At 40.3% G+C, this 239,185-nt stretch overlaps 2 protein-coding genes, 2 long non-coding RNA genes and 1 other non-coding gene across 7 annotated transcripts; 2 read left to right on the plus strand and 3 right to left on the minus strand.

Moving 5' to 3' along the window:
• The first annotated feature begins 99,128 nt into the window (after positions 1-99,128).
• On the plus strand, positions 99,129-129,076 carry PAPOLG (poly(A) polymerase gamma). Of its 2 annotated transcripts, XM_044264017.1 has the most exons (23): positions 99,129-99,364; positions 102,199-102,360; positions 104,279-104,345; positions 107,979-108,060; positions 108,293-108,402; positions 109,466-109,519; positions 111,288-111,399; positions 113,551-113,640; positions 116,132-116,270; positions 117,102-117,174; positions 117,933-118,053; positions 118,369-118,453; positions 118,839-118,892; positions 121,030-121,149; positions 121,575-121,684; positions 123,624-123,745; positions 123,992-124,167; positions 124,540-124,628; positions 124,709-124,923; positions 125,456-125,521; positions 125,699-125,755; positions 127,633-127,727; positions 127,896-129,076. In XM_044264017.1, the coding sequence occupies exons 1-23, from the start codon at positions 99,348-99,350 to the stop codon at positions 128,137-128,139; spliced, it is 2,460 nt and encodes an 819-aa protein (XP_044119952.1). In that variant the 5' UTR covers positions 99,129-99,347; the 3' UTR covers positions 128,140-129,076. The 2 variants fall into 2 exon arrangements, with proteins under 2 accessions (XP_044119952.1, XP_044119953.1); XM_044264018.1 differs by having other exon boundaries at positions 127,633-127,985.
• LOC122916503 lies at positions 123,752-173,317 on the minus strand. The gene is made up of 4 exons (XR_006386206.1): positions 173,169-173,317; positions 173,004-173,079; positions 159,539-159,764; positions 123,752-123,833 (listed from the first exon to the last, which is right to left on the minus strand). It is a non-coding gene; the product is annotated as an uncharacterized LOC122916503 (long non-coding RNA).
• Positions 135,594-135,728, minus strand: LOC122916576. Its single transcript, XR_006386231.1, has one exon. It is a non-coding gene; the product is annotated as a U4 spliceosomal RNA (small nuclear RNA).
• Positions 173,318-188,864: 15,547 nt separating the features above from the next.
• On the minus strand, positions 188,865-209,380 carry LOC122915708. Its single transcript, XR_006386081.1, has 3 exons — positions 209,291-209,380; positions 189,343-189,421; positions 188,865-188,900 (listed from the first exon to the last, which is right to left on the minus strand). It is a non-coding gene; the product is annotated as an uncharacterized LOC122915708 (long non-coding RNA).
• Positions 209,381-209,697: 317 nt separating this feature from the next.
• Positions 209,698-236,935, plus strand: REL (REL proto-oncogene, NF-kB subunit). Of its 2 annotated transcripts, none has more exons than XM_044264019.1 (10): positions 209,698-209,835; positions 219,444-219,586; positions 220,096-220,244; positions 224,756-224,847; positions 231,277-231,417; positions 232,524-232,628; positions 233,186-233,398; positions 234,048-234,116; positions 234,230-234,301; positions 235,707-236,935. In XM_044264019.1, the coding sequence occupies exons 1-10, from the start codon at positions 209,826-209,828 to the stop codon at positions 236,495-236,497; spliced, it is 1,785 nt and encodes a 594-aa protein (XP_044119954.1). In that variant the 5' UTR covers positions 209,698-209,825; the 3' UTR covers positions 236,498-236,935. The 2 variants fall into 2 exon arrangements, with proteins under 2 accessions (XP_044119954.1, XP_044119955.1); XM_044264020.1 differs by having other exon boundaries at positions 234,233-234,301.
• The last annotated feature ends 2,250 nt before the right edge of the window (positions 236,936-239,185 follow it).

The raw sequence follows: 239,185 nt of genomic DNA on the forward strand, positions 1-239,185 counted from the left end.
TAGACACAGGATCCATTCCAGGCCTAGGTGAATCATACATTGGGACATCTAAGCCAGACCAGGTAGAATTACAGAAAATTTCTCAAAAGAAAATGATATCTGAGTTGAGGTATGAAGGTTAGTGAGGGTTATCTAGGTAGAAAAGGGTGAAGGAGAAACACGCAGCATGCACAAGGGCCAAGAGGCTTGGGAAAGATTGGTGTAGTCAGACAGCTGCAAGTCATTTGTTTTTTTTGGTGAAGAAGATGTAGGAAGAATTCAGAGAAAAGCAAAGATCATTTAAGCTCGGGATCTGGGGAGGCTTCATGGAGGAAGTGAGGTTTGGAGCTGAGCCTTGGAAAAGGAAAGAATTTCAGTTAGATGAAGTGGGAAGTGTGGTGGTGTTCCAGTATTTCTGTTTCCTGCACTCTGCCTGGCATGAACAGGTACTCAAAAAACATTCAATGTTGAAAAGGTAAACCAAGTTTTCGAGGCAGAAGAGTTAGCTCAAGGTGTGTTTAGAATAGTCTGGTTTGTTGGAAGCCTAAAAAGACAGAGAAAGTATAAAAGATAAGGCAGCAAAGGTAAATTGAGACCAGATTAATGAAGTCTTATCACTCAGGTAAGGAACTTAGGGAAAGCCTCCAAGCAATGGAGAGGCATCACTGAATTTTGAGTAGGATAGTGGCAAGGCCAAAAGGTGCGACTGACATCTCTTAGTAGGATGGAGAAAGTGGGGACCAAAGTCCAGAGACCAGTTAAGACACTAAGGATTAATCCAGAGTGAAAAAATTCAGTGCCCAGCTAGGTGAGAGCAGAAGGGAGGAAGAAACGTGCAGGTTAACAGGTTAGAGGTAGAAAGGAAGACTCAGAGGAGAGGAGTGACAAGGCTCCGTATTCCAGATGTGTAATGCTGCACACAAAACCACCCCAAACTTCGTGTTTTAAAACAACAATCTTTATTCTACTTACAAATATACGATTTGGGCAAGGTTTGGTAGGAAAGGTTTGTCTGTGCTCCATGAAGGGTCAGCAGGGGCGGCTGCCTGAAGACTGGAGGACCCTCTTCCCAGATGGCTCACTCACATCCCTGGACCGTCAGTGCTGGCAGTCACTGGGAGCTCAGCTGAGGCGGAGGGGTGGTCTCCTCTGTGTGCCTGGGCTTCCTCACAGCGTGGCAGTTCATTCTGAGACAGAGGTAGGGGGGGCCGAATATCTCTCGTGACCCGGCCTCAAAAGCCATACCACCTCACTTCTGCCATTCCGTTAGTTGTAGCTGTCAAAAAGGCCCACCCATGTCAAAGGGAGGGAGCCTAGACTTCACCTCATAATGGGAGAGTGACAAGGTTTTGGAAGCAAAAATGGAAGAGGAAAGTTTGTTGCAGCCTGAATCGGGTTGAATGGTGTCACCCCACAATTCGTATCCACCCCGGACCTCAGAATATGACCTTACTTAGTAATCAGGTCTTTGCAAAGGTAAGTAAGTTGAGGTCCAAGTGAATTAGGTTAGGCCCTCAATCCAGTGATGGCTGTCCTTAAAAAGAGGAGATGATCTGCAGACACAGAAGAGACAGGACAGGGAAGAATGCCGTGTGAAGACAGATGCAGACACCAGGGTTATGCTGGCTCAAGCCAAGGAATTTCAGGAGCCCCCCAGAAGCTGGAAGAGGTAAAGAAAGATCATGCTTTAGAGGGAACACGGGCCTGCCAACACCTTGTTTTTGGACTTCTGGTCTCCTGAACAGTGAGAAACTGCATTTCTGCAATAGGTGGTAATGTGTTAGGGCAACGATAGGAAACTAATACCGGGCCCTTTTTAGAGAATACCGTCGGCCATACTCAGTGGCTTGAAGGTTGGACATCTGGTCCTGCAATGTCACATCAGAAGGACAAGTCGACCTCGAGGAGTAGGTTGCGATTTCAAGCTTCACTCGACAGAGTTTGTCAGGTGCAGCAAATGCCAGGATGGCGCTTGTGTGAGGTAGGGCTGTTGCTCGCAGGACTGGGCTAGGACGGGAGACAGTTTTTAAATCCTAGCCATCAGCAGGAAGCTCGGCACAAAGTCAAACGTCCTCTGCATTACCACTTCCTCTTGGGACTGAATCAGGTGACCGTACATGTTTGTACGCTTTAATTATTTATAGTGCACAGTCTAAAGCGGTGTTCAACCAGCCTAATGAGTCAGGGTGATTGAATCAAAGGGAAAGGGGATTTGAGCCCCACATGGAGAGTTTCTAATAGACTTCTCTCGAGTTTACAGCTGAAGGGAAGAACGGTTCCCTCTGCCTTCTAATAGACTAACAAACCTCTCTAAATCTTCTTCCAAGACCCCAGAGGTACCCGCCAGTTGCTCTTTCATTCGAGAGCCAAAATGAGCACAATAAGTTTTGTGGCTGGCACAGATGAAATTAGGAATTTGTTAGTGAAATGTTCTATACTCTGATTTTCCTGACAACCCTCTCATGGTCGTAGATAGCAGTCCCTGATCAACCAGATGCCAATTAAAAGAGAGCAGCCGTTTCCCTCATCCAAATATTTCCACTTTACTCAAAATGGATTCCAAACAGTCCTGGAGTTCTCGGGGATGCTTTAAATTCTTTTTCCTAGCTAGATAGCACTTTAGGTTTTCTGTTTAAGACTCTCACCATGACAAAGCTCAAAAAGAAATCATATCTTGGTTTGGTTGGCCTCCCTGCTCACCCACCTCTACACCTCTTGGTAGGGCATTTATTAGTTTAGATTTCCTGGGAACTTGGGTCTCTCCTGGCCAGGGCTGGTAACAAAATCTATTAAAGATAATGATTTTTTTTTTCCCTAAACTTTTTGGGCTGATCATTTTCCTGAAAGGTGCAGAAAGACAGAATTTTCTTTGCAAGGCACTAAGCTGAGACCATTGCAGATGAGTCCTTGGAGGACTCTTTGGGGATGAGGAGAAGATGGAGAGAGGAACCAGAAGGCACTCCCTGGGGAGGAAAATGGTAGGGGGTGGGGAGAGCCAAGAAGGAGGGAGAGGAAATGGTGAAGGGGAAAAGAAAAACACAAAGATCCCTTATGGCCTCAAGACCATTGAAGATGCTATAAGTGCTCCATAGGTTTTGAGAGTAGGTAAGCCAAAAAACTACACGTAGTTGGGGCACCTGTGGAACATGGATGGGCATCTGTGAACTCAAAAAGGCAGGGCTGGAGCAGATCACTGGCCAGACTCAGAAAGGCTTGCTTGCAGAACTCAAAAAAGTTCCTGTTCTCACCTTCATCCTCCCAAGTGAGGGCAACACTCTTTTAAGAACTTGGGGAATGAGGGAGGAGAAAAGGGAGTTCAACAATTTCCTATACCGATCTCTAAAGAAAGACTTTTTTTTTTTTTTTTTTTTTTTTGGATAGGGCGAGTGGTTTGCTGGTTATACTTATAATAGAAAGTTAAGTCCATAGTTTTTCCAAACTCTAGAGAATAGTGAAATTAACAATTCAGCTAACATGTAGTATTTACCAAGAATTCTGTCAAGTTGTCTATGCTCATTTGTTTATTTAAACCTCACAAGTTCTCTGTGAGGTCAGTACTATTATTAAATGAAAGAACTAAGACATAGACAGGTCACAAAATTTGCCCAGGGTTACTTAGAGCAAGGCTGTCCAACACCAGAGCCCACCCTTTTAACACTGACTTTCCACCACCCCATTGTCTGGGCAGTTGTCACACACATTAGAAGGCTTACCATACTGTGAATAGGAGAACTAGGAGATTCTTCACTGAAGACCTCTGCATGTTGTGGAGTCAAGGTTGCAGAATCACATTTAAAGCTGCAAGGGCTTCAGCAAGCATCAGTCCCATCGGGGGAAACTGAGGCAATAGGGATGACTTGCTCAAGGTCACACAACCATAGTTGTGGCAGAGCTGGGTTAGAATCAGGGCCTCCTAACTTCTGGCCTGAAGCAAGGATGACTCACGTGTCAACACTGCTCAATTCTCAGAATTGACCAGTGGTGCCATCAACCCAGAAGTATGTAGAAGGATCCAGGTGTGCTCCCCCAGAGGGAGGAGAAGCCCAAGAGAAAGAGCTGGTCACAGCAGCCCACAGAAGAGATACTGGGGATGGGGGTGGGGAGGGGAAAGAGAGCGAGAGGGCACATCTTTGCTTTACCCTCACCTTCTGGGAATGTAGACCCTGGATCCCAGGTCTGCTGTTGGGAACACAGAGGGAAAGAAGGTGTTGATGAGCCAGCCCTCCAAGGGCTGGAAAGTTTATCTGAACAAATGGTAAAGGAATTCGAGCCACAAAGAGAGCTGAGCTGCAGAAGGGCTTCTTATTTGTGTTAACAAAACAATCAAACCTTTCCTTAGATCCCTTTATGGCGGAATAAGAAGGCTTTGGGGGATCCCAGCATACCTGTCACTGAGCATTTGCATTTCACACTGCAAAAACCCTTTAGATTAATGACCTCCCTATCTGCAAGATTTTCTTGTCTTAATAGTCGAGTTATGTGTAATACCAATCCCGCCAAGATTAAAGAGGAAAGAATTTCTGGTACGAAATTTTGCTAATGACCGACTAAGACATAAAATCTTGCTGTAATAAATTAACACGTGTCTCCTAATATGGACCTACTGATTTACTTGAGGCAAAATTGCTCCGGAACCACACACCTGGGCATCGTCGGGGCCTCCCTTAGAAATGGCGGGCTTTGTATTTATGCTCAGCTGCAGTGAACCCTGAGGACAGCCATCTGGCGCTGCGAGTACCAACGGCCCTGAAGGGGAGAGTGGCATTTCTGGAATGCCGCAGTCATCCTGCAGGTAGTGTGCATGGAAGAGAAAGATGGACACCTCCTTCAGCTCATCATCGCCACCCAGGCACCCCACGTGCCCCTTTCCAGTCTTCTGTCCACTAGATGTTTCTTACCTTGTTTGGGTGTGAGTATTACCTGCCTTGGAAACAGGTTCAAGTTCTGCGAAGGCTCTGTTCTTCGAAGAAGGCAGCACAGCATGGCTAGAGGTCAGAAGAGCCTGGCCCCTGAGCACAAGGACTCTGACCCCACACTGACCTGGTGCAAATCTCAGCTCTGCCACATATTATTCATAATGACCTCAAATGGTTGTCTTGTGTATGCCTTAACCTTCCCCATCTGTCACATAGGGATAAGCATACCTACAGACATCACTTACAATAGCCCTCAGCAGACAGCAAGACATTCGAGGACAGGCATGGAGCTGGGCCCCTTCTCCCTTCTGATTCTTAGCACAGGCCCAGGCAGAGAAAGGAATTGACCTTCACTGTTCACTGGAGCAGGGAGGGTGCTAATATCTCCAATGAGTGAGGCCCACCAATTGCCCAGCATTAGATTACGCCCTCCCACCCCCCCGCAGGCATCTCCCCTGCTTCACCGTTCACTAAGTCCCCAGCTGTGTGGGTGCTTCCGTTTCTTCAGACCTGGTGTTGCAGAATTTTGCTGCTTTTTGTTTCCACCAAGATCTTTTTGTGATGCTGACAGCACCCAGGAGTTGTAAATGGAAGTCTGTCCATTGGCTTTGCGAACCTGAGTTGAATCAGTTCAATCCACAGCACGGGATAGCGGCTACCAGGGAGAGGAGTTTCAGAGGCTGTTAACTCCAGTGTGGTTAACTCAAAGCCCGAGTCTTTACACTCGGATTTATCGAAGTGGTTCCCATGATGACCAGGATTTCTGCTCCCCTCCCTGCCCCTCTTCCGTGCTCGAGTCTGGCTAAGCAGGGCATCTCTTCAGAATCAAAACAGCCTGACACCCCCTTACTTCCCCTCTCCTTCAGCTTTGGCCACGGAAGGAATGTTGAAGTTTGAGAGAAAACATAGTCTTGTGTACAATGGTGACCAGTACTCCTAAAGCTTCCACAATGGTACCTCACTGGTCCATCCACAAGAACCTCTGGCAGATAAGAGGGAACAACAGCTCAGTGATAGAGCTAGGTCCCCTGTCAGTGGCCTTTTCATATGCAAAATCTCCGATGTCTGCCCATCAAGAGTGAGTGTGGAGGTCCCCTGTCTTGGCTATTGAAGGTTAAATTGAACATTTTCCACATCTCCCCATCACCCCCCGCTCCCATACACACCTGCCTAGCCCCAGAAACCACACACCATCCTGACCACCCTCTGCTAGGAGCTCATTTCCTGAAGACCCTCTCTTAGGGGCCCTGGGCATTCCCAGTGGTCTTTCACCTGAATGGTCCCTCAGGACTAAACCAGTACACTTAGGTAAGGAGCTCACTGGGCCCGAGCGGAAAGAACTGGAACTGTGTCTCCACTCAAACTCTGTCACATTCCCCATCCTTGACTGCCCCTCCAACCTGGCACTTTAACCAAAAGGATGGCCCGGTGACATGGCTCCTAGAGATTTTTATTATGCTGTTCAAAGATTTATAATTGCTATCACCAAAACATCCATATCAGCATGTATTGTGTTTACCACATTCCTGTTTAAGAACCCAAGTGACCTTAAGGCCCACAATAAAAATGCTTTTTCTAGTTGTTTTGGTTCATCTCATGGTGGTGGGTAGAACTCAAAGGTACCTCCTGAGATTTCTGCCCCCTGGTGTACATATCCTATAACACCCTTCTGTCGATCCCCATGAATAGGGTGGTATCTCATATAACACAAGGGATTTTGCGGGTGTAATTAAGGTCCTTAATCAGTTGACTGGCTTCAAGTTAATCAAAAGAGGGGTTATCTTGTATGCATCTGATCTGATTAGCTGGGTCCTAAAAAGAGACAGGAAGCAGCAAGAGGCACTCCCTTTGGGCCCGGCAAAAAAGCAACCAAAGCAAATGGCCATGTTATGAGCTGCTGGTGGAGTGAATCATGTAGCTCAGAATTGAGAGCAGCCCTAGGAACTGACAGCAACCCCTGCCAACATCCAGCAAGAAAATGGGTTTAGTCCTACAGCTGTGAGCTCACGCTGGGGCTTCTTCCTATCACATCAATTTTAAGATAGGGCTTAATATAGACCCGTTCCTGTTTAGCTTGTTCATCTCTAGTCTTTCTCCCCCAATACTTCCCACACATCTGTCCATTTTTGGTTTGGAGCTCTCTGTCTTTTATGGTCCCAAGTCTTGGCTCCCTATCCTGCTTTGAAACAATTGCTCAATCCTCAGTCCACGGAAATCCTCAGTATCCCACGTCACTGGGACCTGCTAGGTTGGGTTTGATAGCCTAGCATCCGCATCTCAGCACAGCTTTTTTTCCACTCCTGTCTGCATCCCCTAGAAGCACTATTGCAGACTTTCTGGATTTGGAGATTGTAAAGTTCACCTGGCTATGTCCAGAGGCTATTGTACCTCGGAGTTCCACACAGGATGCAATTGGCAGGACCGGTAACCAATATTCTCAATTAAAGTGAAGTCTTTGAATGAATGACACCAAACATAATTACAGTAAAAGTTCTCTGATGAACCAGCGGAAACCACACAAATGAGGTTTTGCTGTATTTGGTTTATATTGCAGAAGACTTCTCTATGACCGGCATGAGAATATGGTTAGCAGTTTTTAAATGAATGAATGTATGAATGAATGAACAAAACATAGTATTGCAGCAGCAATAGAATGAAGAGCATGTAAGAATGGTACCTAATTAAACATCAGCATTTACAGTTTCTTGAATGAATGGTGTGTCAGCCGTTTAAATACAAAGGTCAATAATATTAGCTACTGTCTGTACTTAGTTCCTTTAATAAAAAGGTTACATTTAAAAATCCCATTTAATTGAGGGAGAGGATTCACTAACTTCCGTTTGCATATGCCAGTCCAAAGATTGTAACTGAGCCTCTGGAGGTAATAGACATAGCCACCATGGAGGGCCAAGCAGCTTAGGGAAAATAATTGGCCTCCTGGATATTATCCCTCAAAAATTCCAATTCACAGAGTGATAATAAGAAACTGTGAATTTGGGCGCCTGGGTGGCTCAGTGCGTTAAGCCACTGCCTTCGGCTCAGGTCATGATCTCAGGGTCCTGGGATCGAGTCCTGCATTGGGCTCTCTGCTCAGCAGGGGGCCTGCTTCCCTTCCTCTCTATCTGCCTGCTTCTCTGCCTACTTGTGATCTCTGTCTGTCAAATAAATAAATAAAATCTTTTTTAAAAAAAAGAAACTGAATTTCTTTTTGAATATTTTATAATTTTCAAAAATCAGAAGCAATCAATCCATCACTGCAGGATGAATTAAATAAATAAATTATGGTACTTCCAGATGGAATAGTATGCAGCCATTAGAAATATGGTAAGGACCGATATACATCAACATGAAAGGATTTCATGACATAATGTTAAATAAAAGAAAAGCAGGCTGGAAGATAGTATTTACAGCATAAGTATATATGAGGGAAAAAAAACCTAGAAGGCAATGTAACAAATATGCTACCCATGGCCATTTTGGGGGGCTGGAGCTTATAGGTAGGTGTCCCTATTCCCCGGTGTACCTGGAACAGTCTAATTAAAAGAATACGCCTGTTTACTCCCATTCAATTACCATATAAACAGTGTTCTTGTTTATATGATAAATTATATGGCCACCCTATGGTCACCTATATGGTAGTTTTACTTTACTCTTGTATTTTTTGCATCTTGGCCTGTTCTTACCATCAAGAAAACAGCTATTTTTATTGGGGGGGGGAGGGGAAAGCATTTTGTAGTGTTCGTGTCTCCGTTATTTAAATTGGTCATCTGGAGGTTAATGCAAAGTATACATTTTGGCTAATTCAGTGATGCATCCTAAACCAGGCAATACGCTAGGCACAGGGAATCCAAGAATGACTCACTGCAGAGCCCAGGGCCACTCCCCAAGTACCAGATAAGCACTTTATATGTATTATCTCCTTAGGGTTGATAGCACAACCCTAAGCACAATCTTTATTCCCCTTTTATAAGTGAGGAAGTTATCAGGGAGGTTAAGCTACTTGCTCGAAGTTGCACAACCAGAGTTTTAAGCAGAGCCGTCCATTCCAGTGCCCATGTCCCTAAGTACCATCTGGAGTGTATGGCCTGGGCAGGCAGCAGACAATAATAGGTAAATAAGATGCCACGTAGAAAGTCCTATAATAAAAGCTATGCCCAATTCTAAGAAAGCATGAGGCTAGGTAACCCAGCCCGGGATGGGAGACTGGGGTTTTTTCAAGGTGGAGAGTGGGAATGGAGGAACATTCTAGGCAGAGGCAATAGAATGAGTGCTTGTTATTGGTAGACTCTTGGGGGAGTGGCAAGTGATGTGAGGTTGGTGAACTATAATGGGCAATGGGGAAGGGGAGGGACCAGACCGGCCCTGAGGGGGATTGGCGTGCCCACTGAGGAGCTTCACCTGTGCCCAGGAGACAATGGCTGGGTGTAAAAGAAGGGGGTGGGACCTTTTGCTGATGGCGCTGGAGGTCCTGTGGAATGGGAGTTTGGGGATAAGGTGGTTGGCACTGGGGAGATCAGCAAGCCCCAAGCACATCAGGGGAGGATTCCTTCCAAAGCTACTGCAGTTTTAGCTCAGGGCCCACTCCCAGTACAAGCCCCCTCCAAGGCCTCTTTCAAATTCTGTATTCATAATTTTTCCATCTTTCTCTTATAAAGCCCCCTCTCAAAACTGCTAAAGCTTTTGGCCCCCCAAACCAAGTCTGTCCCCCAATGAGTAGTAATTATTGTCTTGTGCCAGCTTCTGATTCCCAGTGCTTGAATAAAATTCATCTTCTTTAAATTCCTCTTTTGAGTTTAGTTTCCCTTCCTCTTTTTTAAAAAAGAAATACCTTGTTTTTCTTAATATCCTAATCTATTCTTATCTTCTTGTTTTCATTTTGCCACCTAGTTATATTTGTTACTGTCAAACTGCTGCTGTATTTCATAGCATTCCTCTCTCTCTGCTGCACCTCATAATATTTTAAAGTGTAAACAACAACAGAGTCTGGTGAACAGCAAATAGAAGAAGGCTGTGCATACCCCTTCCATTGCATAGCAGGGCCTTCTGCTGGTGAAGAGCCCTCACAGGGCCCCTTCTCTCCCTGTCGCCCAGCCTCTGACCAGCTTCTCCCCTCCCTTTGACCTCTGTCTCCAATTCTCCGCTAATTTACATTCTCTCTAGTTCTTTTCTCTTAGCCTCTGACAGGCCCAGAGTCACTGCCCCAGGTCCTGTCCTTCCTCGAAAATCAAGCTTTGTGTTCTTGCCCATGATGCACATTACGCAAATCGGGTGATTATTACAGGGTTCCTCAAATATGGCACTCTTTGGGGGTGTTCTAGAAGGGAGCAGAAAACTGTAGTCTGTATGCGATATGTATATGCATTCAACGGAGTATGCGAGTCGAATGCATGTCAATCTCACGCCCGGATTCTGCTGCTCAAGCCCACTCTGGATTCTCAGCCTCGGTCGTGAAGCATACAAATTCTATCATCATCTGTGTCCTTCCCACCCTCCCCAGACTCATATCTTCTGAACCTTCTGGTAGCACCCTGACTTCAGTATTTAGCACCAATGTGTCCTACAAAGCTACCAAATAGGTGTCTCCACTAGCAGTTTAGTTACTATGGTCACCTAACACACATTTCAGAACACAAACTCCTTGATAGAAGTGGCTGGTCTTCTTTGCTGTCTAGGGTTGAAACTGTGTTAGTATTTGTTGTATAAATGAAAATCCCCAAAGTGATAATACAACTCAAAATGGGCTTTCCATCATCCCCACTCAGGCAAGTCTGCCCACGTCCTGAATTGTCCACTCATCTCCTTCTTCATCGCTGGTTTGGGATTGTTTCTCCCTGTGCCTACTGCTGCCCACTCTCACCAGCCAAGAAGGCAGGGCGGAGAGAAGAGACATGCACAAAATTGCCTCAGTAACAAGTTCTAGGCCATTGAGCCTACCAACAGGGTCAAACCCTATTCCATTTCTGAGTGCATTTTTCACTCGTTCAAGTCAAAGCAGCCAAACAAATGACCACAGGTCCATTCTCACAGTGTCAGGTCAGGCAACAGCAAGTAAGAGTCCTGCTTAAAAACTGGCTGGTTGGTCCACAGCATTGGCAGAATTTTTGCTTGAGCTACTGATGACCAATGTCAACACATGTAACATGAGGCCACATTGGTTATAGTTAGAAAGATGTGTGAGCAGAAAGGTCATAATGTTGTACAGGGAAATTTGGCTGCTGGGCCTTCAGGGGACCTCACTGCTTGGATGGTTTTCATGAATAAATAACTGCCCAGCTCCAGACTCTCAGCTGTGTGGTATTTGAAAATGGACTTGATCAACAAACCCCAAGATGATCAGACTTTCTATGGCAAACTCCAGCTAACTAAACTCACAGGAGACTGAAATGTAAGTCAGAATACCAGCTGATTCTTTTTATATGGATTATCTCTTTCCAAAAGCCAGAAAATTCCAGTCCCCCAACCCAAGTGCTACCCTTCCCCTATGTCATGCTGAATTAATAATGTGAAGTTTGTCTGATGGGACAGAAGTAGAGCTGGGTCAAATAGTAACTTTATGTTTAATTTCTTGAGGAACTACCAGTCTGTTTTCCGAAGTAGCTGTACCATTTTGCATTCCTACCAGCTGAGGGGGAGAATGCTGATTTCCCCACATCTTCACCAGCATTTGTTATTATCTGACTTTCTGATTATAGCTATCCTGCTGAGTATGAAGTAATATCTCACAGCTTTGTTTTGCATTTCTCTGATGTTGAGTGCCTTTTCAGGTGCTTATGGGCCATCTGTATATCTTCTTTGGGGAAATATCTATTTAGATCACTTTTTAAGTGGGCTATTTGTCCTTTTACTATTGAGTTGTAGGAGTCCTTTATGTGTTCTGGGTACAATCCATTTATCAGATATACATTCTTTTTTATAGGTGTTAATAGCACTGTCTAAAATATTAAGGCATTCAGTCTCCTTCCCCTTGTATTATATATCCTTGGTTCTAGAACTCCAGATTTTTTCTACCTTAACATTCTGACATTGAAATAATTTTGTGCAAAAAAATATATGTCTATGTACGTCTTTCCCCCTCATTCCTAAAAGCTAGAATTAAATCAATGGTGTATCTTACAATCACCAATGACTTGTTAGAGGGTGTCTTAAGGTCACCCAAGGTTACCCATAGGTAGTTAAAGTTTTGTGGGCAGAAGGGGGAAGAACAGATGGGAAGAATAAAAAACGAGAGGAGGTAATCACTATCTTCAGCAGACTTGGGACCATTAGAAGTGGAGTGTGGGAAATACTTTTTTCTTTCTTTCCTCTTCTTTCCTTTCTTTGTGCTCGCTTCGGCAGCACATATACTCTTCTTTCCTTTCTTTCTTTCTTTCTTTTTTTTTTTTTTTTGAGAGAGAGATTGAGAATGAGCATGAGTGGGAGAGGGGTAGAAGGAGAGAGAGAATCTTAAGCAGGCTCCATGCCCCTCCAGCAGGGGGCTTGATCAACATGATCCTGAGATCATGACCAGAGCTGGAAGGAGGAGTCAGATGCTTAACCGACTGAGCCACCCAAGTGCTTAACTGTCATTGCATTCTTCATTGCTACACAGCACAAGTCAAAAAGAAAAGAGGCAGAGTTGCTTAAGAATGTCCTTGGTGAAGCAGTAAAACTTATTAATCTTATTAAATCCTGACACTTGAGTTAAGAGGCTATGGGATGAAAGGGAAATACATCAAGGAATCAGCGGCATTCCCAACACAGTGACCCTTAGCGACACATTTCTGTGATTGTTGAGTGGTAAGTGGAACCAACGGATTTTACCATGCAACATCATTTTTATTTGAAAGAATAACTAACAAATCATGATTCCTCAGATTTGGATAGGAGGCAGACATCTCAAAAATAACTAAATGAGCCTGCTAAGTCGCAGGAAACAACTGACAGCATTTGTTACCAATGATAAAATTCAAGCTTTCAAATAAAAGTTTGAAATTTGGAAAACTTGGACCCACCACAGTGTGCTTGACGGCTTCCCAATCTTTAAAGGTTCTTCTGGGGATGCCTGGGTGGCTCAGTCAGTTAAGTGCCTGACTCTTGGTTTCGGCTCAGGTGAGGCTCTCAGGGTTGCAAGATGGAGCCCTACACGCGAACCTGCTTAAGATTCTCTGCCTGCCTCTCCCTCTGTCCCTCCACTCTCCTCTTAAAAAAATTAACAATTTTTTAACAATAAAGGCTTTCCTGATAGATTGGCGATGTTATTAACAAATGTGATTTTTAAATATTCTATATTTTGTATCATATATTTGGTATTGTGTAATGGATGTGTAAACAATCAGATGATCTGCCTAACTCTATAATATTTTCCAAATGACAAACCATGATATTATAAAATCCTGCCTGAATAAACCATCCATTCAAAGTATAAGATAGACCGATGGGTTTTAATGGGATAGAGCCTGGAAAGTTCATTGATATTGCTTTATATTCCACATTTATTAGCATTCTCCTCACTTTTCCAGTTATACATCTCTTTTAAGCTGGATTTTCTTTATATACGTCAGCAAAACAATATATCCCAACAGACTGAATGCAGAAGCAGATATAAGAATCCGGATATCTCTGAGGGTTGCTGGGTGATGGGGGAGGGGAGGGATAGGGTGGTTGGGTTATGGACATTAGGGAGGGTATGTGCTACGGTGAGTGCTGTGAAATGTGTAAGCCTGACGATTCACAAGCCTGTATCCCTGGGGCAAATAACACATTATATGTTAATAAAAATAATTTAAAAAAAAAAAAAGAATCCAGATATCTTTTACCAACCCAGACAGTGAAACAATACCACTCTTTCAATATTTTTGGGTTCTGAAAATACAGTCACTTTTTTAAAAAAGTTATTTATATTAACATGCAATGTTTTATTGTTGTATTTTTACTAAACTAATATGTAAATATTTAAAACATATCCTTTTTAATGTCTAATATGATATATAACTATGAAATAACTGATGGAGCCTGAAGGCTCCATCCTTGGAGCTTCCAACAATTTTTAAAAGTCTTGAGAAAAAAGTTTTTGAAACTCTCATCTAGTCCAACATTTGCCAACCGTATTTCTGAAGTTAATAAGACTTCTTTAGAAAAGATGACTATGGCCAAAAAAAGTTGAAAACTCCTGCATTTAAAAATATATGTATGGGGTGCCTGGGTGGCTCAGTTGGTTAAGCATCTGCCTTCAGCTCGGGTCATGATCTTAGAGTCATGGGATCAAGTCCCACATCAGGCTCTCTGCTCAGAGGGAAGCCTGCTTCTCCCTCTTCCTCTGCCTGTCACTCCCACTGATTGTGCTCTCTCTTAAATAAATAAATAAATAAAATCTTTAAAAATATAGGTATGTATGTATGTATGTATGTAAAGGGCACCCAGGTAACTCAGTTGGTTGAGCATCCGACTCTTGATTTCAGCTCAGGTCAGGTCATGATTTCAGGGCTTGTGAGATCAAGTCCTGCTTAGGGTTCCATACTCAGTGAGGTGTCTGCTAGAGATTTTCTCTCTCTCCCTCTGCCCCTCCAATGCCCTCACGCTTATATATATATATATGCTTATCTGGATGAGCACTGAGTGATGAGTGAAATTGCTGAATCACTATATCGTACACCTGAAACAAATATAACACTGTACATTACCTACACTGAAATTAAAATTTTTAAAAAAAGAAAAAAAGAAATAGCACTTTATTAGAAAAAATACATATCTATATAATATATGTAAAATATACGATACACACACATAAAAGCATTTCTTTATTGCAGGACTCTCAAGAACCATGTTTTATTCTAATAGATATGGTGATGCTCTCGAGGGAGAGCATGGTATGCAGAGTTCCCCCCACGTACTTGTTCTCCAATTCTTCGTTCATGGACTATCTATTAACATTTTGAAGCACCAGTGTGTTTTGAGGAATGTTGATCTAGTAGTGTCTTCTCATTTTCAGATTTCAAAGAAGAAAAGTGACTTGCCACACATTACACTACTAATAGATGACACTGAGATTAGGACTCAGGTGTTCAGACTGCTAATCCAGCATTCTTTCAGACGGTAACCCAGAAGCCTCCCCAGGGCCTCATCTTCCCTGGAAGGGATTATAGCCCCAACTTCAGTTTATTTGCACCAACCAGTGCTTCTAATCTGTTGCCTTGGAGAGATAATCCTACAAAATGTAGCAGAATGTAGATTCCAAAACCTGCCGAGGTTACTTTTTAGGGAAGGGGGATTATCTCTGTAATCCAATTAACTCAGCAAGCCAAGGAAAAACACAGAGGCTTTAGATTAGCATTGTGGGAGGAGGAATTGAGCAAGAAGTTAATTCATATGAACAGGTTCACAAATCTTTAAAGTGCTTTCCTAAATCCTAATCATGAATCTGTAAGGTGAATCTGTACCTTTTGGAAAAACATATTTCAGCCATGAATCAAACAGTATTCGTATTTAGAACGCATCCTTATGAACATCCCAGTTTCCTTTGAGAGCTGAGTACATTTCTCCTGACCCAAATGACAGGCTTGTAACTCACTACATTTCCCTCTTCGTGTTGGCTGCCAGGAAGCTTGGAGTCAGGTGACATACACATCCAGATACCAAATCAACATTATGATCTCACAGATAGTTCCCAAATTCCTGGAGATGGGAGATTTGTTCTGTCATGTGGGATCAGCTAACTAATCTTTCACTCTCAGGGGGTCGTTTTTGCCATCTGTTGAGCCAAAAAGAAATTGCTGGCCACTACCAAACTCCCTAAGCAATCCTCCCAGGCCCCCAGGCAACTTCCTGTCGAACCTTACCGTGGCCGCTGCTGAGAATCAAAGTGGTCATCAGATTGTTATTCTGCCTTCCGTTTCAGTATCTGCTATGCTAATACGATCAATAATTATGCAGAGGGCAGTCATATTAAACTGCTTTTATCCCCTGAAGGAAATGCTTATGTGCTCAGGATAGCCTGCATTTTCTGAGTATATTCCAAAATCTCTGAAGATTTTATTCATGCAAGGTAAGTTTGACCTTCAACTAAACTCAAATCTATAATTTAAAGTGGCCTCTTTGACTCGAAATCCTCTCCATTTCAATGCCAAATGGATCATCAGCTACTCTCCAAGTAATATTCGCTCCAAAGGAAGGTTCCTGCTACTGATCAACGCACATTTTTGCATTTCTACTCACAGACTTAAGTTCTGCTCTCCAATATGTGACTGTAGCTTAATTGACGGAGGAATGCAAAAAGAGATTCGCAGGCGTCTGACTACTGTCGACTCATTGACTTCCCTCAGAGAATTCTTTCACTTGTCTTTTAAATTTTCCTTTCTTGTCAAAATTGCAGGTGCAGATAAATGCTGGAATCTTATTTCAATCAGAAAGTGCCAAGAACAAGAAAAGATGGAGAATTTTGATTGTCGTTGAGGACAGAGCCTCAAACAGCTGGAGGCCTTCCATTCTCTTTTAGCTTCCATCCATCTAAGAAAAAAATGCACTAAGGATTTCACTCAATTTGTGTGGAAAGATGAGGAAATTCACGCTGAAATGAAGAACCGCACTCCCAAAATAGCATTAACCTAGAACAGCACTGCTGGGGGAACAAGAGACCTTGAATGTGGTGGGTCCAACCTTGGGTAAAAGGTTAAAGGGATGCCCCCGATGGCTTCTGTGTAGCAGTTAACCAAGGATGCCCTTGCCTTCCTTTCAGGGAGCCTTAAAGCAGCTCAGGGATTTTCACCTCAGCCAGATTTTCTTCCGCAAGAAGAAACAAATGTGTATTTCAAACAATTTCTGAGCAAACCTGAAAATGATTATGAGAAGGGAAAAAAAAAAACCCAAAAAACAAAAAACCAACCCAGCTCTGACTTTGTTGTCGTTCAGAGCCTCTCCTCTAGGGCAGGTCAAAATGATTTGTCTCGGGATCCATCTAGCACTGGCTCAGACAGCTGCGGCAGCCAAGCCACAGGGCTGAGAGAGATTCTAATGGGCTGTCTCCCCACGAGTCTGCTCCGGGTCCTCAGTGTCGGGGGCTGTGTTTGTGTCTTCATCCTCCAGCCTAGCTGGCATAGAGTAAGTGCTCAGGAACCAGCTGAAATGTAAACCCTCAGTGAATAGTTGTTTATGTCTGACCCTGGGCCTGATTTTAATTCTTCTCTGGTTTTGGTTCTAATTGCCCCCTCACTCTGAGCCCTGTCATTTTCCCCTCAGCTCTTCCACTACTCAGACCTGCACTGCCCAGTATGGTAGGCATGGCCACACTTGGCCGCTGAGCGCTTGAAATGTGGCTGATTCAAACCAAAATGGGCTCTGTGTGTAAAAGGCACGCTCGATTTCAAAAGAGTCAATACGGGGAAAAGAATGTAAACTACCTCAGTAATTTTTATATTGATTAAATGTGGAAATGATCCTACCTGGGTATGTTGGGTTAAATAAAATGAATTATTAAAGTTAATGTCACCTGTCCCTTTAAAAAAAAAAATGTAGTTTCTAGAAAGTTAAAATAATCTGTGTGACTCACATGCTATTTCTATTTGGCAACACTGACTCAGACCTTAGCGGCTCCCATTCAGACCCAGCTAGAGTCTACTACGACCCCTCTGACTTGATCAACGTGGCGTCGGTCCAGCCAGACCCGCGTGCCCTCCAACAGTTCCAAAAAGTCCCAGAAGCAAGCAGCATAAGGTCAGTTCCACTTCTCCATCTGGTGGGCGGCACCGCTCGAGCAGCAGGGTCCTACAACAGGCGTGCTTTGCTGCCCCCTGCTGACAAATTCTGTTCCTGCAGCCTCACGGGGCACCCGGAGCCCCTCCCCTCTGGCCTCTCCTGCTGCCAGGAGCCTGCAGCCAGTCTGGCCCTTCTGCGCTTCCCACTTCCCCAGGATTAGGCTTCTGTTTTCAAGAGCAGGAATAAGAAGGAAAAAGGAGACTGCATCTTTCAAAAGTGTCCTGGAGGAAGCAGTTTCTTTTTAAGATCACTATGTATTCCTTTCAAAAATATAGAAGTATCTTGTGGCGGCCTTCACACTTCACTCATGACCAAGGTCACCTGCAACATTTTCAAGTGTACAGATTACCAGGCTTCTCTGCTGGAAATCCTGGGTCAGGAGGTTAGAGTTGGAAGCCCAGGAATCTGTTTCTAACAAGCACCCCAGGTAGTTCTTGTTCCCCTAGAAGTTTAAGAAATGGGGCTATTGAGCCGAGCTTCTCAAACTTGAAGGTGCTCACTGACCATCTGGGACCTTATTAAATACAAATTCTGACGCAGTGAGTCTGGGCCCAGCCGGAGAATCCGCACTTGTAACAGGATCCCCCGTGATGCCGATGCTGTTGGCCCGTGGCCATGCTTTGGGGAGGGAGTTTGTAGATACCAGGCGCCATGCCCCCAGGTGTATCCTTAATAGCACACCTGTTCTATTTAGAAACCACTACAAGCCCTGCTACAGACTACCACTCCCACCGAGGCTTCTCTGAAAAACAAACTCAAATTGTTCTTTCTCTTGTCTGGAAAAGCAAGGATGCCCCCTTTTGACGGCTCAAAATATTTCCTGTAAAATGCCCGAAGAGGAACAGTAAGTAATATATTTTCTTCCAAAACGTTTTTAAAATTACTATTAGTTAGAAAGAATTCCTTTCCCTAATAGACTAACTATTAAGCACCATATACTGAAGCCACGTAGGGATCCTGGCCCTATGGCCATATGCTGGGGGTGACTCGGTGCTGTTGTCCCCTCTGGATGGTTGCCCCCCCCATGGGGGGGCATCTGGGGTTGTGGAAATGAGCGGTTGCCTTTGAGGACTATCCACAGCCTACAGCCTTTAATTCAGTTTCTGTCTTTCTTAACCCTCTCCTCCTTGGAACCTGGCACACTTGCCGAGTGCTCTTAGATCTGGCTCTCCTCCTGGTCTGGCTGTTACTGCTCCCAGCTGTTCCCAGTGATTCTCTGAAAGTTTGCAGGGGTGGGGGTGGGCAGTGGATGGGGAGTGCCTTTATTGTATCAGCTTTGGTTAAACTGTGTTTTAGAAACTGATTCTTCCTGATGGTGAACTGTGGATTTACCCAATGTCATGCCTTTATTTCTCAAGACAACATGACACTGCATCTTAAACTGTGCAATTTCCAGACGTGCATGAAATTGCATTTATTTAAGGCAGAAGCCCTTATTGGAGGGGGACCTTATATGATCAAAACAGGACACACCCATTTGGAGATGGAAATTATCTGACCATTCTGTTCCTGGCTTAACTTTCAAGGTTTGGAATATGAGCCTAGCATCTATCTGCACAGTTTTGCAGACTGGTGGTGGTGGAGGAGGGGGTTTGTTTGTTTTGTTTTGTTTGTTTCAAGGCCAAGAAAATAATCTATCTTACCGCTTAATGCCTTCCCATCCCCACTCCCACATTTTGAAAAGACTCCTTCCATAGTTACCAACACAGCTCCCATTAAAGTCAAATTTCCTTAGATGAGGAAGTCACTGAATGCCTAATTACACATGCAATGCTGGAAAAAAAAAATTAAGACTGCATTTCCATTGCCAGCTTTCTTTTCCCATTACACAACAGAAGATTTATCCTTTCATCTAGTGCACGAGCATTGCCCTTGCAAGCTTGTGGTTCCATATAACATATATTAGCGTATCATTCACTATTAGCGCCAACCTTGACAATCCAGAAGTTATGCCTCTCTCAATGTTATATATAGTCTTTCTTCTGAGCTAGAAACAAACCAAACCAAAAATAATCACCAAATCCCACATCCTGGCTGTCACTTACCCAGACAGAATGACATTGCAACACCCCAGGGCCCCACAGATCTCCTGTGAGCTGTGTGGATTCCTGCCATGGGCTGCACCCACACAACTATCAAATGCCGTGCATTGGCAGAAAGCCCATTTAAACCTTTATCCAGCGGCTTGTTCAGGGCTTCTTTCTGGACAGGTTGCTTCCGCCTATGGAAAGAAGTGAGTGCTCAGCCATCAGTCATTGTCCAGGAGTCAGTCTTAGGTCGTACTGAAAGTGACCCTGTGGAATGGGTACCACACACATGTGCACATTCGCCTACATTCATTTCCAAGGGCTTAGACCTCGGAACATTCACGTGGTCTGATGAGAAGCAAAGCCCCGTACCCACCCTTTCAAACTCCAGGGTTGAAAGTAACGAAAGAAAAACTGCAACCTTTAATTGGGCCGCTGCAATGGAGCCTCAGGGGTGTGGTGTCTCTTAGGTTTTCTAGGTGTCAGCGGAGACAGGATTTGACAGATAGCTAACTTGGCCCTCAACTCTCGGGGAGGACTGCTTCAGTGCCTGGATCTCTTACCATTTCACATTGCTAGCAGGTTCCCCAGAAATGTGGCGGACAGACTGGTGAGTGGACGGAGGCAGCTGGTGGGGGCGGGGGACAATTTGCTGAGTGGCATGGCAGACGTCACTGTGTCACACAGAGCCTCAGCAGCTTACCTAGGGAGCCATCCACTTCCCCCGGCTCCTTGCCCTGTGCCTCTGGAGATTCTGCCAGGATAAACCAAGTCATAAAAATTCAGAGCCCTAGACACTGGCGTGTGGGGACCGGAGCTGGACGCTGAGGCCTTGGGACTTTCTGCTTCTAGTGGCTGCTCTCAAGAATGGTCCCAGCTGTAACTTCCCAGGCTCCTGATGCAAATCTTTTGTTTGTGAGAATGGGAGTAAGAGGAGTCTTCCTGGGGCCCAAAGAATAGGAAGAAACCTTTTTTGATTGGTGGCACTGACCAACAATGCCCCCTTAGAACCTTGGGCAAGGTCCCAGGGCTGAATTCCTTAAGTCTCTGGGTTATTGTCAAGTTCAGGCCTTGTGCCTCCCTGGAGTGAAGGTCATGACCACTGAGCAGAAGACCAGCTCCTACCTTGGTGCTCACAACCACACCCAATCGATAGCACTAATTTTTTTTTCTTGCATAGATCCCCTAATATATAAATTCTTCCACCACCCAGTCTCAATCACAGTAGTTCCCAAACTATTTGGTCTCGGGACGCCTTTACGCTCTTAAAAACTATTGAGGGCCCCAAAGAGCCTTTGTTTATATGGGCTATATTTATGTGGGCTATCGATATTTACCATATTACACACACTCCAGTACATACCAGAAGGACATTATCACATGTCATGTGGCCTCTGGAAAACGTCACTGTGCATTCATAAGAGACTGAGAGTGACCATGGCAATAAGATCTTAATATTTTTGTGAAAATAGTTTTGACCTCCCAGACCTCCCATGTCTCAGAAACCCTCACATGTCTGCAGTTCGCACTTAGACAATCACTGACCTATCAAGTGACTCTATGTATTATCTTGTCTGATATCAGATTTACTCATCTATTCATTCATTTCCTTGGTCTCCTCCAGCTGAACGTAAGTTCCACGAGCGTGACAACTTGGTCTTCTTCACTTCTGTAACCACAGTTTCTGTAACAATGCCTGGAATATAATGTGTGCACAAAAAGTCCTGGCTATTCCTCAGGCACGGATAATGATCTCAAAACCAGAGTGTGGCAGAAATTTCTCCTTCCCTCCGCTGGTCTCCCTGATTGAACTCAACCAGGGTCCAAGTCATTCAGTGCTGACGAGGATTGACTAGAATCAATCACTACTTAATCTCAACCCCAGGGTGGAACAAGAAGAGAATTACTAGAGCCAGAAGATGAAGTCACTACGATCTGTTTTTTTTCCAAACTTTTTAAAAAGCCAGTTTTATGGGATATTTCCTGACTGCCACATCCTTCCCACCCTACACACATTCCTCCCTCCAGAATGTCCCTCTGGCTTCCCTCGGTCTACAATACAGGCAGGTCACCCTGCCTCTGTCTTGTCTCCTTGTCAATCAACACTGAAGAATGTTGATTTTTTTAAAAAAAATTTCAGGAAAGACCTGTACTCTTGTCACTGTGTTCCACAAATCAGCACATGTGAGTTTGGCTCCATTCATTCAAGATGCATGAAATGCCACATTGGTTTTCTAGCCACTCTCCCTCCTGTCGGTGGGATGTTCTGCACCAGGGTTTCAGCCACTTGCTCCTGCTGGCAAGCCCACCAGTGGTTATCACTGAGAAGAGCTGTCTCCAGGAGCACAAAGACCCTAGGAAGCGGGTGGTTTTCTGATGAGCTGGAGCTCACAGAGGATGGAACTGCTAGAGAAAGCCAGTGTGTACAGCAGAGTGAGAATGAGGTCAAGAGGGAGGTAGAAACAAGTTCATGTCGGCCCCCTGGGCACTGGTAAAGAGAGGTCTTCATACTCAAGGTGTTATAGACACCACTGGATGGTTGTGAGCAGGGAGGGGCATCTCTGACTTGCTGTTTATAGAGAGCATTCTCACTGCTATGCAGAAAATAGACTGTAGGTGTTGGAGGAAAGCCAGAATGATGACAGATCAGGAAGATAGATGGCTATTGTAAGGGTCTAAATGAGAAATGGGGGTGACTTGGACCAGCAAGTGGAAGTGATGAGAGATTGTCTGACCAAGATATATATTTTGAAGATGGAATTGCTATAACTTGCAGTTAGACTGATATGGGTATAAGGAAAATGGAATAATCAGTGGTTATTCCTAGATGTTCAACCTGAGAAAAATCTAGGCAAATACGTTGAGATGGAGAAGATGAAGTTAGGAGCAGGTTTGAAGGATAAAATCAAGTTCTATGTTGAAGTCCAATTTGAGTTGTCTATTGGACTTCCAATTGGAAATGTCATATAGACGGACTTACGCAAGTATGGAGCTCCAGGGTGTTGCAGAGATTGGAGCTGAGGATATATATTTGGAAGATGTTGGCACATAGATGGTATTTAAACTCACAGGACTGCATGTCACCCAAGGGAATATAAATAGACAAGAGGAGAGAAGGGGTAGAGGACTGAGCCCTAGGACACTGCAACATTTTGAGGTGAGAAAGAGAAGCCAGAAAAGGAGACTGAAAGGTAGCAGGAAAAACAGGAGGGTATGCAGCAAAAAGAAGCAATTAATAGCATAAAATCCTATTAAGAATTCAATTAAGATAAAGATTGAGAATTGACCACTGGATTGGGCAAGATTTTGACCTAGATAAGTACAGTTTCAGCAACATGATGGGGATAAAAGTCTGATTGCACTGGGTTGAGAGTATGGAGATTTCTAGGCTGAATGGAGGACTGAACAGCTGCATTTACTTTTGTTCCCTTTTGGATTCCCACTAAAATGACAATAAAGGGTTTAAATGCATAAACCTATGTAACAGAGAACAAGAGAGGTGATAAGAGCATATGAGAGATGTTAATAACGCTTTGAAATCTAGAGGGCAGAAGGATGAGTAGTAACTGACCAGGGGCCTGAAAAAAATTGAAAGCTAGGTACTTATAGTCTGGAAGTACAAGAAATGGTCTAATTCTCAGACACACACACACACACACACACACACACACACACACACGTCAGGAAGGCTCAGGAAGTGAAGGTTTCAGGTACTCATAATGGTGGGGGTACTAGAGGGGACTGCAGGAAGGAATGAGTGAAAACCTTCATGAGAAGAAAAATTGTCCTACACCCTCTCTCCACCCCACACAGCAAATGGCTGCTCCTCCACCACCCAATCACAAGACTAGAAGCCCAGAGAGAATGAAATATAGGGACACAGGACTGGGAGAAACAAAGCAAACATGAGAGTGAAATAAAGGTTATTTCCAAAGTGCAAAGTCTTAATTTCATTCTCTCTTAGAGAAAACTGGAGGATGTAGGACATCAAAACAAGAGGACAAACCAAGAAAGAGGGACCCGAGAGTCAGGGGACTCAACATAGGAAGTGATGAAAGGGAATGCCCAGGAGAACAGCAAAGAGACATCCAAGATGATGTTCATACAGCAGGTCTAGAGAGCAAGAAGTTCAGACGGAAGAATGAGGATGGAGGACTCCAAGAAGAATGCCTCCAAGAAAAGAAATGAAAAGAAACATATGTTAGCTGCTTTATACTTCTATAAGAGAGTTCAGGAATAAATTGTAATAAGTATAGAGGAAACTGAGCAAAGGAAAAAATGAGGAAGTAACTCCAAAGAAATTGTACAAGAAATTATAGTATATTAAATGGCTCAGTTAAGACTATGTATTAGTCATAATAACAATGCATGCTGATTTAACCAAAATTGTCATATCTGGAAAGGATGGTAGGAAGAAAGTAAAACGACTTCGTCTCCCACAAAAGGAAGTCAATAGATTACACATAAAACTGAAAACTCAGGAAGCATATCTATATATGTATGATATACAATATATGATATATGATATATATATATTGTTCCTGCTGTTCTTGCTGTAATTCCACAGCATCAATCCACTGCCTGCCTTCCTATTAGGTCACCTTGAAGTTAGGCTGTTAGTCTCTCTCAGCTCAGAGGTATGCCTGCCTCAGTTCCTCTGGTATGTGAGATTCGTAGGAATCCAGACCAAGCTCACTTTCACTAGGTGTAGGAAAACATAGTTCCTTTTGCTCATGATTGTTTTTCTTCCCCTCTCTTAGTTCCCTTCCTGCCTTACATCCACCTCTCTCTCCATGGGCCAACCGAAGGCCCAGTAAAAACTTTTTCTCTCCGACTCTTTTCACTATGGTGCGTCCTATACCACAGTTATATCCTAGTTATATTGTTATATATATATATATATATATACACACACACTATATATATATAGTTACATAGTTATATGCTACTTTTCTGTGGATCAGATTCAAATGATGGGTAGTACATAAAGTTTACAGGGGGAGGATATGGCGCCATCCTCTTCCTAGGAAGTAATTGGCAGTGGTGTAGAACTAATCCAGTCTGCAATAGTATACAATCAGATGGAGAGCCTTGTTCTGTGTGTATCTCTTGCGATAGCATAATCACTTGGGATGAGTAGTAACTGACTTGCTTAGGAGGATGGAAAATGAAGGGCAAAAGCTGGCTCTGGTTATGTACTGAACAGCCTCAAATTCATAGGGAGGAATGAATTACTAATCTGTCTAGAGAATGGGAGGGATTCTAGATCCTATTCCCAAACCCAAGATCTCTGGCTCCAAATTTTTCCAATTTGCTTAAAAATAATTGTTCTGTTTTCTGTGAGTACAATTTATTGTAGGAAAGGTTGTTCATTGTATCTCAAAATTGACTCTTTCCTTTTAAAGTAATAGTACTGTTAATTTCTACCTGGACACATGGCCATCAGAACAAAAACTATATCTCCAGACTCCCCTCCAGGGAGGTGTAGCTATATGTCTAATTCCTAAGCACAACGGGGTGTGATTTCTGGTCACATTCATAAAGGTAAGGGATATACCATCCCTTCCTGCTCCCATCCTGATGTTCGAAGGACAAAGAAACAAGAGAAAAGGAGCCAAGGTCCCTGGATAATCCTATGGAGTAGGGACGCTAAAGCTACCCTGGACCACCTTCACAAGACAGAAATATACTATCTTGTTCAACCCACTGTGATGTTGGAATTCTGTTACATGCACCTGAAATTGCATCCTAACAGCCTCATCATTTTCTTTCTTTAGCTATGTATGTGTCAGACATTTACAAAATACCTAATTAACACTTTGATCTTCCCATCCTTCTTTCCATTCTTGAATCCACCATTGGTAAGATTGTCACTAGAGTGATTTCCCCCTAAATTTTGGAAATTTTTAAATTATATCTAAGATAAAGAGGAGTCTTCTTTCTGAATGTCTAGTGTCTACAAATGCTTTGGCTAGATCCTATTCCCAAACTTCAGGTGATAAATGACTATCTTTAGGTGAGTTAAATAGCAAGTGTAAGAGTAATTGAATAATAATCTTTGAATAGTGATCTTTAAACAGAACTAGTTGTGTTTAGTTCTGAGCATTCTAATAGAAATGATTTCTTTTTCAAGATGCCATCTTGCTCCTTCCCCATTTATATTGTTATTGCTAAACCACCCAATTTTAATTATCATTTAATTATCTTTATCTACAGTTGAGTGCCCCCCTTCTGTTGGAAAGCCTATTTTATATAAACCAAACCATGGGTAATTACCTATCAAAAGCAGATTTATCTAAATTCCCACTGAAACTAGACGAGACAGTTCCTTTAAGTCAGAAAATCATTCAAAAGTAGATCCAGGAAAGGAGAGCATTAAATTTGAATTTATAGAATACCAGTAACATTATAGTCACCATAGGGAGTCAATTCTTATATATATTGCCTGCTGTGGAAGTATGGAATCTCAGTTCTAGATTCATCTTCTGGATGTACATTATGACAGATACTATAAGTGGATTCACTCACCATTTTTTTCTGACCCACATTCTCTTGCCCTCTTCTACAGAGGTTGGGGACAAAAAACATTAAAACTCATATTCTAGTCCCATATCATACCTTGCAGTAAGGAAACACCATGTGACACAGTTCGGTCAATGAGATATATGTAGAAATCTATTTAAAAACACAAACGACCAGTTTTTCCACTCTTGGGTATGTACCCAAGAGAATCGAAAGCAGGGACTCAAATAGATACTTCCACATCCATATTCATACCAGTGTTATTCACAATAGCCAAGAGGTGGAAACAATCCAAGTATTCATCAACAGACGATCAGACCAACAAAATGGGACATATATACACAATGGAATATTATTCAAACATAAAGAGAAATAACACTCTAATACACGTTAACACAGAGATGAATCTTGGAAATGTTATACTAAGTAAAATAAGCCAGACACAAAAGGACAAATATTGTCTGATTTCACTTATATGGCATACCCAGAATAGGAAAATGCATAAGGACAAAAGTGAAATAGAGATTACCAAGGACTGAGGGCAAGGGGGGGATGGAGGTTGTTGTTCAATGGGTACAGAATTTACATTGGGAATGATTAATGGATGGATAGTGGTGGTGGTTACACAACACTGTGAATGTACTTAATGCCACTGAACTATACACTTTAAAAATGGTCAAAGTGTTGAATTTAATTTTCATATATTTTATCACAATAAAAATATGAACTAAAAATCTTTTTACCTATTTTTAACTAAAAAATTATGGGTCTGCTTTCTCAATTCTATATTTTGTTTAAAGATTCAATATACTAAAAAAATTCAATACACTACAGATTAATGAAATTATGAAATTTTAAGTCTTACTCAAGGTATCTATAAGACATCTCACTGTTACCCAAGTCCAACAAGAGATAAAACCAACAATAAACAAAGACAGAAGAGTGAGGCTCCCTAATATTCTGTTTTGTTTCTCCACCATGAAGATTTGGAAGACAGATGGGGCTTGAGAAGAAAAAGGAAGAAAGATGTGCAACCCGCCACTTGGTAATGAAGAGAAAAGGAGTGTCTTCATGAGGCAGGATATGCCCCCAGCAGATGGGCAGGAAGGAGAGATATTCTTCACAGAAGTTTAAGGTAATCCTCCATTTTGGTGTATCTTGCCACAAGATTTTATCTGCCTAGTTGGGAAGATTGTCAGTGAGGAGGGGTGTTAGTCACAAGACCAGGCAGCTTCATGGCCTGAGTCTATACACAAAGAGGCCTCTCCCCTCATCTCCTCTGGATTCTGAGCCCAAGTTCAACACATGGTTCATACTTGGTAATTATAATAAGGTAACATTTGCTGAGTGCTTATTTTACCAGGTGCCGCTGGAAGCATTGTGTGTGTATTACCTCATTTAAATCTCACAGAGTCCCTATACATGTTACTAATTCCATTTCACAGATGAGGAAATTAGAGCAAAAAATTATTTGGATGATCTGTCTAAGGTCAGACAGATGACAAATGGCAGAGCCAGGATCAGAACCCAGACAGTCTGCCCCAGATCCCTCCCACTTAACCACTATTTTGTGCTGCTTCTTAAATCCTATAGATCATTGTTTTCTGGGTAGTATCTCAGTCTCCAACTGCGATTTAACTTCAAAATATTTTTAGCTAGTACTGTCTCTAACATCATCATGGTTTGTTTACAGAGGAACAAAAATAATGTATGTCTGTTTATGTGATTATACAAGCCAAATAACTTCCTATTTCATAATTATATTAATTAGGGTAACATCAGCAGCTGTTCTGGATACAACCCCAATGTCTCATTTGTCTAATACAATGGCAGTCTAATTCTTACAAAAGTAAAGTACAAAATAGCTGTTCTACTCAGATGATGCCTTTCACAAACAGGTTTCCAGTATTATTGGTTCCACCATCTTGGAAACTTGTGGCATCTAAGATCATCATGCTCTTCTGCATCAAGCAGGAAAGAAAAAGAGCATGGAAGCCTATCTGTTACAGAGTATTATTTGCCAGGCCTGGAAATGGCCCCTGTTACATGGGCTTACAGGCCATTGGCCCAAGCTCAGTCACATGGCCACATCTCACCCCAAAGGAAACTGGGAAATATCAACAAGTTGTGTGCCTGGGAAAACGTGAAAATGAGTTTTGGGTGAACACATGGAAGTCTCAGCCATAACAGCTTTCCCGTCTATTAATGCATTTGCATAGTCAATGTTTTCATAGTCCTTCTGAGCCACAGATTTGAGTCTTGGCAAAGTATCCTGAACAGAGAGGATGGACGACCAATAAATTTTCCCGTCTTCTTCTCAACCACACCAATACCACTACCTTTATTCTTCTTTTAACCTTACAGATTAAAAACCCATAAACAATGTAGGACAGTTTGAAGCTTTCACTGATCGCTCCCTTAGAGAATTATCAGCTAAGGTCTGACAATATGACCAAAAAAGTTTCCCCAGCTATTAAATTTTAACATCGTTATGGCAAACATTGGGTTCCAACAGATCCAACAATCTCAAGCAGCAGAAAATGGGGCTATGATTTTAGCCCCTTTTCTGTTTAATTTATACTTTAATAGTCTGATACTACTTCTAGGTTGACCGAATGCATGCTTATGTGTCATACTTGATAAAAAGGGAACAGTAACAGGGTCTTTCTATCAAAACTAGGAATGACCCAAAATGCAATTGGTCTGAGTATGTATTGTCGGATGAATGTATTTATTCCCTCCAGTGAAATAAGATAATAGTTAAGCTGTAAAATAAATTAAGGCATGGCCTTTTAAAAATTATTTATTTATTTATTTGAGAGAGAGCCTGCACACAAGTGGGAGGAGGGGCAGAGGGAGAGAACCCCCAAGCAGATTCTCTGCTGAGCATAGAGCCCAAGGTGGGCCTTGATCTCATGATTCATGAGACCATGACCTGAGCTGAAACCAGGAATTGGACCCTTACCCAACCGAGCCACCCAGGTACCCAAGGCAAGGTTTTTAAAACACATTAGTAGCATTCGATGATTTTTAAAGAGAAATCCTGTTCCTTAAAAATTTCACATGATATATTCATAAATTAAGTAGGCCGTTGCCATAAACACCTCTTGCAACTATACCAAAAATATGTATGTATTTAAATAAGGACAAACAGGCAATGTTCAAAAATGAAAAGAGTAAAAGCTATATTCAGACAACATGGTTATGAGTGATTTTTTTCTTCTCTCAAAATTTTCTTAAATATTTTTATAACATATCAATGATTTTCTCATAATGTATTGCAAAAAATGAAGAAAAAGAAGATTCCTTTCCTATTTTTAATACACCCTGTAACAAGCTTTCCATTCTTTGGTGAGGAAGAGTTATCATTGTCTATCTTGTTTGGCAGAGTAAGTAGTTCTCAAGTGAAGTGTAGGTTTTAGAAAATTACAGTTCCCTGATAAGGACTGAGGGAAATTAATTTTTTAAAGAGAAAAGAACACTTTCCTAAAGGATATACACGCACTGGTCAGTCTTTTCCGAACACTGAGAATGCCTGAAGCTTGCTACCCTGACCAGCATGTTCATTATTAAGAAGCAGGGAGGTGAAAAAGTAGGTACTCTTTGACTTAGAGAATATTTTATTGGCAGAAGCTCCAAAGAGATCCTTTCTTTAAATATTCACTGTGATCAGTGTTCCCTATCACCTCAGGGATTTACTGAGAACTCCAAGAAAGTCTGTTTTGCATCCTTAGGCAAAGGTAGCCATTTCAGGGGGTTGGTGTATGTGATTTGTTTTCTTATGGACAACATAATTCTGTCCCTGAAAAAAATCCCTTTTTTCTTCAAGGTCTTTCAAACTGTCTGAATGTCTTTGAGATTCTTAAGCTTATCACTGAGTATCAAAAAGTGCCACCATAGCTAAGCTCACAATTTCCCAAGTTCATTAAAACTCCTATCCTCCTGGCCCTATTGGATGCTGGGACTTCCTTGCCTCACCTTCTTATTATCCAAGAAGACTCTGGTATTTGAAGCTTCCCCTTGAGGCAAAGTTAGACATTCAAGGATCTATCCCTCATTTTATTCTGATAATTTGGCCGGAGACATTCTCACAGAATCATTATAGCTCTCCATATCTTGTGCTCATCATCTAGTATCTATTTCCAATCAGTTCTTCACATCTGTGAAAGTTACCCATTGGCAGAAGATGCTACCTGGGATGGAGAACAATGTCTTGGCTATAGAAAACATAATGCAAAAGGAAATAGGAATCTGGATCTGATAATAGGTCAGGAAAATATTCTTCCTTCTTGTTTTCAGACTGTTTTCTGTGGGTCCCTTGTGTTTCTGCTCGAACTGTGGCAGTTTTTATTCCAAATTCCCTGCTCTAGTAGACAGTATTAGTAGACAGAGGTAGTGCCTGCCTCCAGGACCGATGGCAGATTTGTTTGCTGTCCGGGATAATAAAGAATGTTTCTCTCCAGGGCAAAGTCTTGGCAGGTTTGAAGGAACCCCCTTGTAAGATTGGTGGGTCCCTCAGCCATGGTACAAACCCAATACATGTGTGGCACTCCCTTGGGCCGCCTTTGTATCATCCCTGTGCAGCCTGAAGAGGTGAAGAGGGATGGGTAAGAATGTGAAGATCATACTGCCTACTGTACCATGAGGAAAGCAGTCCTTTCTTTTGATCCAGGAAGTTCATGCCTTCCTTACAACATGCAGAAAATTGGCAGACTAACTTGTTAGCTTGAAAGTAGGGTAAAATCTCCAACTCTTCACAATACTTGACTTTTCTAATGAGAGGTAGTCCACCATCAGGATGAGGACTCTCCTTAACCATAGTAGAAGGGAATTTTGAAATCACAGGCAAAACGAATAGGTGTATATGGTGGCTAAATATTAATGTGTAGCTTTCACTCCTATGTACTTATCATAGATAACTCGCTATAGTAAAATATCTTCTGCACTTACCAGAGGACATAACTGATACAAACTTCACACAGACTCATCAGCTGTGTTCCCAGAATGTCTTTAATAACTGTAATGTCTCTAGACACGCCAGCAATGTGGACTGGCTACCACCCAGTTTTGAAGGGAGCTTTCCCTGGAGGAAGCTGCTCTTGTTTTCATCAAGTAGATCAGAGTTCCTCTAGGAAAAGACAACACTTCAGGGAATGAAAACCTGAGATTCTGGTAAATCCTGGAAAATAAAATAATCTTCAACTAGGAAACAGTGAAATAGCTAAATGCTATATGCAGATATCTGAGTTATAAAGTGAACATTAAGGCCATTTGCCAGCCATACCTAAGAATATCCTGTAACTTTTATTTTTTTTTACAAAAAAATTATTTTCCATTTAAAGTGTTTAATCTTCTTCTACCAATGAAAGAACTCAGAAAAAAAAGGTAGAATCCAGCCATCTCCAAAAGTCACAGCTTTATAACACTGACTCACAAACTTGTGCCAGAAATTTGATCTACACAGAGCACCTAAGATGTAGATTTAGTTAATGTTTTGCTATTAATGACCATCCAGGGATGGTTTAAGAGAGAATTTTTTTTCCAGTATCTATGCCTTGTATCTCAGACTAATGCAAGCCTAGAGATGTAGATTACATTAAGTCAGATATTTATAAGACATTGTTTTCCTTTAATCTATGTATATTATGTTTCTAATGTAAGCTAAGCAAAAAGCAGGTTTGGCAACTTACTAGTTTGGACTTTACCCTTGCTTTCTGCTAGAAGGATGGAGTTTTACAGTACCGTGGTACACTATTTCTCATCATTAATATCATTTACTGCTAGTGAGAGGATATTTAACATCCAATTTGTTTTGGAAGAGGAGGGGCCAACATTTTAAAGATAACTTTTTAAATGGACATTGAATCCAACACAAATTTCTAAAACTTGTCTAAACATCATAAACTTTTTCTTTCCTTTCCCTTTCCAGAAATAGCCCGTAAGAGATCAAAACCAATCATAATAATAATAGTGTAAATTACAATCGCACTACCATGCTGAAATACATTTTTACCTATAATATTTGTAAAGATAAACAGATGTGAAAAGACATTGTTACAAGAATATGGGAAAAACAGGCGCTGTCATATTATTGCATAATAGGAGAGTAAATGGACACAACATCTCTACAGAGCAATTAGGCAATGTATCAGAATTTTAAACAGAGAGACCTATCAGCCCAGATTTGAACTTCTTCTAAGAACTTAGCATACAGGCACACTTGCACACAGACAAAATAACATCAATTCAAGGTTTTGTATTGCAGCATTGTTTGAAGTAGTAAAAAAAATAAAACAACCCAAACAAAATGCAATACTGCATCACCACTAAAAAGAATGGCATAAATCTGTATCTAATGAGATGATGGGGCCTCTAAGACAGGTGGAAAGGAGTAGACATTGCATTTGTGTAAAAATTTTTTAAATGGTACCTGTAAATAGTATAGGTAACTTTGTGATACGTTGACTTGACTAGCCAGGACTCCATCTCCCCACATTCCTTTCTCTGTATGTTTCCATGTAGGGTGGGCCTCAAGAGACATTTTTGCAGGAGATTTGGAAAGCAGAAGTCAAGCAGCAGCATTTTGATTTTTATGCTTACAAGGTGGAAGCAGGCGTGTTTGAAGTTCACACATAGTGTTGTTTATCTCTTGGCACCTCTCTTTAGCCCAGCCTGCAACTGCTTCACTTTCCCTGGTGTTCTCCTTCAGTTTCCCCAGCTCTGGGCCATGTGTATACTTGGTTAGCTATGTGACGGGTACTGGCTTCTCCAGGAGGACACCCCCACCAAGTCAGGGGCAGAGAGAAGAGAAAGAGGTTCTAATCCATCCTGGTGGATTCCAGCCTAAGCTCCTGGGTTCCAGCTTATTCTCCTCCTGTTTTTTCTCGTCTTGCCTCTCCACCTGCCTGTCCAGTGACTTCAAGGTCTAGCATCACAGCCTTACATGGACTGTTTAGCTGACTTCTACAAGTGCATCAGATAAAATCCCTATGACAAACTTGTATGTAACATCTGGAACAAATAAAAAATGGGGGATAATAGTTGAGTCCAGAGAAGGATAGAAGTAGGGTAACTCAGAAGGGGAAAGGAAGGAAGACCACTTGTGCTTCTAAGTGTTGCACTGTGTGAATCTAGTACTTATTTAAAAAAATTTTTTGAAATGTTTGAAAATTCCTTAAATTAGCTTTCTCATATTTGCATGTGGAGATACAGAAATATTTACCCTTTGTTTCTATTCCTTTAAATAGAGTCAGAGTTGCTTTCTATATTTATAAAAGGTTTTGCATGTCACAGAGGACTGAAAAGGGAAAAGGGAACTTACATGGTTTCTCTTTCTAGAATCAGCCCTAAGTGGAAGAAAACAAAGCTAGGATATTGGGCCTCATGTGCCCTTTGCCTCTTGCTCTTTCTAACATTCTCCATCGAAGGATCCTATTTGTGGGGACACCTAAGACTTAGAGTACTGTAAAACGCTTAAAATGCCCTGAGATAACTCAACCCTCTTAAGATCTATCTGTAATCAGCTTAGATAATCCACCAGTTAAGTAACCAGCATCAATTAGACTCTATGAGACACAGACCACATGCAGGTGGTTTGTTCAGTATATGTGAGACCAACCGTACTGCATCGGTCACAGTTCCCGGAGGGGTTCTTTGACTCAGGTCTTTGGAAATGGTACAGCCTGTCTACAAAAATCAATATAATACATGATAAAGACAATAATCATAACAACTATATAATTTTATAATCTTAGTGTTTCTGCACACATTGACTCACTTCTCAATTTTACAGGAATAGCAAATATTAACTATCATATATCAGGCATTGTGCAAAAACCTCTGCATGCTCTGGGTGAATCCTGAGAAGACCACCATTAACTTCATTTTATAGATGAATACATCAAAGCTTAAAGACGTTGAGACTTACCCAATTTATTATACCCAGGTAAGTCTCGTAATTAACATTTGAACCCAGACCCACTTGTCTCCAGAGCCCCTGCTCTTCACTAGTATTTCTCACTGTAGCCCGGGGACAGGGGTAGATTGAGTTATTAGCATCTCTATTTCATGAAAAACAACAACAACAACAAAACACCCTAAGGGCCCAGGGGGTATGTGATTTGTCAAGGCCACATAGATAAGGCAAAGTGGAAATCAAAATAAGAATGCCTGACTCCATATATTACACTCTGGTGTACTTAATCCCAGCTGATTAGGAGTGTCTCCTTGAATGCAGTCTTGCTTGACCATGTAGTCCTTACAGAAGATTAGCAAAGTCTTCTAATTGTGGACAACTGAAAGAATGGTCTGTCAGCTATAATAGTCCTGAGTAATGTTTTTTTGTTTGCTTTTGTTATGTTCTGTTTTGTTTTTTTGTCCTGGACATGTGTTGTCTATTTCTTGGGCATTTCAGTGGGCCTCTCAGATGGCAACAAAGTTCTCAGACTTCGGCAGTTTCCCCCAATCTAATTATTGTAACCTTTCTTTGCTCCTACAGCAGCTACTGCTGCTGCTTCTTTTTTTTTTTTTTTAATTTTTAAAAATCAATTCAGTTAGCATATAGTGTATTATTAGTTTCAGTGGTATAGTTTAGTAATTCATCAGTTGCACATAACACCCAGTGCTAATTACACCAAGTGCCCTCCTTAATGCTCATCACCCAGTTACCCCATCTCCAATAGCCACCTCCCCTCCAGCAGCAACCCTCAGTCTGTTTCCTAGAGTTGAGTCTTTCTTACAGCTGCTTCTTCAGACAAATATCCTCTCCCCTTTTCTGTACCTGTAGGCCTTATCATCTTTGGCAAGCCTTGCTTTCTTTCACGTGTCCCTTCTTTGTCCTACTTCCACGGTCCTGTTAGTCTTTAAGATCTGTTTCGAGCTTGGGAATTTTAGGCAGTAATTCCCAGATTTTTTCATGAGCAGAACTCTTGAAAATCTTGTTGTTTAAGAAGTAAGCTAGGAAATCAAAAGGGCAAGCCAGGAATTCAAAAGTAAGGAGCAAGCTCTAAGCAGATAAGCAGGAGTAGGGTTGTAGGCAAATACCTCAGGCAGGACCTGTCACTTTGTTTTTAAAACATTTTTTCAAATATTTGAAACTAATAATAAAACACACAGAATAACATACTAAACACTGAGTTCCCCTCTCCAAGAATTTTCCAAAACAAATGAAAGCATCAATTAATAGATTCAAGAACTATTATAAAATCCAAATAGAATAAATATAAATTTCAGGACCACCTGGGTGGCTCAGTCAGTTAAGCGTCTGCCATCAGCTCAGGTCATGATCTCAGGGTCCTGGGATTGAGCTCTACATCGGGCTCCCTGCTTGGCAGGGAGTCTGCTTCTCCCTCTCCTTCCCACTCCTGCTCTCTCTCGCTAGCTCTGTCGCCATCTCTGTCTCTCTCTTTCAAATAAATAAATGAAATCTTTAATATACATATGTATATATAAATTTTTAAAAAACAAATTTTAAAGCACACACATAAACACATCAGAGCAATATTGCTAAAGCCTAAGGAAAAGGAGAGACTCATTCTTAGCTCAAAGCAATCAGGAAGAAAAGAAAGGTTACCTTCAAAGTTGCAATAATAAAAAAAAAATTAAAAATAAAAAAGTATTCTAAAAAAAATACAATACAATACAATAAATAAAAACAAAGTTGCAATAATGATACCGATGAGTGACCTCTCAACAGAAACAGTGGAAACCAGAGGGCAATAGGAAGATACCATCATGAGTGCTGAGACAAAATATCTGCCACCCCTGACGTCCTCATGTAAGAAAAATATTCTCCAGAAATGAAAGCCAAAGAAAGACTTTTCCAGAAAAACAGGAATGGAGAAATTAGTCACCAGCATATATGCACTTGAAAAAGGAAAACAAGCCCTGAAGGCTGCCCAGGCATGCAGGAAGGAATGTCCTGCACTGGAAAGGGTCAGTATATGGGTAAATATGTAGGAAAATTACCTGTATCAAACAACACTGCATGGGGTTTAAAATAGAGAATTCAGATGCATGACAACAACAGCACAAGAGGCAGGGGGCAGTTAAAAGGAATTTAAGTAGGGGTTTTTTTTGTTAATTTTTTAAAAAAGGTTTTATTTATTTATTTGAGAGAGAGACGAGAACGAGAGTGAGTGGGGAAGAGGCAGAGGGAGAAGCAGACTCCCTGCTGAGCAGGGAGCCCCACTGGGCTCCATCCCAGGCCCCCTGAGATCATGACCCCAGCTGGAGGCAGATGCTGAGCCAATTGAGCTACCCAGGCATCCTGAATTTCAGTGTTTTAATCAATGTAAGTGTATTAATATGCATTTTAAGGAATATTGGAAAGTAAATTATTAGAAATAAATTATTGAACACCTACTTATGATAAATTAATGAAAGTCATCGAGACAAGATCAAAATGAGGTCGATCTAATATAACCTATTTTATGATAAATCACCTAACACCTAAATAAATATGCTGTTTCTCATGCTTAATAATGCAGTGCAAGATGTAGTTGAAATAAGGGAGTTTTTTAGAGGGAAGAGTGGGACAAAATGCATGATTTTCTTACCGTAAGCAGGTGCTTGTATAGGTACTCTAGTGCCCAGCTTTTGGAAATGTTTTGTAAATTATGGATAAAATTCGGAAATAATTCCATATACAGTATATGGAACTCAGTGTCTTTGGTGGAAAAGGAAAGCACCTTCGAGCAACTGACGTCTGTAGGTTGATGACACTAACCCTGACCATTGCAACGTCAAGAAGAATGCCTTTTATTGTTTCTGAGGAGTGGAGAAAGAGCGGTTAGGAAAGAGGAGGTGTGGAAGAACCACACCGGGGTTCTGGAGTTGCTGGAGGGAGAAGGTACAGGGAAGCTGAAGTTTCTCTGCACTAGCCGCACCCCAGTGTTTGGCAAAAGCTTCATATAAGCACAAGGAAATGTATACCCCAGTATGAAAACCATTAGTCTGGGTCTGAGAGAGGCATTACAGAGTCCAAAGCTGGAGGCATTTTCAAGTTTTACTAGATATTGACAATCGGCTTCCTGAGCGGTTGAATCGGTTTAGACTCCCAGAGCAGGACGATCGATTCAGTACCTCCATGTTATTCTGATTTTTCACTGGCATTTGGGTTTTTGTTTTATCTTTCCCTGATTATTAAAAATGTTGAAGATCTTTTCATATGTTTATTGGCCATTTCAGTTTCTTATGTGAATCTGCTCTTTTTAATGAAATGATCTTTTTTTTTTTTTTTTTTTTAACAAAATTTATCTTGACGTTCTGGAGACTCATACTTTGTTACTTGCGTGCATTGCAGATAGATTCTGCCTGTCCATAGGCAGATTTCTTAAACCTTTGGATGTCTCAGTTTTCTGATACGAAAAAAAAACGAGCATAATAATACCTTCTTCAAAAGGTGTTAGGCCACTTAATCCTCAAAACAACTCTATGAGTCAATCTCATGATCAAGCCCATTTTTCAGATGAGAAAACTTTTCTAGATTACACTGAACTGCTAACCATAGAGGTCGTACCAATTTTTATTCTATATTTAGAATATACATGTCCTTTTGCACCACTTGAAATGATCAGACTTTAAAAGCTTTGCCCATGTAGTATGTGTGACATAGAATCTTTGTTTTTTATTTTGCATTTTCCTAGGAACTAATGAGGTTGAACATCTTTTCATATGTGTATTCTCTGTTCTTGGATCCTGTTCTCTGAAATGCTTTTCCATGTGTTTTGCTCATCTTTATTGGGTTGTTTGTCTCTTTCTGGTTGACTCAGAAGTTTTCTTTATATATTCTGGATACCTGGGGCAAGAAGATTCTCTTAGTTTGTGGCTTCTTTTTTAATTATCTTTATGCTGACACTTGATAAAAACAAGTTCTTAATTTCAATATAATTTACATTGTTTACCTTTTCCTTTTTGGCTATGCTTTTCTTGAGTTTATTACCTTCCTTTCAGTAAACCTTTCTATGTCTTTCTATTGTAGGTGTATCTCTTGCAAGAGTCGTGATTAAATCTGATAGTTTCTCATCTTTCCATATAAGAATTTAATATGTTTACCTTTGTTATCACTGATATATTTAGACCTACTTCTTTTCTATTTTTTTTATTAACATATAATGTATTATTTGCCCCAGGGATACAGGTTTGTGACTCATCAGGCTCACACATTTCACAGCACTCATCATAGCACATACCCTCCCCAATGTCCTTCACCCAGCCACCCTATTCCTCCCCCTGGGCCCCCAGCAACCCTAAGTTGTTTCCTGAGATTAAGAGTCTCTTATGGTCTGTCTCCCTCCTGATCCCATCTTGTTTCTTTTTTTCCCACCCTAACCCCCATGACCCTCCCTACCCTGACTCTCAAATTTCTCATATCAGAGAGATCATATGATAATTGTTTAGACTTATTTCTACATGAATTTAATTTGTTTACTTTTGTTATCAGTGATTTATCTGGACTTATTTCTACAATCTTAAATTTTTTAATTTACTGCTTTCAATCCTTTTCACAAGATTTCCTCCCCTCCTTTCCTGTCTTTTGTTGGGTTAATAAATTTCTATATAATCACTGCAATTTTAGAGTCTACAGATTGCATATATACCTATTGCCTTAGACTGTCTTAAATATTTACCATATTTGTTAAATGCTAACCTTTATTTGGATTAAAGATTTTATTTATTTATTTATTTGGGAGAGACAGAGAGAGAAAGAACAAACTGGGGGTGGGGCACAGAGAAGGAGAGGAAGAGGGAGAAACAGACTTCCTGCTGAGCAGGGAACCTGATGCTGGGCTCAGCTCTAGGACCCTGAGATCATAAACTGAGCCAAAGGTAGACATTTAACTAACTGAGTCACCCAGGTATCCCAGCATATATTCTTTTTTTAAGTAGACTCCCTGCCCAGAATGGAGTCCAAAGAGGGGCTTGAACTCATGACACCAAGATCAAGACTTGAGCTGAGATCAAGAGTTGGTTGCTTAACCAACTGAGCCACCCAAACACTCCCACTCCCAGCATATATTCTTAACCATAAATTTTTAATATACTCTAAAATCATTTCATATTTGTATGATTTTAAGGGCCTTAAGCAGTATATGAAACAAAATTGCCAAAATATTGATTAGTGCTAGAACTGGATGATGGTCTTAAAGGACTTAGTATATTTAACAACCCATTGAATACACACGTACACACACAACACACACAACACACACACACACACAAATAATAGTATTAAGGAAGAATTTTAGTGTGTGTGCTTTTTTTATAAAGATGTGCAAAAATTGTTTTGGGGGGACTTTTTAGTCACATAAATACATTTCCAAAAACATTTGATCTGTTCCTGTGTTCACTGTTTTTTGATTACTTGGTTTTGTATGCCATGCTTTTCCATGGCATACAAAATCAACCAACCAACCAGAACCTGGGTTCAGGTTTCTTCTTGATGGAGAGGAATCTTAGTAGTCTCTTCAGTAAGAGTCTGTGGCAAATTTTACTCTCCCTTTTTTTGAGATATAGTTTAACTGGGTATAAAACTAGCTTGATGGTTATTTTTTCTCAACATAATGTTTGAGAAATATTACTCTTTTGTCTTCATTGTACATGAGAAACCACCTATATATTTAATTTCATTCCTTTGTGGATAATATGTGTTTTTTCCTCGGGCTACTTTCAAGATTTTCTCTTTCCCTTATTTTGCTGTGTTGCCATAATGTGTCTGCTATGTGGATCTATTTCCATCTATACTGTGTTTTTCTTTTTTCTATTTTTTTAAAAGATTTTACTTATTTATTTGAGAGAGAGAGTGTGTGTGTGCACACATGAGAGGGACAGATGGGGGAAGGAGAGGGAGGGAGAGAACCCCAAGCAGACTCCTGGCTGAGCACAGAACCCTATGCAGAGCTTGATCTCACAACCCTGGGATCTTGACCTGAACCAAAACCAAGAGTCAGATGGTCAACTGACTGAGTTACCCAGGTGCCCCAACACTGTGTATTTCATTTTCTTCTGGAAATCCTAATAGAAATGTCTGAAGCCCTCCAGAATGTATCCTTCACATCTTTAGCTAATTGTTTTTGTTTCCTTTGTTTTGATGCCAGGTGAACCTCCTCAGCATTCTGCCAATTTACTAACTCCCCAGTTCTTTCTGAACTATAGTTTGTCTCAGCTATTGACTTCTCTTTCAAGAAGTTTTTATTTCTGCTTATTTTTTCCTTTTATAAATATTATTCCTTAATTATCCTTTTTAAGAGGTGACATTTAAGTTGAGAAAGTCAAAACCATGTGAATTGACAGGTGTAGAGCACTCTAGGCAGGAAGAACAGCTTTGGGAACTGGACATTTACCCCCAGAACTCTCTGTTCCTTGACCAGCATTTATTTTCAATTTGACCTAGCATATAAACATAGCTGATTATAATTCAGCACATTGACTGAATGTAGTGACTTTTGGTGTGAGACTTCTGAGTGACTGATTGGGTTTTGGCCTCATTTGGTACATACCCTGACATGCAGAAGCTTTACCTCTGGTAGGTCAATTCAGCCATTTATATCCAGGGACATATTATATCCATGGCCATGAACCGACTGAGCAACAGAATGCCTGATTTTAGTTGGCAGAAATAACAAAATGCAAGATTTATTTCTATATTAATCATGTGCTTTATGGAAATCATAAAATAATTTTATAAATATAAACAACAACGCAGTTCAGTGTCACCACTTAGCACCATCTTGGTTATATAGAAAAAATGAAAACTTGGACATTAAAATCATGTAGCAATACTCACAAAAGTACCATATAGATGATCCAGGTACCCCAAACTACACTTAGACTAACGTTTTTTTAGAATATGATTTAATTTGCAATACCAAAAAATTTAACCCTGGTTCAAACCTGAATATCCCCAGTTGTAAAACTATTGCTCTCAGTCCTTGTAGATGGGAGAGAAATTTTGAGTGGAGGTGGTGGTAGACAGCCGGAATGTTCTTTTCCCCAACCTTTGATAATACAGTCATATGCCTCTTTTCTTCCTCTCCCCTTCCTCCTTCTAGCCAAGGACCATTCTTACAGCTCCCTGTTTTGAAGCAGAGTCTATTTTTGCATTTTCTGACTAGAAAAAGAACACATTCACATATCTTGCATTATCTAATGCAGTGAGCTTTACTATCATCCTGTTAGGCTGTCATTTCTCTAGGGCACAGGGTCTGATGCACAAGTAGGTAAGGCAAGCTCCTTGGCACAACCACATGCTGTGTCTACACATAGCACAGCACAGTGGTCCCATAGGCTGGATGCATGCCCTCTGCCCACCATGGAATCACACTGAACATTTTCCTGTTATAAGCTTAACAGTGTTGTCTTTGTATTGCATTAATCTTCCTCATTTCTCATGATGTTTCTTCTAAAGTAAAAATATTTTGATCAAAAAAGGCTGACTATTCTACACTGAGCTTTAAATTTTTAACTCTTTTCTGAAATTCGTTGACAAAGTGTAAGTGATGTTATGCTCTTCATATTCTCACACTGCAGAAGAACTATCATACTTTGGGCCTTGGCTGATTTTGGTAAATCTTTTTGAATGAAATAACTCAAATACAGAAGTTGTTTTTGTGAAAAGAGAAATCTTTCTCTAATTTCTCTTCAGGAGGAAGTTAGTGCCTTGAACGTAATGTTCACTTCCTTCAAAAGAACAACATTCTAGGCAAAGAGCCTGTTGTTTCCATCAATATCCTGTTTCAATTCATTACCAAAAGCCATAAAGAAAGAATGTTTAGTGCCAAGGAAATCTATGATCTGATCAACCAACAGATCAAATCAGTTAAGATAAAATCAAATTCACATTTAAAAATATATCTTCTAGAAGTACAGGTATAAATAAGTTCAACAAAATTAACTTTTAAAATAAATACAACCTGTTAAGTTAAGATGACAGATGTCATTAGTGAACTTGCCACGGCTTTTGAGGTTTCTCCATGGCCTAAAGGACTGGCGAGCTGTGGTTCCTGCTATTTCCTCCAAACAAAAACCGTACCTTATGCCATGTGCTAATGTTGTTCTACTTGCGCCAGCCTACTGTTAGCAACTAAATCAGGTCAAGCTCTTTCCTATCACAGAGCCTGCCCAGAGTATCCTTCTGCCTCTTTCATCTTAACTCTCTCCTCAAAGCAGTCTTCCCTGACCATCCTATCCAAAGTGGGTTATCTACCTTAGCCCGGGTTCACAGCTTTCTGCGTAATTCCTGCATAGTAATAATTAGAGGCCTTCTTGGTTTTCCCTACACAAGAATGTAAGCCCTATGAGGGTAGGGATCTAATTTGTCTTATGCTCCATCCCTAAACCTTATGTGCCTGATACAGAAGTCTACTAGCCAATGGCATCTTCATGATACAGCCATCTCAGATTTAGAAAAATAATCAATGTCATTCAAACAATAAATTCACAGATACATATCTGAGTTTCATGTAGAATAACACAGAATTTAGGATACTCTGAAAACCACAAACCCTAGCCTTTTTGGTTTGAAACGATTAATTCATTTTTGTTAATTCTGAATGATGGCCACTAGAGGGAGATATAGCCAAATAATCTACTCAAATTCTAAGATTTTTTTTCTATTAGAATTTTTTAAGTTCTGCAGCCCAACCTTCTTCCTAGCTTCCCTGAAAGATGTCCATCCAACTTCTTTTAAAACAAGCCATAAATAGGGGCATCTGGTTGGCTCAGTCGTAAAGTGGCTGCCTTTGGCTCAGGTCATGCTACCAGGGATGGACTTTCCTTGACAGGAAGCCTGCTTCTCCCTCTCCCACTCCCCTGCTTGTGTTCCCTATCTTGCTGTGTCTCCCTCTATCAAGTAAATAAATAAAATCTTTAAAGTGTGTGTGTGTGTGTGTGTGTGTGTGTGTATTCTCTCTCTCTCTCTCTCTCTCTCTCTATATATATATATATATATACACACACACACATAATGGAGAATTCCCAACCCTGTGGGACAGACTGTTCTACTGCTGGGCACAGCTCATTTAAAAAGTCCTCTTGTCAAAGATGGCCTCATAGTAGGAGGACCCTAGGTCTACCTAGTTCCTCAAACACAGCTAGATAGTTGTCTATTCATTTTGAATACCCAAGATATTCACCTGAGAACTGATAGAACAGACTGCACAACTAGAGGGAGAGAAGAGGCCACACTGAGGAAGTGTGGAGACATGATTTGAGGGAGAAACAAATTGTAGGTTCTGGGGAGGGGAGAGAACCTAGGTCACAGAAAAATGTGAGATAGAGGAAGGCACAGGGATAAGCACAAGAACACTTCCCCAAAGTCATTGGCTGGGAAAATGAGAGGGGATTTTCATGAGTTTTTGAAACTGGTGGGATGCAAAGACTAGAGTGTTGGAGGTCCACACACTTGGCTGGGACAGAGATCTGAGGGTTCTGCTTATACCCAGACAGAAAGCAGGCAAACAACCACAGGGCACACTGTGCAATCTGAGACTCACCTGGGGCACATAGGAGAAACTGTTCATACTTTTGGGAGGCCACCTGTGGCATTGCCTCTCTGGAGACAAAAGAACTGGTGGATGTCATTTCCCACCTCCTCACCCCATCACCATAGGTGCAGAGACATCTGCTGAGGACAGCTAACTGGGACATGGGCTGTTTAGCCTGCTTTGCCCCAAATCTCACACTCTTGTACTCTGGCACAACTGTCCTTCTGGGTCAAACCTGCATCAGTCCCAACTCCAAGAGACACTTTCCCAGAGGACCAGCACAGGTCCCTGTCACACCCATTCTCTGAAGTTTGGAATCCTAAAAGGCAGTAGACCTGGCATGTACACTGTGTTATTACAGGCAAGCAACCAACCCAGAAACAGACAAACACCTGTGACACATGAGACTAAATTATTCAATACTCAGAAAGAGATTGCTGATGAGCAGCAAGCACTAACTCTCCTCTCCAGGAACAAAGGACTTGTCTGGCACCATTTCCCTCCCCTGCCCCTCAGCATAAACCAACTTCATTAAAAATCACAGTACCAGCACTGCCTACCTAACCTGCTTACATAAAGTCCTGCCCCCCCCCTTAGCTCTGCTGGTTCTGTTTTTCTCAAGCAGATGTGTCTAAGGCCAGTGCAACAGTTATCTTCCGCAGCAGACCAGCACAAACCCCTGCACAGACCACATCTACTGACCACAGAGTTCTGCAAAGCTTCAGTTCCAGTGGAAATCCCATCAGGTCTCATCTAACAAGCAGACCAGAGCACACGCAATTAAAACTTGCCACACTCTGGCCAAGGTCCAAACATTCCCCACTCCGCAGGCAAGGAGAGCCTTTGCAAATGATTGGCCTGAGGGATAGAGTGGTCAAAACACAGGAACCTAGAGAACCTAGCACATACCAAAGACACTTCCTGAAGCACCAGGCCCTGGATACTCTATGACCTCTTCTTCAGATACATAGACAAAATGCTAAGATACAGGAATTTCTCTGAAAAGAAATAACAAGAAAATATCACCACCAGGGATCTAGTCAAAGCAGATATAAGTAGTGCCTGATCCAGAATATAAAGGAACAATCATAAGGATACTAGATGGGCTTGAGAAAAGAATGGAAGACTTCAGGGAGACCTTCAGTAAGATATAAAAGAGCTAAAAAAAAAATCAGGCTGAAATGAAAAATGCATTAATATGATTTGAAACTGACTAGATATAATGACCGTAAGGATGAAAGAAACAGGGGAATGAATAAGTGATATAGAAGACAAAATAATGGAAAATAATGAAGCTGAACAAAAGAGAGAAAGAAAAACGTGGGATAACAAAAGTACACCCAAAGAACTCTGTGATTCCATCAGCTAATTATTTTTGTACCATAGGAGTCCCAGAAGAAGAGAGAGAAGGAAAAAAAATAAATTTTAAATTAATATTTAAAATTTTAAAAATGAGGGGGGACAGAGAATTTATTTGAGGAAATTGTAGATGATAAATTCCCTAATCTTGGGAAGGAAACAGACATCCAGAGCCAATAGGCATGACAAACACCATCAAAATCAACAAAAGCCGGCCAACACCAACACCTAGTACAGTAAAATTTGCAAAATAGAGTGATGAAGAAATAATCCTAAAAGCAGCAAGACAGAAGAAGTCACTAACTTACAAGGAAGACCCATAAGGCTAGTTGCAGATTTCTCAACAGAAACTTGACAAGCCAGAAGACAGGGGCAGGATATATTCAACATGCAGAATGGGGAAAATCTGCAGCCAAGAATACTCTATCTAGCAAGGCTATCATTCATAATGGAAGGACAGATGAAGAGTTTCCCCAGGGGCGCCTGGGTGGCTCAGAGGCTGAAGCCTCTGCCTTCAGCTCAGGTCATGATCTCAGGGTCCTGGGATTGAGCCCCACATCGGTCTCTGGCTCGGCAGTGAGCCTGCTTCCTCCTCTCTCTGCCTGCCTCTCTTCCTGCTTGTGATCTCTCTCTCTCTCTGTGTCAAATAAATAAATAAAATCTTTTTAAAAAAAAAGAAAGAAAAAAAAATAGTTTCCCCAGATAAACAAAAACTGAAGGAGCTTGTGACCACTAAACCAGCCCTGGAAGAAACATTAAAGGGGACTCTTTGAGTAGAAAGGAAAGACCAAACGCAAAAAAGACAAGAAAGGAACAGCGAAAATCTCCAGAAATACAACAAAATAAATAATAAAATGGCACCAAATACATATCTACCAATAATTACCCTAAATGCAAATAGACTAACAATATAATCAAGACATGAGGGGTCAGGAGGATTAAAAAAAACCAAGACACATCTATATGCTGCCTACAGGAGACTCATTTAGAACTAAAGACATTTGCAAATTAAAGGGAGAGGGTAGAGAAACATTTATCCTACAAATGAGCATTAAAGGAAAGCCAGAGTAGCAATACTTACATCAGACAAACTAGATTTTAAACCAAGGAAAGTAACAAGAGATGAAGAAGTGCACTCTTTCATGACAGAGGGGACCATCCAACAAGAAGATCTAACAACTGTAAATATTTATGCCCCAAATTGGGAGCACCTAAATATATAAAACAATTAATAACAAACATAAAGGAACTCATTGATGATAATACAATAATAGCAGGAGACTTGAACACCCCACTCATAGCAATGGACATATCATCTAAGCAGAAGATCAATAGGAAACAAGGCCTTTGAATGACACATAGAACCAAATGGACTTAGCAGATATGTTTAGAACATTCCATCCTAAAGCAGCAGAATACACATTCTTCTCAAGGGCACATGGGACATTCTCCAGAATAGATCACATACCAGGTCACAAATCAGGCCTCAACAAGTACAAACAGATTGAGATCATACCACGCATATTTTCTGACCACAAAGCTGTGATAAGTGACGTCAACCACAAGAGAAAAAGAAGTGGAAAGAACACAAATACATGGAGGTTAAACAACATGTTACTAAAGAATGAATGGGTCAACCAGAAAATCAGAAGTGACATGGAAACAATGAAAATGAAAACATGACTGTTCAAAACTTCTGGGATGCAGCAAAAGCAGTCACAAGAGGAAAGTATGTAGCAATACAGGCCTACCTCAAGAAGCGAGAAGAATCTCAAATAAACAACTTAACCTTACACATAAAGGAGCTAGAAAAAGAACAACAAATAAAGCCTAATGCCAGCAGAAGGGAAACAATAAAGATGAGAGCAGAAGTAAATGATATAGAAACAAACAAACAAACAAAAACAGTAGAAGAGATCACTGAAACCAGGATTTAGTTCCTTGACAAAATTAATGAAGTTGAAAGTCCCCTAATCAGACTTATCAAACAGAAAAGAGAAATAAATAATGTCACAAATGGAAGAGGAGACATAACCAACACCACAGAAATACAAACAATTAGAATATTAAAAAAAAAACATATGCCAACAAATTGGACAACCTGGAAGAAATGCATCAGTTCCCGGAAACATATAAACTAACAAAACAGAAACAGGAAGAAATAGAAAGCTTGAACAGACTCATAGCCAGCAACGAAATGGAATCAATAATCAAAAATCTCCCAAGAAACAAATGTCCAGGTCCAGATATCTTCACAGGAGAATTCTACCAAACATTTAAAGAAGAGTTAATACCGATTCTTCTTAAACTATTCCAAAAAATAAAAATGGAAGGAGAACTTCCAAACCCATTCTATGGCCCAGCATTACCCTGATTCTAAAACCACACACAAGTTTCCACTAAAAGAAGAGAACTGCGGGCCAATATCCCTGATGAACACGGATGCAAAATTTTCAAGAAAACACTAGCAGATCGACTCCAGCAGTACATTAAAAGATTCATGCACCACAATTGAGTGGGATTGATTCCTGGGATGCAAGGCTGCTTCAATATTTTCAAATCAACCAACGTGAAATACTATATTGATAAAAGAAAGGGTAAGAGCCATGTGATCCTCTCCATAGATGCGGAAATAACATTTGACAAAGTTTAACATCCATTCTTTCTTTTTAAAAGATTTTATTTATTTATTTGACAGAGAGAGAGCACAAACAGGGGGAGTGGTGGGCAGAGAGAGAAGGAAAAGAAGGCTTCTGACAGATTGGGACCCCAATGCAGGGCTCAGTCCCAGGACCCTGAGATCATGACTGAGCTGAAGGCAGACACTTAACTGACTGAGCCACCCAGGCATCCCTAACATCCATTCTTAATAAAAACCCTCAATGAAATAGAGTTAGAGGGAACATACCTCAACATCAGAAAGGCTGTATACAAAAAAATCATAGCTAATATCATCTTCAATGGGGAAAAACAGAGAGCTTTTCTTCTATAGTAAGGAACAAGACAGGGATATCCATTCTCACTATTACTATGTAACATAGTACCGGAATTTCTAGCCTCAGCAATCAGACAACCAAAAGAAATAAAAGGCATCCAAATCAGCAAGGAGAAGTCAAGCGTTCACTCTTTGCAGATGACATGATACTCTACACAGGAAACCCAAAGACTCCACCAAAAAAATTCTAGAACTGATACATGAGTTCTGTAAAGTCACAGGATACAAAATCAATATACAGAAATCTGTTGCATTTCTATACACCAGTAATGAAGCAGCAGAAAGAGAAATTAAAAAATTGAGCCCATTGACAATTACAACAAAACAATAAGATACCTAGAGATAAACCTAACCAAAGAGGTAAGAGATCTGTGCTCTGAAAACTATAAAGCACTGATGAAAGAAATTGAAGATGACACACATGGAAAAAATCATCTGCTTGTAGATTGAAAGAACAAACACTGCTAAAATGTCTATACTACTGAAAAAAATCTACACATTTAATGCAATCCTTATCCAAATACCACCAAAATTTTTCACAGAGCTAGAATGAGCAGGCCTAAAATTTGTACGGACCCACAAAAGATCCCAAATAGCCAAAACAACCTTCAAAAGGACAAGCAAAGCCAGAGGCATCACAATTCTGGACTGCAAGTTATATTACAAAGCTGTAGTGATCAAGACAGTATGGTAGTGCACAAAAAACAGACAAATCAATGGAACAGAAGAGAAAACCCAAAATGGACCCACAACTCTATGATCAAGTAGTCTTCAACAAAGTGGGAAAGAATATCCAGTGGGAAAAAGACAGTCTCTCCAACAAATGGTGTTGGGGAAACTGGACAGCTCTGTGCAGAAGAATGAAACCGGACCACTTTCTTACACCACACTCAAAAATATGAAAGACCTAAATGTGAGGCAAAAAACAATCAAAATCCTGGAGGAGAACACAGGTAGCAAACTCTTTGTCATCAACCATAGCAACTTCTTACTAGATGTGTCCCCTGTGGCAAAGAAGCAAAAACAAAACTGCACAATTGGAACTTCGTCAAGATAAAAAGCTTCTGCACAGTGAAGGAAACAACAAAATTAAAAGGCAGCCTTCAGAATGGGAGAAGATATTTTCAATTGACATATCTGATAAAGGGCTAGTATCCAAAATCTTTAAAGAACTTACAAAACTCAACACCCCCAAAACAAATAATCCAGTTTAAAAAATGGGCAGAACACATGAATAGACATTTTTCCAAACAAGACATACAGATGGCTAGCAGAGGCATGAAAAGATGCCCAGCATCACTCGTCATCAGGAAAATACAAATCAAAACTACAGTGAGATATTATCTCATGCCTGTCAGAATGGGTAAAATTAACAACACAGGAAACAACAAGTGTTGGTAAGGATGTGGAGAAGGGGGAACCCTCTTACATTATTGGTGGGAATGCAAACTGGTACAGCAACTCTGAAAAACAGTATGGAAGTTCCTCAAAACGTTAAAAATGGAACTACCCTATGACCCAGAAATTGCACTAATAGGTATTTACCCAAAGGATACAAAAATACTGATTTGAAGGGATACATACACTCTGATGTTTACAGCAGTATTAGCTACAATTGTCAAGCTATAGAAAGAGCACAAATGTTCATCTACTGATGAATGGATAAAAAAGATGTGGTATAAATACAACAGAACATTACTCAGCCATAAAAAAGAATGAAATCTTGCCATTTGCAATGATGTGGATGGAGGTAGAGACTATTACTTTAAATGAAATAAGTCAGTCAGAGAAAGACAAATACCATGATTTCACCCATATGTGGAATTTAAGAAAAAAAAAACAGATAAATGTAGGGAGAAGAAAAGAGAGAGGCAAACCAGAAAACAGACCCTTAACTTAGAGAACAAACTGAAGGTTACTGGGGAGGACATGGGCAAGGGGAAGTGTTAAGTGGGTGATGGGTATTAAGGAGGGCACTTATGATGAGCACTAGGTGTCGAATATAAGTAATCACTAAATTCAGTTAAAATTAATATTATACTCCATGTTAACCAATTGAAACTTAAATTAAAAATTTAAAATAGTAAATAAAAAAATTTTTAAATAAAAAGTCCTCTTGTCAATTTATCTGTCACTGTCTCTCCTTGGCCTCCTTCTTTCCTGAATCGTTAAGAAACTGACACTATCTTGGGCCCTGTTCTGGGCCTCATTGTCTAGAATATTATTCAGAACTTTGCAGACGGCCAATCCCAGCATGCCTCACACTTTCTCATCCTTGGTCAAGATGAAAAGTCCCGTGTTTTCTCTCCTTTGACCCACTGGCCCACTCTTCCCTCCCCCAGGCATTACACTTTGCTCTGTTCCACAGTAAATGCGCTACCCACTACCCCCATGAAGCCCCTTCATCCCCTTGCCCTGAAAGCTTGCTCTCCTGAAAGTGTTTACCCTGTATTTGCCTCGAATGCAGGGTCTCATTCTCCAAGTCCCCATACCGCATACAGAACTGGCATTCACTTTGCTGCCAGTACCGCTCTCAAAGCATCACCTACCCTGTTTTCGCAATCTTGCTTCTCCACTGTTACCTATATAGAGACTTTAGGTTCTCATTTCCATCCAGTACCATCCCTGGTACTGCTCTGTGTGGCTTTAGCAGCCATGTAGATGATCAGTCCATTACCCTAACCCCTTCCTTCTGCTCACATCTGGGACATCCCATCAGACCTCAAATTTACCCTAGTAATTGTCTCACTAGCTCACTCAGTATCCCCTCTCACATGTTTGTTCTTCACTCTAATTAAGATGCCCAGGGCACCTTGCCCATATAGCTCAGGCTTGTCACCTCTTTTCTTATCCAGCCTACATGCTCCACTATTACTTTTCCACCTTGCTATCTTTATTCACTTGTGTTTCTTCCCCCCAACATTTTCCCTGGCCAGAAGTCCAATTGAATAAATCCAACTGTTCTTTTCTGCTCCTACACTAATCACTGCTATTGAAGGTATCAACAGCAAATATTTAGTGATAACAACTGTATTAGGTAATACCATTATTATCCACATATTACAAATTGGAAAAATAAAGCCCAGAGGGAATAAGTAAATTATCCTAGATCACATAGCTAGTAAGACAGACAATCTGCTTTAATCAAGTACCTTTGAAATATACAAAGTAAACATTGATAGAACTATAGGGAAAAATTGACAAGTTAATCATCAAAGTGTGAAATTTCAATTCACCTCTCCAGATCATTGGCGGATCAGGCATTCAAAAACCTAGCAAAGAGGGGCCCCTGGCTGGATCAGTCAGTACACCATGCAACTCTTGATCTCAGGGTTATAAGTTCAAGCCTCATGTTGTACCTAGAGCAAAACAAAACAAAACAAAACAACCTTAGTAAAGAAATACATGATGAGAATTAGTAAGTTTGAATTAGTGGACATATACGGAAACCTGTCTCTAAAAATTAGGACACATAGATATTTTCAAAAATTGACAATAAGCTAGACCAGTGATTAACACTTTTTATCTCAGAACCTCTTTATACTCTTTTTTCTTTTTGCATTTGGCAATCTACATTAAAAGACTTAAAAATGGGGAAGGGTTAAGATGGAGGCATAGGAGGAGGACTCTAGGCTCATCTTATCTATCCAGCACAACTAGATAACTATCAAATCATCCTAAATACCCCAGAAATCAACCCTAGGACTAACAAAACAAACTGAGCAACTCACGGAAGAGAAGAGGTCACATTGAGGAAGGCAGGAAATGCATAAATATAGTTTGGGGAAGAAACGGATTACAGGTACTATGGAGTGGAGGAAGCCCAGGTCATAGAGGAAGGCGAGAGAGGAGCACACAGGAATATGTATAAGAAGAACACTTCCCAAAATATTGACTGGGAAAACAAGAGGGGCTGGTTTTCATGAGTTCTTGGAACCACCAGGGCTTACATACAAGTTTTAAAGGTTGGCGGATATCCTTGGCTAGGATAGAGCCCTACTCCTGGAAAGAAGGCAAGTAAACAATCTTGGGGTGGGGGGCAGATGGTGTAGAAACAGCAATCTGAAGAACAGTTGGGGCACATAGAAGGGAGATTACCAGCTCTTCTTGGAGTCCATTCCTGAGAGGCAGAGTACAGGGAAATGCCTATCCAGGGGTGAAGGAGAGGGTGGGTGCCATTTTCCTCTCTCTCCCCTCAACATAAATGCAGAGCCGCCTGTGGGAAGTAGTGCAGCACCAACACTGGTGCCTAACTTGCTTACACCAAGTCCCACACGCCTGGGCTCTGGGGCCACTGCTTGCATCTGTCCCAGCATGGCAGGACCCTACCCCAGAAGACCAGCACAGGTGCCCACCACAGCCTGTCCCTAAAGCCTGGAGTTTTCAAAGCCAGCAGGTTTTGGTGTGATAGAGCCCAGAGGACTACACTGATCCTGAAGAGAATGCAGGCAAACAACCCCGAGGCAAAGAGTGTGGAAACAGCCATCTGAGAAACTCCTGGGATGCACAGGGGGATGATTATTCACTTTTCTTGGAGTTCTTCCCTGAGAGGCAGCAAACACAGAGATGCCTCTCAGGGACAAAACAGCTGGCTGGTGCCATTTCCCTCCCCCACCCCTCTGCAAAGACAGAGAGCCACCTGTAGTAAACAGTAAGGGCTGACACTGGCTGCCAGCCTGCTTACACTGGGTCCCACATCCCTATATTCTGCCGCTACTACCCTTCCCGGTCAAGTTTGCCTCATTCCCAATGGATGGTCCTACCACAAGAAGACCAGCAGAAATTGCTGCCCACACCCTGTCTCACAACCAGAGAGTTCTGCAGGACCTTGGTCTGAGAGAAAGAGTATCAGGTCTTATTTAACAAGCAGACCAGAGCACACAGTAAAAGCTCTCCACATTCTGTCCAAGAATCAAATGCTGTCCACTGGAGGCAAGGGGAGCCTCTGCAGGTGACAGCACTGAGGAATAGAGCAGCCAAAACACAACAGTAGACCACATGCAACATGCACCAGACACACTCCCTGAAGTGCCAGGACTGAACACTATGACCTCTTCTTCATAAAGCCGTTACTCTCAGGAGCAGGAACATAACAGGCTCTTCTAACACACAAAGGAGGATGATATCACAGTGAAAAATTAGATAAATTCATGGCCAGAGATCTAAGTGAAACAAATATAAGTCACATGCCTGATGGAGAATTTAAAGCAACAATCATAAGGATACTAGATGGGCTTAAGAAAAGAATGGAAGATTTCAGGGAAGTCCTTAACACAAACATAAAAGTGTTAAAAATAAATCAGTTGAAAATGAAAAATACAATAACTGAGATTTGAAACCAACTAGATGTAATGACCACAAGGATAAAAGAAGCAGAGGAATGAAAAAGTGGTATAGAAAACAAAATAATGGAAAATAATGACACTGAACAAAAGAGACAATTGTGGAATATGAGAATAGACTTGGACAACTCAGTATCTCCATCAAACTTAATGGCCTTGTATCATAGGAGTCTCAGAAGAAAAGAGATAAAGGGGGGCAGAGGGTTATTTAGGAAATTGTAGATTATATTCCCTAATCTGGGGAAGGAAACAGACATCCAGAGCCAATAGGCATGACAAACACCATCAAAATCAACAAAAGTCGTCCAACACCAACACCTAGTGTAGTAAAATTTGCAAAATAGACTGATAAAGAAATAATTCTAAAAGCAGCAAGACAGAAGAAGTCACTAACTTACAAGGAAGACCCATAGGGCTAGTTGCAGATTTCTCAACAGAAACTTGACAAGCCAGAAGACAGGGGCAGGATATATTCAACATGCAGAATGGGGAAAATCTGCAGCCAAGAATACTCTATCTAGCAAGGCTATCATTCATAATGCAAGGACAGATAAAGAGTTTCCCCAGACAAACAAAAACTGAAGGCACTTGTGACCACTAAACCAGCCCTGGAAGAAACTTAATTAAAGGGAACTCATTGAGTAGAAAGGAAAGACCAAACGCAAAAAAGACAAGAAAGGAACAGCAAAAATCTCCAGAAACAACAACAAAGCAAATAATAAAATGGCACTAAATACATATCTACCAATAATTACCCTAAATGCAAATAGACTAACAATCCAATCAAGACATGAGGGGTCAGGAGGATTAAAAAAAACCAAGACACATCTATATGCTGCCTACAGGAGACTCATTTTAACTAAAAACACTTGCAAATTGAAGGGAGAGGGTGGAAAAACATTTATCCTGCAAATTGAGGCCTGATTTGCAATACTTACAAGGAAAGCCAGAGTAGCAATACTTACATCAGACAAACTAGATTTTAAACCAAGGAAAGTAACAAGAGATGAAGAAGTGCACTCTTTCATAACAGAGGGGACCATCCAACAAGAAGATCTAACAACTGTAAATATTTATGCCCCAAATTGGGAGCACCTAAATATATAAAACAATTAATAACAAACATAAAGGAACTCATTGATGATAATACAATAATAGCAGGAGACTTGAACACCCCACTCATAGCAATGGACATATCATCTAAGCAGAAGATCAATAGGAAACAAGGCCTTTGAATGACACATAGAACCAAATGGACTTAGCAGATATGTTTAGAACATTCCATCCTAAAGCAGCAGAATACACATTCTTCTCAAGGGCACATGGGACATTCTCCAGAATAGATCACATACCAGGTCACAAATCAGGCCTCAACAAGTACAAACAGATTGAGATCATACCACGCATATTTTCTGACCACAAAGCTGTGATAAGTGACGTCAACCACAAGAGAAAAAGAAGTGGAAAGAACACAAATACATGGAGGTTAAACAACATGTTACTAAAGAATGAATGGGTCAACCAGAAAATCAGAAGTGACATGGAAACAATGAAAATGAAAACATGACTGTTCAAAACTTCTGGGATGCAGCAAAAGCAGTCACAAGAGGAAAGTATGTAGCAATACAGGCCTACCTCAAGAAGCAAGAAGAATCTCAAATAAACAACTTAACCTTACACATAAAGGAGCTAGAAAAAGAACAACAAATAAAGCCTAATGCCAGCAGAAGGGAAACAATAAAGATGAGAGCAGAAGTAAATGATATAGAAACAAACAAACAAACAAAAACAGTAGAAGAGATCACTGAAACCAGGATTTAGTTCCTTGACAAAATTAATGAAGTTGAAAGTCCCCTAATCAGACTTATCAAACAGAAAAGAGAAATAAATAATGTCACAAATGGAAGAGGAGACATAACCAACACCACAGAAATACAAACAACTAGAATATTAAAAAAAAAACATATGCCAACAAATTGGACAACCTGGAAGAAATGCATCAGTTCCCGGAAACATATAAACTAACAAAACAGAAACAGGAAGAAATAGAAAGCTTGAACAGACTCATAGCCAGCAACGAAATGGAATCAATAATCAAAAATCTCCCAAGAAACAAATGTCCAGGTCCAGATATCTTCACAGGAGAATTCTACCAAACATTTAAAGAAGAGTTAAGGTAAATCTCAGGAGGGGGGGACAAGATGGCGGGGTACTAGGAAGAGGCGTCTTTTCAGCTGGTACCCCAAAGTGAGCTGATTACCTACCAAAGAACTCTGATCACCCATGAAATCAGCCTGAGATCAGAATTATACACGTCTGGATCTCTACAGGGGCAGAAGACGCCAGTGAGCAGGTAAAGCGGAATGGGAACAGCGGACTGATATCGGAAGATAAACAAAAGGGGGAGGGAGCCACCAGAGGCGACCGGTGCAAAAGTAATACCCCGATACGAGCGAGAGTGCCCTGCGTCTGGGGACCAGCATTAACTCGGAGACTGGTTGAAAGCACTCCAAAAGAGCAAAGGATCGCGGGGGCAAACTGTGGGAATCGGGGCGGCTAGGGACAGGGGCTTGAGTCCCCGGTCCCAGACGGCCTCCCCGGCGCGGAGGCAGAGAGAGTGCAGCGGAGAAACCGGCTCCTGGTCCCTAAGCCGCCAGCGTGCCCCAGAGCGCGGGGTTCCGGCTCCTGTGAGGGGATGGGAGCCGGTCTGCAGAACGCGCGCTAGCCCTACCACAAAGCTTGAGATGCGCGTGCACGTCGCTCCAGCTCTCCTGGGTTTCTAAGGCCCTGGGGCGCTTCTTGACCCGGGCCATTGTTTCAAAGTCTAAGCCTCGCGCCCGCGAAACTCTTCCCCGGACAGAGGCGCGCAAAAGCCCAGCCTGCGGCTTACGGACCAGCGCCCCGTTCTCAGTGCCCCAGACACGCGCCCGACCCACAGCCGCCTCTGAAAAGAGGTGCGCGCAAGCAGGGCACTCCCAGCCCCGGCCAGCGGCAAAATCTCAGTGTGCGATCGCTGCTTGGAACCTCTCTGGCGGTCAGGAGCTCCCAGACAGCCGCCACTGCCTTGGCTTTGGGGACGAGCAAAAGATCCTGCGCCCCCAGGGTCTTTAACTTGGAACCTGCACTGCCAGCATCCAAGGGGGAATTTATTCAGCTTCTGCACCCAGACTGAGGCTTCTGAGACGGAGATCAGGAAGTGTTCCAGGGTGCACCTTGACTGCACCAGAGTTGATACATCCAGCTACATCTGTTCAGTCTTCTCCCACCAAAATGACTAGGAGGAGGAATGCCCAACAGAAGAAAAATACAGAGGATGGACCTTCCGCAACAGAGCTAACGGCTATCAACATAGACAATATGTCGGAAAGAGAATTCAGGCTAACAATTATCCAGGCAATAGCTAGGTTGGAGAAAGCCATGGATGACCAAACAGAGTTGATTAGAGCCGAACTGAAAGCGACCAGACAGGATGTTCACAATGTTAGGGCGGAGCTTAAAGCTACCAGGGAGGAGGTCCACAATGCTCTCAATGAGTTCCAATCCAATCTAAACTCTCTCAAAGCTAGGGTAACTGAGACAGAAGATAGAATTAGTGATCTGGAAGACAAACAGATAGAGAGAAAGGATCAGGAGGAAGCCTGGAACAAACAGCTTAGATCCCACGAAAGCAGAATTAGGGAAATAAGTGATGCCATGAAGCGTTCCAACGTCAGAATTATTGGAATTCCTGAAGGGGAGGAGAAAGAAAGAAGTCTAGAAGATGTCGTGGAACAAGTCCTTCATGAAAACTTTCCGAATCTCGCGAATGAAACCAGCGTTCATGTACTAGAGGCTGAACGGTCTCCACCCAAGATTATACACTCCAAAAAAACATCACGACACCTGATAGTCAAATTGAGAAATTATAATTGTAGGTATAATCTCTTGAAAGCTGCCAGGGCAAAGAGGCTCCTTACTTACAGAGGGAAGCCCATCAGAATAACGTCAGACCTGTCCACAGAGACCTGGCAAGCCAGAAGAGGCTGGCAAGATATATTCAGGGCACTAAATGAGAAGAACATGCAGCCAAGAATACTTTATCCAGCAAGACTGACATTCAAAATGGATGGAGAGATAAAGAGTTTCCAAGACCGGCAAGACTTAAAAGACTATGCAACCACCAAGCCGATACTGCAGGAAATATTAAGGGGGGTTCTATAAAAGAGGAAAAATCCCAAGAATAGCATTGAACAGAAATATAGAGACAGTCTACAGAAAGAAAGACTTCAAAGGTAACTCGATGTCAATAAAAACGTATCTATCAATAATCACTCTCAATGTGAATGGCCTCAATGCACCCATAAAACGGCACAGGGTTGCAGATTGGATAAAACGACAGGACCCATCCATATGCTGTCTACAAGAGACCCATTTTGAACCTAAAGATACACGCAGACTGAAAGTGAAGGGGTGGAGAAGCATCTTTCATGCCAATGGGACTCAAAAGAAGGCTGGGGTAGCGATTCTCATATCAGATAAATTAGACTTCAAACTAAAGACTGTAGTCAGAGATACAGAAGGACACTACATAATCCTTAAAGGGACTATCCACCAAGATGATCTAACAATTGTAAATATCTATGCTCCCAATATGGGAGCAGCCAATTACTTAAGAAAACTGTTAATCAAGATAAAGAGTCATATTGATATGAATACACTAATCGTAGGTGATCTTAACACGCCTCTTTCAGAATTAGACAGATCATCGAAGCAGAAAATCAATAAAGAAACAAGAGCATTGAACGACACATTGGACCAGATGGACCTCATAGATATATACAGAACATTCCACCCTAAAACAGCAGAATACTCATTCTTCTCAAGTGCACACGGAACCTTCTCCAGAATAGACCACATACTGGGTCACAAATCAGGACTCAGCCGATACCAAAAGACTGAGATTATTCCCTGCATATTCTCAGATCACAATGCTTTGAAACTGGAGCTCAATCACAAGGAAAAGTTCCGAAGGAACTCAAACACCTGGAAGCTAAAGACCACCTTGCTTAAGAATGCTTGGATCAACCAGGAGATCAAAGAAGAACTGAAACAATTCATGGAAACCAATGAGAATGAAGACACTTCGGTCCAAAACCTATGGGATACAGCAAAGGCGGTCCTAAGGGGAAAATATATAGCCATCCAAGCCTTGCTCAAAAAAATTGAAAAATCCAGAACACACCAGCTGTCTCTACACCTTAAAGAACTGGAGGATCAACAACAAATCAAACCAACTCCACACATAAGAAGGGAAATCATCAAGATTAGAGCTGAGATCAATGAGGGAGAAACCAGAGATACAGTAGAACGTATCAATGAAACTAGAAGCTGGTTTTTTGAAAGAATCAATAAGATCGATAAGCCACTGGCTACACTAATCCAAAAGAAAAGAGAGAAATCCCAAATTCATAAAATTATGAATGAAAGGGGAGAGATCACAACTAACACCAAGGAAGTAGAAACAATCATCAGAAGTTACTACGAACAGTTATATGCCAATAAGCTTAGCAACCTTGATGAAATGGATGCATTCCTGGAAAAATATAAACTACCAAAATTGAACCAGGAAGAAATCGACAACCTGAATAGACCGATATCTAATAACGAGATTGAAGCAGTGATCAAAAATCTCCCAAAAAACAAGAGCCCAGGACCTGACGGATTCCCTGGGGAATTCTACCAAACCTTCCAAGAAGAAATAACACCTATTCTCCTGAAGCTGTTTCAAAAAATTGAAGCAGAAGGAAAACTTCCAGACTCTTTCTATGAAGCCAGCATTACCCTGATCCCCAAACCAGGCAAGGACCATACCAAAAAGGAGAATTTCAGACCAATATCACTGATGAATATGGATGCTAAGATTCTCAACAAGATCCTAGCCAACAGGATCCAACAACACATTAAAAAGATTATCCACCATGATCAGGTGGGATTCATCCCTGGGCTACAAGGATGGTTCAACATTCGTAAATCAATCAATGTGATACAACAAATTAATAGGAGAAGAGAGAAGAACCACATGGTCCTCTCAATTGATGCAGAAAAAGCATTTGACAAAATCCAACATCCGTTCCTGATTAAAACGCTTCAAAGTATAGGGATAGAGGGAACATTCCTGAACCTCATCAAATCTATCTATGAAAGACCCACAGCAAATATCATCCTCAATGGGAAAAAGCTTGCAGCCTTCCCGTTGAGATCAGGAACAAGACAAGGATGCCCACTTTCACCACTCTTGTTCAACATAGTATTAGAAGTCCTAGCAACAGCAATCAGACAACAGAGAGAAATAAAAGGTATCCAAATTGGTAATGAAGAAGTCAAACTCTCTCTCTTCGCAGATGACATGATTCTTTATATGGAAAACCCAAAAGACTCCACCCCCAAACTACTAGAACTCATACAGCAATTCAGCAGCGTGGCAGGATACAAAGTCAATGTGCAGAAATCAGTGGCTTTCTTATACACTAACAAGGAAAATACAGAAAGGGAAATTAGAGAATCGATTCCATTTACTATAGCACCAAGAACCATAAGATACCTGGGAATAAACCTAACTAAAGAGGTAAAGGATCTATACTTGAGGAACTATAGAACACTCATGAAAGAAATTGAAGAAGACACAAAAAGATGGAAGACCATTCCATGCTCTTGGATCGGAAGAATAAACATCGTTAAAATGTCTATACTGCCTAGAGCAATCTATACTTTTAATGCCATTCCGATCAAAATTCCACCGGCATTCTTCAAAGAGCTGGAGCAAATAATCCTAAAATTTGTATGGAATCAGAAGAGACCCCGAATCGCTAAGGAAACGTTGAAAAACAAAAATAAAGCTGGCGGCATCACCTTACCTGATTTCAAGCTTTATTACAAAGCTGTGATCACCAAGACAGCATGGTACTGGCATAAAAACAGACACATAGACCAGTGGAACAGAGTAGAGAGCCCTGATATGGACCCTCAACTCTATGGTCAATTAATCTTCGACAAAACAGGAAAAAATATACAGTGGAAAAAAGACAGTCTCTTCAATAAATGGTGCTGGGAAAACTGGACAGCTATATGTAGAAGAATGAAACTCGACCATTCTCTTACACCGTACACAAAGATCAACTCAAAATGGATAAAAGACCTCAACGTGAGACAGGAATCTATCAGAATCTTAGAGGAGAATATAGGCAGTAATCTCTTCGATATCAGCCACAGCAACTTCTTTCAAGATACGTCTCCAAAGGCAAAGGAAACAAAAGCGAAAATAAACTTCTGGGACTTCATCAAAATCAAAAGCTTCTGCACAGCAAAGGAAACAGTCAAAAAAACAAAGAGGCAACCCACGGAATGGGAGAAGATATTTGCAAATGACAGTACAGACAAAAGGTTGATATCCAGGATCTATAATGAACTCCTCAAACTCAACCCACACGAAACAGACAAACACATCAAAAAATGGGCAGAAGATATGAACAGACACTTCTCCAATCAAGAAATACAAATGGCTATCAGACACATGAAAAAATGCTCATCATCATTAGCCCTCAGGGAGATTCAAATTAAAACCACATTGAGATATCACCTTACACCAGTTAGAATGGCCAAAATTAACAAAACAGGAAACAACATGTGTTGGAGAGGATGTGGAGAAAGGGGAACCCTCTTACACTGTTGGTGGGAATGCAAGTTGGTGCAGCCTCTTTGGAGAACAGTGTGGAGATTCCTCAAGAAATTAAAAATAGAGCTTCCCTACGACCCTGCAATTGCACTCCTGGGTATTTACCCCAAAGATACAGATGTCGTGAAAAGAAGGGCCATCTGTACCCCAATGTTTATAGCAGCAATGGCCACAGTCGCCAAACTATGGAAAGAACCAAGATGCCCTTCAACGGATGAATGGATAAGGAAGATGTGGTCCATATACACTATGGAGTATTATGCCTCCATCAGAAAGGACGAATATCCAACTTTTGTAGCAACATGGACGGGACTGGAAGAGATTATGCTGAGTGAAATCAGTCAAGCAGAGAGAGTCAATTATCATATGGTTTCACTCATTTGTGGAGCATAACCAATAGCATGGAGGACAAGGGGCGTTAGAGAGTAGTAGGGAATTTGGGTAAATTGGAAGGGGAGGTGAACCATGAGAGACTATGGACTCTGAAAAACAGTCTGAGGGGTTTGAAGTGGCGGGGGGGTGGGAGGTTGGGGTACCAGGTGGTGGGTATTATAGAGGGCACAGCTTGCATGGAGCACTGGGTGTGGTGAAAAAATAATGAATACTGTTTTTCTGAAAATAAATAAATTGGGAAAAAAAAAAAAATAAAGAAGAGTTAATACCGATTCTTCTTAAACTATTCCAAAAAATAAAAATGGAAGGAGAACTTCCAAACCCATTCTATGGCCCAGCATTACCCTGATTCTAAAACCACACACAAGTTTCCACTAAAAGAAGAGAACTGCGGGCCAATATCCCTGATGAACACGGATGCAAAATTTTCAAGAAAACACTAGCAGATCGACTCCAGCAGTACATTAAAAGATTCATGCACCACAATTGAGTGGGATTGATTCCTGGGATGCAAGGCTGCTTCAATATTTTCAAATCAACCAACGTGAAATACTATATTGATAAAAGAAAGGGTAAGAGCCATATGATCTTCTCCATTGATGCAGAAATAACATTTGACAAAGTTTAACATCCATTCTTGATAAAAACTCTCAATGAAGTAGAGTTAGAGGGAACATACCTCAACATCAGAAAGGCTGTATACAAAAAAAAAAAAAAATCATGGCTAATATCATCTTCAATGGGGAGAAACAGAGAGCTTTTCTTCTACAATAAGAAACAAGACAGGGATGTCCATTCTCACCATTACTATCTAACATAGTACTGAAAGTCCTAGCCTCAGCAATCAGACAACCAAAAGAAATAAAAGGCATCCAAACAAGCAAGGAAGAAGTCAAGCTTTCACTCTTTGCAGATGACATGATACTCTACATAGGAAACACAAAGACTCCACCAAAAAGTTCTAGAACTGATATACAAGTTCTGTAAAGTCACAGGATACAAAATCAACATACAGAAATCTGTTGCATTTCTATACACCAGTAATGAAGCAGCAGAAAGAGAAATAAAAAAATTGAGCCCATTGACAATTGCAACAAAACAATAAGATACCTAGTGATAAACCTAAGCAAAGAGGTAAGAGATCTGTGCTCTGAAAACTATAAGGCACTGATGAAAGAAATTAAAGATGACACAAAGACACGGAAAAACAATGCTCATGGACTGGAAGAACAAACATCATTAGAATGTCTCTACTACTCAAAGCAATCTACACATTAAGTGCAACCCCTATCCAAATATCTCCAGCATTTTCACAGAGCTAGAATGAGCAGGCCTACAATTTGTATGGACCCACAAAAGATCCCAAATAGCCAAAGCAACCTTCAAAAGACAAACAAAGCCAGAGGCATCTCAATTCTGGGCTCCAAGTTTTTCTGGTTTTATAAGTTTTATTTATATATTACAAAGCTGTAGTGATCAAGACAGTATGGTAGTGCACAAAAACAGACACATAGATCAGTGTAACTGAACAGAAAACCCAGAAATGGACCCACAACTCTATGGTCAAGTAATCTTCAACAAAGCGGGAAAGAATATCCAGTGGAAAAAAAGACAGTCTCTCCAACAAATGGTGTTGGGAAAATTGGACAGCTCCATGCAGAAGAATGAAACTGGACCACTTTCTTACACCAAACACACACTACAAATTCAAAATGGATGAAAGACCTAAATGTGAGACAGGAGTCCTTCAAAATCCTAGAGAAGAGCACAGGCAACAACCTCTTTGACGTCTGCCGCAGCAGCTTATTACTAGATGTGTCCCCTGAGGCAAGAGAAACAAAAGCAAAACTGAGCAATTGAGACTTCATCAAGACAAAAAGCTTTTGCCCAGTGAAGGAAACAATTAACAAAATTAAAAGGCCACCTTCAGAATGGGAGAAGATATTTGCAAATGACATATCTGATAAAGGGCTAGTATCCAAAAATCTATGAAGAACTTACAAAACTCAACACCCACAAAACAAATAATCCAGTTTCAAAGTGGGCAGAAGACATTTTTCCAAACTAGGCATACAGATGGCTAACAGACACGTAAAAAGATGCTCCACTGGAATTTAAATAAAATTTTTTAAAAATGAAGGTATAAAGACTAAAAATGTCTGTACTCTCAAATTTAATTCAATTTTTTGATAATCTATTTTATATTTTTTAAGTTTTCATTTGACATACAGTTAGTTAACATATAGTGTAACTTGAGTTTCAGGAGAATGATATAGTGATTCACACTTGCCTATGACACCCGGTGCTCATCATGACAAGGGCCCTCCTTAATCCCCACCACCTATTTCACCCATCCCCCCACTCACCTCCCCTCTAGTAACCATTAGTTTGCTCTCTATAGTTAAAGAGTCTGTTTCGTGGTTCTCTCTCTCTTCCCCTTCGTTCATTTGCTTTGTTTCTTAAATTCCACATATGAGTGAAATCATACAACATTTGTCTTTCTCCGACTGACTTATTCCGCTTAGCATTATACTCTCTGGCTCCATCCACATCATTGCAAATGGCAAGATTTCATTCTTTTTATGACCGAATAATAGTCCACTGTGTATGTATGCCACATCTTTATCCATTCATCAGTAGATGGATACTTGGGCTGTTTCTATAATGTGGCTATTGTATATATGACTATATATATTGTGTAGATGACTGTAGATATTAGGGTACAGGAACCCCTTTGAATTAGTATTTTTTTTCTTTGAGGACCCCTTTATACTCTTAAAAATTACTGAGAATTTCAAAGCGCTTTTGTTTAGGGAGGCTTTATTTATTTATTTAAGATAATGGTAATAATCCCATTGTATGTCAACATAAGTCACATTTCTATGAAAAATCATTTTTTGTAATTAGTGAGAATGACACTGTGTTACATTTTGGTAAATCGTTTGAACGTCTGGCTTAATAGAACACAGCTGGATTCTCACAGCAGCTTCGGCATCCTGTCTGTTGTGATAGGTTTTGTCAGCTGGTGCTAAAAGCCACAGTCCATCCTCTCACATGAGAAAGAGAAAAGCAGCCCGTGGAGTCCCGCCAGGCCTCGGCGTTACTGGTGACTGGCCTGGCACTCACAGCTGGCCTCGCCTGGCTCCTCCTGAGCTTAAACAATGTCTCGGGACATCTGCAGCACACAGGACTGCTCTATGACCATCACGAGCCAACACTAAAAAACAACTGTGAACTTGTCCAGGCCCAAGATGTGACCATTCTGGCTCCTTTGCCGATTATAGCCCTAGCGTCACTCTAGCCCATCCTTCCGTGTTGATTTCCTGTGGCTACTGAAACAAAGCACCACAGATGCGGTGGTAGAAGCAACGGAAATTTATTCTCTCACAGTTCTGGAGACAGAAGTGAGAAATCAAGCGATCGATCGGCAGGGCCACACTCCCTCTGAAGGCTCAAGGGGAGAAGTCTTCTTTGTGTCTGCCAGCTCCTGGTGACTCCAAGAGTTTCTTGGCCTGTGGTTATGTCAGCCCAGTGTCTGCCTCTGTCTTTCCATGGCCTTCTCCTCTGTGTCTGTCTCAAATCTCCCTCTGCCTCTCTCTATAAGGATACTTGTTATGGAGTGGGGGCAAGTATCCAGTCTGACCTCATTTGGAGATCTAATTTAATTACATCTGCAAAGACTTTATTTTATTTTATTTTTTTAATAAGCTAATGTTTGCAGGTTCTCAGGTAAGGATGTGGACGTATCTTTTGAGGGGTCACCATTCAACTCCCTATACTGTACCTAAGATTTATTAAAAATTATTCCTACTTCCAGGGGTGCCTTGGTGGCTCAGTCGGTTGAGCATCTGACTTTGATTTCAGCTCAGGTCATGATCTCAGGGTCATGAGATTGAGCCCTGCATGGGGCTCTGTGCTCAGTAGGGATTCTGCCTGAGATTATGCCTCTCCCTCTCCCTCTCCTTTTGACCCTGTGTGCTCCCCCTTGCTTCCCTTGCACTCTGTCTCGCTCTCTCTCTCTCTCCCTCTCTAAAATAAATAAATCTTTTTCTTACCATTTTATTTATTTATTTGACACACAGAGAGAAAGCACAAGCAAGGGGAGTGGCAGAGGGAAAGGGAGAAGCAGACTTTGCTGAGCAGAGAGCCCAATGCGGGGCTTGATAAAAGGACCCTGGGGGCGCCTGGGTGGCTCAGTGGGTTAAGCGGCTGCCTTTGGCTCAGGTCATGATCTCAGGGTCCTGGGATCGAGTCCCGCATCGGGCTCTCTGCTCAGCAGGGAGCCTGCTTCCTCCTCTCTCTCTCTGCCTGCCTCTCTGCCTACTTGTAATCTCTCTCTGTCAAATAAATAAATAAAATCTTTAAAAAAAAAAAAAAAAAAAGGACCCTGGGATCATGACCTGAGCCAAAGGCAGACACTTAACTGACTGAGTATCCCCGCTGCCCTAAAATAAATAAATCTTAAAAAAGGGGAAAAAAAGAATTATTCCCACTTCCTGACAGCATCCCATCTAGAATAAAGCTCTGCTTGTTTACTGGCTTTCTTTCTTTCTTTCTTTCTTAAATTCAATTTAGTTAATATATACTATATTATTAGTTTAGGGGTCGAATTTAGTGATTCATCAGTTGCATACAACACCCAGTGCTCATTATTTCAAGTGCCCTTCTTAACGCCAGTCACCCTGTTACCCCATCTTCCCACCCACCTCCCCGCCAGCAACCCTCAGTTTGTTTCCTAGAGTTAAGAGTCTCTTATGATTTGCCTTCTTCTCTGTTTTCATCTTCTTTTATTTTCCTCTGCTTTCTTAAACCCTCCCCCAGAATCACCCAAGGCAAACCCAAGTCCCATGTCTTTTCTAACACCATCTTATCAAAATGCCAGACAGCTCCGTAGGTTGTATGTTGTTCTTCCCGGCAATGAATAATAAACCCAACCTGTTCAATTACAGCTCTCTTCTTGGTGGTGTTTGGCTGGAAGGCATTGACACACAGATATGCAGTTAGAAAAGGGAAGTGTGTTTTAGTAGCCTTTTCAAATCATGGTGGGTGTTCTTTTCTGATACTATCCCAAAATGCAACAAGTGATAATTTCTTAGAGATTGGTCAAATGTGGAAATCTGAAACCATCTCAGTTAGTTTTGCATACTCCATTACATTAAAATCCATCTGTCTATTTTGTGCTTTGAGTCAGTCTTTGCTCATGCATAATTTGGAACATCATTTATTAATCATTTGGAAAATAATGGTTTACTGAGTTATACAGCTCTTCCAAATGTTAATAGATCTTATTATAAAATATATCTGAGGGTTTTGAAGGGGCAGGGGGTGGGAGGTTGGGGAACCAGGCGGTGGGTATTAGAGAGGGCACGGATTGCATGGAGCACTGGGTGTGGTGCAAAAACAATGAATACTGTTATGCTGAAAAGAAATAAAAAAAATTATTTCAAAAAATATATTTTTAATTTAATTTAATTTAATTTTTTTAAGAGTTTATTCTTCTGAGGGACAGCACCAAAGAAAGCATGAGCAGGGGGAGGGGGAGGGGCAGAGGGAAAAGGAGAAGCAGGCTCCCCGCTGAGCGGGGAGTCCAACATGGGGCTTGATCCCAGGACCCTGAGATCATGACCTGAGTGGAAGGCAGAGGCTGAACAGACTGGGTCACCCAGTCATCCCTATAATATATATATATTTTTTAAATGACACTTAATATCACCACGATCTCATTAGAAAATGTGGGGTTTTTTTGTATCTATGTATTAGGAATCTGTCAAGCTTACAGTAGCAAATACAAGATTTCCTAAATTTTAATTTTCTCTTTAAAGTTCAAATGTTACCACTGACAATTACTATCAGTTGTTTTCCTCAAAAAAGCAGGCTTCCTACAACCATTTTCAAGAAAGCATTTGCCAAATACCCAACGCTGAATAGCCAAGGTTGTTCATCAGTTTTTCTCTGGGGTGGGGGGTTGCCTGAGGGGAAAATATCCCATGGGGGAATAAAAAAGCTGATTCTGCTCTCAACTCAATCACACAAATGCTTTTTTATAGGACAGCTATCACACTTTGGAATGCAGCAAAAATACTCTATGTGTACTTTCCATTTTGTCAAATAGAATAGTAAAAAGAGTAAAATAGTAAAAATAGCCTGGGTGGCTCAGTGGATTAAGCCTCCACCTTTGGCTCAGGTCATGATCTCTTTCTGCTCTTTCTGCTCAGCAGGGAGCCCGCGTCCCCACCCTCTCTCTGCCTGCCTCTCTGCCTACTTGTGATCTCTCTCTGTGTCAAATAAATAAATAAAATCTTTTTAAAAAAAGAATAATAAAAAGATGTGTTCTCAAGTTTCAAGACTTATTAAAACTATAATTTTTTACTGCTTCATCAAGAACACTTTCAAGTACATTTTTTTCCCTGCAAGTTTGTGGTGGTCAAGAATACAATGACTGGTACAGGAATCCACTGCCCGTATTCCTGGGGGGCATCAGCACTTATACCTACCACCAGGGCAAATAGCAACATGAAGAGAAAACAAACATCGCAGTATTGTTATGAAAATAGTTTTGACTTCATAGATTTCCTAAAAGGGTCTTGGGAATCTCCAGGGATCTGCAGACTATACTTTGAGAAATGCTGAACTAGGATATAAAACAAGTCTCAAAAATTGGAAACAATTAAGACCTGGGACAGTCTTACTATGGTGACTCAGTCGGTTAAGCGTCTGCCTTTGGCTCAGGTCATGATCCCAGGGTCCTGGGATAAAGCCCTAGGTTGGGCTCTCTGCCTAGAGGGAGCCCATTTCTCTGTCTCCCTGCCGCTCCCCATGCTTGTACTCCCTCTCTCTCTGTCAAATAAATAAATAAAATCTTAAATAATAATTTTTTAAAGATTTTTATTTATTTATTTGACAGGCAGAGATCACAAATAGGCAGAGAGGCAGGCAGAGAGAGGAGGAAGCAGGCTCCCCACGGAGCAGATCCCAGGACTCTGGGATCATGACCTGAGCCAAAGGCAGAGGCTTTAACCCACTGAGCCACCAGGTGCCCCAATAAATAAAATCTTAAAAAAAAAAGAAAGAAAGAAAGAAATGATTGGAAGGGTCAATAAACCCCAAAGTTGATTGTTTGAAAAGCTAAAAACTTGCAATAAACTACAGAATGGAGGGGCAGAGCAAAGAATCTGTAAACTGACCAAGTATTTCAATTTTTCTTATTTTAATTCTTTTGGACAAATATATTTCTTTTTTTTTAATATTTTATTTATTTATTTGACAGAGAGAGATCACAAGTAGGCAGAGAGGCAGGCAGAGAGAGAGGGGAAAGCAGGCTCCCTGCTGAGCAGAGATCCTGATGCGGGGCTCGATCCCAGGACCCTGGGACCATGACCTGAGGCGAAGGCAGAGACTTTAAACCACTGAGCCACCCAGGTGCCCCGACAAATATATTTCTTGATATCAGGATCTTGAAGAACTCTCTGCACCCCCATGTTCATTGCAGCTTTATTCACAATAGCCAAGATATGGCTACAACCCATATATCCATTTATAGATGAATAGATAAAGAAAATGTGGTGTACATATGGTAGAATATAATCAGTCATAGAAAAGGAAGGAAATCCTGCCATGTGGAACAACATGGATGAACTGCAGAATATTATGTTCAGTGAAATAAGCCCGTCACAGAATGTCTGACACTGAATTATTCTACTTATACAAAGCCTCTAAAATAGTCAAACTTAGGGGTGCCTGGGTGGCTTGTTGATCTCAGGGTCATGAGTTCAAGCTCCACATTGGGCTCCATGCTGGGCATGGAGACTACTTAAAAAATAAAAAATAAATAATAAATAAAATAGTCAAATTTTAAGAAGCAAATAGTCAAAAGGTGATTGCCAAGGGCTGGGAGGAGGGGGAAATGGGGACTTGATGTTCAAGGATATAAACTTTAAGTTATGCAAGATGAGTAAGTTCTACAAACCTGCTGTATAATATAGAGCCTAAACTTAACAATACTATATTGTGTACTTAAAAAACTGTGAAATGGGTAGAAATCATACTGTTCATACCACAAAAGAGGAGAAACATAAAGAAACTTTGGAGGTGATGGATATGTTTATTACCTTGATTATGGTAATGGTTTCATGGGTATATGCATGTGTCCAAACTCATCAAATTGCATATGTTAAATTTGCATGGGTTTTTTGTGTATCAATTATACCTCAGCAAAGTTGTTAATCAAAAGAATAAAAGGAATGAAATGGGCTATCACTACAAACCCTGTAGACATCTAAAGGATTATAAGGGAATACTTTTTAAAAAGAGAAAAAAAAAACACAAAACCTTACACACCTAAACATGACAACTTAGAGGAAATGAACAAATTTCCTGAAATACACAAATTATCACAACTCACCCAATATAAACTAGATTGTTTTAATAACCCTATAACTATTAAGGAAATTGAATTTATAATTTTAAAATTCCCAAAAAAGAAATCTCCAGATCCAGATGGTTTCACTGGAGAATTCTACCAAACAATTAAAGAGTTAATATTGACTCTAGGCAAACTCTTCCAAAAAGTAGAACATTCCTTAATTCATTTTATGGAGTTTGTGTTACCCTGGTACCAGAACCAGATAAAAATAATGCAAAAAAGAAAAGTGGAGGGTGCCTGGGTGGCTCAGTGGGTTAAGCCGCTGCCTTGGGCTCAGGTCATGATCTCAGGGTCCTGGGATCGAGTCCCGCATCGGGCTCTCTGCTCAGCAGGGAGCCTGCTTCCCTCTCTCTCTCTCTACCTGCCTCTCCATCTACTTGTGATTTCTCTCTGTCAAATAAATAAATAAAATCTTAAAAAAAAAAAAAAAGAAAAGTGGAGCCAACATCTTTCATGAATATACATGTAGAAATCCTCAAAAAAATATTAACGAATCCAACCTAGCAATGTATAAAAAAAATTATACACCATAACCAAGTGGTTATTGCAGGTATGCAAAGCTGGTTCAATGGTTTTAAAACAATCAATGTAATCTGCCATATCCATAAGCTAAACAATAAAAATTATGCAATCAGATTGATTGATGTAGAAAAATTCATTTGACAACATTTGATAACCATTTATGCTAAAAATAAGAATAGAGGGAAATTTCCCCAACTTTATATGTGAAGAGCATCTGTTAAAAAATCTATGGGTGGGGCGCCTGGGTGGCTCAGTGGGTTAAAGCCTCTGCCTTCGGCTCAGGTCATGATCCCAAGGTCCTGGGATTGAGCCCCGCATTGGGCTCTCTGCTCAGCAGGGAGCCTGCTTCCTCCTTCTCTCTCTCTGCCTGCCTCTCAGCCTACTTGTAATCTCTGCCTGTCAAATAAATAAAATAAAATAATCTATGGGGAACATTATTCTTTATGGTAAAAGAATGACTGCTTGCCCTCTAAGATCAGGAACAAGGGAAGATGTCCTTTGTCACCACTTTTATTAAGCGTGGTACTACAGGTTTACAAATAATGGTTTGTCTTATGTTGACGTATCTTGGAAGTGATTAAATACTTAGTGTTGATGTCAAACGTTCATACGTTGTCTGATACAGGGGAGCTGCAGGTAGTGGGTTAAGGTAGCCAAGGGTGAAGAACCTCCCACGAAGCCTACCTTCTCCCACAATTCAGCTGTTTCAAAAGAATGTGCCTGAAGTGCAGCCTGCACATGTAGCACTTGAAAACCCACAGGACCCAAGAGGCCCAGGGAAGTGTCCAAACAAGTTAAAAGAGAGGGCAGCTATGACTTCCTGCCCCAGGCTAATGCAGCCATGAATGTTGCCGAATATCCAGTACTTCAAGGCAAATATTATTTTCCAGATTTACTATTTTCTTAATGATGTAATTTATAATATATGTCAAAGTTGAAATATTCTTGATACCTCAAACCATTTTTTAAAAGATTATTTATTTGAGAGAAAGCACACGAGAAAGAGCATGAACAGGAATGGGGGCAGAAAGAGAGGGAGAAGCAGACTCCCCAGGGAGCAGAGAGTTTGATGAGGGACTCAATCCCAGGACTCTCGGATCATAATCTGAATCAAAGGCAGATGCTTAACGACTGTGCCACGCAGGTGCCCCTAGGTACCTCAAATCATTTTTTACACTAAGTTAAATTCAAATCAGATTCAGAAATTAATAAATAAGCCCCTTTGCTCTTTCAAGCTAGATAGTTCTTCCCAGAACATACTGCTGAAGAGATATAGCAGGTCACCTGGTCCCTCCTTAACATCTCTGTGCCTCAGTTTCCCCACCTGTAAAGGAGTGATCATAATGACTCCTATCTTGTAGGGACCTGGAAGGGATGAAAGCAATTCATTCAGGTGAAGCTCTTAGAACACTGTTAGCACATACTAGGCCTCCAAAAGTGCTTCCAGCCTCCTGCCCACACTTATTAGGGGGATTGGTCTTTCTGAAGGGTTTAGGAGAGGCTGCTTTCTACCAATCCCATCCTCCAGCCAGAAATGATGAGCCAACACTGGTTGTTCATCACTGTTAACTAAAGGCTGATGAAAAAAGGGATCATAAGGCAAGGGAACCAGAGATCACCCACTGCCTGCCTGCAGCTGTACCCATCTGTGTTTGATTTGGTCTGATTTCCATCACCTGTCTGGTCTCCTGAAGCACTGGCATTTGTGATGTCTGATGTTTTGCTAATTTTCTACGTTATAGAATTCCCCACCATTTCACCCAAACAGCCACAGTTGAATGGCGGAGGGACAGCAGTCCTCTCAGAGGAAAAGGAATAAAAGAAAAAAGTTAGCATTTGCCATCACTCTATGCCGAGTCACTTCTTTAAAAGTTTCATATGTGAAACCTCAAGACTAAGTGGAGGAGGGGTTGGGGGCAGTTCTCGGGATTTTCAAAGGAGCTTTGGGTTATCTGCTGTGCCAGTTTTTCTTGTTTGCCCTCCTGGTCTGCTCTCCCCCCTCCTCACCATGCTCTGTGCCCAGGACTGCATCACCCTCTGGCTTCCAATTGGGTTCAACTAAACGTGGGAGTTCTGGGGGAGAAGATGGAAGAGCAGGAGAGCAAAGTCAGAGTGTTTATTTCCCAGCATGGTCACTTCAGAGGCCACGGCTCCTGCCAGGTAACCTTGTCCATACAGCTTTTTCTTTCTCTGGGTACCGGTAACTACTCCATCCCAGGGCCTGGGAGTTGAAACAGAACCTGCCGGTACAAGGTCTCGTACTGGACAGTCCCTCGAGGCTTACCTGCACACAGTCAACACCCTGGAAAGTAGTTCCTGTGAAATAGTCAGGAATGTGTATGTTCGTCTCTGTCCCGTGTTCCTGATATATGGCTCCTAAAACCCTTGTAAGTGGGAGTGCTTGGGAAATCTTTTTTTGTAATACTCAGTTTTGGCCTGGGTTCTGGACCCAGAGCTCCTAAGACCTTTGTAATTTCCAGAAGGATAAGAGCATCTAACACAGAGCTCCTATAGCTCCTGGAATTTCGGGGTGGTAGGAATGTCTTTTACTTGAGAGAGGCAACTTTGGATGGGCTTTCTAGATGGGTCTTATCACCAGAAAGACCCAGCCGTGATTAGAAGCTTGGACCTTTCAGACCTTGTCTCCTCCGTTTTCAGGAGAGGGGAGAGGGCCTGAAGGTGGAGTGATGGCTATGTGATGAAGCCTCCATAAAAATCCCCAAAGTGTGGGATTCAGAGAACTTCTAGGTTGGTGAACATATCCATGGCCCAAGAGGGTAGCAAAGGACAACTCCCTGGGAACAGAAGATCCTGCACTCAATTTCTTAATCTGGCTGTTCATTTGCTTCCTTTGAAATAGTCTTCCTGGTTAATCAGCAATAGTAAGTAAACTGTTTTCCTGGGTTCTTTGAGCTGCTCTAGCAAATTATTGAGCCTTAGGAGGGGGTTGTGGGAACCTCTTTTGCAGCCAAGTTGGATAGAAGCTGTGGGTAACCTGGGGACCTATTACTTGTGAATGGCATCTAAAGAGGGGGCATTCTTGGGAAACTGATCCCTTACACTGTGAGGAATGTGTTAATTCTGGTTAATGTCAGACTTAAAGTGAGTTAAGGACACCCAGCTGGTGTCAGAGACTGACCAATGTGGGGAAAATCCACACACCTGGTGTCAAATGTTTGCAAGAGTAAAGAAAATACAGCGAATGAAAGACATTCAAATATCTTCCTTTGACAGTGCCATCTGTTTTTAGGCACTATACCTAGTGATATATGTATATATATATATATCTTCACCTTATTCATCTTTGAACCTCACCCCTGCATAAAGTATGATTCCTTGTGCCAAGGGTCAGGGTCAGTAAGGATGGTAGGTTCAAACGTCAGCCTGGAAACCTCGCAAGTGTACAGAAAATATAACTTTTTCTACTTTTCTGTAACTCAACTTAATTTCTATTTCAGCCCCAATCCTCTAAGGTTGCAAAAAACATATGCTAAATCAGTTCAGGTTTCCCCCAGACAATAAAAGTACAATTAATAAGGGTAAGAATAGAACTACAAGCTAGGAATTTGGGAACCAAGAGGAGGGATGCTTAACACAGCCTCAAAGGAGGAACAAAGGAGTGCCAGGGAACTTTCTTGAGAGTGCAATGTCTGCAATGAGACAAAATGATGGACAGATTTAGCCAGGCAAAGAAAGAAAATGGCATGCTAGGCATAGGGCAAAGGCGTAGGGGCAGGAAACTACAAGTAATTCAGTGTTTCTGGAGGATAAGGTCAACAGGGAGAGGTGACAGATTCAACAGCGACCAGATCTCAAGGGTTTTGTTACATCAGGTTAAGGAACTTGAACTTTATTATGGGTCAGTAGTCCCGCAAGGTGAGGTGTGAACACCCCGGGGTTTGTACAAGATCATTCACTGGAATACAGGAAGAAAACATGGAAACTTCAATATTTGCAAATCAACCAATCTGATATACATACTTATACATTCCCAAAATATAAGAACCATATGATCCTCTCCACAGATGCAGAAATAACATTTGACAAAGTTTAACATCCATTCTTGATAAAAACCCTCAATGAAGTAGAGTTAGAGGGAACATACCTCACCATCAGAAAGGCCATATATGAAAAACCCACAGCTAATATCATCCTTAATAGATAAAAACTGAGAGCTTTTCCTTTACACTCAGGAACAAGACAGGGATGTCCATTCTCACCGTTACTATGTAACATACTACCGGAAGTCCTAGCCTCAGCTCAGACAACCAAAAGAAATAAAAGGCATCCAAATCAGCAAGGAGAAGTCAAGCTTTCACCCCTTACAGATGACATGATACTCTACATAGGAAACACAAAGACTCCACCAAAAAAATTCTAGAACTGATACACGAGTTCTGTAAAGTCACAGGATACAAAATCAACATACAGAAGTCTGTTGCATTTCTATACACCAGTAATGAAGCAGCAGAAAGAGAAATAAAAAAAATTGAGCCCATTGACAATTACAACAAAACAATAAGATACCTAGAGATAAACCTAACAAAGAGGTAAGAGATCTCTGCTCTGAAAACTATAAAGCACTGATGAAAGAAATTGAAGATGACACACATGGAAAAAATCATCTGCTTGTAGATTGAAAGAACAAACACTGCTAAAATGTCTATACTACTGAAAAAAATCTACACATTTAATGCAATCCTTATCCAAATACCACCAACATTTTTCACAGAGCTAGAATGAGCAGGCCTAAAATTTGTATGGACCCACAAAAGATCCCAAATAGCCAAAACAACCTTCAAAAGGACAAGCAAAGCCAGAGGCATCACAATTCTGGACTGCAAGTTATATAAAAAGCTGTAGTGATCAAGACAGTATGGTAGTGCACAAAAAACAGACAAATCAATGGAACAGAAGAGAAAACCCAGAATGGACCCACAAGTCTATGATCAAGTAGTCTTCAACAAAGTGGGAAAGAATATCCAGTGGAAAAAAGACAGTCTCTCCAACAAATGGTGTTGGGAAAACTGGACAGCTCCATGCAGAAGAATGAAACTGGACCACTTTCTTACACCACACATACACACAAATTCAAAATGGATGAAAGACCTAAATGTGAGACAGGAGTCCTTCAAAATCCTAGAGGAGAGCACAGGCAACAACCTCTTTGACGTCTGCTGCAGCAGCTTCTTACTAGATGTGTCCCCTGAGGCAAGAGGAACAAAAGCAAAACTGCACAATTGGAACTTCATCAAGACAAAAAGCTTTTGCACAGTGAGGGAAAAAATTAACAATATTAAAAGGCCACTTTCAGAATGGGAGAATATATTTGCAATTGACATATCGATAAAGGGCTAGTATCCAAAAATCTATGAAGAACTTACAAAACTAACACTCACAAAACAAATAATCCAGTTTCAGGGGTGCCTGGGTGGCTCAGTGGGTTAAGCCTCTGCCTTCAGCTCAGGTCATGATCTTGGGGTCCTGGGATCGAGGCCAGTGCCAAGCTCTCTGCTCGGCAGGGAGCCTGCTTCTCCCTCTCTCTGCCTGCCTCTCTGCCTACTTATGATCTCTGTCAAATTAATAAATAAATAAATCTTTAAAAACAAAACAACAACAACAAAAAACCCAAATAATCCAATTTCAAAGTGGGCAGAAGGCATGAATAGACATTTTTCCAAACAAAACATACAGATGACTAGCAGAGGCATGAAAATATGCTCAACATCACTCATCATCAGGGAAATGCAAATCAAAACCACAATGAGATACCACCTCACTACTGTCAGAATGGCTAAAATTAACAATACAAGAAATAACAAGTGTTGGAAAGGATGCGAAGACAGGCGAAACATCTTGCACTATTGGTTGGAATGCAAACTGGTGCAGCCACTTTGAAAAACAGTATGAAGTTTCCTCAATAAGTTACAAAATAGAGCTACCCTATGACCCAACAATTGTACTGCTAGGTATTTATCCAAAGGATACACAAATACTGATTTGAAGGGATACATGCACCCCAATATTTATAGCAGTTCTATCAACAATAGCCAAATTATGGAAAGAGCGCAAATGTCCGTTGACCAATGAATGGATAAAGAAGATGGAATATTATGCATCAAAAGAATAAAATCCTGCCATTTCCAACAACATGGATGGAACTAGTGTATTTTATGCTAAGTGAAATAAGTCAGTCAGAAAATACCATATACCAAATAGCATATGGTTTCACTCATAAGTGGCATTTAAGAAACAAAAGAGATGAACATATAGGAAGGGGAAAAAAGAGAGAGAGGAAACAAACCACAGGAGAGTCTTAATGACAGAATACAGTGAAGGTTCATGGAGGGAGGTGGGCAAGGAATAGGCTAAATGGGTGATGGGGATTAAGGAGGGCACTTGTGATGAGCACTGGGTGTTCTATGTAAGTGAGGAATCACTGAATTCTATTACTGAAAACATTACACTCTATATTAACTAATTAGAACTTAAATAAAAAATTTGAAAACAAGAATATATATATACATATATATATGTAAAATAAAAAGCAAAACTTCTAGAGAAAAATGAAATAGCCAAAAATATTGTGGATTCACTAAACAGACTTCCATCATTCTCCCTAGGTGAAGGAAAAAAATCTTTTGAGGTTTCCCAACCTGTACATCCTAGGTATAAAATTTCTTCAAAAGCACAATGTAATGGAAAATCTTTTCCAGAATTTAATTTGCTGAGAACAGAAAGGGTAGTGTTTTTACTGAATGTGTTCTTTTGGTGTTGTTTATGTAGGCATTTGGACATGTGGAAAAACATGGCATCTTTAAGTTTGACAGATCTATGGAATAATAATGGCTAAATTGGGGTGTCTGGTTGGCTCAGTTGTTAAGCATCTGCCTCCGGCTCAGGTCATGATCCCGGGGTCCTGGGACTGCTCAGCGGGAGGCCTGCTTCTCCTTCTCCCATTCCCCCTACTTGTGTTCCCTCTCTCGCTGTGTCTCTCCCTGTCAAATAAATAAGCAAAATATTTTTTAAAAACTGACTCTATCAACTCTCCTCCTTTCCTTGGTGGTTGAGATGATTACGGATCTCCTGAAAACTAATAGAACAGTGGATCTGATTGATGAAACACTAATAGAATGGAAACTCTTTTAGGTGTTGTGCAATCGTCAGTGCATGGAACACACAAGATAAAGAATGATTAAGGAATCACAAACATTCAATGTTTCATCCCCATCCTTTAGCTATATATGCAATAAGGTAATTACAGTAAAGCGTAATATAACAGGATTACTAGCAGAGGGTTAAACAATGGTGGGCGGCCTCATCATTTTTCAGCTAAGAAGAAGCTACTGAACACATAAGAGATTTAGATACTCTCTTTGACTTTGTATTAAAGATGCTCAGGTAAGATGGAATAGTAGCTGCTACCTGTTTTTAAAGCATTTGTACAAAAGAAAGCCTCGATGCCCTCCACAGAAAACAACAGCAACAAAGTAGAGCTTAGCAGCAGGTTGATAGCTGCTTCCAGAAAAAGTGCTTCATTTGCTGGGACCTGATGAAGAAATAACCAAACTGATGCGCCTTATGAGTTCAGCTACAGCCTTTCCTCCTCAATACCTACTGCAGAGATCCTCATATCACTCTTCCAGGTAAGATACTGAAACATACGCACAATGACAACTGAAACACAGGTGGATATTCAACCACTATTTGGTTACTGCAAAAGCCAGTTCCATTCTTCCCTTGCTCCAGGGTTCAAGAAATTCTTTTTCCATGTCACTGTGTGAAACAGTGAGTGAATGCTAAAACATGAGAAGCAAAAAATATAAGGAAGGATAGGAATGTTGAGTCTTTTTCAACATTCTGAATATTCTGAAAATATTCAGAAAACATCCTCTTGGGGCACCTGGGTTGTTCAGTGGGTTAAACTTCTGCCTTCGGCTCAGGTCATGATCCCAGGACCCTGGGATGGAGCCCCACATCGGGCTCTCTGCTCGGTGGAGAGCCTGCTTCTCCTCTCTCTCTGCCTGCCTCTCTGTCTACTTGTGATCTCTCTCTGTCAAATAAATAAATAAAATCTTAAAAAGAAAAGAAAACATCCTCTTTAAGACTGCTCAAATTTTCCGGTCGTGGGATTGCTCCAGTAAAATGGCATCATCACAAGTGCTCAAATCTCCAATCCAGGAGTAGAAAGAGAATTCATGTTTATAGTAGTCAGCCCCTATTGGATGTGAAGAAAGAAAGGATTAATAATATCAATACCTGTAGACTTTGATAAGTTATGAATGTATATTAGAATACCTAGAGCAACCATTAAGAAAACTACAAAGCCATATGCCTGAAAACACTATAAATAAACCAAGAAGAAACCCTTAAAAGTGTTCAAATAAAAGAGAAACGGAGGAGGGACACCTGGATGGGGCAGTCATTTAAGCGTCTGCCTTCCGCTCAGGTCCTGATCCCAGAGTCTGGGATGGAGTCCCACATCAGACTCTGCACGACAGGGAGTCCACTTCTCCCTCTGCCCCTCCCCAACCCTGTTTATGCTCTCTCTTTCACATAAACAAATAAAATCTTTTAGAAAAAGATTTGTTTATGTGAGAGAGAGATCACAAGTAGGCAGAGGCAGGCAGAGAGAGAGGGGGAAGCTGACTTCCCATGAGCAGAGAGCCTGATGCAGGGCTCGATCCCAAGACCCTGAGATCGTGACCTGAGCCAAAGGCAGAGGCTTAACCCACTGAGCCATCCAGGTGCCCAGATAAAATCTTTAAAAAGAGAGAGAAAGAGAAACACAGGAATGAGAAATAGAGAAAACAACAGAAAATTTATAAAAAGTAAAACATATCAATAGTTACCTTAAATATAAATGGTTTAAGCTTACCAATTTAGCTGAAAGAAACTCATTTCAAATACAATGACATAGATGAGTTGAAAGAAAAAAGGATGGAAAAAGTTGTATCATGCAAACATTAATCAAAAACTCTGAGGCACCTGGGCGGCTCAGTTGGTCTCAGGGTTGTGGGTTCAAGCCCTGCACTGGGCTCCACACTGGATGTGGAGCCTATTTACACAAGAAAATTTGAGTGGCTCTATTAATATCAAATAAAGTAGACATTAGAGCAAAGAAAGTTACTAGAGACAAAAACAGACATTATGTAATGATAAAAGGTAAAAGGATAAGTATTAGTCCACCAGGAAGACGTTACAATCTTAAATGTGATTTCACCAAGCAAATGAAGCTCATAGTATATACATAAGCCACAAAACATACGAAGCAGACACTGATAGAGCTGAAAGGAGAAATAGACAAACACACAATTATAGTTGGGGAACGCAACACTCCATTCTCAACAACTGATAGAACTATTTATGCAGAAAATCAGCAAGGATAGAGAAGGACTCAACAACACAATCAACCAGCAGATTCTAATATACAACATCCAACAACAAAAGAGTACACGTTTTTGTCAAATACCTATAGAACATTCGCCAAGATAAAATAGATCTCTAGCCATAAAAAAGTCTCAACAAACTTGGGAGTTAAATCAAACAGAGCAGGGGCGCCTGGGTGGCTCAGTGGTTTAAGCCTCTGCCTTCGGCTCGGGTCATGATCTCAGGGTCCTGGGATCGAGCCCTGGATCGGGCTCTCTGCTCAGCGGGGAGCCTGCTTCCCCCTCTCTCTCTGCCTGCCTTCTGCCTACTTGTGATCTCTGTCTATCAAATAAATAAATAAAAATCTTTAAAAAAAATTCTCCACTCTAAATTCTAAAAAAAAAAAAAAAAAATCAAACAGAGCATGTTCTCTGACCATATGAAGTCAAACTAGAAATCAATACCTAGAAAATCTCCAAACATTTAGAAATTAACACACTTCTAAACAATGCATGGGTAAAATAGAAAATCTCAAGCCAAAAACACATAATTGAATGAAAATAAAAATATAACAAATCCAAATTTGTGTAATTTAGCTAAAGCAGTGCTGAAATCAGGATATTTCATAACACTAAATGTTGTGTAGGAAAAAAGAAAAGACTTCTTATCAAATCAATAATCTAAGTTCCTACAGCAAGAAACTAGAAAGAGAAGAAACAAAAACCCAAAAACATTCAGAAGAAAGAAAATAAGAGCATAAATCAACAAATTTGAAACAGAAAAAGAAAAGAGAAAATTAATGAACAAAAAAGTTGGAACTTTGAAAGAATCAATAAAGTTGATAAACCTTTAGCAAGACTAACAAGGAAAAGGGAAGAAAAAATGAATTACCAATATTAAGACTGGAACAGGGAATACCGCTACAGATTCTCCAACTACTAAAAGGGTGATAAAGAAATACTGTACTTTTATAAGATTGACAACTCAGAAGAAAGGGAATAAATTGTTTAAACACCACAAATAACCAAAACTGTCCCAATCTGCAGATGGCATGACTGTCTAGGTAGAAAAGCCCAAAGAATCTACAAAATATAAACAAAAACAACACACACACACAAAACCTCCCAGAACTAAGTACAGCAAGATCACAGAATACAAGATCAACACATAAGACTGATTGCATTTCTATATACTAACAACAAGCATGTGGAAACTGAAACTTAAAACACAACACTATTTATAATCACTCCAAAGAAAATGAAATACTAAGATATAAATATACAGGGGCGCCTGGGTTGCTCAGTTGTTAAGCATCTGCCTTGACTCAGGTCCTGATCCCAGGGTCCTGGGATCAAGCTCGGCATCAGGCTCCCTGCTCAGCAAGAAGCCTTCTTCTCCCTTTCCCCCTGCATGTGTTCCCTCTCTCACTGTGTCTTGCTCGCTGTCAAATAAATAAGTAAATAAAAGCTTTAAAAAAAAAAGCTGTACATTTACAAAACATGTACAGGATCTGTATGCTGTAAATTACAAAATGATGATGAAGCAAAAAACCTAAATAGAAGGGGAAACATACCATGTTCATGCACTGGAAACTTAATACAGCAAGCACTGTAAACACTCCCTAAATTTACCATGCAATTTCTATAAGAATCCTAGCAAAGCTTTTTGTAGAAATAGACAAGCTTATTCTAAAATTTATATGGAAAGATATAGGCCCTCGAACAGTTCAAACAATCTTGAAAAAAGAATCGACATAGAGGAATCACTGTATCCAAAATTAAGGTTTACTATTTAGATGGCAATTTATAGAATGAGATGCTGGTGGAAGGATATTCACATAGAACAATGAAACAGAATTGAGAACCCAAAAATAGACCCACACAAGTATGACCAATTGATTTTGATAAAGATATAACAGCAGTTCAGTGGGGGGAGGGATAGCCTTTTCAACAAATAATGCTGGAGCAATTGGACATCCAACACACACACACAAAAAATTAACTTACCTAAACCTCACATCTTCTACCAAATTTAACACAAAATGGATCCTGGACTTAAATGTGAAATATAAAAACATAAAATTTTTAGAAAAAAAAAACACGAAAGTTTTTGGGAGCTCAGGCTAAGGAAAGAGTTCTTAGACTTGACACCAAAAGTGTGATCTATAAAAAGGAAAAATTGATAAATTGCACCTCATCAAAATAAAAAAAAAATTTTTGCTCTACAAAAGACCCTCTTAAGAGGATGAAGAAACAAACTACAGACTGGAGGAAAATGTTTCCAAGCCTTGAATCTGGAATGTGTAAAGCATACTCAAGACTCAACAGTAAAAATACAAACAATCCAATTAACACGTGAGACAGGGGGCACCTGGTGGCTCAGTCGGTTAAGCATCTGCACTCAGCGCCGGTCATGATTCTGGGGTTCTAGGATCGAGTCCTGTGTTGAGCTCCTTGCTCGGTGGGAAGCATGCTTTGCCCTCTGTCCCTCCCACAGCTGGTGCTCACTCTTTCAAATAAATTTTTATAATATTTTTTTAAAAAGAGAGAGAGAGAATATGAGGCAGGGGCGACACATGAGAGAGGCAGGAATCTAGAATGATTCCTTAGCTTAGGTGAATAGGGGTTACCATCTGAGGCTGAGAATTTAAGGTTTCATATCTTAAAGTATATGTTAAATGTGATTTCATAAATATAATGTGAAAGAGGACTGCATAGATCAGAACGGGACATAAGACATGAACAAACATTTCATCAAAGAGAATATTCAGAAGGCAAATAAGTACATGAAGAGAGGGTCAACATCCTCAGCCATTAAAGGAATTCAGACTGAAACCACAATGGAATGTCACCACACCTCTCAGAATAACCAAAATCCAATTTAGTGACAGAACCAAATGTTGGCAGACATGCAGAGAAACTGGATCACTCACACATTGCCAGTGGGAATATAAAATGATGACAGCCACTCTGGAAGACAGTTTGGCAATTTCTTATAAAATTAAACACGGAATTTGGGTAAGTTGGAAGGGGAGGTGAACCATGAGAGACTATGGACTCTGAAAAACAATCTGAGGGGTTTGAAGTGGCGGGGGGGTGGGAGGTTGGGGTACCAGGTGGTGGGTATTATAGAGGGCACGGCTTGCATGGAGCACTGGGTGTGGTGAAAAAATAATGAATAATGTTTTTCTGAAAATAAATAAATTGGAAAAAAAACAATAAAATCTTTTTTAAAAACCTGAAAAAAAAAAATTAAACACGCAACGACCATTCAACCCAGCAACTTCCCTCCTGGATTTTTAACCCAGAGGAAGAAAAACTAATGTTCACACAAAAACCTGTACCCAAATGTTATAGCAGCTTTATTTACCATAGCCAAAACCTATTGTGTCTTTCAACAGGCAAACAAATTATGGCACTGTGGAAGTCTACTCAAGAAAAAAAGAAATTAACTATGGACACACGCAACTCAAATGCATCTCCAGGGGTGTTGTCGGCATTAGAACACTATCTCAGCAATTTGCACTCAAATGGTTCAAGGAAAAACTATCTTTGCCCTATTCTTGCAAACCTGAAATTATTTCAAAAGGAAAAAAAGTAAGTGATGGAACGTAAAGCTTAATTGGACATGAGAAAGGCAGGAGACAAGAAAGACTCCCAGATTTCTAGTTTAAGCCACAGGGACGAGACTGAAATGCAAGGCTTCATAGCTTAGTGACAGTATATATTAAATAGCATTTCATAAATTGAAAGTAAAGGAGGATTGCAGAGATTGGAGATTCTCTTTTACTACTGCATATTCATTTATTAAGTTTATCTTGACAGATTTCCATATCCTCAGCTAACTTCTAGGAGTTGCCTGTGGTCAGATGGTTTGGTGCCAGAAAAAGATCCAGAAATCCTAAGCCTCATTCCTGGCTTTAATTCTACACAGAGCACTTAATTTCTTCGATGTTTGCTTTTTCATTTATGAAGTGGGACTAATAATTCTAGTCTGCAAAGTACTTTCCTCAGGAGGGTCATAATTTGAGTGCAATTAACTGCTCCTAATTTTTCAAAAAATAAAATTCTACCTAATAGTGGAGACACAATATCCCAAACTAATTGTTTCTACAAGCAATTATTTTTGTTAAAGCCATCAATTCATTTTGTACTGATTTTATGAAATGGAGATAAAATTGGAACTAACTCATATAAAAATAATATCCTTTAATATTAGCCATAACAACAGCTTGATATTAATGAGAAAGTTGTGCAACATGAGGAGGGAGGGGAGAAGAGATAAAAACAACAGAAAGTCTGTTCCTACATAAACCTCCAATTTTAATAATCTTCAGTATCCACTCCTTCTGTAAATCTCAGAAAGCAGCAGACAAGAATTACAGGTAGTCCCAGCATGAAGCTAATGAGTTCAACACAAACAATACACTAGATGTGATAAGGGATTCTGCCTTGGGGTATTATTGTCAGACTTTCATACTGAAGACCAAACTTGGGGCCATACCTTAATCTAAAGGGACTGGGCCTGAAGAAGATGCTTTCGTTTGCTCAACATTAAGCCCCTTCCCCCCACCTCTTCAGAGTGTCTCCAGGTTGTTCTTTGGAAGAAAAGACCAGGAAAGCTGAGAAAGAAAAAACAGTTCATACATTCATCTCTCCTCACAGAGAAGCAATGATTTTTATAGCACTGTACAGCAGTTTCTAAATGGTCCCCTTTTCGATGTTAATGTGAGTCTTTAGTTTAACCAGGCAGATTCATAAAATGAAAATAGTCATAAAAATCATGAAATATGCCTCTAGTAGCAGAAATAGAAGAAACTAGTGCTTAGAACATGTCTAAATAAAATCCTAGTCACTATTCAGGGTTTGAGGGACCACAGGTCACAGAATCATTAAATTTTTAAAAATTCTTAACAAGTATAACATGCATACAACGAAGACATAAATTCTAAGTATACAGATTGATGAATAATAAAAAGTGACCACACCTATGTAATCAACAATCAGTTTAAGGTAGTAGTAATACATGAAAAACTAGTTCTTGGTACAAATAGTTCAGAATAGTGGTTAATGGTGGAAGTTGTTATCTGGGTGAAGGATAGGCCTCCTGGGGCATTGAAAGCATTCTATATCTCAATCTAGGTGATAGTTATTACCATGTAAAATTTATCCTGTACATTTAAGATTCATGCATTTTCTCTAAGTTATAATTCAATAAAAAGTAAAAAATGTTAAAGGATTAGTTTTGCCTATTTTTGAACAGTATGTAAATAAAAATCATACTGCGTGGTTCTTTTGTATCTTGCTCAAAATTATGTGTGTATGGAAATTCATCCAGGTGGTTGAATATAGTTACCATTCATTCATTTTTGTCAATAGTGTTCAATTGTACAAATATGCCACAATTCATCCATTCTACTTTTCAGATGTATCCAGTTAGAGGCTAAGATGAATACTATTTCTGTACATGTCTTTTGGTTTGTTTTTGAACACATTCCTGCAGGGCATATATTTAGGAATAACATTGCTGGATCTCAGGGTGCATGTATATTCAATTGGATATGCTGTGGAAGAGTTTTCTGGCATAGTCATCTAACTCACATCCCCACTCCCACAATGTATGAGAGTTCCCATTAGCCCCACACCCTTGCCAGTGGTTGATATTGTCAGTGTTTGTAATGTTAGTCATTCTGGTAGAAATGTACAGTGCATTTTATTGTTTTCATTTGAATTTTATTGATTGCTAGTGAGTTTCAGTACTTTTTCATGTATTAGTAGTCATTTTGTGAAACCTGTCCAAACATTTATCCCTTTTTAAAGTAGCTGGTCTGTATTTTGTCTTACTGATCTGAATGATTTTTTTTTAACATTTTAGATGAAGTCTACACCCAGCTTGGGGCTCAAACTCATGGCCTGAGATCAAGAGTCATATGTTCTGTTGACTGAGCCAGCCAGGTGTCTCTGAAACAGTTCTCTATATATTCTGGATATAAATCCTTTGGCTTGCCTTTTCATCTTCTTAATGGTATCTTTAGTGAACAGATGTTATTAGTATGAATTTGATCCATCTTATCAATCTTTTCGTTCATGGTTAGTGCACTTTTTGTGTCCTATTTAAGAAATCTTTTTCAGGAGAGAGTCCGAGATGGTGGAGGAGCATAAGTCCTCAGTTTTGTCTGGTCCCAGGAATTCAGCTATCAAATTATGCTGAACACCTGTGTGCTCAACAGAGATCTAAGAGAAGAGTTGCTGCAGTTCTACAAATAGAAATGTGACCACTTTCTGCAAGGCAGGAGATGTGGAGAAGTGAATCCAAGGCAATATATGGGAAGATAAACCATGGGGGAGGGGAGGGAGCCTCTGTAAGCCAGCTACTAGAAAGTGATGCAGCAGCAGAGTGCAAGATCAGAACTTTTAGAAGTCTGCTCCTGGGGGGCGCCTGGGGGGCTCAGTGGGTTAAAGCCTCTGCCTTCAGCTCAGGTCATGATCCCAGGGTCCTGGGATCCCAGGGTCCCGAATTCATCATCCATCGGGCTCTCTGCTCAGCAGGGAGCCTGCTTCCTCCTCTCTTTCTGCCTGCCTCTCAGCCTACTTCTGATCTCTGTCCATCAAATGAATTTAAAAAAAAAGAAGAAGAAGAAGTCTGCTCCAGTAAAGGATGTCCCTGTCTGAAAGGCACTCAGGGTGAAGCAGGATGGAACCCTCATTGGGACAGTGTGGTCTCAGAATCCTCAGGGTCACAGAAAGAATGGGGCAGGGGTAGGGTGCCTGGGTGTGGCAGAGTTCCAAGGCATGGGAAACCAGCTGCAAACAGCCCAGGAGAGGGCTCTCAGCTCAGTGTTCTCATAAACTGCAAATCAAAGCACAGTCAGGCAACCTTTCTTTGAGCAAATGCCCAACAAGCAGCAGAGCTGCCTCCAGACCCCACCTTTCCTCCACACAAGGAATGGCACAAATGCACACCACAGAAGTCTGCAAGGTTTGGAGACCAAAGCAGGGTTGAGCGCTTGAAATAGAAACGCTCAGTCACAGGCTAGGTGAGCACGGAGCGCAGCCAGAGACCAGGAGAGAGGAGTGATGGACTGCTTTTCCCTGAGGGTGCATTGAGGAGTGGAGTCCCAAGTTCTCAGCTCCTCCAGGGCAAGAGACTGGGAGGCTGCCATTTTCATTCTAGTCCTTTAAAGCTGTGCAGAAGCACCTCAGGGAACAAAAGCAACAGAAAGCAAACTCAGCAGATTACTTAGCCTGGCCCCTGGGAAGGGTGGTGCAATTCCACCTGGGGCAAATACACTTGGGAATCAATGCAACAAGCCCCTCTCCCAGGAGATCAGTAAGAACATCCAGCCAAGACCAAGTTTACTGATCAATGAGAACTGCAAAACTCCAGCGCTAGGAGAAAAGATTATATAGAATTCATGGGGGTTTTTTCTAATGATTCTTTAGGCTTTCATTTTAATCTTTTTCTCTTTCCTTTCAACAAATTTCTTATTTTATCAACTCTTTTTTAAAATATTTTTAAATTTTCATTTTTACAGGTATATTCTGTCCTTTCAATGTATCTAATTTTATTTTTGTATTTATATGTTTTTCTTTCTTTACAATTTTGAAGTGTAGTTTCTTCTTATAAACAGACCAAAATACATCCAGGCTCCAGTGTATTGCTCTGTTCTGTTCACCTGTCTGATTATATTCTTTTTAGTTTGTTTTATTTTATTTTATTTATTTGGTTTCAGGTCTCTTCTGATTTGTCTGAGGTATGTTTCTCTGCGGTCAGTGTTGCCATTTTAATATTTTGTTTTCTCCTTCATCTGTTCTTCTCTGGACAGAATGACAAGATGGAAAAATGCACCTCAAAATGGGACGCCTGGGTGGCTCAGTTGGTTAAGCAGCTGCCTTCGGCTCGGGTCATGATCCCAGCGTCCTGGGATCGAGTCCCACATCGGGCTCCTTGCTCGGCGGGGAGCCTGCTTCTCCCTCTGCCTCTGCCTGCCATTCTGTCTGCCTGTGCTCTCTCTCCCTCTCTGACAAATAAATAAAAAATCTTTAAAAAAAAAAAAAAGAGAACAAAAGACAGTACTAACTGCCAGGGACCTAATCAATATGGATATAAGTAAGATGTCAGAACTAGAATTCAGAATAATGATTATAAAGCTAATAGCTGGGCTTGAAAAAAGCAGAAAAGACACTAGAGAATCCCTTTCTGGAGAAATAAAAGAACTAAAATCTAATCAGGTTGAAATGCAAAAGGGTATTACTGAAGATGCAATCAATACTGGAGGCTTAACTGCTACGAAAAATGAGGCAGAAGAGAGAATCAGTGATATAGACTCTATATCTCCATATAAAATTATGGAGAATAGAGACACTGAAGAAAAGAGAGATAAACAACTACTGGATCACAAGGGGAGGATTCGAGAGATCACAAATACCATAAAGTGAAACAATATTAGAATAAAGAGATAAAGAGAAAAGAGGGAGATGGTATATTTGTACAGATTATAACTGGGAACTTCCCTAATCTGGGGAAGGAAACAGACATTCAAGTCCAGGAGGCACAGAGAATCCCTCTCAAATATCAATAAAAATAAGTCAACTACTAGATATATAATAGCAAAGCTTTCAAATTTCAGCGTCAACAAGAAAATCCTGAAAACAATTCAGGATAAGAAGTCCTTAACCGGGACGCCTGGGTGGCTCAGTTGGTTAAGCAGCTGCCTTCGGCTCAGGTCATGATCCCAGTGTCCTGGGATCGAGTCCCACATCGGGCTCCTTGCTCGGCGGGGAGCCTGCTTCTCCCTCTGCCTCTGCCTGCCATTCTGTCTGCCTGTGCTTGCTCTCTCTCCCTCTCTCTGACAAATAAATAAATAAAATCTTTAAAAAAAAAAAAAAAAAGAAGTCCTTAACCTACAGAGGTGGAAACATAAGGCTGGCAGCAGACCTATTCACAGAGGACTGGCAGAGCAGAAAGGACTGGTATGACATATTCAAGGTGTTAAATGAGAAAAATATGCAGCCAAGTATACCAGAATAAAAGAGATTAAGAATTTACAGAACAAACAGAAACTAAAAGAATCTGTGATCACTAAACCAGGCTTGCAAGAAATATTAAAGGGGATCCTTTAAGTGAAGAGAGGGACCAAAAGTAACATAAACCATAAAGGAACAGAGACGACATACAAAAGCAGTGACTTTACAGGTAATATAATGGTACTAAATTCATATCTTTGAGTAGTTACCCTGAATGTAAATGGGCTAATTCCTCCAATCAAAAGACACAGGGTATCAGATTGGATTAAAAAAAAAAAAGGCAAGACCCATTGATATGCTGTCTACAAGAGATTCATTTTAGACCTAAAGACACCTCCAGATTCAAAGTGAGGGAGTGGAGAACCATTTATCATGCTAATGGACACCAGAAGAAAGCTGGGGTAGCCATCCTTACATTAGAAAAATTCAATTTTAAACCAAAGACTGTTATAAGAGATGAATAGGGATACTACATCGTACTTAAAGTGTCTATCCAAAAAGAAGATATAACAATTGTAAATATTTATGCCCCTAACATGGAAGCAGCTAATTATATAAACCAATTAATAACAAAATTAAAGAAACACATTGATAATAATACAATAATATAGAGGACTTTAATACCCTAGTCATGGCAATAGACCAATTATCAAAGCAGAAGATGAACAAGGAAACAAGGGCTTTGAAAGACATACTGGACCAGATGGACTTTACAGATATATTCAGAGCATTCTGTTCTAAAGCAGCAGGATACACATTTATCTTGAGTGTATATGGAACATTCTCCAGAATAGATCACATACTGGGTCACAAATCAGGTCTCAACTAATACCAAAAGACTGGAATTATTCCCTGCATATCTTCATACTGCAATGCTTTAAAACTTGAACTGAGTCACAAGAGAAAATTTGGCAAGAATACAAATGCATGGAGGTTAAAAAAAAATCCTACTAAAGAATAAATGGGTCAACCAGGAAATGAAAGGAGATTTTTAAAAAATCATGGAAACAAATGAAAATGAAAACACAACTGTTCAAAACCTTTGGGATGCAGCAAAAGCAGTTCTAAAAGGGAAGCATATAGCAAGCAATACAAGCCTTTCTCAAAAAACAAGAAAGTTCTCAAATACACAGCCTAACCCTACACCTAAAGGAGCTGGAGAAAGAACACAAATAAAGCCTAAACCAAGTAGGAGAAGAGAATTAATAAAGATTAAAGCAGAAATCAATGATAAGAAATCAAAAAAAACAATGAGGGGAACAGATCAAGGAAACTAGGAATGGACTCCTTGAAAGAATAAGACTGATAAGCCCCTGACCAGATTTATCAAAAAGAAAAGAGAAAGGACCCAAATTAATAAAATCATGAACGATAGAGGGGAGATCATAACCAACACCAAAGAAATACAATTATAAGAACATATTATGTGCAACTATATGCCAACAAATAAGGCAATCTGGAAGATGGATACATTCCTAGAAATGTCTAAACTACCAAAACTGAAATAGGAAGCAATAGAAAACCTGAACAGACCCACACCCAGCAAGGAAACTGAAGCAGTAATCAAAAATCTCCCAACAAACAAGAGTCCAGGGCCAGACAGTTTCCCAGGGGAATTCTGCCAAACATTTAAAGAAGAATTAATATCTACTCTTCTGAAGCTGTTTCAAAAAATAGAAATGGGAGGAAAACTTCCAAACTCACTCTATGAGGTCAGCATTACCTTGATCCCCAAAACTGGCAAAGATTCCACCAAAAAGGAGAATTACAGAACAATATTCCTAAGGAACATGGATGAAAATATTCTCACCAAGATATTAGTCAATAGGATCCAACTGTACATTAAAAGGATTTCACGACAACCAGGTAGGTTTATTCCTGGGCTGCAAGGATGGTTCAACATCTGCAAATCAATCAATGTGATACCCCACATTAATGAAAGAAAGGATAAGACCCATATGATCCTCTCAATAAATACAGGAAAGCATGTGACAAAATACAGTACAATTTCTTGGTTAAAATTCTCCACAGTGTAAGGATAGAGGGAGCATACCTCAATATTATAAAAGCCATATATGAAAAGCCCACAGTAAATATCATCCTCAATGGGAAAGTCTGAGAGCTCTTTCCCTAAGCTCAGGAACATGAAAAGGATGTCCACTCTCGCCCCTGTTGTTCAACATAGTACTAGAAGTCCTAGCCTCAGCAGTCAGACAACAAAAAGAAATAAAAGGCACCCGAATAGGCAAAGAAGTTCAACTCTTATTCTTTGCAGAAGACATGATACTCTGTGTGGAAAATCCAAAAGACTCTACCCCAAAATTGCTAGAATTCATACAGGGATTCAGCAAAGTGGTAGGATATAAATCAATGCATAGAAATCAGTTGCATTTCTATACACTAACAACAAGACAGAAGAAAGAAATTAATGAATCGATCCTATTTATAATTGCACCAAAACCCAGAAGATGCCGAGGAATAAACCTAACCAAAGAGATAAACGATGTATATTCAGAAAACTATAAAACACTTGTGAAAGAAATTGAAGGGTGCCTGGGTGGCTTAGTGGGTTAAAGCCTCTGCCTTTGGCTCAGGTCATGATCCCAGGGTCCTGGGATTGAGTCCCACATCAGGCTCTCTGCTTGGTGGGGAGCATGCTTCCTCTTCTCTCTCTCTCTGCCTGCTTCTCTGCCTACTTATGATCTCTGTCTGCCAAATAAATAAATAAAATCTTTTTAAAACAAGAAATTGAAGAAGACATAAAGAAATGGCAAAACCTTCCATGTTCATGGATTGGAAGAACAAATATTGTTAAAACGTCTATGCTGCCTAGAGCAATCTATACATTCAAAGCAATTGCTATCAAAATACCATCAACTTTTTTTCACAGAGCTGGCACAAATAATCCTAAAATTTGTATGGAACCAGAAAAGACCTCAAATAGCCAGAGGAATGATGAAAAAAGAAAACCAAAGGTGGAGGCACAACAATTTCAGATTTCAAATTCTATTACAAAGCTGTAATCATCAAGACAGTATGGTACTGGCCCAAAAACAGACACATAGATCAGTGGAACAGAAAAGAGAACCCAGGAATGGACCCTCAACTTTATGGTCAACTAATCTTTGACAAATCAGGAAAGAATATCCAATGGAAAAAAGACAGTCTCTTCAACAAATGGTGTTGGGGAAATTGGACAGTCACATGCAGGAGAATGAAACCAGACCATTTCTTCACACCACACACAAAAATAGACTCAAAATGGATGAAAGACCTCAGTGTGAGACAGGAATCCATCAAAATCCTAGAGGAGAACATAGGCTGCAACTTCTTGCTAGACACATCTCTAAAGGCAAGGGAAACAAAGGCAAAAATGAACTTTGGAAACTTCAAGATAAAAAGCTTTTGCACAGCAGTAGAAATAGTCGTCAAAACCAAAAGACAGCTGACAGAATGGGAGAAGATATTTGCAAATGTCTTATCAGATAAAGGGCTAGTATTCAAAATCTATAAAGAATTTATTGAACTCAACATCCAAAGAACAAATAATCAAATCAAGAAATGGGTAGAAGCCATGAACAGACATTTCTCCAAAGAAGACATGCAAATGGCGAAGAGATACATGAGAAAATGCTCAGCATCACTCAGTATCAGGGAAATAAACTCAGAACCACAATGAGATACCACCTCACCCAGTCAACATGGCTAACATTAACAAATCAGGAGATGACAGATGTTGGCAAGGATGCAGAGAAATAACAGTCAGGAAACGACAGATGCTGGCAAGGATGCATCTCTTACACTGTTGGTGGAATGCAAGCTGGTGCAGTCACTCTGGAAAACAGTATAGAGGTTCCTCAAAAAGTTGAAAATAGAGCCACCCTATGACTCAGCAATTGCACACTGGATATTTACCCCCAAAATTACAAATGTAGTGATTCAATTTATAGCAGCAATATCCACAATAGCCAAACTACGGAGAGAGCCCAGATGTCTATCGACAGATGAATGGATAAAGAAGATGTGGCAATGGAATACTACCCAGCCACTGAAAAATTGAAATCTTGCCATTTGCAACAACATGGATGGAACTAGAGGGTATTATGCTAAGCAAAATAAGTCAACCAGAAAAAGACAATCATCATACACTTTCACTCATCTGTGGAAATTAAGAAACAAAACAGAGGATCACCGGGGAAGGGAGGGAAAAATAAAACGTGATGAGATCAGAGAAGGAGACAAACCATCTCCCTTAATCATAGGAAACAAGCTGAGGGTTGCTGGAGGGGAGAAGAGCAGGGTCTGGGGTAACTGGGTGATGGACATTAAGGAGGTCATGGGATACGATGAGCAGTGGGTGTTATAGAAGACTGACAGATCACTGAACTCTACCTCTGAAACTAATAATACACTATACATTAATTAATTTAAATAAAAATAAAATAAAATCTTTTAAACAAAAGGCAAGCAAGAAATATCATCACTATGTTAAAGCAAAGCTATCATGTCCCTTACTGCCAGGAATGAGGCATAGCGTTATTCGTATACATAACGCTATGTATACGAAACTGCATTGCAAAATATTAGACCTGAGGGGGATTTCTTTGATATGAAGCCTCTTTGAGAGAGAATCATCAAGATCCAGCATATTTGTGTACATGCCAGAAGCTCACATTGAAGAAAAGCTGCAGTGGAATGGAGTCTGTGTTCCTCAGTTCAGAAGACAGAATTAGGAGCTCGGAGTAGCAACTACCTCATCTAAAGAATTTACTCCAAAATCTGAATTAATTTTCACCATTCCATCAGATAAAGGCTAATTTGATTCCATAGCTACGAAGAATTAGCATAGCAGCATCCTTTGTAAAAAAATAAAATAAAATACTTTGGAAGCATTCCTAATTTATTTAAAATGCGAGGGATGCATTCAGCAACAAAATGCTATGACAAATCATGACAAAGAACCTAAAGAATTGTCACCAGAGACTTTCATGGAATCCAGAGCAGCAGCAATTCCTGGTAGGACTGTCTTTTCCTGCATTGTACCTGACACTGGACAAGGAAACTATATACCTGATCGATTCAGGAAATCAAAGTAATAAAACTGCCAGCAACAATGCAGCCAAGTGATTAAAAGAAGGCTGGTTGAAAATTTAAACACCCTTTTTACTCATTAATCTCCAACTGCTAAAGACAAACAAAAAGCAAAATTAACATGATTGTAAACTAAGCACTTGTGTCCTGTGGCTACCGTGCTAGCCTGCTGAGAGGGAATGGGCTGATCAAAGCCGGGGAGTCGGCAGAGAACTGTGGATAAGAGCTGCTTCAGGGAGCGCACAGCCAGGATCCATTACCGACCTGGTTCAGGAACAGGTGAGGACCGTAATTAATCCTGCCTTCAATTTGGAGAGAAGCAGGAAACCTACATGCTCTGTCCACTGAGTTTATATGTTAATCCCCCGAGCTCTGGGAAGAAGTTTTTAAATTGGCGTAAAGACTTTTCCTGCCTTTCCGAACATGTAGGGGAGAAACAACTGGGAGGGGTTGCTGAGGTCCCTAACTTCAGGCAGTTAAGCCGCATCCCAGGAAAGCCGTAGATTGCTACCTTGTTTGGTTTGCCACTCCTAAACCCATAGAGTTTAGGTTCTTCCAATGAAGCTAACAGGTTTTATAAGGCAAGAAAAAACTTGGAAACACAGGGGACCTCACCCCACAAACATAAACCATGAAAATCCAGATACTTGGAATTGGAATTGCTCTCCAGAGCAAACTCATCTAATCAATGGACTCTTGAATTGCTTAAAGCATATCCAGGACTTTACATATTATTCTAGATACAGAGAAACGAACATGCACCTGCCTTGTCTTGTCTTTGGATCAAATTCATATTAAAAAAAATAAATTATACAAACAAGAGGTGCCAGGGTGTCTCAGTTGGTTAAGCGTCTGCTTTCCGCTCAGGTCATGATCCCAGGGTCCTGGGATTGAGCCCCACATCAGGCTCCCTGCTCTGTGGGGAGCCTGCTTCTCCCTCACCCTCTGCTTGTTGCTCTCCCTGTTTGTGGTCTCTCTCCCTCTGTCAAATAAATGAATAAAATCTCCTTTAAAAATTGTACAAACAAAATATCTGCACTGGCAGTAGATATTTCACATTAAAAACACTGAGCACTTAAACTAGTAGCAAAATAAAGTGGAACCACAGAAAGCAATCTTTCTTCTACAAGCAGGCAACAAATTATGGTTGTAAGCAGAAGATGCTAGAAGATGCCCTCTGACACCCCTAACGTGCAGTAGTAGAGGTCACTCTGTGACAGAAGGCTGAAAGCAAAGCAGTTTGAGAGGTCTGTTAGAAAGGGCAATGCTTGGGTGCCCGTCCCTCTGAGACATCCTCAGTGATGGGCTGAGGCCCCAACAGGGCATCAATTAGCTATCCAAGCACAAGACCTTAAAGAGTAAGGTCCTTTTCCCAAAGAAACTGCCCACAGTGGTAGAGATGAAGCTTCAGTAGGACTACATCCCCCATTCTTCTCTGCAACCCCCCCCCCGCACAATTCTATAACAAAATGATTCTACATTTTTGAGATATCATTACTGCCAGCTTCTTTCCTCTTTATCAGGATCTGATGTCCTACTATTAATAATTTAGTTGGGATCTGTCTTAATCAGTTTGGTCTGCTGTAACAAGACCATTCACTGGGAGGCTTAAAACACAGATATTTGTATCTCACAATTCCGGAAGCTGGGAAGTACAAGATTAAGGTAGTGGCAGATTCAGTGTCTGATAAGAGCCCTCTTCCTGGTTTTACCGATGGCCGTCTTCTCACTGTAACCTTGTACTGCAGGGACCAAAGACAGAAGCAAGCACTCTCCTGTCCGGTTTTAACCGCACTAATCTCATCATGAAGGCTCTACTCTTGTGATCTAATTACCTCCTGAAGGCTCCATCTCCGGAATTGGAGGTCAGGGTGGGGAGTGGAATCAAAAAGGCACTTTGTAACATGACCCATGTCAATTTCTGACAACTTCCAACTCCTATTTGTTCAAAATCAACTGAGCAGGACTGGACATGAATTCATTGACAGCAAATTCAACCACCTACTTTATTTTTGTTGTTCAACGTGGGTAGGAGTCTCCGCGTGGTCACTACCTACCACACGACAGGGCTTAGGGTGAATTCCACATGGTCATTCAGCTTAAGTTAAGGAACAGGCGTTAATGGGGGAAATTATAAGCCAAGAGTCAGAAAGAGAAGATAGCATAGTCTAGGGTTTTCCAAACATCCCAGAGAGAGGGATGCTATGGCTAGGCGCTCTGTGTGTTCCGATGGAAGAACATGTCCCCCAAGATGGTATCTTCTTAGAGTAAACCTGTGAGAAAGCAGCCTTGTCAGAATTCAAGGCCAGGGTAACTGAGCTTAGGGGCTAGCTGCCCAACACCTGGGGATCTCAGGAGCCCTTAAGAAGTTGTAGCCCCTTTTGCAAGGGGTAAAAGCCCTCCTGGGAAGCTGAGTGTGAGCACAGCTGCTCCTGCTGGTAGAAGGGTAAACCCTAGTTCTTTCTGGCACAATATGTGGGCATCCCCAGCCTCAGTCCCCAAGGTCATTTTTGGATGATCCTATCTGAAGTACCATACTCTTTAAGTTATATTTTAATAGGTATTAGTCATAACCTGCTGATGACCAGTGTGAACAATACTCTGCTACAACCATCTGCCAGGTAAAGGAAATGCTTTGAGTTAATAAAGGTGGTTCAGAGATGAAAGCTTTCCAACGGAATACTTACATAACATTCAGACACGTCAGAATATTAACTTAGAGACAGAAGGAAAAGTGGAGATTGTCTACCAGTTGGGACAAAAAGATGAAGAGATGATGAGATGAATAAAGACATAAGGGAAAATAATACTGGAAATCAATTCCCTCAACAAATCTTTATTAAACACTTAAGTTCTGAGGATGAGCTGGTGAGGAAGACAGATATGCCCTACTTGTTCTACAGGCAGCCCAATAGATGTTTAAAAAGCTAAAATAATAATTTTTAAAGATTTTTCCCCTGAATTACTTGCATGAACATGTTAACATTCTCCCAAGTTGCCATTCTGTCTACCTGGACAAACAAACAAAAGAGCTGACTGATGGATGGAACAGAAGCAATTTTTAAAGTAAAAAAAGAAAAAAGGACTTAATCTGATCTTTTAAAAAGTACTCAGAAAAAAAATTTGATGTTTATTATGTTCGAGACACATTTTAGGGAAAAGACCTAAGATACAAAGGCCTATCTGAACAGAATTTTTAAACTTCAAAAATAAGAATTTTACAAGTGTTTAAGACTCACCAGGTAACAATAAAGCACCATCTACTAAGCTTTGAAGGACATGTTTTCAAATATGCCAGAACTAGGAAAATGCACCTCTTTTCTGAATAAGCTATTTTAAGCTCATTCTAGAGCAAGAGATGATCAGAAGGAAAAACTCAAGCAAAGGGAGGTTGCAGCTGAAAGAGACCAGCAATAAATCACATTTGTAGGGGCGAATCTGGATTATTGGTGTAAAGACAGTTATGCTATGAGGGAAATGGACAAAACATTTGAATTCCCTGAGTAAGAAATATAAATGGCTAGTGATATACCACTGATCAGGGATGTGTGAAACCACAAAGAAATATCACTTTCCAACCTATCATACTGATTTAAAAAAAAATTTTTTTTAATACTAGCCAAGGAACCAGCTTGACAGAGGAACCCAAAGAGCAAAGTTGGGCCAATTTTAGCATCAAAAGAACCATGACTGTAATTGAAACATGCCAACATATTAGAAAAAGGAATAAAATAAGCTAGCAAATAAATAAGAACTTCTTTGAAGGTGGCCATTAAACAACAACAACAAAAAAGGAATAAAATAAGCAAGCAAACAAATAAGAACTTCTTTGGAGGTGGCCATTATACCAAGTTCTTAACTCTGGAAGGGAAAGGACTATTTTTCCTTTGCAGTAGGAATCATATTGCAGAATAACCCAATAGTCCTAGTCAATGAGGAAAAGCTCTTCTCTCCAGAAAAATGCCCCCTATAAATGTAGACAGAATTGGAAACTCACAATTTGCAACCCCTAAGGAAATAATTAAGGTAATATTATCAACAGGTGATGAAACCATTAGGTGAATGGTGGATGGACATCTGGATATTCACCTAGTGTCAAAGTTATCACCCCATGGATTACTATGTAGTTCCAAGATGACTATCAGCACATAAACCCTGTGGTCAATCTTACTATCATCAATGATGAGATTACCAGAGGTTCATAACGTGACTCTTGGTGTGATGCAGTGTTTAGCCTGAGTCTAATCAAGTCTTCAGATTCAGCTTCCAATAGGTGGTCCTCTTTAAGCTTCCCCAAATCTCTTGGCCCCAACTATATTTCAATGATCTCTGTGTATGTTTGTCCTCCTCCACTAGACTGTGAACTGTGAAGGGCAGGAATTAAGTATCCCTAGTGCCTGACACACAGTAGGTATTTTTATTTCTACAACAGAAGAATATCATTTATATTTGGTTGTTTCCTCACTAAATTCCAAACTTCATAAGGTTAAAGATTACATCTGGTTTTAGGCTCCATTAAAGCACTGGTGCCTAATAACGCTTGGTTTTCAATAAATATTTTTGAATGAATGAATGAATGAATGAATGAATAATTTTATAAGTAATCGCCTCTATGGCTCTGAGTCACATTCCGAGAAAAGGCAGCTTCTTGACATCCTTTTCTTTGTAATGATTTAGTATATTAAATTATTTCTTGGATTAATCCTCCTATCGCAAACCGCTAGCGATTGTCCTTTCAACCCCCACCGCAACTGCCAGAATGTCATAAATCAGGGGGAGGTAGAGATGAAGTGAACAGATTAGCCTCCCATTTACAAGCTTGGTTTTCCCTGGGATGATTGTAAAGTCACACGTTCCTTGGTGTGACCCTATCACGACAAAATCTCCACGAGTTGATTGATTACGTATGATTATGACTAATTAAAGGTGAAAGATAACGGAAGAGTTAAACTAGTATTTGCTAGGCAAGGTTGTGATCTTTTTAAAAACCTAGTCTTTCATTAGTGAAACAAGGAAAATATGTTCCTAATCACATTCCAAGCGGTTTGCTTGGATTGACAGTCCCACGGACAAAGGAGGGGACGAAACGCTCCCTTTCGACCGGCGTTTGCAGCCAGAGCTCGCGCCCCCCTGTGGGCGGGGCCACCGAAGCCTCCCGGGACCCAAAGGAGGAGGGGGCGGGGTCGAGGGCGGGTCCAGGCCTCCAGGGGCGGGGCCGCAGCGGGCGAGGGGCAGGCTGGGAAGCGGCGCCATATTGGCGTCGGCCGCGCTGTATTGTCATAAATAGAGCCGGTTTTGTGGTGTTTTCACTACTCGGTTGGATGCCTCGGCCGTAGTAAGTGAGAAAGTGAGCGAGCAAGCGAGCTACAAGCGACCAGGGGAAAGTCGACAAGAGGAGAAGGGAAGAGCAAGAACTTGACTCCAGAGAGAAAGATACTCGCCGGTGTGGGAGACGCAGGAAGCGATGAAAGAGATGTCTGCGTAAGTGGTGGGGGACGGCGGTTGGGGGCGAAGCGGAGAGGGGTGGGTTGGGGTGGTCGGCCCGGGACCCGGTGTCCGTTCCCTCCCCTCGCGCCTTGCCCGGAGCTCGCCCGAGTGGTCTCCTTCCCCGATTCTGGCCGGTCGGCAAGGGCACCTCCCCTACACCCGGCGGCTCACCTGGCCACCCCTGCACAGACTCGGGGACTCCTGGAGTCCCCATCTGCCTTCTCCTGTCCCACCTTGGATGACGCCCCCAGACAGGGGAGCGCCCGGAGAGACGCGGGTGTCCGTGGGGAGAAATTGTCGGTCACTCTCCTGCCCCCAGCACTGTCTGAGCCCGTCTCTGCTCCTGTCTGCATTGGCGCAAATACCATCCCCCTACCTCCCCCTCCTCCCTCCGGACCGGCTGTCTCCTGGTCTTCAGGAGTAAATGACCTATCCCAGCCCATGCGTTTCGTTTTAATAAAAAGCTAGGATCTTTTCGCCCTCCCAAGCTTCCCCCACCGACCCACCGTATATCTACTAGCGGTCTATACCTCCTGCTCACACTTTGATAAGTCAGAAACGGTTTCCGTGTTTGGCAGGATTTTGTTGTAGCTCCTAATATTTTGGTTTATTAGGAAATTATTTAATTTAACCAGAAAAATGCAGAGAATAACATAAGCATCATTTGTGTAGCCACCATTCGTCTCTCCCAAAGCATAGAATTCTTTATGTGTGTGGGGGGTGTGTGTACATACATACCTTTATTTAAAAGAACTCAAGCATTACAGATAACGTCTTAAGCATTCTCTTACCTCCTCCTATTCCATTCACCTCTCTTCCCAGAGTTCCACACAGTCTTGAACTTGATGTTTATTACTGCTTTTTAAAAAATGCTATTACAACATATGTAAGTGTCCATAATAATGGCATTGTTTTACTTGTTTTTAAGCTTTTTATAGCTGGTTTCATACTTGTCATTTTGCAACTTCTGTAGTGCAACATAGTATCTTTGAACTTTGTCCGTGTTAATATTTTCAACTCTCATTAATTCATCTTAACGACTGTATTGTATTCCATTGTAGGGATACACCTTAGCTTAGTCCCTTTTCTGTTAGTGACTGTTTGAGGTTGTTTCTGAGTGTTTACTGTTACAGTGTGGCAGTGAACAATCTTGTACATGTTTCCTTGTGCACTTGTACTAGAATTTCTCTAGGGTGTTTACTTATAAGTGAAATTGATGAGTTGAAGGGAATGCGGGATTCTTTTGGTTGGCTTTCCCTCCTATTCCCCTCCAAATGAGGGAGGTTCAGAACCATAGATTTGGAATTTATCCGCTGTCTAGTACCGGTAGGGTAGGAAGCTTGATAGCCAATTTTTTCATCACATAGATAAGAAAGGGGGACCCAAGATCATAGTAGCAGAACAGACGTATTTGTTGAAGGGAGAATGGAGTGGTAGAAAGATCTTCGGTTTTGGAGTTCAGATTTTGGCTTTTCCTATCTCTTGGATCTTGGGTGCTTACCTGTAAAATGGCACTTATAATCAGTCTGTCCCATCCATTTACCATACATATTTAAACACACACAGACAATACTAAAATAGCTCTCTTAGAGGCAAAAAGCTAAATCTTTAAAAAGAAGTTACTTGAAATAGCTAATTGAAATTTTGTTTGTTCCACAGGAAGATTAATACCAGAAAGAAATTAAAGTCACTGGTATTGGTGTTTCCCTTTTGTTTCTTTGAATCCTTTCAGAGGATATATAGGTTATTTTATCTTCCATTTGATTCTCCCTCCCTACCTAATGAAATCTTTAGTTAAAGAGCATACCTAAGAACTTCATAGCAATAAGATTTTTGACCAGTTAAAAATTAAAAAATAATCACTACTGTATTTTTGTGTGTTATTGTTTACAGAGCTAATTTATTCATTTAAAAGACTTCTTTTATATTTTGAGATTACATTCTTACCGTTGTTAATGGTCCTCAACATCTAATGGTGAAGATAGATGGTAGGTTTAGTTGGTTATTGTGTATGTTTATTTTTGCTTTACTTTCTTAGCAAAATAAAAAGTTTTACTAACCCATGTTGGTCCCAAAATTTATTTGGAAATTATTGAAATCGATTGTACTTTATTCAAGACTATAATTTCATGATAGCTGGAATGTTTTAGAGGTTGGCTTGTATTGTGCCGATACAAGTATAAAGAATGTCGTAGTTATTTAGTGTGAAAATGGTCTGAGTACCAATCTAAATGAAGAGGACAATTAACTAGAGTTACAAAATGTTAGGACTATAAATTCTGATTTGAGCAAAGGATGTTAATATAAGTTTCTCAAGGACAAATAGAGTCGTGATTTCTTTTTAAAAGCCAGGATATTTCACAAGGACCTTCTAATGGGATGTTTTTGTTTCTTTCCTGAGGGGGAAAGAACATTGTTATTACTCAGAGCTTTCTTTCAAGTGGCTGACTGCTTTTCAAAGATTGAATATAGATGGTACTTGACTTAAGTCCACAGGGTGTAGTGGAGGTGGCCCTGGCCCAGCTCCCATTCAGGCTTTTTGCATTTGAGCTAAGTGGTGCTGGCACAGTTGTCCTGATGCCAACACATGCTGCTTTTGGCTTGAAAAGACATCCTAACCATGAAAGCTGGAGGCAGTATGAATAGCCCTTCATCAAAATAAACACAAAATACCCTTTTTTCCCCTTAAAAAAAAAAAAAAAAACGCCTGCTGCAACTGTAAGTAAACTTTTAAGGTAGCTAAATTAATGAGTATATTGAGAGATTAACTATATCAGTATGATATGATACTTTAAATTTTTTTCTGCTGTTTCATTTTTCTTGAACAGAAACACCATGCTGGACAGCCAGCGTCAACAAAAGCATTATGGAATCACTTCTCCAATTAGTTTGGCATGTCCCAAAGAAATTGATCATATTTACACACAGAAATTAATTGATGCTATGAAACCATTTGGAGTGTTTGAAGATGAGGAAGAATTGAACCACAGGTATGTCATTTAAAAATGCAAAATATTTTATAGTATGTTATTTAATCATTAATTCTGCAAATGTAAAGTACCTCCCATGCCCCTGCCAAGGGATGCAAAAAAATGACAAAATGAAGAGAAATTTTGGCCCACTTAGAGCTTATATTTTAGGTGGAGGTTAGGGGAAAAGACTGACAATAAGCCAGATAAATAAAATAAACAGAATGTAACAGATGACATATGCTGCTGAGAAAAATGAAGCTGGAAGTGGAGGTTATCTGAAAGGCCTTATTGACATTTAAGGAAAAATTTCAAAGTGAGAGAGGGAACTATATAGATACCTGAGGGAAGAGTACTCTAGCAGAAGATTAGAGGCAGGAGTGTACCTGCTATATGTAAGGAATTACCTAGTAAGGTAACCTGGGTATCCAGAGCAAAGTAAGTAAACGGGTGAATGTGGGCTCAAAGAACTTGAGGTGGGAAGTTGCTTGGAGGGAGAGCTAGGTCACTTAGGACCTTGTAAGTCACTGTACAAGTTTTGGCTTTTAGTCTGAGTGAAATCAGAAGCCATTAGGTTTTTGAGCAGAAGATTAACATGATTTACTCATGTTTTAACGCAGTCACTTTGGCTGCTATATTGAGAATAGCCTGAAGAGGGACTGAGGGCACAAGTCAGGAGACTGGTTAGGAGGCTATGATAAGAACCCAGGGAAGAAAGGATGGAGGGTTAAATTAAGGGGGATATTAGTGGAGGTGATAAGAAGTAGAATTCTGGATATATTTTAAAGGTAAGGTTGTTTAATGACTGGAATATATGTGAGAGACAGAGGTTAAGGATGATGCCAAGGTTTTGGATCTTAGCACCTCAAGGGATAGAGTTCTATTACCCAGAGAAGGCTGAGGGAAAAGCAAGTTTGGACATCTCAGGAATTCCATTTTTCATATGTTATCCTTGAGATGTCTAAACTCTACTTTTCTTCTTTCTTCTTTTTTTTTTTTTTTTACTTCTTTCTTTTTTTTAATGTGGATTTAGATATGCTGTTGGTTGAAAGTTTGGTTTAATATCAAACTGCTGTTTTTAAGTAATATTTTTTCTTTTTTTTTTAAGATTTTATTTATTCATTTGATAGAGAGAGAGAGCACAGGTAGACAGAGAGGCAAGCAGAGGAGGGGGGGGGAAGCAGGCTCCCTGCTGAGCAGAGAGGCCCAATGCAAGGCTCGATCCCAGGACCCTGACATCATGATCTGAGCTGAAGGCAGAGGCTTAACCCACTGAGCCACCCAGGCACTCAAGTAATACTATTTTTTAAAAATTAGTCAATATTTGAAGCCTGGTGGTTCAGTCCATTAAGCGTCTGCCTTTGGCTCAGGTCATGATCCCAGGGTCCTGGGATCCAGTCCTACAATCAGGCTCCCTGCTAAGCAGGGAGTCTGCTTCTCCCTCTCCTTCTACCCCTCCCTCTACTCATGCTCTTTCTCTCTCTTAAATAAACAAATAAAATCTTTTTTAAAAAATTAGCCAATATTTAATTTACCTGTTTTAATTATCCAAAGATCTCTGACTAGATGGGAGAATGCTAACCTCTATCACCACATTGAGTTTATTTTATTCCATAGTAAGGGAAAGAAAGTTGACAATTCAGTTGGCCTCTGCAGACTTATTGAAGGTAATTTTGATTTTTTATTAAACTTCTTGAATTTTCAGGGTAGCTCAAAGACCCACATACTATCACAATCGTCATTTCTTTGGAACTCTTGGGGACCCAAAGCATCAAAGAGAAGTGCCATGTGTTGACAGATGTGACAGCATTAGCCTATTTATAATGTGCTTTTACTCTGGCGCCAACATAAAGATTCTGCCTACAGTTTAACTACTTTTTAAAATACTGTTTTTAGGTTTTCTTAGTTTTGATCTAAAGCATGTTATTTTTTATTATAGGCTTGTTGTTCTTGGTAAATTGAATAATTTAGTAAAAGAATGGATTTCTGATGTCAGTGAGAGTAAGGTAAGACTCTAAACTCGTTGGATTCAGTTTCATTATGTCCTGATCATTAGTCCTAGTAATAAGATGCAGGAGTTGAGAATAATCTGAAATAGACTTTTTGGTATACTTGGTAATGAATTGTTCTAGACAGTTAAGTCTCTAAATTATGATAATGAGATAAATAAATGAGAATTTACCCCAGTGTCTAGCTACAATCCTACATAGATTTCCTGCTTGAATTACATGAGGTGTACCAAAATTTAAATATCAAGGGATTTTACTTTAAAAGCCAGATTTCAGACATCTTGTGAAATACCAGATCTGGCAACATTGGGCCTGCCTTGTGCAAGGCAGGAATAGGCTTGAATGGTTTTGGGCTCCTGCCCTCCAGTCCCTTGTGGCCCCACCAGTCCTGCTCTCTCTGACATAGCACCTGTCATTTATCAGTCAGTTTCTGGGTTTCTTATGTGTACCCTCCATTTGCATACTTACCTGACCCCTGAGATATAGGATTTTGCAGATCCTAATTTATAATTATGTGACCTTTTTTCCCCTCTAGTAGCTTATTTTTCTTCTAAAACAAGTTACATATTTCTTGCTTTCTTAGAGATTTTGAATGTAATTGAATTTTCATATGTTTGGGAATCATCACTGAATATTATTTTAGTGGCTGTACTTAATCAGAGTAGGGTGTATGCAACTGGGTGATACCATTTGCCCCTTCACTGAGTGACCCAAACTGTTGTATTTTAAGTTTTGTTTGCTTTTTATAATTTTTATAGTTTTCCCATCTTTTCCCCTTACCAGTTAGCTGAAAGTTAATATATCACAGCAGTCAGTGTGTCTCTCTGTAAACTCTCTGCTCCTTAATCTACCTGGATTTAGAAATTAGATAAACACCTGTTAGAATTCTTTCTTTTTCAAATTTTAGTATTTCTTTCTGTGCCTATGGCACATGTTTAAAATTGGTTCTTTTCAACAGAATAAGGTCATGAGGGACTCTGCTAAGTCTGCAGTCATCGGGTTTAAATAAATGGTCTTTATGTTGTTTACTTTTGCTGCCAAACAGCTCTCTGACTCATTTCTGAACTCTCAGCAGGGTTATCAGTAGTTGAGATTTTCAGATAAGTTGAATTCTGAGCAGGTGAAATGCTAGTCATGAGAAACAAAAAAAATTCATGTTTGTTTTTCTGCTACTAGGTAATCAGCTCCATAAGAAAAAAACCTGTCTTGGTCACCTACATAATCTCAGGACAGAGCTCAGGCATTAAATAAATGTTAAAGAAATCTGTTGTCCCTCTCTGATCAGCCCATAAATACTATGGATGTGCAAACCAAATACTCAAATTGCTAGAATTATTTTAAAATCATAAGCTTTATGACTTTGTGTGGTCTTTATGTCAGCTATTGTGGTTCTAGCAACGTCTTTGCTTCCATCCCTAGTCTAGAATGCATTTGAAATAAATGAAGTAGTATTATTCACAAAAGAGACTATATTAATTTGTTGAGAGATGTACCTAACTAATTTTATTCAGGGTTTCTTCACACTTAACAGAAAATTCTGGTAATATTCTGTTTCTAGGTCAAAAGGTGATTTTTTTTGTTTTTATTAAATTGCTTTTTCTCCCATGTTACTCATATTAATACTTTAATCTGCAGAAAGCAATCGCTGGCTTACATTTAGTTTCTAGGCATAAAAACTTAAGACTTTGCCATAATTTGGATTTTCTTTTTAAGCAAAGTGAATAAAATATCATTAAAATTTTTTTTAATTGTTTTTTACATCTTCCACTGTGGATAAAGTGATTTTTTTTCATTTTCTGTATCAACTATTCCTTTGATTTGTGCATATTTTAGTTCAGAAAATATCAGAAGGGTTTGAGTTAGAGCAAAGATCATTTGACTGTTCCACGTACAATTGGGATATTTAAGCTATAAGCCATCTACAACTCAAACAGATCATTTTAGTTAAATACTGTGGTTTGTGGTAAAAATATTTTACTTTGATTGGTGTACCACTTTCTCATTAATTATGCAAGAATCTTTTCAAAGTAGGAAAGTAAACTAAGATAGAAAGTAGGAAGGTAAACCAAAAGGTCCTATCTTCTCTATCCTTTTGATTCATATTAATAAATTTACTGACTTCTTTCTAGTTCTAAAAGCATGTTTGGTAGTCATAAACATTAATATCCATTCAACAGAAGAAGTAGCAAATATAATATCCTGTTACATAGCTAGTTTTATTAAGTTAATTAAGGGATATTATTCTTTGAAGCTCACACTGGGCATTATAAAAAACAAGAGAGATAGTAGATACAGTTCTTATTTTCAAGGAGTTTAAATATAGTTGAGGGGATGGAACATGTATTCAGGGGGAGAAGGTCAGTAATAAATGTTGTATAAAAAAGTTAAAGGTAATAGTGAAGGAGCACAGAAGGAAAAGAGCTTCTTACGGAAGGGGTGGATCATCAGAAGGCTTCATGAAAAAGGTGGAACTTGAACTTTGAAAAAACAGATGGTATTGAGATACCCAGAGTAGATGGGCAAGCATTTGAAGTGGGGAGAATGGCAAGTGCGGTGGAAAGGATACTGGATTATGTAACATGTCGACAGTTGGAGATTCAAAAGGGAGTATCAGGAGACAAGGCAACAAAGATCCCGTAAGAGTACATTGTGGAGATTCTCAGGATCCAAGGATCCTTGGATCAGTTAGTCAGAGAAGTAGTCAGAGAAGAATGCATTAGCAATGTTTGAGCAGAAGAGTTATAGAGTAAGAACATCAAGTGAATTTTCTAAAAAATGGAATAGGAGAAAATAAATGAGGTCAAGAAAGTAGCTTAAGATTCTATTAAAGCCTAGAATTAAGGGCACAGTAGTTGAATAAAAAGGAGGTGACATGTAGGGATATAAGCTAAGAATTGGTAAGCCAAGAAGAATAATGACTATAGGTACAGGTATTAAGGAAAATGAGGAACAGAAAGAGAAATCAGAAGAGATACCTGGTTTATCATAGGAAGAATATGTTGTTTTAAGCAGGATATTGAAGTGGATCAGGATGTATGAGTAGAAAATACCTGATGGGAAATTAGAATTGGCTCCAGAGAAAGATGAAGAGTAGCCTTATAGTTCTGGTACAGTCCAAAAGCTTTCATTAAAGAAGTTAAACTACCTCGTACAAGGAGGTCTTTTCAAGATGACCACTTTCTTGCAGAAAGGTTGCATAAGCTCAATCAAGAAATTAAGTGTATTTGTCCCAGAAACTAATGGGGAAGTGGAATGAGTTAAGTGTATGATACTATAGAGAACTGAAAGTGCATTAGTTTGGTAGTTAAGAGCTCCTTGGTGACTTCAGAAGGATGGAGTCAAAGACAGGCAATTGGAAGGGGACAAGTAGGGTCAAGTGATAAAAAATGGTTTTCTTACGAGAGATGTGTGCATGTATAGTAGGTATGAATTTGTTTTGTCTTCCCTCTGAGAATACTCTCATTACTTCAAGCTGCAGCCCAAAGAGCTCTGAAGTACTTTCAGAAATCTCAGTTTCCCAAAGTTGACAAATATATTATATATTGGTAGTATTTAGGCAATTTTTATGCTAAATAATTTCAACAATCCAATGCCATTTGTTTAATTTAATTTAATTTAATTTAATTTTAGAATCTCCCACCTTCTGTTGTGGCTACTGTTGGTGGTAAAATTTTCACGTTTGGCTCCTATAGGCTTGGAGTACACACCAAAGGTAACTGCTTTTCTGTGTTCTGATAAAAACTTTCAGTAACAAACTCTTACTTGTTATTCATAATTAGAAGTACAGAAGAAAAACCCATTATCTCACTTCTCAGAGCTAATCATTGTTAATATTTTCCTGTATTCATCTTACATATTTTCTTCTGAACATAATGTTTTTATGTTTTAACAAAAATATAACACATACTTAATATAGTCTTAATTAGAAATACTTTGATTTACAGGAGCTGACATTGATGCACTTTGTGTAGCTCCAAGACATGTGGAGAGATCTGATTTTTTTCAGTCTTTTTTTGAAAAACTGAAACATCAAGATGGCATTAGAAACTTAAGAGTAAGTATCCTCTGGTATTTAATATTTTGAACTTGTTAACAAAAACTTGGGCTTATGATTGTTGTTCTACTTCTTAAGAAGTTGCTATATCTTTTTAAAATAACAGATGGTTAAGAACATGGACTTTATAGTTAATACAGACCTGGGTTTGAATCTAGAATCTACGACATATTAGCTCTTAGATTTTAAGTTACCTGTGTTCTTTGAGCCTAGTTTCCTCAAAGCTGTAAGATGGAGATGATGTGATAAATTTTTTAAAGGTTTTCCTGAGGGTCAATGAGATAATTGACATTAACATTGACTAATATTTGATAAGTGGTTGATGCATATCAAATGATAGCTGTTAGTATGTGTAAGATTCAGTTACTCTCTGTGTGCATATCTAGCCATTCATTTAATAAATGAAATTTCAACACCAGTGATTTGTCAGATACTGTCCTTAGTCCCACAAATACAGTAGTGAACAAGACATAGTTTATGGGAGGAAGGGATTAGGGAAACTAAACAAACATAGCTTTAACGCAGTCTAAAGTGCTAGGGTAAGTTGAAAGGATCTGCATTATTTGGGCATTTGGGAATGGAGAAGGAGGTTAAGAATTTGTTAGGTTGGGGGAGTAAGAAATCTCAGAAAGAGGACATTTCTACTGATTCTAAATTACATTGTATTAATAGATATAATCATGAGCTCTGATTATATTTTAATTTCGAACTAGTTTTTTTTTGTAAATATTTGGTTTTCAGTTTAATCTCAACAAATAGTGAGTACCCATATGATGGCAGTTCTGTCTGCCAGTTTCTGATGAGTATCTTTAGGAGGATAAATAAATTAGATAATTACTGACATGACATTTTCTGTATCTGAAATAACACAGTCACAGAGTAAAAGCACTTACTTACTTGGAATGTGATACCAAGAACATTTTCTTATTAGCAAAGGTATTCACATCATTGGCAGTTAGGAAGGATAGAAGGTATTCACATCATTGGCAGTTAGGAAGGATAGAGAAAGGATTACACCTTTAGAGGATTATTTACGTGTTTTAATTGTTGTCCTCTTTTGTAGGCTGTAGAAGATGCCTTTGTACCTGTTATAAAATTTGAATTTGATGGAATTGAAGTAAGTGTTTAATATTTTTTCTGACTTTGCAACTGAATTAATACATAAGGCTTTTTTCAGTTTTGTTTTGTTTTTTTTAAATCAGACCAACAAAGACACATATTTTAAAGAATCAAATTGTTTTTAAATAGTTTACCTTTTTTCTCCTGTATCTATTGACTTCTCACTATAGAAAATGAACCAGCTTCCATCCCTACCCCATGATTTTTATAGACACCCTTCTCGTTCCTATAATCTAAAATAATTGTTATAATTTTGATTGGATCAATATTCAGTGTTTACATTATTATCTTATAAATAATGTTTGAAACTGAGCACAAAGTGTACTAGATTATTGTTCTTTGTGGCATTTTGTTTCTTGGGAGTTAATAATTGTTTTGCCTTTTGTTTGCTTGGTTTTTATACTTAACACTAATTAAAAGTCAGTCTCTGCTAGCTGTCTGAATCTTCTCTAAATAGATTTAGATTTCTCAGGTGTTCCATCATTATCATCTTAAAAAAATATATGAGTCTTCTCACATGTTGGATTCCACACCAGTTGTTCTCCATGAAGGAGAAACAGCTGGCATCCTGGATCTTTCTTTACTATCATCCTGGGATTTCTTTTTGCCTTTGTCTAGAGTTCTCTTCTTTTTTGACTTACTGTCATTTTAATGTCATTCATCCACTAGCTTCCTGTGAAAGGCACATATTTTTGAGATCCTGTGTGTTTAAGTAAAATGCCTTCATTTTGTTCTTACACCAAAATAATAGTTTGGCTGAGTATAGAGTTCTAGGTATCTCAGAATTTTGAAAGCCTTGCTTCATTGTCTTCTACCTTTCATGCTGTGTGGGAAAGTGTGATGCCATATTGATTTTTCATCTTTTGTGACCTGTTTTGTCTCTTTGGACACTTAATATGATCTTTTTATTCCTGGGCTTCATAGTTGTAAAATTCATGGTAACGTACGTTGGTATGTGTCTTTTCAACCAAATATGCTAGGCACTCAGTAGTCCTCTTCCACATTGGAAATTCCTGTCCTTTCAATTATGGAAATTGTATTGAATGCTGTTGGATTTCCTGCCTTTGTTTTCTCTCTTTTTTCTATATATTGAACAGCCACATCTCTATATTTCTGCTTTGGGGGGTTTTCTCATCTTCCAAGCTTTCTAATGTTTTCCATTTCTGCTGTCATGTTTTTAATTTCTAAGAATAACTTTTTTATTTTTCTAAATGTTCCTTTCTATTTATGTATGTATTTATAGCTACCTATCCTTTCCTGGATACAATATTTTTTTTATCTCTGCTTTCCTAAATCTGCTAAGTCTGTTACCACTTATCCATCTTCTTCCATAGTTTTTGCTGTTGTCTCCTTTTATTCCCTTCATCCTAGTGGGTTATGCCTTTAGAAAACAAAATTAAATTAAAAAAAAAATAAAATTTTACTGGTGTTTTAGTGGGGTTTCAAGAGGGAGTGAATGTAAATGTGTGTTGGATCTGCCATCTTTATCTAGAAATTCATTCATAAGATTTTGATGTTCTTTTTTAATGCTTGGCATATATGCTAAAATTAAAATGCTTTCCCTTAATTTGTGACTTTAATTACCATCACACAACTTTGCAGTGATTTTCCCATGTGAGATTGCCTACATAATCTTTTTGAAGTTTTGGTAGAACTTCCCAAACTAATAATTAGAACTTTATACTTTTGAGGTTTGGTGGGTGGGGGGAGAATGGACTAGAAGGAGAAAAAGTAATATTTTTCTCTTTTTTTGCATCTTTCCAAAGATTGATCTAGTCTTTGCAAGACTGGCAATTCAAACCATATCAGATAATTTAGATCTAAGAGACGACTCTCGACTGAGAAGCCTTGATATAAGGTGTATTCGCAGCCTAAATGGTAAGCTTCTAAAAAGAAATCTCAGATATCTGCTTGAAAACAATTAGATCTTTTTTGCAGAACTATTAATGGACTTTTTAAGGGATTGGATTAACTCAGTTAAAAATGATGTGATTTTTCTTTAGATAATCTGAGCACATTTAGGCATTTTAAAAGACACACATTTATTTGAAATGTTTATGTTTATAGTGATGGTGCGCAAACTAAATGGTCTCAGGATGCCTTTGCGCTCTAAAAAGTTTATTGAGAAACCCCAAAGATCTTCCATTTATGTGGGTTATATCTGTCAATATATACCATATTAGAAATAAAAACAAAATTTTAAAGCATTTATTTCAAAATAACTCATTCTAAGTGAATATAAGTATGTTTTTGTGTGAGACTGGCTTTTTTCTTTTTTTTTGGCATGTTTGCAAAACTCTTTGACTTAATGGAAGATAGCTAGATTCCCGTATCTGTCTTTTCAGTCAATTCATTTCTTGTAATGTTTTGATTGAAGCACAGGTAGAATCTGACCGCTTAAAGATACATAATTGGAAAAGGGAGGAGAATTTTAATAGCCTTTTCAGAAAATTGTGGATATTCTTTGATAATACAGCAAAACTTAACCAGTGACAGTATCCTTTTTCTTTTCAACAGCTTTATTGAGGTATAATTACATGTCATAAAATTTGTTCTTTTTAGTACAATTCTGTAGTCTTTACCATATTCCCAGAGTTATATGCTACAATGCAATTTTAGAACATTTTATCTTCAAAAGATCTCTCTTACACATTTACAGTCATTCTCCTTTCCAACCCCAAGTCCTAGGCAACCACTATTCTACTTTGTGTCTATAGATTTGCCTTTTCTGGACATTTCATGTAAATGGGATCATGCAATATGTGGTATTTTGTGTCTGGTTTCTTTCACTTTACATAGTGTTTGTGGGGTCTGTCCATGTTTGTAGCATATATCAGAAGTTTGTTCCTTTTAATTGGTTAGTAAAAGTGTTTTTTTTAAAGGTTAATTTGAATATTGACTCTAAAGCCACATCAATTAACTTTTTATACTCTTACATTAAAATCTATTGGTCTGTCTTGTTCTTTGAATAGATCTTTTACCCATGCATGATTTTGTACTGTCATGCCTTGCTCATTAGGAAATTACTGGTTCACAGAGTTATTTGGATCTTCAAAATGTTAACACACATTTCATTATAAAATATCCAGGAAAATCACATTCATTAATATCACCCAGTCTCATCAGAAAAGTCTTTAAATATTGGAAAGCTGTCAGTCTCACAGTAGCAGATACTAGTTGTCCAAAATTCTAATTTTTACTTGAAAGCTCAAATTTTATTATTGGTAACAAGTTTTGTCATTTGTTTTCCTTGAAGTGAGGGGCTCACTTTGTTCATTTTTTAGGATTCTTCTAAGTAAAACTGGTGTTCCTTGAAAAAAACAGGTAGTTCAGCTTTCTTTAACTTGCTCAAACATTGGATGGGTTCCTTTCCTGTTTTCTAACTTAAAATGTGTGGTGGTAAAAATAATTATTTACTAGTACAGTTTGTTGCTAAAGCTTTGGTACCAGTAAGTTTTAGCTACCACTGCTTTTGCACCACTAGTGCAAATGTTAACACAGTAAAGAGGCAAAGCTTTATTGTTATTATAAAAATAGGTTTGACAAACTTAAAAAAAAAAAAAAAATAGGTTAACCTAGCATTCCCAAGGGTCCAAGACTTCTCTTTGAGAACAAAACACTGGCTTATAGTGTCTTTTATCACTGCATTTTTATTGTACTTTCAGAGTACAACAGTAAATCACAGTGTTTGTGAAATAAGGTGGATGTTAAAGCAATTGTTATTGCTTTATTGTTTTGTTTTACAAGTTGGGGACATTTGATTAGCAGTAAAGACAAATGGTGAAAAAAGCTAAACTTATTCAGATCCATCTCTTATTTTAATATTGAATTACATTAGCCATGTACTTTTTAATTCTTTAAAAGCAAAGTAATTTCTCATATGTGCTAAATTTCAAATACATAGAGAAAATAAGCCCACATTTTATTATCTTTGGTAGTTTTAGTATTTGAGAATCTGGAAATTAGAAGTATGTCTGAATTAACTAGATTTTGTTGCATAATGATAAATGAATGCTTTATCTTTTTCAGGATGTAGAGTTACTGATGAAATTTTGCATTTAGTGCCAAATAAAGAAACTTTTAGACTCACCCTAAGAGCAGTCAAATTATGGGCAAAACGTAAGTATCCCACATCTTTTTTAAGTTTGCATTATAAAATTACAGTTTTCAGTTACTAATGATAGAAGCACATATGGAAACTCCTGAGTCTTTTTATACTGTTGGGAATTGAGGTCCAGTAGATTCTGGAGAATCCTGTTTTTCACGTACAGTGGTTATGGTGCTCTGAGGGGTGACTCCACCCTCCTGTTCCTTGGTTGAAAACTAAAACCTCCTGACTTTTCATCTCCAGTTTTAGCCAGGCAGTCAGAAGGAGTTAGAACTGGAAGAGTGAAACCCTCACTATTCTTCAAGTCCTCTGTGGGCAGGACCATCTTACTCATTTTTGTCTTCCCATTACCAGCAGCACGTAGTTTGTAGCAGGTGTGCCATAAATTTATTAAATGAAGAACCTACAGTGATAGTTTCAACTTTTTTTTTAATGTTACGACATTTTTCTAATAAAGCCTGGAACTAATTTATATATACACATAGGATATGGTTCATAAAAGGCCCAATTCTGAGCTGGCATAGCACATTTTCTATTATTTGTAACTACATTTAAGTAGTGCTATACTTCTGGCACCAGGTTTTACTTAGTCTAAAACCACACTCTCTAATAAAACTTTTTGTGATGATGGAAATACTTCATATCTGTGCTATCCAAAAGTAATCATGTAGCTATTGAGCACTTGAAATGTGCAACCAAGGAACTGAATTTTAAAATTTAGCATTTAAAATTAAACAGCGTCTTAGAGAAGTAAAAGCATATGTCCACACAAAAATTTGTGCACACATAGGGCCTATGGGTGGCTTAGTTTTTTTATTTTTTTTTTTCATAACTATTTTTTTTTCAATTTATTTATTTTCAGAAAAACATTATTCATTATTTTTTCACCACACCCAGTGCTCCATGCACGCCGTGCCCTCTATAATACCCACCACCTGGTACCCCAACCTCCCACCCCCCCCCCCCCGCCACTTCAAACCCCTCAGATTGTTTTTCAGAGTCCATAGTCTCTCATGGTTCACTTCCCCTTCCAATTTACCCATTTTAAGCGTCTGACTTCTTGATTTTGGCCCAGGTCGTGATCTCGAGGTCTTGGAATCAAGCCCTGCTTTGGGCTCCATGCTCCAGAGAGTCTGCTTCTCTCCGTCTGCCTGTGCCCCACCCCCACTCACATAAACACACACACACACACACACACACACACACACTCTCTCTCTCTCTCTCTCTCTCTCTCTCCCTCTCTCAAATAAATCTTTAAAAAAAATTTATGCCCAGATATTTTTAGCATTCTCATAATTCAAAAAGAGACAACCTTATGTTTATAAACTGATGAATAGATAAACAAAAGATGATATATCTATTATATGGAATGTTGGAATATTACTTGGCAATAAAATGGACTGAGGTAAATTCCATTTATGTGAAATGTCCAGAATAGGCAAATCTATAAAGGTAGAAGAATAGTCCTTGCCTCAGTCTGGGAGGATTGAGAGCAAACAGGAGAGGAGTGACTGTTAACGGTTTCTCTTTGGGGTGATGAAAGTGTTCCAGAATTGATTATGGTGGTGGGTACACAACTCTGTGAATATACTAAAAGCCATTAATTTTTAACATTTTACGTTGATGAAACCTATGCTATATGAATGATATCTCCGTAAAGCTGTTAACCAAAAAAATGCTACATGTGATTTGTGGCTACCATATTGGAAGTACATATCTAAAAAGACCTTTAAGCAAGTAGGATTTGTGTTTGGGCTCAGTTAATCTTATATAGTCAGGATAAAGTAATTTGCAAGAAAGGGATATCACAATTTTTCTTCCCTTACAGATTAGATTAAATACCATGTCTTGTCAATTCTTAGATGCATATTTTACATACTTTAACATATCTGAAATTGACATTTTGTATCTTTCTTTCTTGATTAGTAGGACATAAAATAATGCTTTATTATGTAATTGAGGACCCAATAGGTTTGATGAAATATGGTAATACTTTTTTATAGATTGCTCTAAGAAACAATTTAAGAGAAATGACTAGTACCAATGGTATATTGTACTTTATGGAGAGAGATTGAAATTCTGCAAAATACTGAAGTTAGTCCAGCTTTATGCTTGATTTTAAAATGCCCATGAATATGATTACTAATGAAATGTTTATTCTTTGTACTTGTAAACCCTCTAGATATCTTTCCTCCTTCCTTTCATTTCTTTCTCAACCATAGCTATTGAAAAGAGGGAAATTCCAGTGTTATATCAGTAGAGCCTGGTTCGGCAGTCAGAACTGAGGCAGGGAACTGAGGTGTCTGTTTTGGAGAAATAGGGGGACGAGATGCAGCTTATAGTTTACTAATAAAAGGTCTGCTTATTGATTGTATAATGTTATTTCCAGAGGGGAAAGGATAACGAAGAACAGTTGTAGGAACTAAGTTATCCCATTACTTATAGTTGAATATCATGGATGGTAGATCCTAACAATAATTAACAAATATATTAATTTTCTAGGACGTGGTATTTATTCCAACATGCTGGGATTCCTTGGCGGTGTCTCCTGGGCAATGCTAGTTGCAAGAACTTGTCAATTATACCCAAATGCAGCAGCTTCTACTTTAGTTCATAAGTTCTTTTTAGTTTTTTCCAAGTGGTAAGTATTCATATGCATACTTTATTTACTAGTTTCTGCCTTTACATAAATTTGTTCAGCAATTTAAGAGAGATGCATAGACTTTTTCTCTTGTCTTCCGTTCCTTTTAAATTAAAAGTTTAAAGACATCAAATTTGAGACAATGATGAGACACCACATGGTGCTTTCTCCTGGGGTTGGGAGAGGTCTGTAAATGTAGGCTTTTAGCTTGAGAGTGGTCGCAATTATTTGCCTCTGATGACTAGCTACATATAGATTAATGTCTTATATGTAAAACGGAAGTGATAATCATAGCTACTATGTGGATTTATTAGTATTTTCAGTAAAGTTAGCCCTGTTGCTATTAAGTTATCAGAGTTAAATCCATGTAAGCAAATAGAAGGAAGGGGAAAACTCAGATTTTTTTTTTTTTAAATTTGTCTATTTATTTTAGAGTGGGGAGTGGGCAGAGGGAGAGAAGGAATCTTAAGCAGTGTCCATGCCCAGCGCAGAGCCTCATGGGCTCAATTTCATGACCCTGAGATCATGACCTGACCTGAGCCAAAATCAAGAGTCAGACACTTAACTGAGGCACCGAGGTGCCCCTGGAAAATTCAGATTTAAATTAATTACAGGTTAATGAGCTAAATAGTATTTGCCCTTTCAGAAGACACATTTAAAATATAACCACTTTGTATACTTGCTTCCCTTGCCTGTTTGTTCTTTTCAATACCAAATACCCATCCACAATGTTTGCTCTATGAAAGTTAAGAGAGATTCTGATGATTTTTACATTTCATAGAGTTCCTGAAGTGAGATCCTTTGTGAATTAATTTGCCTTATTTATGTTAGGGAGTGGCCAAATCCTGTGCTGCTGAAGCAACCAGAAGAAAGCAATTTGAATTTGCCTGTTTGGGATCCTCGGGTATGTGACTTATTACTGAAACTGAACCTTCTAGGCAAAGGATGATTCTCTAAATTGCAATCTAAAAATAATTCTTTTTATTCCTGCTCATCTTCCTTCTGTATAGCTATAGTTCTTTCTGTCTGCTGTGTTTTTTGGTGCAAGTGATTTGTATCTCAAATTCTGATCCAAATGTTATGTCATTAAAAATCACCCATATAAAAGTAAATGAGTGGGTGTATCAACCAAAATGTCATAATCCATTGTTAAAAACTCTTATAAGTAATTAGTTAGAACTAATAAAGTGCTGAAGTATATAAAAGATTTACTTTGCCCTGCAATTTAAAGCAGACTCGTGGTTCTAAGCTAGCATAACTCTCACCTTGCATTTTCATTTGCTTTTAGAGTGAGTGCTCCTTCCTCTGAGTTACCTATACGGAGTTGCACATTGAGTGGGTGCAGAAAGAATCATTGGATTAATAATGCTTTTTGAAACCATGATACTGTATTTTCTTGGTTCTAAAAGACCATTATGTATAAGATACACCATCAGTTTAACAGCTTTTCAGGGGAAAAATGCACTTTTACAGAGGTGCCTTTGAATGTCAGACATACCTGACTTCAGAAATAAATGTAGTTGGGGAGGGAAAATGTACTTCTTAGAATTGGGGAAATGTAGTATTAAATTTATATTTCATATTCTTCAGACTTTTGGGGAAATGAAGTGAGGACAACTGAAATAGGAGAATAGATCAATTATTCTGCTTCTAATTTCACAGGTAAATCCATCAGATAGGTATCATCTCATGCCCATAATCACCCCTGCCTACCCACAGCAGAATTCTACGTATAATGTGTCCACCTCAACTCGAACAGTAATGGTAGAAGAATTTAAACAAGGTAAACCTGTTGGCCCTTTCCCACAAGTTTTTGATTTATAACAGTTTTATTCTAAAGTGCAGTTATGCCTGTTATTTCTAAAAATTCTTTCAAATATGTATTTATTCTTCCAGTAATGGTTTTCCAAAATATAGTAAGTCCAAAATGGAGCCAGCCCAATCTGTTTGAAATTGGTTTTTGTGTTCTGAGAAATATATATTTCTTTTTTTCCCTTAAGAGTTTGGTAGAGTTCGAGGTTTTGGGATAGAGTGATACAGAAGCTGGTAATAAAATAGCCCGTTTTCAAAATCAGTCTCTCTCTTGTTTTTAATTTAGGTCTTGCAGTCACAGATGAAATCCTTCAAGGGAAATCAGACTGGTCCAAACTACTTGAGCCACCAAATTTTTTTCAAAAGTATAGGTATTTGAAATTTTGTATTTTTTGTTTGTGTGTTTAAAGAAGAATGTTAAACTTACAAAGTTAATATGTGGTGGGTGACTTGGTAACATATATTTCAAGTGAGGTAGAGAATAGGTTAGCAGAAATCCTAAATGTTGAGTTTGTGTACTCTAGTAGTATCTAACCCAGTATTAGTGGTGTTTGTTTTAGTGAGTCGTTTTTAATTGTAGGGTCTAGAATTAATTTTTTGAAAATCAAAGCATGTTCTAATTTTCATAAGCTGTGTGCCTGCATTAGTTCTTTTGTTCAGTGGGAGGAAGAAAGAACAAGTAATGATGGAAGAGCAGACCCTAACTATGTTTCTGGCTTTTTTTCCCCTCCAATTGTGGCTAAAAATTCTTCATAGACATTATATAGTATTGACTGCCAGTGCATCAACAGAAGAAAACCATCTAGAGTGGTAAGACTGATATTCAAGTTGTGTACTTACTTTGTAGTGATAACATTTTTATGATGTTTTACCATTTACAAAGCATTTATCCTTAAAATTATTATTATTTTTTTTAAAGATTTTATTTATTTATTTGACAGAGAGAAATCACAAGTAGGCAGAGAGGCAGGCAGAGAGAGAGAGAGGGAAGCAGGCTCCCTGCTGAGCAGAGAGCCCGATGCGGGACTCAATCCCAGGACTCTGAGATCATGACCTGAGCCGAAGGCAGCGGCCCAACCCACTGAGCCACCCAGGCGCCCTATCCTTAAAATTATTAAATCATATTGTTTACATGACTGTGCAGCATCAGCGTTTAAGAAATGCTGTCAAATCAATGTTTCAGACTTAGAAGTAACATAAAATAACGGTATGTGTATAGTCTTTGCCTTTTGCCACTTCTCAGTCAGATTTAAGCAAAATTGTGAGGCACTTCGAATGAATCTGTTACCTCTTACTGACTTTTCCATCCTTGCCATCATGTTTCCCCATCGAAACTAGAAGGAAAATACATTTTTTATATTCTTTTAATATAGGAGATTAGTGGCATGAAAGCTTCTGTCAGCAGATAAGGGAAGCATTTTTGGTCAAGCAGCAGTGCCTTATTTCTAGTGAATCCAAATTCATTCCCTCTGCCTCCAGTGTACTGACATCCCTAACTCTTATCAGGCAGAAGCTTTTAGGCCACCAGAAATGGTTTTGCTTTCCTCAGGTGTGACCTCTGGGAAGGGAAACATGATACTGTTTTATTTTTTATTCAAAGTTTAGTGCTTATTTTATTGGTAATTAAAGAGACACTGAAAAGAATCCTATCACCAAAATGGAATATTTCATTTGTAGGGGTGCCTGGGTGGCTTAGTTGGTTAAGCTTCTGATTCTTGGTTTTGGCTCTGGCCAGGATCTCAGAGTCATGGGATCAAGCCTCTGGTTGGGCTCCATGCTCAGTGTGGAGTCTGCTTATCCCTCTCCCTCTGCTTCTCCCCCGCTTGAATACAGCGCTCTCACTCTCTCACTCTGAATAAATAAATAAAATCTTTAAAAAAAAATTTCATTTGTCTATATTGGAAATTGGGAAACTATGGTCTGGGCCAAATCTAGTTTGCCACATGTTTTTAAAATAAAAGTTTTATTGAGGGGGTGCCTGAGGGGGCTCATCGAATGAGCATGTGACTCTTGATTTTGGGGTTGTGAGTTTGAGCCCCATGTTAGGTATAGAGATCCGTAAATAAAAAATAAATGAACTTTAAAAATTTTAAATAAAGTTTTCTTGAAATAGAGCCATGCTCACTCATTTATATATTGCCTGGTCTCTTTCCTGCTATATGGCAGAGTTGAATAGTTGCAACAGAAACTGGCCCACAAAGCCTAAAATATTTACTATCTGCCCCTTGTTAGAAAGTTTGCCAACCTCTCATTTAGATAACACTGAACAGTAACCCAACATCCCATATATGTGCTGTTGAAGCACACACAGTTAAAATGTATAGGCTTTTTCAAGTATTTGAATAATGTAAAAATGTCCTTGTAGTTATTCTTTCTAATTAATGAAATTATTGTACGTTAATATAACCGACAGTAGTCCACTTAGAAAACAAAGTTGCAGAAACCTGATGAAACTTTCAATGTTTTAGTAGTATCTGATCTGATTTTACTGAAACTTTTATAAGTGTAATATCTAGTACGAATTTTATGAAAATATGAGCACATTTATCATGAATTAGGTGCTAGTTATTAGAGCTCCCCCCCCCATGTTATTTAAACATATCTTAGTTTTAGCATATAGACATAAGATTTGAAAGTGAAAAAGTATTTAGAACCAGAGTAACCAACAGTTTTTGTTCATGCTCCAATCATGACTATTTTATGGTCTTAACAGTTTAGATCGGGAATTCACTGAATAGAGCAGTTCTTTTAAAAGGGGAAGGGGGAAACACAGAAATTGACTATGTAACTTGTAATTTACTTAAATGGTATTTTAAACAGTCCGTAATATATTGGACTACATTTTTTTAATGAACATGTAAAGCATCATAGCTAATACGCTTTTTGGGTTACTTAGATGTAGTTTCCAAATTTAAAAAGAAAAATTTTGTTCACTGTTCTATTTCAGGGTTGGATTAGTGGAATCTAAAATTCGTGTGCTTGTTGGAAACTTGGAACGAAATGAATTTATTACTCTTGCCCATGTAAATCCCCAGTCATTCCCAGGAAATAAGGAACATCATAAAGAGTAAGTTAATTATTGTTTAGTACTGTATTTCTTAGATAATGTTATTTAACAAAATATGCACTGTTTAAGATCAGTTGTGAGATTGACATTTAACAAGCACTGATGGGGGAGGATGATACATTATTTGAGCATGAGTGGTGATGCATTAAAACTAGTAGATGCTGTGTTGGTAGCCCACAGACCCCAGCAGAAAATCCATCGTAAAATTTGGAGCATCTTTAAGTAGAATTTTAGTATGTAGTTTACAAAGCCATTTAATCCTCTTTATAACAACACAGGATAACTGATCGGTGCTGCTGTGGTCAGTTTTAAGAATTTAACCAAACCATTACAATTTGTATTTATGGTGCCAAGTTTGAATTACCAAATAACATCTGTAAAACTGTGAAAAAAATTAATACAAATTTAAAATTTTTATTTTATAGCAACAATTACATATCAATGTGGTTCCTTGGAATAATTTTTCGGAGAGTAGAAAATGCAGAAAGTGTTAACATAGACTTGACCTATGATATACAGTCATTTACTGATACAGGTAAGACTTTGTCATCATGGAGCTGTGGTTCTCAACCTTGGCTGTATCTGCCCTGTATCTGCCAACCTCTAGGTATCTGCTATGGACCTGGCTAGCTCTGTTTTTCATTGGTTAAATGAATATAGTACATCCCTATTATGAAAACCTGTACTGCTATTTAAAAAAGTAAAGGCATGGTGAAACTATCTCTAAGATATTAAGTGGGGGGAATGTTGCCAAACAGTCTGTATGGTGCACTACCATTTCTATAAATAAGTTAAAAAAAAAAAAAACATATTTGTGAGCATGTTTGCTTATAAATACATAGAATACCTCTGGAAGGATATATAGTTTTTAAAAGAGAAGCGGACAGAACTGGTTGCTTTAGGTCAAGGGGCCAGGTATGTCTAGGGGATAGGGCGAGGAGACTTCACTCAGTGCCCTGAACTGTTTGAGTTTTGTACCAAATGATGGTATTATCTATTTAGAAACAAACAACCAAAAAAACCCCATACAGGTGATTTTTATTCTCATTCTGCACAGATAGAAGCACAATCATAAAGATGATTTTTGTATTTATTACATGTACTAACAGTTGTACAGCTTGCTGATTATGTTTCAGAATCAGTGAAAGAGTGTCTTTCACGTGTAGCTCCCTAATGACACCTTTCTGGAATATCTTAATGTATCTTATAAATTTGGAATTGTCTTAATCTGGAATAGTGTACATTCATACTATTAATATTTTTGGCTTGGCTCATCTGAGTTTTCTAAATTCTTCTAAACTAGCTTTCACATTTATCATGAAAATGCAGATTCCTGTACATCACATCAGCTCTACTGTGTCCCCCACTCTGGGAGTGGAGCCAGAGAATCTTCAAGTTGAACAAGCACTCCTGGTGATGCTTTTATACGCAATCTGGAATGCAAACATAAATTTTTCCATTCTAATTTGGGCTCACTTTTCCAAAAGCAGGAGGTTGGGAAGCTCTGTTTATTATAGATTTATAGAATGTTCTTCTTTAGAAAACTAAAGATAACTGAGACCCCCAAGAGATTAGATAATTTACCACATGTCACAGTAGTTACTGTGCAAAAGAAGCCTCTTATATGTGTCTTCAGTAAGCTTATAATCTAATTTGGTATTCATGGTTGAACATACATTATACATTATGCATACATACATAATTTGTGTGTTAGTAAAACTGACTTTCTTACAAGATCTGAAAAGCACTAGAAATGGCACTCTAGGTCAGTGTGTGTTTCAGTCTCAGTAAGTTGTTCAGGGCTGTTGAGCCTCATTTCCCTGCTTGTATAATAAGGATGTATTTCTAGGTAGTACCTGACAGTCTGACATCCTGATTAGTGTAGTAAAAGAAGCTTCATGGAGGAGAAGAGCTCAAATTGCATCTAGGATATTTAGTGTAAGGATTAGCTTAGACTTGGGCAAGTAATTATGAGAAAGAGATTGTCTTTTGGGAAAAAAACAGAAAACAGGATTTGGAAGAAATTCATGGGTTTATTTTGTTAATGAGATTGAATTATTGGAAAATTTTAGAAGTTGGACATGAGAAAACTAGTTGGTACTTGTATTTTTCTAAGACTTTATTTCTTTAGAGAGAGAGAGAGAGCGCTTAGATGCACATGTGCACTAGCAGGGAGCAGGGAGGGAGAGAGAATCTTAAGCAGGCTCCACACCTGACACAAGCTCAATCTTAAGACCCTCAGATCATGACCCAAGCTGAAAGAGTTGGATGCTTAACCAACTGAGCCACCCAGGCGCCCCTAATTGATACTTAAATAGGATTGGGATATGGTAAAAATGTTTGAGAAATAGTTGTTTGAGCGGGGTGGGTATGTGTGTTTGTGAGATAATGGGGAGATACCAAATGCATTTTAGAGAAAGAAACCTCTCCGTTCAGGAAGAACTTGCCCATTTAACATATTAACATTGTTACAGTGTACAGACAGGCAAATAATATAAACATGCTAAAGGAAGGAATGAAAATTGAAGCAACTCATGTTAAAAAAAAGCAGCTTCATCACTACCTTCCAGCAGAGATTCTTCAAAAGAAGAAAAAGGTGAGTTTGTAATCAACTTTCCAGTGTATGGTTCCACTCAGACGCATTATCCTAGGACCAGATTTGCATTTATAATAGCCTCCCAAACCTATTGAGAAAAAAGGAAAGAAAGGTACTATTCAATCAAGAACTAAAATCCCTCCTTTATTAGTCACAAAAGATAATTCATTTTATGTACTTCTGAATTGAAACCACTAATTATTTTCATTTGCTTTTTGAAACCCTAACTGCTTTCCCCTCTTCCAGCAAAGTCTTTCTGATGTTAGTCGAAGTTCAAGTGGACCACAATCCAAAAGATCATCTCTAGATAGCAATTGTTTGGATAGCTCCAGGGACACTGATAATGGAACACCTTTTAATTCCCCAGTGTCTACAAACAAACCTTCCAAGCCTGACGTTCCTCCTTCAGGAGAAACAGAAAGGTCTGTCTTTCAGAATTTTCAGTCTTCAGTTTGGGGATGATGTAAACTTTTCTGTACCTTTAGCTAAATATCTTGTTAATATATTTTATTTTACCAAATGCTAGTCAGTTTCTGGCTGGAAATACTTGGAAATTTGTTGTAATCCTTGGGACATGGGGTAGGCTTATGAAGTTATAGGATTAGATCAGTACACAGAAATGCACAGGTTTTTCTCTTTTCTCACTTTTTACTTGGTCCTCTGCCTTTCTTCCCCTTTTCTCATCCTCCAATGAAATGTTAAAGTGGAAGTACTTGAAGAAATAATCCTGAATGTTAAGAGTGTTTTCAATAAGTAACACAGATTATTCAATGATAATTCAAAACTTTTAATAGGAGTAATGCTGAGCCTGCTGCTGTCATTGTGGAAAAGCCACTGAGTGTCCCCCCAGCACAAGGACTATCTATCCCAGTCATTGGTGCAAGTAGGTATCTGTACTTGTGTTAGTAATTATTTTACTACTACATATACATTTAAGGACTAGAATTTTTCTTTCCTTTTCAGAAGTTGATTCTGCAGTAAAAGCTGTATCACCCCCAGCTGTGTGCACCATTCCTACTGTAGTGGGACGAAATGTCATTCCTAGAATCCCGACACCCCACAACCCTGCCCAGGGACAGCCACATCTTAATGGAATGTCAGCTAAGAATGTTACACACAAGAGATCCCATTCCCCATCTATAGATGGGTCTTCTAAGAGGTTGAAAGACATAGAAAAGGTAAAGCTACAACCTTACTGGTAATTCTGTAGTTCTTTTATTGTTTGTTTGTTTGTTTGAAGTTAAACTAGCACTAGAGAAATTAACAATTCTCCATAGCTTAGTGCTCCTTAGGACTGTTTAAAAAGAATATTTGCCCAAACCCTAAAGGAATAATACTAATTGTTTGTCCTAAATTGAAATTAGTAATAGATCTAATAGATCTTGACTGATTGGTCTGAGTTTCTCCTTGACTTACCCAGAGGTCACTGTTGGTAACTAATGATATTTATTAGGTTAAAATGTTGAGGTCTTCTGCCTCCAGTAGGTGGTGGTAAGACTACTTTGTTACCATCTGCTTTGAGTTAACCAAAAAGATCACTCCAGAAGTTAATGGCAGCAGCTGAATTTAGTCTAATTTAAATTCTTTTCCCTCACCAGCCCTTGTTTGCAATATTTTTGACGAAAGCCTTATCACTAGTTTCTCAGCTTATATAGATTATATGGTTTTTGTAGGTAATAGTCGCAATTCATCTTAACGTTTATATTCTAGTTTATTCGGCTTGAATCAACGTTTAAGGAATCACGTGCTCCTGAAGATCGAAAAAGAAAAGCAGTGGTAAGTGTATTAATAATGTGCCTCAAAATATTACTTTCAGAGAGCTATGTATCAGGAAAAGTACTGTATTTGAAAGTGGATCAGACAGGTCTTGAAGTTTGGGTTGTGTTTTTTTGTGGGTAGAAATAAGCGTACAAAGGAAAGAAAGTTTTCATTTGAATATAATTTTGTTTTTAGGATGCCATTGGAGGAGAATGTATGCCTATTCCAACAATTGATACATCACGCAAAAAGGTAACAAAGTCTTATTCATAGGTAATCTTTCTACAGTTACAAAAAGCTTATGATCCTTATACTGAGTGAAACAACAGGATAAGATTTTGTCCCTGTCCTCAAAGATCAGCAGTATAGTTGGGAGTTGGGGTGGAAGTTGCAAACAGTGTCTGGTGATTAAATATATGTATCTCAGAAGGGAGGAAAAGAGGAGGTAGTTTAAGACTTCATTACTTATTTGGATTATGTTTAGCCTTTATTTATTTTTAAAGAAGTTTAGTGCTCAGCATAGTAATTGCTTACCAACACTTGATAGTATGTTTTTGTTGTACATCACTGCTTACTATTAAAACTTAGGCTTGGTACTTATTAATATTTTAGAAGAGCCTAATGTATCAGTATTCATAGTAAGTATCTTTAAAACATGAGCTAAAGAGTCCCTAAATCTCAATTTAAAAATTTATTTTTCAAAGAATTACCACTAAAACTAATAACATGCTGTTATTAAGCATAGTAAGTTAATAAGCAGGTGCTCAAAAATCAGTCGTGGGTGTGTGTTCGTGTGTTCAGAGACCGCCTTCTCTGAGAGTTCACAGTGAAAAAAAATGGCTTGTTTTCACCCCGTTAAAGAATAATGTACTTGTCAATAGTCAACTTTCACCCTGCCAGGTACCTCATGATGTATTGGCCATTTTATTTATTTTATTTTATTTTAAGATTTTATTTATTTGACAGAGATTACAAGTAGACAGAGAGGCAGGCAGAGAGAGGAAGGGAAGCAGGCTCCCTGCTGAGCAGAGAGCCTGATGCGGGGCTCGAACCCAGAACCCTGGGATCATGACCTAAGCGGAAGGCAGAGGCTGTAACCCATTGAGCCACCCAGGCACCCCATGTATTGGCCATTTTAAAACAAACAAAGTATCATACTTCCTAATAGTTGTAGAAGTCATAAAATTTCTTTTAACATAAAGAGTAGATTACAAAAAAAATGGATGTGAATTATATATAATGGAAGAAAAAAGTTTGATGTGGGTATTAAGTATAAAAGCATGAAATGCCATGCCTGGGTCTGGCTTTAAAATATTTCCAGTATAAAGGGCAAGGGTATAAACCTAACAAAAATGTAGCAAAATTTTAATGTCCGAGTCTTGGTTGTGGTATTGAAGTCTTCATTGTCCTCTTTTATGTATGTCAGACATTTTTCATGTTTTTTGAATGGATGTGGGTAGGATGTAGGTTTAGCTAATGTAACATAGGAGGGAAATTAACTCACATACTGCTGCCATCACACAGCTCTCTGTATTTAGACGTCTCTGTCTCAGTTGCTCAGCATTGGCCTTCGTTGTGTAATCATTTTAGTATCCTTGACCCCCTCATCTAGACGCCTCTGAATCTCACCATCCCAGAAAAAACCTGGTCTGGCTACAAAGTCCTGAAAACTTAAGTATCTCATAAGTAGGGTTTACAGTGTTTTTCCTCCATGAATGTATTATAGAAATTAACTGGATATCCAGTTTTCCTTTGTAATACCCATTTTTCACTTAGCACCCCAAGAGTTTCCTGCTTAGTGACCCTGCTCTTTGAGGAGGATCATGTTCTTTTGCATTTCTCAATCCAGAAGGGGAAAGTAATTTAACAAAGTCCTTTTTCCTATACATACACTCCTCCCACTTGCACCTTTTCTCTGTACCTCTGCTCTTCACCTCCAACTCTATTAAAAAAAAGTCCCCCAAACAAGGAAGGGTCTGTGAATGTTGGAAGAAAATATCCAACACATAAGTGAGTGTTTAAGAGCCTAAGAGATATGGAGGAAAACTCAGTTTTGTGACTGATTTACTAGTTGGGACTTGATAATATAGATTTGCTTTTTCTTCTTTGTTTCTATCCTTTTCTAATAGAGACTACCCAGTAAAGAACTACCAGATTCATCATCTCCGGTTCCAGCAAATAACATCCGAGTCATCAAAAATTCCATTCGACTGACCCTTAATCGGTAAAAGCAGTGCCTCCTTACTTAAGTGAATATGCAATCATTTAGTGGCATAGATGCAGCCACTCTTTAAAATAGATGTGGCTGTCATACATAAAATAAGGTGAAAGTTTCAGTCATCGGACTAACGACCTTGAAGTGGTTTTTGAACTCTCACACTTTGACCTGCAGATGCCGTAGCATTCTCTCATTGATTGCTACATGCACTTCTGTGAGGATCACCTGCTATCAAATTGTCATCTACAATATTACGGCTTTGCGTTGGAGGTTTTACTGCCTTAACTTTCGATGCTTGTTTCTCTGTTGTGGGAACCAGTTCTTGGCTCTTTGGACACGGATAAAACAAGTCCTGAACTTTTTTTCTTTCTTTCTTTTTTTTTTTTTTTTTTTTTTTTTTTTAAGTCTTATGTTATAATCATTGTATAGTACTGAAAAAGTTGAAAATGAAAGAAAAAAAATTGTCTTGTAATTTTCCAAATGTTAACACATTTACTTTAGCATTGAAGCCACTTTGTGAAACCTGAGATAAATGAATGTGAGGTATCTTTTCTGCTTTTCTCATTTGTGTAGATGTACTTATTGTCTATTCTGTTGATTTAAATTATTTTTTTTCCAGAATGGCACATGGAATATTTAAATTTCTATTTTTTTTTTTTTTTTGTGCCTTTCTGTCCAAGTGTTGCATAGTTACCAGGGAGGATTAGTCCAGTGATTACATAAGAGTTGGGCACCATAAATTCTCTGTATTTTGCCTCCCATGGAGGCCTTTGAAATGCATCTTTATAAAGAATCAGAATATAACCAAGATACTGAAAGTCAGTATATGAATGGTAAAATTGTTACATATCCTAGCTCATGCCATTCTTGTTAGTTGACTGGTATTTTTTACTGTGGAGCAACTCATTCCAGCACCAACAATAAGATACCTTGAAGTATGGCAAAATTGTATTTTTAAGGTGTAAAAATAACTTGGCATGGTAATTCTTGACCATTACTTACCCCACAACTTCAAACAGTTTCTTCATGGACGAGGCATGCAGAAATAAGCAGTGGATTTTACTGAAAAAAGGCATTTTTGAATGACATTGTTACCAACCATTAATTGGCTCAGGACCTTTGTAATTTTTATTTAACTGTATGAGTTGTCTTTTTTTACACTGCTTTTTTCAATGCATTTCTTAATATTTTTTAAGTTTCATGAACGCATGCTCAGTTTATTAAAATCCATAACCATGTAATTCTTGTAATATGTTGATTCAGTGTTTTGTAAATGAAGTCGTATGTATTTTCAGAGTATTTTTGTATGTACTGTAAGATACCATCTTTTCAAAGAGAAAACTTTAAAACCTTTACTGTCTCTCTTTAGTCTAATTTTTTAAATATGGATTATGCTTGAATTATTCTTAAATGTATAGATTGCACAGCCAGGAATGCTAGTATTTATTACCTTCTTCAGCTGTCACTCGGCAATTTAGTAGGTTCTGGTAGGAAAGACACAAAATGGTACATTTGAATAGTGCAGGGAAAATACTCAGTTATATATTTTATAGGACTTGTGGGACTCACTTAGCCCAAGGAGTAATAATCTGTAATCTCTTGCAGGCCCCTTACCACTGAGTTGAAATGCTTGGAATTCTGATAGATCAGTATCCTTCACCCTTACCTGTTCCCTGATCCCTAGGTTGCTGAAATGGAAATTCTAGCTTTTAACTCTTAAAAGGAAAACTTAGAAGAGCAAGGAAGAAGTAATGATTGTTCCATTATTCACTTTTTACATAACAAAAGACAAGAATGAAATCCTGTAAGTCAAGGTGTAGCTCACTTGGAAAGATCTTTTAGCTGATGCTTTTCCTCTATTCAGATATTCTAATATTTATTCCATAAATACTCCTTGAGCAAAAGTAAATGGTTATGAAAGGACTAAAAACTGTCACCTGACTTCAGACTTTGAAAAATTCTTAAGATTGGAGTAAATTTTATATATGTGATATGTTTGCATTTCTCTGTTTAATATCTACATATTTTCCCCTTTGATTATCAGTCTTCAGGGTCTCTAAGAAATTCTCATGTTTACTCTCCTTTTTTTTTTTTAACAAATTCTTTAGAGTGTTTAATAAGAAAGCTACAAGCCTAACGGAGAACCCCAGTATCGCCTTTTCTCTTGTTTTAAAGGTCCATTCAGCATGGGGTTGAAACCTAGCCAAATGGTTCTATGTTAGACACCTCAAAGATCTCATTCTTCAACTGTTTGGTAACTGGGGAGTTGATGAGATGCTTTTGAGATGGTGGGTTTGGTCAGAAATGAAGTGTTTCCTATCCTAAACAGGAGGTAGGACTTTCAGTACATTTTGTGACCGTAGTAGGAGAGCTCCGCTGTATTGGTTCCAAGTAAATAAAGGGGCTCTGGGATTGTATATTATGTTCAGAGGCACTAAGTAAATGTGACTACGAGTTTGAAACTATACCTAGAAATATATTTTATAAAGTCAAAATAATTTCCAATATGTAGACATGTTCATTTTCATGAGGGTATTAAATTTTAATCTTAGAGTTCAGGACTGGCTCTGAAGAATAGGGTTTATCAGAGGAAAATAATTGTCTGCTAGCTTAAATCTGAGGGACTTAACTCATTTGAGGGGGTACCTGGCTTAAAACCTTGTAAAACTGGGACAGCAGAATGAATTTTAAAAGACTATTGGTGCTTACAATGAGTGTCTTAAGGCAACAATCTAGTAACATTATTTAAAATGCTTACTTGACTACAGTAGCAATAAAGTGAAGATGGACCGTGGCCACTTGGGCTAACCTTATTCTGTGTTCCTCAGCTTTGAAGTAGGAATTCCTAACTTGGGGATCATGGGCCTTTGGGAGGAATCCTTTTTAAATGTATATAAGAAATTTTAGTTTATATGCATTTTTGTGGGGAGGGAGATTCATAAATTTTATCAGCTTTTCAAAGTGGTTCATGACCCCTTAAAAAAAGATGCGGGGGTGATGGGGCATTGTTAGATTCCATAGCTTTGCAAGATTGAATAATCCCAGACTCTGAGGTTTTTTCCATAAGATTTTTCTGTGGTACATTTCTAAAAATATACTATGGCTCTAACTAGTAAAGTGGGCTGTTGGAGGATTCTAGAACACCAAATTTCTCTCTTGAGTTTCTTTATATATTACAGATGAACCTTAATCAGTATTTTAAAAAATACTATTGAATTTATAAATGTCCTCATGTTTACTTAGATTAACAGGGTCAAACTTTAACAAATTTTAGCCTAAGATTGATCAGACTAGAATAGTTTAGAATGGTAATTAGAATCATTAAGGATCTTAATCCTTTTATTTCAGTAGCATTAAAGTTCTCTCTTGTTCCTTCATGTTTATGGTTAGAGCAGAACAGATTGAACAGACCAATAAATAGAACTTTAGTTTTAAAAAATGGTGTGTGTATGTGTGTGTGTGTAAATAACTACCTATTAAATCTCCCAGAACTTAGAATTTTTAGGTCATGATGATAGTGGTAAGTAGTGCAAATGATGAAAGAAAATAGGTCTTAATAAATTCCTTTGAATTTTTTAAAAAGAATTGTACAAGATCAGATCCTTCCCAAATTCCCAGGTTTTTCTGGATTTTTCTGATAAGATTTTATATTTGAGGTTAGTTGAACAGAATATTATCATCAGACTTACTACAGTTTTTAAGCTACTGCTGCATTTTCGAAAGACTTATGAAATTACCTTATCAAGTACTTAGGAGATCTTTGAGGTACATGGTGCTACATCATTCCACAGTATTATGTAAAATGAATGCTGCAGCCGCTGTTCCTTTCTAGATAGTTCTTTGTGTAGTTCATATTAATATTTCCTGCCTTTTATTTGGATTGTCTTAGTTGTACACACAAGCCTCGCTTATCTGGAATAAGTAATCAAATAAACTTGCTTTGCTAAATAGGTGTTGATTGGTATTATTGGGGAGTAACTCAAGATAACCTTAGTTATTTCTCAAAAAACTGATAGCCAATTTGGTCATTTATCACCCAGACTCTTTTTAGCAGATAATGGTATCCAGTATCTGCTTAATATGAAAGCAAAGCTCATACTCAATTTGTATCAAAAACATTAAACATTAGCAAGCAGTATCACATGATGTCATCTTCCTTGAGTACAGGGGCAAAATCTGTCACTTGCCCACAAAAGGCAACCAGAATTCTCTATTAATGTCTGGACAGAGGTGCATTTAGCAAGCAGGCCTTGGGTACTGTCCCCAAAGTTACAGAGTACTACATTCCTGTTAATTTAACAGTGATTTGTTTTTAGCCAATCCACGTATCTTGAATACTAGTACTGAATTCGCAAATAACCTGTGTCTACATCATTTAGATTATTAGCTAGCCATTCATGGCTCCGATAGAAACACATTTGACATTAAGCTAATTAGCAAAGCCTCCTGTATATATTGAGCTATGGATAACAGAGGGGCTTCTAGAACTTTTAACAGAATTATCACACTATGCTGAAATATTTTTGTTTTTTTGTTTCATGCTGAAATGTTTTAAAGTAAACTAGGTGCTTTATGGATCCCAATGCACGAAGTTATTAAGGCAAAATAAAATTTACTGCTTTAAAGCACATGTTCTAAAAACTACCTTTCCAACTATATGGTCCCCAAAATAGCATACTTCTAAACCCTTACTTGCCAGTCTCCCCACTGCTGACTTTTGGGGCCTAATGGCTGCACAAAGCCTTCTGATAACCTGGCCAGAGTAAATCACTCTACCATCCTAACATGTTACTTTCACCTTTCAATATTTCAGTTATTCTAACTTTCACATTCAGTTGTTTCCCCTGAAGAGGTTGTAGGTTTAAGAGTAGTAACATTTATCCAAGAATCTTTATGTAGTGCTTGCTCAGGAGATGTTCAAGAAGAGAACAATGTCCTGTTTGGTTGGCTTTGTTTTGTTTTTTAATTTGATAAAGATTATCTAGGAGACCTGATGATCTAAGTTGCAGAGGCAAACAAAATTCAGTGAAAATCATTAACACACATTTTACAAACCATTTCAACTGTAACACTTAGTAAGAAATAACATTTTATATTGCAAGCCAGCACATGTATACATATATACATCAATGTGTATATATATTTATATATAATTTTGATATGTGTGTATGCACATTTATAATTAAATTTCACACACAAAAATGCTTTCCTTACCAAGTGTAGCACAGTTATTTTGAAGTGCTAATGGTGATTTCACTAAAGATTCATGACCTCTCCTGAGTCAAGATCTACGGTTTGAAATATATTGCATAAGGTGTTCTCTCTCCAAACAGTCACTTTTTTTTTTTAAGATTTTATTGATTTATTTGACAGCGAGAGAGGGAACAAAGGGGGGGGCATTGGTGAGAGGGGGAGAAGCAGGATTCCCGCTGCACAAAGAGCCTAACACTGGGGCTTGATCCTAGGACCCTGGGATCATGACCTGAGCTGAAGGCAGACGCTTAACAACTGAACCACCCAGGCACCCCCAAAAGTTTATTTCAAACTTGTATCAATTTTCTTTATTCAGTCTATCCGTACTAGGATGCAAACTGTTCTAGCAAAATAGTACTGAAAGGACGGCATAAGTCCTATGGGAGAAGTAGGTGAAGTACAGATATTCATTTCTCCCAAGGAAAAAAATCTTACCCTCCCCCAAAAATCTTTATATCAATTGATAATAAAGAAAAAAATATAGAAGCCAAAACTCAGAGTAAGAATTGAGACATTTGGTTGGTATTTACTTTAGTATTGGTCAGTTGACCTCACCTGGCCAAGGACTGCCTTCAGTCCCTGGAGGGTGGACTGGGGTAAAATGAAGGACAAACATACCTTATAAACCAAGAGTCACTCAAGTAAGGTGTATAAGTTACTAGTTTAAAAAATTCTGTTATATGATGCTGGGAAAACTGGACAGCTACATACCAAAAAATTGAATCTGAACCACTTTCTTACACCATACACAAAAATAAACTCAAAATGGATTAAAAGTCTAAATGTGAGTGGCACCTGGGTGGCTCAGTGGGTTAGAGCCTCTGCCTTTGGCTCCGGTTGTGATCCCAGGGTTCTGGGATCAAGCCCCGCATCAGGCTCTCTGCTCAGCCTTCCCTCTCTCTCTGCCTGCCTCTCTGCCGACTTGTGATCTGTGAAATAAGTAAAATCTGTAAAAAAAAAAAAAAAAAAAAAAGTCTAAATATTAGACCTGAAGCCATAAATCTAGAAGAAAACATAGGCAGTCAGCAGTCAAATCTCTTGGACGTCAGCCTTAGCAACATTTTTCAGATATGTCTCCTTGGGCAAGAAAAACAAAAAAGCAAAAATAAACTAATCGCACCACACCAAACTAAAGTCTTTACACAGGAAACCATCAACAAAACAAAAAGGCAGCCTATGAAATGTGAGAAGTTATTTGCAAATGATACACCTGATAAGGGGTTAATATCCAAAATATATAAAAAACTTATACAACTTAATACCCAAGTTGGGGGGGGGACTAATTCAGGGCTCCTGAGTGGCTCAGTTATTAGGCGTCTGCCTTGGGCTCAGGTCATGGGCCCAGGGTCCTAGGATCAAGCCCCACGTGGGCTCCCTTGCTCAGTGGGGAACCTGCTTCTTCCTCTTCCTCTGTCTGCTTCTCCCTCTGGTTGTGTTCTCTCTCTCTCTCTCTCTCTGTCAAATAAAGTATTAAAAAAAAAAAAAAAAACTAAACTGATTCAATTTAAAAATGGGCAGAGGACCCAAAGAGGCATTTTTTCAAAGAAGACATACAGACTTCACAGATACATGAAAAGATGCTTAGCATCACTCATCATCAGAGAATTGCAAATCAAAACTACCATGAGATGTCACCTCACACCTATCAGAATGGCTAAACCAAAAAACACAAGAAACAAATGTTGACAAGGATGTGGGCAGAGAAAGGAACACTTGTATACTCTTGGTGGGAATGCAAACTGGTGCAGCCACTGAAGAGAACAGTTGGAGATTCCTCAAAAACATAAAATGGAACTACCATATATATTGTACTATATATACCATATACCAAGAGAACTACCTAGTAATTGCACTACTGGACATTTATCCAAAGAAAATGAAAACACTAGTTCAGTATATGCACCCCTATGTTTACTGTAGCATTATTTACAATAAACCACTCTGGAAACAACCCAAGTGTCCACTGATAGATGGAAGAAGAAGATGTGAAATGACACATACACACACAGAGTAGATAATGGAATATCACTCAGCCATAAAAATTAATGAAATCTTGCCATTCATAACAACATGGACGGAATCTAGAGGGTCTTATGTCAAACAAAATAACTCAGGCAGAGAGAGGCAAATACCGCATGATTTCACTTATACGTGGAATCTTAGAAAAAAAAAAAACAGAAAAGAAAGAAACCATAACTACAGAGAACTGGTAGTTGTGAGAGGGGAAGGGGTGGGAGTGGGCAAAAGTGGGTGAAGGGGAGTGGGAGGTCCAGGCTTCCGGTTATGAAATGAGTAAGTCACAGAGATCAAAAGTGTAACATAAGGAGTATAGTTAATGTAAGGGAGTGATGAGTGGTGACAGATGGTAGCTATACGTGTGATGGTAGCTATACGTGTTGTGTAGTGTAACATACAGACTTGTCCGATTACTATCTTGTACACCCGAAACTAATGTAACATCGTGTGTCAAACTATACTTCAGTAAAAATAAATACCCCTTCGGCAGGAAAAAAAAAACAACAAAATATTCTATTGTACACAGCTGTCATATAATACCCCAACACAGACCAGGAAATCAAGGATATAAGAGACTGGGGATTAAATAGTAAAAGCATTACTATCTCCTGAGAAATTCCAAACCATTATTATGAAAGTGTTGTACATTTTGTAAGCATTTAGGATATGCCTTTTAATTAGCAATAATCACGCCTCGGATAAACCTCATTGGCTACGATACTGCCACTGCGCAAAGCTAGGATATGCCTTTTAAAATATTAATGGAGTTTGGGGTGCCTGGGTGGCTCTGCAGGTTAAAGTCTCTGCCTTCCCCTCAGGTTATGGAGATTGAGCCCTGCATCAGGCTCTCTGCTCAGCAGGGAGCCTGCTTCCCTTCTCTCTCTGCCTGCGTTTCTGCCTACTTGGGATCTGTCTGTCAAATAAGTAAAAATAAAATCTTTTAAAAAAATTAATTGAGTTTAATCTTTGCAGTGATCCTATGAGGTAGCACTGTTCGTTATTTTACAAATGAGGACACTGAGGCTTTGAGAGATTACACAGCTAGCTCCAAATTGCATAACTATTAATTGGCAGACTCAGGAAGCATGACTCAGAGTCTAGTGTTCAACTTTATCTCCCGCTTACGGAAGAAGTTAGGTGGAGGTATGGATCCACTCTCCGCCTCCTTGTGGAGCAGAGAGCCTGAGTTGGGGCTCGATCATCCCCAGACCCTGAGATCACGACCTGAGCTGAAACCAAGAGTTGGACACTTACCCGACTGAGCACCCCCAGGCACCCCAAGTCTGGAACTTTTGAGGTTTGCCTGGCCAGCAGCAACAATGGTCATCTGTGCCAGTCTGCAGGGAGCCCACGGCCAAGGCAGGAAAGTCCAGTTCTAGCCCCGCTCAGCCACTTCCATTGGTATAAGTGACACTCAACCCTGCTCTATTTGTATTCTCCCATCTGAGACACTTGCCCTTCAAACCTCACAGGGAAGCTGCAACATGAATGTATTCCAGCAGACTGGCAAGGCTCTACAATGGGAGAGATGGACACGTTCTCCCAGAATAACATCCGTGTAGCCTTCCTAAGCCATCAGCCTAGGTTGGAGCAGAAAGAAAAGGGATCCAGGAGAACTATCAGTAAGAAAAGAAAAAAATGAAAATGAAGGTTTATCTGATAGGCTCATACATAGAGGAGGCAAACATTGCTCTCAGAGGTGGAGAACAATCAGGTAAACTTTTTAAAATGACACATTAGTTTCAGGGAAATGAAAAAGCTAAATGAAAATGAAATGTGACTGGACTATATCACATGGCTCTGTTGTGAATATTCATAGCCATAATAGTATCAACAGAGAACACTGAAATAGCCCCCAGTTCTATCTACACTGAGAAGCGGGATGAGGTAGGGAGGAGGGGGTAGAAGACGGTGACATCCTCATCTTTGGCGGTAGTAAGTAGGTAATTCCTAAAACTGAAAAGTCTAGAATACCGTAGGCATAAGATTTAGAAATAAGAGGAGAAAAGTCTTAAAAAGTTGAAAACAGCTCCCTCTGGGGAGCAGAAATCAGGAATGGGGAAGAAGGAGAAGGAGGACTTTCTTCTTTTTTTTAAAAGGAAGACGGACAGAATTTGGTGACCTTCTAACCTGCATGCAGTAAGAGAACGTTGTGGGCTTTGGAACAGACTTCAGCTCTGCCTCCGACTGCGTGTGGGACCTTGGGCAAGTTGCTAAAACTCTTTGGGTTCCAGGTTACTCATGGGTGAGGTGGGAATATCAGTACCTACCTCACAGGAGATGAAGTAGAGGGAAGTGGTTAGGAGACTCTGTGGTCAGACGGCTTGGCTCAGAATCCAGCTCTCACTGACGTAAGTGTGAGAAGCTGTGAAAATCACTTCATTTCTCTGGGCCTATTCTCTCTTTTGAAAAAATGGGGATTATAATAGAACTTACCTCAAAGAGTTCCTAAATGGACTGAGAGAGACAAACCAGATGCTCCTGGCACATAGAGGAGTTCAGTAACACAAACAAACAAAAACCTGTGAAGCCTGAGGAGGGTTACACAGAATAACACAACAAGCCACTATGCATGGCACCTGGCCCCCCAGTGGGCACCCTCTTCTCCTAAAAACACATCAGAAGAATCCAGGAAGAAAGCCACTGCTGGTCTCCCCAGCCAACGAAGGTACTAGATCTCTGCCTCCCATGCAATGATGTGAGGTAAGTGGTCCCTGCTGGGCCACCAAGCCCATCTCCAAAAATATTTCTCACAACAGCCGTTTTATTCGGAGAAAGTGTGTAAGACGCATTTAATTCTGATGGAGTTTTACGCGCGTGACCTTTAGTCTGCTGCTGGGTGGGCACAGGTCAGGCTGAGAGGAGAGCCCATTAAGGCCGTCCCTGCCAGCCCAGGGCCCAGAGTGCCCAGCAGAGAGGGGGCACTTGCCCTGTGTCCAGCCCTGTTGAGGAAGGCCTCAACAACCTTCCTCTGACTTCAGATGAGACTGCGGCTGTAAAGCCGGCCATAGCAGGGCTCAAAGTCACACACAACCCCAGATGCCCCTAACCCTCCTTAGTACTCCCACCTCCCTAGGGGAGAGAGTGAGGCCAGCCCATCTAAGCCGGATCCCAAGTCACTTCCTGCCCGGGCTTCTCAGCAATTCAAAGAACTTCTAAGTGCAGGTTCTTTCCAAATAGATTGGTTTCTTGAAACTCACAAGAAGTCAAACACCAGAAAAGAGGGGATTTCTGAAAGCCACCCACTAGGATGGCAACTGGTACTTGGTAGTTTCAAACATGAAGAAGAAACAATTGTCGTTGATTAGGCTGTATCTCATCTCCTTGAGCACAGGAAGTGAAGGCGAGTGAGTCTGATTTGCAGGAGGCCCTGAGGTTGCACCAAGCTGCAGCTCCTCCAGCGAGGCCCACTCACTGTCTGCAGAGACAAGACACCCGCTGGGCCTGCCTCCCGCTAAGCACGCCTCCCGCTAAGCACACCAGAGGGAAAGCACCACTAAATTCCCTGTGAGCTCTGAGCCCATTAGCTGCAACAAGGTCACCAGGTGAAGGGGATGGGGACGGGGGGAAGGAGGGAAGAAAGGAGGACATTGGTTTGACAAGGCTCAACTGATGGGGCCAGTGGGAGACAGTAGCCAGGAGTCCGTTCATTTCTCAGTATTTACAGAGACCCTGATATTCACTAGGCATCGAACTAGGCATCTAGGACACACACAAGAATTAAACTTGTCCCTATGCGGAAGGACACTGCAGACTAGCAGGGAAGCTGGCTGAGGTCTTGGTTACACTGTGCTGTGGGAGCACAGGTGGGGTCAGGAAGAAGGACCTTGGGGATGAATGTTGCAGGGCAGTTAGGAGTTGTCCAGGCAGGCAGCAAGCTGGGGGCTTGCCTGGGAGGTGGGAGGGCAGCAGGAGAAAACCTCAAGTGCAAAGGACGAAGGTTCTGGAGATCAGCTGTTGCTGTAAGGGTGTGTGAAGGGAGTATTGGGTGCATTTTCAGGAAAATGTAGAAGAAGCTGGAGATGGGAGCAGAACACCCCCCCCCCAACCTGGGGATGGGAGAGGCAGAGGCAGGGAGATGGGTCCTGGGAGGGTACAGTGGACCAGAAGAGTGGACGGTGAGAAATACTGGCCTGGAGTCCAGGAGGGAGGCCTTGTCTAGATGTCCAGATTTCACGGTGTGGCAGGGTTGTGTTCAGAAATATTTGTTAGGGGGCAGCTGGCCTCGCGAGAGAGGTTCTCCAACTACAGAAACAAGGAGGGGGCGGCTCATGTGCTCAGTCAACACGGGGAAGGAACAGAGCACCGCCTGGCTCCCCAGGGCTCAAGCCCTCTTGATCGGTCTGGCCGTGCTCACTGAGGGGCTTCCCTGGGCCTGCAGTGGCTTGGTCTGGAGAGAGCGCGCCTTGGAGCAAACCCAAACCCACGGCCTCTGATCACCTTTATTTGGAATAAAGTGAGTGTTTTGATCTCCATCCATCTTCTACAGACTCACAGGGGAGAGAGTGTTACTTGTTGAAACCACTTCCAAGCTCTCAGCGATATTAATGTAGGTTTGGTTTGCTGCCCTTTTCCATCGCCTGCATTCCAAGCAGGTGGTCAGGCCTCTAGGGCTCCCTTTCCTGACACATTTTTGCAGGCTGGTTGTCTGTGCTTGTTGTCCTGGGGTGGAGGCTACGCCAGCTTCCCGAGAAGGGATCAGAGAATGGACCCTGGGGCTGGGGCTGAGAAGAGGGGAAATATCAGGTCCCCGAAGGCTGGGGTCTGGACGCTACTCTGTGTCAAGTCTCCAGAGAGGGCGATCGATCAGTGCCGTTAGGAAGGCTGAACCCCGGGTCCAGGAGCACCTCCTTGGCCAAAGATCCCTCTGTTCCAAGCTGCAAGGGCACTGGACCTGAAGGGACCATGTGGCAGGACCAGGGAACATCTCAGCACTGATCTGCCAGAACCAAAGAGCAAGTTTCTGCCTAGAGGGGCCTCCTAGGAGGCCAGGGGTGGAAGGGCGGGCATTCCACAACTACTGAGTTTACTTTCTTGCCAGCTCAGTAGAAGGGGGGCTCCGTGCAGGCTGAAGCTGAGTCACACAACGCTCAGAAGTGTGCTTCCTTCACCTCAGGGTCGGACGACCAGGATTCATGGCTCCAACAGTCGGCTTCGGAATACAGAGGTGTTGGGAGGGCTCAGCATAGGAATTCCAGAGTGAAGTCAAGGGGTGTGGATAAAGCCCGGACAATCTCAGACTTGGCGGTCAGTGAAGAAAGAATGAGCAGTTGGCAAGGCCAGAGCCCCTGAAGAGGAGAGTGACCAGCATGAAATACTGTGGAGGCCAGCGAAGAAAAGGATGGAAACGTAGGCCTGTGATGTGGCATTTAGGATGACCTTAGCAGAGAGGGCTGTGGAGGTGGAAGTCAATGCAGGGAAGAAAGGTCACGTTCTCAAGAAGAGCAGCAGGAGGAGGAGAGATTAGGGGTCACAGATGAAGGTGGAGGAAAGGCTTATTTTTAACTCGGGAGTTTTCTGAACCTGCTCTCTTGTTAAGGGGAAGGAGCCGACGGAACTACGGCAGAGCCAGATGGAGAGGACGGGAGTGTTTGCACACACGGAGAGCAGCTAGCTCAGGCAGGAGGGAGGAACGTGGGAAGGAGGGGGGGACGTCGTGGTAGGCAGTTTTGGAGGCTGTTTCTTGGTGACCTCGGCCTCCTGGTACGCGTGCCCTCGAGTCACCCCCTCCCCTGTAATAGGGGCTGGACTGGTTGACTCACTTCTAACACACGGAATGCCATGGAGGGGACGGATTGCCACTTATGATAGCAGGTTACAAAAAGACTGTGGCCTCTGTCTTGTGCCCTCTCGTCTCGCTCTCCCTCGGATCATGTCACCCCCCCGCCCAGGGGGTGATCAGCTGCCAACCTGTCAGGCAGTCCTCTGGAGACGCCCACGGCGGTGACCTCAGAAGATGCTCCTTCCGCCCCGGCAAGCTTCAAGGCGACTAGAGCCCCAGCCAATCACTTGATTGCAGTCTTACAAGAAACCCTGAAGGAGAGGCAGCCAACTAAACCACAGCCAGAGTCCACAAAACGTAAGATAGTAAATGTTGCTTTGAGCCACTGTGTGTTGAGTGCAGCAGAAGGTAACGAAGAAGAAGGAAATCAGCTGGTGTGTAGGGAAGACAAACGTCTGAGGGAGCATGAACCCGAAAATCTTTCCGTGTTCTGTGCTGAGAACAAGCCGACAGAGGAACAAAGGTTTGGTGTGGCCGCCATGGAAGATGGGAAAACTGAGCTGGCTAAGGACGCGTGCGAGAATGGACCACTACGCTTAAAAACCCATCTGGGACTGGGGACCGCAGAGTTGAAGCTACCGCGATAGGCAGTTAAGGAGCTGCTGTCCAGCGACCTCCGCGCTCTGAAAGAGCAGAGAGAGAGGTTGTTGAAGAGGCCAGGATGGGGAGTTTATAAGAACACGGAGCAGAAAGCCAAAGAGGCAAATGAGTTGCAGATAGCCAGCAAGAGCTGGACTGCAGTGAGGGAACCACAGGAGCCGGGGATGGGCGGGAGGCAAGAGTTGGTCGGAAGGTCATGGTTAGACGGGCAGAAGATGGTGGGCTCAAGGAAGCCGATGAGCTGCCTGACAGAGCAGCAATGGCCACAGTCGCCAAACTATGGAAAGAACCAAGATGCCCTTCAACGGATGAATGGATAAGGAAGATGTGGTCCATATACACTAGGGAGTATTATGCCTCCATCAGAAAGGATAAATACCCAACTTTTGTAGCAACATGGACGGGACTGGAAGAGATTATGCTGAGTGAAATCAGTCAAGCAGAGAGAGTCAATTATCATATGGTTTCACTCATTTGTGGAGCATAACCAATAGCATGGAGGACAAGGGGTGTTAGAGAGGAGTAGGGAATTTGGGTAAATTGGAAGGGGAGGTAACCATGAGAGACTATGGACTCTGAAAAACAGTCTGAGGGGTTTGAAATGGCGGGGGGGTGGGAGGTTGGGGTACCAGGTGGTGGGTATTATAGAGGGCACAGCTTGCATGGAGCACTGGGTGTGGTGAAAAAAATAATGAATACTGTTTTTCTGAAAATAAATAAATTGGGAAAAAAAAAAAAAAAGAGTGAGAAAACCAAAAGGCCCCAGGCTTGGGTTCAGAGGGGAGCGGTTCTAGGTAACTGGATGACTCAGGATGTACCCAGGAGTGCAGGGAATGCCCTCTGCCAGCTACCCCCACCCAATTCAAGCCAGCCTAAGCTCCTGCCACCCCGTCCCCCTGAATGCCATGCTTCCCCCACTAAGCACACCTAGGGTTCTGCTCTTCCATGTCTGCCTGGATCGCCCTCCATTCCTCCCGGTTTATCCCCCAACATAGCCCTTTTATTTCTCCCCAGTGCATTGCTTTTCAGCTCTCAAGCTCCAGCACACATTCTGCTTCCTTAGCGAGGTCCTCACAAATATGTCCAGTCCGGATCAACCCCTCCCCTCCCTACCCCCAGCCCGGCGCTGCACCCGGTACAGCCCTACGGTTCAGCAGACATCGACCTTCGGTTGATGGGGTTTTCAGTTTTCTCCACTGGAAAGTCTGTCCTTGGAGGGTAGAAAGCGTGAGCCAGGATCTTGAAGTCACTGATGTTCTTAGCAGAGCTGCTGATTCACAGTCCGCGCTCAGCTCTGAACTGCTTAAAGCAGTTAAATTATAAGGCTGAAGACCCTGAGCAGACAGTGAGTCTGCCAGAGGAACTGTGAGGTCAAAGAGGCGGTGGGAGTCTGCCACTCTCCACTCAGCACGGTAGCGACCATGGACCAGGGTAGACCTTCCGCAGTTTGGGAAACTAAGGCTCAAAAGTTCAGACACTGGTCCATGACTTGTGCCTTCACTCCTCCCTAGACTCTCAACCAGTCTCAAGTCTAGGTTCCATGGTTGTGCTGACGACCCTGAGATTTCCTCTCCAGCCCAGACCGTGCCTACGCTGAGCTCTAGAAACAATTCCCAGACTGCCTAGGCAGCATCTCTACTGGACTTCTTAATTGTCAACATGGTCACAAACAAACTCCGGATTCCTCCCAAAAATGTGTTGCCCCCCTCCTCCGCAGTTGTCTTCATCCTGGTGAACAGTGAGTGACTTCCCTCTGTCAGGACTAAAAAGCGGACTCCTCTTTCACACACCTACACTCCAGCCCGTCAGCACCTGTGTGTCTAACTTGACCACCCCCTCCCTCCTGCCGCCCCACCCTCCTGGATTATTAAAGCTCCTGCCTCTCTCCCTGCTTCCACACCTGTGCCCTTCAGCCTCTTCTCAAGACAGCTGCAGAGGGATCCTTCTAAATGTAAATCCAACCCCTTCACCCTTCTGCTTAAAATCTCCCAGTAGTGCTCCCCATCTGAGGAAAAGCAGCCATCTGCCCGAAGGCCCATGGGCCCTGCACGATCTCACCTCCTGTCAGTTGCTGTTCTGATCATTATAATAGCTTTTTCAGATTTAATAACACACATATACAATTTACGTAATGTGTACAGTTGAGCGGCTTGCGGCCTGTCCACAGAGCTGTGCAGTCACCCTCTCAGTGAATTTTGAAGCACTCGCGTCCTTTCAAAGAAAACTCTTTATTCTAGCACCCGCACTCCTCAGTCTCTCCTCTCCCTGATCTTGGCACCCTGTTTTCTGTCATAAATGCGCCTACTGTGATATTTCCTATAAACGTGTCTGATTTTTATCTCCTACTCCTGCCCCCCTTCCTCAGATATCTCCTCCCTACTTCTCCCCCACACCGCCCCACCTGAACACTCCCAGCACCCTATTTATCTCTGGGCCTTTGCACAGCAGCTCCTGTGCCTAAAAGCCATGCTCCCCTGATCTCTGCGCAGCCACACCTTCCCCTCTAAAGGTCTCTGCTCGAGGGCCACCTACCTCCTCAAGGAAGCCTTCCCCTGACCTCCACATAAAGCAGCCCTCCAACCATTCCCATACCTCCCACACTCAATTTTTTCCACATCCCTAATAATTATGTATAATACATATCACAGTATACATCATAACTATAAATATCACATATTTGATACATATACTTTTAAATTATGTCTCCCTGACACCCATAGAATAGAAATTCCAGAAGCAGGGATGTTATCACTTTTGTACCCTTAGTACCTTGAGCAGCATGGGAAATATACTCTAAAAATATTGTCCAACGAATGGCAGAAATAGGATTTGAACAGGAGTCGGCCAGGCTTCAAAATCTATAGCCTTAAATAATATACTCTGCAGATCTTGGAGAAAGGCAAGGATCTGAGCAGGTGGACAAGGCAGAAGGTCTACGGTGCACGTCAGTGCGGTGGAGGCTGAGGTAGGTCGTCTGGCTTTCCCGTCAGGATGCGGCATGCCTTACCACAGCTGCTGGGAATGCTGGCAACCAGCAGCCCACAGCTGCACCCTTGGGGTTCGCTGTGACCTAAAGAGACCGCCTCACCCAAGACCACTTCCCCTTTCCAGCTCAGCCTGTATCCAGTGGTCAGTATAGGGGTTACAGGCTGCCTTGAGTGCCATTTTTAAAGGGCCATTCCAGGGGCACCTGAGTGGCTCAGTGGGTTAAGCCTCTGCCTTTGGCTCAGGTCATGATCTCAGGGTCCTGGGATCAAGCCCCACATCAGGCTCTCTGCATCTCTGCCTACTTGTGATCTCTCTCTGTCAAATAAATAAATAAAATTTAAAAAAAAAAAGGGGGCCGTCCCATATGATCCAGTATTTCCACTACTGGGTATTTATCTAAAGTCAACTAAAACTAAAAAGAAATATTTACACCCGTATGTTTATTGCAGCATGATTTATAATAGCCAAGATATGGGGAGCAACCCAAGTGCCTGTTGGTAGAAGAATAAAGATGTGATTGATATATATACATACATACATACATATATATATAGAAATATATATATATATACATATATATATAGAGAGAGAGAGAGAGAGAAAGAAAGAATAGAATAGAATATTATTCAGACATTAAAAAAAAGTGAAATCTTGCCATTTGGGACAACATGGGTGGACCTAGAGAGTATTATGCTAAGTGAAATAAGTAAAAAACAAATACCATATGATTTCACTCATATGTGGAATCTAAGAAACAAAAGGAAAAAGGAGACAAAAACCAGAGACGTGGTAGTTGCCAAGGTAGGTGGGTGGGGGGAATGGGTGAAATAAGCGAATTTAAGAGTACCCTTATCAGGTGCCTAGGTGGCTCAGTAGGTTAAGCCTCTAACTCTTGATTTTGGCTCAGTTCTGATCTTAGGGTTGTGAGATTAAGCCCCTCACAGGGCTTGGCGCTGGGTGTGGAGCCTGCTTAAGATTCTCTCTCTCTGCCCCTACTCTCCCCCACCAAAAAAAGAGTATACTTATCATGATGAGCACTGTGCACTGTTCAGAATTGTTGAACCATTATATTGTACATCTGAAATTAATACTGTATGTTAAGAACTTTTTAAAATGTGGGCTATACATACACAATGGAATGTTATTCAGCCTTAGAAAGGAATGGAAGTTTGATACATACCACAACATGGACGAACCTTGAAAATCTTTTGTTAAGTGAAATAAACCAGACGCAAAAGGAAAAATAATAATAAAAAAGAAAGGCCATCCCAGCTTCAGAGCTCTTGCAGTATTAGCTGAAGTCTTTGTGACAGCATCCAAGTTCAACTTTCCCTTGTCCATGCTGCTTCCTTCCCTCCCCGGCGGGTGTTGATCTTGAGAGCGCTCCTGGGTAAGATTTGGGCACATCAGTCTCACAAAGCCTGCTTCCTGGGGAGCTCAGAACAAATCATCCAATGGCTTTATTTATTTGACAGAGAGAGAGAGAGATCACAAGTAGGCAGAGAGGCAGGCAGAGAGAGAGGGGGAAGCAGGCTCCCTGCTGAGCAGAGAGAAGGCAGAGGCTTAACCCACTGAGCCACCCAGGCACCCCATCCAATGGCTTTTTTGCAAGGCAGAAGGATCTTTGGGAAATTGGGTGCAGAACAAATAAGCTGGGTCTCTGAAAGTCAAAGCACAACCAGATGAACCAGTCCTACCCGTATCCACCAGAACCCAGCTGTCATATCCTTTTTACCACAATAACATGGGAAGGAAGAGAATGTGGTACCCATAGCTCAGGTTTCCCTCCACAGGCCTGGAGCATCCCTCACGTGAAAAATAACCCCATCTTGGTCAAGCAGACCTGAGCTTCGGCTGTGTGTGCTATGACCTCACTCTGCTGAGCCAAGCGTACAGTGACTCATAAATCATCAGGCTCAATCAAAATTTCCTCTGGGCTACATACCTCGCCCCCACCCCACGGCCAGTGGTTATCTCCACCTTCCCCTTCTGGAGAGTGGCTGCTGAGTGGGGGAGAAGTGGGAAGGGGGAAACAAGTCAATCAAGAAGTGACAACCCCAAGGGGGCAGTAATATCCCTGCCTGAAGTCTAGAGAACTTTTAAAATCACACTTGCCTGTCAGCAGGGAGCCTGCTTCCTCCTCTGCCTGCCTCTCTGCATACTTGTGATCTCTCTCTCTCTCTGCCAAATAAATAAATAAAATCTTTTAAAAAAGAAAAAAAGAAAAAGAAAGGAAGGAGGAAGGAAGGAATAAATTAGGGGACTGCCTGGCTGGCTCAGTTGATGGAGCCTGAAACTCTTGATCTCAGGGTTGTGAGTTTGAGCCCCACACTGGGTGTAAAGATCACTTAAAAATTTTTTTTAAATAAAAATCTAAAAGAAAAAAAAAGAAATCAGGGGTGTCTGGCTGGCTGTCCATAGAGCCCGCAACTCTTGATCTCAAGGTTGTGAGCTTGAGTCCCACCTGGGTGTAGAGAGAATTTAAAAATATAATGAATGAAATTTTTAAAAATAAATATATAGGGGCACCTGGGTGACCAAAAAGCCTCTGCCTTTGGCTCAGGTCATGATTCCAGGGTCCTGGGATCAAGCCCCACATCGGGCTCTCTGTTCAGCGGGGAGCCTGCTTCCTCCTCTCTCTCTGCCTACTTGTGATCTCTGTCTGTCAAATAAATAAATAAAATCTTAAAAATATATATATATATATATAGAAAAAGAAACATACTGCAATGTGATATAGTTCTATGTGTATTGATTCTTCTAATAATTTCAGCTTGTAAAAAAAAATAAAATGGATGAATGTAAGAAAGGGAAGAAAGAGAAGAGAAGAAAAGAAAAGAAAAAGCAAAGGAAAGGAAAGAGGGTGAGACCCTACCTAGTGTGAGAGCAGCTTGAGGACAGGTATCAGTTGCCCTGAGTAACAGTGAAGGTCAGAGCTCACGTCGGAGAGACGGAGGGCCAACCTCTGGCTCGGAGCACTTTATGCACACTCACTAGTGTCCCCACATAACCCGCACTATGAGGTAGGTACATAACCACCCCCATTCTGCACCTGAGGAGACCCAGGCACAGAAAGCTTGAGAAAGGGTAGGAAGCTGGCTAGGGCCACACAGCTCAGTGGGTGGAGCCCACGCCCAGCCTGGAGGTGTGAGTGATTCAGGGCTGCAGGCCACCCCAGGGGCTTGGCGGGTTGCACTTGAGTCCCGCTGACCACACACCCCTCAGGAGTGAGCAACCCTGGTGACAGAGACCACAAGTGAAGAAGGGCAGAGGCTTCTCTGCAAGCCTCCCTCCTTCCTAATTGCCAGGGCCCCTGGCATCTCCGCCTGGCTCAATTCATGGTGTCTGCTTTCTCTTCGATGCATTCATTCTTTCCAGATTTTTTACTTTCTTTCCATTTGCTCACAAGGGAAGGCCTGCTGGGGCGGAAACATCACACAAGAGTTCCAGGAGCACAATGGGTGCTGGGCTGAGGAAGCCGTGAGCGTGGTGGCTATATTGTGGTTCCTTAGCTTCCTCCAGGCAAGATCTGATCTTACATTACGCCCAGCAGGGTGATGGAGACATTCATCACTTCCGCCTTCAACAAAAGGTGCTAATAAAAGAAACTTTTCCTCTCAAGCATGGGCCAGTTGGCCCCTGTATTGATCACAGCAAGAGCTCTACGGACTCTGGTTACTGACTTGTCCTTTCAAGTCTAATTGTGTCTTTACAACCAAGCCCCGGCCCCTCCCAACACACACACAGACCCTCGGCTGTTCTCCTCTGGGCGTCTCCAAGCAGCTTTGCTTATTCCTGACTTACCTTCCTTGACCAAAAAAACAAGGAGACCCCCTGAGTTTCCAGATTTTGGAGACAGGAGACCATCTAGGTTTAGACTAATGTTGCCCAAGCTGTTTTCGTTATCACTCCCTAAGGAGCCTTGTCAGATTTTTTTTTTTTCTCCTAATCACCTTTCTCCCCCCGATGTTATTATATATCGGTATAGTTGAGATATATCATCCAGTGAGAGCTTATGTGCCAGGCAACAGATCAGATACTGTGAGAAACTTGAGAATGACTAAGACAGTCCATGCTCTCAGGAGGCTCATCCTCTGAATCAAGCCCTCCCCAAACCACTCAGGTGGTACAAAGCATGGGATGAGAATTACACCTAATTTCTATTTGTCCTATGTTACTAACCAACAGCTAGTCCTGAGAAGGTAGTGAAGACGTCGTGGGTGCCTTTACGATTTGCTCCAGCGTTCTGGGGACAGTCTCTGACGATGGAGGGAGTCAGCCAGCCGAGCTAACCAGCCACTTCCAACCACCTCCATCACCCTCAGATTAGAGCATTTAGGAGCTCCTGCTCTTCTGAAAGCCAACTTCCAGGAAACATTCATGAACAATCAAAATTGCACCCCATCTCAGGTGGGTTAGCAGCATCTTTTTCCAGCTATCTCAGGATCCAAAGGCCACCATATCACTTGGTCATAAACTCAACCTTTTCGAGAAAACTTGGAGGGCTCTTTGAAATTAGGTAACTTTTGGAGGGCTGTGAGAGGTCATTCATGCTCTATGGCATGCTGGTAAATGTTCAAAATCAGCTCTCCAGGAGAAAAAATTAAAGCCTTGATGTGTTTCCCAATTTTTCTAGAGTAAATACTTCCACCGTGACCAATTTCAAAGTACCAATGTGAGGCCACTGAACACAGAGCTGGGGGAGGCATGTATCATCCGCTGGCCAACCAGAGAGCAGCTGGCCCTGGCATACCACTGCATCACACTCTACCTTGACCCTGAGACAATTTACCAGAATATCTGCAAATGTTACCCCACTGGTGAACAATAGCATATTTTTTTTAACTTTTTAATAAGCTCTACCTGAAATGTGGGGCTCAAACCCCAACTGAACCAGCCAGGCACCCCAGTAACAGCATCATCTTACAAGCTCAAAAGCATTGTATGGGCACTATAGTGACCTGTACTCAGGGCTGGGCCCAGGTCCTCAGGTCCCGTCCTTTCTCTGCCAGGTCAGCTCCTACTCAGCTTTCCATTGTCAGCTTGAGTCACTTCAAGAAAGTCTTTCCAACACCCCACCTGAACCTAGGTCAGATCCTCCTACCCTGAGCTCTCAAAGCCCCACCCCCCTCTCCTTCCTGGATTCATCACAGTTTGATGGTAAATCTTCTTGATGTGACTTTTTGATTTGTATCTCCTTCCCTCTAGACTAACTAACTTCCCTCTAACAGATAGAGGCTGGTCACCACTAAGCCCTCCCTAGCACACGACAGAAACTCAACAACATACTCTTATGAGACAATGAAGATGTGATGTGAAAAAGTGGCTAATCCAAAGAGCACATACACTGGGCAGAGTCAGAACTACCTTTCAGGGTTATACCATGGCATTCACTCTCCTTCACCTTCAGTCAGTTTGAAGGTTTGGGGCTCCGGGGGAATCAATTCAGCCACAGGGTCATCATGTACTACAGATAATTTTCCATGGGGTCATTGCTAGCCAGCCTTACATGGCTGCATTCAAAGTAAACCAAGATCTCCCCTCTAGCCAGATACAACCCCAAGGGCTCTTGGATTTGCTACAAAATGCTCTTTGGTGATGAAAACTATACCTCTTCTCAGACCACACAGCTTGGTTGGCAGCACTGGGACTGAATTTTGAACATAGTCTGGCATCTCAGGTAGAGTGCTTGGTGTTCATAGTACCCCTGCTGGTTCAGCCTCCCTGGGAGCCAGCCTTGCCACGATCTAGGACCAGAGAGTTCCAGACAGAATGGCAGAGCAAAGTCTCTGAAGCAGAACTGAGCTCAGGCTTTGAGAAAAAGGAGGCCAGAGTGGCTGGAACTCAATGAAGGCAGGAGGGGCCATGGGAAGGGGTTGTTCAGAGAGAGAGAAAGGAGTCAGAGAGGGCAGCAGGGCCCAGGAGAAGGGCTTTAAGTGAGGAGCTTCTATTTTAAGTGTTTGTTGACTTGATTGGAAGTCGTAAGACTGGATAAAACAAAGTTTTTCATTCTTATTGTCATTTTCTATTGAAAGCAAGTGGAGAATAGGCCCTGAGGGAATGTACCAAGGTCATCCCCTCACTACATACAAGACTTTGGGGACCAAACCCTCTCCCAGAACATTCAAGACCTGAGCCAAATTATATTGTGAATCTTCCTTCCTCCATCTTCTCCTCCAGATAAAATTAGGCCACCGTAAGCAACAATGATGGCCTCAGAGGGGTAAGCATTTATTGTTACATGTATCTATCTCCTCACCTTTCTTTGGGGATTGTTCCTTTCCCTACTTCAAGCATGTAATTTGAACAGAGGCTGCCTTGTTCCCCCAAACCCTGCTCTCAGCCAGAGTCCTGTGATGGAAACTTGGCCCAAGCTAAGCCATCAGAATTCTTCTCTGGGATTTTTAAAATATGGCCAGGGGGATGGGGCTGTTGCTGAGGAAATCCTTTCTGGTGCCTTCACTTAGTTGTTTTTCTTTGGGGGGTGAGCACTTATACAACTGTGCTTGGGTATTAGGGATATGTTGGTAATAAAAGCAAAGGACACAGTCCCTGGCTCCCTAAAGCTTGTAACCTGGTGGGAGGGACAGAGGAGAATCCAGCCTGCTAGACTGTAAACTTACAGTGGGGACAGTTACCACAAAGGAGAGGCTGGTGATGCTTTGAGAACGAACAGGGGAATTGGCCTGGTGAAGCAGGTCAAGGGTAAATCCCTGGAGGAAAAAATGTTAAGGCATTGGGAATGGCAAGCTAGAAGTCTAAGTGACAGGAGAGAGCATGGCAAGTATACAGAAAGGGGACAGTGGGGAAAGGGAAAAGGGAGAGGGTGAAATGGGGTCTGGTGCCCAACAAGTATGGAGACATAAGGAGGAATGCATTCTATCTGCTAGGAATGGGGTTTGGTTCAACTCAGAGAGACGTGAAATAGGAGGGGCTTCAATAAGAGAAATGTATCATTTCCCCCCAGAAAGTTGTCTATAGACAGTAGGCATCTTTATCCCAGGCCGCTTTCACCATTTTCTCTGCCATTTGTAGTGTTAGTTTTCAACTTCACATTTTCCTCATACTCTCAAGATGACCACTGTAGCTCCAGCAATCTTATCCTCATTCAAGCAGCAGGAGGAAGAAGGCTTAAGGGCAAAACTTCCAGCAGAGTCAGCCTTTTGTAAAGGACTTTCCCAAGAAGCTCAACTTCATGATTTCTGCATACATCTCATTGTCCATCCTATGCTGCAGGGGAAGCTGGAAAATAGTCTTTTCAGCTGGGTACACTGCCACTTTCAACAACATGGATATTCTGTTACCAAGAAAGAAGGGGAAAGTTTCAGATGCCAAGGGTAGACGCCGGGTGGACATTTGGATACACTGGAGAGCTTGGAGAAAGGTGTGTGATGGAAAATAAAGTAATGAACCCTCTAAGTAGAGATGGTGGTCGAAGCTGTGGGCATGAATGAGATCTCTGAGTGAGGGAGTAAGAGCACCGTGGATATAACCTTGAACTCCACCACTGGCTGAGCCTGGCAGGGAGACAGAGAAAGAGAAGGTTGGAAGCTATGAAGTGCGAGGCTGTGGCACCACCATCATGGGGGGGACCCCTGTCTGCAGAGAGAAAGAAGAAAGCCTCCTTTGCAAAGATTTAGCTGGAGAAGGAAGATTGTAGGATGGGGAAGAGGAATAAGGGAGACACGGATTCCCTGGTTCCCTCATAATTGATGCCCTGCTCTTCCTGCCACCGAGCTGTTGAACTTCCTGTTATCTGGCCCTTCTAATAAATCCTCTCTTTTGTCTAAGTCACTGGGAGTCTGTTCCTTTATAGTTCACTACAGAAGGCAAATTAGGCCTGAGGAATATGGAAAATAACACCACCTGTTCTGTCATGTGAAAAGAGAAAGCAGCTGCTGACCGTAGATGAGCCTCAGGCCTTTTCAGCACCTTTCCTGGGCCCAATTTGGGAGGAGTCTGAAATGTGAATGCTCAAGGTCAGACCTTATATCTTCCTAATATATGGCTCATTAAAGTCTCCATTTGTTTGAATGAATAATTTTTTATGGGATGAGAATCACCATGCATGATCATTGTTCCAGTGTTCTTGAAACCATCGGCTGGGGCAGGGTTGGGCTCCTATAGTCATCCACTTCCCCTCTCCTCCACTCAATGACCCCAAGGCAGAAGCACCACATCATACTTCTTCCAGCTACAGTGACAAGTAGACCCAATGGCAACAGGGAAACAAACAAGAGTAAAGGTTTGTTGCTAATGGTTGTATTTCTGATTACAATATAAATCTAAAAGGCAGGGACAGCCTATGTCCCTATGGGGGAAAAAAGTGTTAATCATATAAATGACATTCCTGAAATTTTTTTAAAGATCTTATTTATTTTTTGGAGAGAGAGAGAAGTAGAGGGAAAGGGACAAGCAGATTCTGTGCTGAGCCCAGCACTTGGGCTCGATCCCACAACCTTGAGATTATGACTTGAGCCAAAATCAAGAGCTGGATGCTTAACTGACTGAGCCACACAGGTGCCCCAAGATGGGCATTTTAACTCAAGCCTGTCTTGGCAACTAGAATATTACCTATCTCTGTCTACTCTCTTGAGAAGGAAATAGGCAACTGGGAGAAACTGGAAAAGTAAGCATTTGATTCAGGAAGTATGGTATAGAGTCCCTTCCAAACGGAAATCTTTTTATTCTAGGAAGAATCTGTCATAAACAAATGCTGGGTTTCTCTTGGCTCAAGATTTAATCTAACTAGTAGGTAATTGTCCATGAGAAACTATCTGGTCTTAAGAATCTTACCATGATACACCATGCTTGGGTGAACTGTTCATACACTTCACCACTCTGAAGAATTTGCTTGGAAAGTTTATGGCATTAAACCCCTTTGGCTCGCGCCTTAGAGGGATATGAAGCTGTTGTTTGTTCTAGTTTAGTCACTGAATTAGACAAAACTGAGCTACCTCTGAACAAGCCAACTAACTTCTTGAGTCAATATGAGAAATTTTCACTTATGTCATTAGTATTTGGGAGTGGGTTGGGGAGGGACATTCTAGTGTGCAGCTTTCAAAAGCTTAAGTCATTCCCTAATAAAAAAAAATTAAGAGTTTAGGGATCCATACCAACCCCTGTATGCCAAAAAGATGCCTCTGATATCATGAGAGGCCATCCCTTATATAGTTGTTTCCCTAGGGTGCACAGACTAGGATCCTACCCCAAAAGGTTTCCCTTTGTCCCACCCTACCAGATAAGGTACTCAAAACTTGTTGTCTACCCTCCTACCCCTCCCCACCCCCATTTAAATGAAAACTCTCCCCAAAAGAGCAGTACCATTACCTTAATCTGATTTGCAGAGAGTAGAACATGAGGGAGGGCAGGCTTTCTTTGGTTAAGATTTCCACACAGACTCCCCACTAAATATCACTGCCTCAACCCACTCTTTTCTTTTGGGACCTCCAAACCATTGCTCTGAAGGAGTTTGGAAAATTATCTCAAAGGCAGGATGGGAGGCAGTAATGTGTCAGTTAAGGACACACATACTGGGTTGCATTGGGATCTGCTACATACTGGCTGATGACCTGGGCAAGTTACTTTAAACTTCCAGGGTTCCAGTTCCCACGTCTGTAAAATGGGGATGGCAATGGCACCCACTTTATGTACCTCAAGTATTAGCTATGATGATGATGAAGGTCTCTCTCCATTCTCCTCTTCTGATCCAATAAGAATAAACTTCTTTCAGTTCCCTAAACCTCTCTCCTTTCTGTCTCTAGGTCTCTTTCTCTCTTGATATGAGTCTTCTAGAATGCTTTCTCTTTTATTGGGACAACCCCTCCCCTAACTTTACCCCTCCAGCTCCACCTAATGCCATTAGGTTTTACCTTAAATATTACTTTCTCCTGGAAATGGTCTCTGACCAGCCACCCCCAAGACTTGGGGGGGGGGAGTGTCTCTGTAAATATTCTTACCACATTGAACATTTATCTTGTCCTGCACTCATCATACTCATGGGTAAGTGCCAGATTAGACTATACTTCCTAAGGTCAGACACTATCTATCCTGTCCAAGGACTAAGCATATTTTTGATAAGTATTTGTTGAATGAAGGAATGAACCAATACAGATGAAGGTTAGACAGAAGATTACTAATACCAGCTTACAGAAGTTCCTATAGACATTTCAGTGGAGAGAGCAAAAAAACGGAATTACAGAGAAGGGATCTTTGCCATCAAATACAGATCTCATGCCCAGATGTTATTTACTTGCTTTTTGAAAACTGATGGGCATTTGATGCCAACAGCTCAAAACTTATTTATTGTTCAACTCAGCTCCGTGTATGTAGTAGTAATATACTATCAGGATAACAATAGCAAGAAGTTTCTCTTAGGTATTTCTTTTTTTATTTTAGCAGAGGACAAACAGGAAGAAAAAACAGGAATTGAATCCCCTAGCTTGTAGTCATGTGTTTCTGTTGATCAGAGCTTTGGTTACAGTGAAGATTCGAATGACATTTAGATATGAAGCTAGTGACTTCAGATCTCAGTCTCTGGTGAAGTAGGGTATTTCCATTTGGTAATCACTGCTCTAAAAACGGCAATAGTGTGTCGTCATTATACTGAACAGAACTCCAGCCCAAAGGAATTTCCCTGGGAGCCCTACTTCAGCCATCTCTCTGGCCCCTGGGAGGGTTTGTCTTGTTTTGGTCCAGTTCTCAGTGTGAGGTCATGACCATCACTATTTGTGTTTCAGGATGCTGTCCCCAACACCAAGAAACTATAGGGTAAGAGGTGGACATGGTGCCCATCCAGGAAGGAAAGGGGACCCAAGGAAACACAGAGCCAGGGAAGGTGACTAGAGAATAGGTGACTAGAGGGGTCAAACTGAGACATTTTTCCTTTTAACAAGTTGACAGTGAAGCAAAGAAGATGAGACAGGATTGTGTTGGGAAAGCAGGGCTGTGGGAGATGGAGTGATGTGCAGTGGGAGACAGGAGAAATCCGGGATCAAGACTGAGGAGGAAACTTTGGGTTGAAAGAACTTTTCTTCTTCTAAGACCTAGGGATCAAGACAGAGACAGGACACCTGGGTGGCTCAGTCGGTCAAGCCGCTGCCTTCGGCTTGGGTCATGGTCCCAGGGTCCTGGGATCAAGTCTCACATCGGGCTCCTTTCTCATCAGGAAGCCTGCTTCTCTCTCTGCCTCTGCCTGCCACTCTGCCTGCTTGTGCCTTCTCTCTCTCTCTGACAAGTAAATAAAATATTTTAAAAGGAAAAAAAAAAAAAGACAGAGACAGATTTGCAAAAGAGAGAAGTATAAGGAGTTCATACTGGAGATGGACAGGCCTGGGACCAAATGCTCATACTGTGACTTGGAAGAGTGAGAGGCCTCTACTCTGGTTTCATCATCTGCAAAGGGGGGTTAGCGACATGCCCTTTGAAGATGGAACACCTCTTCTTCGCCAGCCTGGTGCTTGCAGCTGTGGAATAAATAGTAGCAGCTGTAATTATTGTGTTACTCATCTCAGGAAAGCAAGAGGCACGGCCATCTGCAGAAGGGAAATAGGGAGAGAATGGTTTGGGGCCTTGGAAGGGAGCCGTCATAGGAATAAGGCAGAGACACAATCAGAAGGTGACCTGAAGGAAGGCCAAGAGGCAGTGGAGGACCAGCTCAGGTCAGAGGGCAGGAATTTGGAGCAGTCCATTGGGAATTCTGGGATTTGAACTAGTAGGGTTAAGCAGCCTGGAGGGGGTATGGACATTTCCATCAACTTGCATTAACATTCACGGTGTTGAAGTAAATGGCTGATGCTTTTAGACTGCAAAGCCCCACTCCAGTGCCTGGGATTCTCCCATAACCCTGGGGCCATATGCAGCCCAGTCGCTTGGTGAGAGGAGGGCCTCTCTCCCCCATATGGCTGCCAGAATCAGGTTTTCACCAGGGCATTCATTAAAGCCACCAACCTCACAGCCTTTGCATATGTGTATGTGGGGGGCAGAGGGTGGGTAGGAGTGAAAGTCACTAAAGAAGAGCCAGATACCTGCCACACAGTAGCTGACGGGGACGACGAAACTGCAAAACCTCTCCAAGAAGTTACCTTACACTGTTTGCTCGTTGTTCATTTTGACAACCTGAGTTGTCAGTGACCTGCAGGAAAAGGAGCACCCTGGAACAGGATTTCTTAACATCAGAACTATGGAGCTCTGGCGCCAGATCCCGGTCTGTGGTCCTGCAGGGTGTTTAGCAACATCACTGGGCTCCACCCACTAGATGCCAGTAGCATCTCCACAGCCCAACCATTTGGAGACAACAAAGCTTGTCCCCAGATACTGCCAAATGGCGTCTGGGGGGAATTACCTTTGACTGAGAATCACCACCCTAGAAGGACAGGACAGGAAACCCTTGAAGGAAGCCATCCTAGTCTCTACAATGCATCACTTTAAACCCCGCTGTGGTGGTCTCTCCCCTCCCGGCCATTCTCCAAGGCCCTCCTCCCCCATGAGCACATCCCCTCCTTGTTGCACCCCCTGTCTGGGGAGGCAGAACGAGATGATTACAAACGTTCTAGAAAGCCAAGAGCTACACAGAGAGGCATTTCCTCATGCTTATACAGTTTGAGAAGTCCATTTATGAGCATGAACGTACCATCACAGACACAAAATTGCCAGGGACCATCTTGGGGCTTCGGAAGAGTCTGGTATTTCAGGGTGGAGCTGTGAATCTCAGGCTTTGCTAGTTTCACCATGAACCCACTTCTACACATCATGCAAATCCGAGTCCTTCCTCAGTTTTCTTCTCTGGCCTGAACTTTTTCCAGAGTACTATGTCAGGTGACCCCCACATATGACATCCAGTGTGTTTTTTCTGTTGTCAACAGATACGTAAGACATTATCCCTTTGGCTTTTTCCCCCCACAAGTTATTTAAGATGAAACCGTACTGCTTTCTACAAAAGAGGTACAAATTTGACCAGAGCTTGTGTAAAAGAAACCATCTAGATCTTAATTTCCTAGGCTGCATGGAAAATGAAATTGTTCTACTTTTTAAAATAGCCTTTCTTCAAATTCTTATGACTTACTAAAAATGACCATTAACATTTTCAGTTGGTTCCATTTTGGTTTTGGTCAGAGTTTCTTCTGAATTGAGTTTCACTGACACTTTGGTGACATCTATCCTTCACTTCCTTTTTTTTTTCTGATGCCTTCTGGGACAGGGGCGAAGGGATGTGCTCCCCTTGTTGGCACAACAGCTTCTCTCTCTCTCGCTAGGATTGACTGAGACCTAATGCTCCAACTGTGGCAATAAATCATACTTTTCTTTCCAAGGCTCTTATTTACTCTCCTTAAAGTTATGTGTAAGAACCTCTTGTGAGGACAGCATAAACCAGGCTTCCTTGGACTCCATCAGTAGATAAAGCCCTCTCCTCACTTGAGATCTAACAGGAATGACATGTAAGTATATATAAACAACAACAACAACACTAATAGTAGTACAGTTGACCTCTGAATAATGTTGGGGGTAGGGGCACCATCGAAAATCTGCAGGTAACTTGACTCCCTAAAACCATAACTACTGATAACCTACTGTTGACCAGAAGCCTCACCAATAACAGAAACACTTAACACATATTTTGTATGTTATATGCATTATATACTGTATTTACTGTGTGTGTCAAAAAACACATGTAAGGAGACCGGCACTGTTCCACCCTGTGTCTTCCAAGGGTCAACTGTAATCTGAGTATGTTCTATGTTCCTATACTCTTCAAGCACTTTACAAACATTAACTCACAAAATACTGGGAAATACTTGGCATCTGTGACGATGACAGAAAACAAATACTGTTATCAGAGGTCGTGTTAATTACAGCTGGTGGAGAGCTGCCAGGAAAGAGGGTTTTGAACTGAGCTCTTGACATCATTAGGCTTTATAAAGGCTGAGAGGCTTCCAGGCATCAATCACATACTTTTATCAACCCCTTATCTTCTCACACAGTATTTGAGGCCACTTATAATAAAAAATGCAGCCATAACAGAATTGTTACCCCAAGACTTAAAATGCAAAGGTCCCTTACAGGAGAAGGGAGAGCTGAAGGAGAGAACTCAGACTAGTTCTCTGAACTGAGGTAACAATCAAAGCATCCTGCCATCTTACAGAGGACTTTCCTGACTTCAGCTCCTATGTAAAACAAAAACAAAACAAAAAAAACAGACACTGCGATTGCTCTAAAGAAAATTGGCAGGACGAATCTTTACCCGAGGGGGTGGGAAGTGGCAGCATAAATTGTCTTCCACAAGTACAGAATGATAGTAACTTAAGTGTGAGAAACACAGGTATGAACTATCTTATGACGGCCTTTCTGTGGGGTGCTAAGAAGCCGCAGTCTAAGAAGGCACATTTCTGGTGTTCTACCACTGATTAAGGGGGAAAGCTTCAAACTGGGCTTTTCAAACTCCAGCGTGATCCCAGGAACCTGGGATTCTAATTCCGCTGGCCTGGGTTGGGGCCCGAGGTTGGGCATTTCTCACAATCTTGCGAGGCACCGGTGTGGAGCAGCAGTGGTCAGACGTGAGGACGCCATCACAACAACACACAGATGGCCGCACACTGTCTCCTGAGTTTCCGACACAGAAGTTCTGGGGTGGGGCCCAAGAGTTTGCATTTCTTTAAAAAACAAACAAACAACAACAACAAAAAAAAAAACCCTACTATATGGACGTATGGATGTATGACTGACATACAAAAAGCTATAGATACACAACTTGATGCGTTTGGAGAGAAACCTACGTTCGTGGACCTATATCACCACACTCTGTGCCATAAACCTCTTCATCACCTCCAAAAGCCTCCTCTTGCCCTCCCTCTTGTTATTACACCTTGTGGGGACAGGAGTTTGCATTTCTAATATGTTCCCAGGTGATACTCGTGCTGCTGACACATATCCTCCCGGCCACCACATTTTAAGGACCACTGGCTTAGAACACGCCTCATGAGAGTGTTGAGTGTCCCTCCTGGCTTCGCAGGAAAGTTGGGGGGGAGGGGGAGGCATTTCAAGATAAAACCACCACGATGGGCCTTCCAAGTAGGTATTTTGTGAGCTGGAAATGAAAAGGGGACCTCCGGGTTTAGGTAACGAAGATAAGGATAGCTGGCACATGTCGACGTTTTCTCTGTGCACCAAATAAAGTGTTTACCTCACATTATCTCACTCAGCATCCGGCCTGGGCAGCAGAGCTGGGGTTGGAGGGGGAGCGGAGGAGCCCGCGGCCCGGGTGCGTGCCAGGAGGGAGCGTCGCGCCTTCGGGGCGCGTCGCTGTGGTCTGCGGAGATACCTGCGAGGCAGGGCGGCCTCGGCCCTCAGGAAACACCTTTAGGTCCGGACAAGCAGACGCTGGAGGCCTGAGTTCTGCTTCACAGGGCCTGCAGGAAATAAGCCAAAGAATTGGGGGGCAGGTGTTAACAATCATCTGTCTCAACCACAAAAGTACCTGAATATAGAACAGAATTCATCAACCCTGGCGCACATGAGAAGCACCTGGATGCCCAGGACCCATCTGGGGAGACACGATTTTAAAAAGCTTCCCAGCCAGGGCTGAGAACTACTGGTCTAGGTCTGACTGGGGGCCCGATGAGTGGGCAGAGCTGGGGAGCAAAAACCGGACTTACTTATCAAACAAATCACCTATTCCCAGAGTGGATCACTTCAGGGCTTCCCAAATTAGGCACCGTGGTTTCTCACGCTCTTCTTTAGATCAGAGTCACCTGAAGGGTTTGTGAAAGCAGATTGCTGGGCCTGCGCCCAGCGTTTTTAGCTCAGTAAGTCTGGAGTGGGCACGAGAATTCGGTATCTGACAGGTGATACTGATTCTACAGGTTCCAGAAGTTTAGCTGCTTTGCTATTAAGACCTTAACTCCTCATAGAGAGGGATGCCTGTTTTTCAGATTTTTTCTATTTTTTTCTCAGCTTTTTTTTTTACTGAAGCAAAAAAAAATGCAGGACAAAAATGAAAACATTGAAATCAACCATATCCAATGATAAACCACAAGAAGCAACAACTTTTCCCCTACACTATAAATTTAAGTACAGATTTTCTGAGAAATAATAATGATCATATGAAGAACATTATTGCTTTTAAAAGATATTTATATATTCAATTCCCCTTATATTAAAATCTATACAATAAAATTTGCTTTGGGGCGCCTGACTGGCTCAGGTCGTGGGACATGTGACTCCATCTCGGGGTTGTGAGTTTGAGCTCCACTTTGGGTGTAGCAATTAAAAAATAAAAATAAAATCTTTAGGAGGACCTGCGTGACTCTGGCATTAAGCGTCTGCCTTCCACTCAGATCATGATCCCAGGGTCCTGGGATCAAGTCCCATATCAGGCTCCCTGCTTGGCAAGGAGCCTGCTTCTCTCTCTCTCCCACTTCCCCTGCTTGTGTTCTCTCTCTCACCGTCTCTCTCTCTGTGTCAAAAAATAAATAAAATCTTCAAAAAAATAAATAAAATCTTTAGTAAGATAAGCTAAAATTTTAAGTTTAGAGCTATAACAGTTTATTTCTCTTGATAATACATTGAATATTTGATAATTAAAAATAGTCTTAGAAAAGCTATCTCCAGCTATTTTAAACAAATGTAAAGAGGCCATAGCCCTGTTAAAATGCTTTTTAGGGGTGAATTGTAGAGGTATTATTTTGGGAAAGTCTCAAAAAAATGCTTAAAGTGTGCGATCTCTATCAATGTCAGAGGTTGGCCCATAAATGCTTCCTTTTATAAACTCAGAGTAATGATCAAGAGACAATAAAGGTTTTCATTGTTTATAACCCTTTTCTCTATTGAGTAAAGCAGAGAACAGCAAAGATTAAGAGCGGAGTGCACTTAGAATCTGCTTGTCCAGGACACCCGGGTGGCTCAGTCAGTTAAATAGCTGCCTTCGGCTCAGGTCATGATCCCAGGGTCCTGGAATCTAGTCCCACATCAGGCTCCTTGCTCAGCGGGGAGCCTGCTTCTCCCTCTGCCTGCCACTCCCCCTGCTTGTGCTCCTGCATTCTCTCTCTCTCTCTCTCTCTCTCTGGCAAAAAAAAAAAAAAAAAAAGAATCTGCTTGTCTGTCACATGTGGGAGGACAAGCATTAGAATAGCAGTCCAGACCTCCTGGCATGTGATGGTACAGCCTTTGGATATGACTGTAGCTCTTGTGGACAAAAAGTTTATATATGCAAAGGAAGACAGAAAAGATTTAAAACAGGTCACTACAGTAAAAGACAAAAGTATAAATGAAGAGTCCAAATCTCCATAGAAGGCCAGACAAATAAAAATAACTAAAATCTGCAGCAACTGCTCTGAACAGTGAGCTTGAAATAAATTCAGGAGTCTGGCGGTCCCTGAAGGTAGTCATCAGGCACTGCCCCAGGTGAGGAGCCTCATCCTCACCCTCAGAGGTGTGTCCCCAGTCTCGCTGGGGACTCGCTGGTCTCGCTGTTGGCCATCTGCATACAGGTGCATACTAGCTTTCTCTCCTCCCCACCACGCTGAGGCACACCCAGTCAGCGCCCGGACGCATAGCTCTAAGTCTTCACTCCTGGAGGCGAGGGCACCAACAATGGCGGAAAGCCCTTTGCTCAGGTCTGGATATACACCTAGAAGTACCCATGCCAGGGCTTCATTCCCAGGGATTTTTTTTTTTTTTTTTTTAAAGAGAGAGAGAAAGACTATGAGTGTGTCTGAGTGTGTGCATGTGAGCTGGGGGAAGAGGGGCAGAGGGAGAGGAAGAGAGAGAACCTTAAGCAGGCTCCCATCCAGCACAGAGCTCCAGGCAGGGCTCCATCTCACAACCCTGAGATCACGACCAGAGCCGAAATCAGGAGTCCGATGCCCAACTGACTGAGTGACCCAGGCACCTCTCACCCCCAGGGATTTTTAAGTGATCTGAGACAGGAACCAGGCAGTTTTTTTTAATTGAAGTAAAATACAAAGACAAAAAAGTACACAAATCATAAATGTGCAACTCAATGAATTATCCAATATGTCATTTTTATAACCATCGTTGAGATACACACACACATACACACACACACTCGGATATTAGAGAAGACATTTTGTCTTCTCTAAAGGTCCTGGCTTCTAACACCATAGAGATTCATGATTTTTCTGATTTTCACCATTTTATGATTATCTCATTTTTTTAAATTTATTTTTTATTTATTTTCAGCATAACAGTATTCATTATTTTTACACCACACCCAGTGCTCCATGCAATCCGTGCCCTCTATAATACCCACCACCTGGTACCTCGACCTCCCACCCCCCGCCCCTTCAAAACCCTCAGATTGTTTTTCAGAGTCCATAGTCTCTAATGGTTCACCTCTCCTTCCAATTTCCCCCAACTCCCTTCTCCTCTCTAACTCCCCATGTCCTCCATGCTATTTGTTAGGCTCCACAAATAAGTGAAACCATATGATAATTGACTTTCTCTGTTTGACTTATTTCACTCAGCATAATCTCTTCCAGTCCCGTCCATGTTGCTACAAAAGTTGGGTATTCGTCCTTTCTGATGGAGGCATAATACTCCATAGTGTATATGGACCACATCTTCCTTATCCATTTGTCCGTTGAAGGGCATCTTGGTTCTTTCCACAGTTTGGCGACCATGGCCATTGCTGCTATAAACATTGGGGTACAGATGGCCCTTCTTTTCACTACATCTGTATCTTTGGGGTAAATACCCAGGAGTGTAATGGCAGGGTCATAGGGAAGTTCTATTTTTAATTTCTTGAGGAATCTCCACACTGTTCTCCAAAGAGGCTGCACCAACTTGCATTCCCACCAACAGTGTAAGAGGGTTCCCCTTTCTCCACATCCCCTCCAGCACATGTTGTTTCCTGTCTTGCTAATTTTGGCCATTCTAACTGGTATAAGGTGATATCTCGATGTGGTTTTAATTTGAATCTCCCTGAGAGCTAGTGATGATGAACATTTTTTCATATGTCTGATAGCCATTTGTATGTCTTCATTGGAGAAGTGTCTGTTCATATCTTCTGCCCATTTTTTGATATGGTTGTCTGTTTTGTGTGTGTTGAGTTTGAGCAGTTCTTTCTAGATCCTGGATATCAACCTTTTGTCTATACTGTCATTTGCAAATATCTTCTCCCATTCCGTGGGTTACCTCTTTGTTATCTCTCTTTTTTTTTTAAAGATTTTATTTATTTGACACACAGAGAGAGATTACAAGCAGGCAGAGAGGCAGGCAGAGAGAGAGGGGAAGCAGGCTCCCTGCAGAGCAGAGAGCCTGATGTGGGGCTTGATCCCAGGACACTGAGACCATGACCTGAGCTGAAGGCAGAGGCTTAACCCACTGAGCCATGCAGGTGCCCTTGATTATCTCGTGTTTTGAGAGAAGTCTTTTATGTCAGTTTCCTCTCACTGAATGCTGTATCTATTAGATTCATCGGTGTGCTTGGAGCCATAGTGTGCAAACTTCTAATACTGTTCAGTATACCTTTGTATAGATATACCACAACTTGTTAATCTGTTCTGCTATTGACGGGCATTTGAGTTGTCTATGGCTTGAGCAATCACCAATCATACCGCTGCAAACATTTCTGTAAGGTCTCTCCGTGCGCATGTGCCTAAATGTGCCTACGATTCTCTTGAGTATAAACCTAGGATTAGAATCATTGGATCACATGGAGACGTTGGTTCCACTTTAATAGTGACTACCAAACTGCTTTCCAAGGCGGCTGTACAATTTATGCTCCCATTAACATGTTTACGAGTTCTAGTTGTTCCACATCCTCGCAGGAGAGCAGTATTTGTAAAAACTCCCTGGGGGCTCTGCCCTGCTTCAGCTGGAGAACCACTGGTGCCGCCATATGTCAAATACTTTGGAAATGGCATAAAGTCTCACATATGTTGGAGCCGCAGAGGAGCAGGGGATTTAGGGTGATGTTTTCACAACCACCCAAGAAGCAGACAGGACAGATTTTTTTATTCCTATTTTGCTAATGAGGACACTAAGTCTCAAAGTTCATTGACTTGCCAGAAGGAATATAGCCATACGGGGACAGTTGGACTAAAACCCAGGACTCCTGATTTCTACCCCTCTGTATGTTCCAATATATAACATGACATTATTCATTAGATGTCCAACATATCAAGGTTTGGGTCACCTTCTCTGTTGTCTCCTGTTCCAGACTTTAAGAAAGAAAAGAAGGTAGAAGTCTCTAGGCATGACTATGTAAGCACACATACTTCAGGCAGGGATGTGAAACCATAAATAAACTTTGGTGCCTGGGACCAGTAGAGTGGTCCCCTCAGGAGCAATATGGCTGGAGCTTCCCTCTGACTCAGCTCTTCTCTAGCCTTGCTGGGTGACATTGGACAAGGGACTCAACCTCTGAGTCTCAATTTCCCCATTGGAAAAATGAAAATATATGTATATCTCATGTTTTAAGGAATGAATACCATATATAAAAATCTAGTACATATAAACATTCAATACAATGTAGATATTTCTTAATGTTACCAGACTGAGACCATGAACCCTCCATCTTCACTTATTCCCTCCTTATTGGATCCTTCCTACCAATGTACAAATGCAGTTATTTCTGTTTTTAAAAATCTCTCTCAACCCTACTTCTTCCTCCAGCTTGAATCCCATTTCTCTCTTCCCAACTAATGGCCTTCAAAGCATTATACTCACTAACTGCATTTCTTCCTCTTCATGTGTTCTTGAACCTTTCCAACAAGCCTTTCACCCCCACCACTCCAACACTGACACTACTCTTTTCAAAGTTGCCAATGACTTTGACTTTGGAGGATTCCTAGTCTTCATTTTACTCTCTGTCAGCAGCCACGGTGGCACAGCGGCTTCCTCCATCCTCCTGGACACATCCTCATCTGGCTTCCAGAACTTCCCAGCACCAGACTCTTCCCCTTCTCCTCCTCAGTGGCTGGTCCTTCTGTCTTTTCCACCTGTTTTTTCCCTTTTGCTCACTCATAAACACTAGACTGTGACAGGGCTCATGGCTTGGACTTCTCTTTTCCATCTGCTGTCATTTCCTCAAAAATCTCATCATCTCTTAGCTTTACATACTATTATTCATTGATGACTAGCCAAAATTTATTTCTGGGCCCAACCATTCTCCTGAGTTCTGAACTCATAAATCCGACTGCCTACTTGGGCTCTCCATTTGGAGGATGAAAACAGAACTTTCAGACTGTAAATCCCCACTGCTGAATTTCTGATCTTTCCTGCACCCCCTTAGTCTTTCCTCTTGGTTCACAGCAACTCCCTTTTTCTAGTTGCTCAAGTAAAAGACCTCAATGCTCTGTTTAACTCCTTTCTTTTCCTCACTCCCCACAACCAATCCATTAGCAAATCTTTGATTCTATTTTCTCCAGAATCTCACTACTCCTCCATTTCTGTTACTACTTTGGTCTTCCATGGATTACTTTCTTGGATTACTGCAAAGCCTTCCTAACTGGCTTCACCCTGTCCTTCGCAGGTTACTCTCAGACAGCAGCTCAAGGGATCCTATTAAAATGCAAATCAGATCATGTCACTCCTTGGTTTAAACTATATAGTTGCTTCCCACCTTGTTCAGCATAAATTATCACCCTAACAAGAGCTCTCCGTAATCCTCACCCACCCACCCCCACCCACCCCACACACACTTTTCTGACCTCATCTTCTACTCTTTCTTGTGCCCATACCGTCACAGCTGGCCTGTTTGTTGATCCTTAAACTTGCCAGCCACGCTCCTGACTCTGGGCTTTCTCATTTGAATCTTTCCAACAAGGTTCTGCCAGGGCCAAGAGTGCTTCTAACCCAGTTATTTTCTCCTCACCACCTCCTTTCTTTAAAAGTCCCCTTCTCAGGAAGGCCTTCCCTAAACTCCTTACCTTACACTGTACCCTTCTTTATTCTCTCCCGAGCACTTCTCACCACCACACACAAGACACACGCATTGCTGTTGTTGTTGCTGTTATTTATTCCGTTTCCCAACTGTGTTCCCTACGGGAACGTATGGGGCACCAAGGCAGGGCTTTTGCCATTTTGGTTCACTCCGATTTCTCAGGCAGCTGCAGTGGTGCTTGCTTATCATACAAGCTCAGCAAATATTGGTTTAATGAATGAATCAGTCCCTACTCTCAAATGAAAAAGCAAACAAACATCCTCGGTGGAAAAGATCCTGGGGGAAATCCTCAAGAGTTCTCTGGCCTCTTAGACATACAACTTATTCGAAGGGGGAAATTGTTTTGGTTTTCCCCTTTACTTCTGAAAGTTCTGTTTAACAAAAACTACTCATGCCTGCCGCCAGGAACACCTTGCCAATCTTTAATATGCCTTAACATGCACAGAAAAGGACAGAGAGTAGGAGCCCAGGAAAGGGGCGAGGAAAGGGGGAGGAGAGCAGAGGAAGACGAATGAAGGGACCAGAGCTGCCGGGAACACCCAAGCACAGAAACTGGACTTGCCCTGGGTCTTTCTGCCTCAACTAGGTCCTCAAGCAGCCTTCTTGTCTGTAGCTCTGCTCCCTGGTAACCCCCACCCCCAACTCAGGTTCATCATCCCTCCCAACAAAGAATCCTTCTGGCTGCTTGCGTCACTAATGGATGCAGCCTTCCTATTTAAAATTTGCTTCATATAATAGTGTGTATTCAGAAAGAACAAAAAACCACTTACAGCCAGTGTAAACACCATTTCTCTAAGGGGGAGAGAGGGTGGAAGGGATGTGGACTGCCTCAGCACTTGATAAAGATGGGGCACTTGGCCTTCCTGACTCGCACACCTCCATGATGAAGGAATGGCCAGGGGTTCCTGGGGGGTGCAGCTGGCTAGGTGTCCCACTTTTGGTTTCGGTTCAGGTGATGATCAGGTTGTGAGTTGAGCCCCATGTCAGGCTCTGTGCCTAGCAGGGAGTCTGCTTGGGTTTTTCTCTCCCTCTGCCCCTAGCCCCCTCAAAACACACACCCCCTTCAATCAATCAATCAATCAATCAACCAATCAATCTTTAAAAAAAAAAAAAAGCCAACCCCAGTTCTCCAACAGGACCAGCTAGCAAAGGCAGAGGAGCCAGTGTCTCCCACGTGGTATGATGTGAGAGGCACCAAAGCCTGTTGCTCTGGTCACCTGCCAGAGGGTCTGCCCTGCTCTGATTAGGACCACTCTTCTTTTTTGCTGGGTCTCCAGGAGCTGCCTATCAAAGCCCCAGATGCCCCGCGGAAGGCAAAGAGTCTCATGCAAGAGAGTCACTCACACTTACCGCATGGGCACATCCCGGTCTGCACCTCCAAGTCCTGTTCACCTCCCCAAACAGCTACCCTATGGCCATCTTTGGCTTTGGGGTACAGTACACAGACTAAGGTCACAGTCTTCCTTCAAGAGGACCCATATCTAGAAGAGGCCTGTAGGAGACCTGGGGCTCTTTGGGGCTTCCAGGGCCAGGATGTGCTCTAGAAGAAGAGCAGAGACTCTGGGATAGGGAGAGGGCATGTCCTTTAAAGCACAGTCCTTTAAAGCACAGGGCTCAGCATGGAGCCCCTCTCGCCTGGATGGAAGGGCTATGTTTCCCATGTTTCTGGGGAGGGAATGAGAGGACAGAGAAGTAAGAGGGAGGGAGAAGGGAGGATTGTGTGCCCAGAATGAGATGCTGCCTGCAGAGGAGCACACAGGGAGGAGACCCTGGGCAGTCAGGGGCCCAGCCTGAAAGTGGAGGAAAGGAAAGTCGGGAGAGGAGAAGTGGGAAAGCAGGTGAGTGGGAAGTAAAAGGGCCCTGAAAATGAACCTACTTTATAAGTAACCTTGGGTATATTTCATTTATGTAAGTATAATGTGTTGTTTTTTTTTACTGAACTATTCCTCATACTCCCCAGTTCATGGCACGTTATCATCATCATTACTATATCTTTGGGTGGTAAAGAACAATCTCATTTTATGTATGTATTTACTGCATTTGCTCTCCATTTCCCACTCCCCACCCCCCATTCCCCACTGGCAACCATTCTGATATATTAAAGAGTATTTTGTAATACTCTTTCTTCATCTCTGGGTGCAGTGGCCATGTGTCTCGGCCACGCCCGAACCAGGAGACCATCCCTCTGCAGAGACCTGTTATGTCTCTTTGAAGTGATCATGCATCCTCCATGTCCAGTAGGAGACTTAGATAGCTCCTTCCCATACCTCAGAAGAACAGAACCACGTTAAAACTACCACAAGACCCTGGCAACCCTGGCGTGGACTGGCAAAGGTCACTCCACCTGGGATCCCAAAGGAGAAGTCAAAATCTCATTAGAAGTATTTTCATCTGTAAATGAGTCCCTGCAGGTTTATCGCTCTCATGTTGTTTTGCCGCCTATTACATCCAATGTAACTTATTTTTATTTTTTGTGATTTATTTTTTAAAGATGTATTTATTTATTTGAGAAAGAGAGTGTGTGTGCACAGCTGGGGGGCAGGGTGGAGGGGCAGAGGAAGACAGAATCCCAAGCAGACTCCCCACTGAGTGTAGAACCTGACACAGGGCTTGATCTTGAACCCCAAGATCATGACCTGAACCGAAATCAAGAGTGGGACGCTTAACCAATGGGGCCACCCAGGCACCTCCATCCAATGTAGTTAATATTTTAACTGCTAAAGAAGAGTTTGTCATATTTTATATAGTAGATACAGCAATGTTTCTGTACTTACTTATTCTCGGGAAACATCTCTTAAGTTTCTGGCTACTCCAGGCACAGTCATTTTGATCATTTTTCTCTCACATATTCCAGCCATGTCTTCCATCGAAACATTTCCTAATCTTTCTATTGTCATTCTCCTTACCTTTGAACACCAAAAATATGGGTAGACTTTCATTGACTTAAAATTGTTGACTAACTGGGGGTGCCGGGGTGGCTCAGTGGGTTAAAAGCCTCTGCCTTCGGCTCGGGTCGTGATCCCAGGGTTCTGGGATTGAGCGCTGAGTTGGGCTCAGCAGGGAGCCTGCTTCCTCCTCTCTCTCTCTCTGCCTGCCTCTCTGCCTACTTGTGATGTCTGTCAAATAAATAAATAAAATCTTAAAAAAAAGAAAAAAGAAGTCTCTGATGGTAATATTTCTGTTAAGTCAAAGTTAGAAATAATGATATCGAGTAAGTAAGAAACTATAAAAAGTTAAGTCCATGATTATCAGAACTGTATCTGAAGACCAACTCTTCAAGAATGTGGGCTCTGAGACAAGGGACAGAATGTAGGGAGAAACCACAAACTGGTCCAAGGAACACTCTCCCGTCCTGAGAAGCAGAGGCTGGTCTGTTACCTTTGTAGGTCCCCTCGCCATCAATCTAAAGTGTGGATCTCTAGGGGAACCAAATGGTTGTCACTCTGGGAGGGTTAGGACCACTGGATCCTGGCCATTCTTACCAGATCAGGATTTCAATACATGGTCAGCTGGTGCTACAATAATTAGGGATTGCCAAAAATACAGGCAAGCTCTTGAAGTGAAGAAGAGCCTTCCTTGTGTCTGCCCCCAGGACGTTTGAAGCTATCTGGGAACTTGGAGCTAGAAACCTTCAGCTTCTAGCCCTGGCTTTGCAGGTGACTATGTAACCTACTATCATTTATAGCATGTCTTGTGTTCCAGCATCCACTCCCCCAAGGCTGCAACTTCGTGCAAATTAGGAAAAGGTGCCCTAGGCAGGCAGACAGACAGAGCCCCTCACTGAAGGCGTCTGGCCTGGAGGATGGGGTACCAGCTATTTGACCGCCCCCCCACCCCGCACCACATCATCCACAAGCCAGAAGGCTGTCATTCCCCATCAATTTTCAAACAAGCTTTGTCCCTCTTGAAAAACCCTCCCTGTGGACACCCTCCAAAGACTACCCCAAAACTCGGTTCCCCCTTCTCACCCTTCAATAAGGTCACCATGTGGCTAAACCTAAGGGACAGTTTTTTTCTCATTTTATAAGCTCTCAGGAAAGTTTGACCCTGCTGATCACTCTCTCCTTAAAATTATATTCCCTTGGCCCCTATGGCACCACACACTCCTGGTTCTCCTCCTCTCTCTCTGGCTTCTCGATTGCTCTGACTGGGGCTTCCTCCTTGAAACCATGTTTAGGGATACCTGGGTGGCTCAGGTGGTTAAGTGGCTGCCTTCAGCTCAGGTCATGATCCCAGGGTCCTGAGATCGAGTCCCGCGCATTGGGCTGCTTGCTCAGTGGGGAGCCTGCTTCTCTCTCTGCTTTTCTCTGACTCTGCCTGCCACTCTGCCTACTTTTGTGTTCTCTCTCTCTCTGACAAATAAATAAATAAAATCTTAAAAAAAAAAAACCTTAAAAAAACAAACATGTTTAAATGTGAGCCTTCCTCAAGCCTCAATCTTGACCTTCCTATCTTCCCATTCTAGACTCTTTCATTGGGGCCAAGGCTCTCAAATACTATTTCCATAGCCAGGGCAACTCTTACTCCTGCATCCTCCCATTCGCCCCAAGAAGGAGCTGTCTGGAGCACCTCTCCTGGCTGTCTCTCCGTTACTTACCACTCTCCTCCAAAGACCATGTAATTGGACTGATGGGAAAGATTGGAGAAAGAATGCACTAGCTCTGGTGACAACATGGCTGGGACTGGCAACCTCCCCAGCAGACCAGAAGGCTGGCAATGGGGGTGGAGAAGTTCAATTTGAGGTGAAGGTATGACGAAGCCCAATGATGGCTGTAGATTTCCAGCTGCATTTCAACTTGAACAGCAATAAAATTGGTCTACTAATTCCTAGTGGCAGTCTGATCTTAATTCTCAGTTGATTCTGAACTTGGATGAAAGGGGTTGGATTTGTTTCCTCTTCACCACCAAAGCCCACTCCATGGTCTACAAACCAGGAAAACTTAATAAATGGGCACCACGGGGCATCTGGGTGGCTCATGGGGCATCTGGGAAGCCTCTGCTTTCCGCTCAGGTCATGATCTCAGGGTCCTGGGATTGAGCCCCACATCAGGCTCTCTGCTCAGCAGGGAGCCTGCTTCCCCCCAGTCCCCTGCCTGCCCTTCTGCTAACTTGTGATTTTTCTCTATCAAATAAATAAACAAAATCTTAAAAAAAAAAAAAGAAGAAGAAAGAAATAGGCACCAAGATAGGAGAAACAAGATATACCCAGAAAGAAGGATGCTTCAGGTGTGGCTGGGCTAGAAGGGTGTCAGTACTTGTAAGCAGAGGGCTTCCAGGTCTCTGACTGCTTTAAGACACAGCAGTTTAATGAGACTGGTGTCAAGGGGCTTGGGCAAACCCAGGCCTTTGCAACCTCAGTGCATACAGGCTGTGAAGGATTTTACAACTTACAGATCTAAGCGGGTGCACCCAACATGGGGATTAGAGGAGTCTCTCCATCACTTAAAGCATACAGAGCTCCAGTGAAAAAAATTCTTTAGGCACTAGTGGTCAGGAAAATTTCTTGCTGATCCTACCATATTTCTTTGCCAGGAACCGCCTAAGGGAAGCCATTTCACCTGAAATGTCCTGTAAAGGGAGCTAGGTACCTCTGGGGTGAGAGCTGTGGTTCTCGAACTCTTAACATTCTTAAGACTCACCTACTGAGTTGTTTACTTTCCTGGGCTCCCTCCCCCAATTCAGTAGCTTTGGGGTGAGCATTTCTATCAAGCTCCCAGGTGGAGCCGTACTGTGGACCACTGAGAACACCGGGTTAGAACGAACCAGTTGTGCGGTTCTAGCATTAGGTGCATTAAATCAACTACCTCAAATGCTCTTCCTCTCTGTTATGTTGAACTGAACCCATTTGCTTTAGGGCCAAGGAGTGAACTGAAAAGGAATTAACCTCCTGGATCCTTAAGGCTTACCTACAGACTCCTAGAATCACCCTGAAGCCTCACCATGTGGATCAAAAATCCTCTAGATTTGTTACCTAAGCCCAGCCATGGCTTTGAATAGAGATTCAAATAAGGGCCTTTTGTGATGGTTGGCAGGCCCTCTTCTTGGGCATTAATGAAAATATTAGTAAATCAAAGGCTCAGAAAGAACAGCAAAAGGCAGGGCACCTGGGTCTCTCAGTCAGTTCAGCATCTGCCTCCTGCTCAGGTCATGATCCCAGAGTCCTGGGTCTCCCTGCTCAGGGGAGAGCCTGCTTCTCCCTCTCCCTCTGGCGCTCCCCTTGCTTGCGCTCTCTCTCTCTCTCTGTCAAATAAATAAATAAAATATTAAAAAGCCTGTGCCTTTTACATACTGTAACATACTGTCTCCAGGAATCAAGGAGGAACTGGATTGGTTTAGAAACCAAACTCTAGTAAGGCTCTTCTGAACTCTTTTCTCAACTGGCCCCTGACCCCTGGGCTTCCATGTTTATCTCTACATTGTCCAGTGTTAGTAAGAATCCTGTTAAGTCAGTTTAACCAGAATATCACCTCCCCTTGATATCTAATCGGGTTCCTCGTCCTCCAGCACCCCCCGGCGATGTCCAATCTCCTTGGCCTGCATTCAGCAAGAGTCCTATGAGGTGGGCTTAGCCAGAAACCAACCCCCAACTCCTGATGCTTCTTCTGAGTGATTTTCCATCCACACACACCCCTCCTCACTCTTTGGCTGTACATTCCCACTTGCCCATGCTGTAGTCTGAGTTGAGCCCAATCTCTAATGCAAAACCCCATTGTAGTGGTTCCTACCCCAGAGTCTGCCTTACCATTCATTCTCTAACAAGATCTCTGAATACTTGTTTCTTTAACAAAACTTTGATCTTGAAGTCAGAATGAGAGCAGCTGGAGAGGGAAAAAGAAATAAAAGAGTGTAAGAATGATAACAGAGGGGGTGTCAGCAGGGGGAGCCTGGGGTCTGACCAGAGACATACCTTGGTTGTTCGCAGCCAGTGTCTATTCTGATTGTCCAGCATGGGGCCTTACCACCACAGCCATGCAGAGAGAAGGATTTCCTTAAAAGACAGGTTTTGATCATGGAGGTCTGGCTAGTCCAATATGAAAGGTGAAATGAGATATGTATGCTTGGACCTAACCGCTCTTAAAGAAGGTGTTAAACAACTTTTTGTTTGTTTTGGTTATTACTAGACCAGAAAGGTTGACTAGAGGGAGGTGAACTCTCATAAGAGGGAGGTGAAATTTCAGAGAAGAGGCTGGACTATTCTAGACCCTGCCACCCCAACCAGAGAAGTACAGTTCCAGGAAGCTCTTGAGAAGTACCCTCGTAAAAGGTCAGATAAGGAGTCAACAATAAGTTTAATTGGGGAATCACCCTTTAAAGATTGCGACAGTTATAACAGGTAGTCACATAACCATGGCCAGATTGGAGGGGGGAGGTCTGGGAAGATGAGCACAGAATGCTTCTAGCATTACCAGTGGGTTTTAAGGTGGCTTAGTCATGACAGGAGACAATGCAGGCCTGGCATGTGCCCTGAGGGAACCTACCCAGGAAACTTCTGGAGGAGGACATTCAGGAAAGGCTCAGGAAGATGAAATGCGCTGCATGCAAACCAGGCAGGACATTGGTAGATGGAGTCCAGGCCTAGGTTATATACCGGTCCAGGATGCTAGCTCCATCCACGAAAAACACCCAGCCCAAGAGGAGAGATAAAGGAAGGCAAGACCCATGTCGACAGCTGTATTTCTGGCAGACTCAGAACTTCATTACTTCACATTGTTTGCTGGGGTGGACCCCACAAGACAGAGTCTAAGGAGTGCACCAGGAAAGCAAACATCTTGACTCAAAAGCAAAGGGAAAGGAAGAGTAAAACGCTAATTGATGCAGCAAAAACATCGCTGGCTTGCCTGATAAAGAAGGAAATGATCAACTTAAGAAGAACATTAAAGGGACACCAGGGAGGCTCAGTCATTTAAACCTCTGCCTTCGTCTCAGGTCGTGATCCCAGGGTCCCGAGATAGAGGGGAATCAGGCCCCTCAGTCAGTGGGGAACCTGCTTCTCCCTCTGCCTGTCATTCCCCCTGCTTGTGCACGCTCTCTCTTTTTATGACATATAAATAAATTGGGGGGGGGAAGGCACATTAAAATGTTAAAAATGGGGCTGAATCTTCCTAAAAAGAGAAGTGGAACGACAGAGGCAAACGGATATCAGAGACACATCCCACTTCACAGAAAAAAACCAGTCTCTGCAGCCTTTGGGAACAACTTGAATACCCAAGAGAAAGGCATTGCTCTGTGGCCTAGCACATGGGTGACAGGTTGTGCCCCCCCAAAACCAGAGAAGAGGCTCAAAACCACCACCACAAACAAATATGTGCAGGGTACTGTTCTAGGTTCTGGGACTCCATCATGGAGCATATAACCAACAGCAGGTTTGGTTGAGAAATCCTCTAGGAATGGTTCTCCAGATTAAAAAAGTAAGAAAATTGCTTTAGGAGGCCGGTATTACATAATTAAGACATTCTGGGCAAGAGGCAATAGTTCCTAGGGGCTTGGAAAAGCTGATAAATATTCAGGGGTTTTTCCAGGCACAACTTTGTAGCTTGAAAGCTTCCACGGGGGGAGTACTTACACCAAGGAAACTGGCACATGCTAGAAATCAGGGTCTCTCTCTCTGTCTCCTCAAGGGAGCCAACTGATCTGCACCCCACTTCAAGGGCAACTCATAAGAAGAACTGGTTTTTACAGAGACATGGGTGAAAAAGAAATTAAATATACAGGTTTTAAATATACAGAATGGGGAAGAAAGGAGGCTCTAGCGAATCTTAGACCATCATTAAAAATTTCTAGGGACGCCTTGGTGGCTTAGTGGGTTACACCTCTGCCCTCGGCTCCGGTCATGATCTCAGGGTTCTGGGATCGAGTCCCGCATGGGGCTCTCTGCTCAGTGGGGAGCCTGCTTCCCATCTCTCTCTGCCTGTCTCTCTGTCTACTTATGATCTCTCTCTCTCTCTGTCAAATAAATAAAATATTTTTTTAAAAATTTTCTAAATTTTTCAAGAGGGTGGGAAGGTTTCAGTTTCCAGATAGGATATGGTACACCTAGGCCATAATTAACCTCTGGATGAAAGAGGTCTCCCAACCCCAAAAGGCTCACAGGTCAAGCACTGTAGCAAACTGCCAGGGAGACTCAGAGGCATTCAGACAAGGCTGATAGCGACAAGATTTTCTCTTTCCTGTTTTCTCAGTCTTCCTTCCTTCCCTCAGCTACCGATAGGCCTCTGCCAGGGTTTGCAGCTGGCACCAGTACTATGTGTGTGTTCTGAGATTCCAAGAACCTTATTTTGATTGAAGTCAATACTCACCATGATTTGGGCTGCCCATCACCCGCCACCTCTTCCCCTCCTTAAGAGTCTTGGTGGGAGGCAGAGTCTATCTCCTATTATAGAATGAGAAATGCCATTTACTCACTTTCCCAGCTTCCCTTGCAGCCATATGACATGGGTGCGGCCACATGACCAAGGCCCAGTCAGTGAGACACACTCACCCGCAGTCGGTGATATACAGACACGGGGGCCTGGCAGAGAATTCTCCACGGAGAGGGCGGTGCACAGCTCACGAGTGGACAACTGGGTCTTCATGGGCCAGTTGACAGGTCACACCACTCAAAGCCAGGTTTTCTAGTCCCCCCCTGCAACTCCCCCAACTCTTCAAAGAACTAACCATAAATTTCTTCTCTGCTTAAATCAGGTAGAACCCCCTTGTACAGCTCACAGCTGATAATCACGGCTGATACAACAGGTCTAAATGCCACACGGACCAGAAGATGGGCTCATGTTATTCTAAGTTTCTCAGGTGTGGGGCTGGTGCTGGGGTAACCGGCTATGTCCTGTTAACCCTTTGGACTCCAACAGTGGAACATAGAAGAGACACTGGCTGCAACCATAGAGGGAACCCCCCTCTCTTCCCAGGCACTGAGTTCAGTGAGCTTGAACAGAAGAAGTTTGTGTGCAGGATCCTGGGTGGCTCAGTCAGTTAAGCATTTGCCTTTGGCTCAGGTCATGATCCCAGGGTCCTGAGATCAAGTCCCACACAGGGTTCCCCACTTAGCGGGGAACCTGCTTCTCCCTCTCCCTCTGCCTGCAGCTCCGTTTGCTTGTGTTCACTCTCTCTCTCAAATAAATAAATAAATCTTTAAAAAAAAAAAAAAAAAAGGACAAGTTTGTGAAAGAGATAGCTGTGCGCTTCCATGTCTTTGGGCTTCATCTTACAAGCACGTGGAGATCCGGTCTGGTAGCTTTCACTGCTCCTGGGGAATGTAAGACTGTATTTCAGAACATCTAAATACCACCACGGAAGGGGGAGAAACTGCCAAATAAACTTTAACACAACACTTGTCACTTAAAATGTTGATCTTATACTTACTTAACAAGCTCTTTTAGACTTACTTAGACATAGATTTTACCATATGTTGTTCTTGTGCATACATAAAAAGGAAAAACATGAGCAAAATAACCAAGTATTCTTAGAAGCTCTTTATATTCAGAACCCAAATATTCTGAATCATGTTTGTTTTCAGAGTTGGAAAAGAGCTTTTAGTGAATATCATTTTACTTTTTTCCTAAGCCTTCACACAAGTCTAGAACATATTCTGCATACAGATCTTTTTACATTAAGAACTCTGTTTTACAGTGTTTCCCCTTCTCACATTTCCTTCAAGCTTTTTGATTTGAAATAATTTTCGACTCACAATAACTTGCAAAAATAGCACAAACAGTTCCTGTTGGGGCGCCTAGGTGGCTCAGTCAGTTAAGGATTTGCTTTTGGCTCAGGTCATGATCCCAGGGTCCTGGGATCGAGCCCCATAGCCAGCTCCCTGCTCAGCGGAGAGCCTGCTTCTCCCTCTCCCACTCCCCTTGCTTGTGTTCCCTCTCTCACTATCTCTCTCTGTCAGAAAAACAAATAATAATAAAAAAAGAGTTCCTGTATATGTACTACCTAGCTTCCCCTCAGGTTTCAAATTACCTTTCAAAAATTGAGATCTCATGCTCATACCACAAAATTCACCCTTTGAAAATATATAGTTCAATGGTTTTTAATATGCTTACCATCATCACTACATATTCCAGAATGTCTCCATCACCCCAAAAAGAAAGCTTACACCCATTAGCCATTATTCCCCAGCCCACTGCGCCTACTCTCTTACCTGCAACCACTAATTCACCTTCTGTCCCTATGGCTGAGCCACTTTTTAATTCAGAGTGGCCTGTGTGATCGCAGACAGTGTCACCTTCTGCGTCATCAAGAGCACTGGCGATGGAGCTTTTTACAAAAGTGCTCTGCTCCGTCTGCTGGGCTTTCTTCCAAGCTGCTGATGCCCGTTCTTCCAGTTTTGATGCACATGGCAGGCAATGACACGTCCATTGTAACAGCTGCCTGCCAAATGAGATTGTCATTTGACTCCCCATTTTATAGAGGTTAAAATGTGGAGGGGGAAAAAAAGCTCACCTCTTAGTATTGATGAAACTCTGTGATGGAAGTTTATTTGGGACATTTCAACTTAGTTGGTATTGCATCACTGTCAAACATCATATTGTCATATGTTTATATTGTCACCTGATCCCTTTGCATAACTTCTGGCAAACCAGTTGGACAAAAAACAGCTGAGCAAATACGAGACAGGAATGAGGATAGTGATCCTCTTTTCACCCTAGGGTGCACTGGGCATTTAATTAAAGAACTGTTCTGCTCCCATTTCAGAGCCTTCTTGGAGGAGAGGCTAAATTACCTATCAATTGACAAAGGAACCCAAAGAAACACTGGATAGTAGGGTGTCGGTGTAGAGGTTGGCCTCATAAAGGTGGGAGCAGGACAACAGGTTTCTAATCCTCGCTTCAGGAAGTCCCCTGCCATGACTGAACCACAGAGTGACACCACTTGCCTCCTCTCCAGTCCTTACTAACAACACGCTGGTGATTTTCTGATTGTCCATTCCCCACCCCTTTCTGCCCAGCTCTGTGCCTGCGCAGGCTGACTGCTACGGACTACATTCCATGGTCATTATAGTCCCCTCGTTTCCTGGGGGTCTGGTCGACAGGAGCGAGTTCAGATGGTGGGACAAGCAAGTAGGCAGGTGTTTATCTTCCCCCACAGCCTCCCCTCCCCCTGGGAGCAGTCAGGGCCAGTTTTAGCACTGGTTTCTTTCCTCTGCCACAGTCCTGTTTGGCAGCATTTCTGCCTTGGCTAGAGCTCTCACTGAGTTCTGGTAAGAGCTCCCTTCCCTGATCCTCACGAGAACTTCCCTCTATAGAGTTCCTGGATGCTTCTGTGTCCTTTGTTGGTACCCTTAACCTTGCCCAGGCCTCTGTAAATAATCCCTTTGCTATATTCCCCTCAATTATCTCTTTGAGTATACCATGTGTTTCCTGCTGAAACACACAGTCCTTACCCCAGGAGGAGTGACTCACACACAGCTTGGTGCCTCTCCTCCTCTCTGTCCGGATGTGTGCCCCTGCAGCAGGCACCCAGTCCTTTCTCCCACAAAGCACAATTTTGTTGGGCCTGGCTCTGTTTCTGCAACAGGGTGTCTGCCGTTGGTAGCCAATAGGTTTAAATTCAGTGGAAAGATATTTAAAAACCCAGTTTTGTCTACTAATCAAAGCTGTATTCTACAATCCAGTTTTAACCAATTAAAAAGCTGAGATTAAAATAATATAATAAAATTAATTAATTAATTAATTAATTAAAAAGCTGGGATTTTGTTCCCTAAGATCTATTTCTCTGTTGCTCTGAATTCAGAAGATAGGAGGCATTATTCATGGGTCCCCTTAAATCTCACAACCACTCTCCTATTTATATCTCAAGTTTCAGCTCCCTGTGGAAAGCTATATTGTTTGGCATGCCTGGGTGGCTCAGTCGGTTAATCAAGCGTCTGCCTTCGACTCAGGTCATGATCCCTGTATTCTGGGATGGAGTCCTGCATCAGGTTCCCTGCTCAGCGGGGAGTCTGCTTCTCCCTCTGCCTGCTGCTCCCCCTGCTTGTGCGCTCTCTCTCTCTCTGATAAATAAATAAATAAAAGCTATATTGTTTAGCAAGCTGTTCAAAACAAATATACCCATGACAAACTTATGATCTACCTCTTTCTACCCCAACCTTCTCCAATGTTCCCTATTTCATTCTATTGTACCATTCTCCACCCAGTTGCTGGAAACCAGAAAGTCATTCTTGAAACCTTCTTCACTCTTAAATATACAAATTTTCAAATACTATAGATCCTGCCTATGAACAGATCATTAATCCACCCATCCTCTCTCCATCTGCTGCAACCTTGGTATAAGCCACCATTAACTCTTGCTGGGACTGTAATAATGGCTTTTTTAAAAAGTCTTAAGGTGTAAACACACTATAAGAGACAAAAATTTGCCCTCTTTCTAGAGTCTCAAATGTATCATGAAGCTTCTAGAAGTTCAAAATAGCTAAGAAAACATTCATTCTAGTATAGAATGAATTCTAGTCATTTTTTCTAATAGTAAGTGACATTTTTTTCTTACTTTTTTTTTTTTTTTAAGTAAGCTCTACACCCAATGTGGGGCTTGAACTTATGGCCACACGATCAGGAGTTGCACACTCCACTGACAAAGCAAGCCAGGCATCCCAAGTGACATATTTTTAAAGATTTTTATTTATTTATTTGACAGAGATGACAAGCAGGCAGAGAGGCAGGCAGACAGAGAGGGGGGAAGCAGGCTCCCCGCTGAGCAGAGAGCTTGATGCAGGGCTTGATCCCAGGACCCTGGGATCATGACCTGAGCGGAAGGCAGAGGCTTTAACCCACTGAGCCACCCAGGCGCCCCTTAAGTGACATATTTTTAAATGAAAGCACCTAACTACAGTATCTAAGGGCCTTAAGACAAAAAAGTAACTGATCAAAGTTTTGGAGCTGTAGGAACGATGAAGGGTGTGCTCCAGGTTTGCAAGTGCTCCCTAGATTGAGAACTGAGCCATATCTGGAGGTCAATAATAGCATCATTGTTCTTGGAGATACATAATAAGGAAGACACCCTTTTTTTTTTTTTTTTTTAGGATTTTATTTATTTATTTATTTCACTGACAGAGATTACAAGTAGGCAGAGAGGCAGGCAGAGAGAGGAGGAAGCAGGCTCCCTGCTGAGCACAGAGCCCAATGTGGGGCTTGATGTCAGGACCCTGGATCATGACCTGAGCCGAAGGCAGAGGCTTTAACCCACTGAGCCACCCAGATGCCCCAGGAAGACACCTTTGACCCCAGTATCCTCCAGGGCTCTCTACCCAAGTCTGTTGCTGTTGTGGGCTGAACTGTGTACCCCAAAAAGATATGTTCAAGTCCAGTCCCAGTGAATGTCCTGTTATCTAGAAATAGGTCATTGCAAATGTATTTAGTTAAATGAGGTCACATTGAATTCGGGTATGATTGGTGTCCCTATAGGAATAGGAGAAGAAACACAGACACCGATAGAGAGGAAAGGAGGCCACAAGAAGACAGAGGCAGGGATGAGAGTGACACTGCCACAAGCCAAGAACACCTAGGGCTACCAGATGCCGGAAGAGGCAGAGAAGTATTCTCCCCTGGAGCCTTGGGAGGGAGCATAGCTCTGCAACATTGATTTCGGATTATCTCTATTATCTCTACAACCATGAGACAATAAATTTCTGTTGTTTTAAGCTACCCAGTTTGTGGTACTTTGTTACAGAAGCCATGGAAACTAATAAACCAGCCTTTGAGAATATAGTCCTCAAGAACACCAATTGGCAAACTATGGCCCATTGGCCAAACCCAGCTCACTGCCTATTTTTATATGGTTCATGAGGTAAGAACTCTTTTTTTCTTCAGAATGTCTGTAATAAATTTAAGGATAGAGAATATTAACTTCAAACCTCATTTAAGTGAAATGTTATCTCCCAAAAAAGAATTCAATGTTTGTCATCAACAGATCTGTATTATAAAAAAAAAATTACACTAAATTACTATTATGTTTTTTCAAAAAGATCTATTTATTTGAGAGAGAAAATGGTGGGGGGATTGGGGGAAGGGGCAGAGAGAGAGGGAGAGAGAATCTCAAGCAGACTCTAGCCCTAGGGAGCACCTAATCAACTTTCTGTCTCTGTGGATCTGTCTATTCTAGACATTTGTTTTTAAAAGATTTTATTTATTTATTTGACAGAGAGAGAGATCACAAGTAGGCACAGCAGCAGGCAGAGAGAGGGGGGGTAAGCAGGTTCCCTGCTGAGCAGAGAGCCAATGCGGGGCTTGATCCCAGGACCCTGAGATCACAACCTGAGCCAAAGGCAGAAGCTCAACCTACTGAGTCTACCCAGGCGCCCCATATTAGACATTTTATAGACATGTTTCATGTTACTTTTCTTTACTTGCTTTGGTTGATCTTAATTTTTATTTTGTTTTCTTTCAATACTTTAAAACAAGAACAAGAACTAATACCAGAAGCATGAGCTGTAGGTGGCTTTGACTTCTCTGACATAAATCTTTCCTATCCTGAAATTTAGCCCATAGTTGAGGCCCCACTAGCTACATGCCTTATGTGGACTAAAAATGTCTTGGACTTCCCCTTACAAAAATGCTCTGTGACTAAACATCCTGAGATCAGGAAACTGGACCCCAGTGGACAGGGATACTGAGCCTCCTAGCTTGTAGCTCTTTGAGCAGCTGAATTGACAAGACAGAAACCAGCCCAAACATCTCTTGTAGTTTGCTGGTACCGTAGACAACCGCCCCCTCCGCCAACCGCCTTACCAGAGGTTTTGCCTGCTATGGTTTCAGATACCCATGGTCAACTGCGGTCTGGAAGCAGATAATCTTTCCTGTGACCTATTGTCAGAAGGAAAAATAGTAGCCTAATGCTAAGTAACAACGCCTCACGATTTCCACATCATCTCATCCCGTAGGCATTTTATCATCTCACATCATCACAAGAAGAGGAAGGGTGAGTACAGCACATAAGCTATTTTGAGAGAGAGTGAGAGAGACCACATTCACATAACTTTTATTACAGTATGTTGTTCTAAATGTTTCATTCATTATTCATCATTGCTGTTAAAATCTCTTACTGTGTCTAACTTACAAATTAAGCTCTAACATAGGGATGTCTGTACAGGAAAGGATATAGTGCATATATGGCTCAGTACTAGCCATGGTTTCAGGCATCCACTGGCAGTCATAGGACATATCCACATATAACCAAAGATGAGGGTGGGAGAACTACTGTAATATGAATCTCTGAAATAGGAATAAAAAGTGGTAAAAAGAAAATTACTTAACACAAATTGCCCTTGAGAAATGTAGCATAATCTTTAAACATGTCATATTAACTAAAATGAAGTTCTTTCAGAATTGAGATTTTTAAAGATTCTTACTTGGTCTCATGGATTATTTGCTTTTATTATTGGTAACAGATCCTCTGACAGAAAACCAACTCTTCACTTTGATTGTCATGGTGATTAACTCTAGTGAGTTCATTAGAAAATGGGCCCTTGGGTTCTCTCTTTAATCAATAAAGAGCCATAGCATTTAAATCAACTCATCTATTGTTCTGGTTATCTATGGTGCATATCTATGGTGCATAACAAACCCCAAGTTCATTGGCTTAAAACAATAAACCTTTTATTATCTATCAAGGTTTGTGTGGGTCAAGGTTTGTGTGGGTCAGGAATTCAGGAAGGGTTCCACTAGGTGGTTCTGCCTTAGGATCTCTCTTGGGGTTGCAGGAGCTAAAAGAGTTCATTGGCAGAGTGTGGGATGCCTGGGCATCTCTCTTTCACCATGTAAGGTGGGCTCTCAGTATGGTCTGTCTGCGTGGGTTAGCTTATGCTTCCTCACTGGATGGTGACCTCAGTGTGGTAATACTTCTTACACCTTGTCTCATGGCTCTAACATGGGGTCCAACAAGCCTGGTAGAATCTGTGCTACCTTTGGGCAAAGGGGCAGAAGGAGAGAAAGAACCTTAAGCAGGGTATGGAATCTCAAGCGAGGCTTGATATCACAACCCTGAGATCATGACCTGAGCTGGAATCAAGTCAGACACTTAACCACATGAGCCACCTATGTGCCCCTGCACCACCTTTTAGGACCTAGCCTGAAAAGTCATGTAAGTTATTTCCATCATAATTTACTGGTCAACTAGTCCTTAAGATTTGGTCCAGATTCAAAGGGAGGTGCCACACTATCGACCTCCTTCTGAGAGAAGGGTCAGAGAATTCGCAGAAAGGTTTCCAACTGCCATTATCTATGCAGAAGACGTTTCTTTGGTTTATGTAATAATTAACTCTACTGAGACACCTTATTTCTCTCTTACTTTTACTTCCTTGTGTTTAAATGGTTACAAATTGGGACTCCTGGGTGGCCCAGTCGGTTAGGTATCTGCCTTTGGCTCGGGTCATGATCCCAGGGTCCTGGGATCAAGTCTGGCAGGGAGCCTGTTTCTTTCGATCCCTCTGCCTGCCACTCTGCCTGCTTGTGCATTCTCTCTGTGCCAAATAAATAAATAAAATCTTTAAAAAAAAAGCTTAAAAAAATATTCACAAATTAAAGATTTCAGCTTTAAATGTTTTGCTTGGGTCGTATATGTTCTGCAGATAGATTAATTTTTATGTGAGGCTCAAATATTTCTGGCTGCTCTGTTCTACTCTGCTTACTTCCTGTTTGGTTGACTTTTATTTCCTGTACTTTTTGTCAAAGGGCTTTGTCAAAGTTGTAAACTTCCATTTTGGCCTAGGTGCTGGGTTCTATTTCTGAATCTCTCAGTAGTATTAAGCAACAGTATGTGTACAGTAACTATAATATAGGAAGTGAAAATTAAAGTACTATCTTAACTTAATATTGATAGAATTAAATGCCTACTTTAAAGAAATAATATATTTTAGTGGAGACCATTTTCAGAGAGCTCAGACCTCAAAGAGTTGATACACCTTCTCAGTATGAACTGCTCTTGGCCATTGGTTGGACTATTGAGGCTCTAGACCCAAAGATCTTATTCCCAAGTAATTACAAGCCTAGCTAGAATTCTCTTTTAGGGACAGTTCTGTGCTTCTTAAATCATTCTGGGCTGCAAACAGGAGCCTCAACTCAACTGGCTTGAACCATATGGGAGTATTTATTATCTCATATAACAAGCAGTCTGAGGTGAGATGATTCCAACTCAGTAGCTAACCATGTCATCAAAATTCATGTCATCAAAATCAGATTTCTTCTAAATCTTTTTTTTTTATTATTTTAATTTGTGGCCTTAAAATGGATTCTCTAGTTTACTTGTCACATGCAGACACAACAAAGTCCAGTGAATTCCTGGGTATCTCTTTTCATTAATGAAAAAAAAAACATGTATTCCAGAATCTCCCCAGCAAATTTCCCCTCCTATATCAGTCAGAATTATATCATTTGCCAATTCCTAAACCACTTTTTGGCTCAAGATGGGACTATCGTGATTGAGTTAAAAACGAAGATGGTATTTGTAGCAGGGTAGATAAGCCAAACAAAATCAAAGCTCGTGAAAAAGGGGGAAGAGGAGAAAGAATGATAGACAGGGGGCCTTTTAATACTAGGATTTACTGTAATACAAAAGGAGACACTCCTTTTCCCTGGATCATTCCTCCTAGATCATTGAATGACGCCATAATTAATACAGTTCCTCAAAGAAGAAACCTGGAAATTCTATTTTCCTACCGCCCCAAATATCTATTTTCTAAAGCCACTGCCTCAAATCACACACTTACCTTCTCTCCCCACCATTATTACAACTATTTTCCCTAACAGTCACCTGCCTCTAGTCTTGTACTTCCCTTAGTCCATCTTCCATGTTGTTGAGCCCATGAGCCTTCTCTCCTGGATTACCAGGGTGTTCTCATTGGAGCTCAAATGCTGAAAATGAAGTTAGATGCCACTTTCACTCTCTACTTCCTCCAACATGAGCTCATTTATATGGTGAAATTTGCTTTGTGGCTGCAGAAATATGAAAGTGTCCTGGTATAAGGAGGTTCAAGAGACAGATGGGAAAACAAGGCCAGTTGAGGAGATGGGAAATGTCTGTCATTATCACCAGCCTGATGATGATTTAGAGTCACAGCAGAGGAGGAGGTTAGAGCCAAAAGATAAAGGAACCATATTCATGATAGATTTTTGTGAGACTTTGTGCATAAGCAGTCCTATTTGAGGCCTATGTGACAAAGTGTGATACTGTGTTGGACTGAAGGGCAGGTCTTCTGAGCTCAGCAAAGCAGGAGAAAAGACTCCATGCTTTATCATATTCTGTCCCTATTTCAGCTCTAATTATCCTATACTGAATGGCAGGTCTGTGTCCTCACTAGCTAGAAGGTCTTCAGTGCCGATGCATAATTTCTTCTTTATATTCCAAGGGCCTACCACAGTGTTTGGGATGTGGTAAGTATTTAATCATTGGTTAATTCAATATTTATTAAGTTTAATTTCTTTTTAAGATTTTATTTATTTGACAGACAGAGATCACAAGTAGGCAGAGAGGCAGGCAGAAAGAGAGGGAGAAGCAGGCATCCTATTGAGCAGGGAGCCCAACACGGGGCTTGATCCCAGGACCCTGGGATCATGACCTGAGCTGAAGGCAGAGGCCTTAATCCTCTGAGCCACCCAGGTACCCCATTAATTTTCATTTATATATGCAGAACCCAAAAACAACCACTTAGAGAAAGGATGCAACCTACATCATATCACTTTTAAGACAAAAAATGTATTCAAATCATACCCAATAATATTGAAGTATTATTTTATGATTTATGATCTTGATCTACAATTTTTAATATGACTAAATATAGGTAAACGTGTATATGTTTGCTATAAAAATGAAAAAGTATCATCTGTAAAATCCAAAATTGGGTTTATTACATTTTGAACCTCATTAGAGTTTTTGATAGTTGGCTGAAAATATTAGATGAAATAGTTAGAATAATTAAATTATTGGATGAAAGTCATGTTTGTCTTCAATCTCAGTTGTTAGTTAACAAATATAAGCCTTTCTTATGCTGCAACTTAGAAAGCCTAATTTTCAGATCATAATTCCCTATTTTTCCAACTTGTCATGCAAAATCTGGTTTTTAACCTTATTAAGACCTATAAACTTTGGAACAATTTCCAGTTTCCTAGGACATCCATTCTCTAGTCAACTTCCTTCCTTTTTAAAAAAAAATTTTAAAATATTTCATTCATTTATTTGATAGAGAGAAAGCAAGAGAATGAGAACACAAGCAGAGGGGGAGAGGGAGAAGCAGGCTCCCCAGGGAGCAGGGATCCCAATAAGGGGCTCCATGCTGGGCTCAATCCCAGGACCCTTGGGACAGGACCTCAGACAAAGGCAGATGCTTAACCAACTGAGCCACCCAGACATCCCACCAACATCCTTCCTAAACAGGTTGGTATAAAAACTATGGAGCGAACAAACGAACAAACAAAAAAACCCAAAATACACAAACAAAATTATAGCAACACAGGAAAATATGAATAATATTTTTTAAAAGGCTACCAAATTTTATGTATGTATACCATTCATGATTGTAGCTATATAAAATAAACAAAAAAAGTTATGCGAGGATACACATCCAACCATTACTCTTGGATATTTTTTTGCAGAGCTGGGGGTGAGGTCATTTTAATTTAGTCTCATTTCCTGTGCTTTAGTTTTTTGCTATGACCAAATAATAGCAGAAGAAATACATCAAAGCTTGTATATAAAAAAGCTCTGGAAGGGAACACATACATACATTCTCACACCAGCACATTGGTGACATCTGTATTAGTGAGGTAGAATTACAGGTCATTTTTCTTTTCCCCAATATGTCTTTAGAATGTTTTAGATGTATATTTTCGATGCTGTAAATTTTTAAAAAGATTTATTTATTTATTTGAAGAGCTGGTCTTCAGATACAGTTCTGATAATCATGAACTTAACTTTTTATAGTATCTTACTTACTCGATTTCATTATTTCTAACTTTGACCTAGAAATATTGCCATCAGAAACTTTTTTTTTAAGATTTTATTTATTTATTTGACAGACAGAGACCACAAGTAGGCAGAGAAGCAGGCAGAGAGAGAGAGAGGGGGAAGCAGGCTCCCCGCTGAGCAGAGAGCCTGATGCGGGGCTCGATCCCAGGATCCTGGGATCATGACCAGAGCCAAAGGCAGAGGCTTTAACCCACTGAGCCACCCAGGTGCCCCAATAAATAAAATCTTTTTTTAAAAAAATGATATTAAAAAAATGATATTTACTGAGCATCTACAATACTCAGAGCACTGTGCTAAACCTTAGAGAGAACAAATGATGAATAAGACACAGTCAGTGCCTTTAATAAAACATGTTAAAGGAGCTATTTTTACTTTTTCCACAGAGATGCTGAATTAAGAACTCTTGGGGAAAAACGAGAATCTTAAAAGATATAAGGCCTATGACTGCTAAGCACTCTATATGTTAGCATTTTTCTTAGTGAGATTAAGGCTGCTAGTTGTTAGCTAATGAATATTTTTATATTGCTTTATGTTTTAGATCACATTTGGAAACCCATTGTGGTAGGGGAGAAAAGATCCAAACTAAGAGTTTGGAGGTCTAATTTCAAGTCTCAACTCAGCAACTAATTAGCTGCGTGAACATGGGCAAAGTACTTAAGTTTTCTATGCCTCAATTTCTCTAAGGTTCCTTCCAACCTAAAATTTAACTATCCTCTATTGAGACATATCAGAAACATCATATGACTTTAATGATGGCTTTATTACCAGTTCTGAAAAATGCTAATTCTAAATCTGTACAAGTAATTATTGGACCTCATGTTTGTGAAACATCGGGTAGTACTACTGTTACAGAAACCAAGTTAGTATGCTGTGTCATACTTACAGGCAGTGTGATACATGCAAAACTAGCATATGTAAGACTGTAGGGCTCAAACAATATAAACATAGAGATTACAGAGGCATTTGAAAAATGAATGAATGTTTTGAAAAATGAGTATTTTAGAATCGCTTTTTAGAGTTCTCATGTACTAAGATTTCATTTCTCTGCGTGTTCACAAGCCTTATGTTTCAGTTCCTTAAATGAAAATAGGTGAGTGGGCAGGTTTCTCAGAGCTACAGTCCTTCCTTTAGGGACTGTCCCTTGCCCCTGAAGTTTGCTTTAGAAATGGTGGTACATGGACTCATGTTGGATAGGAGGGACTATAGGCAACATTGGTGATGGAGGGATCTGGGTCTGCTGCCATACTCTATTTATGATTTTTTTCTAAGTTAATCTCCATATTTTCATTTTTCTGCCAGCAATTCCTGCTGTATCAGCACTTTTCCAGGTTAGATATTTGAGACTTTTCTTTGCCTCCTGGTTCTCCTTAATTCCCTATAGCCAAGGCCAAGCCAAGGTCACCAAGGTCTATACCTTCTCTTTGTAATTTCTCTTAATTATTTTCCTTCCTCTTCATTTTTCCTTCATTTCCACATTCAACATCCTGGTCTGCTTCAGGCTCATGTTTGTTTCACAGCAATAACCTCTTCATGGAGGCTTTCATACTACCAGTCTCATTTCCTTCATCATAGCACTATCTGGATTAAGAACTTGGAATTTTGAGGACTCCTGGATGGCTCAGTTGGTGGAGCGTAAGACTCTTGATCTTGGGGTTGTTAGTTCAAGGCCCATGCTGGGTGTAGAGTTTACCTTTAAAAAAAAAAAAAAAAAAAGAACTTGCAATTGCAATTTTCTCTACTATCTACAAGATAAAACTAAACCATTCCTCCCAGCATTTCGAATCCTTCCATAAAATACCAAAATTTACCTTTATTCTTCTGTTTCTCAAAATACATTCATATTAGTGTTATGCTAGTTGCTATAACAAAGAGACCCAAATGGCTCAGAAAACACAGAAATTCATTTCTTTTTTTTTTTTTTTTAAGATTTTATTTATTTGACAGAGAGAGATCACAAGTAGAGAGAGAGGAAGGAGCAGGCTCCCTGTCTAGCAGAGAGCCTGATGCAGGACTCAATCCCAGGACCCTGCGATCATGACCTGAGCTGAAGGCAGAGGTTTAACCCACTGAGCCACCCAGGCAGCCCCAGAAATTCATTTCTTAATTTAGTGTCTGAGTTCCAAGCTGCTTACCTTGTTCCTCAATCATAATCTCCAAGATGTTGTCCTCAATAATACGGCTGAATATGGATCAGAGGACATCTTTTTAGCCCTTGAAAAAGCGAAAAAGCAAGCTCACTATCTGAAAGTCTCTGCCTAGGAATGGGCAAGGACATATCATCTCTACCCAAGGGAAGCTGGGAGATACAGCACAGCTGAGCAACCATATACCAAGCTACAGTTAAGACAGAAAAAAAGAGAAGTCAGCTGACTCTCTGTGCCACATGCCCTCTGCTTCCATAGTCCTGGTCTCTCCAACACTCAGTTTTTCTCTTTCTCTCCTTCTCCTCTCTCCACTTATCCAAATAACATCTGCCCTGTTTAAGTATTATCTCCTACTATGAGTCCTGCAACCATATAAAAGAATGCTTTAGAAAGCTGAAAAAAGTGGAAATGGTTCTAGGTCTTTTCAAAACTGATCTGTACATCCTAATTCTTGCCCTTTATGAGGTGTTTTCCCCCTGACTTTTGTCTTTTACAACTTCTTCAATTCATGGAAGAGGAATTCAGAGATCTTAAATAATGCTTACCGAGTAATAAGGAAACAGGGGAAGAGTGGGAACAGGAAGAGGGTGGGGTTGCCAATTGCACAGGTAAAATCCACTCCTAATGGCTGAGTCCAACTATTACAATTATCTGTCCTGACTTGAGAGTACTCTAAATGGGACTAGAGTATAGTCCTCCCCTCCTTTTTAAAAAGATTTTATTTATTTATTTGAGAGAGAGAGAGTGAGACTGAGAGCAGGGGGGAGGGTGAGAGGGAGATGCAGACTCCCTGCTGAGCAGGGAGCCCAACACAGGCCTCCATCCCAGGACCCTGGATCAGGACCTGAGCCAAAAGCAGATGCTTAAATGACTGAGCCACCCAGGCATCTCTTTTTTAAAAGATTTTATTTTATTTTAAAAAAAAAAGATTTTATTTTTAAGTTATCTTTACACCCATGTGGGGCTCAAACTCAAACTCACAACTCAGATCAAGAGTCACATGCTCCACTGACTGTCCTAGCAGGTGCCCTGAGTGTAGTCTTGATAAGGCTTACTTTCTTGTAAAATAACATTGTTGCCTAAATTGATGTAAAATATCTACATAAACTGTGCAGCAGAGAGAAGGTAACACAGATATAAGGGGTATCAAAGAGAAGCAATTTGGCAATGTTCATCCAGCACTATTTGAAGGAGAGACATTGAATCTGATGAACAAGATCATTGTGGTTATTATTATTATTATTTTAAAGATTTTATTTATTTATTTATTTGTCAGAGAGAGAGAGAGAGAGAAAGAGAGAGAGAGAGAGAACACAAACAGAGGAGCGGCAAACAGAGAAGCGGCAGACAGAGGGGGAAGCAGGCTCCCCCCGAGTAAGGAACCCACTGTGGGACTCGATCCCAGGACCCTGGATCACAACCTGAGCCAAAGGCATACACTTAACTGACTGAGCCATCTAGGCATCCCTCATTGTGGTTGTTAGAGAAGTGTAAATACAATTGCTTCTATGTGCTGAAGTACTTAGGGAGAAGTGTACCAGTGCTGGCAATCGATTTGGAAATACATTAAAAAAATAAGATAGATGAGTGGTGGATAGAGGGATAGAAAAGTTGCTAGACAGGTGATGAGGCAAGTGTACTGAAATATTAATGGTAGAATCTAGTTGGTGAGCATATAGATGGTCCTTGCAAAATTCTTTCAATTTTCCTGCATGTTGAAAATTTTTATAATAAAAGAGGAAAAAAGCCTGCTACCGTTTTAAAAACACTTTTCCTCTGTCAGAAGAGGATGCCATTTTGTCCTCGAGACAAGTCTGTGAGACAGTCACTATGTTGTTATCACCTCCATTTTATAGATGAGCAGACAAGCACAGAAAGGTTAAATGATTTGTCCAATATCCCATGTTTAAAATATGGCCGTGCTAAGATTTAAATCTAGGGCTGTGTTATTTGCAAAGCCAGGCCTTTAGTTATGATACAGGGATAAGTCAACAGACTTTTCTCACAGTCTCCATAAATAATATTATTCAAGATTCTCTCCCTCACTTTGCCTGACTTCTTATCCACAAAACAGTCTTCCTATTTCCTCCCAAACAACTTGTTCCTGGGGAAAGAATGCCCAGGGGACCTAATGGATGAACTATATCTCTGCTCACAAGAAAAACCTCTGATCAAACTCCAGAGCCAGGCTTGGTTCTCAACTGGTTGTGGAAAATAGATGTCATCTAGGTGGGGTATTGGGTTTTCCTATTAATCATTAAATTGAGCCCCTCTCAGTTGTGATGTTCACTTGCAAGTGTAGGATACCATTCCCTTTTGGCTCCATTGTCCCTTTGAACTCCTTGGTAGGCTAGCATTAACCTGGGGCTCCCCTGTCTCCTCCAAATACTTCCCCTAACCTCACCTACCCCTATCTATTGCTTTTTTGCATAAAAAATGATAAATTTTTGATAAATCACCAATTATCACTTGACTTCTAAGACTTACTTCTGTGTTACATAGTTATTATAGTACTAAGAATATACTCAACAGCATTATTACAATTTTCAACTACTAATGGAATTTTTACTTCTGTTGGTGTCATAAACCGATAGCAATAAAACGTATTGCCAAAAATACTACTACAACTTGTATGGCCTTAAAACATAAATGTACCAGATGAACATCTCTACATATGGTGGTTCTTATGGGCCAAATTTGTCCCCTGCTATGTCATGGCTTCTGTAGTAAGAGCACAGTAAGTTGAATATCATGGCTCTAGTGAAGAGCAAAGCTTGTCAGTGTTGAGGGACAGAACTTTTTTTTTTTTTTAAGATTTTATTTATTTATTTGACAGAGATCACAAGTAGGCAGAGAGAGAGGAAGGGAAGCAGGCTCCCTGCCGAGCAGAGAGCCCGATGCGGGGCTCGATCCCAGGACCCTGGGATCATGACCTGAGCCGAAGGCAGAGGCTTTAACCCACTGAGCCACCCAGGCGCACTGAGGGATAGAACTTTTAAGACAGTCAATAAAAAAACATGGATTCCTGAGCCCTTCCCCTTTGTACTGAATCAGAATTTCTGAGAATGGGGCCAAGGAATGTGTGTTCCAAATAAGCTCTCCGAATGATTCTTAAGACCACCAAAAGTTCAAAACCACTATTTCAAACCACTTGGGATATTTTGGATATCTGGGACCAAATTGTTGGTTGTCAAAGTGATTTGGGGGTACCATGGGCATTTACTATGGGGGTGGTTAGAGGTGCTAATAGGGAAATGCCTTCTAGGGAAAGTCGGCACAGCCAAGAGCTGGCCCCCATCCTGATGATCTCCCAGTGTCTCACCTTATATTCACATGCATGTAGGCGAAAACTTTATCGTAAGCCTGGAACACAATTTCAGTTTATATATAAGAACGAAATATTGTTCATGTGGCTTTCATATAGACTGAATTTCCCCAGGAATGCAACTATGGTGCAAATCAAAAGACTGTTTAGTTAGAAAACTTTCTGAAAGTAGTAAAATTGCAACTTTGGCAGCTCACCGATACAAAACAGCATCAGGCTGTATACAGTGCAGCACTCACATTTGCTGTGATGCTAATATGTAGGTAGAAACATTTGAAAACCTCATTATGTCTTTTATTTTATATTTTTCAATAGTTTATTTATTTGTCAGAGAGAGAGATAGAATACAAGCAAGGAGAGTGGAAGGCAGAGGGAGAAGCAGGCTTCCTGCTGAGTAAGGAGTCCCACGCAGGGCTCCATCCCAGGACCCTGGGATCATGACCTGAGTCGAAGGCAGATGCTTAACCAATTGAACCAACCAAGCATCCCTCTCATTGAGTCTTTCAATGTAGTCAGACCCAAGTGTGTAAAGAATGACTCAATTTTGGTGGCACCTGGGTGGCTCAGTCAGTTGACTGGCTCTTGATTTAGGTTCAAGTCATGATCTCATTGTTGGATCGAACCCTGCACAGGGCTCCACACTCAGCAGGGAGTCTGTCCCTCTCCCTCTGCTCCTCCTCCTGCTCGCTCTCTCAAATAAATAAAATCTTTAAAAAAAAAAAAAAAGAAAGAAAGAAAAGAAAAACTCCGTTTTCTTCCTTTACTCTCATACTACTATCAAACCCACAACTTCTGATACTAGATGTACGGGATTTTTTTATACACCCAATAATTCTGTTACACCAGCTAGATGTCTTACAATTTAGCTCAATTCTGACAATATCTACCTGGAGAGAACATCAGATTCCACAAATTTAAGGGTGTCAGTCCCATAAGATGCCTCCCACTTCAGATGCCAACTACAAGTAGTAGGTCCCCTAGTTACCCATAACCTCTGTCCGACGTGGCTACATATCATAAGTTCCCACAATCTCTTCCCCATTGGATTCAATTATCTGCTAGAACAGCTCACAGAACTCAAAGAAATAGTTACTTATATTTACCAGTTTATTATATAATAATGGATATGATAAATTATACAGACGAACAGCCAGATGAACAGATACACAGAGCAAAGTATGTCAGAAGGGACAGGGAGCTTCCATGTCCTCTCCAGGCAAGCTACTCTCCCAGAACCTCCATGTGTGCACCAGCCTGGAAGCTCTCTGAACTCCATACTATTGGGATTTTTATAGAGGCTTCATCACATAGGCATGATCAGTGATCAACTCCATTTCTAGCCCCTCTTCCCTCTTTGGAGAATTGGGGCTGGGCTGCATATTCCAAGCTTCTAATTGCAGCTTGGTCTTTTTGGTGACCATCCAGGAGCCAACCAGGAGCTTACAAAGAGTTGCCTCATTAGAACAAAAGACATTGCTATTATGCAGGAAATTCCAAGGAATTTAGGAGCTTTGTGCCAGAAACTGGGGGCAGAGACCTAAATATACATATTTCCCATTATTCAAACCAAACATTTACATATTAAAGTATTTTTTTTATAAATGGCTTTTTATTTCCACTTGATATTGCCGTTAGAACACTGTTTTTATTTGCTTGAAAATATACTTGTGAGGTGGATTATATGTATGAATTTCATTTCAGGATAGTGAAGGGGATGCTACAAATATGTTATAAAACAGTAGACACTGATGCACCTGGGTGGCTCAGTGGGTTAAGCCGCTGCCTTCAGCTCAGGTCATGATCTCAGGGTCCTGGGATCGAGTCCCGCATCGGGCTCTCTGCTCAGCAGGGAGCCTGCTCCCTCCTCTCTCTCTCTGCCTGCCTCTCTGCCTACTTGTGATCTCTCTCTGTCAAATAAATAAATAAAATCTTAAAAAAAAAAACAGTAGACACTGATCTGATAAGGTGATCCTTGATGCTTGTCCTTGATGCTAACGAACGGGCCTTAAACACATAAGATCTTTTTTTTAATGATGCAGCAATCAACAAGTCACATCTCTCAAGAAACAAACAAATCTGATTAGTAAATGGATGTGTTGTGGGTCTATGATCCCAGAAGAATATGAGTAAGAGACAAAAAATGAAATTGCTTTATAAGAAAAGAGATATCTGTTATCAAGCTGAATAGATGTGTTTATAGCAAAGTTTCATAATAAAATTAACCACTGTGGCCCCCTATATATGGCCCCCCATAGGCTCAGAAGAGCAATCCAATTGCAAGGTATATGATATACCACACATTAAAGACCAGACATGGTGGGACGTTTAATAACCCAACCAGGCTCAAGGAACAAAGGTATTGATCTCTAATCGGGTTAATTCATTCAGCCAACATTGAACATCTGAATTGTATGCCAGCCACCAGAAATAAGACAGTCCCTCATTTCAAGGATTTTATATTTTAAGTAAGGGAACCAGGCACGTGACCAGAAAACTGTAGTTTAGTGTGATAAGCAGGATGATAGGCAATATGCTGTTTTTACTTTGCACAGATGTTAGAAGAGGTCGAGAGGATATGACCACCAGTTGACCTTCAGGCAGGGCAATCAGAGGCCCTTTACCCTCTTCCCTATCCTTGGAATATAGGTTCCACTCACCATTCCCACACTAGGAGCCATTTCAAGGTTGCAGCCTTAAGAAAGTAATGTATTGTGGAGACCATCTAGACTTTGACTGAACTTTGACTGAACCCTCAAAATGGCCTCAAAATAAACTTTTAAGATTCTGGCAAGATCTACTTGTCTTGCAGCTGCGCAAGACAAACCTTGTTCGTAAGTTTCCTTGCTTATTAAACATGCAATTCACCAGTGTGGAGTGGTGTGCCTTTCTTGTCTCTCCTTGTCCTCAGTGTACAGGGGCCAGTTCTGAATTTCACCCAGGGAGCTACTGAAGCTGCTAACCAAAAACAAAGAAGGAACAGCCTATCTGGCTAAGGGAATCTGTATACTGAATCTTAGAAGGATTGAAAGGAATGAAAGGATAGAAGGAATGAAACAAGTGAAGAAGTGTGTTTTAGGAGGTGGAGAGGAGGGAGATATATGGTAAGCAGGGTCTGAAGGAAAGGGTATGCAGTTTGTGTGGCCCTCGTGGGGAAAGTTATTCACAAGTCTATTCAGATACTTTTAAAAATTGATATATAACATACATAAAGTGTGCAAGTCTTTACCCACCAGTATAGCTCAATTTTTAAATATATGTAACCCATGTTAAAGATATACAAAGCCAGGGGCTCTTGGGTGGCTCATCTGGCTGAGTATCAGACTCTTGGTTTCAGGTCAGGCCACGATCTCAGGATTGTGGGGTTGAGCCCCAACTTGGGCTCCAAATAGGGTCTGCTTGTTCTTGTTCTTCTCCTTCCCCCTGAACCAGCATGCATGAAAGGGTGAGAATGCTCTCTTTAGAATAAACAAATATTAATTTTTTTGAAAGGCTATCCAGACTCTAAAGTGGTGTTGAAATACAGAAGAGAGTCCACTGTAAACTGAACTCAACTTTGATTTGTGCAGAGGTGACTGGGCATTTTCAATGGAGAAGGGGGGAGCTAAGGAGGGACAGTGAGCAATCAGGGATGTGGGAATCTATAGAAATGGGAAGGAGCTATCTGTGTTTGTTAACCAGCATTTATTGAAGTTCGGTTCCTACTCTCCCACAGAGACCAGGAGACAAGCATCTTGTCTTTAAAGATTTTTATTACCTATCTGAAAGAGAGAGAGAGAACACAAGTGGTGGGGCAGGGTGGGGGCAGAGGGAGAGGGGGAAGCAGACTCCTTACTGAGCTGGGAGCCTGATGTGAGGCTCAATCCCAGGACCCTGAAATCATGACCTGAGCTGAAGGCAGATGTTCAACTGCCTGAGCCACCCAGGTACCCCCAGGCATCCTGTCTTTAGGTGGTAGCTGGAACAAACAGTGAATTCTTTGGGGGTCTTTCCCAAGCAGGAACCTAGAGGGAGCTGAAGTCATCACCCTAGACCTGAGTGGTTAGAACCTCTGCCAGTGTTTGCTCAAGTCTCTTAGTGTAAGGTGTGGGAAAAATAATTTGTGCTGAGAGACTGAAGTTATTATAGGCTAAGACTGAGGACTTGTCAAAAACAGGGCTCAGAAGAGCCTGACTAGAGTTTGGCCAAGGAGAGAGTCTTTATCACTCACCACTCATATCAAGATATAAAATATTTCTAGCAATTCAGAAGGCTCCCTTGGGCTACTTCTCATTAATATCCACCCCAAGGGTACCCAATATTCTGCCCTCTATCACAAAAATTAGTTTTATATGTTTTTTGAAAACATATATATGTCTTGATATACAGACATACCTTCTTTTATTGTTCTTCACTTTATTGTACTTCGCAGATTTTTTTTTTTTAACAAATCAAAAGTTTGTGGTAACCCTGCATCAAGCAAGTCTATTGGCACTATTTTTCCAATAGCATTTGCTCACTTCATGTCTGTGAGTCAGATTTTGGTAATTCTCACAATATTTCTAACTTTGTCATTATTATTATAATTGTTATGGTGATCTGTGATCTTTGATGTTACTACTGTAATTGTTTTGTAAACTGCAGTCATTAAGATGGGAAACTTAATAAATGTTGTGTGTGTTCTGACTGCTCCATGGACCAGTGGTTCCCCATCTCTCTGCCCCTCCTCAGGCCTCCCTATTCCCCGAGACACAGCAATATTGAAATTAGGCCAATTAATAACCCTGAAATGTCTTCTAAGTGTTCAAGCAGAAGAAAAATCACATGTTTCTCACTTTTTTTTTTTTTTTTAAGTAAGCTGTATGACCAATGTGGAGCTTGAATTCGTGACTCTGAGAGCAAGAGTCTCATGCTTTATCAACTGAGTCAGCCAGGCGCTGCTCACAAGTCTCACTTCAAATCAAAAGCTAGAAATATTTAAGCTTATGAAGAAGGCATGTCAAAAGCCAGGATAAGCCTCTTGCACCAAACAGTTAGCCAAGCTGTAAATGCAAAGAAAAAGTTCTTGAAGGAAATGAAAAGTGCTACTATGCCAGAGATCACACAAATGGTATGAAAGAGAAACAGCCTTATTTATTGCTGATATGGAGAAAGTTTTAGTGGTCTGGATAGAAGACTGAATCAGCCCCAACATTTCCTTAAGCCAAAACCTAATTCCCTTAAGCCAAAACCTAATCCTGGGCCCTAACTCTCTTCAATTTCATGAAGGCTGAGAGAGGAGAGGAAGCTGCAGAAGAAAAGTATGAAGCTGGCAAATGTTTGTTCATGAGTTTAAAGGAAAGAAGCCATCCCTACAACATGAAAGTGTGAAGCAAAGCAGCAGGTGCTGATGTAGAAGCTGCAGCAAGTTCTCCAGAAGATCTAGCTATGGTCATTAATGATGCTGGCTATGCTGTCAACAGACTGTCGACGTAGACAAAACAACCTTCTACTGGAAGAAGACAGGACTTGAATAGCTAGAAAGAAGCTACATCTGGCTTCAAAGCATCAAGGGACGGGCTGACTCTCTTGTTACAGGCTAATGCAGATGGCAACATTAAGTTGAAGCCAACATTCATTTGCCATTCCAAAAATTCTAGGGCTCCAAAGAATTATGCTAAATCTACTATCTGTGCTCTATAAACAGAACGAGGCCTAGATGACAACACATCTATTTTGAATACAGTTCACTGAATATCTTAAGCCCCCTATTAAGATTTACTGCTCAGAAAAAAGGTTCCTTTCAAAACATTGCTGCTCATTGACATTGCACCCAGTCACCCAAGCATGCTGCTGGAGATGTACAATGAGATTCCTGTTAAATGCCCGCTAAACACAACTAGCATTCTGCAGCCAACAGATCAAGGAGTCATTTTGACTTTCAAGTCTTATTATTTAAGAAATACATTTTGTGATTTGGCTAGCATTTTAGTAACACTTCATTCAAAGTTTGCTTGTTTTCTAGACTAAATATAGGATTGGTATGAAACAAAAAAAAATCTAATGGTTAAATTTCCCATTTGTGTTTTATTTCCTTGAATACTTTTTTCAGTTATTTGTTTAGGGAGATTTAAAAATCATTGCACTTTGGTCAGAAAAATCACAAATATATCTTATTAGTGTACAAAAATAAATAAATACATTTGATTCAGTAAAGTTGCAAGATACAAATTAATATACAGAACCCTGTTGTGTTTGTATGTGTTAATAACTAGTAGAAAAAGAGATTAATAATCCCATTTACAATTGCATCAAAAAGAATAAAATTCCTAGGAATAAACTTAACCAAGGAGGTAAAATATCTGTACTCTGAAAATGATAAGACACTGTTAAAAGAAATTAAAGTTGACATAAATAAATAGAAACATAGACCATGCACACGGATTAGAAGAATATTGTTAAAATGTCTAAACTACTCAAAGCAATCTACAGATTCAGTGTAATCCCTATCAAAATATCAGTAGTATTTTTCACAGAACTAGAACAAATAATTCTGAAACTTGTATGTACCCAGGGGTACCTGGGGGGCTCAATCAGTTAAGCAGTTGCCTTCAGCTTGGGTCATGATCCCAGTATCCTGAGAACAAGACCTGCATCAGGCTGCCTGCTCGGCAGAGAACCTGCTTCTCCCTCTCCCTCTGCCTGCTGCTCTGCCTACTTGTGCTCTCTCTTTCTCTCAAATAAATAAATAAAATCTTTAAAAAACAATAATAAAACTTGTATGGAACTTCAGAAGACTCCAAATAGCCAAAGCAATATTGAGAAAGAAGAATCATGCTGGAAATACCACAATCCCAGATTTCAAACTATACTACAAAGCCATAGTAATCAAAATAGATGGTACTGACACAGAAATAGATAGATCAATGGAACAAAATAAAGATCCCAGGAAAAAAAGCTCTATATTTATAGGGTCAATTAATCTAGGACAAAGGAGACAAGATTTTACAAAGGGAAAAAGATAGTCTCTTCAATAAATGGTGTTGGTAAAACTGGGAAGCTACTTGCAAAAAAAGAAACTGACAACATTCCTACACTATACACATAAATAAACTTGAAATGGATTAAAGACCTAAATGTAAGACCTAAAACCATAATTCTAAATGAAAATATCTCTTGGACATTGCCCTCAGCAATATTTTTCTCGATGTCTCCTCAGGCAAAAGAAACAAGCAAAAATAAACAGTTGGGACCACATCAAACTAAAAAGCTTTTGCAGAGCAAAGGAAACCATCAACAAAATGAAAAGGCAAGCCACAGAATGGGAGAAGATATTTGCAAATGATATATCTGATAAGGTGTTAATACCCAAAATATAAAAAGAACTCATGCAACTAAAAAAAAAAATCTGATTAAAAAATGGGCACAGGATCTGAATAGATCTGAATATATTACTTAAAAGATGTTTAGATAGATAACAGACACAAGAAAAGATGCTCAAGGACTTCATCAAGATCAAAATCTTTTCCACAGCAAAGGAAACAGTCAACAAAACTAAAAGACAACTGACAGAATGGGAGAAGATATTTACAAATGACCTATCAGATAAAGGGCTAGTAGCCAAAATCTATAAAGAACTTATCAAACTCAACATCCAAAGAACAAATAATCCAATCAAGAAATGGGCAGAAGGGACGCCTGGGTGGCTCAGTTGGTTGGACAACTGCCTTCGGCTCAGGGCGTGATCCTGGAGTCCCGGGATCGAGTCCCACATCGGGCTCCCAGCTCCATGGGGAGTCTGCTTCGGTCTCTGACCATCTCCTCGCTCATGCTCTCTCTCACTGTCTCTCTCTCTCAAATAAATAAATAAAATTAAAAAAAAAAAAAAAGAAATGGGCAGAAGACATGAACAGACATTTCTGCAAAGAAGACATCCAAATGGCTAACAGACACATGAAAAATTGTTCAACATCACTTGGCATCAGGGAAATACAAATCAAAACCACAGTGAGATACCATTTCACACCAGTCAGAATGGCTAAAATCAACAAGTCAGGAAATGACAGATGCTGGTGAGGATGCTGAAAAAAGGGAATTCTCCTACACTGTTGATGGGAATGCAACCCGGTGCAGCCACTCTGGAGAATAGTATAGAATCCTCAAAAAGTTGAAAATAGAGCTACTCTACGACCCAGCAATCACATTACTGGGTATTTACCCTAAAGATACAAATGTAGTGATCTGAAGGAGCACATACACCCGAATGTTATGGCAGCAATGTCCACAATAGCCAAACTATGGAAAGAACCTAGATGTCCATCAACAGATGAATGGATAAAGAAGATGTGGTATATATATACAATGGAATACTATGCAGCCATCAAAAAACCCTGAAATCTTGCCATTCACAATGATGTGGATAGAACCAGAGGGTATTATGCTAAGCGAAATAAGTCAACCAGAGAAAGACAATTATAATACCATCTCTCTACTAAGAGGAATTTGAGAGGCAGTGTGGGGGTTGGAGGGGGCAGGGAGGGAAAAAATGAAACAAGATGGGATCAGGAGGAAGATAAACAATAAGAGACTCTTAATCTCAGAAAACAAACTGAGGATTGCTGTGGGGTGGGAAGGAGGTATATGGACCCTGGGGAGGGTATGTGCTTGGTAAGTGCTGTGAATTGTGTAAGACAGATGATTCACAGACCTGTAACCCGAAGCAAATAATTCATTATATATTACTTAAAAGAGAGAAAGGTTAAAAAAAAAAAAAAGAAAAGAAAAGATGCTCAACATTACTAATCATCAGGAAACGCAAATCAAAACCACAATGAAATATTACCTCATACCTGTCAGAATGGCTAGTATCAAAAAGACAAGGAATAAGAAGTGTTGGTGAGGATGCAGAGGAAAAGGAACCCTTGGGCACTATCGGTGGGAGTGTAAATTGGTACATCCACTATGGAAATTGGTATTAAATTTCTTCAAAAAATTAAGAATAGGGCGCCTGGGTGGCACAGTTGGTTGAGCGACTGCCTTCGACTCAGGTCATGATTCTGGACTTCCAGGATCGAGTCCCGCATCAGGCTCCCAGCTCCTTGGGGAGTTTGCTTCTTCCTCTGACCTTCTCTTCTCATGCTCTCTCTCACTCATTCTCTCTCAAATAAATAAAAAAAAATGTTAAAAAAAAAATTAAGAATAGAGGGTGTCTGGGTGGCTCAGTTGTTTAAGCAATTGCCTTCGGCTCAGGTCATGATCCTGGAGTCCCGGGATCAAGTCCCACATCAGGCTCCCAGCTCCATCAGGAGTCTGCTTCTCCCTCTGACCTTCTCCTCTCTCATGCTTTCTCTCTCTCAAATAAATAAATAAAATCTTTTTTTTTAAATTAAGAATAGAAATATATGATCTAGTAATTCCTCTTCTGGATATTTATCTAATGATAAGAAAAACACTAATTTAAAAAGACAGATGCACTCTTATATTTTTTGTAGTATTATTTATAATAGCCAAGATATGGAAGCAACTTAAGCATCCAACAATAGAGGAATGGACAAAGAAGATGTGGTATATAGACCATGGTGTATTACGTGCCATTAAAAAAAGGATAAAACATTGTCATTTGCAACATGGATAGACATAGAGGGTATTATGCTAAGCAAAATAAGTCAGAAATAGACAAACCCCGTATGATTTCACTTATACATGGAATCTAAAAAGCAAGATAAATGAACAAACAAACAAAAGCAGAAACAGACTGTAAATACAGAGACTGAACTGGTGGTTACCAGAGGGAGGGGTTTGGGGGGATAGGTAAAGGGGATTAAGAGTTATAAACTTCCAGTTATAAAATAAATAAGCCATGAGGATGAAAAATACAGCATAGGGAATATAGTTAGAAATATTGTGATAACCTTGTACAGTGACAGTAATTACACTTATCATGGTGAGCACTTTATAAAGTATATAATTGTTGAATCACTATGTTATACACCTGAAACTAGTATAATATTGTGTGTCAATTATACTTCAATTAAAAAAATTTTTTAAATAAAAAGATGAAAAAATATATTCTGTAAGGCTACAGCTGCCACAGATAGTGATTCTTTTGATGGATCGGAGCAAAGTAAAATGAAAAGCTTTTAGAAAAGATTCAGCATTCTAGATACCATTAATAATATTCATGATACAAAGAAAGAGCTCAAAATATCAACATTAACATGAGGTTGGAAGAAGTTGATTCCAATCCTCATGGAAAACTTTGAGGGGTTCAAGACATCAGTGGAAGAGGGAACTGAAGATATGGTGAAAACAGCAAGAGAACTAGAAGTGGAGCCTGAAATGTGACTGAACTGCTGCAGTCTCATGGTAAAATTCTAATGGATGAGGAGTTGCTTCATACAGATGAGCAAAGAAAGCAGTTTCTTGAGATGGATTCTACTTCTGATGAAGATGCATGAAGATGGCTGAAAAAAACAAAGGATTAAGAATATTAAATAAACTCAGGTGATAAATCAGTGTCAGGGTTTGAGAAGACTGACTCTACTTTTGAAGGAAGTTCTACCGTAGGTAAAACATTATTAAACAGCACTGTACAGAGAAATCATCCATGAAAGGAAGAGTCCATCAATGTGGCAAATTTCACTATTGTTTTATTTTAAGAAATTAGCACAGCCACCCCAACCTTCAGCAACCACCACTCTGATTAGCAGCCATTAAAGCAAGAAGACCCTCCACCAGCAAAAAGATTTCAACTCCCTCTCCCTGAACGCTCTGAGGATAGTTGTATTTTTAGCAATAAAGTATTTTTAAGTTAAGGTATATACATTGGGGTTTTTTAGATATAATGATATTACACATTTAATAGACTATACTATAGTATAAACATAACTTTTATGTACCCTGGGAAACTGAAAAATTCATTTGACTCACTTTACTGCAGTATTTGCTTTATTGTGATTGTCTGGAATCAAATCCATAATATCTCCAAGGTATGCCTATAAATGGAATCATATGGTATGTACTCTTTTGTATATGACTTTTCATTTATAAGACTCATCCATATTGTTGTGTGGCAATAATACATTCTTTTTCATAATTGGAAAGAAATCTATGGTATGAATATATTGCAGTTTATGTATTCTGCTGCTAATGAACATTTGAGTTGTTTTCATATTGTTAAGTAGTACAAATAAAGATGCCTTCAATATTCATGCCTATGTTTTGATAAATATAAGCACTTATTTCTGTTAGGTATTTAGCTAAGAGTGGTACTGCTGGGTCATATGATACTTATTATTTTAAGATTGGTAGATACAGCCAATTTTCTAAGGTTATTGTACTAATTTATATTCCCACAAAAAAATTAAGGGAATTCCATTTGTTTCACATTCTCACAAACACTTAGTATTGTTCTTGTAATTTGAGCCATTCTGATGAAGGTATAGCAATATTTTATTACAATTTTTGTGAACATTTCCCTTTTGACTGAGCACCTTTTTACATGATTATTTTACATGCTCATAGACATTTTGTAAAGTGTTTATTGGGATCTTTTGCCCACTTAAAAAACTGAGTTATCTTTTTCTTACTGATTTGTGGAGTGAATGAGTATACCAGCTGGGTCCTATGGGAGGCAAATACCAATATGAAATGACCAGTACAAGAGATACACTGGGGGTAATACCTATGAAAGAAAAAGGAGAGAGAAAAAAGGAATAGGCAGGAAGAGTTTTCAGATATAGGTCTGACACTTGTAAAAAGGGAAATGGAAGAACTGGATAGGAATACAATCAGATTGGTGTGTATCTCCAAGAAAGTCTCAGCCAGTCCAATAAGGAGCTCTGACATAATGACTCCCAATAGAGAAGTTCTGTCCTGGCTGTAGATAGCAAGCCCTTGTCCCATGACTATGCTCATAATTGGCTAGGTGTTTCCAAGGAATCACGTGGCCTTGGCTTGCAAGCTGAGGTAGATCCTCTTTAGAAGGGAATTCTGAGCAAAGTAACCTCATGGATGCCAAAGAATTCTTTACCAGAAGTATGTGCTGCCAAATATCTTCTCCCAGCATGTGGATTGCCTTTTTATTCTCTTAGTGGCACCTGTTAGTTAATTTTAATTAAGTCCAACCTATCTATCTTTTCTTTGGTAGCTATTGCTTTCTGTATAATGTTCAAGAAGTCTCTGCCCTTCTCAAGGTCACAAAGGTATTCTCCTATGTTTTACCCCAGAAGTTTTATTATTTTTCTGTTCACATTTAGGTCTATGATCCATTTTAAATAATATTTTGGGTATGTGTATATTGGGGTTAGCTTTTATTATTTTCCAGATGACAGATTTGTGCCAGCACTAGTCAATAAAAAGGCCTCCTTTTCCCCCACCACCTGCAGTGCAGAATGTAATAAACAAGAGACTGTATATGTATGGGTCTGTTTCTGGATTTTCTAATCCAGCCCTTTATTCTATTTGTCTAAACTTGTGCCAATATCACACTATCTTAATTCCTGTAGTTTTGTAATAAATTTGGATATCTGGTACTGCACATTCTTCAGCTTTATTCTTCACTAATGGCTTGGCTATTCCAGGGCCTTGGTAATTCTACATACATTTGAGAATCACCTTGTCATTTCCAGAAATACTGGGGTTTCAGCTGGGATTCATTAAACCTAGAGATTAATTTGGGGAGACTTGACATTTAAACAATATTAAGTCTTTCAATCCATGAACATGGCATGTCCCTGGGGAGGAACTTCTAGGCAGATGGATAAGAAACAGCATGGCTTATGGAATATGAGAAGCTATGAAAGGTGTGAAAACATAGGACATGGAATGCATAAGATGGGGCTGAAGAAGGAGATCTGATGTGCATTCATACGAAAGATTCAAGCAGTAATGGATCTGAATGGGTTTTAATGGCTTTCAAGGGGGACAAAAGTATAGGTGAGCATAATAGTTAGGAGACCATTCCAGGAGTTTAGGTGAGATATGATGACGATGTGAACATGGACAACAGCGATAAAGTGGAGAAGAAATGGATTCATATTTTATTGGTAAAATCTAGACTTGGTGACTGGATGCTGTGGGGTAGATGGGAGACGCTGAAAGTCAAAGATGGCCCCCGACTTCCTCCCATCCAAGTACTAACCAGGCCCGACCCTGCGGCCCCCGACTTCCTGATCTGTATCTGGGTGGTACAAGAAATATGGGGTAAGAGTAAACTTGGAAGAAAAGATGTTGAGTAGGTTGAGTATGGGGTTCTGAAGAGAAGAGTTCTTGGCACAGAGTAGATATTTGTTGACCTGAACACTAACAATAACTGAGGGCCTTGTGGAAAAACAACATGTGCTATTCTTTTCTACAAGCCCTAACAAGTAGCTGCTTATCATCTTTACAGTAATAAACTTTTTCCCCAGCATAAGTTCCCCCCAAATCAAAAATCACTACTTTCCTTTGTTGTTTTTAGTCCATCCAAAAAATTAAGCATTTCCTATACAAGTAAAATGTTTTCATTTTTCGTAAGTGGACTGAATCTTTCAAGAGGGGCTTCAGCTACTTTAGAAAATAGTGAAAGGTGGGGGAGTGGGGGTGCCTGGTTGACTCAGTCAGTTAAGTGTATGACTCTTGGTTTTGGCTCAGGTCATAATCTCAGGATGGTGAGACGGAGCTACAAGTCAGGTTCAGTGTTCAGCAAGGAATCTGCTTCTCTCTCTGCCCTGACCCCATCTTGTGCTTTCTCTCTAAAATAAATAAATATATTTTTTAAAAAAAGTGTGTGTGTCTGTGTGTGTGTATATATATATAAAATATATACATATGGGATCAAGCCCTGTGTCAGGCTCCAGGCTTAGCACTGAGTGTGCTTGGGGTTCTCTCTCTCCTTCTTCCTCTGTGTGCCCCCCTACGCCCAGCTCTCATGCATGCAGGTACACACTCTCTCTCAATAAGTAAACACAATCTTGGGGTGCCTGGGTGGCTCAGTGGGTTAAAGCCTCTGCCTTCCGCTCAGGTCATGATCCCAGGGTCCTAGGATGAGCCCTGCATTGGGCTCTCTGCTCCGCGGGGAGATCCTTCCCCCTCTTTCTCTCTGACTGCTTCTCTGCCAACTTGTGATCTGTCTGTCAAATACATACATAAAATCTTAAAAAAAAAAAGTAAAATCTTAAAAATAAATTTTAAAATATTTTAAAAATAAATAGTGAAAGGTTAAAAAAAAAAAACCTTTAAAGAGGTGAGATAGGGGCAACTGGGTGGCTCAGCACCTTAAGCAGTTAGGCTTAAGTGTCTGCCTTTGGCTCAGGTCATGATTCCTGCTCAAAGGGGAGCCTGCTTCTCCCTTTTCCTCTGCCATTCCCCTTGCTTATGCTCTTTCATTCACTCTCTCCTTTTCTCCCTCAAATAAATAAATTCAATCTTAAAAAAAATAAAAAGGGAAGATAATAAAACCCATAGCTTAGTCATGTGACAAATAAAAATAGCCCTGGAAGTAAATATAAACATGCTGTCCTATTAGTGAGATTTAAATAAGTCAGAGTCTTTGAAAAATAAACGATAAAACTTAATTCTGTAGTTTTAATAAATCTCTTTAGTTGCAACTTATGATTTTATGGATTGGAGTGGTTTTAGAACTGGTCTGAAGTCTGCAATTGGGATAGACTCTTGTTTGGCCCAGAATTCTTCAGTAAACAAACATTATTATCCTCTATTAAGAGGTACATAAAACCAATCAGTTTCTGGAGGTGGAATATAAACAAATACATGCAAAATATTCTCCATTCCTATTTGTCAGTCATCTTCCTAATGGATTCTTAAACATCTCGGCTCAGTTCTCCCATACAGCTCTGACATTGGGGTTGTAAGGGTAAATACAAGTCTAAAAAATTAAATGAAAAAGTTTCCCTGGTTCCTGGGCTCCTGGGCGGTTCAGTCATAAAGTGTCTGCCCTGGACTCAGGTCATGATCCCAAAGTCCTGAGATCAAGTCTCCAGATCGCCCCTGCTCAGCGGGAAGCCTGCTCCTGCACCTCCCACTCCCCCTGCTAGTATTCACTCTCTCACTGTGTCTCTCTCTCTCTCAAATAAAATCGTTTTAAAAAAAAAATGCTCTAGTCCCCCAAAGGACAAGAAACCTCCTTTCTTTTCAATCAGCAATTCCTTTAGAAAAAATCAAAATTGTAAACGATTTCTCTCTTTGAGATGTATGTACACCTTTGAAAAATCTAAGTAAGCCTCTTGCCAGTTCTGAATCCCGTAAGGTCTTTCTTGGGAGCCTTGAAGTTACCTCTTTGAAATGCAAGTATCAGGGAGGACGGTACTCCACCTCCACCTCCACCTCCCTGTCTTTGTGGGTGTTTAAACCTCAGCTTTTGGCTTCCAGATGTAACTTCGTATCATTTTTTCCTTTGGATAAAGACAACAGGTCTGTCATGGATTCTATCTACCTGGCTACATAAATGAGTTTTTTTTTGTTTTGTTTTGTTTTTGTTTTTTGTCTTTATAATCTCTTCAGTGCGTCACAGTATGCTTTAATGCTTATTCAATAATAAAATCGTTTGTTTTCTACTTTTTGTGGAGGGTTTTTCTATTACCAATTTTTTTTTTAAAGATTTCTTTCATTCATTTATTTGGCAGACAGCGATCACAAGTAGGCAGAGAGGCAGGCAGAGAGGAGGAAGCAGGCTCCCTGCTGAGCAGAGAGCCCGATGCGGGGCTCGATTCCAGGACCCTGGGATCATGACCTGAGCCGAAGGTAGAGGCTTTAACCCACTGAGCCACCCAGGCGCCCCACGAGATTTTATTTTTAATTATTTCCCCAGAACTGGACCCTCCAGTTTCCGCACTTGTGCAGCTGGTTGATAATCCCCATTCCCTCTCTGCACTTGTTTTAGGCAGTAAGATATAGTGGAAAGAGCATGTCTTTAGACAACCCTGGATTTCAACTGTGCTCTTCCCGTTACCAGAACTTAACTTCTCTGAAGTATTACCTTTTATTTTTTTTCCCTCAGAAGTACTACTTAACTTCTCTGAACCCCTATTACATCATCTATAAAATTAGAATAATGTTATAAATGAGGTAAATAAACTGACACATAGGAGATTCTTAGCCCGTGAGAGCAGCAAAGTTATACTAGATGCCCTCAACACACTAAACTTTCGGTCCACTCCCCCCTTTCCTCGTGGGTATCTGTCAAATCCTCAGCTGTTTCCTTACAGCGTTTCCTTCACTGATCCTGACCACACGGCGTTATGAGGTAAGGAAACTGAAGTGCCGATCTTAAAAGAGTTTGAAAAGTTTTAGGAGGTAAAGTACGTAAGGCTGACAGAGCCGCCGCAGTTCAGACAGAACGGGGGAAAATCAGACTGCGGGGGTCCCCACATGCAAATACGTGAATTACAAACGAACACAGGCGCCGGCGGCTTCCGCACTTCCCCTCCAGGGCGCACCGAGAGGTCTGCGCTGCGCCGCCCGCCGGCGCGGGGGCGACGATTTGCATATACGAAATTGGGAAGAGGGGGAACCACCCATCGAAAACCCCGGGACGGGAGAGCGAGCCCCACTTCGCTGCCCGGCCCGCCCCCAAGTGCTCCCGGGCGGCCGGCCCCCTAGACGTCACCGCGCCCTCCCACCCGCTCCTGAACTTTAAACCACGCGCCTAAGAACAACCTGGAGGAGGGGGATTTCTCCGGAGTCGGCGGCTTTCGCACGCTCGGGACTGTCACCGCCCGGCTCCCAGCGTTCCCTGCGCTCCCGAAGATCCCGCCTCTCGCAGCAGCTACCCAGTCTCCGAGCCCCGGATGGCCAGGGCGGGGGGCGGGGCGCAGGGCATGGACTGGGCGGAGCGCAGGCCCGCGGGGAGGCGGTGGTGAGGGGCCTACGTCAGCCGCGGGAAATCCCCCTCCCGCCAGGCGGCCTGCCTCTAGGCCCCGCAGGCGCTCGGTCCTCGCGGCGCTCCGCCCCCTGCCCCTGGCTCCCGCACCTCCGACGGGCGAAGCCGGGTGATCCGGAACGCTAGCATTAAGGGGGTGGGAAGGTGTGAGCCGCAAACCCCGAGGAGGGCGGGAAGGAGGAGGAGGCCCCGGGGGTGGTCAGGGGGACTGGGGGTCCCGCCGGCAGAGTCCCTCCGCCGCCGGACCGACGCGGGCTGACTGTGGCGGCCTCGGGTCAGGACACTTGGAGGGGCGGCGCGGTGAGCGGAGCCATGGCCTCGGGTGAGTGTCTCAGACGCGGGACTCGACCGCGGGAAGGACCTTGTCCGGGGGTCTTTGCAGCTCAGAGTGTCGGGGTCTCGGTTTCGGTTGTGCGCGTTGTCTTTTTAAAATCGTCTCATCTGGCAGATTGTCAGCCTAAAGTTACCTGGATCGGGGGTTTGCGTGCGAAATCAAAGTCTTGCTCTGTAATTTGATGCCATTATAAGAGCCGGAACCTTAGAAATTCCCAGCGACTAGATTTTTAGGATTAGGGAAGTAACACGAATCTAAACGAGGACGGAGAGTTCTCATATTTAAAAATTGATTTATATTGAAATGGTGGTTTTATGTTTTAGAGCAGGAATGAAGAACCTTCAGACCTCAGGAGTGCTCTCCTTTTTTTTAGTTTAATTTCATCAAACGCCAGGAGGTGACCGCTGATGTGTTGACAGTTGTACAAAACGAGGTGCGGCTTTAAAAGTCACCAGTGCTATCTTAACAGGTCTTAAGTGGAAATGTTGCTTCAACAAAGTGGATGATTTCTACTATAAAGCGGGTACTTTCTAGTTTACGGAGAAGTCATTTTTTTTTTTCTTTGTTGGAAGAAAGGGGGAAGGAGTATCCGCGCTTAATTTAAAATAGGAGTGGAAATGAAAGCTTTACATCACTAATGTAACGATTCATTTTCAGTTAATAGATGCGTAAATCGCTTGCTGCGGGGGGCGGGGGGCGACGAGTTTACCAAGGAACAGGTTAGAGGGCAAGGGAGGGAGTCTCATATATATATAGCCGTGGTTTAGATCTGCCTGTAACCTAAAGGGAAGTAAATCAAGTAGACTGTGTTTGAGTTGGACCTTTACAGGATTCTGGCAAGGTTCACGGGGCCCTTTCCCGGCAGACGGAGCAGAGGCAGGGAGGCCTGGTAGGGTAAATTAGCGCTATACTAGGAGGCTGAAGGTTTGGGGGGGACTTGTTTCTGGTTGACCCGCGTCCTCCCAAGACCCTGGTTCAGTGACCCTCAGAGGCTGATGTCTAGCTGAGAAGAGGAAGTAGAAAGCATTAAAGGATTTTTTTTAAGGGGTTGAGCAGAACAATGCCATAGCTACTGCTGTAGGCCGAAAAGGAAATTGGGGTGGTTCACATGACATTTGATTTCAGTTTGTCTGTGGTTTTTTATGTGCGAATACAAGTGTAGTTTAAAATATTTCAACTTTCTCTTTACCCACTTCAGTGACCCCAAACTTTCAGATAATTTTGTAAATTTATAATTTAAAAGCACATTTAGATTGAAAGCCCAAAGATGATCTGAAATATTTGGCTAATTTATTGGTTGACAGAGATTTTGTATGAAAGTAGTCAAGAATGGTAAGCGTTATAAAAAAAGGTCAGACGCGTTATAAAAAAAGGTCAGACTGCTGCCAATTTAACCAAATTTCATTAATTTGTGGCATGAGTGTAATACTTCTAATTCTTTTAAAGAGAAAAGAACCATTTACACAGAGAATAACGTAAGACCTAAATCATTTAAAAATATGATACGATTTAAATTTGTTTAATGGCACTATAGTTTGTGCTGTTGTGAGGACTGATTCTCTAAATTGAAGGGGAAAAAAAATTAAAGGAATGAAAAGTTGTAGGGTAATTATCTTTTTTTTTTGCCTTTTCTGAAGTTACATTAAAATGGGACTATTTAAAATATGGCAAGTCAGGGCGCCTGGGTGGCTCAGTGGGTTGAGCCGCTGCCTTCGGCTCAGGTCATGATCCTGGGGTCCTGGGATCAAGTCCCGCATCGGGCTCCTTGCTTGGTGGAGAGCCTGCCTCTCTCTCCACTTCTGCCTGCCTCTCTGCCTGCTTGTGTGCTTTCTCTCTCTCTTTCTGACAAATAAATAAAATCTTTAAAAAAAAATAAAAAATAAAAAAAATAAAATAAAATAAAATATGACAAGTTATTTAAGTTGTAATTTAGTTGTTTGAAAACTGCCAAAGAAATTTTTAAAAAGGAATCTGAGAGTATTTTTCTTAGTCACTTGTAAAGGCCTTAGAGAAGAAGATTCAGTAAATTATAAATTCTAATTGTTTTGAAACAGTAATTGAACCAAAAGAGTAATAGGGAAAAATTTTTGCTTAGTTAGTTATCACTGTCTAGTTTAGATTATTTGTAGTAAAGTAGTATTAAAACCTCAAAAAGTATTTTTATTGACTACCAGGCACTTAAGACCATTTCTTCTTTTCTCACCGGATGTCATATGTAAATAGGTATGTGTAGCCGGATTTGTTACCTGTAAAATAACAAACGTAGAATGTAAAAGTAACAGATCATAATCTCATTAACAAAATGACTTAAGTACCATGAGTAACAGGGAATTTAATTTATAGATATATAAAAATTATATATATGTATGTGTGTGTGTGTGTGTGTGTGTGTGTGAGTGTGTATATGAATGATTTTATATGATTCTAAGTTTTGTTCAGGTAAATTGCCAAATAAATTATTTAGGATTTCACAGATTGGGTTCTATTAAGCTGTCGTTATTGCCATTTTTTTTTAACTGTCTTTTAACACAATTGATTAGAAAAGTTATTGTTAAGAAAAATGTTCCCTGTCCCAGGTAGGGCATGCATAGGCAGTCATTATGCTATACATATGATTCTGTTTCATTTAATGTAACCAAAATTAGCTATTTTGCCTGAATTTAAAGATTCTCATTGTTCCTGTAGAAAGTGCAAAATATGCTTATGCACATGTAGGTAGCTCTGTTTACTAGTAAGTATGGTAAAATGTTTTAAAATTTGATAATTGATTTTTATTCACAGTTTTCTTTAGTATAGTTCTGTTCTGTCATATAATAGGAAGTACATGAAGAAACTTTTTGTAAACCACACTACTTCCAACTCTGGTGTAAATTTCAAGAGAACTATAAGTATTTCTCTTAAGTAAGGGGAAAAATATCAGTGTAGGTATGATGCAACTTAATCATTAATGACAGAGCTGGAAGCTGGAATTGACAACTAAAGCAAAATACTTTTTTTAGGTAGAAGCCTACACACCATAAACACAAATGCTATATCTGAAATGCCCCACATGAAATGTAGAGACAACAGCTATATAAAAGAATTAAGATGATACATGACAGGGTAAAGAGAATGAATGAGTGAAATGGCTAGGGAGGAATTGTGATGAAATGATATCAGGAATGTCTGGGTTCTGTGTAGTATCTTTCCCAAATACAATGTAAGAGGCTCAGAATTTCCTTTTGTTCTGTCGTTCTCTCATCTGTATTCTCTGCATGTGATTGGGTTTGTAGGCACGTGACCCGGATACCTGCATGGGACATACTTACACTAAAAAAATTTGTTTAATTCATGTTTAGGTAGGCATCTTGTAATTTTTATTTTTGAATCTGGAAGTCTTAATCAAGACAGATCAGTTGGTACTGCCTTTTACTTTTAAGTTGATTAAATACCTGAGTAATCTGGAACAGATATTAAATATTTCTCTACTTTTTCATTCTGGAAGTTAACATTTTTTTTTTTTTCAAGATTCTCTCTCTCCCCACCACAGTGGAATCTCTATTGTGCAACTCTTGCATCTTTTATTTACCTTCTGGTGCATACATCAGCCAAATACTCCTCTGAAAATTCCCTTACGTGGATGCTTAAGACTTATTTGAGAGGCAGCCTCAGATACTGGAATAAATCTGGACTTTAGCCCATAATGAACCTGGTTTATTCCAGTTCTACCACTCTGTGATATAAAAATGAGAATAACTACTACAGCATCTTGTTTTGAGGAACAACAGAGACAATTCATGCCCTTAAATGTTAGTTTTCTTATATAGTGGAGCTGTTTGGAGACTTAGACATCTAGGAAACAAGAGCTACTAGAAGTAATTGGCACTCACTATTGTTTGAGTATCCTGACATTCTAGAATGTGAAACCTTGAAAAATTGTAATAGACTAGAACAGATGCTAGATAGAAAGTCTTTCAAGAATATATGAGAATGAAAAAAAAAAAGAATATATAAGAATGTCCATTTACTTTTAAACAGTTTGAAATGGTTTTCTGCATTTTTAAACTAGTGGAGAAGAATTTGACAGTGATGTTTGGAGGCAGCGTACCTTTTTTCCTTTGTCCACTTCAATGATAGTAAACATTCTGAAAAGAAAGTAAATCAAAAATGTCTTGATAATTGATTGTTATAACTTATCCTTCATTTGACTTCTTTTGTACCTTCTGTGTTAGTCTTTTTCTAGCATGTGGGAATAGGCTTAAGTTTTCATTGCCCTTTTGTTAATTGAATGCCATTCTATGTATGTGAGAAATGGTTACTCTAAATTTTGATCATAATTAGAAGAAATGGAAAAAGTGTGTCTTAAGGTAAGGAAGCTTACCGCCATGATTCAGTTGGGGTCCCAGGTTTGAGGAATGATGAATAGATCTCATTTTCTTTTTCTCCAGAGTAAGTGAAAGTGATACTTAGAAAAGTCTATATTGTTAGAAAAGTGTATATTGTTAGCTCCATCTGCTCCTTCTGCTTTCAGGTACTCTATTATCCAGTACTTTTGCGAGGGAGATGCAGTCTGCAGTTATTCTCAGCTGTGGTGTTGACACATTAGTGTGTGATCATTTGCTTGCCGTATTGTAAGAAATGTTACTGATGATAATCACAATATTAATTTTGTAAACAATTTACCTTTTAAATAGATCAATGTGATTAAAGGTGATCCCTATCATAATGCTTTTTTCCCTTGCTTATATTTGGCTAAGCTTTTTAGAGTGGGAGAGAAAGAGGAGTTAAAGCTGTCAGAATTAAAAAAAAAAAAAAAAAGTTGTCAGATTTCCTCTGCCTGGTTTGTCTGTCATCCAGCCCATACTTGTACGTGAATTTTTGGATTGCTTCTCTGGATATGTGATTCTTTAAGCTTCTTTATGTTTTAGGGCAATGGTTCTTAATCAGGAGTGTGTTAGAATTGCTTGGAAGGCTTTTTCAGAAATATGTTGGGGCTTTATAGATTTCTGTTTCTATTCAGCAGATCACAGGTGGGATCAGGGCACGTGTGTTTTTTGAAAAAGCTTCCAAAATGATTCTGGTATACACCCCACTATGAACTCTTCCAGGAATTTCATTGGATCTAAATACTCACTTGCCTGTGGCAAGATGCATTATCTTCTTAAACTAAGTTGTATTTATTTTAGGTTATTTGCTGTAACGTTATTCTGACTTTACCCCCGGCTGTTTTTATGCTTTTTTTTTTTTTTAATTTTATCCATTGGGATTCCAGCTATCATATTTGCTAATGTCATTCATAATTTCCTTTTTATAATAATAATTTAAATTTATCACCTATAAAATGGGAGAATAATTCCTGTTCTGTTTTTATGAAGATTAAAGTTGAGAGGATCAAATGAGAATATATGTAAAGTACTTTAAAACAGTATTATAATTACTGTAATTAATTTTTTCCTGAACAATTAATGCTGGTTCCCGGTGCTAGCCATAAGGTTTTAATTAATGTGTTTATTTCCAACAATTGAAGCTCCATTTTTAACTTGTATTTCAATACAATTTTTTAATCTTAAAAACTGAAATAGCATTCTTTTTTGCTTAAGTGAAAATAAAAACATAGGTATATCTTGCAAACATTTTGGCTGTATTTGAAATATTATTTGGGTCAGTATTAGCATTTTACAGTATTGTTTAAAAGGTAGGGGTCAATCCCAACTTTGCAGTATTGGTTTAAAAAAAGTACAGTAATCAGCTTGCTTAGAACCACTTTGGAGAAATTTTAGTACTTTTCAGACCTATAGTGATTCGAGATATTCTTAGTTAGGAGAACTTATTTTCCCTACAGTTCTCTGATTTACATTTTACCTTCTACTCCATACAAGACTACAGTTCAACATTCTATCTTTAGGAAGAAAGGCCCTTTAAAACAGTGCTGAGGAAGGAAGTGACTGGTATATTATACTATGCATGATATAAACGATTAATAGCTGGGAGATATTTTACAATAAAATACAGATAAATTAGACTATGAATAGGTATAAAGAGTAAAAAGTGTAGCAGTTCTAATACCTACAGAGCACTATTTTTTTCCATAGTAGTGGAACCTAATAGGGAAAATATGATTAATCACAATTACTATCCTTTGCTGTTGGTATAATTTACACAAACAAAAAGATTTTTAGATTTTCAGTTATTCACTCCCCAAATATTTACTGAATATCTATGTGCAAGGCACTGATGAGTACGTCACAATTCCTGCCTTCAAGTAGCTTGAAAAGAAATAGAACAAGTAGTTTTTTTTTCAAGAAGAAATAAAACAGTGAGTCTTCCCTAAATTATAGTTATTTGGAATAATTGCCATAAACAAAATACTATGATAATTTAGAGGAGGGGGAGATTATTTCCAGCTGGGGAAATGTGAAATATTACAATAAAATATTACCTGGTTGATCATGAGACTTTTTATAAATAATGAGCTTGTACAATAGGAAGACTGGATTTCAAAGTTTTTTTTTTAAAGTACTTGATTTTATACAATCACTAATATTTGCCATTATTATAACTTTAAACCTATAAAAATCATTTTATTTTCTCTTTCAATAACTGCTTTTCTCTTGTCTAGAGACTTTTTTTCACAAACATTTTCTAGTTTAAAGAAGCATTGTGTAACCAATGACATATGTGAAAAATCACTATGAGCCTAGCACTTTTATTCACCCTTCCCCCAAAAGTTAGCTACTTACCATTAATGATGTAATTCTGTAACAACTTCCCACCAAGACACCTTTAAGTAAGTAGTGGGCAGGGATTTATTTGACCTTTAGTTAAACCACATACATTATTTAAGATATCACTTTAAAAAATTCTGTTGAGTATTTCGAGCTATTGAGAGGAAAATGTACTTTCTTTCAAATTCTCCTGCAATGACATATGAGGATGTAAAATATTTGAAGTGAAATGTGAATTTGAGTTATTCATAATATACAAGGATATATAAGTATGTGACATTGAAATACCCATCTGCATGCCTTACATTTTTCAATAAAATATGTGTTATGAATGTGATTAGATTAAAGTCAGTTTTACCTGGCTCTAATAGTATCTTTACTCAGTAACCCAAAGTAGAAACTGTGGAGCTTCAATGATTCTTTACTTGCTCTTAACCCTAATGTTCAGTCAGTCGCTAGGAACTGTCAATTTTATTGAAAGAATTCTTCACTCCTGTTATCACTGCTAGATGTCAGATCTGCCCTCACCGTTGCCCACAGTACTGTCACAGCCTCTAACCCGATCATCATACTGTCTCCTTTCTTTTCAACCTGTCCACTGCCATCAGAATCCTCGCTCTGAAATGTCAGTCCAGAGGCGCCTGCGTTGCTAAGTTGGTTGGGCGACTGCCTTCGTCTCAGGTCATGATCCCAGGGCCCTGGGATAAAGACCCACATGGGCTCCCTGCTCAGCTGGGAGCCTGCTTCTCCCTCTGCCACTCTCCCTGCTTGTGTTCTCTCTCTCACTATCTCTCTGTCAAACAAATAAATAAAATCTTTAAAAAAATAAAATGTCAGCCTGATCATATGATTCCCCTGCAGAAAGCCATTCATTGATTCGTTGTCACTCATGAACTAAAATCCAAATCCCTAATGTCCTCTGTACTTTGAACCCATTTGTACAGATTACAAATGTCCTTCAGCGTTTGGTTCTAAAGGTAGAAGTGTAATCCACTTCCACTGTGGCTTCATTGGTCATTTTAAAACTCTTCTTTTGTGCTGCCCCAGCTTTGGACACATTGTTCCCTTTTACTAGAAGGCCTTCCTCTCTACTCTCCTTACCTTTTTGCTTCATTAACTCTTTTTCCTTTGTTTTTGACATAGGCATGCCTGACTCTTTTGCTCTATCATTTTATGCACAATCTCGTTAGCATAAACAAAATTTTGGTTTTTTTGGACTCTTCTGTAGTCTAATAATTGGTGGTTTTGCCTCATTGTTCTATAAAATTCTTGAAAGTACCAGTTGTTACACCATCATGATATTACTATAAATCATTGTTTTCAAGAAATTATCTGAAACAATAGTAGACAATATTTATCGAGTATTTGTCATAGGCATGATGCTTGTTAAGAACTGAACACACACTACCTTGAATCCTCACAAAACCCCTATAAGGTAGGTGCTATTACTATTATTCCCATTTTATAGATTAGGAGACTTAGAAGATACATTGCCAGGATCCTTGCTATTAAGATATGGCAAAGTAGGACCCAAAAGGCTCCTTCCTAACACTGTACCAGTAAGACCCATTGTATTACCCTTTCTAAAGATTTATTTGCATTCTAACAGAGGGTAAGTCTTTAATCAGAGAAATGGATTATCTAATTGTAGGAATTTAAAAATCACTTAACTGATGGAAGGAAAATGGGTTTTTTTAAAGTGGAAGACATCTTTATACCCCTGAAATAGATACATTGCCAAGTACCCTACTTGTAAGTATACTTGAGTGTCTTCATTGAACTTTTCATTTCTATAATATGGATAGTGAGAAGGGTAAAGATGCATATGTTTTAGACAACTTTACTGGCATATAATTAATGCATGATACATTGCACATGCTTAAAGTTGCAATTTGATAGTTTTTGACATATGAATACAACCTGTAAATCATCATCACAATCAAGATAATTAACATATACATCATCCCCCAAGTTTCCCCATCCATTCCACACCCTTTTTCTTAGGCAGTCAGTGATCTGCTTTTTTTGATTATAGATTCGTTTACATATTTTAGAGTTTTATATAAATGGAATCCTACAGGATGTGCTCTTTTGGTCTCGCTTCTTTCAGTCAGCTCAACTTTTTTTAAATTGGAGTATAGTTGACATATACATTAGTTTCAGGTGTATAACATATAGAATTCATCCATGTTGTATAGATCAGTTCATTCTAAAGTTCATATTTTGAATCACATTTGTTATAGAAAGTGAGTAATTTTCTTTCCTCTGTTGTGTCTTCAGTAAAGAGATTTAGATGGAACTGATTGAAAATTCTGTTGAGTTTAAAATGAATACTTCTGGAACTTAGTTAGATGTTCTGTGTATTAATCCTTTAAGATTCTAGGGGAGATTAAAAAAAAAAACTCAGATATTCTTTCTGCAAGGATTTAAATGCATTTTCATTTTCAAGTAGCAGTCCACTGTTAGGAGTCTAAGGTAAAATCAAGCAGTTCAACTTATTTTGGAGTATGATATTGTACTTTCGAAGACTATCTTCTTTACCCTCCTGGGGGAATCTTGAGGAATATCCTTGTACTTGGTCTTACGTGTGAAGTGAGTATCTCTGAAGTAGGGATCTCAGAACTTCACATTGGCATTAGCTCTTGATATTAAATGATAAAGTGCTAACCAATGAATATGATTTGAGTAATCTTGTGTTAACACTGTATAGGAGCTCAGTATGAATGGGAGAAGAGGCACCTTTACCATCCAATCTTGGGTAATTACATTTCAACCTATTATTTAATATTGGGAGGGAAAATTTTTTAGTCTGCTATTTTGAAAAAAACAAAATGGTCCAATCCATTATTACTATTATTGTAATCTACCCTCCTCCTTTTTTTAAATTTTCAGGTGGCTATAACCCATGTATAGAGATCATTGAACAGCCCAGGCAGAGGGGCATGCGTTTTAGATACAAATGTGAAGGGCGATCAGCAGGCAGCATTCCAGGGGAGCACAGCACAGACAACAACCGGACATACCCATCTATCCAGGTAATAGACCCTTCTCTTGTATGTATCTAACTTTTAATTGCTCCATATTTTTTTTAATTGCTCCATATTTTATCTATAGCAATCACATGAAAGGACCAGTTTCTTAACAGTGTGCTCTCATTTCCACTGTGGCTTAAATATATATTTTCAAGGGATATTTATGACATGACTGTGAATATAAGAGCATGGCATTCGGCGACCCAACATCCAATTATTTTCTCTTGCTCCATGATAATATTTTGGTATAACTTGTTTTAATAGAAAACAAACAGAATCAGATGATATAACCAGTTGAAATCAGGGCAGAAAATAATATGCCAAGGAATGGAGAGGTAAATTCTTCCCTTCTGATATTCCCTGGAAAGTTGCATCCAAACTGTATTTGCCAGTCAGTTGGACTTTATTTATCTAGTGCTAACTGCATTATATAAATTGAACTCTCTTTTAGTAGGTCAGTTCTGAATGGGATCAATTTATGAATCACATATTTAATTTCCCCCTTTTTTCAGATTATGAACTATTATGGAAAAGGAAAAGTGAGAATTACATTAGTAACAAAAAACGACCCATATAAACCTCATCCTCATGATTTAGTAGGAAAAGACTGCAGAGATGGCTACTATGAAGCAGAATTTGGACAAGAACGCAGACCCTTATTGTAAGTACACAGCCACAGACATCTTTAGGAATAGGATAAGCAGAGGATTCTCTGTTTCCTGCACATGTACATCTGTTAACAGGATAAAGTGATTTCTCATTCTTCTATTTACTGTAGTAGACATTTAAATTTTCTTAACTCTTATATTAGAACTTCCCTTTTATTCTTTATTAGTAGACACAGCCCATCAGGGTAGCAAGAATACTTACTTATTGCTACTAAAGGTAAACCTAAACTTATTTTATGTTGTGGTTTTCTTTCTTAGTGTGAACAATCTCTGAAAAATTTTCTTGCATATATTTTTACTGTCCTTTCATTAATAGTTAAAAATTATCAGATATGGGGAAACCAGCTGGAAACCTGGAGTTATTACTTAGAAAAGGACAAGTATAAAAGTAACATGATGGTAGTCCTAAGATAAGAAAAATGATGTAACACCTTGGTGTTGGTGAGTCTGCCAGAAGATGGGTCCATTCATCATGTTGGTGATAGTATAAATTAATAAAATCCTTCTGGTAGGCACTTTAACAACTACATAGGAAAAGCCTGAAAAATATGAATGTCTCTTGAACCAGCAATTCTACTTCTAGGAATTTATCCTCAGGAAAAAATTAAGCATGTTCAGACATTTAGCTATAGTGATGTTCATTGCAGCTTATTTTGTAATGGCAAAAAGTTAGAAGCAATCAAAATAATAAACAAGGAGGGATCCGTTAGACAATCTGGTACATCCATGCAGTGTACTCCTATATAGCCTTAAAAATAACATTGCAAATATCTCTTTGTATAAAAAGATATTCACACTATGTTAGATAAATAGGTTTTAAAACAGCATATGTGATTAAAAAAATCTTAAAAAGCGTATGTGTACATAGACTTGGTAGCATATACACTGAGGTATTAATAGTAGTTGTTTCTTGGTGGGTAAGACTGGGGTTTTATGTTTTTCTTTTAACTTGTGTTTATTCTGTGATTCATCTTTTATAATGAACATGCATTACCTTTGGAAAAATGAACCTAATTACAATGAGGAAAATGTTAGTAACCTCCCTATATATTAACAGTAACTATCTAGAAAATATGCCTTAAAAATATTCCTCTTAAAATAACAACACAAAACAAAAAATATCTAGTAATACACATATGTTGGTACCTCCCAACACTATTTTACATTGTGGACCACTCCCTTCTTGGAACATTCTCATTTCTTGATTTCTCTGAGAACAAACTCTCCTGTTTTATTTCCTACTTCTCTGGCTGTTCCTTCTCAGTCTTAATTACAGACAGTTAAATTCTTAGTTATGTCCAGTAATGCCCTTTATGGCTCACCTGCTTCTCTGCCCAGTTCAGGATCCTGTTAAGGATCACACACTGTATTTACTTGTCGTGTTTATTTACTTGTCACGATTATTAAAGTTTCCTTTGATTTAGTATAGTTTCTCAGCCTTTTTTGGTCTTTCCTGACATTACCATTTTTTTTTTTTTTTGAAGAGTCTAGGCTACTTGTTTTGAAGATTGTTGAATGTGGATTAGTCTGAATTAGTCTGAATGGTTGCTTGTTTATATTCATGTTAATATGAGTAACATGAATAATATTTTCATGTTAACATGAAACATTTTGGATGAGAAATCTACAGAGGGGGTACTATGTTGTTTTCAAAATATCCCTTCAGGAGACATGGGATATTAGTCTTTTCCATTGGCAATATTAATTGGCATTCTGTTACAAAGAAAAACTTTCCCTTTTTTCCTTTCCCCATTAAAAAAAAAAATACCACTGTAGACCCATGGATTTTTATATTCAGTGTACTCTATCTAGTCCATTACTGGCATTATTATTTTGATGTGCAGATTGGCCCAGATTTGACCAATGCAGGCCCTTTCCGCCTGCTTCCTATGTCCTTTTGATATGCTTCTGTCTTTCTTGGGGCACTTCTTTACTTTCTGACACAGCAAAGTGTTCAGGATTTACTTGTACTTTTCTTGCCCCAGCTCTGAAATCAGTTATTTCTAAGGAGCCCTGGTTCCTTTCAGTGGAGAATGGTATTTTCATTGTCTTTTTGACATATTCTCTTAAATATATCAAAAGCACCTCAACTAGAATATGCCCCAAACCCTGACTTTTCCATGATAGTACTTCTTTCTTCTCAGTGGGTCTTCCAGTGTGCCTTATCTCAGGGGTTGCTGTAAAAGCCCCCAGACACGAGTATCATCCTCGCGCCCCTCACCCAGGCACACACATTGAATTCATTAACAGGTACTTCCTAAATAGTTCTTGAATCTGTACACTGCTCTTATTGATCTCCATCATCACACTACCCATGGTCCAAATGCAGGCTGCCACAATAAACCCCTGACTGGTCTTCCTGCATCAACTCTCTTTGTACCTCTTCCCCCCAGCTCTGTCCTCCACTTTAGCCAAGGTGACTTTCTTAAAAATTAATTTATTTGGAGTGATCTTTTCAAATACAAATCTGACTGTCATATTCCCATTTAAAACATTTTAATGGCTTTATGTGGCTCTTGGAATAAGGGCAGTATTCCTTATTGGCCCACAAGTTTCACAGGGTCTGCTTGTATTTGTAACCTTCATCCTGTGCTCTCCTTGAAGTCCATACTCCAGTCCCAGAGACCTTCCTCTAGTTTCCTGTGCTCACCAGACTCTTCTGTAGGAGCCTTTGCTTGTTCTGTTCCTTCTGCCTGAAGTCTTTACTCTCCTCTTCCCCTAGTTCATCTCTGTTTATGTTAAGTACCACTTTGTACAGTAAGCTTCTCTGTCCTTCCTGAACTGATCAACTCTCTCCTGTCATAGGTTTCTATGACATAGTGTATGTCTCCTTTAATAAAACTTGTCATGGTTTCAGTTTAGCATTTTTTGCATGTGATTATTTAATATTGATCTGTCTGCTTCACTAGGCTAGAGGTCAGCAAACTTTCTCTGTTAAGAGCCAGATCATAAATATTTTAGGCTTTGCAGGCCATATGGTCGCTGTTGCATCTGTTCATTTCTGTTGTAGCATGAAAGCACAACATAGACAATGTGTAAACAAATCAGCTTGTTTGTGTTCCAAAAAATCTTTATTTAGAAAAACAGGTGGTGGGCCGAGTATGGTCCATGGGCCACAGTTTGCAAACCTCTGCACTAGACTTAGCTCCATGAGGAGAGGGATTGTAATGCCCATTATTTTCTCGAGTTTTTTGTACAGAGTAGGAATCCCAAAATTTGTTGAATGACTGAATCATGAATGAATGAATAATAGTTTCAGATAATCTTCATGATCCTTGGTTTCCTTGTGTCAGAATTTCAAAAATCTCTCATTTCTAATATTCTATGAATAGCAGTCAAATACAATTTTTCAGATGAAACGAAATTAAGTAGTGTATAAATATAGTAAAATAAATAATTCTTTAAAATCTTTCATCAAAGAAAAAGTGAGAACCAAGGTGTGAATCTTTCAAAGAAGTGGAATACTTTTGAGGAAGAGGATTATGGGTTTCAGGGTTTCCAAAAAGGATTATGAATTCAAGATTTATTTTTTAATTATTGGAGAGAAAGGAAAGAAATGCCAAAGATACTTTAGGAGCTAACAAAAAGACAAGTATGGTGAAGGTGCAGAGCATAAACATAAGGCCCTGTGAGCATGGAGAGGAGCAAAGGAGGCAGGCAGCCTCCTGTTGCCCAAGTGCCATGTGAAGTTTGAACAAATAGTAATGTTATTATAACCAAGTTTTGCTTCCTTATTCACACCCACCCAGCTTTAATGATGTCATGGTTTTTCCATGTGGGAACAAGTATGACTGGTGGTGGTAGGGGAGTTCCCCCCACCTTCATCTGTGCTACAGATATGCAAACTAGTAATATTTGTAGCTTTTGAGAAGTTTTCCATAAATGGCATTTTGAAACTTTTGCTAAATATTATCGTTCATATTAAACATCTTTCTAATTTAAAAGAAGACACTTCAGTGCTTTCTTATGAATGATTATTATAACTTCATGTAATATAGCATAAGACACATTCCACTGCTACTAGTAGTGAAGTCAGGGCTCAAAAATCAATTTTTTTTTTGTCTGTGGAATAGATCAGGTGTGAGAGGACTAGCAGGACTTGTGGTAAATTGAAGAGCCTTGATTAAACGGGCCGCAGGTGATCGGCTCCATCGAGGTGCTCCTGTACTCTGCTGTGTCCAGACCTTTCGAATGTTCAAGAGAAGCCAGAAATCAAGATGTTCATATGCAATTACTGGATTGTTAAATGATAGTAGAGTGTGTGCTTTTTTTTAATACAGGCAACACTTTTATGGGCTCAGCAAAACATACCTGTGGGCCTCCTTTTACAACTTTTTTGCTTGGGAGGTCAGTTTTACTTTCCTGTTAATGTTCATCTGTTTTGGTGTATTTGACATAAGCATAGAATGTACCCTTGATTTTTGTAGTATTTTTTGGTAAAACTTCATTTATATGTCCTTGTGTTCAACTATAATACAGTTTGAAAGCTCTGTTTTCCTTTTAGTTTTCAAAATTTGGGTATTCGTTGTGTGAAGAAAAAAGAAGTAAAAGAAGCTATTACTTCAAGAATAAGGGCAGGAATCAATCCTTTCAATGGTAAGTAATGTCTGAGAGAATTATTTCTGTTATTTGCATATTGACCTATTTGTGCAAATTAATTCTGTTTGTGTCTTGAACCTGTGCTTTAGAAGCTGTTCTTAAGTTTTGTGATCACTCTTCTGCTTGCTGATAGATACCTGTATCTGAAGAATGAAGAAAATTTAAAACCTTTCATAGTGTTGGGGAAAAAAAAATTCTCTGACAAACAAGGCTTTCTGGTATCCATGGAGAGGTACATTGTATTCTATAAGAAAACCTCACAAATGTCCTGATTTCTTTTTGAATGTGGCCTTCCATTTGCCACTCCAGCAGACAGTATACATTACCTTCTCTGCATGAGGTTATTTAAATCAAGGTCATACTCAAGAGCGAAATTTAAATTAATCCCAGTGTGGAAGAAGACATATAGAAATAGTAGAAGCTATACAAAATACCTTCATAGTATATTTGTATATAAGGCTAGGTATTTACTGGTTAGTGGGTTTTGTCGAGGATAGTGTGATCTGGTGTAGTGCCTGGCAATTGTGAGCACTCTGTGTTGTTTGAGAAGATGAATAATTATACCAGGCTTAATGCTGGCACCCACACTAGGGTAGTGTCCACTGTAATGTCTTCTGCAGCTACTTCAATAGGCATAACGCAGGAACTGAACAACTATAACATTTTCAAAGAACAGATCTCTTAAATAGATTTAAGATCTCCTCATATTGTTGGTTTGTGTTTTTCCTGGATATATAAAAATAACTTAAGGGTTATGAAGATAATTTAAGGAATATGTTCATAACCAAGTACTGTGTTTTTATGAACCATAATGTCTGCATCTCTTCTCCTAGGTCTTTATTTTTTATACTGCTTAGTATAATGCTCTAAACAAAGAGCTCTAAACAAATCAGCTTGTTTGTGTTCCAAAAAATCTTTATTTAGAAAAACAGGTGGTGGGCCTTCTTCCCCTTCAGTTTTCCTCATCAGAGCAGATGACTGTTAATTTTGGTGTGTATTTTTCTAGAGTTTCCTTTATACATGTATATCTGTCTCCCTAATTTAGGAGCTTAGCATCTCATAGTTTTTACAATGGAGACTACTGTAGTGTAGGATGCCAGCATTTAGCTTGGTGTAGTCATTCATTTGTTCAAACAATACAGAGTGCTTACAGTTGTTATCCAGCAAAATCTATGAAACAGTAAATATCCAGCTGTATACACAACTATATGCATGTATTTTTTTATATAAATAGAACCATGCCACACTGCTGCTGCTTTTTTCTTTTCACATAGGAATAGATCTTAAATATTTTGCCATGTTAGTACTTATAAATCTATTTTACTTTTTAACAGAGTGCTCTACTGTTTGGATAGACCAGTTTATTTAACTAGCCATCTGTAATGAACATTTAGGTTATTTTCGTTTTATTTTAAAAAACTCCACTGAACATATATACATGGAGTTCTGGTGTGATTATTTCCTTGGGATAAATGTTGGGGTTTTGTTTTGTTTTTTTGTTTTTGTTTTTTATTTAAGTCCTCTCTACATGGGGATCAAACTCATGACCCCGAGATCTAGGATTGCTTGCTCTTCAGACTGAGTCAGCCAGGTACCCCTAGGATAAATATTCAAAAGTGGAAAATTTCTGTGTTAGGAATATGCCCATTTTCATCGCTAAAGTAAAACCCCAAACTTATAAAGAGTCCATCTAAGTCCAGATGTAGTATAAATAAGGGATCATGTAGTATAAAACGAGAAGATCATAAATAATAGCTACCATGTATTAAGTATTTTTTCTGTGTCAAGGAGTAAATGTTAAGTGTTTTATGTATGCTATATATTTAGTCATTACAGCAGCACTGCTTTCTAGAAGAGAATCCTAAAGCTTTGGTTATGTAATTTTCCTAAATTATGTAGCAAGTACAGGTGGCAGAGCTAGAGTTCAAGTCTCGGTCTCCTGACTCCAGTGGAAAAGGCATTCAGAAAGGAAGATGCAGGAGTCAAGAAGCAGATGGGCCCTCTAGAATATTTTTAGGTTTTTTGTTTTTTACCAATCCAGAACCAGGCATGATGTTAATAATAATCATATAGCACTTAGAATAGTTCTTAGTACAAAACAGGTGCTTTGCATATTTTATTTTACTTAAAAAAATTTTTTTAAGTTTTTTTTCTTTCTTTATTTAAGTAATCTCTACCCCCAGTATGGGGCTCAAACTCACAACCCCGATATCAAGAGTCACATGCTCTTCCAACTGAGCCAGCCAGGCATCCCTTATTTCATTTAATTCTTACAGCAACCTATGGGTAGGGTCTATTGTTATCTCCATTTTGAAAAGAAGGAAGTGAAGGCACAGAAAAGTTAAGTAATTTTCTCAATCATAGAACTGGTAAGTGGTGGTGCTGGGATTTGAACACAGGGAACCTAGCTACCAGGCTTATGATCTCTACTGAGCTACCTAGGTGGATTTAGACTTAGGGAATGGAGCAGTCCTGCCAGTTGGGCCGTCACAGTATTTGTGGTTTTGGTTGTTGTGTTGTTTTTTGTAACATCCATTTCTTCCCCATAACCCTTTTGGTCTCTCTAGTTGAAGGACTATCTCACAATTTGAGTTGTGGAATCCACCCCACCCTGTTAGAGTAATCTTAGAATAGTGCTTTCAGCATATTATTCTGATTAAGAATTTGGAATGGCTTCTTTAAAAGTTTAAAAACTAAATGGCCCTAAATTGAAAGTCTTAGACATGTAACTCCAACATATCTTTCCTGCCTTCTCTGCCACTAGTCCTCTTCATAAACCCCTCACTGTTCCCGCAAATCTCTGTTGTTCACCCTACCCTGACCATCTCTCAGTCCATTTCCATTTTCCAGAGGAATGTAAGCCTACATCATTTGTAGCCTGAAGCCTGGACTATTGTTAGCCCCTAAACCTGTGGTCCTGCCTCTGTTTTTTATCATCTTCCAAACACTTTATACACTGCATGCAGAAATATCCTTCTAAAGCCAGTAGGAATCACTTCAGAGCTCTACTTACCATCATTCAGAACACCTAACTTACAGTAATAAACAACAAAATTTTTACAAATTGCAGGTTATATAAAACAGAAAAGGGAGAATATAAATCTGTATGCGAGAATATAAATGTATATATAATTTACCATCATCCCCATTTTATAGATGAGAAACAGATTTTATTTTTTTTTAAGATTTTATTTATGTATTTGACAGACAGAGATCACAAGTAGGCAGGGGGGGGGGGAAGCAGGCTCTCTGCTGAGTAGAGAGCCCGATGCGGGGCTCAATCCCAGGGCCCTGGGATCATGACCTGAGCTGAAGGCGGAGGCTTAACCCACTGAGCCACCCAGGTGCCCCAAAATAAGAATCATTTTTAATAGTCTTTGTATTTTCACATGATATTTGATCTCTAGAAAACAGACTGTCACATGGGATAGCATCAGTCTATGAATCAGAATTTGTAGATCCTATTCTGCTAAGCATTTACAGTTCCATTGGCTTTTTTTTTTTTTTTAAACCCAGGAGAACTGAGAAACTCCTTTGTTTCTATATATCATAAATATATATCACAAAAACCAAGTCAGATGGTTTCTTACAGTACAGCAGAAATCTGTACATGAAGTGATACAGCCATGAAAAAGTATCAATTTAGCTCTGACAAATTTCTAGGTTAAGTGGTAGAATGTGAACTTGCAGATCCCAAAAATAAAATAAACAATCAAAGAAAGGATAATTCTACCTCTGAGTTCAGGTTATTTAAATCAGTTTTTAGTGTTTTGAGTTTTTTTAGAGAAATTAGATTTTGTTTTGCTTCGTATTAGAGATGTACATTTTAGGTTTTATTTCAACATTCTAGGAAAACAATAACATATAACAATCTATTTCTATTATGGAAACTACATAAGAATAGAGAATGAGGCCTACTCTAACCATCTATTTATATTTATAACCTGTTGCCTCCAACTACGGATTCCCAAACTCCTTACATTGCTGATACTCCCCCTTAGCACTTTTCATTATCTAATAAATTATATAATACACTTATCTAGTAAATTTGTTAATTGTTGGTCTTTCTTCACAGAAATATAAGCTCCTCAAAGGCAGGAATTTCGGTCTGTTTTATACACTAACTTACCAAAAGCACCTAGAACAAGCTAGGACTATAATGACTAAATGAGATAAAAACCCATTGAAGGAATGAATGCACATAAGTAGTTAAGATGTGTAACCTACTGCACAGAAGTAGAAGACTTTTATCTCAAGGCACTTAGTCATGAAGATATTTAATATAAATACACTATTTGGTACCAAAGTGAAATATAACTCAGTTTCATCATAGATCCTGTCCACAATGAGCATGAAATGCATCTCAGAAGACAACCGATGCATTAAATGATGCAACAGATGTCACAAACTTTTCATGACCAATTACTGATCTGGTATCTTTCAGTTCATTCTTTCTTTTTTTTTTTTTTAAAGATTTTATTTATTTATTTGACAGATAGAGATCACAAGTAGTCAGACATCGCAGGCAGAGAGAGAGGAAGAAGCAGGCTCCCCACTGAGCAGGGAGCCTGATGTGGGGCTCGATCCCAGGACCCTGGGATCATGACCTGAGCCGAAGTCAGAGGCTTTAACCCACTGAGCCACCCAGATGCCCCCTTTCAGTTCATTCTTAACTCCTAAGGTATAGCTCCTTCAGGGCCCAATCAGAGTATTGGGCATTTACCGGATCTTCCCTCTTCAGTAGAACCTGAACACTTTTATTTTTCCTCTATAGGCTATTGAGAATTTATCTCAACTTCACATTTTGTTAATGACATCCTACAAAATTGGCAGTCTCTATCTAGAAAAAAAGAGGTCTCTTATGAACTTACCTCTCTGGGTTTTTGTGATATTGGGATTTATAATAAATAGATGTTTGCTCTTCACCCCCATTCCCGGCAAAGAACTCCTAAAACTCTTGCTAAGTGATAACAGCAAAAAACCTGAAAGGAGTATCTTTTGTTATTTGTAATAAGCCCCTTTCAGCCACACCTGTTATGTCATATTATGATATGATACCAACACCTACATCGCAGGTGTATATTTTGACCTTCTATTTGAAAAGATAAGTTCTTGTAGATGCCTTAAAATGCTTGGTTTAAGAATACTAATGGGAATATTTTAAATGTTGTGATAGCTGCTGAGACTGTGAGCATAGTTTAAATAAAAAGTCAAAATCAAAATTCTACTGTCATTTTGCTACTGCCTGTAAGACTAAAGAATTTGGGTTTTAACAGTGTTTCAAATTTAGTATTTCAAATTTTAATACTTTCTGAAAAATGAAAGTTTTCACATAATTGTGTATTTTACGCTTTTAAAAAATAGGACTCTGTTATGATTTATTCCTACAGCTTATATTATTTGAAAATGTGGTTAATGTTTTCTTTTAGAACTAGATTTCTTTTCAGATATCAATTTAACAAACTGTCATCACATTATATCTGTCATAAAGGTTTTTATATTTTTTTCAAAACTGCAAATTTTTCCTGCTATAGCATTGTTTGTTTGTTTTTTTAAAGCAAACCTAATTTGGACATAAAATTTTTTTATGGAAACTCGCTAGCTACCTTATATCATCTATTATCTTCTTAATATTTAATCCCTAAGATACTATTCTGAAATTTAGTAGATATTTCTGTATATGTCACCTTTATACAAAACATGTAAACATGTGTAAAATTTTCTAATTAGAGTTCAGTTTTCAAGAGCATGGGTTCAGGATTCACTGACTTCTTAGTATGACTTCCTTCTCTGCCACTTCCTATCTGTGGAACTTTGGAGAAGTAATTTCATCTCTTTAAAATCTGTTTCTTGAGGCACCTGGGTGGTTCAGTGGGTTGAAGCCTCTGCCTTCTGCTTAGCTCATGATCCCAGGGTCCTGGGATCGAGCCCCGCATCGGGCTCTCTGCTCAGCAGGGAGCCTGCTTCCCCCCTTCTCTCTGCCTACTTGTGATCTCTGTCTGTCAAATACATAAATAAAATCTTTATTAAAAAAAATCTGTTTCTCATCTAGAAAATGGGGATGATGGTAATTTTTATACACATTTACATTCTCTCATACAGAGTTATATTCTCCCTTTTCTGTTTTATATAACCTGCAATTTGTAAAAATTTGGTTTTTTATTACTGTAAGTTAGGTGTTCTGTTCTAAATTTCAGATGATTTAGGATAGTTACTTCTTGACCATGCACATAACTTAGTGAATAGTGTTAGTGACTACATATTATAATGATAAAAGGCACTTTTGAGATTGTATACTGTTCTATCTTGTTAGTATAGACTGCATGCTATTTAGGGTTATTGAGTATGTTGGGCAGGGAGGAGGACCTAGCAGGATTTTAGTTCTATGTGACTATTTTACATCCTTAAAAAAAATTTACTATTTAGTCCCAGAACAGCAGGTGTTTGATACCGAAGATTGTGACCTCAATGTGGTGAGATTATGTTTTCAAGTTTTCCTCCCCGATGAACATGGTAATTTGACAATGGCTCTACCTCCTGTTGTCTCTAACCCAATTTATGACAACCGTAAGTACTTTATTTTCTTCTATTTGTAGCATTAGCTTTTTTTTTTTAGTTTAATTTTATTAAGTATTTTGGCAGTTAGAGAAAGAGTATGTTCATTATAAGAAAAATTCAAGCATTACTGAAATAGCAAGAAGAAGACATCTTTGATCTCCTCCTCCAAAGACAATCACTATCCCTAGGTACATATTTCACCAGTTTCTTTATATATAAAAATACATCATCACTGTCATTCATACAATATACTTTTGGCAACATAAAAAAAACATCATAGATCCTTTTTTAAAAATTTTTTTCTCTTAGCAATGTATCTTGAGCCTTTTCCCCTTTTGGGTGCCTTATTCTCTTCAGTAGCTGCGTTATTTACTTATATGGCTCTATCACAATTTTATTAACTCATTACCCTATTATAATATATTTGGTTTGTTTCCTTCTTAATTTTTTTCCTCAACAAATTGTACTTCAGTAAATTGTACTTCAGTAAATTTGCATATTTTGTGCAAATATGTCTCTAGCATAATTTTACAGAGGTAGAAATGTTGGCAAATGCTAGATCAAAGGATATGGATATTTGTAGTTTTAAAAGATTGTGAAATTTCCCTCAAAGTTTTTGTGTTTGTGTGCACGTGTGTGTATTTGCTCTTATGTATGCATTCATTCATGGTATATTACTGCCTGTTTTGCCTATAGTAACATAGTGGGACATAGGTCTATAAAGGTGGATCAGAGTATCCTCATCATGGAGAACTTTGAATTGCCAGGGAGAGTTACTGAAATTATATTCCTAATAGAAAGCACAAAACTGCATTGCTATAGGCTTATAGTTAAGATTTAATCTGGTGACAGTGTATGAATGGATTGAAGGAATCAGATTTAAGTGGAGGATCTATCATTGCTGAGAAATGAAGTCACAAGGCTATAAACCAGGTTGGGAGTGTAGTTAGAAAGGAAAAGTACAGCTATAAAGGATTAATGTAGTGTCCTTAATTTATGTATACACTAAAGCTTTTATCTGTCTTGTAAATTGTTTCCCTAGTATTCTCACCATGAAAAAGGAATAAAAAATACTACTAATGCAGAAACCCATTAAAACAATCCTTTATATTTAGGTGCTCCTAATACTGCAGAATTAAGGATTTGTCGTGTAAACAAGAACTGTGGAAGTGTCAGAGGCGGCGATGAAATATTTCTACTATGTGACAAAGTTCAGAAAGGTACTTATTTGTCTCATTGAATTTAGAATATACAGATCTAATACCATGATAAATTCACTGTAAATTGAAAATAATCTTAAATTGAAAGTGCAGTTAATACATCTAATGTACCAAAAACCATAGTTTAGCTTAGTGTACCTTAAACATGCCCTTACATTAGCCTGCAATTGGGTAAAATGACCTAACACAAAGTCTACTTATAATAAAGTGTTGAATAACTTACATAATTTTATTGAAAACTGAAAGTACTGAAAGTGAAAATCAGAACAGTTGTGAGTGTATCTGTTGTTTACCCTCCTGGTCATGTCGCTGATGGGGCTTGCTGCCACTGCCCAGCATCTTCAGAGTGTCATACAGCCTATCCCTAGCCTGGATTTTGATTTTGATCTTTATCAAAATCTGAAATACATGTTCTACTGAATGCATATCACTGTCGCACCACCATCAAGTCCAAAAATTGTGAAGTTGAACCATCATCAGTTAGGGACCGTCTATATTTTAGATTAATAGATGGATTTTGTTTTCCATTGCTATTCCTTTGCTTTCGTATTCACTAGATGACATAGAAGTTCGGTTTGTATTGAACGACTGGGAAGCAAAAGGTATCTTTTCACAAGCTGATGTACACCGTCAAGTAGCCATTGTTTTTAAGACTCCACCATATTGCAGAGCGATAACAGAACCAGTGACAGTAAAAATGCAGTTGCGGAGACCTTCTGACCAGGAAGTTAGTGAATCTATGGATTTTAGATATCTGCCAGATGAAAAAGGTATGACTTCTTGGTGGTCATGTTTCTTAAAGTTAGTTCTCTTGTAAGATATATTTGGATACAGTAAGGTTTATTCACAATTTACATTTTATTTCCTGAAAGTTTTCAGTTTTTTTTTAATCAATTGATTTTTCTGCTCTTTGCCTCTCTTTCTTTGGAAAGGAATCTAGAATAATTTCAGAGTATCTGAACTGTTTATCAAAATTTATTGTATATTTGAAGTTCTGTTTTTTTTTTTTTTTTGTATATGCTTATGCATTTCTCTATTTTACATATATATAAAAACCTTGATTTCACACAGATTAACTGCAATTCTAAGTCAACTACACAAGATTGAAGTTCTGTTTTTGTCCTTATTGTGCCCTTTTTATAGTTGGAAAGCTTGCCATTCAGAGTGGTTTTGGTTTTGTCCTTATCTGCCCTTATTGCATTAGTTGATATTGTTGTCTTATAGGTGTTATAAGAAAACAAGATGAGTATTATACCCTTTACTACTGACTTGGGACACATTCTGTAACACTTACTAAATCCAGATCATATACATTTGTTTAACGCACCTTATGGGAATACAATACCTATTTATTTGTTAAAGGAGAAACAGCATAAACCTATGATGATTCACATGCTTTCCTGGTTTCTTTTTAACTAGATACTTATGGCAATAAAGCAAAGAAACAAAAAACAACTCTACTTTTCCAGAAACTGTGGCAAGATTGTGGTAAGAGTACTTTGGATTGATTTGTATTTAAATAGATTTTGGGTTTTCAGTTTTCCAAATTTTAACTGATGTTCTTTTTTAAATTGCTTAATAATGGAAAAACTTTATCACAGCAGTTAATTTTCCTGAAAGACCTAGACCTGTTACCCTAGGATCAACTGGAGAAGGAAGATTCATCAAAAAAGGTATTTTATCCTACAGAGTATTCCTTATGGTCAAAAGACCAGTGCTTTGCCCAATATATTGGAATTCGATTCTTAGGAATAAAAACTGCTTCTTTGCTATTTTCCATTCCCACAATTTTTTCATGCTTTGAATATTAAATGAATTGATCTCCTCCACTTCTTAAGGTCCTCTTGGAAACTATGATTATGTTTTTGGGATTTATTGTTTGAGAAATTACATTTGTTCATATGGTGGTAATTTTATTTAATTACAGTGTGTCATGGAAGAAATGGTTTGGATCTGGCGAGTTGCCTATCTTTAAAAATAAAGCTTCACTGGAACAGAGCCATGCTCATTTGATTACATATTGTCTGTGGCTACTTTTTTTGCATGATAGTGGCAGAATTGTGTAGTTCCAACAGAGGCTGTATGGCCCACAAACCATAAAATATTCAGCCCTTTACAGAAAAAAAAAAAGTTGTGAACTTCTGGTTTAAATCATCAAACCAGGGTTATTTAACTAGAAGTCTTTTCTTCCCTTTACATTCTTAAACCTGTGCTTTTTAGTATGTATAGCAGTGATTTACTATATAAATAAATACAGAATCTTTAATTTTTACCTGACTGGGAATTTTATAGTACCTTAGAATTATATATATATATCTATTTTTTTCTTTTTAGAGACCTGACGAGAGAGTGACAGAGAAAGGGGAGAGGGGGCAGAGGGAGAGAGAGAATCTTAAGTAGGTTCCATGCCCAGTGGGGAACCTAACTCCAGGCCCAGTCTCACAACCCTGAGCTCATGAACTGAGCTGAAATCAAGAGTTAAACACTTAACCAACTGAAGCACTCAGGTGCCCCTAGAGTTATGTCTTAATATATCTTAGCAAGTTATGTGTATTTTTCAATCATCCCTAATGAGCATTTCCTCCATCCCTCTATTTTCTCCTAAAAGTAGTGAATATGAAATTATTTTGGCTATTTAGATTCCCATTAACTGAAATTCTGATTTTTTCTAAATGCTTTATTTTTTTAAGTAATCTCTATGCCAGCTTGGAGCTCAGACTCACGACCCCAAGATCAGGATTTGCATGCTTTACCAACTGAACCAGCCAGGCATCCCTGAAATTCTAATTTATTTTTCACTTTATAGGGCCTCAGAAGCTAAATTTTCATTATTTAATGAAGCTATCTCTGACAAGATAACTTAACAGAATTATTTTATAGGTATTTGTAAAATAGTGTTACAGAATTCAGCTTTGGGCTCTTACAATAATTTGGTGCTATTTAATATTTTTAACCAAAATGTTACATCAGTTTGCTTGGAAATTTTCTTTATCAGTATGTTTATATGCAAGTTTAATTTAGAGATAATGTTTTTTATACTTTCATTTCAGTTTGTAAAAATACATTTCCTCCCCACAGAATCAAACTTTTCTCATGGTGCAGTTTTGACAGAAATACCCAGGACTTCCGGCATTTCAAGTCAAGGAGATTCCTACTATTCCTCACCTGCATCCATCTCAAATGCACTGTCACAGCATACTCCACCCATACCTTCAATGGTGTCTCCACCTTCTTCAAGCTGGTCAGGTGGGGCCCAGCCTACCTCACGTGCAGTTAGTACGAATCCACTGAGTGGTTTTTCAACAGGGACACTTTCCTCTCATCCACAAGGTATCTCGCAATATCTGGAAATGCCTCTTGAGAGTGATCTGAATGCCTCTAATGCTTGTATTTATAACAATGCAAATGACATAGGCAGAATGGAAGCACCATCCATGTCACCAGCTGATTTATATGGTATTTCTGATGGCAACCTGCTGCCGAATTGCCCTATGAATATGATGACACCTAGTAGTGACAGCATGAGGGAGAATGATAATCCGAGACTTGTGAGCATGAATCTTGAAAACCCCTCATGTAATTCAGTGTTAGACCCAAGAGACTTGAGACAGCTCCATCAGATGTCCTCTCCCGGTATGCCAGCCGGCACTGGTTCCAGTACGGCTGCTTTTGTTCCACAGTCAGAGGCATTTGAGAGATCTGACTTCAACTGTACAGATAACAGTATGATAAATGAGTCAGGACCATCAAATGGTACTAATCCAAACAGTCATGGTTTTGTTCATAGTCAGTATTCTAGTATTGGCACTATGCAGAATGAGCAATTAAGTGACTCATTTGCATTTGATTTTTTTCAAGGTAATTTGTAAAACTTAAATGATTGTTTGGGTATATTGAATTCAAAGCTGGAAAGTATCCTATAGGGAAATTCTGAAATAGAAATTTAGGAGGACATAACTGTTTCTTCTTTTTGAAACATGTGACCTGATACTGTGCGCAGTGGGAATTCTGTCTTTGAGGAGAAAATGAGAGCAAGGCTCCAATTCTTCCAAATACACCTTTTTATACTTTTTTTATATGGTGTTAATGTGTTCTTAGTTAAATGAATTAACTGATATTTGCTTTGAAGCAAATTTAAGGTAAAACCTGTAATGACTGTGTCATTAGAAAAATGATTTCATTATTATTTTTGAGACCCATAGGCCAAGGTGACCCCTAAGGGGTTTTCTGAGGCTTCTTGGAGTTTCTTAGAGTTAATTATAAGTCAAGAATTTTTAAATCTTTAAGAATCTAACTTGGCAGGGGGCGCCTGGGTGGCTCAGTCAGTGAAGCATCTGCCTTTGGCTCGGGTCATGATCCCAGGGACCCTGGGATCCAGCCCTGCAGCAGGCTCCCTGCCCAGTGGGGAGTCTGCCTCTCCCTCTCGCTCTTGTGCACACACACTCTCTTTCTCTTAAATAAATGAAGTCTTTAAAAAAAAATTCTAACTTGGACAGAAGAGAGTTGAAGTGAACTTTCAAGGTAGGGGAAGTTCTCTACATTTTGGATGGTTTAAATCCCTACCTTTAGAATTGCTTATGATTTTAGGTTTATACCCATGTCTTTAAGGTGAAAAAGTTTTTAGACCTCTCTTCTTTCTTGTGTTTCCTCACTCACTGTGATCTCATCCAATTTCATGCTCTCTGTTCATCAGTTTTATCCTTACCTTAGACTTATCCTCTGACCTCCATACTTGGAGGTTACATGTGTATGTAAAACTATTTGACATCTCTACTTAGAATCCCATTAATGAACAAAAATCTAGCTCAGATTCAACATATCCAAAACTGAGTTCTTGATCTTTTCTCCTAATTTGCTTCTCCTTTGTCTTCCTCAACTTAGTAAATAGCAGTGCTACGCTTCTACTGTTGCTCAGGTCCAAAACCATGGAGTCATCCTTGATTCTTTTCTCTCCCAGATTCAATCCACCAGCAAATCTGGTAGGTCCTGACTTCAAAATATACCCAAAGCTCACCACCTCTTTTGACCTCTACTATTAACTTCCTCTTCTAAGCCACTGTCATATCATCTCTTGCCTAGTTTGAAGCTATAGCCTCAAAAGATGCTCTTACATCCTTGTGCCCCTATAGTCTCTTCTCCCCAAAGTAGCCAGAAAGAGTATTTTTAAAACAAGTCAAATGGTATCATTCACATGCTCAAAACCAACTGGTGGCTCCCCATTGCCACTCAGAGTAGAGACCAGCATCCTTAAAATTGGCAGGCTCATACATACTCCGTCTCCTGTCTCATCTCTTAACGTTTTCTTCTCATTCAGCTTCAGGCATTCTCATAGCCTCTCTTCAAAAACACCAAGTATACTCGTGCCTCAGACTCTTTGTACTTGGTGTCCTCTCTGCCTTAACTATTTTTCTCTCAGATACATGTGTAGCTCACTTCTTAACATCCTTCAGATTCACTCATCTAATACTGATCAAGGCCTTCCTCGAGTCTGTACATATCAGTACTCCGTGTCTCCTCTCCTTTATATTGTTCCGTAGCACTTACCAGGTCTGACCTTTACTACGCACTTATTTTTTATTTTAATTTTTTTTCCTTTACTGGAATCTGTGTTCTACAAGGGTAAAAATTTTTATGTTTCTATTGAATTCCCAGTTTGTAGGACAGGCTCTGCCTCATATTAAGCACTCAGCAAATATGGAATGTTCAAAGTACTACTAATAGAACTTTGTTTTTTGAAAGAACAGCTTTAATTATTAGATGTTCGTGATTTTTATAATTCTATTTAATGTGACATTGGGTTTATGTCAGAATCATATGCCTTCAGGTCAAGGTTTAATAATGATAATCCAAACTGTTGAAAGCAAAGTAATCCCAGTTGCAAAATGATGGTAGAATTTAGGCAGTAATCTTAGTTGTGATGGAGTTGTCATGATGCTAAGTAACTGAACTCTATTTTACACCTAGAGCCCACCATAAATGTTGAGCATGTTCTGAGCTAGAAACAGTGTGTCATTTCATTTATGCAGTGTCCAACCAAACCAGGAAGTTTACTGGAACAATCAAAATGGGAAATGTATGAATGTCTGAATGTATGAATCTCTAAAAAAATCTGAGTTGAATGATACTGGGAGCTGGGAAGGAGAGCAAGATAAAACTTGGGGTTAGGATAGTCTAGGAAGCAGAAGAAGAAAAAGATTAAAGACACCTAAGTACCATTAATATTTCTCAGAAATTATGATTTAAAAATGAAACATTTGTTATATAATTTTAAAAACCACAAGCATGTAACATACTTTAGAAGAATTTACCAGGGAGAAAGAATACCTTGGAAGGCATCATTTCTTTTCTGTTCAAAATATGAATGAACCCAGGATATCTCCAGATAGTGGTTGATAGGTAGTGAGCTTTTTTAAAAGAATACAGAATCCTGTAATTTTATAATAATTAGCACAGGCCAGCTTAAACACAGACTTTAGAATATCTGGATTTTTGCATTAAATAAGCAAATGACTTGTTGTGCAGGGTTGTGTTTTGTCCACCGTTCCTCCATCCCCCAC

This window comes from Neovison vison, chromosome 8 (genome assembly GCF_020171115.1).
Source record: "Neovison vison isolate M4711 chromosome 8, ASM_NN_V1, whole genome shotgun sequence".
NCBI classification, from domain to species: domain Eukaryota; kingdom Metazoa; phylum Chordata; class Mammalia; order Carnivora; family Mustelidae; genus Neogale; species Neogale vison.

Coding starts and splice junctions, on each gene's coding strand:
- PAPOLG (XM_044264017.1), top strand. Junction 109,520..111,287: donor TTGAATTTGATGGAATTGAA/GTAAGTGTTTAA, acceptor ATCTTTCCAAAG/ATTGATCTAGTCTTTGCAAG. Junction 125,756..127,632: donor TTGATACATCACGCAAAAAG/GTAACAAAGTCT, acceptor CTTTTCTAATAG/AGACTACCCAGTAAAGAACT.
- REL (XM_044264019.1), top strand. Junction 231,418..232,523: donor TAACCCAATTTATGACAACC/GTAAGTACTTTA, acceptor CTTTATATTTAG/GTGCTCCTAATACTGCAGAA. Junction 233,399..234,047: donor ATATCTGCCAGATGAAAAAG/GTATGACTTCTT, acceptor CTTTTTAACTAG/ATACTTATGGCAATAAAGCA.